Here is a 245,854-nt window from a genome sequence, read left to right as displayed (position 1 = left end):
GCTGGTGAATATTATTTTATATATATCTTTGCATACATAGCACAAAGCCAAGGTCATCTAACATCTGTTGATGAAGTTTAAACTTATGTGGTATTACCCCAATGGTATATAGAATTTATGTTTCTTTTTCTCACAATATTGTTTAGGTAATGGAGGCCTTAAGAATAAGTTAAACATCGGGCCACATGCCTTCTCCCAAAAACCCCTGCTTCACTGTTTTGTACCATGTAATTTCAATGTCCTGTCCTGGAATAATATTCCCTTTTCTAGACATTTTTGCAATGGGTATAATTTTATTATTTTATGAGTAACTACCACAAATTTACTTATAATGTCACAGTAACCACTAGTTTTCAACAAATAGTGGTATGCCCAATAGTGAACATGGATGACCAGGGCAGGAATGAACAAACCTTTTCTATAAAGGGCCAATAGTAAATGTTTTAGGTTTTGTTTTCTACCTAAATATCCAAAAGACTCTGGTCGATGATTCCACAGAGCCCGTAATTTCGCCCTTTAAAAAACACCTGCCAGTCTGCATACATTTATACTCTGTACTTTATTTTTTTTTATTTTTTATTTTTTAAAGATTTATTTATTTAGTTATTCAGAGAGAGCAAAAGAGAGGCAGAGACACAGGCAGAGAGAGAAGCAGGCTCCATGCAGGGAGCCCGACGTGGGACTCGATCCCGGGTCTCCAGAATCACACCCCGGGCTGCAGGCGGCGCTAAACCGCTGCGCCACCAGGGCTGCCCTACTGTGTACTTTAAACAAATGTCTGATATATGGGAAGGGGCAATATGTCACAGTTCCATGACCATATCCGACAAGCCACAGGGGGGTGATTTACTGGGAACCACCTTGAGAAATGGGATACTTGCGCATCTGATGTTTCTCTTTGCAAAACCCAAGGCCATGCCTACTTTGACCTTAGGCTACAGCTAACTTCATTCATTTCACAGTTGAACTACATGGCTTGATATTCACTAAATAGAATACAGCAAAGTAGATATGACCAGGGATGGAAAGGTGACAGGCAAGATGTAACAGAGAATTATTTTTTCTATTTGTCTCTGGGTGGTGGCACTCTTGAGTTATGAAACTTGAGGTCTACGAGGAAGGAATTTGCAAAGGAGAGAGTTAACAGCAATAAACAGAGCCCACTCTATCAGTCCTTAGGGGCATTGTCACCAAGCCTCTTTGAAATCCTTGAAACATGAAAGTGTGTAGTTTTCCCTTAAATCTGACAAGTTCTTTATGCACTTGAAAGATGAAAGTGATGAGAGAACGTGGCCATCCGAATATACTGTGTATTCCTTGGGGCACTGTGTAGATTCTGGTGGGTCCTCTGCTGATCTGATCAGGTTCCATTAGAGGCACTGAAAGGGAAAGCAAGTTGGAATCCTGGCGGTTTCTTGACAGCAAAATGAAAATAGATGTGGCAAAATGAATGCTTTTTTTAACAAAGAAACATAAATTTGCAAACTTTCAAAACTATAGTAGGTTCAGATCTGCCATGATTATAAAAATAGGAAAACAGGATAAAAGCATCACCAGAGACCATAAGCAAAATTGAATAGAAATGTTAGCTTTTTGATGTGCTTGGATGGCTCAGTCCATTAAGCAGCCAACTCTTGACTTCAGCTCAGGTCATGATCTCAGGGTATGAGACAGAGCCTTATGTCAGGCTCCATGTTCACGGGGCAGTCTCCCTCTCTCCCTATCCCTCTGTTCCTCCTCCCACTCATGAGGTATATTCTTCTCTCTCTAAAATAAATAAATAAATATTTTTTAAAATGCTAACTTTTCTATTAAGAAGTTTGAGGGCACCTGGGGGGTTCAGTGGTTGAGTGTCTGCCTTCGGCTCAGGTCATGATTACCGGGTCCTGGGATTGAGTCCCTCATCGGGCTCCCCACAGGGAGCCTGCTTCTCTCTCTGCCTATGTCTCTATCTCTCTCTGTGTGTCTTATGAATAAATAGAATCTTTTTTTAAAAGTTTGAAAATAACAATTATACCAAAATTTTGATGAGGAAAAGGGTAAATGCACTGAAAAGTACACCAGAAAAAAAATTCATGTTTTCATTTTTTTGGATAATTTATTTTTTCTAATTGTCAAAACAATCCATAGTAGAAGGGTCAACAAAAGTTTTAACCTGTTAACTGAGATTATTTTAGGATAATGAGATTGTAAGTGAACTTTAATTTTTGTTTTATATTTTTATGTATTTTTTCCATTTTTTGCAATTACAATATATTTATGAGCAGACACAAACAATAAATAATAAATGAACAAAAAAATTCTCCTTTTTAATAATCATGTTTCCTTCTCCAGGAAAGCTTTCAAACCTTTAGAGGACCCTACTCCTCTAAAACTGAATTTGTAACTATAATAAAGAGGATCCAATTTTGATGTTTGCTCACAGCTTGTAGGCCTCACCATATCCTGGCAAGCTGGTCAGAAAAAGCAGGTGCTCCCTCCTTTGGATCCAGCATGAGATTTAAATGACACAAATCCCTGCCTTCTAGGAAGAATTCTCACAATAGCCCCACCCAACAACCACAATAAAAGCCAGAGCCAGTCTCTTTTCTTTGCTCTCTCAAGCCACTTATATGAAATTGAACAAAAGGCAAAATCATGGTTCAGGGCACATTAGTGATGGGCTGGGGCAGGGAGGACCAGGACTTGACTGCAAAGGAAGAAAGAGGTACTTTTTGGGTTGAGAGAAATGTTCTAGATCTTAATCATGGTGCAGGTTTAGGGATGGTACATGTATAATGAAATTCATAGGACTATACAATTCTGGTCAGTGAATGTTGTTGGATATAAATTTTACCTGAATAAAGCTAAGTTTAAAAACGTAAAATAGAAAACCCTTCCAATGTATAAAGCGAAATAGTAAACATTGGCCTAAAAAGATACTTTTTTGCAGCACTAAAAACAGAAACGTAGAATGGGTTAAGAAATTTAAGTAATTAATCAAATACATAAAACAGTGAATAATAAACATAAAGAAACTAGTCAATGATAATACAATAATAGTAGGGAACTTTAGCACCCTACTTACATCAATGGGTGGATAATCTAAACAGAAAATCAACAAGGAAATAATGGCTTTGAATGACACACTGAACCGGATAGATTTGACAGGTATGTTCTGAACGTTCCATTTAAAACAGTGGAGTACACATTCTTTTCAAGTGCACATATAACATTCCAGAATAGATAACATGTTAGGCCACAAGGCAAGCCTCAACAAATTCAAAAAGAGTGAAGTCATACCATGAATCTTTTTTTTTTTTTTTATGATAGTCACAGAGAGAGAGAGAGAGAGAGAGAGAGAGAGGCAGAGACATAGGCAGAGGGAGAAGCAGGCTCCATGCACCGGGAGCCTGATGTGGGATTCGATCCCAGGTCTCCAGGATCGCGCCCTGGGCCAAAGGCAGGCGCCAAACCGCTGCGCCACCCAGGGATCCCCATACCATGAATCTTTTCAGACCATGACTTTATGAAACTGGAAGTCAACCACAAGAAAAAAATCTGAAAAGAACACAGATACCTGGAGGTTGAGTAACACACTGCTGAATAGTGAATGAGGGGCACTGGGTTCAGTAGGTTAAGTGTCTGCCTTAAACTCAGGTCATGATCCCAGGGTCCTGGGATCAAGCCCATGTCAGGCTCCCTGCTCAGCTGGGAAGTCTGCTTTTCCCTCTCCCTCTGCTCAAGTGCTCTCTCTCTCTCTCTTGCTCACTCTCTTTCTCTCTGAAATAAATAAGTAAAATCTTAAGAGCAAAAACCAATGAATGGGTCAACCAGGAAATAAAAGGAGAAATTAAAAAGTACATGGAAATAAATGAAAATGAAAACACAACAGTCCAACACCTTTGGGATGCAGTAAAAGTGGTTCTAAGAGCAAGGTTTATAGCAATACAGGCCTACCTCAAGAAACAAGAAAAATCTCAAACAACCTAACCTTACATCAAAAGGAGCTAGAAAAAGAACAACATACAAAACCTAAAACCAGCAGAAGAAAGGAAATAATAAAGATTAGAGCAGAAATAAATGAGATAGAAACCTGGGTGGGGGGGGGAAGAATGGATCAATGAAACCAGGAGCTGCTTCTTTGAAAAAGAAAATCAATAAAATTGATAAATTTATAGCCAAACTTGTCGAGAAAAAAAAAAGATTCAAATAAATAAAATCATAAATGAGAGGAGAAACAACTAGTATCACAGAAATATAAGCCATTATAAGAGAAGATTATGAAGACTATATGCCAACAAATTGGTCAACCTGGAAGAAATGGATAAATTCCCAGAAATATATAAGCTACCAAAACTGAAGCAAAAAGAAGTAGAAAATTTGAACAGACCAATAGCCAATAAAGAAATTGAATCACTAATCAAAAAACTCCTAACAGACAAAAATCCAGGACCAGATGGCTTCACAGGCAAATTCTACTGAACATTTAAAGAAGAGTTAATGCATATTCCTCTCAAACTGTTCCAAAAATAGAAAAGGAAAGAAAACTCGCAAAGTCATTCTATGAGGTCAGCATTACCCTAATACCAAAACTGTTTAAAAAAAAAAAAAAAACCTACACACACACACATACACATACACAAAACAACCACACACACACACACAAAAGAGAACTACAAGCCAATATCCTTGATGGACATAGATTAAAATATCCTCAACAAAATACAAGCAAACCAAATCCAATACCCACCACGATCAAGTGGGATTTATTCCTGGGTTGCAAGTGTAGTTCAGTATCACAAATCAATCAACATGATGCATAGCATCAATAAGAGAAAGGATAAGAACCTTATGGTCATTTCAATAGACTCAGGAAAAGCATTTCACAGAGTACAAAATCCATTCATGATAAAAATCCTCAACAAGGTAGATATAGAGGGAATATACCTCAACATTATAAAGGCCATATCTAAAAACCCCACAGTGAACATCGTACTCAATGGTAAAAGCCTGAGGGCTTTTCCCCTAAGGTAAGAAACAACACAATGATGCCTACTTTCCCTACTTTCATTCAATATAGTATTGGAGGTCCTAGTCACAGCAATCGACAACAAAAAGGAAAAAAAGCATATAAATTGGTAAGGAAAAAGTAAAACTTTCAGTATTTGTAGATGACGTGATGCTATATATAGAAAACCCAAAGATTCCACCAAAAAACTGGTGAAACTGATAAATGAATTCAGTCAAGTCACAGGATACAAAATCAAGTACAGAAATCTGTTGCACAGAATCTGTTGTACAAAAATCTATACGCTAATAATGAAGTAGCAGAAAGAGAAATTAAGAAAACAGTCCCATTTATATAGTTGCACCAAAATTGATAGGGTACCTAGAAATAAACCTAATCAAAAAGGCAGAAGACCTGTACTCTGAAAACTGTAAAACACTGATGAAAGAAATTGAAGATGTCACAAAGAAATGGAAAAACAGTCCATGCTCACGGATTGGAAGAATAAATATTGTTAAAATGTCTATACTACTCAAAGCAATCTACACATTTAACGCAATCCCTATCAAAATACCATACAATCGACTTCCACTCGTGCGTGAGACGAGCGGAGCGGGAGTCGAGAGCAGAGGCCGAACTCGGGATCTGACAAGATGGCCGGGCTGCCCCGCAGGATTATCAAGGAAACCCAGCGTTTGCTGGCAGAACCGGTTCCTGGCATTAAAGCAGAACCAGATGAGAGCAACGCCCGTTATTTTCATGTGGTCATTGCTGGCCCCCAGGATTCCCCCTTTGAGGGAGGGACTTTTAAACTTGAACTATTCCTTCCAGAAGAATACCCGATGGCAGCCCCTAAAGTACGTTTCATGACCAAAATTTATCATCCTAATGTAGACAAGTTGGGAAGAATATGTTTAGATATTTTGAAAGATAAGTGGTCCCCAGCACTGCAGATCCGCACAGTTCTGCTATCGATCCAGGCTTTGTTAAGTGCTCCCAATCCAGATGATCCGTTAGCAAATGATGTAGCGGAGCAGTGGAAGACCAACGAAGCCCAAGCCATAGAAACAGCTAGAGCATGGACTAGGCTATATGCCATGAATAATATTTAAAACCGATCTGATCAAGTGTGCATCACTTCTCCAGTTCTGCCAAGACTTCTTCCTTTTTTGTTTGCATTTAATGGACACAGTCTTAGAAACATTACAGAATAAAAGCCCAGACATCTTCAGTCCTTTGGTGATTAAATGCACATTAGCAAATCTATGTCTTGTCCTGATTCACTGTTGTAAAGCATGAGCAGAGGCTAGAAGTACCATCTGGATTGTTGTGAAACGTTTAAAAGCAGTGGCCCCTCTCTGCTTTTATTCATTTCCCCCATCATGGTTTAAGTATAAAGCACTGTGAATGAAGGTAGTTGTCAGGGTTAGCTGCAGGGGTGTGGGTGTTTTTCTTTATTATTATTTTTGAGGGGGAGAGGTAGTTTTATTTTAATTCTATGGGCTCCTTTCCCCCTTTTTATGGTGATCTAATTGCATCGGTTAAAAGCAGCTAACCAGTTCTTTAGAATATGCTCTCTAGCCAAGTCTAACTTTATTTAGACGCTGTAGATGGACAAGCTTGATTGTTTGAACCAAAATGGGAACATTAAACAAACATCACAGCCCTCACTAATAACATTGTGACTTTGCTGTCAAGTGTAGAATCCTTCCTTCAAGAAAAAGCTTGTGACCATTTTGTATGGCTTGTCTGGAAACTTCTGTAAATCTTATGTTTTAGTAAAATATTTTTTGTTATTCTAAAAAAAAAAAAATACCATACAATCCTAAGATTTGTATGGAACCATAAAAGACCTCAAACAGCCAAAGCAATCTTGAAAAATAAAAGCAGAGCTGGAGGTATCACATCTGGACTTTATGTTATATTACAAAGCTGTAGTAATCAAAATAGTATGATACTGACACAAAAGTAGACACATAGATCAATGAAACAGAACAGAAAACCAAGAAATAAACCCATATGTATATGGTCAACTAGTTTTCAACAAAGCAGTAAAGAATATCCAATGGGGAAAAGACAATCTCTTTAACAAATGGTGCTGGGAAAACTGGACAGCAAAAATATATGCAAAATGGATTAAAGACCTAAATGTGAGACCTGAAACCATAAAGATCCTAGAAGAGAGCACAGGCAGCAACTTTACGAACATTGGTTGTAGCAACTTTTTCTAGATAGGTCCCCTAAGGAAACAAAAGCAAAAATAAACTATTGGGACTATATCAAAATAAAAATATTTTGCACAGTAAAGGAAGCAGTCAACAAAACTAAAAGGCAACCTACAGAAGAGGAGAAGATACTTGCAAATGACATACCTGATAAAGGGTCAGTATCCAAAATATATAAAGAACTGATATAACTCACTACCCAAAAACAATCCAATTAAAAAATGGACAGAAGACATGAACAGATATATCTCTAGAGAAGACATCCAGATGGCCAGCAGGCACATGAAAAGATGCTCATCATCACTCATCATCAGGGAAATGCAAATCAAAACCACAATGAGATATCACTTCACACCTGTCAGAATGGCTAAAATCAAAAACACAAGAAATAACAGGTGTTGACAAGGATGTGTAGAAAAAGGAACACTTGAGCACGGTTGGTGGGCCACTGTGGAAAACAGTATGGAGGGTCCTCAAAAAGTTAAAAATAGAACTACCCTATGATCCAGCAGTCACACTACTGAGTATTTACCCAAAGAATACAAGAACACTAATTCAAAGGGATCCATGCACCCCTATGTTTATAGTAGCATTATTTACAATAGCCAAGATATGGAAGGACCCCAAGTGTCCATCAATTGATGAACGGAGAAAGAAGTCAGATATATATATAATTCAACCATTAAAAAGAATGAAATCTTGCCATTTTCAATGACATGTATAGAACTAGAGGTTATAATGCTAAGGGAAATAAGTCAGAGAAAGGCACATACCTATGATTTCAATCATGTGTGGAATTTAAGAAACAAAAAAAATAAATAAGCAAAGGTACCAAAAAAGAGAGAAACTAAGAAACAAACTCTTAATTATAGAGAACAAACTGATGAGGTTACCACAGGGGAGGTGAAGGGGACGATGGGTTAAATAGGTTATGGGGATTAAGGAGGGCACTTGCTATGATGAACACTAGGTGATATATGGAAGCGCTGAATCACTACTTAAAGATAAGTACAAAAAAAAAAAAAAAAAAAAAAGATAAGTACAGGGGCAGCCCGGGTGGCTCAGTGGTTTAGCGCTGCCTTCAGCCCAGGGCCTGATCCTAGAGACCCTGGATTGTGACCATATCCTGCATGGAGCCTGCTTCTCCCTCTGCCTGTGTCTCTGCCTCTCTCATTCTCTCTCTCTCTCTCTCTCTCTCTCTCTCTATCTGTCTCTCTTTCTGGGTGTGTCTCTAATGAATAAATAAAGAAAATCTTTTTTTAAAAAAAAGATAAGTACATTCTTGCCACAAGTTAAAAAATAGAAATTTAAATAATTTATTTTTCCTTATTCATTAAACGATTATTTGTAACAGGTTTATTGAAAATTAACTGCTGGCCAAGAAGAGAAGCCTTCTCCTTCCCACACACAGTTTTCTCCTTTTCCAGCTTTTCTTTTTCTCCTTAGAACTTACTATCATCACATGTAATACTTAATGTAAGTCCCATGAGAACAGAGACAGGGCGGTAGCTGTTCTGTGTACTACTCATTGCCTAGACTGCTTGGCACATGGTGGGTGTTTAGTGAGTATTTTTGGAATGAATGAAGAAATGATAAATGTTGGTAGATGTTCTTTAAAAGATCAGTAAAGACATGCTTGGTGGAAAAATCCACAAGGCACTTCTAGACCTAGCAAGCTTTTCTTAAAGAGTCTGCATAATTTCTGCCAATTTTTGGTAAAGAAAATATTTTCAGTATATGCATAATTAGAATTATATACATTACTCCAGTTATTTGGAAAGACACACACAGTGGAATCCAAAGACATTTATTAGAATTTTTAAAGGCCTCTGGTAAAGTCATCTGGTTCTCTTGGGCTGTTCCCCTGGATTATTTTATTTTGAAACATTCAGTGCCTACTTTACAGCTTTATAGCAGAATGATTATAGCAGCCTCGAAGAACTTTGCAATAAAATGAAAACTGGTCTTATCCTTACTAGCTCTTCTGAACACTTTTCTAATTTATCTCTGTCCCTCCATTATTTGAAGTTTCTTGTGCTACATTGCACGCTCCTCTGCCTAGAACAGTGCCTGTATCCTATAGATAAACTAGGAAAGAATGGGGTACTAATGTGTGGGCTCCAGAGCATGGTTGCATTTAGGCTTTTGCATAAACTTAGAATATTAACAAAGAGAAAATAGCAGATTCAATTATAGATGTGGAAAGCCTCAGAGACACTAGGTAGGAGGAAAAGGAAGACAAAGTCAGAAACATTAGAGTCTTAAAATAGTAATAATGTTAGTATTTCACTGCACAAAGCACTTTGAGAACTTTATCTTTTGTGCACCTCATTCACTATAAGCCTTGAAATGATTATTTTTACTGCTTTAAGGATGTGGAAATCAGGGCTTGGAGAGGCTGTGGGTCATTTATAGGCATATATAACTATTAGGCGACAAAGGATTATCAACCCCACTTCTCACAGCCCTAAATTATGTGGTCTTTTCACCATATCAGGTGAACATTCTAACTGGTCCTGGATCAAAAATTATCAGAGCACTTGAAATAAGCGGATTCTTAAAAATATCCCTTTGAGGCACCTGTGTCAAAAAAATGGCATAAATCTTTGCCTAGAGTCACTCTTCCATAATTATTTAAATGTCTTAATTTATTCATGATAGACAGAGAGAGAGAGAGAGAGAGAGGCAGAGAGACACAGGCAGAGGGAGAAGCAGGCTCCACACAGAGAGCCCGACATGGGACTTGATCCCAGGACTCCAGGATCGCGCCCTGGGCCAAAGGCGGGTGCCAAACCGCTAAGCTACTCAGGGATCCCCCCATAATCATTTTAATTGAAGAAAGAATTTGAGATGCAGAAAGTAAACCAGTGGTCAGTACGCATCAGAAGAAATGTCATAGGGTGCCTGAATGGCTCAGTTGTTTAAGTGTTGGACTCTTGGTTTTGGCTCTAGAAGGCGATGGTGATCTCAGGGTCATGAGCTTAAACCCCATGGTCAGCATGGAGCCTGCTTAGACTTTCTCTCTCTCTCTCTGGCCCTCCTCACCTGGCTCCCTTTCTTTATTTCTCTCTCTCTCTCTGAAATAAATAAATACATCTTTTAAAAAAAGGAAATGTTAAAATAAAATAAAAATCAGAGGCACTGGATAAATGGTCCCTGTGTGTACTGTGACCTCTTCTGGGGAGCCACTGTGGTCAGGGAGAGCTTCAGCTAAAGAACCTCCAGACCACTCAATAATTAGTTGTGGTTACTACTAAGCATAAGAAAGAGCTTACAGTTCAGGGAGGCCTTCACATGGTTGGTTGTTAAGCAGTCTTAATGTCACAATCTATTATGCAATTTCTTTATAGCAGTCTTATGAAATTTTTCAGATGCTTTTTAACATTAGAAAGATTTTTGCTCGGTTTTTGGCTATCATACTTGAAATCCATGCTCAGAGAGATAATGGACACACGTTATAAATTGGGACATAACCAGGTCTTAAGAAATAAAATGAGTGAAGATGTAAAAATATTTCATTCATGAATTGATGTCATGTGAATTTTTTAAAGTACAAGAAAATAAATATCTTATGAAAAATAAAGTAGCAGATCCTGCTGCTGTAAGAAGTTACATGCCCAATATAACATCTTTCTTCTTTAATATTTCAGGAAAAAAACAGTTGTCTAGGAGGTAATAATGAAAACTAAATTAAATATAAAATCATTGTGCTGTTTGCGAAAGCATTTATAATAGAAATAAGGTTTTGAGATATATGTAGGCTTCTTTCGAAATTTGCAAAGCAGAGAATATCATAAATTAATTATATACAAGGATAAATTGTACACTTATACTCTATGCATCTATTTTGTCATATGCTTGACTAGATTCTAATTATGAGTTTTAAGCTGGACAACCTGTCTATGGTAGAATTATTACACTTATGAAATAAAAAGAAGTATTCTTATACATACATAAGATTTCTGAATATAATTGCCTTAAATCAGTCTTATAATTCAGGAATAAAATACGTCTACCTCACCTTTTCTTTTAGTCACTTCCAGTGGCACTTTAATGTATTTTTTCATATGGCTCCCTAAAATTTCTGGAATGAGTTGACCTTACCATCTTACCGTCTTTCTCTGTGGCCAGCAAAACTGACCTCCCTAAAATATTAACCCTCATACACTATTTCATTTATCTTACTATTTTATCTCAAATTCATTTCTTTGCCCCTAATAATTTGCATATAGAAAAGGAGCTCTTGTCAATTACAGTAATCATATTACTTAATAGAAATATATAATAATATATTAATTAATATATAATAATATAAATTAATTTCTCCTTAAGTAGCTGCTTTTTCTCTTATAAGCCTCAAGTACTAAAGCTTAGAATAGCATTAAGAGTCTTCCTCCCTCCCATTAATTCCTTGTGAAAATAGATACAATTAGCTGAGAACCACCTCAGTATAATGATATGTACCCAGCTACCTAGCTGCCCCTCTATTTCAGTGGGAGAAGTAGTCATGCCTGGAACTCCACCCACTTTCCACGGGAGCGATGGCATCCCTGTCCTCTACTTTCTCTGTGATTTTGATACTGCAATTGTCCCTTCTCCCTCCTGTATTAGCCTCCTTATCTCTGTGGGACTGTTCTCACCTGCACACACACCTCCCTGCTAATTCTCATCTTTAGAACACTTGCTTGACCCCATGACCCTCTCTAAGTACCTAACTATTTCCTATTATTCTTTATAGCAAACTTACCGGTTACCTTCACAGATAGTCTGTACTTTTTCACCTTTCCTCATCTCCTTGCAGTCATCTTTTCTCTCTACTTTTTTGAATGGTCTCTCTACTTTCACCTTCAAATACAATACTATTCTGTATTTATAAAAAAATCCACATATAAGTGGACCTGCAGTAGTTCATACATGTGTTGTTCAAAGGTCAATTATACTTTCTTTTCTTGGTTCCTGTAGCATTAAACCATCCTGGGAAATATATAGCAGGATGTATATCGTACTTTCCAAATTTGAGCAAAAAGGGATACAATTTAAGAAATGTCCATGTCAGAAGCCCTCCTACCTCTCATTTTCAGATTTTGAAGGTTGTGCCAGCTTTTGAGTGGCTCAGTGAACCAGGCTCTTGCCAGCAGTGACAAGGTGTCCCCAAGGACTGCAGTGCCAGGCATGTTGGAGACAGGGCAGGAGAAGTAGATAGATCACTTTCCTTCTAGAGTCCCTCTTATTTGTTAAGAATAGGCTCCTCCAAAACCACACTGGAGAAAAGAACTTTCAAACTTTTACATTTGTCAAGGGACTCCCTGCTACCCTAACATGGCAAAATTGGTCTTTTAAGGCTATATATATATATATATATATATATATATATATATATATGAGTGACAAGGTTACACACATAGTATAGAGTCATAGACTTGTCCAAGATGCCCTTTGGGCATTGGCTATAATTCAGATTCAAAGTCTTTCACTGATACTTCCTAGTATTAGACCATCTTGTTATACTATTTTTATTAGATGCTATGATTGCACTAATATATCCTAGAAGCAAGCTAATTAAATGCCTTTTGATTTGAGTAAAGTGAGAACAGTTAAAGAAGTGAGATTCTAATTTGCTTTTAGAATTAATGGGGTCTTAGACTGGTAGGAAACAAAGGTGTTGAAGGAGATGCAGGCAGGGGCAGGGAGCAAGGATTCCCACCCTCCCCTACATTACTCTCTTTGCCAGGGAGGAACCCTTGTTAATTATGAAATACTCAGAAATCTGCCTCAACTTAAGTGCCCAAGAGCTGAGGATAATGGAACAAAAAACAATTTAAATCACATTATGTAGCAAGGAACTGAATAATGTATCATTGTACTATCTCAGTGCATTCCATTCTTTTAAGGCCACAGATTTGCTCCTGTAACTTCAAATAGCAGAATGAAAACACACTTTGGGGTTACGTTGTTCTCTATGATTCATGAGCTCTCAGCAGTAAACAGAGTGTTTGCTTTAGAGGATTTTTCCTTTTCAATGCCGGCTGCCGATTTATGGTTTGTTTTTTGAAGGGCTTTGAAAATATTGAATCTGCTAAAAATACAGTTATCTCTGAGTTTTGTGAGAAAGTTCAAAGAAATTTTTTCCCAAGAAAACCCAAACTGTATCTCAAAAACAAAACAAAAACAATAGCAGCAAAATTAGTAGTAGTTTTGAAATATCTTATCTCAAGGGCACAACATTGTTGTTATTTTACCTTTTTTGGGTACTATTAAGACCCATGTGAAGAAAAATAACTTTTACTTTGGTACATTTTGTCGAACTCTGATAGTACTTTAAAGTGGAATTATGATAATAATCAATCAGGTATACAGGCCTCACTACAAGGACTCCCACTAGCTGAGAGAAAATGAATATGCCACTCAGATCAGAGAAAAACTATACTTTTGAGTAGAACTGTCTTATCCTCACTGATATAAAACAACTCCCTGAATATGATTAATAACTATCGAAGTTCCTGTATAATCAGGAATTATCGTACCTAAGAGTCATGGGCATTTATAGCCAAAAGGATCCATAAAAATAATTCACTCCCATCTCCTCATTTTTCACAAATGGAGCCATTGAAGCACAGAGAAAATGAAAGACTCACCAAAGGTCATGCTGCTAGAACCAGGATCAAATTCCACACCTCCTAACTTTGGTTGGAGTGAAGTTAAAAAGACATTAATCAGGTTCCATTGCAAGTAATATTGCTGATTAAATGTTCAGAAGAAAGAAAAATGCTGCATAATTTTGTTTGAAATATAATGCATGGTTGAGTTGGCAGAAATGTACAAATAATAAGGAGCAAAAAATGATAAGAAGGCACACATTTTAAAGTGACATGGTGTTTGTCCACCATATATGCCATTCCTGGGGGCTAAGAACTTGCAATTTAAAGATCCACATACAACATCTGAAGCTTGAGCAGAGTGGGGATTTGGACAGTTGACCCTCATATAAAGCGGCAGCTCGCAAAGGGTGATGACCTCAATAACAGAGTGAAATAACTATCTCCACATGAAGTGGAAGAGTTAGCAAATATCTCAAATTTGGCTGAGTGGCAGAGAAAACACAGGTGTCCCTCAGAAGACCCCTAACATTAAGGTAGGTTGGAACAGCGATGCGTGCTTCTGCTGTGGGAAAATTCCATCTGAAAACTCAGCTCCCGGTGACCAGGGGTCTGCAGAAGCAAGCCCACACACGCTCCAACCACCTTCAATCTAAGCCTTACACCATTCCTGCAAGCGAAGCCAAAGAGCTAGGCAAAGGAGGAAAGAAATCTTCATGAGAGAGACGTGGAGGAGAACAAGGGGGAGAAACACAACCCGGACACCTCAGATGTTGGAAAATCAGATACGGAGTAGGTCCTGCATGTGATGGGTCTGGGTCTGATCATTTTTGTGTTAGAAAAATATATTACACATCTGTCAGAATGGCAGAAACAACAACACAAGAAACCACAGGCGTTGGCGAGGATGTGGAGAAAAAGGAAGACGCATGCACTGTTGATTGGACTGCAAACTCATGGGGCTACTGTGGAAAACAGTATGGAGGATCCAGAAAGTTAAAAATAGAACTACCCTATGATCCAGCAATCATATTACTGGGTATTTACCCAAAGAATACAAAAGCACTGATTCAAAGGACTCCATGCACCCCTATGTTTATAGTAGCATTATTTCCAATAGCGAAATTGTGGAAGCAGCTCAAGTGTCCATTGATTGATGAATGGGGAAAGAAGTGGTATCTCTATATAATGGAATATGATTCAGCCATAAAAATTAATGAAATCTTGCTTTTTGCAACAACATGGATAGACCTAGAGAGTATAATCCTAAGTGAAATAAGTTAGAGAAAGACAAATACCATATGAATTCACTCCTATGTGAAATTTATTTATTTACTTTTTAAAAGATTTTATTTATTTGTTTGTTTGTCTGTTTATTTATTTATTCATGAGACACACACAAAGAAAGAGAGAGAGGCAGAGACATAGGCAGAGGGAGGAGAAGCAGGCTCCATGCAGGGAGCCCGATGCAGGACTCAATCTTAGGACTCCAGGATCATGCCCTGAGCCGAAGGCAGATGCCCAACTACTGAGCCACGCAGGTGTCCCATGTGTGGAATTTAAGAAGCAAAACAAATGAGCAAAGTGAGGGGGAAGAAAGAGAGAGAGAGACAAATCAAGAAATAGACTCTTAACTATAGAGAAAAAATTGATGGTTACCAGAGGTGAAGAGGGTGGAGGATGGGTTAAATAGGTGATGGGGATTAAGAAGCACACTTGTTTTTTTGTTTTAATTTATGATAGTCACAGAGAGAGAGAGAGAGAGAGAGAGAGAGGCAGAGACACAGGCAGAGGGAGAAGCAGGCTCCGTGCACCGGGAGCCTGACGTGGGATTCGATCCCAGGTCTCCAGGATCGCGCCTGGACCAAAGGCAGGCACCAAACCGCTGCGCCACCCAGGGATCCCAAGAAGCACACTTGTGATGAGCACCAGTTGATGTACGGTAGTATTGAATCACTATATTGTACACCTGCATCTAATATAACACTGTATGTTAACTAACTGGAATTAAAATGTTTTAAATGAAAAGATATATACATATAAATATATTTTATATTTCATATATATACATATATAATCATGAATAGCTAGGCAAATATGAAAAAAGATACAAGTAGGACTTGTAGGAATTACAAATATAGTGCTTGAAGTTAAAATTCGATGGATGCAAAGAAATATGCCAAAATGAAATCAAGAAAAAAAGTCACATTTGCAATAGCAAAAGAAAAAATACTTAGTAATAAATTTAAGGAAACACAGTCTGAAAACTTAAAAGATTGCTTAAAGAAATTAAAGAAGTCCTACATAAGTGGAAAGACATCCCATGTACATGGTTCAGAAGACAACGTTGTTAAGATGGCAATACTCCCCCAAACTGATCTACAGACTCAACACTATTACAGTTATGGCTGGCTTCTTTGTAGGAATTAACAAGAAAAAGAAAAAAATATATATAGAAAAAAATATATATATATAAAGAACAACATTGGAGATATCTCATTTTCTGATTTGACAACATATTAGAAAGCTATGTTAATAAAGATGCTGGGACTGATGTAAGAACGGACACAGAGATCAATGGACTAAAGAGTCTAGAAATAAATCCTTGAATTTACATTTAACAAGGATGCCAAAGTTTTTCATAGGGTGCAGGGGGAGAATAGCCTTTCCAACAAATAGTGCTGGAACAACCAAATATCCAAAGCCAAGGGTTGACATTAACCTCTGCTTTATATCACATACAAAAAAAATCACTCAAAATTGTTTAAAGACATTAATGTAAAAGCTAAAATTATACAAGTCTTAGAATGAAACATAGGTGTAAGTGCTTCATGACCTTAGTTTAGGTAATACTTTCTTACATATGACATTAAAATATAAGTAACCAAAGAAAACAATAAATAAATTGGATAAATTGGAAAAAATAGATCTATTCATCAAAATTATTATTTTATTTTTTGTGCTTCAAAGGATACCACAAACATGAAAAGACAACCTAAAGAGTGGGAAAAAAACATATTTGCTAATCTCTTTTCTGTTAAGGGACATGTATCTAGAATATGTAAAGAATACTCACAACTCGATAATAAAAAGACAAATGACAATGGGCAAAAGACATTTCTTCAAAAGAAGGTGTATGATGGCCAATAAGCATGTGAAAAGATCCTCCACAAAATATATTAGCCATTGCAGGAATGGAAATCAAAACAATGATATACAACTTCATACCCAATATGATAGCTACATACTTTTTAAAAAGGTAGATAATAACAAGTGTTGGTGAGAATGCGGAGAAATTTGGATACTTATACAGTGCTGATGAGATTGCAAAATAATGCGCTTGCTTTGGAAATGAGTTCGGAACTTCCTTAAGATATTAACATACAGTTACCATACAACCTAACAATTCCACTCATTGGTATATAACCAAGAGAAATGAAAACATATACCAAAACTTGTACAAGAATGTTCATAGCAGCATTATTTATAACAGCTAATAAGTGGAAACCCAAATGTTCATCAGCAATGAATGAATAAATAGAATGGGTTATATCCATACAATGGAAAACTATGCAGCACTAAGAGAATGATGTATCGATATATGCTATTACATGGATGACTTTTGCAAGAACATTATGCTAATTGAAGGAAGCTAATAACAGAAGACCATTTTGTATGATTCCATTTCCATGAAATGTTTAGAGTAGGAAAACTTACAGATACAGAATTTAGATTAGCTGTTGCCTAGGAATAGGTAGCGGTGGAGAGATTGGCGGAAATAGGAAATGATCCCTAATGGGTTTGGGTTTAGTTTGGGGAATGAAGAAAATATTTTAAAATTGATGGTGGTGGTGGTTGCAAACTCTGATTATACAAAAATCCGATTGGACTGTGCACTTTAGGTGAATTTTATGGTATACAATTTATTTATTGATAAAGTTGTTTTAAAAATCCAAAGGATGTAGAAAAGCAAAGAAGATCAAGCTCCAGGCAAGATGAAGGAAGCACATACCACACTCCTGCACTACAATGCATCTAGAACAACTGGACAAATGCATGAAGAATCTATTTGAGAACCCCACAATGTAAAGAGTACCAGGCAGATTGGAGAAAAAAACACCTGAATTCAAGGAGTGACCAAACTGACAGTTAGTTTGTAACTTTTTTCCTCTGGTACCTTCCAGCCTGAGCACAGTGCACCATGAAACTCAGAATTGGGAACAGGGGTTCAGATAGAGAATGTCAGGAGAAAGCTTCTACTTCTGTTTCAGGGAGCAGAAGGAGTACAGACATATACATTTCTTTTCCTTCACTTCATTCAATCACGCTGACATCCCAAAATGACAATGAAGTGGCATACCTCTGGGATTGATGGGGATAGAACTGCAAGGGCTTTGAAGATACAGCTGACATTGGAACTCACCCCTCAGGAGGCAGGTTGAACCTTGTGACCTGAACCTAACCAGGTCAACTGCCTACTAAAGCAAAAATGTCCACAGTCTCTGTAGGATTTAAATGAGACCCAAGGTCTCATAAGATAATAACCAGGATACAACCTATAATTGCTTGGTATGTGAAGAACCAGGACAATGTAAACTTTCACAGGAAAGGAGAATCAACAGATGCCAATCCTGGGGTGATGCAGATGTTGGAAGGATGTGACAAGGACCTGAGCAGCTACTAAGCAAATACTCCAGCCAGGAATTATGAACATTCTAGAAACAAATGGAAACAGAAAGTCTCAGTCAAGAACCAAGTCAAAATCTTTAAACTGAAAAAATAACTAAGATCAGGAACAAGGCAAGGATGTCCACTCTTGTCATTCAGAATGACCATGATACTAGAAGTCTGCCAGTGCAATGAGACAAGATATGGGTGGGTAGATAGATACATACATACATACATAGAATATTGATGAGAAATGAAGAAATAAAATCATCCCTAATTTCAGAAAGCCTGATTACCTACATAAACAAAACAAACCCCTCAATGAATACATAAAAACACTTCTAATACTAATATGGGAGATCAAAAAGTCACACAATAGGATACAAGGTCAATACACATAACTGAATCATATTTCTGTATCTTAGCAATGTGTTGAAAACTTTTTTAAAGTACCATTCACAATAGCTCCAAAAAGCAAAAAAGAAAAATTTAGCTGTTGAGCTAGCAAAACTGACAGAGAATCTGCTTGCTGGACACCACAAAACATTAGATAAATATGACTTCGTCCTAGAAGATATACACCTAAAAATATATTCAGCCTCGTTAATGACTAGGGACATGCGAATTAAAATAAAAATGAAGTCCCATCACACACCTACTAGAAGGGCTATCGTTAAAGACAACAGACAGCACCAAGTACTGACAAGGATGTAGAAGAACTGGAACTCTCTACATTGCTGAGAACCATGCAAAATTTTGCAGCCGGTTTGGAAAACAAGTTGGTAGGTTTTTTAAAAAATTCAACATACACTTAATATACAACCCAGCAATGCCAAGTGAAATGTTGGAAAGCACTGTTCTAGATGACCTATGCAAATATGCAATCAAACAGCCGGATGCTCCCTGGTGAGGGCAGGTAACCAAGAAGGGCTTCAGTCTCAACTATGTATGTAGGCTAGCTTCCCAACTCATTTTAGTTGAGTCATTTTCTTTCCAGAGATGACTCTATGCTATAATGATGATGTGAACATTGGGAATTTTTTATTATTTTTTTATAAATGATCCTATCATGTTTCCAGTCTACCATTCCATTTCTTGTCAGTGCCACTTACCTGAACACTTCTAGGTGAACAGATTAAGCCATTTCTACACCTGAAAAATTGAGAACTGGTCTACAGGGACTGACAGCCAGGTATCCGGTACTAACTCATTGGTCTCCAAGGTCACGATGAATGCAGAGCTCTTTAATCCATTGTGTCTGGGGCAGATGAACTTTCCTGGATACCATGAAATATTTATGATTTTTAAAAAAGAGAGAGACCTCATATTTTGAAGCAGAGGAGATTGCGGGGAGACCTTTGGAGGAGTTGCTAGGGCCCACAGAGATTTAAAAACAGAAACCGTTGATGCATTGTTTTGTTTGGAACTGTGAATTACATTGAGAAGGATTTTTCCTTATCATTTATTCTCCCTGGGTTTCAGTTTCCTTATCTGTCTTTTGGGTTCAAAGTATAATCCCACTGAGGTCTGTCCAACTGTAATGAGTTTAATGGATGGACCGACATACCAGTCACCTTTCTCGAAGGTCGGAATCTCAGTGCGCTGATTTCCCAGCTCTAGGAGATTGCCTGTGCTTGCACCACGTACCCAGGGAGGCCTTGGCTCCTCCCACAGTAGTTCTGAGACTTTCACCTGAGGATCATTCAAGGTCCCTGTGTACAATGCAGATTCCACAGCTGCTCTGCCAGATATTTTGATTTTGTAAGTCTTGAGTTGAACCCAAGAAATTGCAGTTTAAATAAACATTCCAGGTCATTCTGATGCAGATGATCTGTTCAAAATACACTAAACTGTCAAGGTTAATAAAACCACAGACTGACTGTATTAATATATTGCTGAAGAGCCACTGTACCACTTCACTGGGTCCTTTGGCGAAAAACAAACAAAGCAAATTTCTATCCAAGGAATTTGAAATCTAAGTTGTTTTTGAAAAAGAGTATTAGGGGAAGAGGCTTAAATAAAGAAAAGAAACTTCTCTCTACATGGATTTCCCTAAATTTTTTTTAAGGTTTATTTACTTATTTTAGACAGAGAGAGGGAGAGAGAGAGAGAGAGCATGAGCGAGCGGAAGGTGCAGAAAGAGAAGAAAAAGTCTCAAGCAGACTCCCCGCTGACCGCAGAGTAGGGCTTGGTCCCATAACCCTGAGAGGGCGATCTGAGTCTAAACCAAGGGTTGGAGGCTTAATAGACTGTGCCACACGGATGCCCCTTTCCTTCCCTTCCCTACCTTGTTTAATTTTCTATAAGGGTTTTCCCCAACTAGAAGATGTGTGTGCTCTGTTTGATAAGATCCAGATGTTATTCCTATATGTTGTTGTGGAGATGAGATGAAAAGCAGGAGTAGTCATGAAAATGCCAGAAAACATGACATGATCCAAAGGAGAGAGAGAAATTAGAGAGAAAATAGTAGGTTTAATGTGAGCCTAATCCAGAAATTAGAGAGATTTCCACCGTGTGAGTGGAAATAGATCGGCTCATTCTGAATTCAGACATTGTAATTTATCTTGAGATGAAATGTCAGGAGGCAATGGCCATGTCGTGGAAGTGGAATGGGGACAAATCCACTGGGTACAAGTCTGCCTCTGACATTTGCCGACTATGTAGTGTGGGGCGAATTCCCCAACCTTTGTGAGCTTCGTTTTTCTCAGCCCTAAAATGGCAGCAACGTGATTCATATTGTGATTTTGTTATAAAAATTAAGAGATAACACATACAAAATCCATTGTAAAATTGAAAGCTTATCAGAATTAGGAAAAAAAGTTAGGAAATTATTTATATGAGGTAATTTGTGGTTTACCCCAGATGAAATAATAAGATTATATTTCTTTATATAAACTTGAAATCACAAGTTCTTGAACCTATGAGGAGAATGGTTTTGCTCCACGTAAACCTGAGACTTTAGACACAAACAAGAGAATAAATAAAATGGGAACCCTCAAGAAATGGGCTTTCGTTATTGTTTGGGGAAAATCTTTGAAAATTTCTCTTGGAAGCAATACAAGAGGCATCCCCCCAAAATCACACTTATTATGTTACTAAGTGAGTGCCAAGAGTTTCTGAAAAGCAATCAAAGACACGCATTCAGAGTCCACTGAGCCAAAGAGGCTTGGGTTTAATTTAATGAGTTTAATGAATGGTCCTACATCCCAGTCACCTTTCTTAGAAAGCCTGAATCTCAGTACAGAGATTTCTAAGTGCTTATTCTGTAGAACACTATTTCTATCTGACCTCAGGATGTCTTCATTTTATGAAGCTTTTTATAGCTATCATTGAATATATTGTCTGACTAGCATTTTTATTATTGAGAGAAAAGCTTTTGGTCTATGATTCATTCAGACAACTCCTGACACTTCAGCATAGAATTAACTACAAAAAAATATACATAAGCATGCCGGTGCTACAGAGCCCGATTTCAATACTGACGTGTGAGGATGCAAAGGTTCAGATCCAGTGAAAAGATCAAGGGATTCAGGAATAGACATGGGTGCACATGAGAGAATGTACAAGGGTGTGCTTGGGACAGGGTAGGTGATAGATGGAATATCCACAAGTCACACCTCTTTCCTGGAGTAATTAGTAATTAAACCCCTTTCAATATCAGAAGCAATTTTGCAATAAATTATGGGTCACTTTAGTGATAGATCAAGTTGGAATTGTGATTTTCCTCTGTCTGCTGTGATAAAATACAATTCGCTGAGTCTTCCCTAACCTAACTGGTTTTTTCACCCTTGGTTTCTGGCCCTTTTTGGATTTTGAGTGCACACAATTCAACCCATGCCAATTGGCAACAAAATGTTTTAAATTTTTTTTTTTAGAATCCACACACTACACTCTTTAACATGAGCTCTGAGTGATGATAGTTTGAGCTTTAGAAAGTTAGTGAGGCTTTTTTTCCTTTTTTTTTTTTTTTTTTTTTTTTTTTTTAATTTTTTTTTTAATTGGTGTTCAATTTACTAACATACAGAATAACACCCAGTGCCCGTCACCCATTCACTCCCACCCCCCGCCCTCCTCCCCTTCCACCACCCCTAGTTCGTTTCCCAGAGTTAGCAGTCTTTACGTTCTGTCTCCCTTTCTGATCCTTTTTTTTTTTTTTTTTTTTTTTTTTGTTTGTTTGTTTTGGGTCGACAAAAGCTATCAAATAGTTTCATTTTTATTAAAATCTAGTGGCAAATAGAGATCACACCAAGGGGAAATAAGATACACTTTTAATTAACAATTTTCATTTCTACTAATTATAGGTCTATCAGTGTCATTCTAATTTAAACCAGCAATCCCTCCTCGCTAATGATTTCTTAATGATACTGAAACCATGAGGCTGTGTCAATACTTTAGGTCTGCGTCTGCTCCTCAGGGCCACATCTACTGTGCCCTGGATGCATCTGGGGTGAGGGTGTGGGGGTGCCGAGGGTTCATGTGGAGGGCAACAGACAGCCCAGGAAACCCAGAAGAGTGGGAGTTTGAAACCATAAGTAAGTAGAATATGGTCAGGTTTTTGAAATTGCATGTGCATCTTATTAATTTGAATGTCTTTCAAGTCTTTAGTTCTAGTCCTTATTATCATTCATCTTTATTTAAAAAGTTTTTGAGCACCCAACACTCTGTGAAAGCATATATGTATTTTAAAGATTTTATTTATTTATTCATGAGGGACACAGAAAGGCAGAGACACAGAGGGAGAGAGCCTGCTTCTCCCCTGCAGGGAGCCCAATGTGGGACTCGATCCCAGGACCCCGAGATCATGCTCTGAGCCAAAGGCAGATGCTCAACCACTGAGCCATCCAGGTGCCCCAAAATATATTTTTAGTAAAAATTTGTAAGACAGAAAATTTAAAAATGAATAAAAACAGCTTACTCATATTTTCCTCTTGCCCTCATTGTTCTGTCACACACATTATGGAGGAGCAGATGCCCCATTTTGGAGACCCTTGTCTCAGATGCCTTTTGACATTCGTCCAGCTGTGGATCTGGATCTGGATTACACATCTGGAAGGATGTACAAGTCACTCGTTGGGAGGGAGAAGTGTGTATGCAGATTTTCTCAATGTTCTTTCAGCTTTCTCCAGACCAATAGACTCCAAGGGTGGATGGGACGCATGTTTCCTGGCTGCTGGTGGTCATCCCATGTTCCCTTACTTTTGAAAACACATTCTTAAGCATGGCTGTCCTCTGTCACAAAGGAAGACATGATTTTTATTTTCCAAGGCTATCTGTTATACAAACATCCTTGAAAAGGTACTCAGTGCACTGCTCATAAGAAACACCAGAGATCCATGGAGAATTGTCTCCCTGCATAATGTTTATGGCATTTATTTCTGAAGAATAATGATAATTTCTGGTTAGTCTTATTTTTATATGTAAATGGATCCAAAGTTTACCCCAGTTCTTTTAATTTTTACTCCCCCCCCCTTTTTTTTAACTTTATTTCTTGTTTGGATAGATTTCATTATTAGGTAGTATTTTTTTTATGTGTTTACTTGTTTTTGTTTATATGTGTTATTTTGTTTTTATTTTTATAAAGAGCCCATAGAAACCATATTTCTTGATCTCTTTCACATTTAGGAACATCTACTATTTTTTGCTTTCCTGATGAGTTGACTATGTATGGTATTCTTAGACCACGCTTTCTTTCCTTCAGATCTTTACATTCTCCAGTAAATGTCATGAAGAAGTCTGAAGTTCACCATTTAGCACCTGCCATAGTAAAAATGGATTTGGGTTAAAAAAAAAAATCAGTGAATATTTAAAATGACAGAGGAGGGGTGCCTGGGTGGCTAAGTCAGTTAAGCAGCTGCCTTCAGCTCAGGTCATGATCTCAGGGTCCTAGGATGGAGTCCTGCGTGGGGCTCCTGCTCAGCGGGGACTCAGCTTCTCCCTCTCCCTCTCCCCCTGCTTGTAAGCTATCTCTCTTTCTCAAATAAATAAATAAAATCTTAAATATAAAATAAAATGGCAGGGGAATATTTGATGAGGAACAGAACATTTACACACAGAGAAGTTAAATGTTCTGGTTCCCTCCAAACACCGCCCCCTCTTCCTGACTCTTCACCTTGTGATATTAACCAGAAAGGTCTAAAGAGAAAACTCCAGGTATTTATGGAGTCTTTTCCTGCAGACTCTGGTCCTCCCACACTGTGCTGCCAGGCCAGGCTTCATTTCTCACCTACTGCCTTTAGGATCCCGTTTTACATATCAAAGGACTGGGCTCTACCAAGATTCCAGGGAAATTTAAAAGGACAAAATAAAATGGTATTCTAAAGTTATTAGTTGGGGACAAACAGGAACTACAAGAAAGTCACACAAATACAAATAAGGTCTAAAAAAGGCCCTGAAGAATGTTGTCAGGGGGATCCCTGGGTGGCTCAGCAGTTTAGCGCGTGCCTTTGGCCCAGGGCGCCATCCTGGAGACCTGGGATCCAGTCCCACCACGAGTCCCACCATGAGTCCCACGAGTCCCACGTCAGGCTCCCTGCATGGAGCCTGCTTCTCCCTCTGCCTGTGTCTCTGTTTCTCATGAATAAATAAATAAAATCTAAAAAAAAAAAAAAAAAAAAGAATGTTGTCAGATTCCAGATGATTCTGACTTTTTTTTTTAACCTGTTGTTCTAGTTCATCCATTTCCATATGAAAATATGACCTCCTCGTGACTACGGTTAGTAAGCCTCTATAGCATCAGACCTGCACCTTTATTTTTAGCCTAATTAAAGATAAACTTTCTACTTCCAAAAATGGAACTAAGCACGGACTTCTTCTTTTTTAAAATCATGAATGAATCATTTACAATGAGAAGTTGACTCACAAGGCATGTGTGAAACCAAAGTGAGTGTGGAGGCTGCCTCCCATTCTCCCTATGCCTTGTGGGGTGGTGGGGGAGCCAGGTTTCATTTCTTATCACTCAGGCCAGAAGGGCATACAATGACAGTAGTGACACAGGGGTTCTGCTAGGAGTTTGTGGGGCCCAAGATTGAGTTTCTGTGTGTCCGATCTAGGTCACGTTCCCCCCATGGGCTCCCAGGAGCCGCCACAATGTGGACCAGTGCTCATCCTGCTCCCTCAGGCTTCTCCAAGGAGGGGAGAGAGAGAATGGCCTTAGGGCCGTCCCTTTTATGAGACTAGCCAGGGGTGTGTCTGTTCTCATTGAGAGCAACCCAACCAGGAACTGCATTATATCCAAGAAACTGGTAAACAAGACACTTTCTCCTTGACCAAACATGAATCAGGCTCCTCTGAACTCTCTTCTCAAGTAAGCCCTGACCTCAGGCTCAGTCATCTTAGCAAGAACTCTGCTGAATTAGTTTGGTGAAAACCCTCCACTTTCCAAATCTTATCACCTTGGACTTCCCAGTAAGAATCCCCCTATGTGGTGCAGTCAGTTAAGCATTCGTCTCAGTTCAGGCTGTGATCTCAGCATCATGATCTTAGGGTCGTGAGACTTCAAATATAATGGAAGTGGGGTGGTCTTGTCTAAAGGGGAATCTTTCTCAAGATTTCATCAATGCATCCTTTTGTGGTTTTGCTGTTTCACTGGTGAATGTTTTCAGCATTGTGGGAAATAATTTATTTTTAAAATGTAGTTGTGATTTTTAAGATTTTAAGGAAGGAAACCTCAACAGATAGGGTCATTTCTTGACTTAAGATGTTACATTTCATTATGGCAGGAGATGTGTCATTGGGTGTATTGTCATGAGCTCTGTAAACAGTGTGATACTATAATATATCTAGCAAGTGAAGGGTCTTCAGGTTTATGGTGTTGAAATGCTGAGTGTTGGTTTGTGGATAGAAGCAGAAATGCCCATGCCATGTGTCTCTGTTTGTGAGATAGTAATCTGATAACCATGAGGTTGTATTATTGCAAATAATATCATTAAGTGCATTATTACTAGATGAGGGTATGTAATGTTAGAAAACAAAATGCAACTGAGTAAATTTTAAAGATATTGTTGGCTTCATTCAACAATTAATGAATTAGGTAGCATTCAATCTAGCAGATAGAAAGGAGCTCTTAGGACCTGTCCAAAATGAAAAAGAGCAGGGATAAGGAAGTTGTAGTAGGCATAACAGTAGGCTGGATACTACAAGGTTACCTGAGGGGATGGCAGGAATCTATCCAGCAGTTTATCTAACTAATGCTGATCAGGTAATTCCTGATCGACTGGTTTAAGAGTCCATTTTGGGGAGAATTGAATTTGTAACAAACTCTTGTTTTGGGAACATGAGGCTGAGCATAAATGACTCCATATTGAGTCTATGGTCTGGATTTTAACAGTAATATGGCATGCAGCATTAGGGTCCCAGCACATATCTACTTAGGGTTCTGGGTTCTGTGCTTTTTGTTTCTTGTAAAGATACAAGTAAAGGTTCTCATTTTGTAGATACAAAGAATAGGGATGACTGACACCAACTTTCAACATGCCCCATAGCTCCTAGTTTTAGGCTAATGTTTGGATTCAATTATTTTCATTTAATTCAATCAATTAAAACGTCTCTCTGCTGCCTGCTGCCACTTGTTTCCATTCTTTTCAAAGGATTCTGTCTTCATTTCTAAATGTTGTGTCCAGACAAGCTGGAAAGAAGAAGAGGCCAGGATGACTCCTAACACAGACATGTGTTTTAGCTCTAACAGAGAAAAAGCCAGATCTGAATGTCCACAATAGCCAAACTGTGGAAGGAGCCACGATGTCTTTTGACAGATGAATGGATAAAGATGTGGTCCATATATACAATGGAATATTACTCAGCCATCAGAAGGGATGAATACCCACCATTTACTTTAATGTGGATGGAACTGGAGAGTATTATGATGAGTGAAATACATCAATCAGAGAAAGACAATTATATGGTCTCACTCATGTGAAATATAAGAAATAGTTAAAGGGACCATAAGGGAAAGGAGGGAAACTGAGTGGGGAAAAATTAGAGAGGAATACAAACCATGAGAGACTCCTAACTCTGGGAAGTAAACAAAGGGTTGCAGAAGGGTAGGGGGTGGCAGATGGGGTAACTGAGTGATGGGCACTGAGGAGGGCACTGGGTGTTATATGTTGTCAAATTGAATTTAAATATTTTTTAAAAGAATAAAAAAAAAAAAAAAGAAGCCAGGTCTGGCTGCCTGTACTATTGGAATGCAGATGCCTAACAGCAACACCAAATATTAAACCCAAAGGAACAAGGAGCATATACTTTCCAGACTAAATAACCTCCTCCTTGAAACTATCCACTCAACTTGGTAACCTCTGTTCCTCAGGGCAATTGGTGGTAACTTTTTTTTAAAGATTTTTTTTTTTTTTTTAAGTAATTTCTACAACCAGCGATGTGTGGCTCAAATTTACAACCCTGACATCAAGAGTTGCATGCTCTACCAACTGAGGCAGCCAGGTGCCCCCACTTGTTGATAACTTTAAGCTATTTAAATCAAGGATATTTCTTAACATGATCTCTTATGTATAGACTTAAACAGAAACTATTTTATGTATAAACCATATTATCTTCCTTATCCTTTTGCTATATTTGTTTTCCTTTCATTTTTTATTTAGTATTTTATTTTTAAATCCTTTGTTTTAATGTCAAGTTGGTATAAAAAAGAACAATTTCCAAATAAAACCTACATATCCTTAGCTCCCCGACACCCTGTCCAGATCCTAAAATAATCTTCCAGCTCCATCTGTTGACCCTAAAGAAGTCTCTATAGGAAAGATATCCAGCCCCAAACCCAAGTCATTGTTCCTGCAAAGCTCCACATAGTGGCAAGCCCTGTCCCTAGAGGCTGAAATCTGTCAGAACTCAGTGGCTAGATAAATCTCAAGGACGACTGGGAAGAGGGCTGTGTCAATAAGCACCTGTCTAGGACAGCAGGCAGATTGTACCTTGTCCTATTGACCACAGAGCCCCACAGGGTGTTTCATGGAAGAAAAGGCCCTTCGAGAACTGCAGCACAGAGGTATGGAAGGGCCAGCCTTTTGTCAGAGAATTCCCCACAAATGCACAAATGCGTATGCACCCCTTGGTGGTGGGGGCTGGCTACAGGAAAGAGTAGATGATAATGTGTACTAGGTGGAATGATGGGGGTCACATCCCTAATTAATTAATTAATTAATTAATTATTATTATTTATTTATTTATTTATTTATAGAGGCACACACACACACACACAGAGAGGGAGAGAGAAAGGCAGAGACACAGGCAGAGGGAGAAGCAGGCACTATGCAGAGAGCCTGACGTGGGACTGGATCCAGGGTCTCCAGGATCACGCCCTGGGCTGCAGGCGGCGCTAAACCGCTGGGCCACTGGGCCTGCCCACATTCCAAATTCTTGAGATGAAGTGTAGCTCTTCAAATTCTACTTGCTTTGCCTGGGATAGGTGGGTACATCGTTCTGATTATTACTGAAAATATGCTCCCCCTTTATCAGCAAGGATGCATAGCCCTTTTTTAGGCTGTGTTAGGATCTTATTTAAGATGATTTTAAGGAGAGGGAGGAGCATCTGGGTGACTCAGTGGGTTAAGTGTCTGCCTTCTGCTCAGGTCATGATCCCATGGTCCTGGGATGGAGTCTAGCAACAGGCTCCCTGCTCAGCAGAGTCTGCTTCCCCTCTACCCCTCCCCTCTGTTTGTGATCTCTCTCTCTCTCTCTCTCTCTCATGCTCTCTTTCTCTCTCAAATTAGTAATAATAATAATAATAATAATAATAATAATAAACGATTCCTATGACTCTAAGAAACTGTTCTGCCCATAGGCCAAGAGATAGATTGAAGTCCCAGTTTTAACTGCTAGATATAGAAGAAAAACATAATTCCTGCAAGGTAAGTCCTTGATTTGGAGTTGGGAGAGAGGGGATTAGGCAAGCTAAGAGATCTGCTCCAGCTCAATTTGTCTACTCTAAGTATTCTTTACAGCCCACAAAGCTATTGTATTAAAAGAGATAAACATCCTGGTGTGTTTTAAGCCACTAACTCACAGGATTATTCTGAAGTGGCAGAAAAAAAGAATATATACAGAAGGCCAGGACTGGGGAGAGTGGTATACTTTCCAGACTAAAAATTTTACACATCTTTTTGGGGAAAAATTGCTTTTGGGGTGATTTTTTTTCTGGCACAAAATTATCCAAGAGGTGGTGAATTAGTTGAGGAGCCTCATTATATCCTACTACCCAAAGGCAAAATTTCCACATCAGAGATTCTTCTTTAAAGACTCTCCTTTTGGGGAGTGTAATAATTTGGCTAAATTTCACTTCATCCGAAATTTTTGAGGCCCTGAAATATACAAAAGAAGCTTATTCAGTAGGAAACACTGAGTCCATCCTCCTCTTTCCATTTATTATTTTATTTTAAATAAGGACTACTTATGAGTTGGCTTAAGTATAATCCTGTGTCTGGTTCCACAAAAATGCACGTAAGCATCCTGATAGCCTAGATCTCGCTGTGAACAGCATGGGTTCAAAATTTGGCATGTCTGCAATTATTCAAACATCATCTTTCATTAGTTACTGATAAATTAGGCAGGATGACAAAATTTTGAACTAATTTCTCCAAGAGATGGATGGTGAGTGTCCACTGCACAAGTGGTTTGAAAGTCTGGCCTGCAGTTTCTAGGGCTTTTGCAGCCTGCCTCTGCATCAGGGAACTACTTAAAAGAACTACTTAAAAATCAGGTATACCTCAGGTTGCATGGACCTCAGATACCTGTGTATTTTTTAAAAGTCAGAAAGGCAATTCTGTTCATCTTTAGGGTTTAGAAACTATTGTTGTAATAAAAGGGCTTGCTAATTATTGTATCTGGCTAAAGAGATGAGCCCATGTTTTGTTTTCAGCAGAGATCATAGATCACACATGACATTTATCATAAATCCTACATGATTTGACAAGTGTGTCATGGACCAGAGAAAAAGCTTAAATAATTTCCCTGGGGTTATAAATATGTGAACAGCAAAGCCGTAACCAGAATTCACAGTCTCTGAATTGCTATTCCGTTTTATGAGTGAGATCTGCTGTCATTCTTCATCCCGTCTCTGATATAGTCAAGTGAAATGAAGGCAAAGAAAAACAAAGAAACTTCTGGATATCTTTTTAGTCACTTTTGGTAAGTTTTAGGGTATAAGAGTCCTGAACATGATGAATGAAAACAATTAGACTGAATTAAAGATAATTACAGAACAGAGGCCTAAAATCTGAAGAGACACCAAAGCTTGATAATCAAGCCAAAAAACACACAAGTTAAGTCTAATGACTGGATACAAATACTAGCCCAGGAACAAAATAGTAACGGGTGTGTCCAGAAGGATAATGTCAAGGAAGGATGTTCACAAGTTAAGCAAATGCAGTTCTGTTTGAAAAAAAGAATGACCATATTCTGTCTATTGCATGGCTAGCTAACGCACTAACACTTGGCCATTGGATACACATACACATTTATGCTTATGCATATGTCGTCTATATACACAGAGAATCTGGTAGGGTCAGGGCAAAACTATTTTACTTTTTTTGTGTGTGTGGAAGAAAATTGAAGTTTATAGAAATGCTTTTGCAGTCGGTGGTGAGGAGCACAGAGCCAGTATTGCTGACCGTTGGTTTGAGGGTTGGGGGTCTTGATCGAAGAGAAATTAAAGCCCCAGTATTCGTAAGTCCAAAGAACAGTCTGAAGAATGTATGGGTGGCAAAACATCTATCTGATCCAGGGTGAAAACTCTGCCTCTGGGTGCTACCAACATGCCAGAGGAGCAGGAGAGATTGTCTGAAGCAATAGTAAAGTGAGAGTAGTAGAGTCTTCAGGGACTTGCATCTTCCAATCACACTCTGGAGTCTTGGGATCCAGGATCAGTCCAGGAGGGCTGGAGAGGAGGGTAGAGCTGTCCCTGAGCTGACCAGCCTTGACTGTCTCCCTAGGGTGGAGGAATGGGGAAGTAACTGTGAGCTTTGGCCTCCTCCCAGCTAGAGCCCCAGGAGGTGCTAGTGGGAGCGGGGAAGATGAGGGGTTGAAGTGGGTGTGCTCCAGGGCTAGGAGAGGCCCCTAAGGATGCCTGGGTGGCTCAGCCGTTGAGCATCTGCCTTGGCTCAGGGCGTGATCTCAGAGTCCCAGGATCAGGTCCCATATCAGGCTCCCTGCATGGAGCCTGTTTTTCCCTCTGCCTATGTCCCTGCCTCTCTCTCTCTCTCTCTCTCTCTCTCTCATGAGTAAATAAATAAAATTATAAAAAAAAAATGAGACCCCTAAACTCTCTGGCAAGTCTAAATGTAAAGAAAGAGAAACTCCTCCCATTCCAAACCTTGCCTTTTAGAATGGCTAAAATTAACAACACAGGAAACAACACGGTTTGGTGGGGATGCAGAGAGGTGAATCCCCTTAGGGGTGGTGGGAATGCAAGCTGGTGGAGCCACTCTGGAAAACAGTATGGAGTTTCCTCAGGAAGTTAAAAACAGAGCTACCCTATGACCCAGCAACTGCAGTACAAGGTATTTACCCAAAGAACACAAGAATACTCTTTTCAGAGGGATACATTTACCCTGATGTTTATAGCCAACAACAGCCAACTTATGGAAAGAACCCAAGGGTCCATCGTCTGATGGCTGGATAAAGAGGGAGTGGTGTATATATATATATATATGGACACACACACACACGATGGAATATTACTCAGCCATCAGAAAGGATGAAATCTTGTCATTTACAATGGTGTGGAGGGTATACGATGCTACATGAAATAAGTCAGTCCGAGAAAGACAAATACCATATATCACTCGTATGTGGAATTTAAGAAACAGAACAGATGAACATAGAGGGGAAAAAAGAAAAAAGAGAGGGAAACCATAAAACAGACTCTTACCTAGAGAACACACTGAGGGGTGCTGGAGGGGAGGTGAAGGGGCGGGTAACTGGGCCATGGGCATTAAGGAGGTCATATGATGTGACGAGCACTGGGTGTTGTAAGTGAGGAGTCACTGAATGCTACTGAAACTAATATCGCGCTGTATGTCAACTAACTGTATTTTAAATAAAAATTTGAAAAAGGGAGAGAGAAAAAAAGAAAAGAAAGAGACTTACTACCAAGGAGTAAGGATGTCTGTGGAGGGCGAAGTGGGGAGGAGGCCGGGTTCACAGAGGAGAAGCATTTGAGCAGGTCTGGGACCGGGAGGGGTGCAGAGGCCAAGGGTGCTGGGGGGGGGGGGCAGGCGTGGCAGGTGCGGGGGCGGCCGCTGGGGATGTGCCGAGAGGGGACTACAGGTATTTTAGTGCTATTGTAGGCATCGTGGGGCCCATGTAAGCAGCAGCAGGTTTACACTCAAGGACTAATCCCTGCTCCAAGGACTTGTTCTTTCTTATCAAGTACTCACTCCCGGGTAGTCGACGTGTGGTTGGGATCGCCCCGGGAACCGAGGCCTGTTAGACATGCGGGGGATGGGCCCCTACCCCCCAAATCTGCTGGGTTACCACCGCGGGATGGGGCCCCGCAGTCCCGTCTTATATGTAGGGGTGACTACATTTAGACAAGGCCATCAAACCACCCATGAAGGGCTCCATCTCACAACCCTGAGATCACCACCTCAGCTAAAGCCAAGAGTCAGATGCACAGATGTTCATGCTTTATTCCTCTTAAAGCCTATTAAGGCTGCAGCCCTTACCAAAACCTTGGCTATAATCTCATGAGAGACATTGAGCTAGATTCGGTGCATCGGTTAACTTGAACTCGGCATCTATATATGTAGTCCCGTCTTAACACGCCCCCGGGGACTCTGAGGTCTCCTAACACTTGAGAGCCACTGGTTTACCCTAAGGCCCTTATTCCCAAATACTGGCCTGTGGTTTGACCCACTAGACTCACCTGGAATCCACAGAAGGCACATTCTTGATCCACACCACAGAGAATCTGTAGCTCTGAAGGTTAGAGCTGAACGATTCAGACTTTTAAAAAATTTCCCAGTGATTCTGTCATTCATCAAGGTTTAGAAGAGATTATCTTTCTGAGACACTGAGGTCAAAATGAATTGAAAGATTTGGCCTCATTATAGAAGGGCTCGTTTAGCAAGTTGTGGAGATAGCATAGAGCCAGTCTAAGAATACAGATTTAGGAGTCAGAGAGACTTGGGCCAAGTCCCAGGATCAGAGGCACCTGCTTCACTCAGTGGAGCGTGCAACTCTTGATCTTTGGGTCGAGAGTTCAAGACCCACGTGGGAAGAATTTACTTAATAAAAATTAAAAGAATTCCCAGAATTATTCTAACTAACTCTAAGCATTCTTATCTATAAAGTGGAAATAAAAATTACCAAGGCATTGTTACAAAGATTAATTGAGGTAATGCATCTAAAGCTCTTAGTAAAAAATAAAAATAAAAAATAAAGCTCTTAGTAAGTGCTCGGCACGTTGTGGTGTTAACTGTTATTATAGTAATCTAATACTATTCTTTTGAAATGAGACTGGATGGGATGGGTGGGGTGAAATTAAGGAAGACTTTGAAAGCTAGATGGAGGTTGTATTAGTGAGGGTTCTCCAGAGAAACAGAACCAATAAGACATATTTTTATATAAATGTATATAAACATATACAAAGAGATTCATTATAAGGAATTGGCTCACGTGATTATGGAGGTTGAGAAGTCCTAAAATCCGAAGTTGGCAAAGCTGGTGGCCCAGGAGAGCTGGTGATATGGTTCCAGTCCTCATCAGAAGTTCTGAAACCCAGGAGAATCAACGGTGTAAATTCTAGTCCAAGTCTGAAAGTATGAGAACCACGAGAGAGCTGATGGTTTAAATTCCAGTCTGAGGACGGAAAATAGTTGTTTCAGCTCAAACAGGCAGGCAAAATTCTCTCTTCTTCAGTTTTCATTGAGCTCAGATTTGCAGTTAATCTGAGGCCCACCCACTCTAGGGAAGGCAACCTCCTTCATTCTACCAATTCAAATGTTAATCTCATCCAGAAACACCCTCATTGACACACCGGGACCGTCCCATGGTCCAGGGGAATTGACACAGAAAATTAACCATCGAAGAGAGGCATCTGATGTGAGCCACTGGATATTTGGGGCAGCTGAGTGACGTAATGGAATCATGGCCAAGAAAGAGGTTGAATTAGTTAAAAACAAAAACCTCAAAAGTTAGCGTGAGTGCAGTTATACTTTATATTCATTAAAAAGCAAACTATTAAGAATAAAATTAATCATGCATTATAGTGAGCAGAAGGGAAACACAGGATTTGACAAGAATTGTGTGGGACTGTCGTCATAATAGCGGCAAAGTACAATTTGTGCATTTTGCTCTTCGACAGCTCCTTTAGGAAGAAGCCCATCAATCAACAGACGGAATGCGGGATGTCAGCAGGACGGGGGCTCAGCGAGAGATTGGAGGGTCCAACAGTTCACAGGAGACGTAAGAATGGGGGAGAGGCTCAGTCAGGTGCTAAAATGCATCTAATAAAGGAAATATTTTTAAAGGAGCAGATGTCATCCCTGAAGATAAATGCAGATTGTGTACTTTAATGGAAAGAGGATTATAGAATACATCTGTCTTCATTTGTTATCTGGACTTAGTGAAACACTTTTCACTATCATTGGTGCTACAGAAATAGTTTTTGTGCCTTAATGTGCACTAAGTACATTGAATTCAAATAGCAGTTAGCTTTGGGGGATAGTTAAAGAATTTAGGAATTTCTCTTTTCCCAAAAAGAAATACGTATTTACGCATTTATAAAAACTAGGTCCCTGAGTGGTGACCTGGAATGGCCATAGTCGCCCAGCTAGACAGTGACAGAATAAATCCTTGGTCTCTGATTCTGACTCGTTTTCTCTTTCTACTCTATCTTTAGTAAGACCTTGGAAATCTAGTAAGTACTCTCATGTGGCTGACACAAACTGGATGTTTTCACACATATATTCTCACTTCGTCTTCATAACAATCCTTGAAATTGGTGTGGTGAAGATTTTCCTCCTCCCTTTATAAATGAGCAAACTGACAGCCAATAGAGGAATGATTTGTTTCCAGGCACGCCTAGCTAGAAAGACATACAACTAGGATCCGAACCATCCTCTGGATCCTAGTTCTAGTAGTCTTTTAGTTACCTCTCAAGAGTGAGAAATGAAGGGGTGCCTGGGTGGCTCAGTGGTTGAATTTTCTTTGGCTCAGGGCATGGCCCCAGGGTTCTGGGATCCAGTCCTGCATCGGACTCCCCGCAGGGAGCTTGCTTCTCCCTCTGCCTATGTCTCTGCCTCTCTTTCTCTGTCTCTCGTGAATGAATAATTGAAGTCTTAAAAAAAAAAAAAAAAAAGACTGAAAAAAAATTGTACTCAGGGACAGATTTACTTTTACTTTCTTCTTTATGGTAACAAGACATTAATTTTTTTCTACTGTTAAGATAGGAATAAAACCTTTAAGTTTTGCATGATCAATGGTAGTTTTTTGAAATGTTTGAACTAAGTAATTATGGTGACAAGAGTGGTGACAATAGACTAAGATGCTCAAACCATGTGACTGCTTGGCTAAATTTTGTAATCGATCATGGAGAAATCAGCAAGTCATTTGCTCCTTTCTCATAAACCAGAGATGGTGACAGTGGCTGTTAACAAGGACACTTGAAATGTGAATGAAAGCACCAGATTTATTTTTAGCTGTATGGCAACATGATGTACTTTTCCGCCTCGACTTTTGTCCATTTCAATTTCATTTGACTTGGGATCCCTGGGTGGCGCAGCAGTTTGGCGCCTGCCTTTGGCCCAGGGCGCGATCCTGGAGACACGGGATCGAGTCCCACATCGGGCTCCCGGTGCATGGAGCCTGCTTCTCCCTCTGCCTATGTCTCTGCCCCTCTTTCTCTCTCTGTGACTATCATTAATACATAAAAATTTAAAAAAAATTCAATTTTGTTTGAGTTTTGAAAATGCACAAAAATCACAAAGTAATAACGCTTGTCACAAGTGAAACAATGTGAAGCATAATCATATTCATTCAGAGATATCCATAAACCTCTCCAAGCCTGTAGAGATATGAGCATCTGGAGGTGTTTTGTTTTTGCCAACATAGAAACATACTATGTTCATTACTCTGTAGTTTGGTTTTTTAACTCGACAGTTTTTCGTGGGCACTCCCACAAAAAGTTTCTTTGTAAATGCACAGATTTTATATAAATGGGATATAATCATGTGCATTTTTTCTTTTTTGCGTTTTTTTTTTCTTATTTACCCTTTGCTCCAAATATGAGGCCTCTGAGTTGTATCAATAAACCTCAGTGTCCGTTTCCACTTCCACTCAGTCCCTGCAGGGCAGGCTCGTACATCAGATCCAGATGCAACCCTTCCTGCATATTCTAACATTCCTGGAAATTGTTACATGTCTTACAATCCTAGCTTTAATGAAATATGGAATGCATTTATATATCCGAGAGCCTTTCCCTTCATTGTTTGCTTTATAAAAAACCCAATCATGATTTACATACTTTTCTGTCTCTTTTATTTGGTAGAAATCCCTCGAAGGAAAATGGTAAAACTCTCACCCTTTTATTTATTTTTTATTCTTTTTTTTTTTTTTTAAGATTTTATTTATTCATGAGAGACACCAAGAGACAGGCAGAGGGAGAAGCCGGCTCATTTCGAAGAGCCTGATGCAGGACTTGATCCCAGGATCCCAGGATCCCAGGATCCAGGATCATGACCTGAGCCAAAGATAGATACTCAACCACTGAGCCACCCAGGCACTCCAACTCTCATCCTTTTAAACATATTAGAATATATTCGATATTTCTCTAGTGATGGGTACCGATTTCCTAGTTTTGTTTTTTGCTTTAATCTTGCAACAAAAATACTGCAATAAATATTCTTGTTGATGTATCCTAGGTCCTGGTGCTCTCATGTCCCTGAGATAGATCCCAAGGAGTGATATTTCTGGTTCAAAGGATGTTATATTTTTTATTTTAGAGCGTTACCAGATTACATAATGGTAGTAGCAATTCACTCCGGTTCTGGTTATGTGTTGCTACACAACAGACCACATACAATCTTAGTGGCTAAACACACCACCAGTTACTTTACTTAGGAATCTTCAGTGTGAACAGAATCTGGTGGGGGATGATTTGGGTTTAGGACTCTGCCAGTGTCAGGGCCCAGAGCTAGGAGGGCTTGCATAGCTGGGCTAACCAGCTGGTAGCTGCCCAGATCTCTCCCTCTCCAGATATTCTCAAGACCTCTCTGTGTCATTTCCAAATTAGAGATCTCTCCACTGTGCAGTCTCAGAGCTCGGGTGGAAGCTGCAGGCTTTTTCTGAACCAACAGTTGCTATAACTTTCTGTCACTCTTTCATATATGTTCTATTTGTCAAGCAAGTCACTGAAGGCCAGCCCAGATGCAGGGGAAAGGAACGAGTCGACCACAGATCTCATGGGCAGTAGACAGAGAACTTCTCCCATCTTTTCCAGCTGGGACTTGTTGTTCTTTAAAAGTGTTGTCAATTTTGACAGTTAAAAACAGGCAAATCACTGTTTCTTTTATAGTTGTATGAATCTAGGTGAGGATGAAGATCTTGTATGGTTGTGGACTACTAGAATTTTGTTTTCTATGAAATATCTGCCTATTCATATATTTGCTTGTTTTGAGTTGTTTATAATTTCCTTCATAATTAGTAAGAGGTTCTTATATTTTAGAAATACTACTTCTGGGGGCATCTCAGTGTTAAGCATTTGCCTTCAGCTCAGGTCATGATCTCAGGGTCCTGGGATCAAGTCCCGCATGGGGCTCCCTGCTCAACAGGGAGTCTGTTCCTCCCTCTTCTTCTGCCCCTCTCCCACCTCATGCCCTCCCTCAAATAAATAAATAAGATCTTTTCTAAAAAAAGAAATACCACTTTTTCTTATCATATGTGTTGCAAATATGTGTTCTTTTCTATACTTTAAAGAACTTGGCTTTGTTCTATGGTGTGTTTGCTCTACAATAAACTTTATGTATGTGTAGAGATAAGTACATCTGTCTATTCCTTAGTAATTTTAATTTCTTATGTTGCTTAGGAAAATATCAACCACCTCATAACTGTCTTTTCTTCTAATATAGTTATGTTTATCTTTGTATTATTTTAGATTGAATTCAAATCTGGAAATTTTGTTTCATTTTAGTTTAAAGTAGCATACAGCTTTGTTATAATGCTGCTTGATGGCAAAGATACTGTGAAGAAACAAAGTCAGAAAGATCTGGGGGCTTTATTCATTTAACATTTAATTTATTTAGCAACTACTATGTGGCTGGGACTTTTTAGATATTGGAGATATGGGGCTAAAGATGGATAAAGCCCCTGTTTCAATAGTTTACTGCTAGAGTCTGAGTGTGTTGCCCCAAATTCATGTTAAAATCCTAATGCCCAATGTGATGATATTAGGTGGTGCTACAGTCACAAGGGTGGAACCTCATAAATGGGATTAATGTCCTATAAGAGACCCCACATTGCTCCCTAGCCTCTTCCACCATGTGAGGATGCAGTGAGAAGCTGGCAGTCTACAATCCAAAAGGAGGTCTTCACCAAAACACGAGCATACCGCCTGCCACCTTGATCTTGTACTTTTCAGCCTCAAGAACAGTGTGAAATAAATTTCTGTTGTATATAAGCCACCCATCTGTGATATTTTGTGATAGCAGCCCAAATACACTAAGGTGCTGACCTACCTTCTAGGAGGAGAAAGAAAGACAAACAAATGAACAAATGAAGTGAATACAAACTTGGTATTTTCAAGGAAAAGAAAGATCAGTATGACTCATAAGTAGACAGTGAAGAACAAAGCAGATAGAGTTCAGATCAGAGAAGTAGTAGGCAAGGGCAGACCAGGGAGAGCCATGCAGGCCCTAGGAAGAACTTTGGCTTTTTTTTTTTTAATAGGTATCATGGGAATCCATTTGATGCTTTAATCAGGGAGTGGCATAGTTTGATCTACATGTTTAGAATGTCAAGTTCCCTGCTATATGGAGAATATACTGTAGACAGTCAAGAGTAGAGACCGGGAGACCAATCATAATTGTAGAGATGGGTAGTAGAGGCTTGGGTGAGGGTGGCCTCAATGGAGATGGAAAGAAGTAGATTGGAGAGAGACTTTGGAGGAAGAAGTGACAAGCTTGGTGATGATTTGGATGCAATGGAAAATGGAAAGTTGAAGGTAGGTATATATTTATTAAAATGGGGAATTCTGGGGAAGGACTAAGTTTTGGTGGAAACGAAAATCAAAAGTTCTGGGCTTTCTCATTTTTTAAAACTGAGGTCTAATTCTCCCAACATAAAATCAACCCTTTTGAAGCCAACAACTTAGTGACTTAACAGTACATCCACAATATCATATGACCACTATCTGTATGTAGTTCCAAAACATAAAAGTTCTGTTTTGAACATGTGAACTTTGTGATATCAGATGGATGACTCCATGTGTGACCCTGTTGTTCATGGAAAGATCTTGGCTGAAGATGTAAATTTTTGAGTTATGGTATTCAAGCCATGTGGCCTAATGGGATTACTTAGGGAGAGAGAGTGAATAGAGGTGTCCTCTGTCTCAGAGAAGAGAAGGCACTAACAAAGGACACTGAAGAAAAGCATACTCTATAGAAGGGAGAAATTCAGAAGGGGCCAGTGTTCCAGAAGCCAAGAGAAGAAAGTATATCAAATGTTGCTGAGAGCAGAGAAGATCCCATTGGATTTGACAAGATGGAAGTCACCATGACCTTGGCAGGTTTTCGGAGACAGGAAATGAGAGAAACTTGACCAGAGAGAGTTAAAGGCAAATGAGGTGAGGAGACTGAGTACAGATGACGGATCACTTTGCTGTGAATTGGTGATGTAAGTGGAAAGGTGTGACAGGATCAGGGAGTGTCTGTTTCAAATATGAAAGATACTAGAGTATCTAGTAGAGTTTATGTCCTGGTGATAGTGATCATTTATCATTATCTTAAGATAATTATAATAAGATAATCTCTTAAAGAGATAAATTGATACAGGAGAGAGAGGGGGAAATTGGATGCAAATCCTTGAGGATGTGGAAGTGATGGAGTATGGTTCATAGATGGGATGGTGGCCCTCATGGGCCTGAATACTCCTATTGAGACAGAGCAGATGGCAGGGAATCTGAGTGGGATGCTCGTAGGCTGGTAAATTCTGTGGTGGGATAATGAGGCAGCTCTTAACTGTTTCTTATCAAGGAAGGAGAACAAGCAGGATGGCTGCTCCATTTCTAGACCCTGAAGGACTTGGAATAGAGAGAAAACAAAGCTTCCACTTCGAGGTCTGCAGTAAGAAGTGTCATCAGGACAGAGTCAGGGCAACAAAGTGAATGGTGTGAACGCTTTGAATAGTAGAGACATCTGCCGATGATTGTGGATTTTAGGGAACACAGAGAAAAGGATCAGGAAGGTGTGTGCATGGGGTGGGGGGTACCTATGGCAGGAATGGGGAAGAAGTGTGGACAGAGAATCCTGGTGATGGGGGCTCCTGGGTGGCTCTGTCGGTTAAGTGCTCCACTTTTGGTTTCGACTTATTTCTTCCCAGAGGTGCTGGGTTTCTCACACATAATGAGATTAAATACTCTCTCAGGTGCTGTCCACTTTTATAATTCTAGATTTTAAGAAATTATTTGCAAGAGATCACCTATGTGTAGTTTGAAATACTGCACTGAGTCTTCCAGAGGACGACCAACAGAAATAGAAAACACATCAATGTCTTTGGGTACTTGTACTTGAAATTCAATTTTGTTAATATAAAGAAATGATATGACGGCAGTGTTAAATGAGGAAAAGACAACAGGAGTTTTGGAATCATATAGATTCTGTGTTTAAATCTAAACACTTCTGTGCCCCACTATACAACACTGGACAAGCTACTAAATCTCTTTTCTTAAAACTTACGCCTCCTCATCTGTTCAAATAATGTCTTTCTTGTAGAATAGAGCATTTAATGAGGACCTTGGAAAACACCTGGCACGTAATGAAGGCGAGTTGGCTTTTCTTCTCTGTTCTGAATGCAGAAATTGGAAGAGAGATTTGTAAAAACAGGAGAGAAATAAAGAACAAGTCATACAGAAGAAGTAACTTTTCTCAAGAAAAGCTGTTGGAATATTCTGAAATGAGCTAGGAAGGGAGAAAGTGGAGCTATCAGGGCTTCTGGCAGTACAGAGGTGGGAGGATGAGTAATAGGCCCAGGGAAGCATGAAGGAAGAGGCACTGAAGAGGTAATTGTGCAGAGGAAGCTGAATACACACATATATTTCAAACCATGGCAATGCATTTGGGAAAGTGAAATTGAAGCAGGACCCATACAAGGCATTAAGGCTGGAGTGACCCAAGTGAGAAAGGGAGGTCTGATCGGGATACATGCTGACGTTCAAAGTCAAAGTGACCCCTTCAAGGGGGGAAGAATTAGGAGAGCAGGACTCCCGATGTGTTTGAAGACACATGGCTCCACGGCCAGACCAGAGAAAAGCAAGGGGGCTTGAGGTGGTTCCAATGGAATTGCTAGGACACGCTGAATTTATGATGCGTGAGCCTAGGTAAATGTATTAGTAATTGATCTGAGTGGAGGATTATTTCTTCTTTATCTTTAAGGCTGACAGGTAAAGCTGACTACTATGGCTCTTGGATTTTTCCCAGTCAAAATAGTAGGATAGTCAAGCTGTTGTCATAGTTGGGAAGACGAAGGAAGAATGCAAGCCTGGGGGAGGTTTACTGCTAGCCTGCAGTCCTGAAGCTGAAGTTGAGCAGGTCTGCACGGCTTTATGACCCACACATCCCACACCCCAGAGAATGCACAAAGATGACTACTCCACCAGCTGTTGGGGAATGACTGCTGGAATTAGCAGCGTGACCGACTGAGTGGCTGGGCTTCAGTGTCCTGCAGAGGCCCAGGGGTCTCCACAGGGCACTCCACCAGGAGATTCTTGGTGGGAAGACACGTGCTGTAATCACATGCCTTTAAGAGAAGGACCGCTTTAAGCAAAAGATAAGTAGCCCATCTGAATAACCTGTTACTTTCCATCTTGTGCATACAGCGGGGGCAGCCAGGACAGTCCCCTCTCCATTCTGGGTCTCAGATCACAAGGAAAGCATCAGGACTTAGGCGTGTAGGTACGGTAGCTTCAAAATGAACCAAAAGTCTCATGTCAAAGAGTTGATTATGAAACTCTGGAGAAGGTGGATAACTGGCAAGAAGAGTAGTAAGATCTCCAGGGAAGAAGAGAAAGGTGTGCTGACAGGAGCAGACAGGGAGGCTGATGAGATGTCAAAGTCAGGAATGGCCTTCACCCAAACCCATAGGACTGTGCCTGAACCTACTCCCCAGGCCTGCAAATAGAAGAGAAAGGAGCTGTTGCTACCACAAATTCTGTAAGACTTTGAGGCCCAGGCAGCCTGTGGCCCCCATTTGTCTAGCACAAAAGAGGCAGCAAGAGAAGCAGGCCACTGCACAGACGCTAGGGGCCCTAGCACTGGGGCCTGTGGTGCAGTTTTTCAGATCACTCTCTGTGTTATCAATTTGGCCCATGTTGGAAGGAAAGTAAATGATGGGTGCTTGAAGGAGGCCTCATGACTTGCTTTTGAGATACCACTGGATAGTTAAAGAGAAAACGGGGGAGAGGAAGAGTCCATTTAACAGGCGCCTGGATGTTCCAGAACAGCGGTCAGAGGCAAGTTTCAGTGAGAAGTTTATTTTTTAAAGTTGTCCTGTTTTGCTTTTAAGCTGTATTTTCTTTTGGAACCCAGGGCTACGTGGGCCATGTGAAAGAAGTCACAATGCTTGAAACATTTATTTACTGATCAAAATTCTTACTGAATGCAACTTTAGTCCTTAAGCTAAGTCCATAGTGATTTGTGTGGTGCCAATGAACAGAAAGGTCCACACCTGTAAAAAGAGCCATGTAAAAAAGCTCAGTTTTACTCTCGATCCAGACAAAAGCTATAAACTGTCTTAGAACGAAAGAAGTAAGGTGTTTTTGTTAACTAAGATTTGTAAGGATAAATCAGAATTTCATCTTATTAAAGCAAATTGTAAAGGGTACAGTTGAGCTGTGGGGGATGGTACAAGAACAGCATTAGTGGCTCCCAGAGTCTGGCTACTGGAGGATCTGGAGTCAATACCTTTCCTCCTTAAATATTCTGAGCCTCAGTTTCTTTGTCCCTGAGATAGGAATAGTGATGTAACCTACCTTGCATGGTTATTGTGAACAATAACTTTACTTTACAAAAGTAAAACTGTGTCCTTGAAGTGCTTAGCACAGTGCTTGGCACATAGTAAGTACTGAATAGATATTAGCAGTTATGGCATAATTCTAAAGCCTTCTTGACTGTCTTTGCTTAAAGCTGTCCACAGATGGATGCTCGGACAGGGTAGATGATCAGGGATACAGGTAGTTCACTTATCTTTCCCAGATTGGTGATTTCCTCAAGTAAAACATCTGTATTGAACAAGACCGCAGTCCTTAGAAATACTGTCTTCACAGCCCATTTTTTTCTGGTTTTTGGGTTAAGCAGCAATCTTCTGTGGTCCTCTTGGACATTCTCCTGATTAAGTGACTTTAAGGGAGATAGTGTATATGGAGTTATGGGGATCTAGTTCAGTTTTCTCACTTCTGTAAGTGGAAGCAGTGGATTGCCCACACAAATGACCTCTCCTTTAATGAGTTCTTGGTCCCTCTGGAAACATTGGCAACACCAGCTGGGTTGTTCTTTATTCTCTCCTAAAACTTTTGTGTCTATGTTCATGAGAGATATTCGTCTTTAGTTGTCATTTAATGTCTTTGTTTGATTTTGGAATCACTTTGTGTGGATTAATTTCCAAAGGTTTGAAGATTTTTCTTATATCTCACTTTTATTGATTTCTGGTTTAATTATATTAGGGTCAGGGAACACTTTGAATAAGTTCAAGTCTTTTAAATTTATTAGAATTTGTTTAAAAATCAAGGATATGGTCTATCTTGAGGACCGTTCCATATGCTCTTGAGGAGAATATGTACTCTGTTCCTATGGGGTAAAGTGCTCTATAAATGTCAGTTATAGCCAGGTTTTGTTCTTCTATTTTGTTGTGATTTTTTTATTAGTTCTATTATGGTGACAAGGGTGTTGAAATGTCCAATGATAATTGTATATTTATCTATTTTTCCTTTCAGTTTTGTCAATTTTATATATTTTGAAGCTCTGTTGTTAGGTGCATGTCCATTTAGCATTATAATACCTTGGAGAATCCACTCTTATGATTTTAGAATGTGATTTTTTTTTCTTTGAAGTCTATTTGTCTGATATTAATATAACCACTCTAGATTTCTTTTTGGCTCATGTTTTACTTTTAAACTTACCTACATCATTAATTTGAAGTGTCTTATGAGCAACATATAGTTGAGTAATGTTTTTATTCATTCTGGCAATTTCTCTTTAAATTCTCTCTAAATGGTGGTTAGACCATCTACAGTTATTTTATTTTTTAAGGCCATTTACAGTTAATGTAATTATTGGTATGTTTGGACTTAGGACTATTTTTTTATTAATTTTTTTTTTGTTTACCAAGTTTTTTCCTTTTTTTTGTTTTTTTCTGCCTTTTGGGGGTATTTTATATTATTATTATTATTATTATTATTATTATTATTATTATTATTATTAAGAGAGACGGTGGAGGGACAGAGGGAGAGAGAGAATCTTAAGCAGGCTCCAAACCCCGTGATGAGCCGTATCTCATGACCCTGAGATCATGACCTGAACCAAAATCAAGAGTTGGATGCTTAAGTAAGTCACCCAGGTGCTCCTTTTTGGTGGTATTTTAAACTTTAGTATTCTGTTTTATCTATTGTGCTTTTGACTATGTTTCTTTGTATAGTTCTTTTAATCATAGGTCTGGGAACTACAATGTATATACTTTACTTTTACCAATATAATTAATATTTTTACCATTTCAAATGTAATGCAGAAATATATCACCTATAAAAATTTTATGCTTTCCATTTATGTTATCATTGTCTTATATATTACATCTACCTCCATTGACACAACTCTTAGAAAATGTTATAATTTCTGTTTTCAATCATCAGCCATATTTTAAAGAATATAATAGGAGAATAGTCAATTGTATTTGCCCAAATATTTGTATTTCTGTTGCTCTTCCTTTATTCCTGTTGTTCCAGGTTATCTTCTGATATAATTTCCCTTCTACAGCAATTCTGATGACAAATTCTGTACTTCTTTGAAAAGTATACTTCATTTGAAAATGTTTTTTATTTCACTTTCAGTCCTGAAAGATATTTTTGCTAGATATTGAAATTGAGACTGAATTTTTTTTTGTGCAGATTGGATTATTTCTACTTTAAATAATTTATTATTATTCTTAAAAATCTGGGTAAAGTTGATACCAGGTTCAGGTATACACCTTAGATATTTGACAAGATTACACATCATGCTATGTTCACCACAAGTGTACTTATCAACTCTCCTGGTATTATTTCTATTGATCTATGTTAAACTTCACTGATTCTTTCCTTTATTATTACAATTCTCCAATTCATTCCATTCAATGAGATTTTTTTACTATTAAATTTATTAGTTCTTTAACTGTCATTTTTTTCTTGGTATATTTTTGTTGAACTTTTTAAACTTTCTATTAATTTTAAGAGTGTTCATGATTGTTTGTTGGAGCATTTGTATAAGAGCTACTTTCAAGTCTTTATCAGATGAGTGTTTCTCTCCATGTTCTTACTTCTCTCCCAGTAGTAGACTGCTGTTATTTTTTACTTGGTTGCTGGCCTGGTATTGTGGGGGAGTGGTTGCTATTCTCTCTTATACTGGTTCAATGTCAGTATTTGGTAGGCTTTGTGTCTCTAAGTCTCTGGAGTAGAGCTTTCCTAGGGATCCTGCTCCTCTTGCAGCTGCAGAAAACATTAAATGTCTGGGACCAAAAACGGTTTCCTGCCCCTCTTCCAGAGACAGTTTCTGTATCCTTCTCTCAGATACAGTGTGTTTTCATCCATCTCCTGGTCAGGATTTGATGACCTTTTCGAACTTGTTTAAGGCTTTTATACCATAGAGAATAAGGAGCCAGGTGAGGCTTTGTGCTTTCTCATAGTGATGACTTCTCCCCACTCCACCCCCAGATCTGTCCTTGAAGGGAACTTTTTTCATGTCTTTCTCCTCTATCGCCAACCTTTGTGGTGAGCAGAAGATGGGGTCTATGGAGAAGAGGCCATAAGTGGGTGTGAACTCCCTTTGTGTCTCCGCTTCCAGGGCTTCTACACCCTTTGGGCAGGCCACACTTGTCCTTTAGCAATTCCTTAAAAATTTTAGCTAAAGTCTTCTTGCCCACAAGTATGTCAGCCCTATCTTTCTTCCACATTCTGCCCTAGGAAAGCTGGTGTCTGATTCCTGTATTTACTCAGATTTCAGACTAGTTGGTTGATCTATGGCCTTAACTCTCTGATGGGTTTAAGGGAAGTTATTGGGCAGCCCGGGTGACTCAGCAGTTTAGCGCTGCCTTCAGCCCAGGGTGTGATCCTGGAGATCTGCGATCAAGTCCCACGTCGGGCTCCCTGCTTGGAGCCTGCTTCTCCCTCTGCCTGTGTCTCTGCCTTTATCTCTCTCTCTCTGTCTCTCATGAATAAATAAATAAATAAAATCTTTTAAAAAAAAGAAGTTATGATTGTTTAGATTATGTATCTTTTCTTGTTGGTAGGGTGGGAGACATATTCTTTTCAATTTTCTACATCCTAAGCAAAAGCCACACAACACATTTTATACACAGCCTATAAAATAGACTAGAATTTCATATTGATGCCAGAGTAGATTTTATTTTCTCTTGTATTGAATTCACTGGGCAGTCTTTCTAACCTATCATGTCATCTCCTTTCTTTCCAACTTAAACCCTTTAGTGGCTTTGCCATCCCTCTTAGGCTAATTCCAAATTCATGAACTATCTTCTAAAGGCTCAGCGTTTGGCATTTCCCTCTTTCCATGCATTCCAGTCTCTCGGAGCTACTTGCAGTTTCCAAGCTGACCCTAAGTGTTTGGAATAACATTATGACACTCCAGTTTTGCTTAGTTCACTTCAGTTTGTCTCCTGGATTCTGTTCATACTGGCTCCCTTTGGAGAAACACTACATCCTAAGGCCGAGCTCTCCTCTGTATTTGTTCTTACCCTTATCACTGCAGACACTGATTGTGCTTTGTTCACCTATCTCTGGCAATGTCTATATCTGGCGGTGGACTGTGATCTCCATGTATTCAGGAGCTCTGTCTAATTAACCATCCTTATATGTTTATGGTTAAGTGTATTGTTTGGTACATATTACATGCTTAGGTATTTATTGAATGAATTGGTGAATAAATAATTAGTTGAATGAATGTAAGTTGCACAATATATACAAAATATTCAGAGTGAGGACTCAATTTTAACTCTGATCTTTTGTGAATGCACTTCTTTCTGCTTTACCATATATTTTACAAAAACATAGGCATTTTTCTATACTTTATCTTCAGATTTATGTACCGTCTTCCCTTCAGATAACTCCAGATTCTGGCCTGAAAATTTATGAGCCTTATTTAAAGGCTATTTTTTAAAAATAGAAATAGCTAAAAATGGAACAAAAACCAAACCCAATCCACAGTACTCTAAATGGCAAGAGGAAAAAAGACTCAAGGCAATAGTAAAATAGGTATAAATGAGAACAAAGAAAAGTAGGGCAGGCACCAATGATAGGAGACAGGCCAGGATATTTTTGCGTATGAATGCCCTGCACTCTTTGCCTGAGCACTACCTCCCAGCCCATGGGGTGCATCTCATAATCTGCCTTTCCCATGCCCCCAGCAGAGACCACACAAGTCTACTTTCTTTCCTTTAGTTTCTCTCCACACCACTTCATCTTGTTCACCATGACTGTCTCAGATGTTCATAGCTCTTATCATCCTTCCTAATGATATTCAAAGTTGACACTTGTTTGAATTTCTACACTTCAAAAAAAAGAGGTTATTTTAAATGTATTTTGGAAAGGCATTTTAAATTCCACTTAGTTTATTCTTGTTAAAGAATAAGCAAATACATACTAATTTTAATTTAATTTTATTTTTTATACACATTTTAAAATGATCATTGCTAATTTACATCTCATTTGTTCTCTTTTGTTTTTTAAGATCTATGTATATTAAGTTCCATAGTAATTTACTCTTACTTATGTAATTATGTCACTGGGGATAAGATTTTACAGCCCAGAGCGCAATAAATTGAAAAAAAAGAGGGGCCCTCTGGGGATTGTTGACCATGGGGATTAGAGTGTACCTAGAGATAGAAGTAGAGTTTTTCCCTGAAGGAAAAGATATTGCTATTTCAGTCATTCTGGGAATTAATTACAGCTGACCCTTGAACCGCACAGGTTTGAACAGCATGGGGCCACTTATAGGCAGATTTTTTATAGTATTATAAATATATTTTCTCTTATGATGTTCTTAACATTTTCTTTTCTATAGCTTATTTTATTTTAAGAATATGATATATGATACATGTAACAAACAGAATATGTATTTAACGATTGTTTATGTTATCAGGAAGACTTTTAGTCAACCGTAGGCTATTAGTAGGTTATGTTTTGGAAAGTCAAAGGTTATATGTGGATTTTTCAGCTGCATGGGGGTTGAGGTCCCTAACCCCTACATTGTTTGAGGGTCATCAGTAAAATAAGGGCCAGAAAACTAGGCCATGGGAAAATGAAGGAGCAAAGATTGAGAGAGAGAGAGAGAGAGAGAGAAAGAGACTTGATTCCATCTTTGTACCTCAACTATCAGAATGAACAGTTCTCACAGTGGGGGTAATCTTCTCTAGCCATATAGATGTAGAGCAGAAGTAAGGGGTATCAATAAACTTCCCCCCCCTTTTTTTTTTCTTTCCTCAAGCAATGGCAAGAGAAGTGAGGTGTAATAATCATCTTTAGACACCAGGAAAGCATTGACCCTCTGCAACTGAAGAGGACGGTAGGTTCTGGGCAAATGTGAGTTCATGTTGGAATCTGGCTGGTTCCATAGCCTGCTTGCTCTGCTCAAGCCTCAGGGAAAGGAACTAGTGTGTATGATTTGAAAGGATCCTGAGGACAAGAGCACTTGAAGCCCAGAAGACTTAAAGAAGTGTGAGTAAGTCTCATATGGGAGAAGCAACTTATCTGTATACAGATATACTTCTACTTAAAGCATTTTTACCTATATTATTTGCCTTTTTCTCTCAACAGCACTGTAATAGGAGGCCATTGTCCCTGTTTCAAAAAATGAGAACAGTAAAGATGATATCATTTGTGACTTGCCCAGAACACAAACGTCCTTCTTCTAATTTCAAGCCCAATGTTCTTTCCCTCTCCCAAGTTAAACAGGACCAAAGAGATCTGAGTTCATCAATAAATAAGATGGCCTTGTGTGCATGGTCCCATTCAGGGGTTAGGAGCACAGCAAGGAACAATATGGTCGAAACTCTTGCTGTCATGGGGCTTATGTTCTGTTAGAAGAGGCAGGTAAACAAACTAAGAAATGAATAAACAAGATAATTTTGACTGTGGCAAATGTTTGAAGAAATTGAATAGATTCCCTGATAGAGGGGGACTCGATAAGGGGCTGGAGGGTGGTGCACTGTGAGGTTATTTTAGAATCTCAAGTTCAGACACAGAATTCAGGAAAGAACTGTTTGAGAAGGTCACATTGACACTGAGACCTGAAACATGAGAAATCATCAGCCTTGGAAAAAGAAAGGAAAAGAATGTTTTGGGTGAAGGAACAGACCGCTCAGAAGCACTGAAGTGGAAATGAGTTTAGTGTGGTTGAAGAGCTGGGGGTATTGGAACAAGATGGTCTGTAGAGCCTTGTAAGCCACTGGGAATTTGGATTTTGCTCTGATTAATTCTAATCTTAGCTTTGCTACCAATTGGCCCTATGGCTCTGGGCATACTACTCCGATTCTTTCAACATCAGGATTTTCCAAGTGTAAGGTTTGGAATTCTACGTTTACATGGCTGCGTGTAACAGAGTGATTCTGTTCCCCTTGCATTAGTTTTAGTGACATCTAAGTTACGGTTTAAAAAGTTGGTTTAGGGGATGCCTGGGTAGCTCAGCGGTTGAAGCATCTGCCTTCCGCTCAGGGCATAATCCCAGAATTCCTGGATCGAGTCCCGCATCAGGCTCCCTGCATCATGGAGCCTGCTTCTCCCTCGCCTGTGTTTCTGCCTCTCTCTGTGTCTCTCATGAATTAAAAAAAAAACAAACAAAACAAAACAAAAAAAACTTTAAAATAAATAAATAAACAAATAAATAAATGTATGTTAGTTTAGTATTAATTATAATCCTAATAACAAGTCAGTCTTATGTAGGGAGACAAAACATGAATTTCTTAAGGAGCTGTGTTACTACCTAGATTTTTAGGATTGTGGAAAATTTTTCTAGTCAGTTAAAGTTACCTATATTATGACCCCATTCCCAACCCAGCAATTTGAGCTGAATTTAATCACTTAGGAAGTAGCAGTTTGTTAAAAATGAGGTATCTTGGGATGCCTGGGTGGCTCAGCGTTGGGCGTCTGCCTTTGGCTCAGGTCATGATCCCAGGGTCCTGGGATTGAGTCCCACATCGGGCTCCCTGCAGGGAGCCTGCTTCTCCCTCTGCCTGTGTCTCTGCCTCTCTCTGTGTGTGTCTCTCATGAATAAATAAATAAAGTCTTTAAAAAAAAAAGAGTTATCTTTAACCTAGCACATGATACCCATTTTTTAATTAGTTTACTTTATTACATTTCTTTCTTTAGACTATAGTCTCAAATGAGGATCATGTGTGTTTCCATGTGAAAGTATTTCACAGACTAATGAGAAAGAAAGACAATAGAGAAATAAGACTAAAATGATTCTCCTGTGGATAATGCTATTCTAATTTTTCATCTAAAAAGTTAAATTTAAATGTTCTTCTCTGAGAATTAAATAGTGATCATGAAACGGCATGAGTGTCTGATTGCTTACTTCAAACCATCATATCACTTACTAGACATCGAGTAGATTCCTGCCTCTGACTCATACATTTGACTTGTATCTTATTAACCATGTAGGAAATCTTATTTAAGTTAAACAGAGTATTAAATATAGATACACAGTACAGAATATAAAGTATTATGGAATTAATAATAAGCTTTTAGAAACCAGTCAGGTTTTCAGAACTGTCAAAACTATAAAAGCCTTCAAATAGAATATTAGTGCATTTAAAATAAAGGCAATTTTATATTTATAGGGAAATTTCAAAAGAGCTATCAGCAGCTACTAAATATTTGTGGCAGAAATAGAGATTAAAATTTGGGTAAATATGAAATATATAAAAATATGTCCATGTGGATTTATATGAAAGCTTATGCATATATAAATATTATTTATACATGTATATGTATACATAAGCTCTTGGGTTTTGTCAGTTTAGTAACAAATACTAATTAACACCTCCTACTTAGTGGGTAGCATGCCAGATACTGGAGTGAGCTCTAGTACTGGATAAGACAGTCTCGTTTCTCAAGGAGCTCATGATCTCAAGAGAATGGGTGCATGAACAACTAACTGGATCCCATTGTGATAAGGATCCAACTAGTGGTATGAGGAAATGGTTATTGTAATAGAGAGAAGAGAGTAATTAATCATTCTGGGGTGCATGGAAGACTTCCAAGAGAAAATGACATTGCAGCTTGGCCATAAAGGATTAGAAGGATTTTTTCAGGCTATGAAAGAAAGGAATGGTATTCCAAGCATGAACAAGAGTTCAGAGAATTGACAGCATGTGTTGTTAGGGCAGGAGGTAATTGCAGGAAATGGGTTTGGAATGGTAAATGGCACCAGAATAACGGCATGTAGCAGGTAGACTATTGAGCAGCCATAGGGCCACATTAAAGCACTGCACTTCACTATAGGTCATCGCAGGAGCCTTAGAAAAGTTTAAGAAGAGAACAGCTTCATTGGAGCTGGGATAGAACATACCAGAGAGGGAGGAGCCTGGAAAAGGAGACGAATTAGGAGGATAATCAATGCCAGGAAGCTGAAGTCGAGGCTACCACAGGGCTGGGAGGAAAGCAAGAGGCCATGTTGGGGAATCCTTTGTGGGGTAATAGGACACACAGGTGACAGATGAGATGTGGGTGTTGAGGAAGAGAGAAGATTAGGTACTTAGTAACTATGTTTTGGTGACATAATGTTGCAATGTTTTAAATGATGAATTTCCTCAACCCACATATAAGATTCCTGTTCTCCCTTACTTAGGTGTCAAAGGCACATCACCCACTTGTCCTCAAGTTACGACTATCACTAAAGAAACAAACAGAAAGAGAAGTGTGTCTACCACTGGATATAAACTCCAGGGCACAGTTTCAGTGTTGTTCACTTTTCTATTTCCAATATTTGAAAACAGAATCTGACACATCTTGGTGTCTAATAAATATTTGTTGAATTTTTTAAGTCTATATTTGAATTTCAAAATGGAATTTTAAAAAAGATTTATTTATTTTAGAGAGAGAGTCAGTGTGCACAGGAGGAGGGGCAGGAGAGGGAGAGAACCTCCCCCACTGAGCGTGGAACCTAACACAGGGCTTGATCTCACAACCCTGAGATCATGACTTGAGCTGAGATCAAGAATTGGATGCTTAACCAACTGCACCACTCAGGCACCCCTCAAAATGGAATAGATAATAGCTCACGGTATAGATAATAGCTTTGAGGCAAAAAAAGAAATAAAAAGGATTTGAGTAGGGATCCCTGGGTGGCGCAGCGGTTTAGCGCCTGCCTTTGGCCCAGGGCGCGATCCTGGAGACCCGGGATCGAATCCCACGTTGGGCTCCTGGTGCATGGAACCTGCTTCTCCCTCTGCCTGTGTCTCTGCCTGTCTCTCTCTCTCTCTGATGTGACTATCATAAATAAATAAAAAAATTAAAAAAAAAAAGGATTTGAGTAATGACAGCCAGGGCTTAACCATAAGAGCTGAGGACTGGTCAAAACAGAAAGCATGCAGAATGACTTTCTCTTGTCTGTCCAGACTAGGCAATAATCCTACAGCCTGGAGTGGAGAAGACAACAGAACTCTGAGCCTGACACCTGTCAGGCATTAGCTTCAAGGAGGGTAGAGGAATAACAGAACTCTCTGAAAAATTTGAGGGTCTAAGAGTTGAGAGGGCTGAGGTTCCATTGCCTTTGGAATTCAGAGGAGTTGCTCACCCCATGATGGCACGATAGCAGAGATGCCCATATGGCATGGCTCAGCAGAGGGCCTGAGAGAGCTCCCCAAGTGTCCAGTGGTCAAGAGTGACAAGGAGAGCACCTTACCTGAGCCTCAGGATGGGGAGAGAGGACTTAGGACACTCTTCTTCATGCCTATCTGGGAGCCAGAGACTAAGGGAAAAGAGGGAGAGAGCTTACTGAATTGGCATCTGAAAGTCTTTAGAGAGTATGAGGTGATTAATTCAAGAGTGAATGGCTATGAGAAATGTTTTGGGTCTAGGGACTAGGTTTCTTTTAGCATTTTCTGAGACAGTTGAATAAAGAATGAAATTCTCCTAAAATTATCTTTCATCTTGTATTGTTGCATTATGTTGTATGTTGTATGTTATATGTTTTATTACACTTCCTGAAACACCACCTTCCCTAAGATGGAGCCATGTGAGTCCTGGCTTGGGGAGCTTTGCATGAATGAGACCTGCACCTGGGAAAGTACTGAAGAGTGGGAGTTTTAGAAATTCTGTCCTGCACCTGAAGTTGGTTGGTCTAGGGATTCTAAGTGATTATAAATCGGCAGGGGAGGGTTGTATTTCCTAGCTCTCCTTAAAATGGTAAACATTTGAGTGCTTACTACTATATTTCATCAATTCTTAGACCCCTTTTCATGTAGCTGACATCTTGAAAATCAGGATGTCTTATAATTAGCAGCATTTTTGTCAGTGGCACCAATATTGGTATGTTACTATCGGTGGCATCTTAGTTTAAGAGGTGCTGTATGCATCAGATGCTATCCTGAGCATTTTATATGTACTGACTTAATAACTAACATTTGACAGACTAGGAGACTGAAGCAAGAAAAGCTTAATAACCTACTGAGGTTGATTAACACGCGTATCACGGAGCGGGGATCAGAAGCCATCTCCCCTCCAAGGCCATGCGCCTCCGTGCGCTATGCTGTCTCTAAGGCTGGAGAGCAGGCGGCAGCCTTACGGCGAGGTGCCTCTGCTGCGTTTCATGGCATCCTTAAAACAGTCTTATACACTTGGCACTGCCTTTATTTCTATTTAATATTTGAGGGGAGTATTTTAAAAAGGTTCAATAGCTTAGGGTCATACTACTGGTAAACAGCAGAAAGGGGTTGGACCTTGGCCCGATCCAGTCTATCTTTTACTGGCTACATAGAAACAAAGTCTTTTAAAGGTAATCTGCTCTGTAAAAGAATAGGAAAGCAACATCCTAAATTCAGACAACTTTTGTTATTTGTTTAGAGAGCTATCACTGACTTTTGAAAAATGTCAATTATGCTATGACTATACACCAGAAAAGGATTTACTTTCTATGTCAGAGAGAAAAAATGAACATTTATAAATTTGAATATATTTATTAAAAAATTCCTAGGCACTGAGATTCTGGTTGTTCTATTTTGAAAGGCAACTGCGTATTAATTTTAATAAGATCCTATTGTTGGCTATAAATCATCCTGAAGTAACATACCACAAAGAAGAAATTCAGTTGAAACTAAAGGTGCTTACTAAATTCAAATACATTTTAAATTCATCGATCTTCATTAATTACTTTATTAAATGTATCTGTGGATTTTATCTTCATTATAGCACTTTTAATACTCTCTGATTTGATGATCCTGATACAAGATTTGCTGCTTGTTTTTTCCTACTCAAATATGTTTCTGATTCATAGAGCTTCCAAGGGACTAATATTTTTTTTTTTAAGATTTTATTTATTCATGAGAATACACAGAAAGGAGGGAGAGAGAGGCAGAGACACAGGCAGAGGGAGAAGCAGGCTCCATGCAGGCAGTCCGGTGTGGGACTCGATCCTGGTCTCCAGGAACACGCCCTAGGCTGAAGGCGGTGCTAAACCGCTGAGCCACCAGAGCTGCCCGGGACTAATATTCTTTAGGTCATAATGCCTTGTGTCTGTGGACTAATTTTGTTTTCTAATACGTTTCAAAGGTTATTTTGTTATATCCCTACGAGTCTGTGTGGTAGGTAATATCAATCTTCAGATCCTAGTTTTTCACATATGGAAATAGGCTAGTAGAGACTGAGTGACTTGGTTGAGGTCTTGGCCATAGCTGGTACCAAACTCAAGGATGGAGTCTTGATCTTCAGGCCAATGTGCTTGGCATTTGAAAGGAGCTGTAGATAAATGTCCCCTTTCAATAAACTTGGAAGAAAATACAAGGGAGTTCTACCTGCCTAACAACTAACCAATAATCACTCACTGAGTTTTGGTTATCAGGAATAAAGTTTCCGATAGACTGTTAGTAAGGTTATGTAGTAGAATCTCATCCATAGATTCGCTATTTTATCAAGAGCAGTTTTTGTTAGGAGAACCACACCTTTAAGGTATTAAGATTTGTGAATTTCAGGGACAAATTTGCAAAGAGAAGCCCGTCTACTGACCAGTTCAAAAGCATGGATTAAGTGAAAGAGAACATGAATTTATAAGGATTAATGCAAATACACAAAAAATCCAAACTAGCTTTTAAGTCGAGACTTCTATACTTTCTTGTATACATCATGGCGTAACATTTATGAACATTTTTTTGACAGCCCCTATGGATGTGAGCAGATATGGAAAAAGATGTGTCCTACTGCCGGTCTTACTCTCTGGGCCAACAGTTCACACAGTGGAGGATGGGGGTGAGTGCTAGGTGAAGAGGGAAGTCAGAAGGGATCATCCTATGGGGAGTGTTTTATATATTTTTGCAAGTTGTTGCTGTTGTTCTAGTGTGTAACCTTGGGATTCGCATATGGAAACCCATTTTTTTAAATTATAAACCATATTCATGTCCTGTCTCTGGTGCATTGGGACATTATGTCAATTAAAAAAAATACATGTATAGGCAAGTATATTATTGGTGAGTTTCATTAGAGAATCATAAAGGAAACATCGAAAATATCGGTGTTAAAAAGGGGAAACTGGTTCTACAGCATTGCTATAGATCAGGGCTTTTTAAAGTGTTGTCTCTGGATCAGCAACATCAGTATCACCTGGGAACTTGTTGAAATTACAAGTTCTTGGGTTCTACTTCAGACTTAGAAATTCTGGGGGTGTAGCCTGGCAGTCTGGACCTGAGGGCTGCCAGCACAGAGCTATCACCTCAAACTCCTCCTGTGCTTGGCTTTCAAAACTTGTTTCAGGGATCCCTGGGTGGCGCAGCGGTTTGGCGCCTGCCTTTGGCCCAGGGCGCGATCCTGGAGACCTGGGATCAAATCCCACATCGGGCTCCCGGTGCATGGAGCCTGCTTCTCCCTCTGCCTGAGTCTCTGCCTCTCTCTCTCTCTCTCTGTGACTATCATGAATAAATAAATAAAATCTTTAAAAAACAAAAACAAAACTTGTTTCAGTGCAGGTCTTTTGTGTGTTATTATTTTTTGCTTTGTCTGTTGAGATTTTGTGTCTGGGGGTTACAGCAAGGAATAGGGATAGTATTATTGCTTATAAAAATGATTTACAAATCCACCCAGTATTTAGGAAGGAACCCACAAGAATTATAGTATTTCTCCCCACCCCTAAATTGGCAAAATGGGCTTGGTTAAAATAAACACTAAAGAGTAAAGAGATTTGGGGTGACAGGCATCAGGGATAGAGGGACAGAACTGGAGGAGGTAGAAGGGAGGGAGGGAGAGATTTCAGAGATAAGTATCAGGAAGAGACGCACAAAGGGGTCCTCTGTTGGAAGAGCCACACACACACACACACACTCATTTTGAAATCATAAAGTTGTTGATCACTTATCTTTCAAGGTAGAGCTTTAGGTCTTTCATGGATGATAGAAAATTGCAACGGACAGGAAAATGAGGAACCTCAGTTTGATATTTCTCTACTTTCCTTTGCTAGTTAACAACATATTATCTAAAATTTTGTTTTCATTAATGAAATATGTATCTTACTATCATGTTGGTTTAAAAAGCAGTTATGAAAGACTATGGTGTTTTTAAAATAGTAAAAAATTAGATAATATGACCAAAACTAACGGTTAGAATGTTTCTATCAGTTTTGAATGAATACATTGGTCTTAACAGATACAATTTGAAAAGTAAAATGACTTGGAGTTCTTTTCTTTTTTAAAAGAAAATGTTTGGGACACCTGGGTGGCTCAGTGGTTGAGCATCTGCCTTCAGCTCAGGTCATGATCGCGGGGTCCTGGGATTGAGTCCCACATTGGGCTTCCCCCGCAGGGAACCTGCTTCTCCTTCTGCCTCTGTCTCTCATGAATAAATAAAATCTTTTAAAAAAGATAACGTTCGTACAAAAACTGAAAAAAGTACAATGATGTAGCAATCATACTATCTTCAAAGTAACGGAACACAATCAGAATCTTCCTGAAAACTCCTATGAGTTACAAGTATATTTCTGTAAAACGCTGGATGGCACTGTAGTATGTACTTACACAGGACATACTCCAACTGAAGTTCTTTAAAATTAGACCATGAACAGAGGCATTTAGACAATCTTTTAGCTTTTAAAATTTTTATCACTTAATGCCTAGATTCCTGGAAAAACACTAATTTTTGATAATAAATTAGATCGTTCTACTGAATGCTCTTATCACTTTATAACAAATAGCTTAGGAAGACATTTATCTGTTCTGTATCCAAGACTCTACTAGTTCTCTAGATAAAAAATATAATGAAAATTGGTCTTTGCAAAAAAAAAAAAAGAAAGAAAGAAAGAAAGAAAGAAAGAAAGAAAGAAAGAAAGAAAGAAAGAAAGAAAGAAAGAAAGAAAATTGGTCTTTGCAAGGTCTTGTTTTCCCTTGTTACATACTACTGTAAGCACCTGCTAAAGGCTCAGACAATAAGGTGAGACATGACTGCCACCGTGTGGGCAGTAAAATTATACAGATTTCAAAATCAAACCTTCAATTTAATAAGAATTGTCATATTCTTTACTCCGAAATACATTGGAAACAATAAGTACTATTTGAGTTATATTATTCTAAATCCATTAATGTGATGTTCAGTCTTGGTACAAGTAGTTGGACACTACTATTAAACTGCAAAATGCCAGTTATGAAAAGTATCTACATCCTTGTTGCTCAAAGTATGTTCCACAGACCAGCAGCATCTGCACGACCTGAGAGCTTGTTAGAGCAGTCAGACCCTACCTCAGATGCCCTGACTCCAAATCTGCTTTTTAACAAGATGCCCAGGGGACTCCATACACACTACAGGCCAAGAAGTGTTCATCTACAGTTAAGTGCCTCCAGTAGGGGATCTCACCCCACCCAATGAAGGGTAGGTGACTTTTACCAGAAAGCCCACCTACTTAAGAAAATTATTGTTCGTCTTACTTGAATTGACTTTATCTTTGCAAATGTAGGAATCTATTTTATCTATTATTTGCTTAGGTTAAACTAATGGGATTAATTCCACAATTCAGAGAAAAAATTAAAACAGATTTTCCAGAGAAAAGGGCTTGTTTAGTTTCAGGAGAGATTAGAGTATTTTATTTTGCCCAATCAGAGCCCTTCAGCATAAAGAGACATTCATATACATATATATGAACATTTTCCAGAAACATTATAATACATTTTTTTAAAATACCAGCTTAACGGTATTTATTTACAAAAATATTTCATTACCTAATTTTAAACCTTTTGCTGTGATGACATTTTGTAAAGTACAGGAATGCAAAATAACTACAAAGTTTAACACATTTTTAGTGTTTGCAATAGTGCTTTTTTTGTTTTTGTTTAAAATGAAACAGTACACAGAGATTTTTTTTTTAACCGTATTTAAAATGCATATTCCAGCAATTACCTTTGAGATAGTTACTGGACTGAGCAAAATTAAAAAAAAAAAGTGCAGCAACTGAAAACTGCCTGCAGGTTTAAGGTAGACACAAGCTAGAGCTCTATACCAAGCATGCTTGCCCCTGAAGTGGACAATGTTAGAAAAACTTATTCTTGCTCTTTTTAATATTGTTTTGGTAATGCATTTACAATGAACCAATAGTATAACTAGAAAAGAAATGTTTTTCTGGTTCTATCATGTTAAGCAGAGGTCACACCTAAAGTATCACAGTACCATTTATTTACAAAAAAAAAATTACAAAATTTAAAATATGATTTACTCTCTTTGCATTGCTTTCTACTGACATGTTGAGTCTGTTTTTAACTCCTCACATTGTCTTCAGTTGAAGCAAAGTTAGAACACAAAACACTTAGCAAAGTATATTTAAAAAAATGAAACTCCCAAATAGGAACCCATTGCCATTAGCCAATGTCCATTTAAAATGCCTGAGCCAAACAATCTACAATAAATTAATACTGACTTATTTACATCTCATACACTATAAAATTTTAATTTAAACTATGAGCCTCATTGCAAAATACCGGCAAAACTGACATTCATGGTTTTTCTGATGTAGAGTGCAATATGCAATAAAAAGAGCAATTACATGTAGCCCTGGACTACTGTAACTCAATTTGTAAATGAATTATGCCTAGTGATTTAAGACTGTATTGATAACTGAAGAAAAAAAACATGTTATAAGCCTGACAACTGGGAAGTTAATTCAGCTGAGAAAGGTAAAGTTTTCCCTTTAATTTTTGTTGTTGTTGTTATACCTATTTTCTGTCCACAGAACCTTTAAAACTTCTGTGGCAGTAGTAAGATCATTAATATTCACAGGAAAAATAATCCCCATAGCACTTTACAAGAAATTGATCAGTGATGAAAAGTGTGATTAACAAAAGCTGTAAACAAGTATCTTCACATTCATTTTCAAATGAAAAAAAAATCATTTGTGGGCTTAAATTTCAATCCAATAGAACACTCTAAAAGGGAAAAGAAAAAAAGGAGGACACTAAAGATAGAGAAGTGCTCTTTTTCAAAGTAAATACAGATTAAAAAGTCTAGGAATAGTGATCAAGTATCAAACTGATAAGGAACAAATTCTATAAACTACAAAATAAAAACCTTCATTGACAAAAATACATAAACTCTGTTTTCATTTTTGGAAATTTATTTTTAAAAAAGGTAGAAGAAAATACCTGGAAAACTATTTTAAATATATATATATATTTTAAAACAATAGTTAAGGTAGGCATCCGACAGCAAGCTGCAGCTATGAGAAAGACTTTGCAATTACTGTTGTGGGCATTTTCCCCAAAATAAAATTAATATTTGAAAATGCTCAATAGAGGGTTTTTTTTTTAACCATAGTAATGATTATCTTTCCTGTCAATGCGTGAAGACTTTTGAATAATGTATGATTCTTTAAAATTAATTGTATCTCGATATGAGATACCAGTATTTCTTATTATAAGCGTAAAACATAACTTTTTGTATGGATAATATACATACTTTTTAAGTACTTTGACTTAAACTTAACAAGTTCACCATTTTTAAAATTAAAGAGTACATTTATAAAAATTTCATTTTAAAATTAAAAGTATATTCTCTAGCAGTATGTATAAATATAACATGTTACTGTATGATCTTAAAACAAATCTGAAAGTGTTGCAATAATTTAAGACCTAGAACACTGAAACATACAGCAAATGATTTTACTATTTGTTTCCTTGAAAACTATATAAAGCCCTATTGAAGGTCTTAAGACTATGATCAGTTTAATTGTTTAAGGTGCAGCTAGCAGCATATTCATGATTTTGGTATGTTTTATACATATGCATCACTTAATTTTAACTGAGAAATGTGGATTAAATGATAATAAAAAGTTTTCATTACCTAAAAAAGTGCAGAAAAAATTCAAGTTTAAAGTTCAGTGCTCTTTATTTGCAAAAACAAATAAACAAAATCCCCAAAGTTAAAATGTAAAATAAATCTTTGCCACAAAAAATTTACCTTTGGATATAGCTTTTCTAATGTCATTGAGAAAATGCCTTCAGCAAAATATATATGGAATCTGGAACTCAGGGTAAAACTCTGCACTACTGTCTTCCTTTCCTCAGCTGTCTCCCTACCACCCCCTGTAACCTAAAAATGTGTAACACTTTCAGACTTGTTTATAACACTCACATACCTACAGGAAAGAACTTCAGAGAAACCTACAATTAAGAAGGTCTAAGCAAAAAAAAAAAAAAAGGTTCTTTCTTTACTATAAAGTACTGTACTTAAATTGTAATATACTACACGTAACATAGACAAGTAGCAGCATTTTTTTTCACATCCATAAAGAAAATCAAATTAAGAAGTCAGTCATAGCTCAGTGATATCTAGAACCATTTTTGGAAACACTTTGTACAATTGAAATGCAAACCCAGGGCATTAAGATGATGCAAAACTTCAAATGGATGTAATATACAGAATTTGTCAGAGTAGAAGATTTCAAATAACTTTTTAAGCAAATACATATGAATTTTATTTTGAAGAGTGAGCTGGATTTGCGGTACATATGGGGAAACAACTTCCTATTGACAAGCTGCTAATTAATGAATACTTCAATGATTTTAGAGCCAAGGACAAATGCAACAAAGAATAATGTCCTCAAGTGAGGATACGGAGGAAGCACACACATATCTTTCATTTTTCTAATATTTTCTATTTTTGACTTTTTTTTTTGGTTTGTTTTCCTGAAATCCTGGCTTGCTGGTGACTGTTACTTTTTGCACTTAAAAAGAAAAAAAAATAGAGATGTTATCTCTCAAATTACAATAAATTCCCTGGGTTAGTTATTACTGCAGACTCTCTTATCTACAGACTGAATCAAGTATAACTCGGAGAAGCTATTTCCTATTCTCAAAAATACTTTAAGCTTTCTAGTCTTAAGTGAGTTTCTAGGTTTGCTGTGCATAATCTGTAGATTAATTTAAAAATGAAATAAAGTAACTCAAAATATTGATTTAACATTTTCTTATAAAATCCATCTCGGATAAATGTATCTACTTCTATATTTGAAAATAATTACAAGATTAGTTCATTTTATATACAACAGGAAAAATGACCATAGAAATAAAGTTGATGTACAATTAACACAAAAAAACACAGCAAATTAAATAATTGGAGCCAATATGCCCTTCCACATAATAGGGAATCAACCAGTATACTATTTTACTGAATGCTTCTCAACTTCAAATCCGTAACTGTTGATTTTATTGATGACATTCTCAGAACTGTACCTTAAAAAAGGGCCTAATACTTCCTGACAGATCACGGAACAACATGTTTATTAGGTAACACAGGATACAAATTAAGCCATCTATAAACTGCTGTTCATCATATCGCTGACATTAACTAAACAGAAATATGTTATCCATAGGTATTTTCTACAAATTCAAAAACTTTTGAAAATGATTACTTTTAAAATATTTATTTTGGCTCTATCAATTATCTCTATCACATATATTTAGTCCCTCCCTAATAATGAATAATGATATTCAAAGTAAATTTTAATGTAAACTTTTGTATCCCATAGTGCACATTATAAAATGTAAACATAAAAGCATTATTAATGAAAAGAATAAAGAGGAACAGATGCATAACAGACTGCATGGAATTAGGGTGTTCTACATATACCTTTAATGATCATATGGAATAGAAAAAACCATCAAATTTGCTATCAATTTGTGCTCTGATTATCTCTTAATGAAGGAAGAAAACTGTTTTAAACAATTTTTTATAGAAGAAAATATTTAAATTTCATTACTATTAAATGTAATGCTTTTATTTTGCGCTTCCTTTGTTGCTCTAAGAACCACCAATAATAATCTCAGATGAGCCTGCATTATCAGATCACATACTTCCAGGTCTACGAAGTTATCTCTTCCCTGTCTGCAAAGCTATTCTAGGAACCAATCATTTATTGTCCACTGATGGTCTCATTTGCATTATACTCCAATACAGAAATAATTTAGTTACCAAAATGCACATATGTTCCTTTCCTTTTGGCTTTTTAAACCTTGAAAGGACATGTACAGATTTATAGTATATTTCTACAGAAAATATTTTGTAGGTCATCAGACTAGACTCTTATATAGATAATTATTGACAACAGATGCTTGTAATTTCCCATGCGACAGCATGTGCACTAAGATTTAATCGGCTCATCACCTGAGTGTACTGGAACTGTTAGCAAATAAAGGGCTTTTTAAAAAGGGAGCTGAGCATTTTACTGAAATAATGAAACTTTTTTTTTTTTAGCAATTTTAATTAAATAATGCAAAGGTACATTTGGTTAAACATTTTATAAAAATTCAAGCAAAATTAAAAACTTAGCCAATTTCAACATTTCTACAAATTTAACCTGTAACTATTTTGGTCAAATCCACCTTTAGCTGAATTAATGAGAACAAGGACAAGGGACATTGAAGTATTCTCCTCACCACAATGGAGGTTTTTCTCACTTTCCACACTGTATAGCCACTACATGGAAACTCCCAGAATGATGAGCGTTCAGTCATGCTCTACACTTTTCTTTTCAATGAAAAGTGATGTATCGCCTTGTTTTGCTTTTGACAAAATATGGACTAAACACAAGTATACAATAACAAGAATCCAAGAGTAGCCCATACACAAGTCAACTATGTGTATGTTTTTATTATTTAAAGCCCACCATTCAGCTTATCTGTCTAAAGATATGGTAACAAACAGTTTGTTTCTTTTTCACTAATGATACTGATGACCGTTCAGTTTAAGGGAGGGAAAGTCCAAGACAGCTGTTTGTTAATTCAGTCAATGACACAAACATAACTATTTCAGCTTCAGGACTTCTGACTTATTGCCTCTCCCTCAATGAGGTCAAACACTGATGGCAGATACAACAGCACAAAATCTTTTGGCATATGAAAGTTTAATACAGGAATGATCTAGGAATAGTCCTTGCTAGGTCTCCTTAACATCCCCCTTTGTTTCTTCATCCATAACATGTGACCTGCTTAGTTCCCAAGCTGTCAACCCACAGCTGCCACACACCATCTACTCCGCTGTGTGTGTGTGTGGACACTCCTCAGTTAAAGCCACATGACTGAGGTAAAACAGTGCATGATTGTGCTAGGAAAGAACAGTATCCAGTGATGAACATCCCTTTAACGTTAACTTTCCTAAAGTGAAATCAATAAAATAAAAAAGGAAAATTCTTTTTCCTTCTGGCTGAAGTTGGACTTAGTTGGATTTCTGGTTGTCAGAACTGGTACCACTTCTTATCTTTGTATTTCAACATCATCTAGAGGGGAGAAAACACACAAATAATGTTTTAAAAATGCCAGAACAATAATATTTATGTTATAGCTGAATTCTATATATTTCCCAAACATTATATCATTCTGAAACATATTATAGTGTTACTATATTGCTTACTTCAAATCACTTTATACTGAAAGCAATAAGTAAGACTTATTCCATTTAGAGAAAAAAAAGACCATACCTATGAAGAACTACAGCCCAGAAAGTCCTCTTATTTTTTTAGAGACATGACATTATCAAACTTTGGATCAGTATATTCTTTGGTGACCTAAGCTAATATCTTACAAATAAGGTACTTATCAGTTCTCTGATATGAACTAAAAACAATGGTTAAAGAACCTAGTGAATGAAAGGTTGAAAACTCCTCTTGTTGCCATCAAAAATGTACCGAGCACTTCCTCTGAGGTAGGCACTGTATGGCACACCTTCCCTATATGAAATCATTTGGTCCTCACAGCTCTACAGGTTAGAGATTATTATTCTCCTCATCCTATAAATGAAGGAAATAAGGTTTATATGGGTTACCCAACGTAACACAAGGGTGAAACTGGGATTTGAGACCATGTGGTCTGATCCAAGAACCCACGAGCTTCATCACCTCAATATATTATCTTCAAAGATTCTCAAATATGGCTCATAAACATAATTTGGTAGAAGTTTGAGCCTGAACTCTCTGCTAAATATTTAGTGTAGGGGTATATTCTGAAATTGGCTGAAGTGTTATATGCAATTAGAGATCACAATCACATACAGGGTTATGCCAACAAAATTCTTGACCAACGTCACTAGCCTATAACTGAGGTGTGTGTTAGTCAAGTACAAGGACTCACATAAGGATCTCCAAACCTCTTTGAAGCCCTGCACAAATTGCTCCCAAGTCAAGTGACCTCTTTCATGCATTCCAGGTGTCAGCATTCTTGAGCAACGAAAAGATGACTTTTGATTGAAAAATTTAAAGAGCTATTACTGACAGAGTAGGTGCTCAAATCTAAAAATAACCTTAATACGGTTTCTTCAGTTAACAAACTAAAAATGTCCTCAAGGGCTAGGCTAGGAACCAAGGGTGTAAAGTAGCCCAGTGTAAAGCATCACAGAGTGGCAGATTTATGTGTCAAAATGAAGATGTATATTCTATACCTAAGGGACTTTAAAGTCAGTTTGTGTAAGTGTTACTATGCTGGCCAACAAAGCTTATTTATAAGAAGGCCAGCTAGGGATCCTTTCTTTATAGCATATATTTTAAGGTCCAACATGACTTCTGACTTCATCAAGATGAATTCATTGCAAAAATGCATTTCATTTGTCCTCTGTATGAATTGGTCTACAAATAAAAATGTTTACCAATTTTAGCTATTTTAGATCAACCTAAAGAATCAAGAGAGGCAAATTATTTCCTTTTCTAGGAGTTAGTAGTAAAACCTGAAAACCCTGCATTTCCTAAAACTGTTGCAAAATCATTGGCTTTGTTTACAAAAAGCCTGAAGGTGAGCAGTTTCCTTCAAAATTTATAAACTTCAGTAAGAAACCAGACTACTGAAATATATTCTTGTAATGGCTCCCTCTGGTGGCAAATCAGGAACTTGCAAGTACAGAGGACAAATGAAAGTTCTTGTGTAGAAATACAATAGCTATTAAAAAAAAACAAAACCAAACATAAGAAATAGTGAAAAGGATTCTAAGGGAAAGGAGGGAAACTGAGTGGGGAGAAATTAGAGAGGAAGACAAACCACGAGTGACTCCTAATCGTGGGAAACAAACAAAGGGTTGTGGAAGAGGAGAAGGGTTGGGGGATGGCGTGATTGGGTGACGGGCACTAAGAAGGGTGATGGGCACTAAGGAGGGCACTTGATGGCACTATACGTTGGCAAATTGAATTTAAATTTAAAAAAACTCAAACATTTTCATACTTGTTTTAACTAGGCTATTTTGTTTAAATATTTGTTTGATAGACATACCTCATGAGCGTGTTTAGAAAATGAATCTGCACTGGACAACATAGCTGCAGTTCTTTCTTCCAGATCACCAAGTTTCTGCCCTCTTTCATCTAGTGCCAGCCTGGCTCGTGCTAATTCACCAACAACTCCAGAGGCTGCTCCTTTCACACCTTCAATGCCGCCAGGGCCAGGAATATGCTGTGCAAGACTCCTTGATGCCTTTCCTGAGGATGATTCTCCAACTGAATGGATTTGATAAATGAAAGAGTAACTCAAGAAATGAAAATTTTATTAATATCCTCCTATATAACATTAAAACACAATTTTAAGGTTGAGTGACAATATAATTGTAATATTTATATAACTCATTTCATAATGTTTTTATATGATTTTAATAATTTTTAGTTTTTTAAACATGCAAAAACAGAAAAATAATATTAATTAATATTCAACTCTATATTAGTTTATATAACAAAATTTGTTTAAAAAAGGGGCTAGTAATTATTTGTTGCAATGAATAATGGGCATACTGATGCCAGTTTACAGAACAGTAAAAATTACTATTGGGTGTGTAAAACATTAAAGATAAATTAATTTAAACATAGGGATTTGATTTAGTTTATTTATTCCATGCTTTCTCATACTTGAAATACTATGCTTAGGCTTAGAAGTAAAGGAAAATGAAGAATTTATTCATTATTCTATTTTTGTGTCCATTAAGTTGTGGATATACTACATCCCTTTCTTTCCATTTCTTGTCACATAAAAATAGATCAATTTTTTCCTTCAAAAGATCTCAGGAATTCAACTGCTTCCTTTCCGTACATAATCCAGACCTTGATTACCTCAGAAGTCTTAACTTCTGTTAAAGATTGAGGTCCGATCTTCCCTTTTCCCTCATCATGCATTTCTCTCATTAGAAATATAATTCCCATACCATAAATTTGCCCCTGAATATGTTAGTAGCTTTTAGTTTATTCAGAAGGTTGTGCAACTATCATCACTAATTCCTGAACATTTTCTTAAAAACAAAACAATCCCATGCTAACTATTGGCAGTCACATCCCATTTCCCCCTCTTCTCAGTCCTTGTCAATCAATAATCTACTCTGTCTTTATACACTTTCCTATTCTGAACATTTCATATAAGTGGATTCATACAATCAATATGTGGCCTGTGTCTGGCTTTATTCACTTAAAATAATGTTGTTAAGGTTCAACCATGTTGTAGCATGCATCAGCACTTTATGCTTCTTTTTTCTTTAAATATTTTATTTATTCATTCATGAGACACAGAGAGAGAGCCAGAGACATAGGCAGAGGGAGAAGCACGCTCCCTGTGGGGAGCCCGATGTGGGACTTGATGCCAGGACCTTGCGATCACAACCTGAGCCAAAGGCAGACGCTCAACCACTGAGCCATCCAGGTGTCCTAGCACTTCATGCTTCCTGATGCCTGAATAATACAACATTCTGTTTATCAGCTCATCAGTTGTTTCTACCTTCTGGCTTTTATGAATAACGCTGCTATGAACATTTGTACAAGCTTTTGTGTGAATATGTGTTTTCAATTCTCTTGGGTATACTGAGGAGTGGAACTGTTGAGTCACATGATAACTTTATGCTTAACCTTTTGAGGAATTGCCAGTTTTCCAAAGAGGTTATGCCAGTTTTATATTTCCATCATCAATGTATGAGTTTCAATTTCTCCACATTCTTGCAAACATCTTTTTGACTACAGCCATTCTGGTGTGAAGTGGTATTTATTTGATTTGTACTTCCCTAATGATAAATGATATTGTATCTTTTTTGCTGTGTTTATTTGTATATTTGTATATTTTGTTTATTTGTATATTTTGGAGAAATGACTATTCAAACCTTTTGCCCATTTAAAAACTGGGCTATTTGTCTTTATATTAAGTTGTAAGAGTTCTTTATATATTTTGCATACTGGACTCTTATCAGATTTTAGATATATCAAATATATGATTTATAATATTTTATGATAATCTGTGGTTTGTCTTCTCACTTTCTTTTTTTTTGTTTTTGTTTTTCTTTTTTTTTAATTTATTTTTTATTGGTGTTCAATTTACTAACATACAGAATAACCCCCAGTGCCCGTCACCCATTCACTCCCACCCCCTGCCCTAGTTCGTTTCCCAGAGTTAGCAGTCTTTATATTCTGTCTCCCTTTCTGATATTGCCCACACATTTCTTCTCCCTTCCCTTATATTCCCTTTCACTATTATTTATATTCCCCAAATGAATGAGAACATATGATGTTTGTCCTTCTCCGACTGACTTACTTCACTCAGCATAATACCCTCCAGTTCCATCCACGTTGAAGCAAATGGTGGGTATTTGTCATTTCTAATAGCTGAGTAATATTCCATTGTATACATAAACCACATCTTCTTTATCCACTCATCTTTCGTTGGACACCGAGGCTCCTTCCACAGTTTGGCTATTGTGGACATTGCTGCTATAAACATCGGGGTGCAGGTGTCCCGGCGTTTCACTGCATCTGTATCTTTGGGGTAAATCCCAACAGTGCAATTGCTGGGTCGTAGGGCAGGTCTATTTTTAACTCTTTGAGGAACCTCTTCTCACTTTCTTGATAGTGTTTTTAAATTTTATTGAAATACAATTTATCTATTTTTTTCTTCAGTTGCTTGTGATTTAGGTATCATAACTAAGAAGCCACTCACTGTCTAATATAGGGTCACAGAGATTTATATCTATTTTCTTCTATGACTTTTATAGTCTTAGCGCTTACATTAAGGTCTTTGGTCCATTTTGAGTTAATTTCTGTGTATGGTGTGAGGTGAGAACACAACTTCATTCTTTTGCATGTGGATATCCAGTTGTCCCAACACTATCTGTTGAAAAAACTATTCTTTCACCTTTGAATTTTCTTAGCAGCCTTGCAGAAAATCAATTAACCATATATGTATGGACTTATTTCTAGATTCTTAATTCTATTCCATTGGTCTATGCATTTCTCCATATGCCAGTACTGTACTACCTTGATGATTAACAGCCTTGTTGTAACTTCAGAAATGTAAAGATGTGAGTCCTCCATCATTTTCCTTTTTAAAAAAATTTTTGTATGTGTGGCTATTTTGGATTCTTTCCATTTTCATATAAATGTTAGGAGCAGTTTGTTTCTTTCTTCAAAAAAATAGCTGGGATTTTGACAGAGATTGTGCTAAATGTATAGATCAGCTTGAGGAGCTTGGCCATCTTCCCAATATTAAATCTTCAAATCCGGGAACATAGGATGTCAATCTATTTATCTAGGACTTAAGATCTTTAAATGATGTTTTGAAGTTTTTAGTGCATTTTACACTCCTTTTGTTAAATTATTCTTAAGTATTTTATCTTTTTGATGCTATTATAAAAGGAACTGTTTTCTTAAATTTCATTTTGTTCACTGCTAGTGCATAGAAGAAATGAAATTGACTTATACTTATCTTGTATCCTGCAATCTTGCTGAACTTATCTGTAATTTTTTTTGGGGGGGGGTGGATTCCTTAAGATAATCTATTTACAAGATTATGTTATCTGCAAATACAGACTTTTACTTTTTCCATTCCAATCTGCAAGACCTTTAGTTCCTTTTCTTGCCTAATCGTCTAGAATTAAAACTCCAAGTATAAGGCTAACTAAAGAGGTAAGACTCTTTGAATTTCCATCTAAAGGTTAGTATCAGTTACAACATTTTTGTGGGGGGAGGGCAATTCTGATAAGGACTTCATTAAGTGTGTATCTGTGTATGCATAAATCAGTTTTGGGAGAATTGATGCCTTTTACTGAATCTTCTACTGCATGAACATGGTATATTTCTTTTGAGTCTTTAACTTCTGTCAACAAAGTTAAATAGTTTTCTATTTTTCCCATAGAGGTTCTAAACATCTTCTATTAAGATTTATTTCTAAATATTCAACTTTTTTGGTATGTTTTGATAGGATATGTGGGTAGACAGAATAATGTCCCCTACTCCTCTAAAAGATGACCATACTCTAATTCCTGGAACCTGTGATTCTATTACCTTAAACAGGAAAAGGAACACTGCAGATGTGATGAAGTTAAGGATCCAGAGATAGATTATCCAGGTAAACCCAATGTAATCACAAGCAAAGAGCTACATGCAGAGAGATATGGCTTCAGAAAAACAGAGATACAACAAAGTTGTTGGCTTTGATGCTTTAACTAGGGCAATTATATTCTCTTATCTTTCTTTATTCCTGACAGTGTTTACTTGTGCCATCCTCTTCTTTTGTGTAGTTTCACCAGAGATTTATCAATTTTATTAGATTTTTAAAGAATCAACTTCTGGCTTTGTTAGTTTTTTTTTCTATTTTGTATTTGTTTGCTAAGTCATTACTACCTTACCTATTTTTCTGTGGTTTATTTGCTGTGTTTTTTACCTTTTTGAGATGGGTCCTCAAGTTCACTCAATTTCATGTTTTCTCCTTCTAATAATACTGCATATATATTTAAGGTTATAAATACCACTGCTACTTTAAATGCATACCAATTATTATGAATTCTTTGACACATGGGTTTTTCAAGTTTATTTCTTAATTGTTAAACGGGAATTTAAAATTAGCTTTGCTATTAATTATAAGCATAAATGGATTGTGATTAGATCATAAACTCTTGATTTTAATGCTTTGAAATTTGATTTTTAAAAAATCATTTGATGTGTGGTCAACCTAAACCCCACTTTTTAAAATGCAAGTTTCAAACATATAGGAAGATAAAAGAACTATATCATAAGCATCCATACATTATCTAATTTTGATAATAGTTAACTGTTTTTGCTGTCTATATGTAAAATTTTTAAATAAAATATTTAAAATTCATTATACACATTATGACATTTTACTCCAAAATAATTTAGTATACCTCTGTGTTTGAAAAGAATGCATTCTGTAATGTTCTATATCTGTTCATTAGGTCTAAGTTAATTAATTGTGTTGTTCATATCTTCTATATCCTTTACTATAAGACTTATTGTTGTCTGCTTTTATATCTCAATCAATAGGCATATTCCCCCACTATGATTGAGAAATGGTCTCTTCTAGTAGTTAAGTCAATATTTGTTTTTTATATATTTTGAAGTGAAATATAAGGTACATTCATTAATGTCCTAATGTTTACACTTTGATATTAATATAGCTAAACCAGCTGATTCTTCATTTGTGTTCATGCTTTTCTTTTAGAATTTTAATATTTGTTTTCAATGTCTTTTGTGAACAATGTGCATTTCTTTTTTTCTTTTTAAATTCAACTGGATAATTTTTGCCTTTTAAATGGGACATAATTGGGGTGCCTGGGTGGCTCAGCCAGTTAAGTGCCTGCTTTCAGCTTGCATCATGATCCTAGGGTCCTAGAATGGAGCCCTGTGTCGGGCTCCCTCCTCAGTGGAGAGTCTGCTTCTCCCTTTCCTTTCCCTCACTCGTGCTATTTTTCCCTCACTTGCTCTCTCTCAAATAAATAAAATCTTAAAAAAAAAAAAAAAGATAAATGGGATGTTATTACTATGGTTATTTATATTTAAGTCTACCATCTTCTATGTGCTTTCTATTTACCTCATCTGTTTTGTGTTCTTTCCTCCTTTCTTGCCTTATTTTGGAAGGATTGTGATTTTCCTGTTATTCACCTGGAAGTTTTGTACTAGGTTATAGAAATCACCTTAGAAATTATAACATGCATCCTTAACTTATTAATGCTACCTGATATTTTTAAAAAGTCTCCCAAAAAATGTATGATCTCAGATCACGTTAAATCCACTTTACCCTTTGTGACTCCCTTGATTTTGTTTATTTGTATGTGTATATGTATATACACATACTACAAGACTTTGATTTACAGTTTATAAAGATTATATTTATACATGCACTTATTACTTTCTAAAACATTGTTTCCTACTTCTCTGACATTCCATGGAGGATTATTTTCCCTCTATGTGAAGTACATCCTTTAGTATTTCCTTTAGTGTGGTGGCAAGTCTTATTCATTTGTTCATTTGTCTAAAAATGTCTCATTCCTGAAGGATATTTTCTATCTTTGGCTGTTGAGAAGCCAGTCTCTAGCTTGTTAAAAGACACCTCATTTTCCTCTAGCCACTCTGAAGATTTTCTCTTTGTCTTTGATATGCTCTATTTTCATGCGACACATTGAGCTGTGAATTTTTTAAAATTTATTTTAGAGAGAGAGTGAATGGGGGGGGGAGAAGTAGGGGAAGGGACAGAGGGAGGAAGGGGAAGGGGAGAGAGAAGGAGAGATGGAGGGCGGGAGAGAGAGAGAGAATGAGAGAATATCTCAAGCAGACTCCATGCCGAGCTTGACGGAGGACTTGATACCATCATTGTGAGATCATGACCTGAGCTGAAACCAAAAGTCAGGTGCTTAATTGACTAATTCAGCCAGATACCCACCAGCTGTGAATTAAAAAAAATAAAATCCTTAGAATTCATTAGACTTCTTGAATGGATGAATTGGTATCTTCTATCAATTCTGAAAAATTTCCAGCCGTATGTCTTTATATATTGATTCTTCTTCACATGCTTTCCTATTTCTTTCTTGAGAAATTTAAACGTATGTTAGATCTTACCACTGCAACTTCTATTTCTTGTATCTTTTTTGTATTTACATCTGTTTTGTTTTTCTGTACTACATTCTAGATGGTCTATCTTGCCTATCTTCAAGCTATATAATTTTCTCTTCAGTTGTGTCTAATTTGTGGTTAAATTTATCCAGTTTTTGTTTTTGAATCTTTCAGTTCCACAATTTCATTTTTGTTTTTCACACATTTGTTGTATTGATTTTTATAGTTTTCAGTTATCTGACAAAATGTTCAGGCACAGTACTTATGAATATAATATACATAACTATTTTACAGTTTGTGTCTGATAATTCTAGTATTTGAAGTAACTGTGATTCTATTTCTGCCCTTTCTGTTTTCATTGTTCATGGTATTGATTACTAGTGTTCTAGGTTAACCTGGACAACTTTTTTGAAAAACTATTTTTACAAATAATTTGAGGACTTGAATATGTTATCTGCCTTTAGAGAACATTTTCACTTGCTTCTCCCTGGTGCTGGGGACTTGAGCAGTCTGTAAAAATACTTTAATTAAGGTTGCAAGTTTTCTGGGACAGTCGATAATTTAAAGGCGAGGTCAGTCTGTGTGTCTGAGGACTGATTTATTTCTAGGTCACCTTTACTCTTAAGCCATGGCCTTTGGGGTCCTTGCAAAGAGAAGTTATTGAACAAGATCTCTACCCTTGCCTGTTCTAGGAGCCCATCTTGCTAGTATGAACACAGTTTAGTATCTCAGCCTTCTGTTTCAGATTAGCAAAGTACTCCAGGGTAAAAGTGGCCTCAGTTTGCCAGGCTCAGCACTCTGGGTTCCCATCCTTTCCCATGTCCTAACTATACCTGTTAGCTGTCTGATGTTGTTAAAAATTTTTTAAAAAATACAATTTTTGAATTTTGTGGAACTTTATCAACTACATTGGTCCCCATGACTTAAAGAACAGTCTTTATTTTTAAAAATTAAAACTGACTGATCCTCTCAGTACCAAGATGATTGATCAATCATCTGGGTAACTTTTGAAAATTAAATTGTACTGCACTGCTACTTACTGATGTTTAATCTTACAGTTTTTCTAATTAGTCAAACACAAAAGGAAAGTTCTATAATACTTCAGTAAAACAGAAAGAATAAAAGGAAAAAAAAATTACAGACAGGTAACTCCTATTTGAAAGAAAGGTCAATCATTGATTCATTAGCTCATTCAAGGACAAATTTCTACTATGTGCAATTATGTCGAAGGCAGTAAATGAACTAGATTTTGCTATCCTAAATAACCTTCTAGTTCAATGATAATAGTTCTGGAGGTTTTGTAAAATAAATGTTAGATTAAAAACTTTTTCAAAGTTAATGTCATCAATTAAAGTTAATTATAGAATTGAAATAATAAGATCACATTTAATGAAAATAAAATGCTTTCTAAACCATTCATTTAAAGTTGTGAATACTCCTTTTTAACCACCTGAAGCTACCCCTGATTTTGGTTAGAATGACAGAAAAAAACCTTTTATGTATTTTTGCTAAAAACATGGATATATTAATTACTGACAAGAAGAAAAAGGTGATAATTTATACATAAGAAGAATTTAAATGGCTTGAATGTTTCAGTTTTACAGATACAATATCCAAATTAAATAAATCAACTTACATAGTTCTTCTCTATCAAGAGATTGTGCACCACCTCCAAATAAGCCTTTAAAGAATCCCCTGTTTGGTGCTTCAGGTGCTTCTACAGGAGTGAAGAGTTCACCCAACATCTCCTTTAAAATCAAAACAAACTGTAATTGGTAAAGTTACAGGGAAACTCAACTATAATTCACAAAACTGTCACTAAAACTCTAACTTAAGCTTATAATATGTTGAGATTCACAATTAATGAGCCTGTTTCAAGTGACTACATCTAGTACTTACTGATCTAGTCAAACAGTTTACTGAAGCAGCATAACTTGCTGCTTGCTACTTTGGCTAGATTATTTTCCTTATGTTTCAAGCAAAGATGATATTCTTGCTTAACTGTAACAAGATTTCAATCATTATGACAAAATTTTCCCATAATTCTTAACAGGATTAATAATTAGGTCTTCCTACATTAGGAATAAGAAAAGCTACCAGTAAAGTTGAAAACTTTAGTGTGATGATGAGGATGATGATATATAGTTTTGGAATTATCATGTTCAGCTGAGTCAGAAAATTAGTAATTTAGAAAGACACTTCTTTTTTCATAAACATAGCCTAGGAAGAGAATTATGCCCATGAGCGTTTTATTAATAAAAACTAACAGTGCCAAGTTAAACAAGTCAAACAATTAAAGTCTCTTTATATTCCATAAAATATTACAGAAAAGTTTATTTGTGTTTCAATAAAAAGACTATTGTTTAGAACAGGCAGCTGACAGCAACTGTGCGGTTAATGGTTCTTTGTGAATAAATTTTAAAAGGGACTATACCGCCTGTCCTGAAATTCCCTTTTCTTTTTATAAAAAAAGAACTATTAAAAATGATTGACAAATAATAAAAAAATTATTATTTTTTTATTATTATTTTTTTAAGCAAACTGTATGTACTGTTTACAGTAGCAAAGGACAACAAATCATGTACAAATTGGTGAATAAACAGAACAGAGCCAGCCGACCTCCCACCCTCGCCCGGACAGCAGAACACAAAGGAAACGCAAAGGCCTTCGGCAAGATTTCAGGCAGGTGAGGGACGATGTCGCGGTCCCGCTCGGGGACTAGGACCGGCGGCAGTGGGTGCGCACACAGCAGCAGGAGAAGCAGCCGTATAACTGGTACAGAACAAAATCACGTCCTAAAACATACACCCCACACCTACTGGGAAAGCAGCGCAGCCCACGTCCACAAGGGCAACGCCAAGTTACCGCTGCAGGGGCTCCACCGCTAACATACTGAAATTCCAGAAATGTGGCAGGGATATGGGAAGGTTTCTTTCTATATTGTTTGAAATTGCTGTCACTATTCTTCAGAGTATAGAAATGGTAAACTAACTCAGGAGACAAGAAAGGTTGCTGACATGTTATCAACTTTGTAGATAATACACAGAGAGGGAAGAGGAATTTCTGTAAGGATGGTAGCAATATTATTATAAGGCAGCTGGGAAGCTTTAGAAGCAAAATAAAAATACAGTGAAGCTTTGGGATTGCATTTCTGCCCACTTAAGAGAAGAAGCTATGATACAAAAGACAAGTACATTATTGGTTCCAGGTAGGAGTTCTGCTGTATCTGGTTTTACATTATTATAGTTGAAGATAAAGCATGTACTTTTTAGAGTTTCTTCCTTAGGGCTGGGCTATGAAAGTTAATAAAGGATGTCCAAAGATTTTACTTTTAAGTATATTCATATTAATGTTGTTTGTCCAACCAGATTTTAAATGGGAAGAGATAATTGTTAACAAAATATAATACGGAGTTTCATTTATAATGTTGAGGTGGACTGAAGCCTATACATTTTAATTTTCTTTTCTCTGATATTCTACGAAGTGGAGTAAAACTGGAATGAAAAATTTCAAGTCAATAAGTCAAACATTTTAAAACTTATCGTAGAATATACTGATAACTGTTATATAATACAAATTTATATTACAAGGTGATTTTAGGCATATTCCCAATGTGTAAAACAGATTCCCATTTAAACTGTATCTACTAAATTGATACAACAAAAATGGCAAACAGCTACCATTTGAGGGTCTTTTATGAGTAACATGACATATAACAAGTGATAGTGTAAAGCATTTTAAAATTTATTTTAGAATTATGGTTTACAGCTCTTTATTTGGTGTTTACTGAGCTTATAACTTTACAAATGTAAAGTAAGAAATATTTAAAAAATATGTATTGTAGCTTGTGTTTCCTTGTGTTTCTTTGGAAAGCCTTCTCTTGCTCCTTCTGAACCCCTCATCTCCAAGTAAATGCTGCTTTCTCTCACTACAGCTTAATTTATATTTTCTTTAGTTTTATATAAGTGGAATCATACAACATTGTGAAGTTTTTCTTTTTATTTGCTTGCCTTATTTCACTCAGTATAAAATTACTGTGAGATTCATCCATGATACTGAATGTTATCAACCATTCATTCCTTTCTATTGATGACTTGTATACTGCAATTTGATTATTCATTGATCTGTTGATAGACACTTGGGTAAGTTTCCAGTTTTTTGGCTAGCACAAGTAAAACAGTTACAAATATCAATTGCCTCTTAAGTTAAAAAACTAGGAATAGAATGGCTAGATACTTGGTTTATGAATGTTTAACATTTAAGAAACTGCTGTTTTCCAAAGTGGTTGTACCAATTTTTTTTTTTTTTTTTTTTTTTTACATTCCCAGCAGTGTATTAGAGTTCTAGACCCTTTCCATCCTTGTAAGAACTGGATATGATATTTTTTTAAAAATTTGAGGAAGAGAGAAAGAGAGCGTGTGCCCATGCACACATGAGTCCAAGAAGGGGGAGGAGCACAGGGGAAGGGAGAAGGAAAGGGAGAGAATCTCTAGTAGATACTGCTGAGCATGGAGCCCAACACCAGGCTTGATTTCATGACTCTGAGATCAATACCTGAGTTGAGATCAATGGTTGGACACTTAACTGACAGCAATGGCATAGTATTCTTTTTAATTTTAGCCTTTCTGGTAAAAGTGTTTAATGATATCTCATTGTGGTTTTAATTTATAGTTCTTTAAGGCCTAATAATGCTGAACATCTTTTCATGGTGAAGCATGTGTTCAAATATTTTGCCCATATTTTTACTGAGTTATCTTCTTTCTGTTGACTTTTGAGAGTCCTTTACATATTCTGGATATAAGTGCCTTATAGATAAATGTTTTGCCAAAGTTCTCTTCCAGCCTGTGGCTTATCTCTTTATTTCTTAAATGTTTTTGATGAACATAAGTTTTAAATTTTGTTGAAGTTGTCAATTTGTTCTTTTACAGGTGGTGAGTTACACCTGTTCTTTTACAGGTGTAGCTAAGAAATCTTTGCTTAGCCCAAGTTAACAAAGATCTTCTCTTAGGTTCCTTCTAAAAGTTTTACAGTTTTAGGATTTACATGTAGGTCTATGATCCATTTTGAGTCCACTGCTATACATACTGTGAGACATGAATCAAAGCTCTTTTTATTTTTTTGCATTTTAATATCCATTTTTTCTAGCATAATTTGTTGGAAAGGCAATTCTTTCTCAATTGCATTGTCCTCATGTATTAGTTTATAAGAACTCTATAGTCCATTCCACCAATCTATTTATCCAATTTGATGCCAAAATCATGTTCTTTTGATCACTGCAGCATTAAGTAAATCCTAAAATCAGGTGGTGTAACTTTATTCTTTTTATTCAACTTTATTCTTTTTCAGAGTTGCTCTGCCTATGCTAGGTCCCATACATTTCTATATGAATTTTAAAATAAATTTCTCCCAAAAAATTCCCACTAAAATTTTTGCGATTGACTCAAATCTATAGATCAATTTTTGGAGAACTGATATTTTAATATTGAACTTTCTGACCTATGAACAAGGTACATATTTCATTTATTCGTGTTATTAAAAATTTCTCAGTGTTTTTGTGATTTTGAACGTAGAAGTCTTTCATATTTTTTGTCAGATTTATCCAAAGTAGTTCGTATTTTTTGAGGCTATTATAAATGGTTTCATTTATTTAAGATTTTATTTATCTAAAAGAGAGAGAGAGAGAGTGCGAGAGCGTAAGCACACAAGCTTATTTATTTATCTAAGAGAGAGAGGGAGAAGCAGACTCCTGCTAAGCAGGGAGCCAGACATGGGGGGCTTGATCCCAGGACCCTGAGATTACAACCTGAGCTGAAGGCAGATGCTTAGCTGACTGAGGTACCCAGGCACCCCTAAATGGTGTTTTTTAAATCTCAATTTCCAAATGGCCATTGCTAGCATAGATTTTTTTTAAAAAATATTTTATTTATTTATTCATGAGAGACACAGTGAGACACAGGCAGAGGGAGGAGCAGGCTCTATGCAGGGAGCCTGATGTGGGACTCAATATCAGGACTCCAGGATCGTGCCCTGGGCCGAAGGCAGATGCTCAACTGCTGAGCCACCCAGGCGTCCCAGATTTTTTTTTTTTTTTTTTATATTGGTCCATATCCTGCATTCCATCAAATTGTCTTTATTTCTAAAAGCTTTCTGGATGTATTTCATAGATAGATAATCATGTCATCTGCGAATAACTGGTTTACATTTTTCCTTTCCAACTGAGATGCTTTTTCTTTTTCTTGCCTGACTAGAACCTTAAATACAACACTGAACGAAGTATTGAGAGTGAACATCCCTTTCTACCTACTGATTTTAAAGAAAAATAATTCAGTAACTCATCACTAGGTATTATGTTAGGTGTAGATTTCCTTAGATGTCCTTTAAGCTCCCTTTTATTCCTTTGCTGAGATTTTTCTCTTTTTTAATTAGGAATGGATGTTGGATTTTATCAACTGCTTTCTTTTGGTTTACTAATATGGTGAATTATATCGATTGACTTAAAAATGTGAAGTCAACTCTGCATTCTTGGGATAAATGCCATGGTAATTTATCATGCCAGAATTATCCTTCTGATATATGGTTGGATTAAATTTGGTAAAATTTTGTTCAGAATTTTTACATCTATATTTGTGAAGTATATTGGTCTATATGTAATTTTCTTGTGCTTTGTCTATTTTTCATATCATATTAATTGTAGCTTCTAGAATGAGTTGGGAAGAATTTCCTTACTTCAATTTTTGAGTTTTGTGTAAAACTAGTATTATTTCTTCCTAAAATGTTGATAGAATTCACCAATGAAGCTCTCTGGGCCTGGAATTTTCTTCTCAATTACTACAATAGATACAGTACTCTTCAGGTTATCTATTTTTTTCTTTAGTAAGCTTTGGTAATTTGTGTCTCTCCAGGAACTTGTCCATTTCATCTAAGTTTTTGAGTTTACTGGCATGAAGTTGTTTATAGTATTTCCTTATTATCCATTTTATAAGTTGTTTATAGTATTTCCTTATTATCCATTTTATATATTTGTAAAATCTGTAGTAATGTCACTTCTCTCAATTTTTGATTCTGGTAATTTTTTAAAAAATATTTTATTTATTTATTCATGAGAGACACAGAGAGAGAGAGGCAAAGACACAGGCAGAGGGAGAGGCAGGCTCCATGCGGGGAGCCTGTTCTGGGACCCGATCCTGGGACTTCAGGATCACAACCTGAGCTGAAGGCAGATACTCAACTGCTGAGCCACCCAGGCGTCCCTAATTCTGGTAATTTGTAACTTCTCTCTTCATAATCAGACTGGCTTGAGATCAACTTTATTGATTTTAGAGATCAAACTTCTTCAATGTCTAATCTGTTGTTAATCCCATCCAGTATAATTTTTATCTCAAACGCTGTAGCTTTTTATCTTCTGATTTTGGTCTTTTGCATCTTCCAGTTAACTTTTTGAATGTGTGGAATACATTTATAGTAACTGTTTGATGTCCTTCTGCTCGAATTCCAATATTTGTGTAGTTCTGGTTTGGCTTCCTAGATTATTCTTCTCATTATGGGTCATATTTTCAAGACAATCTGACTGGACACTAGATCTTCTGATTTTTACCTTGTTGAGTACTGGATATTTCTCATTTCTCTAAGTTGTCTTGACCTTCATTCTGGGATACTAGGAGATATTTTGATCCTTTTGGGTCTCACTTTCATAATATGTTAGGCAGGTCAGAAGCAGCACTCATTTTTAAGGCCAATTATTCCTCAACTAACGAGGCCAGACCTTCCTGGGATCTACCCAATCATACATTAAAGTAGGCTGAATAATGGTCATCTAAAATATCAAGTTCTAATCCTTGAAACCTATAAATGTTATACCTTGTTAAAAAAAATGGGGGTGGGGGGATCTTTGAAAATGTGACTATTTTGCCATGGGGAAATTATCTTATCTGGATGGGTCCTAAGACCAATTATAAGTGCGGTAGTGAGGTAGAGGAAGATTTGACACAGGCAGAAGAAGAGGAGGCAAGGTGACTATGAGGGAGAGAATGGAATAATGCAACCGTAAGTCCAGGCATGATGTCAGCTAAAAGAGGATGGAAGGAGCAAGGTCTCCTCTAGAGTCCTTGGAGGGATCTATGATCCTGCCAACACCTTGATGTTGGCTGAGTGAAACTTACTTCAGATTTCTGACTTCCTGAAGTGTGAGAGAATAAATTTATGTTGTTTTGGTCACTAAGTTTGTTGCAGCGGCAAGTGCAACAGACACTTCAGAGTCTGAAGTGGTCAGACTCTGCCTCAGTACCTTCCCTCTATGCATGTATAGACATGCATAGACTATCAAGACATTAAAGCTGGAGCACTTCTTTTGTTTTCTGTCTCTCAGGGATTACCTTCTTTCATTGCTTAATGTTCAGGATCTTTAAAACTGTCGTTTCATGTTTATGTCTGCTTTTTTGGGGGTTACTTCAGGCAGGACAGTTAATATGGTCCCTATTATTCCATCTTGGCTGGAAAATCCATTAATGTTTGTAGGCATCTTCCTTATTTTTTTGGTTAAACTTAAATGAATGCACAATGCATTAGGGCACTCTGGACACCAAGGTATACAGTTTATATTTACTACAGATTTTTAACAAAGCATTATTTTTAGGCACTGAAAATATAGAGTAAATAAAATGTCAATAATGTTCAAAGAAACATTCTATCACAAACTACTTAGAGTTCATTTTTCACTTATCTTTATATCACGAGGGGGCACACAGCCGATACTTATTAAAATAAACTGAGTTACTAAATGACCTTTTCATTTAAAAATAAATACGTAAGGCTTAGTGCCGCTGATAATAATTTTTACTGAAATAAGAGAAAACACTGACCAAAGAATAGGCTTGATCCCAAAAAAGTGATGAAGTTTAAAATTTTGAGTAACTGAAGAAAATAAATAAATAAAAAATAAAAAATAAAATTTTGAGTAACTGAATTAAGACCACATTTCAGATGAAAATGAATTAAGAATATATTCGATTGCCCATTATTATTTTTTAATACAATAACATTTTACTAGTGAAAGGAAACAGTAAAGAAAAATTTTATCTTCCCCATAAAAAAGCAAAAGTTTAATTCAGACACTTAGGAAACTTCAAAAAATATTTCTACCCAAATATAAGTGGAAATTTATATCTAAAATATCAGATCTGTAATTGATTCATCCTCAAGGTTTATTATATCATTAGAAGTACATTTCTAGGACAGTTTAGCTTACTGAGATAATACTAACATCTGGCGGTATATACTCTGTTAAGCATTATGCTAAGCACTTTATGTGCACTATGTTTTTTAATCTGCATCATATCCTATGGCATGGACACTTTTTAAAATCCTATTTTGAAAGATGATGAAGCTCAGAAATAGTAAGTAACTTGCCGAAGGTCACATACTTGTGTAATTATTAGCAAGGATGGGACTTTAATTCAGTCTTGATGCTAAAGCTCATATTCTAAAAATGAGCCACAAATTCATTATAAGTAAGTAAAATAGGGCTAATTGCAAAAACTTTCATTATAAAGTTCCCTTAGATAATGGTTTTCTCTAAGTATTAATTGTTTTATCTCAATATAAGAGTACTTTTATTTTGAAAGGTGAAATTAAACTGATCATTTGTAATATACAGCTGATCTTTGAACAGTATGAAGGTCAGGGGCCGAAATGTCCTGCACAGTCAAAAATCCATGTATAACTTTTGAATCCTCCATAAGTTTACTAATCATGTACTGCAGACCTTACTGATAATATAAACAGTGGATTAGCAAATATTTTATGTGTTATATTATAAACTGTATTCTTACATTAAGGTAGACTAGAGGAAAGAAAATATTAAGAAAACCATGAGGAAGAAAAAATACATTTACAGTGTTATACTGTATTTACTGAAAAAAAATCTGTGTATAAGTGTACTTGTACAGTTCAAACACATCTTGTTCAAAGGTCAACTGTATATACAAGTTCATAAGGCACTTGAATATTAAAAAAATTTTGTATTTAAAGAATGTAGTCTTTCATAAATAGAACAAAAATATTCAGAGGAAAACTATAAAATATTATTTTTTTCTTATATGTATCTACATCCTTATGAATACAGAGTATATGAGAAGGGATGATGCAATGTGTAGATACAATTATTTGCGTATTAACACACCTCCTTAAAAAGGATTTCTTTGTGTGTGTATAATAGATATTTACTATATGTGGAGAGTGGGTATAAAATATATGTAATATTTCATATTTCTCTTCCATCACCGGGTAGAAAAAATATGGATGAATGAAGTAAGTCCCTCTTACAACAAGAGTCAGATGAAGTTATTTTATCAAAAGTCTCAAAGCAAATGCTCTGGAAAGGCAGGTTTTGGATTTTCCCATATAGGCACATTTGTATACTCCTGAGAGCGTAAGAGATGAACAAAAGTTAAGGGACATTAGAGAATATTTCATCCCTGAATAAATTATAGTAATATTTTTGTTATTTACCTGAAGATTTTCACAGGTCTCTTGACTGTAAGTGAGTCTCTGGATTTCTGTAGGTGAAACAAGATATAAAGCTTGTCCATTGTTGGTGAAGCAGAATGTTCTGGCTATCCGCATGTTGGTGAGGGGCAAGTAATACACATCCAGTAGAGGCCTTAAACTTGGCAAACTTGAGAAAAATATTAAAAAGTGGTTAATAATAAACAAGGTAGGTTTGGAAAACAGTATGGAGGGTTTTCAGAAAGTTAAAAATAGAACTATCTTATGATCCAGCAATCACACTACTAGGTATTTACCCAAAGAATACAAGAACACTAATTCAAAGGATACATGAACCCTTATGTATACTGCAGCATTATTTACAACAGCTAAGATATGGAAGCAGTTTTTTTGTATCAATCCATCTATGTATCTATGTATCTATATATACACATGCATATATGTATATATGTGTGTGTGTGTGTCATATACACACAATGGGATATTATTCAATCATAAAAAGAATGAAGTCTCGCCATTTGCAACAACATGGATGGAGCTGAAAAATGTAACACGTAGTGAAAGCAGTCAGTCAGAGAAAGACAAATACCATATGATTTCACTCATATGTGGAATTTAAAAAGCAAAACAGACAGGCAGAGGAAAAAGAGAGAGAGAGAAATCAAGAAATATTCTTATTTATAGAGAACAAACTGATGGAAGATGATGGAAGAATGGGTTAAAGAGGTGATGGGGATTAACAACGGCACTAGTCATGATGGCCACTGGGTGATGTATGAAAGTATTGTAGCACCATATTATACTCCTGAAACTAATACAAAACAGTATATTAACAATTGGAATTATAAAAAAAAATAAGGAAGGTAGGTTTTAGTTTTGAACAAAGTATTACAGAAGGCAAAAAAATGGCAGGACCTTATAAACCTTTATGATTTAGAATACTTGAGAGGGAGATAAAACTAATTTGTGTTCTTCATAAACTTGTTTACTATTAACTGAATGAAAATAAATTCTCAGTGTATATGACTGTAAACAAAAGCATTTAAGTGGGATATCATTCTGTAGTACTATGTTTTAAGGGTGTAAATGCCATATTTGTTTTCTTTAAAAATCTGTAACTCTTACCTAAAAGTCATAATATGTCCATTGGCACAGAAACAGGCAAGGCAAATACTGTTACTCAATGCTACAATATCTCCACGAAGCACAAAAGAGGTCTCTGTAATGTTTTGCTTGTAAGCACAGTTCTGAGTTGGCAGTGAGATGACTTTTGCTTGCTTTTCAGAACATATCACTGCATACTGGTTTTCACTGATTTCCTGAGAAGAGGACGGGGACACGGAGACAGGCCGTCGTTTTTTTAATTTCTCCTTTTCATCTTTTTCTTCAGGAACATTGTGTTCTCTCCAGGATTCATATGCAGGTGGCACTAAGCAGCCTGTGGTATCCAGGAATGCCATTCTCAGGATCGCTCCTTTTAACCTCAATATAGTACCTAAAATATGGAGGTGTAGTAGATAACAAATATTTTAAACCTCACAGCAAATAGGTCTATTCCAACTGTGACACATGGTAGCCATTCAAAAACATGTAGAATGCATATTATACTGAAATTGTATACCAGCTTACTAAAGGGATTCAACCTTCAAGAATGTATCTGAATCCAGAAAAGAAATCAACATTATATGCCCCAACCAGATAAATACTGGGATGCCCAGAACTATGTCTTCTCTCTTATCTGGCAAGTGTACTATCAACAAATTTGAGAGCAAGTGGATGGCATCTTAAGGTTGCACTGTCCAATATGGTAGCCACTAGCGACATGTTGCTACAGAGCCTCTGAAATGTGGCCTATCCAAATTGAAGCATGCTGTGAGAGTAAAATACATGTCAAATCTGAAGACTTAGTACAAAATATAATTTAAAGTAAAATATCTTAATAATTTAAAAATAATGATTACATGCTGAAATGAAAGTATTTTGGATACACTGGGCTAAATAAAATGTTATTAAAATTAATTTCACCTTGTTTTTTTTGTTTTTTTGTTTTTGTTTTTTTACTTTTTAATATGGCTATCAGAACATTCCTTATGTTGCTTGTCTTTCCAGGTTTTTTTTTTCCCCTATATACAGAAGATTAGTAAGATTACCATCACTATGTAACCTTTTCTAACAACTAGGCATACAGAACATACTCAAATATTTATTGAGCTGAATGAATAAATCAAACTGTTTCTTTGATGTAAAGATAGTTCATAGATTATCATTAAAATCATAATTACATTTTAAGTTCTAAGTAATGTTAAAGTCCACTGTATAAACGAGGGATGATACACTAATGAGGTACAATCATGTTTTTTTCTATCTAAATCAGCATAAATTAGTAATGAAAACCAGATTTTTCAGTTATTTCCAGGTCAGGCTCCACATATATTTGATGAAATTTAATCTTCTTTTCAATATATGAAGGTCATAAATTCTTTCTTAAGTTCTAATAAGTCACCTTTTCCCAATACTTTAAAGAAAAATAACATTTTAAGACTCCACATTTAGATATTAAAAACAGCCAACTCTATGATGCTTAAAAAAATACTTTTCGCTTTTTCTCCTAAATATGGTATCATTCTTTTGTTTACAGAACATAGCATTTTAAGGTACCCTAGAATGCATTAGAACAGTTTTTTTTTTTTCATTTTCTAATGTAGTAATCATTTTAGACATTTAGAGTTAAAAAAAAATGCAAAACCTAAATGGCTGTATAAATAAACAATATTCTGGAATCTTTTTCCATGGATTCCTTCATTAAAAACAAGACTATATCTCCATTTAGTTTACATTTTAGAATTCTTAGATCAATTCAAAAATGAAAAGTGAAGGCTTCTACTAAATATAACAAGTCAGACCTTCAATATAAGTATAGCATGAAAGTATACTTACCACTTGGAGAGACAATTACTGGCTGAAGAAGCCTTTGCTCTCCTCCTGGGGGAAGGTTCAGTGCAATGACAAGCACTGTTCCCAATGTAGTACCAACCCATAAACATGGGGAGGGAGAGGAATCTGCCTTTCGGGTAAAAGTTTCACAGAAATGAAGAGCAGAGATTGCTTCTCGAGATTCTTTATCAATGCTGGTTACACTGGAACTCCGTGATCGGCTGAAGGAATTATCTTTTATATCTGAAATGATTTAAAATGATGTGAGATTGCCCAAGTTATAAAAGATCATAAAAACTAAAAAAAAAAAAAAAAAAAAAAAAAAAAAAAAAAAGATCATAAAAACTTGGCCAAATACTTAGTCTGCAAAAACACAAAACCTGTAGCATATTTTAGTTTTCTTTTAATTGAAAAGAAAAACAATTTACTCTTTATGTTAATTTTTTCCTTTGCTTAAATATAAAATACAAACAGATAAATTCACACTTCTCAGAAGTGAGCTGGGTGCATTCCAGTAAAGTTTTGTATGTGCGATCTGCATGGTTTTTAATGCAGCACTTTGTTTTGTATCCTGGTTGCTTTTCTAATCTTAGACCTTACCACCTTCTTTTCTCATGATGCTGTTTCTTCCTTTGGTAATATAACTTCATGGCTGGGTAGAATTAGAAAACTATGGGCATTTTCAGTTGTCTACATTTTAAAAATGCACTTAGAAGTAACTCTGATTCTACCTTTAAATTTGTTGAATGAAGAACTTTTTTTCAAATATGTCCACATGAAAGCCTTTAAGCCATAAAAATTTAGCCTTCATTTTTCTCAAAAGACATTTTAACTGTAATCAACATTCATCCAAGGCATTTTACATCAAAACATATTAACTGGCATCTGGCTTATACATAATTGCATACCAGGTATAATCCCTTTATCTGGCTCTTTCTGTAATGACAGGGATACTTCAACATTAAACTAATAAACCCTCTCTTGTCTTCAGCTACCTTCTTCACTGTGGCCAACTGCAAATTTACCTTGAGCCTTGGCCTCTTTTCTCTTGGAATTGAATTTCCAAATTTATGGGAATTTTTCCTCTTATGTCTCACTATGCAAAATCAAAATACATAATTTCCTCAAAGTTCCAAATTCTTCTAATGGCACTTATATTCATGACAATCTTGTTCTAGGGAACAACACTTAAAATGAGTTTCAATTTTGCTCTTCCCTTTCACTTTCCCTATACATCTGATGGGATGCCAAGTCCTGTTATTTTATTCCAGTGTTATTTCCTTCTTTCCACTACCAATCAGCCTCCATTACCCTTTGTTCAGGCCTTTATCACCATTCATCAAGACTGCTGATAATTCCCAAGTGGTCTTCCCACCTTCATTCTGTCAGGCTTCTAACACAACTCAATCAAATTTTATAAGGTACAGTCATAATTCTATCACTTCTATTTAAAAAATCTTCAGTGGTTCCTCTTTATTTGATCATGTTTAATATCTTACTCAAGTTTTTAAGATTCTCTACAAAATACTTTCAACTCTTTCCTGGCCCTATCTTCAGGACTTTGTGGGAATAAGCGGTGTCATTTATTGCTCACCAGACATTCCTTGCACTCACCTACTTCACACTTTTGCTTGTTATTTTCTTTCTGACTGGTTCCTGTGCCTCCCCCTTTTCTCGATCTGTCAAAATTGTGCATAATTATATGCCACTTAGGTACCATCACTTTCATGAAGTTTATCTTGAATCCTAAAACCATGTATGGTTGGTTTTTCTCTACTTTGAATCTCGATAGCTTTTCTCTCCCATGGCACTAATAGTATATTTGTTCTGTAGTTCTTTCAGAGTTGTCTTAGGCCTACTCTAAAGTGACTCTAAGTTTCTTGAGTATAAGAGCTGTGTCATTTTTGATACCCTACAGAGTTCAGCATAGTGCCTGGCTTAAAAAGTATCCAATAAATACTTGCTGAAGGCAGATCCATAGTTGAAAGTATCTAAAGGTGTGATACATTAAAATTTCCAGTAGTTTTTACTGTTCACATCTAATAAATAGTTCCTCAAATCATATGCTTTCAATGCTATCATGAAAGAAATGACTTCATGCCATAAAAGATAAAAAAAAAAAAAACAACACAGTCAAATCTTCTAAATTGTATTTTATTAAATAGAAAAGGTATAATTGAATTCTAACTATATCCTCTAAAAGCTTTTGTAATTAAATTTAAATTCAGGGGCGCCTGAGTGGCTCAGCTGGTTAGACTCTTGATTCTCTTGATTTTGGCTCAGGTCATGCTCTGAGGGTCCTGGGATTGAGCTCTGTGTCTGGCTCCATGCGCAGCGGGGAGTTTATTTGTTTCCTTTTTCCTCTGCCCCTCACCCTGCTTCTATTTGCATGAACATTCTCTTTATCTTTGTCTCTCTCTCTCCCTTAAATTAATAAATAAATCTTATAAAAAATTTAAATTCATAAATTGACAAATATTTCCCCAAATAATAATTATAGACAACAAAATTTTGATTACAGTTAGCCTCTGAAAATAATAGAGTTACTAGTTATGGCAATAACATGGACAATTTCAGGGCAGCCTGGGTGGTTCGGCAATTTAGCGCCACCTTCAGCCCAGGGCTGATCCTGGAGACCCGGGATCGAGTCCCACGTTGGGCTCCTGCATGGAGCCTGCTTCTCCTTCTGCCTGTGTCTCTGCCTCTTTTTCTCTCTCTCTCTCTGTGTCTCTCATGAATAAATAAATAAAATCTTTTTAAAAAAATAACATAGGCAATTTCAAACTACAGTTCCTAAAAATGTTTTGTCTGTTTTGTCTGTACTTCCTGTTAAAGATTTTGACATGGCAAAAAAAGAACTATTTCCTGTAAATGAAACAATTTTCTATAAGCAACAGCTCATTACTGGATGAGTATGTAATATTAAATATATAAGCTGATTCCAAATGTTAACTCTAAAGTTTTCAAAGTTATTTTAGTAAAATAATAGAAATTTTCCTTATTTAAGATTTTAAGTAATCTCTATACCCAACATGGAGCCCAAACATACAATCTCAAAATCAAGAGTCTCATGCTCTACTGAGCCAGCCAGGCACCCCAAATAGTAGAAATTTTAGATGTAGTTCCCAATGATAAAAAAATATTTGTTACTTTAATAAATCATACACATACCAGGTGATTGGACATATATTTTCAGTTGTGGCCCAGTGACGAAGATAGAAATCACTGAAAATTTGATAATATTTGAAGGGCATCTAGGTGGCACGGTTGGTTAAGCATCCAACTCTTGGTTTCAGCTCAGGTTGTGCTCTCATGGTCATTAGATTGAGCCTCATGTCTGGCTCTGTGTGCAATGCAGAGTCTGCTTAAGACTTGCTCCCCCTCAGCCCCTCCCTCTTGCCCTCTTAAATAAATAAATTTTAAAAAAATTAAAAAAGAAAATTTGGTAAGATGAATTTCATTATAAATTCATCTGTGTAAAAATTCATACTCTTCTCTATTAAAATTACCATAGGTAATTCACAACTATCTGTACTTCAAATGTAAATTCATAGGCCAAAAAAACAGTGTTTTGATTTAATGGACTAATTTAACTATATAAAATGCATAAACTACAACTGCATTTTATTATGACTTCTCTATAAAAGTTAGCTTACCAAAGAAACTCTTGAGTTTAGATTAATATGTGAAAATGAAGTGAACCTGTATCAATCCTGAACTTACGAAATCCTATCTGCCTAGAACTGTTTGAAATAAAGTTAGAATTTTTAGTAGTTCAAGAATTACAACTTGTACTGACTATTGTTAAATCAGATGTTGTGGATCTTTGTGGCTGGAATTTTAGAAATTGGGTGAGCTAAACAAATGGAACAGAAATTTTAATTTAGATTGTAGTAATAAGAGCAGAAATGAAAATAGCTACCACTAAGCAAGGCCTACCATGTGATATACACTCTCATAATACTTTACATTTATCATTCTATTGAATCCACAAAACAAGTGAAAAGTTTTATTATTTTAATTTAATGAATAATAAAATAGACAAAGCTAATCAGTGGAAGAGTCAGAACTTGTGTCATGTCCAAGTCCAAAACTTTCGCAGGCAACTCCAGATAGACAAGGAGTTAGTCAAACCACCAAAATACAAGGGAGGGTTTTGGTTATTATTGACAATAGTTTTTAAATACAAAAATATATTTGAACATGTGATGTTACTGGAAGCTCTGAAATCAGGTAAAATTTGTTGTTAATTCTTCCATCCAGCTGTAGGTGTTACAAGCACGTTATAAAATCACTATCATGTTACTCTCTGGATGCCTAGATCATTTTAGTTGCATATATTACCCTCTTCTTTCCACATAGAAACTTATATAACAACAACATTTTATTCCCCCCATCAAAACATAAAGCCAAGAGAGTAAACTAGGACATAAGACTAATTCACAATAAGGTATAAAAGTCTAATTTTTTTTCTTCTAGTTTGATACTAGAAAGGTAACATCAGAAATCTAACAATGTCACGCATGCGACTGGGCCACGAAATGCAGCATGGTGAAGTTATAGTCAAAGTGGAGTGTTACAAGATTTCTTCACAAGCCAAAGTGATTTCTAGTTACAGAAGGTTCCAGAGCTAGCCCAATAGCCTCAGATGCTTTAGGACCATCTGGTAGCTTGCTTGAGCCTATCAATAGAATTGTTTTTCCCCATCGACTCCCCAGCCAATGTAAAACAATTACCAGATAAGAATCTCTGTCAAAAAATAGTTCAGCAGTATAATGACTTGAAGAGAAAATTACTTCATTGAGACTGTTCCAAGGTATGTATCAATCAGTTGTAATTGGCTAAGGGCACCAAAATACATTGGCATGTAAGCTAAAACATGAACTGAATAAAGATGATTTATATAAAAGCATGGAATATATATGCTGATTGAATTACTTATATAATTTATAAGTGTAATATTGTTTTTAAAAATAACTATGGCATTTTTTTTTACTAATTTTAAAAGTACTTTTACATGTGTCTTCTCAAATTCTTAAGATAATAGAAGATACAAAACCATTTTAACTAGCAGTATTTAGTTATTAAAATCACAGGCCTCTGAGAGTGATGAAAACTTTGCCCCTCAGATACGCTTGGTTTCAAATTGTATCTTTCATTTATATAGTGGAAGGAGCGATTTCCTTCTCAAAATATATGTTATCATATATTCTAGGATTAATTCTTTTTCCCGTAACACCAGTGTTACTACAGAATTCTACTAAACTGTTTTTCCTTATGTTCAGGATCAGACCTGTACTGCTGACAATGGAAGATTATGCTTACTCACTGATAATCATACACTAACTGAGATAAGAATCTGATTTGGAAATGCTAAATTAGTACAGTGAAATGGACAACACCTAAGTTTGCATTATGCATAAAAAGGCAGTTAAGGAATCTAGAGAATAAACAGTGAGATGATAATGGGGGTGAGCAAATGTAAGGGAGGAAATCTAGTTATTTCTAAGACAAAGGCAGGTGAAATCATCTTCACCTAGTCTACTTTTTATTTAAAGGCAATCAAAATTTCTGAAATTGAAAAAAAAAGTGAGTTTAAAAAGAAAGGCTTCTTTATTTTTATCTTTACTGAAATGTCATTTGTCCCTATTCTGTGTTTTCAGGGAGCTGTTTTTGAGCCGAATATGAAGCAAAAGGAACATGTAAATATATTCATTCTCCTTTCCTAGATTAGGTGCATAGACAGTACTACAGAAAAAGAAATATTTCCCAACTTATCACCAAAAATAATGATTGATATGAGAAATTTATTGTAATACAGAAAACTAATTTATTGTGAAAACATTAAATTCTTGTAAGTTTATAAAGTTCAAATAAGCTTTCAGATGGTTAAATGAGATATAACAAATTAATCTGAAATTGCACAAATTTTAGTCTTATGCTCAATCTTGTTTAAAGTATGAAAGCTGAGAAAACATGTAATTTCTGTTTGCTTGAATTTATAATCTTTTATAATTTATAGATGTCATTCTAGAGGCCATTAATCCTTAAACACCTTAGTCATTTTAAACTTGATTTCTGATTTCTAGTCTACGGTAATTCTAAATCTTTTGATTTCCTTGTCTTCCCCTTGAAGGGAGTTTAACTACAATGGATTTTATTTATTTATTTATATTACTTACCTAAGTCGGGCTTTAGGTCAGTAGGCAAGCTTAACTTCCTTGACATCTTTGCTGAAAAATAAAATGCATTTTTAAAGTTCTGAAGAATATTTGATTCATATTTGTTAATACCAACTGCTCTTCCAGATAGCAGTAAATACTTTTATTACTAAATCTAGATGCTAAGATAATTAAAACACGATTAATAATATTATGGGTGGAAAGTAAATCTTGTTTCGACTTTTTAAAAAGTTTGTACTTACTTGATGTAATATCTGTGTGCTTGAAGCTGTTACTTCAAGAAAACTTTTTAATTGTTAATTATTTCTTAGGTTCACAAGAAAGGGTTAGTCTTTCCTGAGAAGCAAAGTCATTTCTCAGAAAGAAGGTGTTGCAGGTAAGGCCAATAGAGGCAGAAGACTGAGTTTGGGTAGTTGATATAATAAAATCTTTCCAGTTCCTCAACCTCATAGCTACTGGGTTCATTATTTTTTTGTTAATCTCTAGAATATAGGACAACCTCTATCTAAGATTAAATTTAAGTATTTGATTGTATCATACATACATATGGATTCGTCTCTTCTTCATGTAAGTTAATACTTCTTATACGTCAGTGGAAAAACAGAGTCATTCATACTCAATCTAAAATTATGGGATTTACAAAAATGTAAACTATCTTTATGTCATTTCTATTTAGCATCAGAATAAAAAAGACTGTATAAACTTACTGGAATTCACTTTCCATCCTCAAAGTCAGTTATTGCCTTAATCTAGGAAGTGATTTAAAGTTAGGAGTTGTTTAACTATATGATGTTAGTGGCAGTGCATGCGTTAACAGAATAGTGCTTCCTATGTACAATTTTGAACAAGCACTTGTTAATACACGAATGCATATATTGGGTTAAATTTTGGGCTGTTAAGAGATATTTAAAGCACAGACCCTGCTAGTCCATAAGGGCGCCATGTAAACAAAGAAATCCAGTCATAGTATATAACTTCCACATCTAAAAAAATGACAAATCCAGTATTAGGAAAGAGGCATTAGGCAAACTGGGAAGGGATGGGGGAATCAAGTTCTCATTTCTAAGCTTCATCAATCTAATCATCCTTTAATGAAAAAAAAAATGAGTCAAATATACAATCAGTCCTATCCCATTTTCACCCAGAAATAATTAGTATCAGTCAAAAGATAAAATGTACTACAAAACTAAACTAGCCAATGAAATCTGTGGTTAGTTGCTTTCATATAAATGGTTGCCATTGTATTTAATATTCAATTCCCTAAAATTAGAAGATATCATACCCCCAAAACTATCTTCTAAAATGCAATATTAAACACTTTCAAAAGAATTGAGGTTTTCACCAAATATCATGGGTACAACATACACAGACTGATAAATAATATCTATACAATATTATATGTTATCCGAAACAGAAAAATCAGTCTGGTAGAGTCTAAAGACATTAATCAGATGATGTGGCTGCCTCTCTAGACTTCAGTACTCTGCTTTGATCCAGCTATTCTTTCAGGCCAGTGATTATCAAAAACTTGAATGTATACTCCAATCACCTGGTGATCCTATTAAATAAGATTATGATTCTATACTCCTGGACTAGGGCCTGAGATTTTACACTTCCAACAAGCTCCCAAAAGATGCCAGTGCTGCTGGTCTATGAACAAGTTTGAGTAGCCAGGTCCCTAGACTAAAAGAAACTTCAGGATAGGATCAAAACTAATTGAGCAAACCTAGTATGCATATACAGTTAGTCCATAATAAACATTCCCTGAACAAGCTTTAATAAATAGTTTCCAAATGTAGAAGGGTAAAGAATAGTGGTTGGGACTGGATTTGGCATCAGGTCAAACCTGAGATGGAATCCACTTCAACCAACTACCAGATGTGTGACCTTAGGCCAATCACTTTGCCCTTAAACCTGAAATTTCCTCATTTGTTAAGTGAGGATAGATAGTAACACCAATTTCATAACTGTGAAGATTATACAAGATGATGTAAGCAAAGCACTGAACAGAATACCTGACATACAATATGGATTTGATAAATGTTAGTTATTAATAATAAACAAATGAAACGATTTCTAAACGAACTATAAAATGCTATACAAATGAACTACTAATACACTGTAAACAACCCAATGTTCCTTTATTCTAATTCTATGATAATACTCCAAGTAACTAAAACAAGAAAATTGGAAACAACAACAACAAACCCTTAGGACATTAAGTATAGAAGAGTATGCTATGCACCACTGTAAGTTCAACCTCTTTTAAGTTTGTTTCAAAAAGTAAATTCAATATACAGCTATAATAAAGAAATAAATAATATACAAGCTATTTCAAGTTTATTCTTCATTAATGAGAATAGAGTAAGTAAATATTCTGTTAGAAATGTATTCTTTAAAGATTTGAATTTATTAGAGACACAGAGAATGAGAGAGAGAGAGAGAGAGAGAGGCGCAGAGACACAGGCTGAGGGAGAAGCAGGCTCCATGCAGGGAGCCTGACATGGGACTCGATCCCGGGTCTCCAGGATCACGCCCTGTACTGAAGGCGGCGCTAAACTGCTAAGCCACAGGGGCTGCCCTAGAAATGTATTTTTTGAAGCTTTCACTCAATAACCATATACATATTCTTGCCAAAAAATTTCACTAGCATGAAATTTCCTTCTGAATTTCTTAAGTGTATGCTTTCTATCTCCTTCAGCATTTTATACTAGAAATTCTTTTATATAAATTCTCAAATATTTAAAAAAATGTAGGTTAATCTTTCCTGTAAAATACAACTTTTTTTTTTTTAATACAACTTTTTTGGTCTAACATCTAACACTACTTAATTTCTTTACCATGTTAAAAAGAAACCCTGAATATAACTAACTTCTGAATAATTCTTCACTTGGTCTAATTTTGACATTTTATTGAGGTTTAAAATCACACGCAAAAATGCGTAGGCAGATTTTCTGACTACAGTAACTACTCTTTAAGTGTCACAAAATGATTCAATTATAGGGTCTAATATTTCTTCCTAAAACACTTTGCAATGAGACCCACAACTTGACCATGAACTCAATTATAGTATTCAAAAGATAAGATCTTTAAGCCACACTGCTGTAACACTGTGATATAATTTTAAGCAATCTCCTTGAACAGAGAACTTGAAATGACATGTGTTAAAGGATTAACCTTTGCTATTTTGTGTTAATTTCGCTTACCAATTAATATTATAAAAAAGAGAAATAATAATTTTAATGAATAGAGAAACATTTTTGTTACACTAGAGGTGGGGACCAGGAGAGAGGGATACTTATTAATCTATAAAACATTTATTGGGCACATGCCAGCCATGTGCCAGAAGGCAGGGATTTCCTGCCCTCTAAGAGTTCAGTCTACTGAAGGAATGAAATAACTCCACTGCACTGTACCAAATACTAACAGATGTAAGCAAAAGGTGTCAATTAGAGTACGCTGAATTTATAACTTTCTTACCCTGCAATACTCATCTAACACCATGGGATATGGAGATAAAGCCAGTAAAGAATAACTCAGACACCATACATTTTCACACAACTGTGTGTTCCTCACTTATTTGTTGACCATATTTTTCTTCTGGTGTAAAATTTACATACAAATGAACAAATCTTAAATATACGTTGTTTTGATAATGCACACACCTAAGTGATTCAACCCTTCACATGATATAGAAATTCGTCAACATCCAAGAACGGTTATACATAGTCTTCCCAATCAAATCTTGTCCTCATCCCTAGAAATATCCATTGGTCTGATTTTATTTTCTCATCACAAATCAGTTTTGCCTATTCTAGAACTTCATATGCATGAAATTACATGGTAGAAACTCCTGTGTAAGGCATCTTTCACTTGGGACAATGTTCTTTATCTTCTTCCCAAAATATTTTAAAACTTACATTTTTTCTTCAATATATAGAATTAGAATTTTTAGATGAAAAACAGTTTCAATCAAGAGATTCACAGGCATTAATAGATTAACACCTTCTGTCTCGTCCCACATGCATTTTACCTTTAAGCTTTTTCGAATTGTGTGTTCTTTACAGAAAATTTGGAAAATATAGAAACAGAAAATAAGGCCATCGTGAATGCCCATAATCAAGAGGCAAGATGCTTGCATATTTCCTACTTTTTAAGATCTATTTTTAATACACAAATCTGTATCCTGCTTTATTCCCCATTACTAAAAGAAGTATTTTCTCACATCAGTTGTTATTATTTTAATGGCTGCATATTTATATGAACACTTACTGAATAAGGTTTTTTCTAATACCTAAGGCAATAAAAGTGTACGAAAATATTTTCATATATTTTGATTATTTCCCTAGGATAGAGTACCACAGGGGACAATCATTTCTAGTACAACTTTCCCCAAACCCCAAGGTCTTCTCAAGTATGTCTCTAAGAAGTAGCTTGTTTTCCTTTTTAAAGTTTAAAAGAAAGGCATATGAGCATATTTCACAAACTTCTGTTTAGCTGAAGACAGAGAAAAACATGCCATCTGAGAAAATCTGGTAATATGTACAAGTCCCAGCTCACAACTATATCCCCTCAAAACTCAAGTCATTCAATTTTCTTATAGCATTGTGTGTAGCTGAGAAATCTAGAGCCAGACTGATTATTGTCTACCTTTGAATGTAACTTGTCTATTTTATGGCAAGGGGAAGAGCAAACGGAGGACGTGGGGAAGTATTTAGCTCCTGGGCATTCCTCACTGTATTTGTATTTTTCTGCTGTCAGGTTCTATAGTCCTTTCTTCTGTAGTCTCTATCCAGTGATAGAGACTCATCTGGGTAATTTTATCGTATCAGATACTGAACCTTCAGTACAAGAGTTTTCATGTTATTCATTATAATGTTGCTATTTTCTCCCCTACTGCTGCTATTCTCTGTTTATTATGACTATTTTTTTCTTTTCAGTAGTAAAACATATTTTAGCCCTACTTTAAAAATCCTTGTCTGCTAATTTCAGCATCTAGGTTGTCTTGAAATCCGTCTCTACTAATTGTTTTATTCTTAATTATAGGTCACATTTTCCTACTTTTGATTTTGAATCTTTATTTCACATGTCTACTAACTTTTGATTGAATGCTGGACCACAGTGGATAATGTGTTGAAGGGAGGTTGTATTATATCCTCCATCTTAGTAGGTATTGAGATTTGCTGTGCTTTGCAGTTAAATTACTGGTGGATCCTTAGTTTAATCAGGTTTGGTTTTATTCTTTGCTAGGGTGGGTCTATTTCAGTTTGAATTTAGTTCTAAGATATGGCTTTTATGCTAAGAAGTAATCATGACTCTTCAAGAGTGGTCTTTCTGGGATATCCAGAATGGCCAAGGTGTTCAGCAAGGTCTAATGACAATTCCTGGTATGGCATGACTGCTGATACCCTTGTCAGCTCTCAGCCTCATAGCAGATGGTTGCTGCTAGGCCTTATACAGTCTTGCCCAGCTTTAGACTGGAATTGAGTTAAATCTCACAGGAAAATCCACCCCCCCTTCCTATCTAGTACACTATTCTCACAAATTCTAGTCACTTAAGCAGCCCAGAAATCCAATCTCTGCCTCCTTAGCTTGATCAGACTGCAGCTCCTCTTGAGTTCTACCCATCCTGCACTGCAACAGGAAAGTGTTCCCATGGCAGGAAGCGAGGGAGGTCATGGGGCTCATGTTATATTTTTCCTTTCTTTTAAGGATGGTAGCCCTGCACTGCTTGCTGCAATGCCTAGAAAGAAGAGCCCATACTTTTTGACTAGTTTTACAGATTTTTTTTTGTGGAAGGCTAAGTCCCAAACCTAAAGTTGAAGTTTAGACCATATGTTTTTATCATTTGATTTTGTGACTTCTAGGGAATATACTTGTTTTCAGGTCTGTTTAATCACCTCCTTGATGGCAGGTCCACAAGAGGCAGGTTGACATCTGGAGAACCTGTAAATCCTCCTAGTGTATACTCTGTATCCTGGATGAAGCAGTCGCACACTTTATCCAGCAATTATTGCTGGCCATAGTTTTACTTCTTAGGAGTCTCAGAAGCACTTGCCAACCCAGTTACCTTGTCAGCAGATTTCACTGCATGTTTTAAAAGAAATTCTGCTCATGCTTTGAAGTTACTCAACTCCCACTGAAGCTTTCAAATGGAAGACAATTTGAATGAATTCTTGGAAGACACATAGTCTGTTTTTCTCTTCTTCAACTGTGTATTCTTCAACTCTTGCTCCTTGTACTCAGTATCTTCCTTGTTTTGAAATTTTTTTGTCACTAGTGAAAAAAAACTAGCTCTATTTCCCTATGCCTCTGTCCACAGCAGAAATGGTGGGGATGACAATAAGGTTTCTTCCATCTAAAGAAAACTGGTATCAGAGATCTGTTTTGGCAGGCTATACACTTGAGCCTCTGCTCTCTTCTTCTTTTTTAAAAAGATTGTATTTATGTATTCATGAGAGACACAGAGAGAGGCAGAGACATAGACAGAGAGAAGCAGGCTCCATGCAGAGAGCCTGACGTGGGACTCGATCCCAGGTCTCCAAGATCATGCCCTGGGCCAAAGGCAGATGCCCAACCGCTGCTCTCTTTTATAAACTGCAATGAAGATAAACTAACTGGTTGAGTACTAAAGAGCTGCATTTGCTTGGTAGGAATTAATGAAGTGATGCATGATGACAGCAATCATGTCTGCAATGGTAGTTTCAATACAAAGGAAAGAAACAAATCTCAAGAGCACTGTTTGGACCACGGTACCATAGATGACAGTTTTGTCATGGCTGATACTTGTTAGTTCTTTGCAACAGTACAAATCTTTGTAAAGTTTCTCAATTATGGAGATTCATATTGCTTCTATGAAATTAAACAGATATTTTATAATTCTCCTTTAATTTTTCTATCCACTGTGTTCCACATCTTATTTTTCTAAGGAAGGTTTCTTAAAAGAAGGGAAAACAGAAATACAACTTCTGCTTTTTAGAATGTGACTTTCATAGTAAACAGTACACAATAACAAGTAAAAGGACTATTATGGTAGTATGAAGATGCCAAAAAAACAAAACTTTGTTTATACTGAGGTTTGATAATTAAAATAAAGTGACAATATCACTTTTTACCACCTGCAGAGATCCAATGCCACTCTTTCAAAGCAAAATGTTGAAATGCATGCCTATTAAATTTTTAAAAATCAGAATAGTAAAAAGACTGATAATCAGCTTATTTAATATGGCAAAGATCCAAGGCGAAAGTGGGACCAAGAAGTAGAAATCCTTGCCACTTATCACACATTATTTTAATAGCCATTAGAACTAATAATATCAATGTCTATCTCCCATGTTAGAATATAAATTACATGAGTTTGGAGATAAAATTTATCTTGCAAAATACTGCATTTAAGTATGTATATAGCACTTAAGGTGTGGTCAATGAGCATGGTGATAAGTGCATAAGTAAATGAATCAACACAAACTGTCATTGGAATTTTACTTCTACATAAAGAAGCTGAATTTTCTCACAAATGATTTGAAGAAAAAAAGAGGGCAAATTAAACACAGGCCTATTCATCAGAAAGATCACTTTTGAAATTTGGAACACATAGCCATTACTTAGAATGGAAAGGAATCTTTAAATCATCTCTTAAGATTCAGCTATAACAAGTTCTTTTAATTCTTGAACTCCTATAGCTTTAGTCTTCAATATTTTTCCAGTTTCTATTTGCTTTCCATAAATTCATAAAACTTGATGCCTAGGATATCATAATAAACTCTGCATTTTCTACAGAATAAAACCCTAAGTGTTATAAGCTGAACTGTTCCTCCAAAATTTGTATGTTGAAACATTAACCTTCAATTCCTCAGAATGTGAGGTATTTAGAGACAGGGCCTTTAAAGAGGTGTTTAAGCTGAAATTATAAGACGATTAGGGGCAGACCCTCATCCCATCTGACTGGAAGAGGAAATTTAAACACACAAAGACCACAGTTGCACCTGCATAGAAGGAAGACTATGTGAGACTCAATGAAAAGGTAGCCATCTACAAGCCAAGGAGAAACCAAACCTTAATATCTTAATCTTGGCTTCTAGTCTCCAGAACTACTCCAAAGGAGATACCTTTTTGTTGTTTCAGTCACCCAATCTGTGGCATTTTGTTATGGCAGCTAATAGCAAACTAATACAAGTAACGGTAGAGCGTAAATTGCCACATTAATAGTATTTTTGGTGGAAAAAACCATTTTCAGCAGCTGGTGATTTAGCCAGCTGGACTAAGCTTAGATGATCACAGCTTTGTTGGCAACATCCGACATCATAGTCAGGAGCCAGCTGAACATATGACTTCTTCTCTCTGTTGAGCTGGATCAGGGTGTTGATCTTGGCCACACCAATGTCATAGAGCTTCTTCACAGCTTGTTTGATTGGGTACTTGCTGGCTGTGGCATCCACAATGAACACAAGTGTGTTGTCTTCTTCTTCATGGCTGATTCAGTCATTAGAGGGAACTTGATGATGGCAAGTGGTCAAGCTTGTTTCTCCTGAGGGTGCTCTTTCAAGGATATTTGAGCTATCTTCAGAGATGCGGTGTCTTGGGCTGTCAGAAGGCAGGTGATGTACGGATCTTCTACTTCTTCTTCTTCTTCTTTTTTTTTTTTTTTTTTTTTTTTTGTTACTGTGGACATCTTTCAGTACTGCTTACTTGGCCTTCAAAGCCTTTGCTCTGGCTTCAACTCCGGGAGTGTCAGAGGCTTCCTTCTCCCTTCAACGCCATCTTCATGAAAGGGATCACTATATTAACAGTTCTACTCAAACGATACTTGACAAAGAAATTATTTCAGTAATTTAACTTTAATTTGGACTAATTTACTTTACTTTTGGAATCAAACATAAGTTATTTCTAGAAAGACCATTTAAAAAAAAAAAAAAGACCATTTTACATTCTTCCAACTTAAGAAAAAGTTCAAGGAGAAAGAATTGCATTTACAGGAAGTACTGAAATATAAAAGACAAACAGATATTGCTGAGATTTTATTATGAAATTTGACAGAAGATACATTCTGAAATAAAATTAAAATACAATACACACTATGCCATACTCTTCAGATATTAGTAATCCTGAAAGAGAAAAAGAATTTGTTAGAAAACCTCAGATGTGTATAATGGTTTTAAAGTGCTTGTGAAATTCAGTTCTTCACAAAGAGTAATTTTACCTATAAAAATGGTATTGCTGCACACTTGACTCATCTTCTCTCTCAAGATGAACTTCTATTCTTCCAATAGCCATATTGTAGATTAAATATAAAGATGAACTTCTAAAGGAGTAACAGCCTCACATTTGGGATTGAATATTGGGTAATGTAAAGTAGAAATATCAGTACTAATTTGAGTTTTATAATGAATTAGAACAATTTTATAATTTAAAATTTTGCTTAATCAATTTGATACATACCTTTTTATTCACATGGCAAATTCCAAATGGATCTCTGAGCATTTTTTTCAATTTGTAAATATAAAAGAATAAGGAAGACACCACAAGAAAAAGAAACCTTAAAGTATGAGAGTGGAGACATGCTATAGTAAAATAAGAGTCAAGAGATCTCGATTTTGGTCCTGACTAGGTCATTACTATGGGGCATTACTTTGGATGTGCAATTTAACCTCTTTGAGGCTCAATCTCTTTTCTTGAAAAATAAGGGGGCTTAAGCAGATTTAAAACTGTAGGATTTAATGAATTAGCAAGTTGGAATATAATAACTAAGAACCTACTTAAATTGTGTTAGAACTCTTTAATTTAAAAAAGGAATTATTGGGACTCATGTAAAAGAGAACTAACAAAAACAGTACTTGGACTAATGACCATTACCATCATTTAAATTGACTTCAAAAATTGCTTCAGTTTTTGCTAAAAAAAGAAAATTAGTCATTACCCAAGTAACTCTTAACCCAGAATCTGAGAGATTAAAAGGACCATGGAGGTACAATCCTTCCTAGGTTTATAAATGCCATCTGGAGAATATCTATAGTGCCTGGAACTTGGGAGGTGCTCATTAAACAGAGCCATGATTTTTATTTGTTTTGGCACAGTTCTCATTAAAGTCACTAAAGTTTTGAATGTTTTTATTTTAATCTCTAGTAATTATTTCCCCCTCATAGCTTCCCGTAATCATTTCTTCTATCTGAAAATTAGTAATATTATGGGACATGGGCAGGGCTGTAGACTACAGAATCCAGCTAGAAATCCACTTTCACAAAAAAAAAAAAAAAATAGAAATCCACTTTCACAATGAAATAGAATCACTGAAATAGAACCAACAAACTTTAGAAAAGACTGATCATGTAGTTTTAAAATCTACCAAACAATGCTAGCATCTGGACCATATTTTATTCATAAGGTATCATAAAAATTTGATTAACACTTTAATAAAGACATTCATTTTAGGACTATTCTTACACAAACTTAATAAAAAGTTTTACAGAATTTCATACTTCCAAAGTTTTATAAAATATAAATAATAAGCAAATCAGAATTGGTAGCCACTCTTATTTTCTAAATAATTTACAGAAATGGTTAGCACTATAAGAAAGTTTGATTTTGGAAATGCTGGTCATTAAGATTTTACTAACAAAAATTAATCATCAAGTATGAACAGACAAAACCAAGTCACTATATGTGTATACATGAATGTACCTTTCTTTAGGAATGTTGCAATTGCATTATATTCTGCTTTATTTTTGCTGTTAAACTCACAAGACTAAAGTTATGCCTTTTTAGGCTGCTATTCTTACGCAATACAAAGAAGTCACTGTTGATATCATTTACCGGAGTTAGCTGTCAGCCGGGAAACAATGAAGCTAAGTTTTGGGTAAATGGGACTCTATTGGTCACTGTAGTTACTTTCCTTCAGTCTGGTCTTTGAAAAAAGTAGACTTCCAGGCACTATATATTATGTTTGATCTGGTGCTGGGGCAGAACTTAACAGGAACCATATTTTTTCCTAAGTTCCTATGTAGATAGAACAGGACCATAACCAGAATATCTAGTTAGAAATCACACAATGGACTTGGGTTTGAATCCTTACAGACTTTGGTAAATTGTCTTAAGAGGTAATAGTACAGTGTTGAAAGGACAAATGGTGAAGTCAGACTACTTGGGTGGGAATCCTGGCTCTGTCATTTGCTAGCTGTGTAACCAACAGATACATTACTTATACTCTACCTCTCCATTACCTCATCTGTAAAACAGGGAAGTAATAGTAAGTCCCTCACTGTAGTTACATTGAATAAATAAAAAATATTATTTATAAAGGGCTGGCATGGTGTCAGAAGAATTGTAATTGTTAAATGTGTGTGTATGTGTGTGTGTGTGTGTGTGTATTTTTAAACTGTTATCTTAGTTATCTCAGCTGTACTGTCAGGTAGTAATAAAGGGGTTGATTTTCAAGCTTGGGTTAGAGCATTAAAGTAAGAATGACATTTTGCATCTCACCCTTCCAATATCGGTAGCAGTTACCTTAAAAGAAAAGGTGAAGCTGCAAGACATTTCAGTCAGTCTTCCCAGCAAAGTGTCTTTCTTACTAGTGTCAATCTTGAGGGCCTAGGCTTAAATCTTATGTCCTCCCTTATTAGGACACTTCATCACTACATTATAATTGAAGCTATAGTTTATAGACTGAGGAAGAGAGAGGTGGTCATTTTATGAGGCCCAGGAGACTTCAGAGCAAGTATAGGACTGGCTGATAGGAAACACAGTGAGCTCAGAATGCTCAAGGAATCCTACCACTCTTGACACCATAAACTTTACATAGAAAGCACAGGACATTCTATGTATTTTTTTTTCTGATATTTCACTGATATTTTATGTTAACACTTATTACAAAACTCTACATTAATGTAAAAAAAAAACCCTCATTTTTTCAACTGTAAAAAAAAAGTCTAAAATGGAGCAGTCTCCATTTGAATGAAGAAAAAAATTGAGAATTGAGTTTTCCTTGGATCTATGTTGAGATTAAAAACCACACTGAAAGATTACCACCAAAACCAAAGTTATACATAAAATAGGAAATAGAGCAGTAATTTCTGAGGATGTAAAATAATTAAATATAACTGTATAAGTAACCTGAGTTTAAAAAACTGAATAAAGTTAACATGTTTCCCAGAAACCATAAACATAAAAATTGGCATGGCAAAAAGAAAAACTTGCCAATAACATAAAAAGCAAGCAAGAACGTTACCAAAGAACTTCCAATAATGTTCTTAGTCTAAGAAATGTGTTAACTGAAGACTCTCAAATATTCAAGCTCAGATGTTTCACGTTACATATTCTATTCAAAACACAGAAGAAAGAGAGGAACTAGTCACCATATTTAACAAAGCAAATATAACCTCGAGGTCAAATATGGGGCAGAGAAATTATTTCTAAAACTGTAATTATATACAAGGTTCCTTTCATGCAAGGTAAAATTCCCATATAATTAAATTCTAAAAGTTCTTTGATTAATAAGTATATGTAGGAAAGTCCCTTCTAATTTTTTATATTATATGACAGTAAGTACCATTAAGACAAAATATTTTAAAAATTTGGTTGAAAAAATATTATGCTATAGTGCTAGTACATAATTAAAGCAATTTAACTATTACCAACTGATTTACTATAAAACCACAAAAAGATAATCATTTCCCATTTATGAAGAGCCCATTGCCCAAGAATAAACCATCTTATTTAAATAATGACCAGAGGTGCTAACAGTCAGCCAACGTTAATATGACTTAACAGGGTTCAATTTACAACATGTAGACAATATGGATGCTACTTCTGTTAAATTTTTGAAATTTAACTTTACTCTACATTATCATGAGAAAAGGTAAATCTATTTCAACTGCCCTGAAATGCATCTCATTTAATATAATTCAAGGAATGTATGGTAGGCATTTTTGAGGAAAGAACATAACAGTATAATAAGAATTTTAGATTTAAATCAAAGATTGAATTTATTCTCTTTTTGTAAAACAGTGCTTCTCAAGCCTTTAAAAATCTTCAGAGAATATTCAAATTTTTATGACCAACCAAAAAATCTTAAGAGATTGATTACGTCCTCAAAGTTTGATTATGTTTTGTCTTCCAAATTGGAATTTTAAATTTTAAACTGAAAATCTTGGACTAGGTAATTCATTTCAAAGTATATTCATAGAACCAGTAGAAAGGATTAATATAAAACACTATCAATCACTTTTACTTGTGTGTGGGAGGGAAGGAAGAGTTTTAAGAAAATTCCCATTTAACTCAAGGATAGTGCAGATTACAGAATAAAAAAGTCAATATTTTAGAGAACTATTTCCTTGAAATTGAGGGTTTTGAAAATTTGAGAAAGATGAAATAAAGCTAGGAGAAAATACAAATAAAACTATAGAGGAAAAAGATCTCAAAATCTGGAAGTACAGAATTGTACTATTTATGGCATAAATTGAACCCTGCTTTATTTTAAATAAAGCAAAAATAAAAATAGAATAATTCACATTTTAAGTCAGAGGAAGAACTGCAACCCCAATTTAACTGATTTTTAATAATTACTGCCCCAATGAGTTTAGAAGAAACAGCCCAAGAGGTTATTGTTTAGCACAGAAGTAACAAATTAATATATACAAAATGCAATGCATTAGATCATTTTTTGGTGTTGAGTAACACTGCATATAGCAAGGATTAGAAACAAAAGAGAAATTTCTATTTCCTACCTATATCACTGGCTACCATCTTGGAAAACTTTCTGCTTTTGGTCTTCACTGAAAATAATATTTTGATATAAAATGTCAAAATCTATTCAAAGTAAACTAAATGAATTAAAAATAATTAAAAGAAAATACTTTAAAATAAAGATACTATACCCTTTTCTATAAAATTATTCATTTTTTGTTCATCATCTGAATTGTGTGGTGATGAAGAACCTACACAAACGAAGACAATGGAAGGAACAGGCATATCGTCAGTCACAAACACTGAGTTGTCATAGGGAAAAGTACAAACAAAATAATCTGGTAACTTGTAAGATAAGTTTCCATATTATTGGCCACAAGAAAAGGTCATGCATATAATTAATAACAACTCCTCTAATACTATAGTAAGAATAGCAAACAGTAGTACATTATCTTTCATGGTAGAGAAATCCCTAATCTAGAACAATTTTTCCTTAAGTTGCAACCATTTAGAAAAATCTTGGCATAGATATTAGAGAACAGATAAAGAAAAATCTAAGCAGCTATTAACTCTTTCTGAAAGAAAAGCAGCAATTAACTCTTTCTGAAAAAAAAAATGCAAAAATTCTTTGATGTTAAATGAATATGGTTCATCTAGAACTAAGAATCTCATGCAAGAAGTATTCTGGCAACTTATTTTAGAGTTAACTTTCTATATACAAATTTTAAAATCATATATAAGCCTATTATTACCACAATGATCTTTAAAATACTGAGGATAATACGTATAATTTTAGGTATGTTCAAATATTTACTTACGTTTAAGGAGGTAACAAATATTTCATTTTATTCTGGCTGTGACTCCCAATAAGTTTATCTAATATTTTTATAATTAAGATTTGACATTTTTCCTCAAACAAGGTGTTTCTAAAATAAATGTTTTATTTATAAATGTAATCTTAAGTAGTATTCTAGTTGACAACTTTTACTAAACAATCTATTCTTTATAACAGCAGCACATTTCAAATGACATCTCACCTATAAATTTTCAATCTCTTTGCTATAAATCATCTTCCCTCTTTTTAAATTCCAATAATCATTTATCAGTACATGTCTCTTATGATGTTCCTCACTTATACCTCATATTTTAAAAAGTTAATACACATGTGCCCTTTTCCCACTGCACTGCACATCTGGGCCTCCATTTGATTTATCTTTGCATCCCCTTTGCACTCAGCAGAGTGCTTTGTACACAGCAATCTCCAAGTAAACATTTGTTGAATGAATAAAAAGCTTCTGATAGAAGCAAATGCCTGGAACATAACTAGAAGTAAATAAAAAAGTTTTTCTGTACTTTTCTTCCTTTTTATCCCAGTGAAAGTACTGAGCCTCAATCAATAAGGTCAAAGTTTGACCTTCCATTCTCCCACAAAAATCATACTTTCTTTGGCCAAGTGGAAAATATCCTTAAAATCTTTCCACAGACCAAGTAAAACCTGTAACATTGGCAGTATCCAATTTCTTCTATAATAGTCTTAGAAGATTACTCTTTAAAAAACCATGTTATTTTTGCTAAGTAGTATTTATGGATCCTCATAAATCCTATATCAAAAAATATCCCATAAGTAACACTGAGCTCAGTAACATTTTCAGGAAAAGAAATGGGTATACTTGTTTTTCAAATAAGATAATAGTTATAAGATGTTATAACTATTTTAAAATATCATAGTCACCTCTGATATTAAATAGCCACAGGAAGGTAAAAAAAATTATACTTATTTTATCTGATATCATCTTAGAGCAACAATTAGATAACATATCTAAATGTGAATATAAAATTATACAAATTGTTTTTTAATATTTCCAAAATATTTTCAACATAAATCATAAAAGTAAAGAAAATATTTCCCCTAAATGAAAATTGCCCACTGCTGGTCTTCAGAATTTTTGTCAAAATTCCAAAAATGAAAAAAAAAAAAACCACCCAAAATTCCAAAAATGCTTTCAGCATATCCCATTTGAATATACTTACCAAATAATTATGATTAAATAAACACAGAAAAAAATAAACACAGAAAATATTTATAGCTTTTTTGGGGGGGTACATGGTAACCCCTAATGGCAGAATTTATATTATGGTTTATGTGGCCCTGAGTTTTCTTCAAACTGAAATAACCTAACAAAAGTTTTTATCATTTTCACATTTACACACACACATACACACACGTTTGATGCAGTCCTAAAACAAAATTCCAGTATTTTGAAAGTGCTCAGTAAGCAATCTAAGTTCTTTGAAATACAAAGATCAAATAGAGATAGCAGAAGTTATTTCCCATGTTAATTCAGGATGGCAAAATTAATATTCTGTTTCAGAGACTGCCAGTTTATTTAAAAACAAATGGAAAAAACTAAATTGTATTTGTTAACTTGGATTTTCTCAGGATGCTTTTTGAATTGAGCTTTAATACTGAACCGTTAAAACTGCTGAGATCACCAATTTTGATTATGAGATTTAAATGCTTTTCAAAAAGTTTCTCTTCATTTATATTATTATTTTGAATAAACACACTGATTTTGATAAAGGGCATATGTATGACTACTTTTCATTTTTGTAATAGTGGTCCTCCTCTTAGTATTTATTTATGAGTGACTCAGTTGAACTTCCATTCCAACCCACTTTTAAACATTTCTTTTCTCCCATACATTGTTTTCTATTAACTATACTGGTTTTATAATCTATATTGTATCCTTTAATTATTTATTTATCTATATCTTACCACACTGCAGAAAGTACTTGAAGCTAGGAATTTAATTATTACTTTACATGGTTTTACATGATGCTTTGTGGTTCTTCTGATTCACCTCAAACTTACCCCTTCCGTTCTTCTCATTTGACCATCCTAAATTAGTAGAATTTACATGTATTGGTGAGAGGAATGTTACTAAATTATTCCTTTATTTCTTTATTAGAATGCTAACAAGAATGAATGTAAAAAAATTTACCAATGGGCAAAGAGTAAGACAACTGGCCAAAGATGAGTAGTGAGAATTACTATTAGAATTACTATTAGAATTACTAATAGAATTACTATTTCAAAATGGGCAAGCAGTGAAAGACATAGCTATAAGAATATAGTGTCAACAGGTTGCTTTCCAGAGTTTTATCCTAGTTTCTACTGTATGTTTCACTACGTATGCATGAGTGACATCTATCTTCTGCTCTATGAAACATGTTTCAGGCACAACTACTGTCTACTAAAGTCTGATTTGTTTTTTTGTAAAAGTTGTCTCTCCATATTGATAGGCAGGAATGTATATATGTATATGTATATATCTGTATGTGTATATCTGTATGTCTTCAGAATATTCTTGTATCTTTCAGTGCATAATCAAAGACTAAATAGTTTTCTACTAAGATAAGAATTTGTGATTTATCAATGATTTTTACACTCACAATTTTTACCTTGCAGTTCAAATTCACTGAAACAATAAAACACCTAGTGTCATATAAATTCTGTATGTTAAAACTATATTGTCCTTTCACGTGGATCAAAAAAATATGGTTGAAAATGTTCAACAATGTTTGAATTTCTCAGAAAAGATTTGGAGGGTTTTTACTTTTATGAACTTTTTATATTTACAGACTTATATTTTAATATACTTAAATACTTCTCTATAATTACCTCTTGTTGGTTATTTCAAATTGATAGATGAATATACCTATTCAAAGTTTGGCTTAGGATAATGAGTATTAGTTTATTTAGGCTGAGTCTTGTTAAAACAATTTTGACAGTCATTTAATATACTAAAAGATAATTCCATGACCAAATTATCTAGTTTGGCTTTTAGCCTTAACATATTGACAACTGCATTCACAAGGCCTTTAGAGAAGGTAAGATCAGAATAGTGCTGTAGGTAGATGGACAAAGAACAGCAATAATGAAAAGATACTACAGTTCTGAAATCCAAATTCAGAAATAACTCTAGTTCTGTGAGATCGGATATACAATTATTTGCTCCATATTATTCATTCAAACTTTACTGTACCAATGTTCAGACTTAACATTAGGTGCTATGTTAATTCCTGTGGTTCTATGTTTCATTAATGAGTGAATTTAAATATGAAATTTAAAGATTAAGAAAACCAGAAGGTGGATATATCTTAAGGTATAACTTGTGCAATATTAGGAAAATGCAATTTCAAGAAGAAACATCACAAAAGCTTTTAGAGTCCTATGTCTAATAAACTGCTAAACCGAAATATCAGAGTAAACTAAAATGCACTTCTCAATATTTCCCATGCTTATAATGATTTCTGATGTAGTAGAATCAGCCAATGAAGGATCAAAATCTATCTAATAACCATGTTACTTTGTCCTAAGAACAATCTTTCTAGTTGAAAGCTGATAAATATTCCCAGCCAGAACGATTTAATATGGTTGTTAAAATTGTGAAGTCAACCTTAGTAAAGACTGGCAAAGTTTCTATACACTTAAAATAATAAAATCACAATCCTCTTAACGTTAAGGAGATTGAAAAGATATTAAAAATTATGTTCTACTGAAATATTATTACACACATAGGTCACATAAAGACCTATATGGACAAAAAAGGATAACTGCCTTAAAATAGCTATACAGTTATATTAAATATCACTTTGACCAAAACCATATATAATTAGTCTACAACTATTCTGTCTACAGTTACCATTAGATTATAAATGTTCAAGATCTTTGATATTTAAATGGGCACTATTCAGGAATTAGAGCACTATTCTACTAGATGACCTCAGGCCTGCGGAGCAAAGACAAGACTGTACATTAACCAAACCATTTGATCCAATGGTGAGGAGTAAAATATATTTTCCTTAAAAGATATAAATATAAGAAAGCTGAATACACAGTTGTATGACTCTTAATGGGTAATAGCTGTGAAATTTTATCTAGTGCATTTCTTTTCACTTAATGAGAATGCAAAAAATAGTTATCCTTTTAAGAATAAATAAGTGACATAAAAGTTCCTTCTAGGTGTTACTTTAAATGCTTATCTGTAAAAAGGAATTTTGATACACTGTATTATTTTTTATAGAATTATAGTTATTAATGAAATAAAAAACAAATTACCAGAAGTTGGAGATTTGCAGCGATCCTCTGGGACTACAGTTCCTTCACTAATATCACATAGACCTGCTAAAAAAACAGAACCAAACACCAAGTCACAACACAAATTTACGTAAGTGCAGCTGTATTTCCTATTTACACTACACATTTAATGACTGTCTTTGTCAAAAACTCAGTTGAATAGACTGTACTGGCTGGCATTGATACTATGCCCATTAATCTTGAGATAGGAAATGAAACATTTTGATATTAAAACACCTCAAAATAATATAGGAGTCACCAGCTAAAGAAAAATAAAACTTCCAAGAGATAATTTACTATTCTTCAAGGACATTAGACATAAAGTAGGACTTTGTTTAAAATCAGTAATTTGAGAGTATATGATAGACATTAGATTTCTCTTGAGGGAAAATAAATATTTGGTAATAAATTTGGTAATTTTTACATCATAGAAACTCTCAACTCAAGCCTCAATGTGGTTTCTGCAATGTTTCCAATGCCCTCCTTGAATATTTTTGAATAATTAAAATATTTTGTGCCTCCACATTTGCAATATTTAAAAGACTGTATGTTACTTGTCATATATAAGATAATGTAAATGTAAAATATTGTACTTTACTTACTATACCTCTTAAAAACTCTACTGCACATTTTTATTTTTATTTATTTTTTTAAGATTTATCATTCATTCATTCATTCATAGAGACACACACACACAGAGACAGAGAGAGAGAGAGAGAGAGAGGCAGAGACACAGGTAGAGGGAGAAGCAGGCTCCAAGCAGGGAGTCTGACGTGGACTTGATCCCAGGTCTCCAGGATTATGACCCAGGCCGAAGGTGGCGCTAAACCGCTGGGCCACCAGGGCTACCCCTCTACTGCACATTTTTAAAGAGCTCTAAAGAAATACTTCCTTTTCACAGATATGTATGAACTTTATAAAACTAATATATCTTATACGATGGCCTAGATTCTTAAGAGAAACGATATGCTATGGCTTTTTATGCTGTAGACAAGAAAAAGACATGGCAACATGCAGAGTAAATAATTAGTATGGCTATTAAGTTGCTTAGTGACTGGAATGAAAAGAATTCCTGCAAATTCTTTAAAAAGAGAAAAGACCTCAGAAGAAGTTAACCATCATGCTGACATATGTGCATGTATGACCAGTATCCATTTTTCCAATCCTTCAGTAAAAGACATATCACAATCCAGTCACTAAGAAAATTTTTATAACATTTTCAGAGAACACAGAATAATGAATTCGGTTTATAAGAAGAGTTTTCTATTTTGAGTTATATATTATTTTTATTCACTAGGAAATTTTCAAATGAAAATCAGTAACTTTTTTTTTTTTTTTCTTTTCAGCACTCATTAAACTAATGGTTCTGGGAGAAAAAAACCCAAAAAATTAGTTTCATAGTTCAAAGAACAATGGATGGAATTTTAGGTATGCATTTAATCTTTGACAAAATACTGTTTATGTAAATGAATTTCTTCTTGATAGAAACTCAAATAACAGGTCTTTAAACAGTAGTGATATACAGAAACAAGTGTCCATCGATGGAAGCATTGCTAAAGAAAATGTGGAGTATATAAAAATGTGGGTAGTATATATACACAAACACATATACATACATATATACATTCACACACACAATGCAATGTATTCAGCCATAAAAGATTTAAATTGTGCCATCTGTGACAACATGGATGGACCTCAAAGACATATGTTAAATAGAATATGTCAGAGAAAGACAATTACTGTATGATCTCACTTATATGATACAGCAGAATCTAACCCCACCCCTCAAAAAAGCCCCCAAACAAAAAAACTCATAGATACAGAGAACAAACTGATGATTGCCATAAACAGAGTGTGGAGGGTGGGAGAAATAGGTAAAAAGGGTCAAATGTACAGAATTCCAGTTACAGTATATGATAGTGTATTAGATATTTGAAAGCTACTAAGAGTGGAAGTAAGTTCTCATTACAAGGAAAAATGAATTTGTAACTATGTAATAAGGTAAGGAATGTTAGAGCTACTGTGGTGATCATTTTGCAATGTATACAAATATAAAATCGTTATTTGAAACTAATATAATGATTATATGCCAATTATATCTTAATAATAAATAGTAGTGATAGTATACTCTAGTATTATAGTGTGCCTAGCGCTGAGTAAAAATAACAAATTTCAAAATTTTAAGCCTTTCACATCTGGCTCAGGGTAAAAGTCAAGTAAAACCCTATATGGCTGATTGATGTATATGATCCTATAGTCTATACTATGTGGCTATGGTATTGGTTTAAGTTTATTATTTCTACCTACAGTATCTTCATGGGTCTTTATTCTGTCATCAAATGTAGTAGTTACTCTTTAGAAACAATAAGCATACCTTCTTTATCATATGTTTAAATAGGTAGCTTAATTTACTATTTAAAATGTTCAACAAAGTATAATTATATATTATTCAGCATAATAGATCCATCTACTGAGGCACAATACACTGAAGTTAATGTGAAGCTACAAACTGACCTGTGAAGCTACAAACTGATAGCAGGGTTTAATCTGGGAGCTAGCAAACTGTGAAGCTACAAACTGATAGCATGGTTTAATCTGGGAGCTAGCAAACCTGTTCTGTGAAGGTCCAGATTGGTTTTGAGGCCAGCTAAGCAAATAAGCATGATGTTTTTCTAATTAAACAGTACTGGCAAAAACTGGCAGTGGGCCAGATCTGGCTCATGGACAGTAGTTTGCTGATTCCTGGTTTAATGAATCTTGTAATTGTCAAACTAAAGTAGGTCACTTCCATCTGTCTGTTTCAAAAAAAATATACATGGAATTCTTTATTTAGAATCTGGTTAACTTCAGGAAACCTTATGTCAACAGGCTGCTATGAGACATCAATATAGTTATGAGATTAAAAAAGTAACATCAATTTTGGTACAATTTACTTTTAAAGGATTCCTGTTGACCTTAAATGATATCTCTATTTTCAATATGCGCACAAACCATTCCAGAATATTTGACTGATTTGTACATTAAACTTACTGATTTATTTGACCTTAATCAACTTGGGTATTGTTAACAAATTCTCTTGGTATGTTTTTATTACCTTTATTACCTTTATTACCTTTATTACCTTATCACTTTTTATTACCAAGGTCTGCCTTACAAACATAATGTATGTATGTAAGTTTAGATTTTCATTTCTCTTAATTATTTTTCATACTTTCCAGAAAGATAAATCATTCCTCTTATTGGATAGTTGAGAAACAAAGTTATTTACCTCTACTTTCTGTTTTTCAACTATAATTTCAAATGATCCCTAGGGTCCTAATCCTTCTTTAATTATATTTTCACTGAAACCAAACATTTTGCTATTTCCCATTTTTTGAAGACCAGCTTATATTCAACACAGTACTGACTGATTATGCAACACTTATTTATGCATCCTTGATTATATCCCTCATTTATTAAATATTGTGTTTTGGTTTGCTTCTTATAATAGATAACATACACACACACACAGAAATATCAAGTAGTATTACTGGGCTTCACAGCTATTTCTCTTTTTCTATTCTACTGAACATACTGAAGAATTGAAATTAATTGCAATTGTATAAGCCAAATCTTCATTTTTAGAGTCACTTCTGTAACTTTTGAAAATATTTTTCCTAAAGTACACACAATTTTGTCCCTCTAATTTCCTTCTTTAGAATTATCAACTTCCAAGACTAAATAAGTTTCTTCTCATTGGTTTATCACTTTCATATCACTAAGAAGATCTTACTTGGGGGTTAGAATTATAGTCAGAATAGAAATTTTCCCTTTCGTGTCCTTCACTGAATGAAAATGTGGCTAGCAAAACAAGACATGTATTATCGTATTTCACTTTTGTTATTATTAAGACTTCCAGCAGATCTACAGGTAGTTGAAATAATTTACCACTATTTGTCCCTGTAACAATCTCATAATTTTTATTATGAAAATACTGTATACATTTCAGTTATGGGCTCAACTGTATTTTAATGCAGTTGTAAAACACATAAACAGTAATGTTTATAAAATAATTTCATGAGTAACACCTTACTGTTTATGAAAACATAATAGAATCTACTAGTAGTAAAAATATTACCCCAAACTAATCTCTAAAGTAGATCGAATTTGGTGGTATTTGGGCTACACTTCCAAAACATATTAAAAAATACACACTTCTGCAAGAATATCATTTTTATCAATGCAATTAAAGCATTTTGATACCAATTATGTTATACTTAATTTTATTTGAAATAAATTATATTTTAGAATTAAGGCACAAATGTTTTTAAAATGTTAAAGCACATTTTAAAATGACTTTCTTTTAATTTTAAGACATAATTCTAATAGTTACAAGTGAGCTTAAGTAAATATCTCAAATAGTTCTCCTGTGCCTAAACATCTAACTCTTCAATATAAAATAAAGCAAATAATAACATAAATAATATTATGAGATTTATTACAGAATATAGGATGCAATAAAATTTAAGAAAAAATATATTTGGTATCACATGATAAAACTGGTCTCTAAACTTGGATAAGTTTAGGTATTTAATTTTTAGCAGTTTTAAGAAACTATGAGGTATCAAGGAGAAAAGAAATTAATTTTAGAAGCAATAAAGTTTTTACACAGGTTTGTGGTAAAATTGCTAAAAGTACTTGCCTCCTCTATCATGACAATATTTTAACTTTCTAACACTAAATATTAGTTTCTTTTGCCTTATAAAGAAACTGGATTGGGACGTAAACATTTCAATAGCTTTTTTTCATATACATATGATGATAAATTTAAGTAATGAGTATATCATTTTAGATATATAATGTTTTAATAAGCTGTTTTTAAAATAAATGAAAAAAATTATTTTACATACAACAAATAAACATGCCATGACGTTACTGACATGAAATAAAGAACTTACATAAAGAAGACTGGAGTTTTTTCACAGATTCAGAATATAAGCTAGAAAGGCCGTACATGCAAGAAGTCACAATCAGCATGCCTTAGTGAAGCAATGAAAAGTAAAGAAAAAAAAGGAGACAAAGTACTAGAATGGTATGGTTGGGACAATTTCTGCTGAAGATAACACATGACAAAATGGTCACACACAAAAATAAAAATGGGAAAAACTCAAGCATCAGGCCAAAGTGATAGTAAGGTCTATATTCCATCTTTTTTTTTCTTTCTCATAAATTGTGATACAGGTAGTATTTTCTATTTATGCCATGAGACCAAATGAGAAATGAATCTCAGAATTTAAATTCAGAGAGACTGAGTTATAAGTATAGAACACATCTTCCCAGTGTTTCAGTGCACACTGGCATTCTGCATATTGGCCAAATCTGCCCAAGATAGGGTTCCCCTCAATCCCTGGTCCAGCTGAACAGGTCCTGTGGAGACTGGAGCCTATACTGGAGCAATTACTGCAGTAATTGCTGAAGGCCTCACTAATATGACCCTATGTGCCAGAGATCCAATGCCATGAAGTTAAAAAAAAAAAAAAAAATCAAGTGAGGAATACTGGTATAGACCACCAACTAGACATATTAATACACTTAAAATTAAGATGAACTGGATGCTTGCGTGGCTCGGTTCAGTGTCTGCCTTCAGCTCAGGTCATGAGCCCAGGGCCCTGGGATGAAGACCAACATTGGCTCCCTGCTCAGCAGGGAGTCTGCTTCTCCCTCCCCCTCGGATCCTCCCATCCCCCACGGATCCTCCCATCCCCTTGTGCTGGTCTTTCATGCTGTCTCTCAAATAGTTAAGTCTTTAAAAAAATTTTTTAAAATAATATAAAATTAAGGCTAATTACCTAGCAAATACAAAAGAATGCTATACAGAAAATCATTGGATCTTGGTTTGTATTGAATCAAGGCTACCTGAGAACACTGAATTTTCATAGAACTCAAACTCATTTTTGCATTTACATTTTTTTCTGCATGGGAAATAATCCCTTAAAATTACATCGTTTCAACAATGAATTTTTGGTCTTATAATACCAATCAATAAAAGGGGCAATACTTTGAGATTAACTTTTGTTCCATAATAAGACAAATTTTCATCTCATTATAATTTAGCTGAAGAAGCTTGCCACTGTGGTTCTTTCCCAACATTAATTAAAATCCTAGGATATTTAAAACAAAAGCAAAATCTAAAAGCAATACAAAATAAAGAAGGCTCAAACCTTTTACAAGTTTTGACAGTTTACATATATAGACTAAGTCAGACAAGGTATTTATCTAACTTTAGTATTTATATTCACATAAGTAACTCAGTATTTATAGAAATCCTAAAACTCAAGATTTTTTTCTTTATACCTCCTGAAGGTTGTCGAGATTTACGAGGAGACCGGGGTTCTCTCCGGTAAGGATCATTGGAGCCATACAATTCAATAGTGCCCAGATTGAGGAGTACTGCTTTCTGGAGGTAGTCTACCATTGCAATGCCATTACAATTGCCAAAAACTACCCTGGGAATAGGAAAAGAGCAAATATTTTAGCATAAATAAGTAATTATAAGGAAATGTACCTGTATAAGGCTGAAAAGAAGAAGGATGGGTTTTTCAGAAAATTCCTCTTTGTATCTAAAGATTATCAAGGACATGAAAATACAGATAACATATGCTTTTTCATGGAACAATGTATATCTTCTACAGACATTAATGATTACAAGTCGATGTTGTTAAAAAAAATGTTGGCGTAGGAAACTGAAACTTGATCACAGACATAAATCCCCATTCTAATCAATGTGACATCTATTTTTCTGACTTAGGGGCATTTGGGAAGCTTGAGGGAAGGCCCATTCCCTTCTAGGGAAGTGGAACATTTTATCTCTGGGAAAGTTTTGATAATCTATACAGTCAAAAATAAAAAATAGCATAAATCTTGGAGGTCTCCCTTTGGAGTACTCCAGATATCTTCCCGATTATAAGTCAGGAACTATAAACCAAACAACTACGAATAAAGGAATGTAACTCTTTTAAGATGTCTTAAACCAGGAGTTGAAAACTGAAATGTATACAGAGACTCTGTAAGTAATACAAACAGGCCAGACAAGGACTGTGGTGAACTAGAGAGAATATGACCCATCTATCTAAGTGGGAAAAGTCTGAATTCTGTTCATGTTGACCACTGCCAAGCAGGAATGGAGACATGGGCCAGATAATCAGATTTTTCAGTTAAAGCTCTAAATATGGATTTCACATTAAATAGTCTTGGCAGCTAGTTCAAATATTAAAAAGGTACAAGGGAGGGACTAAATAAAACGTTAACTGTGTGCCCATGAGCCTGTGATCAATCGATTTGTAACTTCCTTTGAAACTTCTGACAGCTCTTTTTATTATTCCCTCTTTCTTTATAGTTGTGCAATGAAATATTAAAAAGGAGGTTTGTGTTCTTACATTGTGGGGTAGCAAATGAAAGATTTGCTGAGAGATGACCTGAGAGATGACCATCTCAGACTACAGCCAGTCTTAACTGGTATAAAACTACAGGGATAGGGTGAGTGGTAGTAGTTCCAGGAGGAAGAAGAAAGATGAACGAGTCTTCAGGGCTAACATCAAAGAAGACAACAGTGACCCACATACTGAGAAATAGCCCTGGAACTACATAGTGTGTGGCTTCTCTTTTACCACAATGTTGATTTTTAAACAAACAAAAGTACTTTGTAAGTCTACCAAATTATAATAGAAAGTATGAATAATTAATACTCAATACTTGAGGGTATGAATTGATAAAGCAACTATAGTATAAATACTTTATCAAACTATTACTATGCCTTTATAATTTATACACGTGAATTTTGGAAGTAGAAGAAATTATATAGCTCTGGTTCAACATTTATAGAATTAGCTTATAACAAAGTCTTCAGAGTTGATGTTATTAGACCTCTATTATACTGAGCATTAAGAAGGAAATTGTTTCTCAGAGTTTATCCAGGAGAAGACATGTTGACTTTATTTTTTATTTATTTATTTTTTTTAAATAAATTTTTATTTATTTATGATAGTCACAGAGAGAGAAAGAGAGAGGCAGAGGAAGAAGCAGGCTCCATGCACCGGGAGCCCGACGTGGGACTCGATCCCGGGTCTCCAGGATCGCGCCCTGGGCCAAAGGCAGGCGCCAAACCGCTGCGCCACCCAGGGATCCCCACATGTTGACTTTGAACCTTTATCTTAATTTATCATGAAGCACTATAAGTATATCCTGAGTAATTTATTTGGAACAGAATTATTTTCCAAATAAACACTAAATATGATCTGAAATTAAACAACTTTTTATACAATTTTTTAACTGATGCTCTAATAAAAGTCATCCTGTTTTTAAAAATGAAAAAAATGTATGGCATAGTATGAAGAGACTGAAAAACACATAAATTATACTTACAATCCATATGAAGAATTGACTGCCAGGCTGGTTATTTGTTGTGGTGGTTCTCCACCCACCCATACCAACTGAATAACTAGTTCTGTTTGATAACCTGGAGACTGCTTAAGTGGTGAATTTTTAACTCTGTAATAAAGGAAAACATATTATCTTTTAACCCATCTTCAAGTATCTTATTAACTTCTGTAATTATAAAGTCATGCATAAATATGCAAACAGTAATTTATATATGAAATTGTACTAAATATACAAAAATGAAAAAAAGCTAAATCCTGTTCTCTAGAGGCATTTAATCTAGTTGGAGACAAAGTATGTACATAAATAACAAAAGTAAGAAATCATACATAAGTTCCCATTACAGACTGGGGGGTTGGAAGTAGGGAGGGAGAAAAAGACCATGGGTAGGAAGGGGAGGGAGGAATGGGGAAAGGAATAAGGAGAATGAGAAGCCTATGAATTAAGAAGAGGAAAGAAAAATCAAGTTGGAAAAAAATTCAAGTTAGAAAAATAGACTTAAATATATGGTTTAACAAAATTAAAAGTAGCCAAAACATAGTGAGTACAAAAATTAAAAAAAAAAAAGTGACAAATTTACTTTTGTGTGCATGATGCTTTCACTATTAAAAAAATGTACTCTTGGGCAGCCCAGGCGGCTCAGCGGTTTAGCGCTGCCTTCAGCCCGGGACCTGATCCTGGAGACCCGGGATTGAGTCCCACGTCGGGCTCCCTGCGTGGAGCCTGCTTCTCTCTCTGCTTGTGTCTCTACCTCTCTCTCTCTCTCTCTCTGTCTCTCATGGATAAATAAAATCTTTAAAAAGAAAATTAAAAAAAGATTAAAAAATAAATAAAATAAAATAAAGTACTCTTTAAGTTGATAGTAATTTTGGTTGTAGACTCTTTCCCCAATAATTGCTGAATAGGTGCTCAAAATATATTGCTTTTGCAAACATATGCAAACTAGTAGTAGGAAACCCACAGTCAAAGATTAACAAGTGTGTAAGTTTGCTCATAGTGGAGGTATGTGTAGTAACAGTGAGAAATCAATATAGCAAGATAGGCTAGGTCCAGACTTTAAAGGGTCTTCAAAGCCTGGCTGCAAAGGTCTGATGTTGGTAGAAAGAACTGAGGGCTTTTGAAAAGCTAGAGTCTAAATTCTGGTTTTGCCATTTTCCAGATGTCTTTTTTTTTTTTTTCTTTTAAAGACTTTATTTTTTTTATTCATGAGAGAGACACGCACACACACAGGCAGAGATATAGGCAGAGGGAGAAGCAGGCTCCATGAGGGAGCCCGATGCAGGACTTGATCCCAGGACTCCAGGATCATGCCCTGAGCCAAAAGCAGACACTCAACCACCGAGCCACCTAGGTGTCCTTCCAGTTGTCTTCTTATTGTCCAAATTTTAGAGTAAACATGAATCATTGAGGGTGCTCCAAAAATGAACGGAGTTACAGTCACTTCGTGCAATATCTATAAGGCAGGACACTCAGAACTGTATGCTCAATGAGCAGACGTTCTGGCTTTTCTCAGGGAAATACCACTAATCAGTGGTGGCTGTCCATCTCAAGATATAGAAATGAAAATAGAGTATTCTTCAGAATAGAAGAATCTGTGTTATTTTTTCCTTGGATAAATTAGGTAAGGTTCAAAGAAGTGTCCACCTTCTTCTAGCATATTTAACATGCACATTAGATTAGAGCAGGAACAAAAATACAGGGATAGTATCAGAAGTGCGTACATGGGGACATTTAAAACTTCAGTGATGAAGACATACAAAATTCATGGAATTCTTAATTAGTAAGAATAAACAAACAAACAAAAAATTCTTAAGCAAAAATAAGCCAGTCAAGCCTGCTGCAAAATCCCCAATAGGTAAAAAAATTAGAAATGGGATCAAGAAATAACAGGATAGGTTAGATTTACAAATGCAAAATAGGGACACTTGGGGGCTCAGCAGTTGAATGTCTGCCTTTGGCCCAGGGCATGATCACAGGATCTGGGATCCAGGATGGAGTCTCACATCAGGCTCCTTGCAGGGAGCCTGCTTCTCCCTCTGTCTGTGTCTCTGCCTCTCTCTCTCTCTCTCTGTGTCTCTCATGAATAAATAAATAAAATCTTTAAAATGCAAAATAGGGGATGGGTGGGTATAATATTTTATGTCTACAATGTTTACATGTGAATTATTTTAATATTTTAATATATGTAAATGAAGGTTTTACTTTTTAAAGACAAGGAGCTGAACGTTTATAAAAAGCTCCATAGTTTGTACAAATATATATACATTTGTGAGAGACACAGAGAGAGAGGCAGAGACACAGGCAGAGGGAGAAGCAGGCTCCATGTAGGGAGCCTAACATGGGACTTGATCCCGAGTCTCCAGGATCAGGCCCTGGACTGAAGGTGGCGCTAAACTGCTGAGCCAGGCTGCCCTATACAAATAGATTTTAAATGTATGTTTGGAGACTTTGCTGTTTCAAAATGTCTGTTCGGACTGCAAAAGCCCAATTAAAATACCTAAAAACACAAAATTTTACTGGTTATAGGAATAAATTGAGTAACTAATCTTAAAATGTTTCTTCAAAGGAACAATTACATATGCAAGCATTTTGTATAAAAACAAAGTAGTAATTATTTTAATATCAATTTGATTATATTTCTGACATTTAAAAATTGGCTTTTGGGACTGTGGATGAAAACTATGTGAAGTTAATAAATAACTGCATTTACCAGAAAACTGTTCAGAAGAAAAAAAATGAGGTATAACTCAAATTGCCTGTGATTAAAAAGTCATTGGTAAATTTGTCAATTTTAGACAAAAATCTTAAAAACTTTGCCATAAAAATGTTATCAAAACAAACATCAAAGACAAATTGTACTTTACAGGCTTATAAGACTTGAACTTAACAAAGGCTGGAGAAATACACATTAAAATCAAAGAACATTAATGGAAATTTTACAAATTTAAGTTTAAAGCAAAGCAGTACTGAGTAAGTAACAACATGGAAGAATGTAGAATTCTCTGTATTTCCAATTTCATTCTAGCAAAACATGTGCCAGAACTGTAGCAAAAAGGAGGATGTGTATGTATATACTTGAGAGAGGGCCAAAAAAAAAAAAAAAAAAAACACCCAAAAACCCTGAGACCTTTCTGAGAAATGTGGCTGCTTAACCTGAATGCTTACATTTTTTAGATCAGATCAGAGTCTCCTGTTGGCACTAGTGGCATTCTGACCTGCAAGTTCTTTGTTGCGGGGCACCGTTCTGCACGTTTGAGCATCATCCCTGACCTCTATGCACGAGATGCCAGTAGCACCCTGTTCCTACTGTTGACAACTAATAACGTCTCCAGATATTGCCAATACAATGATGAGGAGCAAAAACATCTCTGTTTGAGAACCACTAACATAGAACACACAATCTCAAATTTATATAAACATATAGATTTTTTTTTTTGAAGTCTGTAATTTTGGGGGCACCTGAGTGGCTTAGGTGGTTAAGTGTCTGCCTTTGGCTCAATCCTGATTTCAGGGTCCTGGGATCTAGCTCTGCATTGGGCTTCCTGCTCAGCAGGGAGTCTGTTTCCTCTCTCCCCCTCTGCTGCTTCCCTCTCCCTACTAGTACTCATGCTAATCTCTCAAATAAATAAATAAAAATCTTTAAAAAAAAGTCTACACCTTTTAAATGACTATGCTATAAAAAAATCTGCCCATATCTTTGGAGTCATTGCAATGCAATGCTAGTTACACAGACATTCTCCACAGCAATTCTTTACTACTCATCAAGAGAAGAAACTCCAGTAGATCTAAAATACAACCAGGACAAAACCTGGTTCTTTTAACAAATGCCAATGATCTCTCATTAGGCCTCCCTACCTTGAATCTACTAATCTGGCTTTTGCACCTCAACTCATGTACTGAATTTCTTTGACATTTTCCATAACCACTTTTTTTAGTTATTACCCCAACTGAACTTCTTTGTAAATGTAATTAATCACAGTCTTATAAAATTTTTCAGTGATCTTAACTTTTTCCTCATTCTTTTATTTCTATGTCATATTTAAGGCTCATATCCTTTAAAACATTTAACAACTCAATAATATAAGTCAGAAAAAGAAAGGATAAGAAAGTTGTACCCAATTTATTCCTGTTTAAAAAAGCAAAATGTATTCATATCCAGAATGCTACAATAAAGGCATTTAAATAATGATACTGGTGTGCTAGAGAAGATTCAGAAAGCCAAGAAAATGATTACAAAATGACTGAATCTCTAAAGACAAAAAAAACAGAACTTTCAGAGCAGTAGAAAGCAGTCTACATATATATTTGATCCACATTGAATCCAGAGTAGAAAACATCTATAGATGTGAAGATTGAGCTATATATACAGAAAAGATCCACGCTGTTCTACGGGTATGTTTACAGATCAAATCTTAGCACTTTAAAGATAAAAATCATGGAATTCAATCATATTCCTTTTGATACCACAGAAGAATGGGTTGTATTAACCACAGCACAACCCAGAAAGAAATGTCATTTTTCTCTATCACAGGAAATTATCACTGTAATAAAGCTTGTAATTTATCTAAATTAAATTTATCTTATTTCCAAAACATCTGTATTTTTTAATAACATACTTTAAACAAGGGACATTATCACGAAGCCCATCAGATGAACTGCTACTGGTAGAAGGATGAGACTGAGGAGGAATGGGCTGAGGAGTGGCGCCCCCCACTGGTGTTGGCAAAGGCGGCGCCTGTTCGCCCTCTGGGGATTCCACATCATTTATTTCATATAACAATCTAACTTCAAGCATCTGTTGTAAAAGAAAGACAGTTCTTCTTTTAATAATTATTCATCTTATACACTTTCCACAAAAGATAGATGGCGATGTAAACACTTAAGTGTTCTTAAAAATTCTAGATAAAATTGACTTCAAATAATTTAAATAGTTCAAAAATTTTAAATGTCAGACATTTGACACTGAAAATAATTAAGAGACTATTACCGGAATGACTTCTGTTATCACTTCTTGTTTGCTGAATCTGTAAATAATGACATGAGCTGAAACTCCAGCTATACACAGCATTCTACTTTCTGGACACCAGGAGATAATCTGAATGGCATATGGATCTTCATCTACAATGTCTGTGTTTGGTCTGTCATCTTTATTTCTTGATTTTTCAAATACTTTAGATGTCTTTAGTTTATATAATACTTGCAGAGTTACTAGAAAAAAACATTTGTTAGATACTTTAATACAAAAAGAATACAAGGTAATATCTAGTCAGTCAAACTATCTAAGGAAAACAGCCTATATTATTTGAACCATATTTTTATTTTCAGGTCTATATTTCTCAATTACACTTTTAGATAATGCAATCACTGTACCTATTGACCAAAAAAAAAAAAAAAAAAAAAAAAAAGGTGTACTATTAAAAACAAAACAAAAAACACATGATAATGAATTAGATAACCTGAAAAAAGACAAATAGATTTTGCAAAAAAAAGTATAAATATAATGAAAATAATAAAGAACATAATTGCTTTCTAAAATGATTTTCTACATATTTTCTCTGTAAAAGGTACTAATAAATATTATCTCACACTTCTATATGATGAAACACAAAAGATCACAAGTTAACTGGATTCTCACTGTTTGCTATATATATTTGGCAAACACTGATGATTCAAACCATTCTTTCCTTTTTTGATATTGTGTAAGCACTATATATATATATATTCTGTCAAGAAAGCACAAATTACTGTTAGTATAAAATCAGGCATTAGGGGGCGCCTGGGTGGCTCAGCGGGTGAGCGTCTCCCTTTGGCTCAGGGCATGATCCTGGAGTTCAGGGATCGAATCCCATGTCATGCTTCCTGCGGGGAGCCTGCTTCTCCCTCTACCTGTGTCTCTACCTCTCTCTCTGTGTCTCTCATGAAAAAACAAATCTTAAAATAAAAACCCAGGCATTAAAATTATTCTACAAATTTCTGTTGATTTGAAATATATTCCCATTTTCATCTCTGATTTAAGGAAATTTTGAAGACAGAATTTGATTACTTTTGTTGAGAATCATTCTTGATTTACTGGTTAATATCCTTATAAATATCTTAAACATCTATTAGAAATTCTAAACTATACTTGATAAATCAGGTATTAAACTCATAGCTCCCACATTTTAAATTAAATATTGGTTATGCAATTATAAAACATGTTGTATATGTTACAGTGATTGTGTAACATATAACAAATAATATTCAAATTACTTACTTGCAGAAGCATCCCAGAACTTAACTGATCCATCAGCATGCCTATGAAAAGCAAATGAGTTAAAATTGTGAAGAAAAAAAGAAAAAAAAAACCCTACATATTTTTCTTTCTTTGAAGTATACTGTTATGTGAAAAGACAGCAACCAAAATAAAGCAGCATAAAATTCAGGGTAAACTGGCAGGTTCCAGACAACAACATTTCTTAATAAGTTACAGCATAAAGGAAAGCATTACCTGCCCAATTAATTAATATTCATGTAGTCTTAATTATATCTAGCTATTAGAGATTTAGTGGTGAAACAGGATTTTACTTACCCTGTAATAATTATTTCTGGGTAACTTTGAACACCCAAGCCCCAATTACCTCCATTAATGGGCCATTCCTATAAAAAAAAATTATTGTATAAAGCAACTTCCAAGCATACATCTTCATATATATTTCTATGACAACAGTAAAAAACATATTTTGCTTCAAAAAGGGATTTTCTATATACTTTCTCTAAAAAAGATATCAATGTTATAAAATACTCCACGGTGATACATATAAATTACTGAAATGTAACATTAATTACTAAAACTCATGTTCTATACCTTTTTGCTGTAACCTTGACGTTTCTGTCTGGCTCCAACAGAATAAAGTGCAGGAATAAGGTCCCCAGGACAACCAGCAAAATATTCGCAACATGTAACAGGTGATTCATGTATACTCAAAGGGTATGGATTTTCAAATATAGGATATCTTTAACAACAGGAAAAGAGAAATATTTATTAATTTAATAAAATTAAAACGAAAATGAGAACCTAAAAAAATACTTACAGCTTTGGAATGAAAACATTTTTTAAACTTTGATTAATTTAAAGATAATAGCCTCTGAAGATCCATATAACATATTACCTGAATTTACATTTTAACTTTGGGGATACAATGCTCTTCTCTGTATTTTTGGAAACTACAAAAATACATTCTACCAGAGATTTAACAGATTTCATTCATGTAACTATGTAAAAAAAAAAAAAAAAAAAAAGGCATCTTTTATAATGCAAGTTGCTCAGTTAGAACAATAAATAGAAAAGCTGCAGTTGGAACTCTGTACCATGTGGCACATACTGGCCTGAGTGCTTTATATGTACATTTATCTTATTTGCTTTTTGCACCAAACATAAGATGTAGACATTTTACGGAAGAACAAACAGAGTAATGTGCCAAAGGCATGCCAGCTAGCTAGAATTTAACCTGTGCACTTTAGCATTAAGGTATAAAGTTCTCAATCAATAGATCTTAGATCTTTATGTCAGTAGAGCTAATACAAATTTTCAATTCTCCTTTTTTCCCCATCAATGTAATGCCTGGTACAACATTTAATATAGAGATGCTCGGGGCAGCCGGGGTGGCTCAGCGGTTTAGCGCCGCCTTCAGCTCAGTGCCTGATCCTGAAGACCCGGGATCGAGTCCCATGTCGGGCTCCCCACATGGAGCCTGCTTCTCCCTCTGCCTGTGTCTCTGCCTCTCTCTCTCTCTCTCTCTCTGTGTGTGTCTCTCATGAATAAATAAATAAATAAAATCTTTAAAAAATAATAATAATATAGAGATGCTCTCTTGTTTCGGTGATAATAAAATTCTACCTTAAAGGCTTTCTAGATATGAAATTATTTCATTAAATAAAGCAAAAAATGCTTTCAAAAATTTTAATTTTAAAGTAAAACCCTTACTACATATGCAATGATATTCTTTTCTGGTTTGAATTCCTTGAGAATGATTACTTAAAAATATCTGGAAAACCAGAATATGGCGTAAAAACTCTAAAAAGTTCAGAGTGGCACATCTGCAAAAATTAGATGTATTTATCAGTCTACTATTGACAATCATTTAAAAATCAGAGAAGAATATTTTCAGAAAAGTCCTTTCTAGATTTCAAAATGAACCAAACTGTTGTAACTCCTTCCTCAACCACATAAAAACACAAGGAAAAACTCAACAAAAATATGAATTAAAAACATGGCAGGTAACTTTGTTCTCTTTATAACAACACTTTATAATCCTTAAGCTCAACGATTCTATTATTATACATTTAATTGATGCATTTGATAAATAAAATGCCTAGTCACAGGTTATTTGCACAGTATTTTAACTTACATATATATCAGTATAGACAACACATAAAAGTCTCATATACTATATGAATAGTTAGCAAAGACAAGAAAATAAAATTATATTAAGAATAAGTTATTCTAGGGGTGCCTGCCTGGCACAGTCGGTTAAGCATCTGACTCCTGGTTTTGGCTCAGGTCATGAGTTCAGGGTTATGGTGCCAGGTCTGCACTGGGCTCTGCACTCAACATGGAGTCTGCTTAGGACTGTCTATCCCTCTCTTTCTGCCCTTCCTCCTCCACATGCTCTCTCTAAAATAAATAAATAAATCTCTCTTTTTTTAAAAGAATAACTTATTCTAGGACTGTCATTTACATCTATCTATCTCTATTTCAGAGAGAAAGAGAGGGATAGAGAGGGAGCATGAGTGGAGGGGGAGGGGTAGAGGAAGACTCAGGCTCTCCTCTGAATAGGGAGCCTCATGCGGGGGCTTGATCCCAGGATCCCGAGATCATTTAGAAATGTTTTTAAATTCCTTTGATCCACTTATGGTCCTGCAATTTTTTAAAAGGAAAAGAAATACCCAATTAATAATTACAAGTAGTACATACTAAGTTGATGTGAACCTAGGAATGCCTTAAAATAAAGTTAAATAATATTGTTCACTTATTCTTCAGGGTTTCCCAATCCTGGCACTATTCACATTTTTGACCAGATAATTCTTTATTATAAGGACTCTCCCCTGTGTACTGTGGATGTTTAGCAGCATCCATATCCTCTACCACTAGATGCCAGTAGCATCTACAAAAGATATTTATACAGACTTTGTCAAGTATCTGGGGCTAGGGGAAGCAAAATATCCCCTTGCTGAGAAATACTGAAATCGTGAATGGGTAAACTCAATTTAATGTTTAATGATTATCTCTCAGGAGATACAAATAAATAATGTAATATCTTTCATAGAATTTATAAGTAAACCCTATCATCTATGTTAGAAAAAGCAGAACATGACAAATACCACAAAAAGTTGCAAAGGAGCTATGGAGGCAATTTACAGATAAGATAGATGTGTATATATATGTGTATGTATATGTGTGTATGTGTATATATATATACATACACACATATACATAAAATCTCCTTGCAGCTGTTGGGAACCTGTAAGAAAAGACACTGAAGTATGATCACAGTTCAGTTTTTCTAGGGAATAAGGCACCTGTAGTAAGATAGTGAAAAATCAGGTTGGAAAGGTATCTTAAGTTCCTACTGTGAAGAGTAGTAGGCTGGGAAGGTGCTTTCAAATCAAAGCAGTAGAGACCACAGTGGTTTAAAGAGGAGACTAACAGGGCATTTGGTTGGCTCCATCAGTAGAGTATAAGACTCTCAAAAGAGGAGAATGGCAATCTTGGTACTGAGTGTAAAGTTACTCTGACAATGTATTCATAACAGTGCCACCAAGAGTGCAATAGGGCTGGGGAGACCACAGAGCTTATTATATGGAGGTAAAATGTGATGGGATTAATTTTGGTTTTGTTCATTTTGTTTGTCTCCAAGGTGCCCAAGTATTAGGTTGAATCATGAAATTTCAAAATTTCAACAAATTTTGACTTAAAAAATGGAAATTCTATATGAACAACATATTAGAAAAATCTGACAGGTAATCAGAAATGTGTACCTGGAATTGTAAAAAAAAAAAAAGGTCAATATTATGGGTATAAATGTAGTGTTTTCAAAGAGAAATAGCCAATCCTATGCTAAAAAGAGTCTTTTTCATCACATCCTAAAATAATCTCTCACAAAATTTTATTTCTTACCCATTTTGAGCAAGGTCTATAAGTACTAAATCTTTTTCCAGAAGAACCACCACAGCATATGGTTCCTGAAAATCTGGAATAGGAAAACAATGCATGAACAATAGTTTTAAATATGCAAGAAGACAGCAAATTAGGTAATAAATATTTGCTTGTTTTTAATTTTATTCCATTCTCTCAAGTATGTAACATTCTCATCTATTTTATATAACTTAAGACTACTTTGTTTTAAATGAGATAAATCTATGTAATAACTCAGAAAAAATTATTTCAGTTTTGTAAAGATGAATAAGACAAGAAGTTCATAGTAACTTCTATGGTATTACAAAATCCAAGACAGGGCATGGGCAACAAACCCAAAATTTAAATTACAACACCCATAAGAATAATTCTTACTATTGTATCTCATAGGAACTTGAATACTACTAATTTCTTTATTTTATATGCACCTATTTAACTATAAAATGCATTACAGTTTTACATCTCAATTTATTTCAAATGAAGTAAAACATATCCAGATTTAAATTCCTCTTGAAAGAATATATGATAGTTGTGATGGTTAATTTTATGTGTCAGCTTATCCTTGCTTTGATGTCTAGTTGTTTGGTTAAACACCAATCCAGATGCTGCTGTGAAGGTATTCTTCAGATGTGATTAACATTTAAATCAATATCAGATATAATGTGGGTGGGCTTCAATCAGCTGAAGGCCTTAAGAGCAAAGATAGATTCAAAAAAGAAGGCATTCTGCCTCAAGACAACAGCTCTTTCCTGAATTTTCAGCCTGCTATCTTCTTGCACAATGAAGCTGACTGATTAGCCCCCACAACTATATGAAACAATTTCTTAAAATAAATTCATTCTTTCTTTCTTGCTCTCTCTATACTTTATTGGTTCTGTTTCTCTGGAGAACCTTGACTAATACACTAGTATTTTATAGAATTCTAAAGAAACTGTTTCGTTTATCCTTAAGTGGCACTAAAGACTACTACTATGTCATACTAAACAGATAAAGCTTATTAACTTCTGAAATAAAACTTGTGAAGTTATAAAGACAGCATCTCTCTCCCAGAAGAATTACAGCAAACTAGGATAAGGAAACTATTTAGAAAACCTATAGGTCTTTGTTCTGAATAGCAGATATCTATAGAGAATGAGTTTTAAAGATGCAAAGCTTATTACCATTTGGGTATGGTGTTTCACACAGCGTTAGAAAATCGACAATTGAATAGTCCATTTCCAGCACAGCAGTACTTTTCCCATGCATAACTGTTAAGCAGGGTCTTCTTCCTACAGTATCATAGGACAAACCTCCTGATAAAATAATAAAAGGTTCCCTGGAAATAAAATACATAGGCAGGATTATAAAAGCATAGTGAAGACTATTTTCTTGCCATATCATAAATTTTTTATTTAGTGAAATAAAAAATTCTAACACATTTTAATGCATGATTTAATTGAATATTCATATGTGACTTTTTAAAATTGCACTAGGTGAGACCCAAGTGAATTCATGAAAATTACCATACAATAAGAATGAACATTGACTATATTCGACTCTTTCATACCTCCCCTTGGTTTCTAAAATTTTTTTCCTTTATCTTCTTTATACAACTGTCAAAAAATTCTCTCTGGGTTACTATAGGTCAAGTATCTTGGATGAACTACCTTTATTTCCAATCCTAATAACCAGGCCTTCTCAACAGAAGGTCTAAGAGAGAATGTTAATGGCCTGAGGCATTAACTGTATGTAACAAATTAACTTCTCACTGATGTATCAGAAATGTACTAGCTATGAATCACTCTTGAGAAAACAGTCACTAAAAATCATTTTCTGTAGGGCTTACTTCTGGAATTTTGGCTGGTATGCTCTTAAACCAAAGCTCCCATGTACATCTAGCAGCTGAGGGCTTGCCACTTAGATCTAATTAACTCTACAACTCTCTCTATTAACCACTACTTAGTGATTTACCTAGACCCACTTTTTAAAACTGTATTTCTTAAATGTGCAAAAGACAAAGTATCTCTATATATATTTTGGCCTGTATTCATCTTTGTCTTGATTATTCAAGTTTTTTGTTCATGTTTTCATTATATTAGTAATCTATTTCTAATTGTTTTATTGATAAGAGTTCTTTGCATTCTAAGGAATTAGCTTTTGGTCTGCTATGTGTCTCACTATTTGCTGGGGGAGGAGAAGTTGTTTATGATACATTAAATAAATGATGTTAAAAGTTTGATGTAAGATTTTCTTAAATCTCTTTATTTATGATTTTTTAGGTAGTTTCTGAATGCTCACTTTAAGGTCAGTAGATCCATCTTCTTCCTCTACATCGGATATAAACGGTATGTAATAATATGTAATTGTTACAAACACTAGTTCCTATTTACTATTATTTTACAAAAAATGCTAATTTTTATATTTAACTTAGAGCTTGTTTGTTGTTAAAAGGCTGTGAATAATGAAACAATAAGATCAAAGCAATACTTTGTTACTTCTAAAAAAAGTGCTAGTTTGGGAACTAAGCTATCTGAATTTAAATTAAATTTCAGCTGGTTTTCCTTTCTGTGTGATGATACTGGACAAGCTGCTTAACCTCTCTGTGCCTAACTTTTGCATCTATAAAATGGAGATTGAATGACATGTATCTACCCTCAGACAATTGTTGAATTAATATACAGAAAGCACTGGGGTCAATGTCTAGCACATAATACACCTTTGGTAAGATTTACCTATTATTATTACTATGATCATCAAATTACAATTATTATCCATTATGAAAGTTTCCCTTCTTTTGACATGTGGAAAGTAACATTAGAATGTCTAAATTATATTTATTTTTATCTTACACTCTAGAATAAACTCCACTAAAATTTACTTAGACTAGTAGTACAAGTGTATAATTTATAAAGAAATATATTAAGTCAAATAACTCAACTGTTCAATACTTAAACATTTTACCTATTTAAGTACATAAAATAACATGTATATATGTCTATTTTATTTAAAACTATACTTTCATGTGTCCCTGTTTTATTTTTTTCATAGCATTAAAACTTATTTATTTGCTTATTGGTTTTCTCATGAAAATGCAAGCTCCTTGAGGGCAAGATTTGTTCATTTTGTTCATTGCTATATCCGTAACGTAATGAATTAATAGAATAAGTAACGAATGAATGAATAGAAGTGTATGTGACACTACCACTCTCTAACTTACTATCATTTAAATTTTTTGCCACTAAACTGATTTGGGTAATCTTATTTTTCCACCTAAGCAACAGTAATCAAAGCTTAAAATTCCCAAACAGAATTACGCTAATTGTATTGTACACCAATACACTGTTTCAGTCTCTTTGCATAGTATTATTATGGCTGTAGCTAGGAAAGCATATTTAATTTTCTTTCCTTCTTATCACATATAATGAATAAAGAGGATACATTTCCTCTCGTGTACTTTGAAATATAGCACATAACTGAATACAAAATACTAGGAAGAAGGATGAAGAATCCAACTTTATCTTTTAAAGAGTGGGAAGCCCGGGCCACATGTATTTTATATGTAATATTTAAAAATAGTCTGATCGATGTTTTTACACATAGCCAACTTAAAAAAAAATTATTAATGTAAGAAATAGGAAGAGGTAGATGCTGAACTTCACTACAGAATAAAATTTCCATGGAAATACCAGGTAGGTTTGCCAGGTAAGTCACTCATTTATTAGATAAATTCTTACTATGGTATTTAATAACACCATGGCAATCGGGTAGATTTATCTTCAAAAGGCAACTAGGTGTGTATCCACTGGTCTTGCAAGTTGCCTACACTTCTTTTCTACTGTTAAAAGTGAAAACATATATGATGAAAAAAGTGACAAAAATATATGAATAAAAAATATGAGTAAGAAACAGTTTCAAAGAAATACCAAGGTATTTTACATAATTATCAAAGTTCCCTAAATCTAGCAGTAAATACATATAGATATGCATATATACGTATATATTTAATTACCCAACAGATATTTTTTCATTATAAAGAATGAAACTTTGAAGAGTAGATATTAATGAGATGATTATTTTACAAGTAGTCATAAATACAATGATAAAATATTTTAATACTAGATAGTGAAAATTATATAAGTTGTTTTACTGGTATTTAGAATTACATAAAAAATTCTCGAAGTCTAGATTATTTCTAGGTAGTGTATGAATTATGGAGGTAGATAATCTTATTGTTTTTAAACACAATTTTATCTTTTTTGATGTTATAATAAGGCCTGGAGGTAATATAATTTTTAGCCTGTAACTTTAAGTATAATTTCAGTAGAATTTCTTTCAATGATATTGGGTGTTCCTCAAGACTGTCATTTTGTGAAGATATCCACATTAGAAAGGTATCTGGACATTTTATCTATCTATATACCTACCTACCTACCTACCTACCTACCTACGAATGAAAGCAAGCACCATGCACCTGTGCATGCAGGGATGGGCAGAGGGAAAGGAAAAGAGAAGCAGGCTCCATGCCTAGCATGGGGCCCGATGTGGGGCTGGCTCTCATTACCCTGAGATCATGACCTGTGTTGAAGTCAAGAGTCAGATGCTTAACCAAATGAGCCATCCAAGTGCCTCTGGACATTTTTGTTCATTGCTATATCCCTAAGTAATGAATTAATAGAATAAGTAAATGAATGAATGAATAGAAGTGTATGTGATACTACCACTCTCTAACTTACTATCATTTAAATTTTTTTAAATTTACTGGGACCTTTTAAAATCTGATTGAAATTTTTAAGAGGGTAGACACTTAAAAGTGTCTTTGTCCTTTGTCCTTCTGACTAATTCCCCAGGCTGGCCTTGATAAGTGGTTTGGCTCCAGTTGTTTCATACGAAGCACTTTTAACTTAAGGAAGGCACTTCTACCCAAAAAGCCATTTTTATAAGCAATTTGTTCCACTCAGTTCTATAACATTACCCATTCATTCAAATTTTCAAATTTATTTTGAGCACCTGTATTGCTGAAAATAAAACAGTGCTCTCATGTCTAGTCTACATGGACAAGCACATAGGAACAAGTGTTACAAAGAGAATAAGACAAGGTGGAGTGGTGACCTGGGTGCAAGGGAGGTGATAGAGCAGTTACTGTAAGATGGTCAGAAAAGATCCTTGAAGTAATGACATATGAGCAGAGCTAGAATGATGAGCAACCAGTTACTTAAACAGCGTGGGGTTGAGGAGAAAGGAATATACATTCTAGGCAGCAGGAATAACAACAGCAAAGACCCCAAGTCAGGAATGAGTTTGATATATCTGAGGAACTAAATGGCCAGTGGGGCCACAACACACTGAGTAAAGCAATACGTGGTAAGAGATGACCCAACTCCAAATCTTATAAAATGCATCCTGTTTCCTCTATTAGGATCTTAAGAACCTGTCTTGTCCATTTCATCCCCATAATGACTTTAGTTCTGACCCTAATAAACTGTAGCTGAAATTATTATAATAGTATTTGCACACATTGTTTATTGCCTGAGATATACTTCCTCTCATTTTGTTTGACTTTAAAATTTTAAAACTCAGTCCAATTATCATCTCCTCAGAAAAACTTTCCCTGATCCATCCACCCTGACTGTACTGGATTCCCTCCCTATGTTCTAAAGCATCCCTGTGCCTACCTCTTCTCAGCATTTACCATACTGAATCGCCATTATGTTTATCTAGTTTCCCTTTGTACTGTAAGCTCCTTCAGGACACAGAATGTATAATTTACCTGTGCATTCTCAGGCCATAGCTAGATATCCCAAAAAGTATTTATCAAATACATTTAAATATTACTACACTTACTGCTCAGATGGTCACTAGTATTAGGAATTAAAATCAGAAATGCTGTAGGATTTGGTAATATTTGGCCAGATTTGGTAATAAATAGTCTAAAGTCTGAAATATAACTATTGTCCTATTCTGATACTCTTTCTGCATAATTAGTACTGCCACTTGTATTATTCACTACCTCTCCGTATTTCTAAAATTGGAATTTAAGCCCCAAATTGTCTCATATGTCACTGATTTACATGTTATCAAATTTTCCAACTTTTTTCAAATGGAGATATGCCATTCAATTTTAAAGGAAACACAACTATATACTTGGTGAGCAGAATCATACCTTAGCTCTTAAAAGCTAATAAATATCTTTACCACTCTAACCTCAGTGCTCAGCTTTTTTTGGTGTAGAGGGGATGAGGAGCAGAGGGAGAGGGAATATCTTAAGTAGGCTCCACACCCAGCGCTGACGCAGGGGTCAATCTCACACTACCCTGAGATCATGACGTGAGCTGAAATCAAGAGTCAGCTGCTTAACACTGACTCCCTAGTGCTTAACTTCTTATTGAATGAACATATGATTTTTATGAGACCCTATAATCAAACTTCTAAGATCCTCAATTCAAATTCCAAATGTAAATTATGATTATATAATTTGAATAGTCCAATAGAAATCTATGCAACCATGATCTCATATTTGGTGTCAACTTGTTAACTTTTCATATAAAAAGTTAAAAGCTTAGATTTTGCCCAGTATGTGTCCATTATAAGAAGTTCATTTGCACACATGGTTCGAATGGAAGACAAATTGTGAAGCACACTCAAAAAGTAATAATGAATTCTTAGTTCTACTAAGTTTTTGAGCTATCAAAACAAAATAGAATAATCAAAAACAAGGGTTTCAAAAACAAAATTTTAAGGGCTGAGAGGCAAAAAAGAAAATAAAATATAGGGAGATGAATTAAAAGCATTTTTCTAAATATATAATGCTATAGTTTCAAACAATGCTTCTCAAACTATGGTAGTTTCAAACTACTTTTGCAATTTTTCAATTCATGGAAAATCTGTTTTTTAAGAAAAACAACTAAATGTGTGCACAGATGTTATAGTGATGTCAAATGATACTCAAGTTTCCATACTTTCACTTTTGATTTCTCCATGTATTTTGTCTCAGAGAATTAGCAGACTGGATCCATCCATGCATCATACTTTGACTAGTACTAGTCTAGAAAACAAAAAGTTGAGCTTTCTCAGGATACTGCTTAACCTACCCTATCATTACCAGGGGGAAATGTGAGGATGTCCTTGAAGGCCTCACTGCAAGGCCCCATACTCTTGCACACTCTGAAGTTAAATCAGAAACCATGGAACTCTTTAACTGGGCATGTCTCAGTAGAGAGGTGGATCTCGAAAACAAATATTTGATAAGAGAATTACTGCTTAGTTATGAAAAGTTTTCACCAGGGACCTTTTTTTTTTAATAAATTTATTTTTGATTGGTGTTCAATTTGCCAACATATAGAATAACACCCAGTGCTCATCCCATCAAGTGCCCCGCTCAGTGCCCGTCACCCAGTCATCCCCCCCGCCCACCTCCCTTTCTACCATCCCTAGTTCGTTTACACCAGAGACCTTTTTGAGTAAATAGGAAATAACAAGGTAGCTAACAATAAGTATTATGATAATGGTGAATACAGAGAAGCATAATGGGTCATAACTCAAACTTTGGAAGAAGTTATCTATGTCCAGATCCTAGCTCTCTTACTTTGTGCCTATTAGGACTGAATAACTTAACTTTAATTTTAATTATCTGAGCCTCAGTTTTCTCTTCTGGAATACACACCTCACAGAGTTACTGTAAAGATTAAGTGACGTGATATATGTATTGCTTATTACAGTGCCTGGTACAAAATACATTGTTAGAAAGTGACTACTACTCTACTAGCATCATGATGATGATATTTCAGGTGTCTTTATAGTTCAGATCTGTACCTTTGCCAACTTTAAGAGGACCCTGAGAACTAGAATAGCCACCTCCAAACCATGTCACTAGTGACTAGCCCTTATACTCTCCTTTGCTAATACAGATAAAAAGAAGTTTGGGGAAAAAAAATAAAGAAACATATTTAGAAGACTTTCTGTTCACTTAATGACCAATTTAACAATGATACAGCTTTAGTAGAGTGAATTTGTATATTTGCATAATGTTGATTTTAATTTTATATTTTATTGATATAATTTTTATGAAACCTGTTATAGTAATTAAACTTAATATATATCCTCTTAGCTATCAAAAATGTGGAATCTCCAAACATTTTCATAAATAGCCATGAAGTATACAACAGTGATATCAGAGTGTGGTCTGTGAACTTCTTGCGGTTCCCAGGACCCACCCTTTTCAAAAGATCACAGGTAAAACCATTTTCACTATGATACTAAGACACTATTTGCCTTTTCACTGTGTTGATATTTGCACTGATGGCAAAAAAGTAATAGTAGGTGGACTAAACTCCTGGCATCTCAGCATGAATCAAAACAATGGCACCAAACTAGACTTACTCATTTTATTCCTCATTGCCACACATTAAAAGGATTTTTCCCCTTCTTTTTCAAAATGTCTTTGATGAAGCAGTAAAATGACTAATTTTAAATCTTGACCCTTACTATGCCTTTTTAATGTTCTATTAGGAAAATAAGAAAGATATACAAAATACTTCTGTACACTGAATTGGATAGTTACTTTCAGAAAAACACGTGTGTAGTTGTCTGAGTTGTGATATAAGTCACCTATTATTTTTGCTGATAGGATGACTATAATTTAGGCTTGGGTAATTGACAATCGTCTTCTCAAAAATGAATGAAGTGAATGTTATTTTAAGAAAAAACAACTGATATTATTTGTTTACAATGATAAAATCTGGACTTTCAAGTAAAAATCAAGAGTTTGGGAACTTCTATATGCCATGCTGAATTTCAGTTTCCCAATACATAAATAGACTTTCCTCATGAGATCAGTGGTGATATCAGCCACTTAATATATAATGAAATGTGTCAATACTAGAAGATATGAATGACTCAATCAATATTTCCCAATTTACTAGTATCATGATGTTACAAAAGCATGTAAGAGTGAGTCATTGCAAGCGCTGATAGACCAAAGGATTTTCATGAAACAGAGTACAAAAAATTTACTGATAAGGGATTCAGATCTCACACTACAACTAATGCTTAATAATCTATCACTTGTCAAGTTTTGGTGTAATACCAAGGAATATTTACCATTATTTTAAAAATCGAACTACAGTATCTGTGTAAAGCTGGATTTTCTTCGTATGTCTCAATTAAAAGAACATTGCAAAAGACTGACTATAGAAGCAGACCTGGACTCTAGCTGTAGTCTATTATACCAAACTTGAAGGAAATTTCCAAAATAAACAATTCCAGTATATTTTTAGAAATAGTTATTTTAAAATGTTTTATTTATGTTAATATGCAAAGGGTTATTTTTAAATGAATAAGCATTTTTTAAATTCTAAACTTTATTTCTAGTATGGTAAATATCAACAGGTAAAATCCACATAAGCAAAAGATCTTTGGGATTCTCGACAACTAAGACTGTAAAGGGGTCCTCAGACCAGTTTTTGGACTGTTACTATAAACATAAAAAGGAAGCCCACACAAAATAAAATTGCAATGACAGGTTTTCATTTTAATAAAAAAGTTTAATTGGTTAAAATTAAGAGATTATATGATAAAGGGTATTATAATAAAGGTAATAATAATAATAAGCTTAAATTAATAGGGATTCTATTAGTACCATTCTTCTCTAAATTATGATCTCTTGACTATTAATACAGTGATGCAGATTTATCAAAGTCCTTATGATCTTTCTTCATTACCAGCCAAACTTTAATGTCTTCTTCAATCATATAAAAACTTAGGGGTTATTTAGCAATAACATACTACATAACATCCGAAAATCTCATGTAAATGAGTGGCTGACAAAACTCAATTTGGAGATAAGGGCAGAAAAAGAATCTATGAATTCTACAGTCCTCAATTAGGAAAAGGAAAAAAAAAAAAAAAAGATCTCAGAACACCTTCCCAACCTTGAAGGCAGAAATCTGCTTACGTGTCCCTATAAACTGAACATTTCATGAATCTTAATAACTTTAGAAGAATTATAATACTCTCTTGTAATCAAATAAAGGCTGATAGTCATAACAAAAGCTATTATGATGAAGTTGTCATGTCTATGGAAACACAACTCTTCTCTACCTGTGCTTTCCAGGGCAAAGCATTCATTCTAGTGCTGACATTAAACTAGAAAGCAAAATAAACATATAAATCAACATGATAAGTCAATGAGATAAAGGTACAGAATTTAGTAGACCTAGCCTAACCGTACAAATTCCAGAAAAAATTATGCTTTGGGGTTTCGATGTATTATAGTTTCACAATTCAGGTTGGTTAGGATGCATGAGATTTATAGGACCCCACAGTAATTTTTATTAGTCCACTACTTTTTTTCCCCTAGTAACAATAAAATGAAAGAATTTATGTAACAATTACACATTTTTTTTTCAAAAAGAAATCTAAAATCTTCAATGCAGACTTTGTCATGTGGAAATTGTGATTAAATGAACTACAATAAAGTTCACGGTGTTAAAGTATGATTTCAAAGCTTATCTATGAAAAAACATTGTGCAGTTTTCAAAATCATTTATTGCGGACAAGGTCTTACATGGATTTGATCCCTGTCCTTAGAACAACATAACCTAAAGCATATAAGCTGGTACCAATATATTATAAGCAGCCTAGTATTAGAACAATTAGTGAACTATCACTAAGATATTCAGTCCATGTACAAATCACAAGTGAATGCATTTTAATAACGGAAAAAAAGTAGACTAGGATGAATAACAATGGAAAACAAGCCTTATATTAGTTTGAACAAAACCATAAAGCTTTAAGGATGCAACAAAGAACCAATTAAGATGGTAAAGAAGGAATGGCTCTAAAAGAAGAAACTATAGGAAAGCTCAGATTGAACTTCAGCAGTAGAAAAAGCAGGAGTAATAAATTAGAGGCAGTGTAAGAAAGGGATATCTGAATAGCTTTAACAAATAAGCAACATTGGAAACAATTAGGTTTGAAATAAAGCTCTGCCTTTTTATAAATAATACACATCAAAAACGATTAAATTTAAAAAAAATTATAAGGTTTTAAATTCTATTTTAGGACTTCAGAAATGGAAGAACTGTTACCAAGTGAGTATCAACCATTATTATACCAACTTTGTTAAATTCATCAGTTTCTAGATACAGGGTCATGGACAAGGATATAAATAATTTTGGTCCCTGCTAAAACATAAAAGCTCAGCTGGATGGCTGCTTGCAAAAAACTGAATCATAAAATTTTTATGAAACACCATTTTATATGCAAATGGAAACAAATTTAACTTCAGTCCCTATTATCCCAGCAGATTGCCTTTTCTTTATTCCAGTAGTCATTTAGGAGTTTGCATTGTGGTTACAAAATTTAAGATGATTTCAAAACCTAAGTGCTTACTTTTAAGGTAGGTAATTAATAAAACAAAAACATCTCCCATCGATGAGACTGATGAAATTGTTATAGTTTATACTCCATTCTTTAAAGTATACACAGATATTTTCAAGTATACACAGATTATCTTTCAAGATATTTTCAGATATTTGCAATGTGGGACCTTGTCAAGATTCATAAAAATCTTTTATCCTCAAAATTTCATCACTGAAAATTTATTGTAAAGCAATACTACAATAGGGGTGCCTGAGTGGCTCAATTGTTTAAGCATCTGTCTTCAACTCAGATCATGGTCCCGGGGTCCTGCACATTGGGCCGCCTGCTCAGCAGGGAGTCTGCTTCTCCCTTTGCTTGTGCTCTCTCTCTCTCAAATAAATAAAATCTTTAAAAATAGTACAATAGTAAAAAATCTTCTATCTTCTGTTGAATTATCTATAATGTCAAAAAAGAGAATCTGTTCACTACTATATTTTTATCTGTAATAAGAAAAACCTCATTATAATATCAAAAAACTAAATGTTCAGCAAAAGGGAGGAATTAGTCTAAGTACACAGCCTATAAGATTATTTTAAAAAAATCTGATAGAAACGAGTAATACTTTAGATATGTTAAATAGAAAAAAAAACCCACCACCAGACTGAATATGCTCTAAGAATATAACTAGGTGAAATTGGATATGTATCTGAAAAAAGACTGAAGGAAAATGAACAAAAGAAAAAAATTGTTTTAGAATAGAAATTACAGGTAATATGCTTCTTTTGTGAAGACTTTAATGTTATAATTTAAAAATAAAAAACCTAGGTACTTCCAAAAAAACTTTAAAATAGTAGTGGTTAAACACGAAAATAAAAGGGGTGCCTGGATGGCTCAGTTGGAAGATCATGTCACTCTTGATCTCGGAGTTGTGAGCTGGAGCTCCATGTTCAGTATAGAAGTTATGTAAAAATAAAATCTTAAAAGAAATGAAATATAACAATTGTGATTAACCATACTTTTTTAAGAAACTGCATTTTTCCGATGAAATCCCATGGAAATAGTTTGCCAATTTTTAATGTCATTTCCCTGTCATTGTACTTTCAGTATTATAACGTAATATAAAATATATAAATATATATAATGCTAAAGGATTTTCTGCTTCCTAGGCCACTCAAAAATCACTACACAAATTTAGAATATAATTATGATTCATCCATTCAGCAAGCATTTACCAAGTGCTTAACTGTGCTGGTTCCAACAGGAGGGGCCAAAATAGTCTTATCTTTCATCATTTGATTCCTTCAGCTTCACTCCTTCCTTTGGCCAGCACTCCCCCCTCTACTATTTCACTTTTTACTCATCTTCTACTTTACTGATTTCGGTGTTCCATTTCCAAACGCAAAACTTACCTATCCTAAGACTTTTGGTTCCGTAGCCAAAAATTTTTCTGGAAGAATCTGGATCATATAATCATATCACAATACTTTTAGTATTTAAGAAAGAAAATTATCTTCTCCAACTCTACTTTGAATTCATCATGAGAAATTCACTCTAAAACTTTCTTCCTAAATTATTTCCTTTTCATTTTCAGTGTATATCCTATTCCAACAGTTCATTCTTTTCTGCCATTTGTCATATGGAGGAATTCCCCAAGTTAAAAGTAAAAACAAAACTATGTCTCCCTCTTCCTGATGAGATTTAAATACTAATTATATCTACTGCTAAAAACATTAACACATCTTCTAAACCAGTATTTTCTGTTAATCCACCCATTTCTTTTTTCCTTCTTTTAATGTCCCTACAACCTGGCTCATGTTTGAAACAATGCTAATAAAATACTCTTGCAAATCATTCCCCCTTAACTGTATCTTCTAATCTTTGTTATCATTCTAACCAATCTTTCTATAGCAGCAAACAATGCTTACTCTCTCCTACAAACATTTCCACGATGCATCCTGGGAGTATCTTGTTTTTATGTTTGTTTTTTTCTTTTCCTGTTCAAAATCTACTAGTCTTCCTTTTTCTACCTCTTCATTTTGGTGTTTTTCATGAAAAAATACCAGTGCTAGGCACCTTAGCTGTAAAGGGTAGTTTCTGTCAAGAAACTATTCTGAATGTCCTCCTTTTTCTTATACTCAAGGCACTTCACCTTCATTTTGGCAACTACCACTGGTTAAATATACTTCAAGGGATTAATACATGTTTACTATCATACAAAGTTAACAAGTAAAACTTGCGAGTGATATAAAATGGATTTATCAGCAGACTTAATTACTGATATCAGTTTTAATTTAATAAGGAGTTAAGAACTAATTTAGGGAAAAACTTAAAAATAGAAGAATCTTAGCACTTTAAATTAATGCAAGCCACAGATAAAACCCAATCTTCATATAGCTGCTAAATGAGGTATTCTAATGTCAGAAGATAGAGCCATCAATCTGGTAGTCTTTGTTGTCTAGCTATGTGGGATTCTATAATTATAGTGTTAAGGGACTGTAAGTCAAAATGTTACCTTAAAATTAAGAAAGTGAATACTGAGTTATTCTAGTTAGGTAGGAGGTTTGAAGATTAAAACTGGGAGAAAGTGTTCTTGTTTTGACAGACTGAAGACAATACAGATAAAAATCCAGTGGGTCATAAGAATGCCTCTGAAGATAGTGATAAAATGAGAATTAGTGAACTTAAGATCGAAACTTTCTCACCAACATGGGAAAGGTTAACATGAGAACAGGAAACGTTATCTGATGAGGCATATGAAATTTAAGAGTCTCTGGGCTCAAAGATGTCGTCTCTCATTAGACACAATTAATTATAAATCCACTTACGGATTTTTCCTAGACAGTGTTAAGATCAAGTGCCATGGCCACAAAGGGATACCATAAAACCTAAACCTAGACCTCATAAAATTAGAATTTGTAGCCTAGAAGTTATCTAAGAAGCTCTCTAGTCCTCTGAGTTACTCACATTAAGTTATTCAACCTATTAAAGAGGCACAGACAAAATCTCCTTTTGGTTCACATTAATATAATTACTTGTATTGAGTATGATTTAATGTTAAATTTATGAAGATGATCTGATAAATTAGCAAGTTTAAGAGAGGAAATCAGGGGTACCTGGCTGGCTCAGTTGGCAGAACACGCAACTCTTAATCTCAGGGTTGTGAGTTTGAGCCCCATGCTTGGTATAGAGATTACTTAAAAAAAAAAAAAATCCTAAAAAAACAAAACAAAACAAAACAAAAAACAGTTCTTGGCAAACTGAGTGACTTGTGAATCATTAGGACGATTATATCCTAATTCATCCTAACTGGAGAGTGTTTGGTGTACTGGTAAATGCTCCATCTCCAGAGTCAACTTGAGCTCAAATTCCAGCTCTGCTACTTCGTAGGGCAAGTTAACTTAAACTAAGACTTACTATTTACATCCCTAAATGGAGATGATAAAAGTACCTATTTCATAGTGTTGTGAAAATTATGGGAGGCAATGCATTCAAATTGCATAGCAGAATACCTGGCTTATAATAGATGTCCACCTAGCTTTTTTTCTTCTTGGTGCTTGGAAGCCAAGCCATCTAAAAGTCTTGAACTCAAAAGACAAGAAGCTAGTTTTATCTCAAGTAAGGATATGAGAATTGTTAAGACAATAAAAAAGGGAACTACTTTTGTCTCTGAAAGTAGCATGTTATCTGAATGAGGCTCTCTTCTGGTTGCTATGGCTTATCATGAATTGGGGTTGGAGAGAGAATGAATATGGAACATTTGCCTACTCTAATACATTGGTGGCAAGAAAATAAAAAGACGCACCATGCATGAGAGAAGAGGACAATACAAATGTACATACTGATGTAAAGACTATATTCTAAAACATTGTTCTCAGTGGTAAACATATTGTGACTGAAGGTGAAGTTTCTTCATCACGGTTTTATTGGGTAGTTTAGCAAAGCCATTGCTGCTGGGAGATCTGTAGGTATGAATATGATCTTGGAGATTGGTGGTTAATGTGAGCAGAGAGCAGGTTTCATTAAAAAGGAAATACAGTGATTAAGAGTACAGAATAAATCCGGATCTTCGGTTTACAACTTGTATATGACTTTGGGCAAGTTATTCAACCTCTCTGTTTTAGTTTCCTCATCTATAAGACAAAGGTAATAATAATATCTGCCTCACATAGTGGTTGCTAAGATTAAGTTACTATATTTAAAGCACTTAGAACAGTGTCTGGTACACAGTAAACACAGGGTGTCATTATAGGTTATTACACAGATAGTTACTTAAGAAAAATCTATAGCAGAAGGAAAAAATATACAAGAACAAGCCTGTGTTCTGAGAAAAAAAGCTTTTTGCACAAGGGTGTGTGTTTTTGGGCTTCAGAGAATTAGGCTGGATACACTTCTAGCAGCAGTGGGGGAAACTCAGTGATACCAAGTTTGCGAGTGTGACTGAAATAGACTTTTAGATATTTTCAGAACCAGAATATTACAAATGCACCCTGAGTTTTTATTACAGCCTGTTTAAAACAAAAAAATTTTTTTTGAGAGAGACAGTGAGTGAGTGTACACGTGCTTGTGCCAGCAGTGCTGGGGTGGAGTGGGGGAGAGAATCACCCCGCACAAAGACCACCATGGAGCTCAAGCTCACTACCCTGAGGTCATGACCTGAGCCAAAATCAAGAGTCAGATGCTTAACTGACTGAGCCACAAGCTCCCCAGATGTTTTTTTCATATTCTTTATAAAAGAATAGGAAATCCACCTATAGCTTTTAGTGCACATATGAAATTAAATCATCTACTAAAAACAAATTTAGGCATCATGGGGCTGGGGGCAGAGAGCAACCTTTGCTCACAGATAAACTTAAATATATTATTATGTTCACGTACATGTGTGCTTATCGAGGGGGATCAGCAAACTATGGCCCACTTCCTATTTTTGCCTGTATGGCCTGAAAACTAAAAATGACTTTTACATTTTTAAATAGTTGGAAAAAAATACACAAAATATTTCATGATACAGGAAATTAAAGGATATTCAAACTTCAGTGTCTATAAATAAAGTTTTATTAGAACACAGCTGCATTTTTTTCATTTATGAGTTATCTATGGCTGCTTTTGGGTAATAATAGCAGAGTTGGGTAGCTGCCAATTAAAATCTATACTGCTTGCAAAGCCTGAAATATTTACTTTCTGGGCCTATACACAAATGGTTTGTCATAGTATGTGTTATAAGGAAAAGGAGTAGGGGCACCTGGGTGGCTCAGTGGTTGAGTGTCTGCCTTTGGCTCAGGTCATGATCTCAGGGTCCTGGGATCAAGTCCCACATCAGGCCCCCAATATGGTGCCCCACTTCTCCCTCTGCCTCTCTCTCTGTGTCTCTCATGAATAAATAAATGAAATCTTAAAAAAAAAAAAGTAGAAGGGAATAAATTAATCTTAGACATGGTTCCCAAATGTGACTAAACTGCCATTTTTAATTGTGATAATAGTTACTTTTAGGTTCCCAGAGATGCTCCCCACAAATCGGTAATTTCTTGAATGGTAGTCCATTTCTTAAAAGATGCTACCTTACAAGGTGCCTGGGTGGCTCAGTCAGTTGAGGGTCTTGCTTCTGTTTTTGGCTCAGATCATGATCTCAAGGTTATGGGATCAAGACTTGCTCAGCATAGGGTCTGCTTGAGGTCTCTCCCTTTCCCTCTGCCTCTTCCCCTACTCATGTGTGTTCTCTTTCTCTCAAATGAATAAAATCTTTAAATAAAAACAAAAAAAGATACTAACTTCCAGTGCTCTCTAGTGTAAAACTCTAAGGAGTTCAAGTGAATACCTGTTTGAAAACATGACTCTCTCCCAAGTTGATTCTTGTTGAAAATTTGGCCCTGCCTGTAACTTCTTATGCAGTCTAATAGCAAAATGAAAAATGTAGCAGTGGAGGAAAGAAGGAACTACAATTTACCAAACATCTACCACGTGCCAGACACGTTATATTTTTCTTTCAGGTCTTTACAACTATTTTATTAAGTGGTAACTGCTACCCCTATTTCACTGAGGTAAGGACAGATTTTCAATGATGTTATGCAACTTGCGAAAGACAACACAGTTGTCTGAGTGGCAGAATGGGATTTGAACCTAAGTCTAAAAATCCAAAGCCTCAGTTATTTCCACTAAATTTGGGGCTCTCAAATAGGATGATCATGACTCATAGTAAGAAGTATATTTTATTTCATGGTACGGTATACAGAAATGTAAGTACATACAAATGAACAAGTTTCATAAACCAGTACTTAACCTTAAAATGTGCAGTGCACTCTTTCTTATTCTAGTTTATATGTTAAAAATTGATGTCACAACCAACAAAAGTATTTTCAAAACTCATTTATAGATCACATTTAATATCTAAAAACAAAAAATCAGAGGGTGAGGGAATAGGCAAAATGAGCGAAGGGGAGTGGGCAATACAGGTTTCCAGTTATAGAATGAGTAAGGCACAGGGATGAAAGGTACTGCATGTGGACTACAGTCGTTGGTACTGTGATAGCACTGTATAGTGACAGATGGTAGCTACACTTGAGGTGAGCACAGCATAAAGCAAAGAGTTGTTGAATCACTATGTTGTACAACCAAAATTAATGTAATGTTGTGTGTCAAATAAATACTGCACTAAATCATAATGTTTCTCAGAATAAGAGAACTCTCAATCCAGGGAAGAATATTAGTGAAGTTCCATAGTTATTATAATTTTGTCAACATTGCACTTTGTACATCCGCTCTGTGAAAGGAAAATTAGAGAATAACTGCATTTTAGATATTTGTCAGGGGTTATTAAATGCTGTTTTGAGACAAGTGATATGTGAGAAAAATGGAAGAAAGAGTATGTTCCAAGTGCTTCTTATATTTGCTTAATCTTCATAACAATCTCTAAGGTAGAAACAAGCACAGGAAGCTTGCTGATTTGTCCAAGATGGCACAACGAGCAGGCAGTTGAGGAAGGATTAACCCCAGATTGGCTGGCTCTGGAGTTCACTCTCTTTTTTTGGGGGGGAGGGATTCACTCTTAATCATTTTCTCAACCACCATTCGTTGGAGCACTTCACACCTGGGTCACATGAATTTTTTCAAAAAAACAACTTCAACAGAATTGACTTAACATTTAACTTTTGACTTTTTATTAAAAACTGGCCTATAAAGAATAGTTCCCTATCTTTAATAAAAGTGCTATTTAAATGCTATGTTAATTATACTGTCATTGTTCACTATAGAAGGGAAAAATCTGGTCTCTCTCAGTGTAATATATGCTTTTATGTTACTAGAAAATAAAAGTTAGGCACAGTATCTTGATTCCATATTTTTGTCCGAGTGTACCTTTCCATCAGAGATAAATTTTATGTTATTATTAACCTATAACTGCTAATTCTTCATGGCTGCACTTTTCTAAACACCAGCCTGTTTCCCATATATTAAGTAACACTATGCCTGGACAATTAGAAATGAGACAGGTATGTCTCATGCTTTCACTGAGCTAGTATCTAAAGGGGAAGGCACGCAATCAACAAATAATTTCATTATTAATGACAAGTACAAATTCTAGAAGGGAAATATATAACATGCTTTGAGACTATATTACTGGGGACCCAATCTAGAAAACATGGCCAAACTATCCTCAAAGCTATGATATTATTGCTAAGCTATAAAGGATGAAAGGGAGTCTCCGCCTAGAATAATTTCTAGGTAAAAAAAAGAAAATGCAGAAGATCTTGAGGAGGGAAGGCAGGCTCATCTAATAAAATCTGGCAGTTTGCCAACGTTACCTATTACCAACCTGAATCCCTTTAGTTGGCACCTGCCCATGACACTTGCTAGAAACAGGAAAAGTTGAGAACTGACTAGCTTCTCTAACTGAAAGTGATTTCATTATAGGCAGAATGGGGGTTGCGGTAGTTCTCAAGGTTGGCTACACACTGGAATTCTAGGGAACTATCTCAAGGAAAGAGACCACGGTGAAAAAGAGAACCTTTTAATTTACTGAATTTCCTCTCCCCGGTAAAAAAAAAAAAAAAAAAAAAGAGGAAAAAATTGGAAAGCAGTGAAAATTGTTCTCAGTGATCCTATCGATCTATTTAAAGGTATCTACAAACGCATGCAAAAGAGCTAGACTTTTTTTTTTCTCATGTCTGATCTTATGAAAGAAAAAATATTGCCACCATCCTGAAGAAACTGAAAACATAAATGTTACCATTCATAAGAATTGAAAACAGGAACAGAGAGAGAGAAAAAAAAAAAAAGATCTTCCTGGACCTCCACCGTTGTTGCCAATCAGTATTTTTAAAATGAACTGGTATTTCAGAAGACAGTAAACACTGTTAATTTAAATGTTTGGACAATTCCTTTGATGCTATATTATAAACCAGAAACACAAGGTTTTTTCCAGTTTCCCCCCAAGGTTTTTTTTTTTTTTTTTGCAATTATTACTTTTCCTACTTACATTCCTTTGCCATGCAACAAATTATGGCAAAAGAAAAATCAATTGGTAGTAGGAAGTTTCCTGGAAACAGTAAGAAGAACTATGTATAGAAAGTTTATTATGTACCAGGCACTCTGTAAAATGTTTTCAATACATGACTGTTTCACTTAAATCATCACAGCAACCTTCTAACCTATTCTCATATTCATGTCATAACTGAGGAAAGTGAAGCACAAAGACCTCAAATAACTCTATGCCAAAGGTTACAGAGTGAGGGAGCCACAGTCAATTAAACAGATGCCATTCCTTTTGAAGTTCATTCAACTGCTTGTCTGAACAGTAGATCTTTTGAATCCCAGAAGGCTAATAAGGATCAAGGACAAATAATAGCAATCTTAATGATTCTTTAACCTACTGTCTTTTCTCAAATGAGAATACAGCTGAAATGAGTATGTTTAGAACAAGGGCAAATATAAAAGGGAAGTGGGCCAGTTATAACAACCAGTGGTCATCAATTGATATAAAAAACATGTTATCAGTGGTCCTAAACTTCCATGCATCAGAAACTTCTGTGGATCTAAGTAAAACACAGAGTGGTTGGCTCTAGCCACAGTGTCTGATTCAGAAGGTCCCGGGTGGAGTCCAAGAATTTGCATTTCTAGTAAGTTCTTAGTTAATGCTGCTGGCCCAAGGACCACAATCCGAGAACCGATGCACTATCTATATACATAAATTCACTCTCTTACACAGCTATAGTAAATAAAACCACACAGTTTTCCCAGAGAACCAGAGCACAGATAAAATGCTTCTTTTAGGGTTAATGAAACGTGGCATTTTCAAAAAACATTTACAATTTTTCCTTTGTTATATTTTTAAATATTTGGTACATATAAAAATATAAAATATAACTGATAAACTTCAATATTAAGATGTATATATTTTTATAATTGCCAAATATTCTTATGAGATTTAATTTTTGAAGAATACATCTGACTTTCATAATTAACACCCCTAACATAAATAGTTTGTTTTAAAACTTTTTTCACCACTTATCCCACAATTTACAGTAGTGAATAAACACCACTGTTACTGAAGACTAATCTAACAGAATGTATAACATTTGACAAGAAAGATTATTCAAACCTTCCAAGATACATTATAAAACTATTAAAGACAGAGAATACAAAGATATACTTTATCCTTAATTTACCACTTTTAGTTATTTCATTAAATAAAGAATGCATAAAATTTAAGACTGGGCTAGACCATTCTAAAGTAGACTTTATAACATAGTGACAAAATTGCCTTCAGTGCTATTTGAGTAATTATATACAATGAATATTGGCAATGAAGTAAAATCTTACCCAGATCTAGTCGTTTTGAACTCCACCTTGAGGATAGGTTTGCATGGTTCTGGCTTCTTCCCATCCTTTAATTGTTTTCCTAAAATATATTTTCCTGCATTAAATTCTAAAATTCTAAGTTACTCTAAATTCTCACATTGATAGTTTATATAAAAAATGAAAGTAAAATATAATAAAATCCACCATGAAACATTTTTAAATGATTTTGAAAGAAGTATTTAATAACAAAATATTGAAAATAAGTAAATCTGTTTGAAATTCAGTGCTGAAAAGTAAATGAGTAATAGTAATGATCTTTATGTGACAAAATTCTTGTAAAAGAAACTGACAGCCTTCCCAATGTTAACTGCAGATGAGCATTCATTTCAGTGTTCTAAATGAAGTTCTAAAATAGCTAGATTTGAGAAAAACAAATCTAAATAATATTTTTCACCCAAGTGTGATAGGTTGCAAAATTAAACCCTATGTTAATAACTTCATTTATATTTATTCTCCTGAAGTAAAACCTACCCATTGTAATGTCCAAAAAGACTGATAAATAAACCAACCTCTATAAAATGTCAGAAACTCATACAGCCAAAGAATTTTATTATTTAAAATAAGTTTGATTTTTGCTATTTCTGCATGTTCATCGTAGAAACTCAGAAAAATATAAAGAAAATAAAACATATCTTTATTTTTAAAAATTAATCATTCTTAACATTAATACATTATTCCTGGAGATCCCAAATGCATGCCCTATCCCAATACTTCCTTCTCAGCTTCTCTCCCACCATAATAAACCTCACTCATTCTAATAAACTTTTATTTAAATGTTATTGTTTGTTGCCTGCCTCACCAATAAGAATGTAAACTCCATACTGCAAAGTTTTTAAGTGTATATATGCTTTCTGTTTGTCATCCCTGGTGACAAACATTGTTTGACATATCAGTGGATACTAAGTAACTGGGATCCCTGGGTGGCGCAGCGGTTTGGCGCCTGCCTTTGGCCCGGGGCGCGATCCTGGAGACCCGGGATCGAATCCCATGTCGGGCTCCCGGTGCATGGAGCCTGCTTCTCCCTCTGCCTGTGTCTCTGCCTCTCTGTCTCTCTCTGTGTGACTATCATGAATAAATAAATAAAATCTTTAAAAAAAAAAAAAAGATACTAAGTAACTATTTAATAAGTAAATAAATTAATGATTTATCTTTAGGACTAATTCTTAGGAAAAGGGATATCTGGGTCAAATTGTATTCCAAACAGGTTGTACCAATTCATACTTCCATCAGCTGTGTTAAGACCATAGTTTGACACATTCTTCCTAAATATGCTACTTTTGTTGTTGTTGTTGTTGTTAAGTGGGAAAGGTATTTAATTTTAATGATGCTGTACTGTTTTAATCTCTAATTGACCATTCTTCAACTTTGTGATCATCTATATATCTTCTTTTAAAAATGGCTTATGCCCTTCACCTATCTTGTATATTATCTCATTTACATTTAAAAATAAATTTTATATTCAAAGGTCATTAATACAGTATCTATCACATGTTGCAAACATCTTTCCTAGAGTCACTTATGATTGAATTCTTAGAAATTTTTTAAAACTGCACAGAAGGGACGCCTGGGTGGCTCAGCGGTTGAGCGCCTGCCTTTGGCTCAGGGCATGATCCTGGGGTCCGGAATTGAGTCCCACACTGGGCTCCTTACGGGGAGCCTGCTTCTCTCTCTGACTGCATCTCTGCCTCTCTCTCTCTCTCATGAATAAATAAAATTTTGGGGGAAAAAAACTGCATAGAAATATAAATTTAAATAATCAAGTCTTCATCAATCTTAAATTTCAAGTTAAGAAGATTTAAAATCCTAAATGTCAATTCTTCTAAGATTAACTCACAAATTTAATGTAATTAGAATTCTAACAGCTTTTCTTGGATTTGCAGAAAACAACCTTAGTGCTCACATGGTGGACTCACTAACTATGAATAGCTAAGGAATTTAGGAAAGGAATAGACTTCCAGAATGACAAAGTAAGGACCTCAGTCAACTTGCTCTCTCACAAAAATTGATATACTAGTAAAACAACTAAAGTTAACCACTTGAGAACTCTGAAAATAAACTGAAGTCACAAAACAAGTGGAACATTATCTACCCAAAGGAAATGACTGAAGCTTGGTAAGATGGGGGGACCAGGATATTTTGATGAGGGTTATGCCCATCCTCCTCATTCCCCAGTTAGGTGTCTAGGCAGATGTGAAAATACATTAGTATTAGTCAACAGAAATCTGAGATTTTTTTCTTTTTGCAGTTCCGTTAACACCAGCTTCCCGTGGGGCACCTCGGTGGCTCAGTGGTTGAGTGTCTGCCTTTGGCTCAGGTTGTGATCCTGGGCCTGGGATGGAGTTCCACATCAGGCTTCCCACAGGTAGCCTGTGTCTCCCTCTGCCTATGTCTCCTCCTCTGTGTGTCTCTCATGAATAAATAAATAAAATCTTACAAACAAAAAAACAAACAAACAGCTTCCCTAGGCCACAATCAATATTTTGTCCCAACTTGCAGCTTCTGGAAACCTCTATTCCCAAGGTGTTGTGGCAATTTCATTGGACATGGACATCAGCTCAGAGATAAAAGGCCTTACACTTCCAGGGTATCATAGAAAAAAATAGCAACCTGATGGCAGTATCATAGCTGGGAGGGCTGTGGTTTCAGGTGAATATAAGAGTCTGGGCAAGAATTAAAAAAAAAAAATACCTGAAAAACTGAACATACTCCAGGACTATATGGTTGCACACACGTGCAAGGTTGTGTGCATGCCCAGAAAATACCTAAGAAGAAAGTTCCTCTCTGGTCAACTATGAAACCTTTAGCAATGAAGAAGTTAAAAAAAGAAAAGTAAAATACCGAAAGTAAAAGGGGCAGCTGGCAGGAACACTGTACAAGAGGTACTCCCACATGGCTGAAAGAAATGTGCAAAGGATACAGTCTCTTTGGAAGGCAGTCTCAGAACATTAATTATAAACAAAAATACTTAAAACTCTAATTCTTAGGAAGAGCAATTCTACTACTATGCATTTATTTTATAGAAACTAAAGGACCAATGCCTATCAAATAATGTATAAGATGGCAATGACAGCATAACTAGTAGGGATCAAGAACTGAAGATAAAGTACATGCCTTTACTTTGAAATGGCTGAACACTTTGTGAAAAACTGGGAAACAAACAATTGGCTACTATACTACCATTAAAATGAAGGAATCAGAGGTATACTTGATGACATGAAGGGAATCCCCTCAAGTAGAGTGGATTAAGAAAACATACAAAAAAGATTAATTCCATTTCATGCAAAACAATGGCAAAACCTCTGTTTATATGTGTGTATTAATATATACATTAATTATAATTAATGTATATATATGTATACATATATATGTATATATTAATACATGTTTATATATATGTTTACACATATATGTTTAAATATATATATATTTGAAGAATACCTGTAAGATTTTTGAGACAGTGCACTTGGTCACTGGGCTGCTAATGTGGGGGAAGGCTGAGGGAGAAGGGACTGGTGAGATATGGTTCTATTTATGAATAATATGTATGTATATGTATGAAAAAGCTATCAGCCCTTTTTTGTCATTCCCCTTCTTGGTTTCATGCTTATTGGTAAATTCTTCTGCATGACAAAATTATTTAAATTTTTTGTGTAATTTCTTAAAATTGCTTTATAGTTTCACTTTTTACATTTAATTATTTTCTGAAGTATATTCTGGCACCGGGAAGGTATTTTTCCTCTAATAATTTCAGAGCTATTTTTATAGTTCTACTGAACTACAATTGCTAGACAATAAAGTGCACATATTTAAAATGTGAGAGTTTGAAGAGTTGTGACAGAGGTATGCACCTGCCACCAATACTTATTGAACGCATGACTGCTTTCCCCGTTGATACAAAATGTCATCCTTATTACATTAAATTTTTATAAACTCACACCTGTCAACTGATATTAGAGTATCTAATACTGCTTCAAGATCCCAGGGGAGGGCAGCCCGGGGGGGCTCGGTGGTTTAGCACCGCCTTCAGCCCAGGGTATGATCCTGGAGACCCGGGATCGAGTCCCACGTTCAGCTCCTTGCATGGAGCCTTCTTCTCTCTCTGCCTGTGTCTCTGCCTCTCTATCTGTATCTTTCATGAATAAATAAATAATAAAAAAAAGAAAGATCCCAGGGGATCATCTCTTCCCCTCTGTATGAAATGACAGTACAATGAAACTCGAACCTCTAGAATCCTAATTTACAAAAATCAAAGTGTATAATGATAGAATGAGACCAGCAGATCAAGGGACTGGAAAGGACTGCTGGCAGAGAACACTGGTTTGTTGACAGGGGAGAAGAAATTGAGGAAAAAAACAAAGTAGGAAAAAAATCTGAAACGTAGTCCCTCATAACCCTACAAAGAACACAGAATTTCAACCACTATTTCAATCTATTCAGAAATATGTGAGCTTTCAGAAGAATTTAGATATTTGCTCTGAAAGCCGGCATCAGGCCTTTATTCTCCATCTATTATCCAATGCTCTAATGGAAGGGTCAGACTGATAGAACTTGAGATTACAGACATACATTTTATATATTTATTTTCAAAAGTTATTTTTTGTGTATTTGCCTCATGATATAAACAACTATTCAGTTATAACCCAATTTCACTTCTTCCAATATTCACCACCAATCTTTCAGTGGCTAGAACAATTTTTAAAGAAGGGCATTGGGTGGTATATCTACTAAATCTTTACAAGTTTGAGCTTGTGTATCGTGCATAAAACCTAAGTACAAAACTCTTAGCTTTTATCTTGCTTAGTCCTCTATGTTCCCTCTCCTATGTCTAGCATTTAAACTTATAATAAAGTTTAAAGCCAGTCTGATTTTTATTTCTTTGTAAGTAAACTTTCTTCCTGCCCCCTACAAGGATGCCAAGAGAGTTTTATTAACTCTGTAAATCAGAAACGCTGCAGTTTTTATAGTGATCTTTTTCATGAATCTTGCTTAGAAATTAATGAGTCCTTGTGATAAGCATAATCTGATTTATTTCAATTCAGATTTTTAAAATTATGTCACTGATTATTGCTTACATTCCAGAAAGGCAAATTTATTTATCTGTAATCCTATACTAACCATTTTCTAAGTCAAATCAAGTAATAAGGCACTAGCTAAGATTTTATAAAGCATATGTAAATTAAAGGATGTTCAGAGGATCACCTGATTTCACCACTAGATGTCATTTTACTTCTTACTTGCTATGTTACCTGGGCAGCAAAATCCTGTCCTTATTCAATTTGTGCTTGTTCAAATACCTGTGAACTACATTGGTAAGTTGTTGAAAAGAGATGGTTACTTATAAAACAACTTAATAAATCATACAAACCTGCAAGTCACACCTGATTTTTTATCTTTACTATGCCCTGCTTCCCATTCCTATAAACCATCCAGCCACAAAATAATTAGCCTCAGTCCTGTTATGATTGTTTACATTTATTGTTTACAAAACATATTGTTCACAATAATTTACTGTGAACAATTCATTTATTGTTTACAAAAGTTTCTTAATTAGTCTCCCTCTTCTGCCTCAGCTCACTTGATGCACTACCATCAAAGCAGTATTTCCAAAATAAAAATTGTTTTTCTCATTGTAAAATCATTTAGGTCTTCATCACAAAGTCCACACACTTTAGCATACTATGATATATATTCTTGCCCCCATATACAGTTCTGCCTTCGTTTCCTGCATCTTGCCCAAAGGTATTTTAAATTCTAGCCATACTAAACTATTAGCAGTTTTCCAAGAATACTCTACTTTTGATTATGTCATTGTACCTTCTGACTAAAATAACCTCGCTCTGCTCTTTCCCAGCTTATCACACCCCACTCATCCTTTAAGACCAAGCTCATATAACCTGATTTTGTGAAATCTTCCTACGTCGTTCACCCCAAAACATACCCACCAATTCTGTTTCCATATAACTTATGCCTTTATCAGCACTTATAGTATGTATTTTAGTAATCTGTTAATAGATCATTTTCATCCACTGGACCTTTAAGTTCTTCAAGGGGAATATACTTCCAGTATTTAATCTTGTGTACATAGGGGTTGTTCAATAAGTGTCTACTGAATGAGTGAAGATGCACTAAAAATGACTGAGGATCACTGACGAAAACAAGTATTTCCTTTGTTTTTAACTTTGATATTTAGAATGTAGAACACTTTTCTAACTGATAAGGCTGTTACACAGCAATTATGTTTTCAGTCGAGAGCTGCCTATCCAGTATGGTAGCCAGCACTCACACATGGCTATAGAGCACTATAAATGTAGCTGGTCCAAGATGCAGCATAAGTATAAAGTACACAGACTTCAAAGAGTACAAAAAAAGAAAGTGAAATATCTCAAGTCTGTAAGTTGATTAGATGTTTAAATGATATTTTGCATATTTTGAGTTAAATATTTATTACTAAAACTAACTTTACCTTTTTAAACTGCTATTCATATAATTAAATTTACAATTACACATGTAGTTTGCCTTATTTTTCTACTGAATAATGATGTTGAAAATAAAATGATTCAAACTGGAGAATGACATTGTTAAAATACTAATCTGAAATGAGGAGGGTGTTCTTTATGTAATAATTGTGACGACAGAGTTGATTTATAGCTGGACTAGAGATACCTGGATACCTGGTTTTAAACTCTTGGCCAAAGGCAATGGGATTTATGATATGTTCAAGGTCTCAAACTCCCAAATCTCCCCCTGGTGATTCCCTGTGTAACAGTTTTATTGATGCTGGGTAGCTGGCCTAATTGGTGTGACAAGACTGGCTTGATTACTGAAAGGGGAAACTGAGATCCTCAGAAGCTAGATCTTGGTAGCTGAAGCTGGAGATTCAGCACAATCCTTGTATACATATAAGTGTCTGTGGGAGCTTGCATATAGGATATGTCTCTCAAAATGCTTACCTACATTATGTTTCTCCTGCTGGAGGACATCCTTTGCCTTTAAATAAAAGCTTTATTTGAGTCTGTTCTGTAGAGTCTGGTAAACCCTTTCAAATTCAAAAACTGAGGAAAACTTTGTAACAAACTATATAAAAAACTGCAGTATGGTTTTATTATGTATTGGATTTTTTATGCTTCAGGTGAATCTTAAAAATGGATTAATAGTATTTTTATGTCACATTTTTAAATTATTATGTTGACTTTTACTTCTGTAAAATTTCTTTTTCAGTGAGACACTTAATGGAATTAAAGCTCTTCAATCTTGTTTATTCCTTAATAAGCAGATTAATCATATGATGAATAAGCTCCAACTAAGTTTTAAACTGTCCTTTCCTTTAATGGGCACCTATTGATTTTGATGATCTGTCACCTCCATTTCCTTTGAGAATCATCTGATGTTGGTGAAGACGACAATTAGAAAAATCTCACACTGACACACACATACCCAGGGTTACAGGGAAGATCCTGTGGTGCCCTGAGCCAGTATATCACTGAACCATGATGACTGCTTCAGGGTAAATATATGAGCCATGCCAGGACTATCAAGTTCTTCCCTCCTAAATTATGAAAATTTGTCAGAGAAGAGAAACAGGTCAAGAGAGAGAAGCAGAATTCACCCATAGGCTTACCACACAGAAATACAACATTTATAGCCCACCAAGATGAAACGACTTTGCAGTCAATAGATGGAACAAATCCTACTTAATTTCCAATATGTGCAAACATTCACAAAACTTTAGATCTTAAAAATCACCTTGTTCAATTCTACCATTTTATTGATGGTGAAACTAGAATCCCAGAGAATAGTAATTGTCTCCACAAAGTATTTCTACACATAGCAAAGCTATTTACATTCCAGGTTGTTACAGTGCCAGGGAAATGTTCTCTGATATTCATAAAAACTAGATTAAAGAGAGCTATCAGTGTTGTAGTTAGTAAAAAAAAAAAAAATCACCTGTAAAGTATTTCAGACACACAAATGAAACCTTTCTGAAAAAATACAGCTATCAACCATCTTTATATGCATTATAAAATCCAATATTATATCAAACAATTATCTTAAATGAATTCAAATTATTTTCTTATGCTGGCTACTTTATCATCACTATCTAGATAAATGCTCTGCCCCTCAGAATGAGAGTTTGCTATCAAACAACTTTAGCAATGCAAGATGTCATCCAAGGGTAAACTCAACATAGCTAAAAAATCTGGAGAACTCTCTTATGATTCAATTATAGTTCAAGGCCATCATTCCTCAAAAGTGTATTTCATAGAGCACTGGGGAACCACAAGATGTTCTCCAAATAAAAGACACTAAAGCAGTAAGTTTGTGAAAAGCGACACAAAATAAATTCATAGTACACATTAAAAGTTAAGAAGTCTTACAATGAAGAAAATGTTCACCTTTAATTCAGCATTTCCAAATCTTTTGCCTTAACATGGTCTTTCACTGAAAAACTCATTAAAATAAGAAAAATTGGTATGTGAAATATTATTTGGGGAACACTAACAATCTTTCAGTCCTATCCTACCAAATAAATAATACACCCAGATTCATGTTTATTATGATCACATATGTATAGCACATCACAATTTTGGGGTACTTTCACTTATATTTTGCTTATTTGATCCAAGATGTAGAACAATGCCTGTTACATGTTAGATCCAATATTTGTTGAATAAAAATAATTCCCACAACAACTGCACGAGAAGACTAAGTTTAATTATCTCTATTTATAGATGTGAATGCTGAGGTTCAGAAATGTTAAGTGACTTCCCCAAAGGTCACAGACTCGGATTATGGAATCAGGGCTTTACCACAAGTCTTTTGGCTTTAAAACCGTATGTTAGGCTGATATAACATGTTTTCTGAACAGATTATTCAAGGACATCTTAAACTATTCTTAACACTAAACATCCTGTAATAAAGTACCGAGGAGTCTTAAAGTACAATCAGTTCCTGGCTATCAAGGTAACGTTTACAAATTTTTTTTTTTTCAGAAGATACTCAAACAACCATTAAATGGGTTTAAATAACAAAAAATCCAAAATGGAAACAATTTTTAGTATATCTAAAGTAATTTACCATAACTGCTAGAAAATAAAAGTGAGAGAGAACAGAAGATAGTAATGAAAAAATAACCCCAAATTTCAATCCATTAAAGCAGACATTTAGTATACCAAAATTATATACCACAAGTATGGAAAATACATCATCTTGTCATGGCATGAAAAACACATTTTTGTACTTCAATGTGTAAAAATGCACTTAGTTTTGTCACTGAAATCAGCTATCAACATACATTTAATTCTGGTAGGTTACATACCACTAAAAATAAGCAGTAAACATTACTAGTCTCAAAAATAATTCATATTTTATAACTAAAGAGTACATCTGATAATCTATAATTTTAGACCACCAAAATATGCAATAAATGCCATCCTACTTAACACCTGCCACAGAAAAAACTTACTTACTTTTTGTTTCGATTCCAATTTTGAAAAAAAGCATATTAAATCAAATATTCTTTGTCTTCTTTGTTTAAAAATCATTTTAGCTAGTGACCGTCTTTGCTAATACACTATAAACTCCGCAGAAACATATTTACTCCACTTCTGAAAGTCTGCTCTCTAAGATCTAACTTTTTGATACAAAAAGGGGTCAAGATTAAATAGAAAAGTTACCATTTATCAATTACCACAGTAAAATTAATCTGGCTAAAAACAACAACAGGTGCTAAAGTCAGAGGATAAAAGTTTGAGGAGGAACAGTGTGTTGACAATCTCAGAGTACTTCCTTCAAATAAAAATACTTATCTGATTACAAATACAAATCAAAAAGTAATTAATTTCAAACAAAAAAGAACATCGTAATAGATCTAACAGAACTTTAATGAAGGGATCAAAGTATAAGATATCATCAATTTGGACAAATCATAGAGAAGTTCCACTTGAGAGGCAGCAAAAAGAATGTATTAATCATTCTAAGATATTACAAACCTGAATCTAAGCATAAAAAAAATCAGACAAAAGCCAACATAGACATATTCTATAAAATAATTGACCTAGATATTCAAAATTTGACAGTTATGAAAATCAAGAAAAAGCTCTACAACTGTTTAAGTTCGAAAGAGACTTACAAAACATGACAACTAAATGTAATCTGTATATACACCTTTTTGATAAAAGGCAAAACTGGGTGATATAGGAAAATGTTCCTGTTTGTAAGAAATAGATACCGGAATATTTTGGGGTGACTGGGCAGTATGTCAACAGCTTATTCTCAAATGATTCAAAAGAAAAAAAAGGATACTCATTAAAAAAAAGATAAAATTTAGATAAAACTCTAAAACCAATGTTATTTATTCTTACTGCCTTTGATACTAGGTTCATTTTCTTCTGGATTTGAAGTGAAAGTTTGTTTTTTGCTTTTTTTTTTTTAAGATTTTATTTATTTATTCATGAGAGACAGAGAGATACGCAGAGACATAGACAGAGGGAGAAGCAGGCTCCATGCAGAGAGCCTGATGTGGGACTCGATCCTGGGACTCCAGGATCACGCTGGGCTGAAGTCAGACACTCAACTGCTAAGCCACCCAGGCACCCTGGAAAGTTTTTAAAACTAATCATCTACTTTTTTGGTTTTCAGGATTCCTAAATTCTAGAGGTCTTAGGAAATCCTAAAATTTATGGGAATTCTCAGGAATATCAACAAAATTAGGGAACAAGGCACTAACAGAATAAAGAATGAAAATATATTAAGAAAAACTGGAACCTTAATCGTAAGGGCTATCCTCTGGATGCATGCATAGACCCATAGCAAATTTAAAATAAGGGCTTTTCTAGATCACTGCTCCCATAAAGCAGTGGTAAAGTATACCACAATGTGTAGCTTTATGAATTACTATTTTTCCTAGAAAACAAATAACTCTAAAAACCCACTATGCCACAGATACTAAAGTTAAAAACCCACTATGCCACAGATACTAAAGTTTAAAACCCACTATGCCACAGATACTAAAGTTAAAGATTTATCTTTCCTTAGTTTCTATGTTGTAATAATTCAGAATGGATCAATATTTTCTTTAAAGTAGGCACTGATAATTTTAAAGCAAACAATGAAATATTAGCAATACCACAAGGATATTCTTCAATAGACTAAAATGTAAAGAACAGTTCCATTAATCTCCCTAAATTCACTGGTTAAGAATCTCTTAGAGTGAGAATGCAGATTAATAAGAAATGCAAATTCCTAAGATTCATCCAAAACTCAAGGAAGGTCTTCATAATCAGTTCATAAACACTTTAATAAAATCTTATGGGTTTTATAGATAGATTTTGTGCAGAAAACACAGCAAACTTGAAACTGCTATCCCTAGAAAGGTTGGCTTGCAATGTTAGCTCTTGGTTGGCATCTGGTAACTGGCTTTTGAGATAGTTTCCACCATTTCCAGACTGATAAGGGTGGCACACTATGCCTAAGCTGTTTGTATGAACAAAACAATTTATGAACAATCCCTGCTTTCCTTCTGGGAATCTGAAATTTTGGTATGTGCTAAAGAAGACAGTACCCATGGACTGATTCCAATTAAAAACTCTGGGCTCCTGGGTTCAAATGAGCTTCCAAGGTAGACAACATCTCACACATCTGGTAATAACTCATTGCTAGAGGAAGTAAGCATGTCCTGTGTCACTCTACTGGGAGAGGACTATTGGTAGCTTGAGGCTGGGTTAGTTTACACTTTTATTGCATGTATGTTTTCCCTTTGCTTATTTTTGCTCTTTACCATTTTGGTGAGTTCTGTGAGTCTTACTGGAAAATCATTAAACTTAGAGTGATCCTTAGAGACCTTTGAGATAATACTTTAATGCATAAAATTACCTTCTGTAGAGTTGTTTTTTTTTTCCTTCTGTAGAGTTTAAAGTGTTTCCGCACACTGTTATATGTGTGTGTGCATGTGCGCGCGCGTGCGTGTGTATTAGCAACTTGCAATTGATAACTTTAGGATGAAAAAGGCTTACAGCAAGTTCTGTATTATTCACAAAATTATTTACTTTCTGGACTACTAGACAAACAATATTCAGAATATAATATTCCATTTTCTCAAGGTTCAAATTTGAAATTTCAATTGTAAATATAGTTGAGATTTTATTACCTGGTTGTTACATTTTATTTCTATACATGTAAATATTTATAATTTCCTCAAAATGAAAGAAAATTCATTCTTATCCTCAAAAATAAATCCAAATGCAAACTCAAGAGTTTATTGTGCATGACAACTTATGTAGTGTTCAAAAGGAATATGTTCTTACCATGCGGAGTGATTGTCTGCATAGGCTTAGCTGGGGACCTCACATTCCATATAGTCAAGGTGCCATCTGAATGACTGCAAATAAATTGTTTTCCCTCATGATGCCAAGCAACCGAGTGAATAGCCTATAAAAGAGTGAAGAATTCCATCTTTAGACACAAAATCTAAATACCAAGTTATACACAATCAGTATTATTTCTGCTCTTTTTTTTTTTTTAATTTTTTTTTAAAAATTTTTTTTTAATTTTATTTATTTATGATAGTCACATAGAGAGAGAGAGAGAGAGGCAGAGACATAGGCAGAGGGAGAAGCAGGCTCCATGCACCGGGAGCCTGACGTGGGATTCGATCCGGGGTCTCCAGGATCGCACCCTGGGCCAAAGGCAGGCGCCAAACCGCTGCGCCACCCAGGGATCCCTATTTCTGCTCTTTAAATTATTTCTTTTCAACTCAAGTTGATACACTTCTAGTTCCTAATGGTCAACTGACTTTAAAAGTTGCCCTACTGGAAGGCAGAACAGCTAAGTACAGTATAAAACCATGTAACTGAATTCCACTTTCGTACAAGTCAACATTTCCTATCATCTTGTTCAATGTCCATTTATTTGGGTTCCTCATACGCTTATATTATTTAAAACAATATGGATATTTTAAAATATAAATGAAGGTGGATAAAGCCAAGTAGCTGAGTCTCTAAATGCCAATATTTAATACAATGTTTCAAGTTCAAAGTATCTCTAACAAATTTCTAAGTAAAATCCTTTTTTAAGGTTTATTCATTTAATTTAGAAAGAGAGAGAAACACAGAAAGAGAGAGAAAGAGACTGCCCACATGCACAAGGGAAGGGCAGTGGGAGAGAGAATCTCCAGCAGACTTTGTGTTAAGCATGGAACCCAACTCAGAGCTCGACCTAATGACCCTGAGATCATGACCTGAGCAGAAATCAAAAGTCGGATGCTTAACTGAGCCATTCAGGCAGCGCCTAAATAAAATCTTGTAACAGTAATAAGTTTATTCCAAGATACACATACGATATTCCACAAACTCAAACTTAAAATAATCCCTTTATTAGCCTTAACAGATGAAATTATTTCTGTATACTAGGAGTAGAGCTAAAGAGCTTTACAAAGCTTTTAAATATTTTTTTAAGTGATAAAGGAAATACAAGAGAGAGCTTCAGTATGTCTTAAGTGTCATTTATAAATAAAAACATTCTAATCTTATGCATATAAATATATCATATATAAATGTATATTTATAGAGAATATTTCTACTTTGCTAAAGAAAATCATATATTTTTGTTTAAAAAGTACCATTTACTTTTAAGATAGTATTAAGTTGTTAATTATTCTAAAAATAAATGCTAACTAATTATAAGGAGCAATGGGTTCATAATTATTTTGGATAACAGAGAGAAACAAATACCAGAAAATACTCCACAAAAGAATAACCAAATATAAACTTTTGCATGCAGTATACATGATTTATTTCTGCAATTTTCTTTCTTTTTTAAAACTGTGACATCTCATTATTAGGCTCTGGCAAAAGTAGTATATAAGATGCTCTGTGCTATTTTTATCAAGAGCATCTTAAAGAGTAATTTTCTGGAAAGATAACAGGCTAGCTAGCTATTTACCTATCAAATTTTACAATCACACTAACTCAAACTACTGGGGAAATTAAATAAATTCCCTATTTACTCATTCTGCAAACTGATCAGTATCATTAGAATCACTTCATAGTAAAGGCTGCATATAAATCTTAGTCCAGCTACTCCTACATTATACATAAACTGATAAACATTCTTTTAGCAGACTTATACCAAAAATTATTTCTCTTTCCCTAGAAAATAAGATCTTAATATTATATCCAAAAGCAATATTGATTGCTAGTATAATTACTATTCCTAAAACTTTAGAAAAATGTTACTGAATGATAAAAGAAAAAAATTTTATAATACACACTTCGATTTTAATTTATAATGCTTGCATATACATGGAAAGGAAATATCGAAAACACTCTAGTTTGATTATTCTCATGTTATCAAATAACAAAGTAAATGCATAGAGCACTGGATTATTTCTTGTATATTTGAATAATACATTAAATTGTACAGCCTTGGCCCTAGTATTTTAACTTATGAACATTTTAATATTTCCATTGTAGGAAGGAGACAACAGTAATACTGTATAATTAAGATAAGTATAGAATAATACATTTTTGTAAAATAGTTGACAAAATTATTATATATTGGATATTCAGTGATTTATAACTTAAAAGTATTAACAGGCATAAACTGAAAACACTGCCATTTCCATTAAAAAAAAGAATCCAAATGGAACTCTCTTAGAAATTTTGAAAATGTGAACAAATTATCCATTTTTCTAAGTACTGTTTCATCCTTGGGGAGAGAGGAAAGAGGAGGAGAGGGAAGAAGAGGGGAGAAGAGGGGAAGGGAGGGGAGGGAGGGGAGAGGAAGAGAGAAAATTAACAGAAAATAAGCTGTTGTAAAAATTAAAAGCACCTCTCTAAACATTGAAAAGAAAGACCTTAAAGGAATAAATGCTTCAGTGAGTATCTATAGGATAAAACATAATTTTTTAAAAGCTGTTAAGGAGTCCAATGCTGTGAGTTAAACATATTATTTCAATATTCTTTTTTAAAAGACTGACAGTTTTGAGATAAATGTACTCACAAGAGCTAGCAATGTACGAACTTTTTTATTACCTATATTTCTATCTGTGGTTTCTCAGTTTACTAGAAAAAAACAACATGAAACCAGAATAAAAAAGTCACTGATCAACTCTAGATATGACAAAGAGTAACCATTAAAATAGCTTTGATAAGTACTAAATTACTGTCTTAAAACATCAATAATGCTATATTTTATTTCTGCCAACATATTACTTATAAAAAAGAGTACTAATATCTTAATACTATTTATAGCCTAAAAGGAATGAAATGTTCATTGCAGAAATGTAAGTTTATATAGATTGAAATACCCTATGCAGAAAATTTCTGTAGAAAATTAGGGATACTATTCAAGTACACTGAAAATCTATTATTTAGACATAAAACCAGGGGAGTTTGTCAATTCAAAAAGTACTAACTATGGCTACACAAAGCAACTAAAGGTTAAGGGTAAAGATGAATTTCTGTTTCCATTACTCCCACCCATGTAAATCATCCTCAAGAAACCAAATCAACAATTAAAAATGCACCAAGAACTTTTATTATATTGGAAATGTTCAGAATTGATATTATAACACTATTTGCCCCAGTTTAATAAAAATGAATTTGACTGGAGTAATACATCCTTGGTAGAAAGTAAATGTTGGGGGAAGGGCTGTTGTAGGGGTGGGATTTTGTGAAGCTCTTAAAGTTTTAACCCTAACTAGTGAGAATTAATAATTTCTTCAATTTCTAAAATTACACACTTGGCAATCTGCATTAAGAATCAAATATAAAGCATTTTTATATGAACCAAGAGCATAAAAGAGCATGAATGAACTCACAGAAATATAGCCAGAAATTTTCACTTAGTTTGCTTAAGAACAGGTGAAGTTAGAAGTTAGATCTTATATCCACAGCACTATTAAACATAAGATTTAGTCATTTTATGTTATTATTTATTAAGAATAAATTTTATGACTTTGCCTCTCTATTGCATATCTGTTCACTAGTCTGTAGCTTTTTTATAATTTCTTTGTCAGGCTTTGATATGAAGATAATGCTGCCCTTGCAAGATGAACTGGGAAGTGTGCCCTCCTCCATTTCTGGAATGAGTTTGGGTACTGTGAGTACTATTTAATAAAAAGCCCTCTGAGCCTGGAGTTTCTTCATGGGAAACATTTTCATTAAAAATTTAATTTCTTTAATAAATATAAAGCTACTCAGGTTAACTATTTCTCCTCGAATGAGATTTGGTACTTTTAAGGAATTTGGTGTCTTGTAAGGCATTTGCCCACTTTATTTAAATTGTTGAATTACTAGTATGAAATTGCACGTATTTCTTTACCAGTCTTTTTGCATTTCTCTAAAAATTGAAGTAATATCTCCTTTTTCGGGCTTGTTATGGTAATTTATGCCTTTTCTCCTTTTTGCTATCCCTGTGACTGTGTGTTTACCAATTTTCACTATTGTTTTTATGATATCTATTTCATTAATTTGTTATTTCCATTCTACCGCTTACTCTGGTTTTAATTTGCTCTTCTTGTTCATGGTGGAAGCTGAGGCCATTGATTTGAGACTTCTCATTTTCTAACACAAACACTTAATGCCACACTGAATACTTCAGTAGCATTTCATAGACCTCCATATCATATTACCACTTTTTTTAAGTTTAAAATACGTTTTCATTTTCTGTTTCTTCTTTGACTCATGGGTCATTTAAAATTATATTGTTTCACTTTCAATTTGTAGATTTTTCATCTATCAATTATCTATGTAATTTATCATCTTATCAATTTAAAATTCTATATTAAAGGAACATATTTTTAATAATTTCAATTTTTCTAAAATTATAATGACTTATTTTATGGCACAAACTAAGGTCCATTTTGGTGAATGTTCCACATGTCCTTGAATGGCACCCTGATGTTGAAGAGAGTGCTCAGATATCAATACAGCCATTTTAGCACTCTTCTAATTTGGTGCTTTTACTTTTTGCTAACACTTCTGGGTTTTTATATTTAAAGTGGGTTTCTAATAGCGTAGAGTCTGATCTTGTTTTGTGATCTAATTTGAAGATCTCTGCCATTTATTTGGGGTATTTAAATGACTGCATTTAATATGATCACTGACATAGCTGATCTAAATCTGTTGCCCTGCTATTTTTTTTTCTATCTCCCCCATCTGTTCTTTGTTCCCCTTTTCCTCTTCTGCCTACCTTGGATTGAATTTTTTAAGATTTTAATTATTTATTCATGAGAGACACACAGAGAGAGAGAGAGGCCGAGACACAGGCAGAGGGAGAAGCAGGCTCCGTGCAGGAAGCCCGACGTGGGACTTGTTTCCGCATCTCAAAGATCACGCCCTGGGCCGAAAGTGGCACTAAACCGCTGAGCCACCAGGGCTGCCCATGGATTGAGTATTTTTAAAATTTCATTTTATATTCCTCTTTGGCTTACCTATTTGGGTAACTGTATTTCCTTTAGGATTTATCGCATAAATCTTTATCATAGTCCACCTTCAAGTAATATTCTAACACTTCAGGTACAGTATAATAACCTTACAAAAAGATTCTGTCTCCTGACCTTTGTGCTACTATTGTCTGATTTTAATCCTACATGTCAGAAATCTTACAATGCATTTTTATCACTTCTAATTCCTGTGATTATCTTTTAAAGAGAATTTAAAAAATTAAAAAGCTTTTATACCTATCTACAACATATCTACCATTTCTGGTGTCCTTTATTCCTTTGAGTAGATCATATTTCCAATTATATCACTTGCCTACTGCATGAAAACCTTTTTAATGTGGCTTGCTGCGAAGGTCTGCAAGTGAGGAATTCTTTGAGTTTTTAATGTGTGTAAAAGCATTTTTGTTTTGTTTTCAAAGATAATTTTTTGAACATAAAATGCTAAGTTGACAATTTTTTTCCTTCAGTACCATAAAGGTATTGTTCTAGTGTGTTCTGGCTTGCACTGTTTGTAAAGAAATCATTTGCTGTTATTTTTATATTTGTTACTCAGTATTTAATGTGTTCCCTTCACCCCCCCCCCCCGCTTGCCTTTTAAGATTTTCTGTATCACTAGTTCTAATTTTAAGTAACTGAAATATGTACTTTTATATAGCTTTCCTTCATTTTCCTTCAGCTTTGAGTACACAGAACTTCTGTGATCTCTATACACCCTATTAGTTTATAGGGTTTATATTTTTCAACAAATTTGGAAAACTTTAGGTCATTATTTCTTCAAATATACTTTCCATGTTCCCTCTTCTGGGATTATTACACAAACATTAGTCTGCCTGAAGCTGAACCACAGTTCACTCTTTCTGTCCTTTTCTGCCCATCTTTCATATTGAGTAGTTTCACTGCTATGCCTTCAAGTTCATCAATCTTTCCTTCTGCAAGATCAAACCTTTTGATTTGAGGAGAGTATTTTTTATCTCATTTTACTTCATCTCTAGAGATTCCACTTGGGTTTTTCAATTCTTCCTTGTCCTTTCTCAGCATGTTTATGCTTTCATTTACCTTCTGGAGCATATGGAACCTATTTAGTAACATTTATTTTAATATACTTGTTTACTAATTGTATCATGTGTCATTTCTGAGTTTGATTCTATTCACTGGATTTTCTTTTTATTTTGCATCATACTTTCTGGCTGCTTTCTATGCCTCAAATTTTTATCTGGATGCTAATTATTATGAAATTTATGGTGGGTTATTATTATATTCTTTAGAATACTTTTGAACCTTTTAGAATAGTTGTATTATCTGAAAACAGTTTAGACTTCTCAAGGCTTGCTTTTAAGCTTTGTTAATCCAGGTAGGTGAGTCTTTAGTGTAGGGTTAGGGAAGCCCCACTACTAAGGCAATACCTTTCTGAGTACTCTTCCTGATGTCCTGTGCATTACAAGGTGTTCTCCACTCTATTGCAAATGTGAGCTATTCTTGGCCTTGTGTGCTGTGACAACTGTTTTACCTATTCCTTTCTAGTGGATCTTTTCAAAGCCTCACACCCACACATTAATCAGTATTTACTGAAGACTCAGGGTGGGGGGTTCCCTATATATTTTTAACACTCTCTCTAGGTAGTTCCCTGTCCTTTGGTATAGTGCCTTATAGGCTACAAATATCTTGGCTTACCCAGTTTCTCTATTCTGTCTCCTCAACCCAAAGAGACTATTGAGCTTCCACCTAGGTTTCTCCTTTATGTAGAGACCTTGAAAACCTCTAGGCCATAAGCTAAGGCAACTAAATGGCTACCTTGTTTGTCTCCCCTCTATGGAATCTCTGTTCTTTTTTCTTTTCTTTTTTTTTTTTTTAGTTGTTTATTAAGAGAAACTATTCCATAACCCAGTGTTTGTGTTTCATAGCTCAGGAACACAGGACAGTCAGTGACAAGCTTCAACGAAACGCAACCCAAAGAAATTCTTTATATTCCAAATTCACTTTGCACTCTGAAAGATACCAGCCTTCTTTACCTCCTCAAAATCTTTCATAGAATCATAATTTCTGTAGAAATCTGCATATGCCTTCTTTCTTGGTTCAGCCACAGCAAATTCATAGAAAGCTGCAACCCCCAGGGATACAGCAAAGGCTCCAACAATATGAAATTGCAGATCCTCGGCTAGAGGCCTCGCATCTGAGGTTTCGTCAAAGCACTTGAAGTCACGGTAATTATTCTCCTTAATACCTACCTGAAACCCAACGTCCTTCCTAACAGAAATGGACAGCACCCCAGCAGTTGGAATTTTTGCTCTTAATACCTGCTAATTTCTAAAAAATGTTGTTTTATTTATTTTTCCAGTGTATTTGCTTAAGGCAAGAGGATAAATCCACTCCCTGTGACTCCATAATGGCTAAAGCCAAGGTTAATATTTAAATTTATAAGAAGCAAAACAAAAAAAGGGAATTTTTAAAACCTGCTCTGATTTTAATATAGACTTATAGGACAAAACTTCCAATGAAATTAAAAGGACCTTTCATTTAAAATATTGTTTTTTATACTTTTAAGATCTTTTTCTTAAATACTTTTAAGATCTTGATAAGTGAATCACACAGTGCTTAGTAACCAAAAACCTTAAAAACAGAAAGTATGAAAAAAAAGTATGCAGCTATGAAAACAAGGGACATTCTTTTTTAGCCATGCTTACAAAGATCACATGCACATATTTATAAACTATACCAAGTATTATTATAGTTACTCAATATAGTCTGCTGTTTTAAGTAACTGAAAGCATCATTACAAAGACATGACATATTTTATCTTATAAGCAAGCAAAACCACATACACTTCCTAGTTCTAATCATTGAATTAGAAATCATGACCCTACTAATCCCCAGATTACAGTTACCAGATACCATTTCACACTGGAAGAAGCCACAATTCCTAAGAAAAAAAAAATTATTCTAAATTTGAAACAAAAATATACAAGATTAATAGTTATACTTTTAAAATAACAGAAAGGAAGATATCCAAGACTATTATCACCAAAGAACACAGGAATCAAGAAGAGGAGGCTCATGGACCAAAATAGGAGAATTTGAAAATCAATAAGGACAACTTCAATGTACCGAAGCACAAATGTTTAAATTTTCAAGTACATAGTGAAACTAAAAGCAAGAACAAATTGGTCACCACTGGAATTACTACAGAACACTCCTTTAGAGTAAACACTAAAATAAAAGGAAAGAATCATTTATTCTTTCCTTTATTAACTATACTATTTAACCAAAAAGCAGGTGAGAAGTTTTCTTTTTTTTATCAAGTGTCTGAGCGGAATTACAGAATCAGAACATCTTCATTTTGCAACCTATATGCATTGATAAATCTAGGCCTTGACAGCACTGGCTGCTAACCTCACAGACATGAACTCTCCAACTGATATAAGGGTACCAGCATCATTTAAGAAGTCTGGCTTAAAATGAAAAATGAATCCGAATTTGATCAAGCCTCAGTAAACCAGTTTATAGAAAATCTAAGGACAAAAAAAAGATGTGAAACACAAGAGGGATGGAACCAGAAAAATCTAGTCTTTGAGAAACTCTACCTTTAACAAATACATGGCCAAAAAAGAAGGAATGAAGAAAGGGAAAGCAAAGAGTAAGAGGAGAGGCCTACAGTTTAAGAGACTTAGAAGACACCAATCAATCACAATTAATCTTTATTTGGATCCTAAAGCAAGCAAAACTATTACTGTCTACGGTGTACTATCATGTCTATAATAAAAAATAGGATTTATTTATTTAGGATACATTTATTAATTTGCTTGTAAATGACAGAATGCCTCTAGAAGAATGAGAAACTGGGAACACTGGTACCAGCAGTTAAGGGACTGGATAGCCAAATGATAGAGGTGGAAAAGAGATTCTTTTTTAATCTTTTGAGCTATGTGATTATCTATTATATAAAAGTAAAAAAGTCTTTAATTGCAATTACAAAAGTTGCCTCAACTAAAATCACCAATTTCTTAGAGAAGTTGCTCTGAATTAGAAAAATGATAAAAATGTTTGATTAGCAAAAACAATGTTATTACCTCATCATATGTATATCTGTAGTCGGCTTTCTTTGATTTGAGGTCCCATAACACTACTGTTCCAGATTCAAAGCCAATCAAAAGCTGTAAGAAAAGAAAATGCCACATGACCTAGGATTGATATTAATTATGTGAAACATTTATTTGATGACAATAAAGATAACTATTATTCATATGCTTCAAGCATAAAGTTATAATTAAACATCGCATTGCCAATCACAGGAAAGACAAATGAGAATACTGCACTGCATGTTTATATGTCTTTGATGATTAGGGACTTAACATATATAACTAATCATTGAGAAAGAAAGTAGTATCATTTTGAAGTCCTGAGTATACATTTTCATTAATATGACATAATAAATTACTAATAAAAATTAACATTTGTGTATGCTTTAGAGTTTATAAACTTTCCTAATTCAACACATTATCAGGCAATATCATTTACTCATATATCTACTGAAGGTTCTAATCCAGACTAGATTCCTCTCATAAGATTCAGACCCATAATTCCAGTGGCAACAGCTCCCTTTATCTACTCCACAAGAATGTCAATGTAAATGTGTCTAAAAGTGAATTCATTATTTTTTCCCTGCCCTCGTTTTCTGGTGTTCCCTAACTGCAATGTCTCTCTCAGTATTCCCTAGTGCTCATTAAGTCACTCAGACAAAAACCTTGGGGTGGGAGGGTCATCCTTAACTCTACTGTCTCCCTTGTCAGGTAAAATCATCAATTTTAAAACTACACTCTATTATCTTTCTACTTTCCCCCACCCCCAATACCTCTCTTCTAGTTTAAGGCACAAAGTTTTCTCTTCTGGTCCCCTGGTCTCCCTGACTCCAGTCTTGCTCTTTTTAAATCCATTCCCGACTATAGCTAGTGTTTACCAATTCTAAAATGCATGATCATGTAATTCATGCTTTTATTTAAAAAAATTTTAATGCCAAAAAAAATTTTTTTAATGCCTTACTATAACTGTTAGGATAGAGTACAAACTGAGTAACATGACCTAGAAGATTTATCATGGTCTGACCTCTGCTTACCTCTACAGCCTTGTCCCTTGTCACATGCCTCTTACCAGTACACTCCAGCACATCTTTCAGTTCATGCTTTCTCTTATCTTTGCTGTCTTCCTACCTGGGCCATATCTGAAGTCATCCTCTTTACCTGATCAATCCCACTAATCCTTCCAATGTTGTCTTAGCTATCACTTCCTCTGGGTAGCCTTCCTTGACCTACCAAATGTAAATCAATCTCATTTCCATGTACTCCAACAGTACTCTGTATATTTTTTAATATGAAGTGTCAGCACACAATAATGGCTTTTTCTTTAGCTGAACTCTCAATCTCTCTCTCTCTCTCATTTAAACTTGGGAAATTCTTTCAATGTTTATTCTTATTAGAATCTTTTATAATTCAGAGATGTTAATTTATATACTGTTGACTAAGTTTCCTTTTATTTTTTCTCTCATAAAAAGCATTAGTAAGTATACCAAATATGAATATAACTCTACAACATTAATAATTCTGAGGTTGAAATCAGAGCAATCAATATTCAAAATCCCAGCTCCATCAACATCTAGCTTTGTACCTCTGGAACATATAATGACACCAAGTCTCTGTCTCATCATCTGTAAATTACAGCAGATAAATAACTTAAAAATTGTTAAATGATCAAATAAAATAGTGCATAAGAGGTAGAAAGCACAGTGCCCAAAACAAAGCAGAATTCAGTGAGTGGTAGTTTTCACTGTTAGCATCATGAGCAATTTTACACTAATACCTAACCTTCCCTAGCTAAAACCTTTGCTTAATGTTGTGGCAGCTACTGTAAGGTTAGCTTTGGAGGAACCTGCCCTGTCACCTTATACCTTTCTTTAGCGACACACTGTCACAAAGATTTTTGGAAACAGTGGAGAGTCACTGATATAAAGTGGATTTTTCTATTAGAAACCAAAGGTTAGACAATTTGATCTATTCTAGTATTTCAAAAATGTTTGAATGAGATTAATTCTGGGAACTAAGGAGAATAACAAGTTTCAAAAAATTATGATGAAAATAAGCAGTTTTATATAATTTATTTACATAATAAATTAAGTCTATATTGAGGCATTATTATTTATACGTTGGATGCTGTGAGAAACATAAACCTTTATAAATATTATCTCTATGCTATAGGAGTCTTTCAAGTTCAGGGAAGGTGAGACATATACACATTTCTAATACATGACAATATGTGACAAAAACTATAAAACTCATACAACTAAAATGCTAATGAATTTGGAAGTGAGAGAAAGCATTTTTAGTCAGGATGGTCAGCAAAGATGTCATGAAAGATAAACATTTAATCTGAGCCACAAAATGTGGGTAGGAATTCAGCAGAGAGAGAAAAGTGGGAAAGCATTCCAAACAGAGGGACTCACAGAAAGGAGGTATGGAGGTAATAAAGAGTAGCTCACTTTTGGGAAACTATTTGCTTCAGCACAACATTCAAGTAAAGATGTTCTGAAATACAATGAAACCTAAGGCCATGTTTTAAGGAAACTTTTATTTGTCAGCTACTGCAGAATCATTGAAAGCTTTCCCACAGGAGAGCAATAGTAGTAAAACAGCATTCTAGGAAGACTGATGTGGAAATGGCTCATGAATGGGTTGGAATACCTTAAACTTTAGTGGTCATAATGACATTGAATAGAAAAGAGACACTTCAAAGAAAGGACTGAAATGTCTTAGAGACTGAATCCAGGTAGAAGGGAGGGAAGATGCAACCTTCTTGCCATGCCTTCCACCCAAAGTCTTGGCTTCTAAACAAATACTTTATAGCAAAGAAAATAGAGGTACAGGTGACTATAACTTGCTTCCTGTGAAGTTTCTCTCAAAACATACATCTGTCTGATTACAAGCAAACTTCAAACAGTATAGCTATCCTTTTGTTTTCCTAGTGGCAAATAAGAGAATAATGTTAACATAACATACAGGCTGGACCACTCCCACCAACTGAGGGAAGAAAAAAACCTTCACAAAATCTAGAAATCTCATTTCACTGATTTCTGATAGTAATAAACTTTCTAATGTTTATGTAGGCTAGTATAAAAAATTAAGTAAGTAGAAAAGTATCATTAAATAGAACTACTTCAGAGACATTTGAATTAGGAAAGAGATTCATGGAAAAGGAAATTTTATTATTTTTAAATGTATTAACAAACCTAATAACTAAATATTGATTTATGAAACTAGTTTGAATATAAAAAATGAAATATTATTTTTAAAAAATATCTACATTATTAATCTAAGATAATATCTATGAAGAAAAGTTTAAGGGAGATGAGATACAGACAACTCTAATGTAAGGCATTATGTGATAAATGCTACAAAAAATTGTATAACTAAAGTGTTAAAAATAATTCAAAACCAAAACAGTTTTTGCCAGGATTACCAGAAAATCTTAATAAGCCAAAAGTAAATTAATAACTTTTAATTGTGCTTATTAAATTTTATTTGTCTTAGGGTTTTTTGTTCTTTAAAACTATAAATGATTCTAATCCTTTCACTTTTTCTTCATAATGTATAAACCAGTGAACATTTCTGATGTACAACCTTTATTAGAAATCTCAATTTTGCAAGGTACATGTATGTGGTACTGGAACGGTTCGTATATTTATAAAAATACCAAAATGTATGCATTTAATAAATATATATATTTTTTAAATTCTACCTTTCCTTCATCCATTGGGTTATCACTTATATGGACAACTGGTCCTGGGTGAGATTTAGATGACCTAAAATAGAAAAGTTAGCAGGGTTTTTTTTCTCTCAATTAAAAATTTCAATTCAACTATATATTCATCACAATGAAGACAATGAATGGAAAATAAAGATACATTTATAAAAGAGGAAAAGATTCAGTAAGTGATTAATTAGAGATGTATAGTTCTTAATATGGATAAGATAGGACTCAGAGTAAAACTATGGGTGGGTGGATGGGTTAATAGGTGATCAGGATTAAGGAGTGCATTTGTAATGAGCACTGGGTGTACTGAGGTGTTGAAATACCATATTGGGTGTGCACATGAAACTAATATTACACTGTATGTTAACTAACTGGAATTTAAATAAAAAAAAAAACAAGAATCAAAAAAATACAGTGACATTGATACAAGTATACTTTTGATATAGGCAAGAATCCTCAATTTTGTATTTTAGCATCAAAAACACCCCTATTCTCACACTATAATTCTCAGAATTAATATTTTTAAATAAAGCACCATCTAAAATATTGCTATCTTACTTTACTCAACCCTTGCCTCCAATTGGGGCATTCATCCAGGTCCATAGCTCACATGAAACATAGGAAAAATTCTATTATGTTCTTTTAAAATGTCAACAGAAGTAATGCCACTGTACTTGGTCAGAGAAAAACAAGTCATACGGCTAAGAATGGAGCTGAACTTATGCCTATACAGTAGGAATAAGCACCTTACTATTCATTCATAAATTCCAAGGGTTGAGACACCGCCAGTCCACTTCATGAGAAACCTTTGTGAAACTATACAGACATCTGCACTACCACTGGATGTTGTGATCAACTCAGAACAGCAAAAACGCACACCATGTACCAAGAAACTGAGATATACATCCCTGCCACAGGAAGGAAAGCCAGCCATAATACATTATTGCTGGTACTTAAGAGAGATGCTACAAATTTATCTTTATGTCAAATTCTGTGCAATGCAACAATACAGAACCATTTTTTTAAAAAAAAAGAAATACCAAAAATGAATCTTACTGATATCCTTTGATTTTTACATCTAAATAATATAAGAAAAAATTGAGATGAGATGTAAAGATAAGATTCTAAAACAGAGTGCAAAGTTAGTGCTAAAGATCCTTAGGGCCTTATAGCTCAGCCCAGCCCTGTTCTTGTTACTGTTAAATGAAAACAATCATTTTATCAAAATTAAAGACAATTAACTTTCAAATTCTGTAATGTTACATTGCAAACATTTACATTATATTTGTTGATTATTAAAACACATCAAGTAATGGATTAGATCAATGTTTTCTAAACATTGGTGGCAACACATCAGTGGGTTGTGAAATCAATTTAGTGGGGCATGTGCAGCATTTGGAAGAAAAATAACCAGAAGATAAAAATACAGAAAAAAAAAAACTGGAGTGTTTTTCACCAAAGAACTGTTTCATTAAACTTGTGCTACAGTTTGTACATTCATACACGTCATATATGCATATGTTCACATATCTATCTGTATTATAAAGCACTTAAATTTACAAACTGCTACTAGGATAACGTTTAGAAAAGGCTAATAAACGGTGTTTAATATCAAGAATATCTGACATATTTAATTCCACATGGATCTGCTGATTAGCTATTATATAAAGATATCCTATATGGGACTGATACTTTCAGATACAGAATATGTGCTCAAACTCACAGTTCAATGGCTTTATTCCACATAATGACGTAGCCTGAGAGTGTGAAGGACTCCACATTGACAATATGTATATTACCTCGCTCAGTGCCCACATAGAGCCACTTACTCTGGAAAGGCAGATGGCAAAATGTAACCCTGTAAGAGAAAATATATCCAAAAAGGTAATTAGAAAAATGTCTGTAAATTTTATTAATTGCATTAGAGGGTTATCATGATAAATAATTTAGGAGAGGCAAAAATGACATACAACTAGATTTATGTACTGAAAATGCAAATTCAACTTCTATGTCAAACATAAGGTGTTACAGTAAATAAACAGCATGGCTTGATAGAAAGAAGAGGAGTTTAAAGTTAGTATGTGTTTCAAATCTGGCTATGTCAATCACTGTACTACTTTACATCACAAATTCAACTGTTAAAAGCCACAAATTATGAGTCTAATACTCACATGATCCCAAGACTTTTATATTTCTTAGGAGTTACTAAGCACAAATTTTAACTATCTGAAGTACCTAAAAGTAGCAATAACAAGCCAGATATAAAATGAACAATGAAATAACTATCATAAAACAACCATTTCATTCAAAATGATTTGTAAACTAAAACATGAATAGAGCTAAATGTCTTGAAAATTCAAAGACAATTTCAGCATAAGCCAAAATAATGACCAGATGACCAAAAAAAAAAAAAAAAAAGAAATACACAACCTCCTGATCTCTTCTACCACTTTGCAATTGCCCTTTTTAAAAAAAAATAAAATAAAATAATTTATTTATTTGAGAGATAGCAGGAGCAGGAAGAGGGGCAAAGGGAGAGGGAGAAGCAGACCCCCCACTGAACAAGAAGCTGGATGCAGGACTCCATCCCAGGACCGCAGGATCATGACCTGAGCCAAAGGCAGACACTCAACAGATGAGCCACCCAAGCGCCCCTGCAATTCTCTTTTATTCTTCACTCTACAAAAGCGGTAGTTACTGACTTGCTTAATACAATTACATGACCTATCTTCGATTTTACTACTAACAAAATTATTTATATAATATGCTTCAAAATCTTAAAGTTATCTCAATAGCAGAGATTTTGGATATATTCATACAATATTTTCTATTCCCAGTGCAACAGCATATTGCAGCTGTTTCTCAAATATTTAGAGAAACGAAATAAGAATAAATTCTTAAATGTTCAGCAAAAAGTACGGAACTTTTCCCTAGATTTACTCTTTCAATATTAGCTACCATCATTAAGTTTTCTTCTCAATTATAAAACCAACTTATATTGCTGAAAAATGTTAAGCATCTTTGTTTTTTGAAGTGAAAACAAACTACTATTTAACATTTTAAGAAGGAACTTAATTAAAATGTTCACTTAATTATCCAGCACCAAGACTTTAACATAATCATGGTCCCTAGAATGAGTTTTGTATAGAAATAACAGGCATGTATTTGTATAATGAACCACATTTAAAAATTACTCTACTCCTTAACTTCCCTCATTATTCGATTCAGTTGAAGAGGGGGGAAGTCAAATGGTTCTTATTAGAATTGGGAATTTCTTAATTAGCAAATTTTAATGGCTCTGAACAAGTGGGAATAGAAATAGAATACTAAAATCCCATGTTGCAACCAAATAAAATACCATGCCAGTGATTTACAGAAAGGCCAATAAGAAAATGTGGTTCCCCAAAACATACTACTAGAAAAGCAATTCAATGAATATAACTACTAAGAATTGTAAGATCATAAATTTGTGGGTAATTTATTCAGTCACCAAGATATAAAACTGGTTGTTGAGACAAACTAGACTTACTATATTTAATGGGTTCTTTCAATATTTGTTATATGACTTATTTCCTTGTTAAAAAAATCTGGGGCAGCTGGGTAGTTCAGTTGGTAAGCATCTATCTGCCTTAGGCTCAGGTCATGATCTCAGAATCCTGAGCCCCCATGTTGGGCTCCCTGATCAATGTGTATATATGTATTTGTGTGTGTGTGTGTGTGTGTGTGTGTGTGTTTGTACACACATAAGGAGAGAAAGAAAGACTGAAAAGAGAGATTTATTCTTAATGATTCTAAGAAAGTGAGCCATGATAGAAAGTATTTTCCAGTAAAAGTAGTCATGAAACAAATGGCACTGAATAGCCATGGGACAAAGAGATTTCAAATTTAAAGAGTTCAGATCAAAACAGATGCAAAGAAACTTGAAAAGAGAAAGTTTCACCAATGTCCCCCAAGAGATCTCATCTCCTTCCCTGTATCCTCCTCCTTGTAGAGTCTCTCCCAATACTGATTCTAGGACCTTGTGACTTGCACTGGCCACTGAGGCATTAGCAGCTCTGCCACAAGCAAAGATTTGAAAAGCACGTGCACCTTGGGGCTTGCCCTGTTTCTTATACCTTTAGAACCCAGGTGCCATGTGATGAAGCCCAGACTTTCTGTTGGGAGAATCTGGCCCAGCCCACAGCCAGCATCAACCAATAGACATGTAAGGCAAGCTAGATCATCCAATCCAGTTGAGCAGCCAGATAACTATGGTTGCATAAGTGACTACAGCGAAAGACCACTTCTGCTGAGCTCAACCCAAGTGTTGACCCACAGAACTGTGAGCAAACAAAATTTTTTATTTTAAGGTAATATAGATCATAATAATGATGGTGACTTCAGTTTTTATTGATACCAGGACCAAATTAATTTAAGTTTATGTGCTGACATATTAAAGCATAATGTTATACTGAAAATAATTAAAGTAACAGAGTTGAGACTCATATGAAAAACATTAAAACTCAGTAAAGACTAGTGAGATCAGATATTATAAGAATGGTATATTAAACTGGGCCTGAAAAGGTACCTTTTCAGATACCTTTTGATGTATGACTGAATCTAATGTACTAGAAATAAATAGATTGGATAGATAGATAGTTAAGTTGAATTCCCTCAGGGTGTCACTAAATGGAATTGTATTCTAATTCCCTCTACAGGACTTAAAAGTAGATATTCTACACAAAGCTGTTACTAGGACACAATAATTTCCTTATTTGCTTAAGGGACTTAAAAAAATGTAACATGTTAAGTGTTAGGAAGTGATACATATATCCTATTCACTATTTAGCTTTAGCAGCTGTCTGTCAAACATTTTACAGTCAAGCACCAAATTTAAAAGATTTAACTATTAACAATTTTAACAGAAGAACACATACAGTCTACGTAATGTTGAAATTAATCATCCATAAACAAGGGTATAGATACATATGTGTATTTAATCCATAAAGACATATGAACCAATATGCTCATCTATATGCCTGTATCACCAATGAATCAGCTCAACATGACAAAATGCATCATCACTTTTATAGTCTCAGGAAATATCACACTATCTTTTACTTAATAAGTAATTCATTAAATGAACAAAAGAATTACATAAAATGTGAGAATTTACTGTTAATTAACAATCAGATATTCCTAATTTTCTCTCTCTCCTCAAGGCTTGGGCCTAATTTAAACCATTATTACTAAATTTTCAAATCAATTCCTAGCTGCCACTAGAGTTATCTTTTCAAAGCCAAGAGAAATCATATCATTATCTTACTTGGAAGACCTTAAGGACTTCCTATCTTCTACCAAATACTTCCTAAATTTTTAGTGATACTCTGTGCTACATATATCTGGGGAAAGGGTGTAGAGTTATAGTGTACTGGATTTAATCAACTATTATTCAGCATCCTCTTCTACATTCTCCTATATGCCTTCCTGTTCTGCAGATTCTAGAAAACTAAAACTTCTATTTCCCAGATTCTTCCACAGCTAGAGTTCCAGATGAAAAGAAATTTCTACCAATTGGATATGCTTAAAATTTGCAGGCAAAAGGGAGGCACAGATCATCTTTCTGTTGCTGTTTTTACTGACAAGGGTGTTGTTCAAGGCAAGAGGTACTTATGACAGCATTCTAAGCTCTACTCCTGAGAATCATGTGCTGAGAGGCAGTTGTATGGCAGTAATCGTAATTCTTGAAACTCAATAGTTCTAGCACTCCTTGGTATTTTGTAAACAGCTACATCCCTGAATTAAATTCCTTTGTGCTTAATACCTACAGTGATTTCTAGTCCTGCACTGGATCCTTATTAATACACCAAGAAATTCATCAATCTGTAACTAATCTATATGATGGTCTACAATAACCAAAAATTACCCATTTACAATGTATCTTGTTCAGATAATGTTATTCATTTAATGATTTAAAGTTGGAAAAAGGTTGAGAATATAACTTTCTTATAATTGTATAAAAAGAAAAAAAATAAAAAAAAATAATTGTATAAAAAGGCCTTTCATGAATGAAGTAGACCTTTTCTACCTTTCTAAAATTATCATCTCTGGACTACATACCTAGCTATGTTTAACCAGATACAGTGCCCTACACATGCGAGATTTCCTCAAAGCTGTGCACCTGAACATAATAGAAAGTCCTTTTGCCCTTTCTCAATGTATGAAATCCCCACTAATCCTACAAATCTGTTCACAAAGGCTCTTTTGTAATGCTTTACCTAAAATTCTCAAAACACAGGGATACATCCTTTTGCTGGTTAATCTTCAAAATTTCCTAAGAAAATTTCACTACATATTATATCATATTTTCCACTGCATTATAATTTGCCATTTCACCTTCCTTAGCTGGTTATAACTTCCATGTCTCTCCAGAATTCATCACAATATTTGCATGCACCAGAATCTCAATTAACATTTACCAAATGAATTAATACACAAGAAAATAAAAAAGAAGGTATTTGATATTCTTCTTAAATTAACTGTACCTTATACTGTCTTGTTATTAGAAAACTTAAGTTTGCATTAATGAACCCAGAAATCTATTAAAAATAACAAGAGACAGCTGAAAGCAATTTACAAATCTGTTCAAAGGATTTCCTTTCTATTTGTAGTCTCATAAACTGTCATAACTACTTTAAAAAAGTCTTCATCATATCTGTAACCCAGCAGTACAATGTAACAAATGTCTTGAAAAATAAGCTTTAGAGATCTTCAAAGGTCATTTTACATTTATACTGATTTACTGTATTATTAATTACATTTCAATTTTTAGAAAGCATTTAAGTGCTTTTGGAAATATGTCCAAATAAATCATATTAACCTTTCTTGTGAAATGAGGCCTTAATATCATCAATGACTATCAAAACAATTAAATATCAACCAAGTATCAGTAAGTAAAAGAGTGAATAACAAATAGGAAAACAATATATATCAACTACAGAAATAACATCTCAAAGAACTATCCCTGTTATATGGGGGATTCCTTAAAGTTCTGTTTTTAATGATCTTACCTTGGGGAATAAAAATGCCAGTGTTTTATATAACAAATGTTATGATAAACAATAGTTGCTGGTACTCATTAGCAACTGTTAACTACATCTTTTTTTTTTTTTTTTGGCATTTTTTTGTATTAGATTGTCCTTTATTGTATGGATAAGGTATATTCTAAATATCTTCCAGCCTATAGTTATGTCTTTTTAATTATTAAAGCTTCTCTGTTTCTGTGTTTATATTCATATATTATAGATAGAGCATGTGCGAGAAATATATCTCTTCATATATATATATATATATCACAATATATAATACCAAGATATATAGACACAAATATGACATTATTTATATATTTATACAAACTTACTATCTAAAATGAGTTTTTAAGATTTTATTTTTAAGTAATCTCTACATCCAACATGGGCTTGAACCCAAATATGCTCCACCAACTGAGCCAACCAGGCACCCCTCAAAAGAAATTTTTATTAATCTTTTTTATTATGTGTGCCTCTCCTCCAAAATGTACTCTAAGTCATATTAATAGCCGGGACAACATTTATTTTTTCTTAATGTTCATAAAATACACAAGTAAGACATAAGGAACTGGGGATGGGAAGGGAGTCACTGTTTATAAAAGGATATTATGTAAATTATTCTGAATTTCATGTTCTTATCAAGCAGTACCTGATAGATAGGGTTTGGCTTTTAACTTTATGGTAAGTGTGTTATACAGAACCTTTATTCCTTTCCAAAACAGTTGGTGCTTTTCTGTGTATGTTGTTTAAGCACATCCTGCCCAGATCTTACAGATATTTCTTATATAACTTTCTCCCAAGTTTTAATTTTAGTGTGGTCATTTTACATTGAAATATTTGATTTAGTTATGAGATAGGAATCACTTTTTCCCATTTAGATAGGAGTCATCATAGCATTTTTTATGTACTACATCCTTTTTTGTTTGCAATGTCACTTCTGTAATATGTCAAAAGTGTATGTATGTGTGTATGTGTATGTATGAAGAGGAAACATCTCTTCATAGATGTTTTTGGAGTTTGCTCACTATGTTTTGATCCATTTGTCTTCCCTTTGTAACTACCATACCATTTTAACTTCTAAATTTTATAATAATTTTTTATATCTAGTAAGTCCCACCATCTCATATTTCTTTTTCAAAACTATCTCAGTTATTTTAGGCCTTTCTTTTTTCCATATGAATTTTATAATCAGCTTATCAAGTCCTATGAACAACCCTGTTAAAATTCTGAGTGGGATAATACTAAATTTATAAGGTTAATTTGGAAGGAAGTGACATTTTAAAACTTGAGAATTCCTTTCTATGAAACTCTCCATTTGCTTAAGTCTTTGACTCCTTCAACAGTTTTAATATTTTCCCCACATAGATCTTTAATATTTTCCCCACATATTTTGGCTAGTGTTATTTCTAGGAACACTGTAAATTTTGTTGTAAGATGTGTGCTTTTTCCCTTCGATATACTTTCAAACTCTGTAATTATGCTTTAGGTATATCCTTTAAAACAGTTTAACAGTTGTATTTTGTTTTTTTAACCCAATCAGAAATCTCAAAATTTCACTAAGTGAATTTGGTATATTTACAATGATTTTGATTACTGATACAGTTGAACTTACTTTTCCCACCTTGATTAACTCTTTTCTGTAATTTTCTCTTTTCCTAATCTATTTTCATTTCCTTTTTTCCTCCTCTAAAAGTTTTGGTATTATATACTTTCTATCCTTCTAGTAGTTATACTTACATACAAGATACATTAACTTCACAGTTCTCTAATAAGGTCTGAAAGAAAGATTATTTGGGGAACAGGAGGAATGTTCAGGTAATTATTGTCTTTTCTGAGCTCTTTCACAGTTGACACTCAGAACATAATTGTCAGCAGCTCTTTGAGCATTTGTTAGTCCTTTCAATCTAAAAATATTTAGCTCCACAAAATTTTCTTTATGCCTTTCATCACTACTTCTCCTTCCATTGTTCTGTTTTCTCTTGTCTTTACCACTAGACATCCGTATGATTCTTAGGCTCAAATCTCCATCCTCTGCCTTTATCTTATTGATACCATGCCCTAAAATATTTTGATTCTTAAAATAAATATTTATCTTTAAGTCAAGAGATTAAAAAAACAGTAAAGAATAGAAATAATTAGTGTTAGATATCAATAAAAGATAAAAATAAAATAAATGCAGTAACTACTTCATTTAAAAGACACGCACACAAATCTCTGACAAATCACAGTAACTGAAATATGATGAAATAGAGAATGAGGATATGATGAGTATAAAAATCAATATAAGCCCACAAGAATATGATACAGACTCTGATCTTAATGACATTGATCATATTCTGAATCAAAAATATTATTCAAGTACAGAAAACATAAAGGAATTTAATATACCTAAGAATTATGTACAAAAAGTTTTCTAGCTCTAAAAAGTTTAAGTATACTCTAAAAACATTCAGAAAACAGATGATTCCTCTATTAATTTCTCTATCTGTTCTAGAGCAGGAAGGAAGGAAGAGGGAGTGTGAGAAGGAGAAAAAGAGAAAGAAAAGTTACTCAATTCATTATAGGAAGGAAACATGCCCTGACATCAAAATTGAGAATATTAGAAAAAAAAAAGTCATATTCTAATCTCACAAACAAAAGTAGAGGTCCTAAGAATATATTCAGCACCATATTTAACAATATAATAAAAGGACTGTCAAAATTTTCACAAGCATATAAGAATGCTTAATATTAGGACATATATTAATTAAATCAATATGAAAAAAGGGAGGTAAGAAATCACAAGAATCTAAAAGAAATGCCCAAAAGGCATTCCATTAAAATTTAACTTCCGTAATTGACAATCAGTTCTAAGAGGAAAAAAAAAGCTATGTCAAACCAATGTCTTATATTATGCTTAACAATAAAACCCGATGAGGATCCCTGGGTGGCTCAGCAGTTTAGCACCTGCCTTCAGCCCAGGGCATGATCCTGGAGTCCTAGGATAGAGTCCCTCATCAGGTTCCCTGCATGGAGGCTGCTTCTCCCTCTGCCTGTGTGTCTGCCTTTCTCCCTCCCTCTCTCTCTCTCTCTCTCTCTGTGTGTCTCATGAATGAATGAATAAAATCTTTTAAAATAAATAAATAAATAAAACCCGAGAAAATAAACAAAGAAAACCCGAGAAGCAATATTATTAAAATTATTACTAAGAAAAAGATACTTGCTATGGAAAATATCATTGAACACTATTCTGTACATTATTGCTAATAAAGTAAGGCAAGAAAAGGAAAATAAAACCTTCATCTTCAAAATCACTGCCAAATTATTACAGATGGATGTCTGCTGTATCTCCCAGGCATGCTGGTTCAGTAAAAAGAAATCTACTGCTCAAAGTTCTTTATTCTCCCATCTTACTCTTTTCACAAAAAAAGGAAAAAAATGTAAAAGCCTTGATGTGGGCCAAGGACCAAATAGCACTCCAAGGATAATCAAACAACCTAGCCAGTTTGGGATCTATTAGTGGGAGGAATGAAGATTATACATAGAATTAGCCTGGAGGAATTACTCTCATTTTTTTTCTGTTTGAAGACTTTCCTTCTTAGCCTATCTCCCAGGTAACCCACATTATCTGTGGAGTGACATGCCTTTTAGAGAAGAAGAGATTCCCCTCTGTTTCTGCATAGGCAATGAGGTAACAATCAATCTACAACTTTGAGTATTTACTAAATGTCAAGCATTGAGACCACTGCTGGAAATAAAATAAACATACACAGTTTACATTCTAATCTAGAAGACAACCAAGGAATCAAGGCAATTACAGTAAGCATGGTATGTGCTATTTTAGGGAAACAGCATCATACTGTGGTAGAATACAAAACAGGCACAAACCCAGACTGGGGAATTTACAGAAAAACCTGTAAAAGAAATGACAAACACAAGTCAACTATGGAAAGAGAATCTTAAGTGTCTGTGGAGTAGGAAGATCAGTTCACAAACAGGCAGGAAAGAGGATCACTCATTAAAAACAGAGAAAGAGAGAGAGAAAAAGGCAGGGTGACTAGATTATAATGCATAAAGAGAGGGAAAAGCATAGTGAAATGAATTATGGTAGTAAGCAGAATCACAGACCTTATAAGACCTCTAGGGAATGCTAAGTATTTAAGAGTATCAACTTCATTTTGAAGGCGTGAAATACAGTGGACACTGGTTGTTTACCTAACAACCATTCCTCAGTCCACTCCTTCCTAACATTATTCAGATATTCATTAGAGCCCCTATCTTCCTCAAGTTACCCATATAATTTAGGAGGCACCTACACCAAATTGAGTTCCAGAAGTGAAACAAACCAACCAGGGTAATCCCATGCACTTGCTGCCATTTCAAGTCAGGTTATCCAATCCTAAAACCAATGGATATTTTCCATGTGAAGGACAATTAATTTGTCAATCACATCTGTAAAACCTCTTCACAGCAGCATCTTGATTAGAATTGGTTAAATAATTAGAAGGTGTGTGTATACCGGGGGCAACACTTTGGGGACCATCTTAGGATTCTACCTCTAATAGCCTGCCCTTTAGCCTCTGAAGATTCAAATCCTTCCCAAATGCAAATTCTTTTTTTGCAGACCCCAGTATCATCAAAGTCTCAATTTCATAATATCAAGTCCAAAATCTCATTAAAATATCACCAACTCAAAAATCCCAAATCTAAATTTGCTGTAGATGAGAGTCTTGATTGTCACCCATTGAGTATAGCTATTGGGCACAATTCCACTCGATCTGTGGATCTATGAAAATAAAGAGACAAATTATCCACTCCCAAGACTCCTAGCATTCAATGGTAGGACAAAAACAGGCTAAAAGTTATAGAAATTCCTGTTCAAAATGGGGGAAAGTGGAAAGTAAAAAGGAGTCACTGGTCCTTAACAGTTTTGAAATCAAGTTGGGCAAATGTTGATTTTTCTTAATCAAGCTTCAAGGTTGAGAATAATCCTCTGTAGCTCTCAGCTCCATCCTCTTCCTTTTTCATCCAAGATAGCACTTGCCTGGAACACGTACTTTTATCAGCCTCCTGCTGGCGGCAGCCTCCTTTCATTTTGTACTGTCTCTCAAGCCATGAGATGGCAATATTCTGCTACACAATTTTCTCAAACTGTGTGGCTTAAAGAATTCTATGTGTTCTTTGGTTTAGTTGAAAAGATCTGTGAAGCACACCCGCAATCTCTTAAAAAAGCCCTTGAATGACTAAATACTTTGACCTTTGGTCTTTCTGAGATTTTTGGTAAAAAGTTGATCAGTCACACCTTCATGTTTTTCTCTAAGCCACACTGAGAAACAATCTTTTTACCAGCTGGATCAGGATAGGAATTTCCCAACTCATCAAGTCCTGGTAGCTTAAATAATTCTTCCTTCAATTTAATTCTCTCATCTTGCCTTTTACTATAAAGCAGCAAGAAAAAAATCAGGTGGCACCTTCAACTCTTTCCTTGGATATCTCCTTGGCTAAATAGCCAAGTTAATCACTTATACATTATGCAGAAGATACTGTCAAGCTTGCCACAATTATATAACAAGGAACCACTTCATCCAGCTACAAAAACATGTTCTTCTCTCTCTTCCAAGTCCTCAATGGAAGCAATCTTCAAGTCCAGAGCCTCCCAGCCTACTCAAAGAAATTTAGACATTTCTATCCTATTCCTTAAATTTTTTTTAACTTCTATTCACTGCCCCGTTCTGAAGCAATTTCCCCATTTTTAGGTATTTGATACTGCAGCATCTCACTTCTAGGTACCAAAATCTGTATTAGTTTTTTTATTGCTGTTTAACAAATTACCACAAAATTAATAGCTAAGAAAACACCCATTTATTCTCTGTTTCTATAGGTCAGAAGTCCAGGCACTGCATGACTCAGAGCCTCTAGACAGTCTCACAAGGCTGAAATAACAAACATCAGCCAGATGCACTCCTCTGCCCCTTTCTGGAGGTTCTAGGAAGAATCTGCTCTGAAGCTCTTCCAGGTTGCTAGTAGAAATCAGTCTCATGTGGTTGTAAGAGTCAATAACTTACACTGAATCACCCTCAGGCTATGAACCTTTTGCCAGGAAGAGTCTAGTCTCTTAAAAGTTCACTTTCTTCAATCAGGTTTACTGAGAATAAACACCCAATCATAAGGTGAACTAATTAGGACCTCAATTACATCTACATAATGCCTTCACCTATTTAAGTGTTTGTATGAATAACTCAGAGGTGGTGTGTGGACACCAGGGAGCAGAAATTTTGAGACCCATCTTAAAATTCTGCCTTACCATACATATATGTTTAGAAGTGGAACTGTTTGGTCATGGAATATGTGGATACTGCAAAAAATTTTTCTAAAGTGACTAACACTCCCAGCAGCAGGCTATGGGAATATTTAGCCATTTTGATGGATACATAGTGCTATCTCGTTGTGGTATCAGTTTGCATTTTCCTGATGCAAATTTCTTTTAAAATAAATCAGTATATATATATATATATTTTTAAAGGTGAGGGGGCGCCTGGGTGGCTAAGTGGTTAAGCATCTGCCTTCAGCTCAGGGCATGATCCTGGAGCCCCAGGATGGAGTCCCATATCAGGCTCCCTGCATAGAAGCCTGCTTCTCCCTTTGCCTATGTCTCTGTCTCTCTCTATATATATAGGTCTCTCATGAATAAATAAATAAAATCTTTTTTTATTTTATTTTTATTTTTTTTTAATAAAATCTTTTTTAAAAAAAGTTGAAAGATTGGATAAGTTATTCTATCATAGGTTAACTTAAGCTTCTAAAATGGCATCCATCCTTATTGTGTCAGTTATTTTATGTCTGGGCCGCTGAAGTAACCTATTCAAGCATTTTATTCATCTTTGTTAATCTAATACCTAGCATAATCCCAGGCACACACAAGGCACCCAATGCTTGGTGATTTACCCTCTAAAATATACCTACCAATACATGTAATTTACCTTTTTTCATTTCCAAATTTAAAGCTGTTCCCACTCTATATTCCTCCTACCTAGGCCAATCAATAATGTTATAGGAGGCAACCTTTTATAGCAGTCTAACACACAATTTCTCTGACCCATTATTGCATTATACAGTTAGAGGAATAACATATGTTCTAACTCTACCATTAATCTACCTAGCTTTCTTGCCCTACATATAAAAAATAAAGTGCTTTCATTCATTATTTTGTCTTTATTATTTATCCCATGCCTTAGGTCATTATGCCTATTAGGAGAGATAAATTATTCTTATATTCACTTTGATTATGTATCTCTTTCCTTCCGTATAATCTTTTTATATATGAATACATTATAAGGACCTTGTGCAACCAGACCAGTCTCTTTGGATGTCTCTCCCAATTTTGTCAGAATTTCTTTGTTATTATTGATAATTTTATCCTAGGAAGTTATTCAACACTTCCTGGGGTGCCTAGGTGGCTCAGTGGTTGAGTGTCTGCCTTTGGCTCAGGTCATGGTCCCGGGGTCCTGGGATTGAGTCCCACATCAGGTTCCTTATGGGAGCCTGCTTCTCCCTCTGCCTATGTCTCTGCCTCTGTGTGTCTCTCATGAATAAATAAAATCTTTAAAACAAAACAAAACAAAAAACACTTCCTGACCATCCTTCCTTTTACAGTCTCAAGGTCATCAAATAACAATTATCTTCTCTCTGAACATTAACAGTTTTTTTTCTTTTTAAATTTTGTCTCAGAATGTGGTTCCCTAAGAGTTCCCAAGGAGACTCATCATATCCACAGAATTCCAAAACAATTCTCTTTCTGGATTAGAATTAGTCAGAATAGTATATCCCTCAGTCAGGATTCCTAACGGCCTATGTTCTATTCCATTTCTGTGTTCTAGTCCTGAATTTCATCACATTAAATCACTCTCATTTCTAATGTCTGTATACTTTCATTAAACCCATTTAAAGACAAATATTTTGCTGATATGATGCAATTACCACAAAAACTATAATCCTAGGTCTCTAATTTGTTCCAATATTATGATTAATTTTTTTTCTTGTTAAATATGTGCAGTGAATTAATTCAAAATCTTTGGAAGACCTGTATAGATTTTTTGAGGGCTGGTATCTGGCCAAATATTCTTTTACAGCTATGCCCGGTTCATGTGCATACTGAGCAAATTATAGGCCTCATAAATATGCAAAGCACAATATTTAGGTAATATTTTAATAAGAGTATAATGGGATAAATTAGTTTTTGTTTCTACAATAATTTACTTTTCCTAAGAAAATCTGATGTGGGCGCCTGGGTGGCTTAGTCTGTTAAGCCTCCAACTCTAGGTTTTGGCTGAGGTCCTAATCTCAGGGCCAAGAGATAGAGCCTCACAGCATCTGATTCTGCACTCAGCAAGGGTGGGGGGTCTGCTTCTCTTCTTCTCCCTCTGCCTCCCCCCCTCCCCCCCACACACACACATACACACACTCGCATTCTGGTGCATTCTCTATATATAAAAAATAAAAGTAAAAAAAAGAAAAACTGATGCTACAGCAACAGTCACTTCCTAAAGTACCTTATAGGCACCAACTCTTCCACTGTGATCTTAATATCGAATTAATTACTCCATTTGTCAAATAGTTTTTTCTCAAGGATTTTGGATACTGATGCACCATTGATAATTGTTAGGATGAAATGTTTTTATTATTAGTGCATTCCATATGATATTGTATTCTCCTTACCATTAGTTTAGAATGCATCCATGCTTATTTTATTCTCTAAACTAGTACATGCATCAAATGAATAGATATAATTTTGTTATAATAAAAGAAAAATATACCTTAAAATATATTAATTTCAATATTAAAGACTCAGCTATTCATCAGATGTCTAACATATTTATAAAGAAAAATCCTATTCTTTGAAATTTCACCTGGGAGACTAAATAACATTTATGTGAAAGTGTATTATGAACAACAAAGAATTACACAATTAGAGATATAATTATTAGACAATAGCAGGTTCTAAATAGAAAAGCCCAGATACACAATTTAGAACTCAGTCTTAAAATGCTCCATATATTTTTACTTAATAACTGTTACGCAAAAATTTAGAGAATACTGGTCATGATAACAAAGTAATGATAAAAGACTAGCAGATAGTTGTAGTTGCTTATAAATCCATGAATTCCTCCCAATTAAACTTTCTTTAAAAGAAAAAAAAAATCCACAGAAGCTTGATGGAACATATTGATTAAAAAAAACTAGTATACAGAATTTTACTTGTCAAAATTTTCATTTTCTACCAAAGCCAAAGAACCTCTCCTTTACATGTATAAAGACATCTAGAACGAATATCATTGGCTTTTAATGATTTTCCAATGTCTATTAGTTGTTTCTATGAAGACTGCCTAAGTAAAATCTCTGGTACGGCTAATGCAGATATTTCAAGGTACAAAATTCTACTTAGGGACGCCTGGGTAACTCATTGGTTTAGCACCTGCCTTTGGCCCAGGTCATGATCCTGGAGTCCCAGGATCGAGTGCCACATCAGGCTCCCTACATGGACCCTGCTTCTCCCTCTGCCTATGTCTCTGCCTCTCTCTCTCTGTGTGTCTCTCATGAATAAATAAATAAAATCTTTAAAAAAAATGTTTCTTTAAAGAAACAAAAAAAAAAAAACAAAATTCTACTTTAAATCCAATACCTTTAAAAACAAAACCAACTATATAGGTGATTTCTAAGGCACTGTTCTAAGGGCCTTATTCATATTATTTATTTTATACATATTAACTTTATAATACACATCTTGGGGCTTTTATGAGATAGTAATTATCCATTTTACAGATAACAAAACTGATATAGTTAATAGGTGATGGGGCCATAGACTAAGATTGAACATAGGCAGTCTGGCCCAGAATGTGAACTCTTAACCACTATGGTACATTGCTTTGCAAGATAGAGAAAATTGCATCTCAAGCTAAGTAACCAATGAGAGTAAGAACTAAACTTGATAATTAGTACAAGCTGGCTACAAACCAAGGAGATTTATGTTATCCTCCAACTCAAAATCTTTCTACGGAAACTGAGATACATATTTATTTAGTATGAATAAATGTCATCTTATTGGGCATCTGGAAGCTAAGCTTATCTTAACTTTGACCAAGATCCTAATGGCAAGGCCCAAGTTGGTCTTGTTTACAAATACATGCTCAGCAGCTACCATTAAGCTGGCACAAAACAAGCATTCTATAATTATCTATAGAATAAATGGGGATAAGAGGAAGTTGTTTTAACATATGAGATAAAAGAAATGATAAAGGTTACATGTAACACAGAGGAAAATTTTCTGCAGATAGAAAACACACAAAAAAATGAAGTAAGCTGCCTAATTTCATAGTTAAACCAAAATGTGAGACTTCTATATTTTTTCTTAAATACCAAAAAAGTGAAATTCTATCAGAATATCCACATTACAGTTGTACAAGATGTAAATGTACTCAACACTACTGAACTGTACACTTGTGATAGAAAATTTTAAGTTCTGTGCATTTTAGTGCAATTTTAAAGTCAAAACTAGAAAAAAATCCACATTCTGAAAAAAAATACAATTTAAATCACTAGTTTTTTTTTTACGACATACAATTTCTATTTATAAATTTATACTATACTAGGAAAATTTGCTTATAAAAATAAGACATTATAAAACTTAAGTTTACATTACTTAACAATTGTTCAAAATATAATGAGATAGATATTTATAAATTTTTCATTTTTCCTATCTTTCCTAGTTTCAGAAGTAAAAATGCAAATAGCATAAAAATGGAAATGGAGTAATTTAACTAATTTATTAGCTCAAATCCACTGTGAAATAAGGAAAAAACTAGGTTACTGGTTATTGTATTTTGTCAACAATAAGCACTGTGATAGTCATTACAAATATTCACAAGATTTCTAGCTTTTTTTGCTTCTTGGTTATATGAGTGAAATTAGAGATGGCCACATGACTTGTTCCCATAGCCCATGAAATGAGTGTAAAAAATATGTATCATATCCAGACAGAAACTTTAAGGGCCAACACATGCTTCAACATATTCTCTTTTTCCCTACTACAGTGACTGGCAATACTGTAAAGACTGGCTGTTTCCTTAGCCAGGTTCTGGAACAATGATAATGAAAAGGAAAAGAGTTCCAGCAAACCCACAAAGGACATATAATGTAAGCAAAAATAAACTGTTGCTGTATTTAGTCATTAAGATTATAGCATAACCCAAACTATCCTGACTGAGACAGATATAAAAGCTGAATGTAAAGCAGTTATTTAAAGAATAGATTCCTACAAATGAGGGAGATAGAATAGGACAGGTTAGGATTTTGTCCCTTCTCCTGCCTAGGGAAAGCTGCCGTAACAGAAGGTTTCCATCAGGGTACACATTACAGTTCTGAATGACACAGAGTTCAGGCTGCGGGGCAGAATACGTCTTGCCACCATGAGCAAACCTACACCTGGAGGAAGCCTCTGCTCTGCAGCCAGATGCTAAGGAAAATGAGGCTCCTCCCAAATGCTACTTCTCTCCTTCCTGCCACTTGAAGAAATCTGAACTTTAGTCTTTTTTTTTTTTTTTTTTTTTAAGATTTCATTTATTTATTCATGAGAGACACAGAAAAAGAGAGGCAGAGACATAGGCAGAGGGAGATAGGCTCCTTGCAGGGAGCCCGATGTGGGACTCGATCCCGGGACTCCAGGATCTTGCCCTGAGCCGAAGGCAGACGCTTAACCGCTGAGTCACCCAGGGATCCCTGAACTTTAGTCTTGACAGAATATAAGTAGGTTCATCCATAAGACGCCAAGCCCATTCCTTAGCATTTTAGATGCAATAGCTGCCATACAACTTTGTAGCTACCTTAAAGGATTTCATCCTAAGAGATATTCAAGGGACAAGTATCATGCTACAGTTCCTTCTTTACTGTTAACCTTAATGAAGGCCACAGGGAAGCTGAACCTCAAACAGGGACTAGCTAGTTTCTGTTGGTCAGCTGGGTAAACTCTATTACAAAACTCAAAACTATGAATTCTATCAGCTTATTGCATTTGTAACTTTTAGGAGCATTGCATACAACTGTGCAGAATGGGCCCTGCATAATAGCACCCAACCAAGGAGGGGAATGGTGGACTCTAAGGCTGCATTTATCAGGAAGAAAGGCTCTGTTCTCACAGGGCACACAAAAGAGCCTTCTGTTTATCAGATTATGCCTACAGGCACTTTTTAGACTAACTCACCATTCCTTACCCACTTTTACCAGATTTTCTTAGAGACCATCCTTAGAAGTACTATCAAGGAGATTTACCTCATACCTGACAATCATGGGACCCTGACAATTTTGGGACTCCTTGAGCTCTGATCCTTTCACCATGAAACATAGTAACATAGTAACATATAGTATATGTTTGTGAATTTGGACCACATGCTATTAATGAGAAATACGGACAGGTCACTGGCACATGAGATATCAGAAGTATTCTTCTGCTGGAATTCTACATTCTGACAGAATCCTTCCAGTGGGTGGTAGAAAGTAAGAGAAATTCTACAGCATTACATGAAACAAATGATATAATTTTGATGTGCTAGAGTCCAGAGTTTTCTAACTTTGTACTGATATTTTAGACCAGATAAATTCTTTGTTAAGGGGAGCTGACTGCCTTGTCATTGTAACATTTTTGGCAGCATCCCCAGGCCTTTATCTACTAGAAGCCAGTAGCACTGTTCATTCCTCTCTCCTCTAACTGTGACAAAAAATGTCTCTAGACATTGTCAAATGCCCTCTGGAGGGTAAAATCACACCAGGGCAACAACTCTGCTAGACCTATACTTTTATCTCCAGCAGGTGGTGTGAGACTCACAAGATGTGTTCTGGGACTGACAGGCCCATCACTATCTCCATCTGCTTGGTGGCATCTGAAACTGATATAGGGCTCCCCCTGATCCAGGTGGCAAGTAGACTAAGGAACTCTGCCAAACAGATTGAGGCTGGTCCTATTTCTAGCAGGTAGAAAAGAATTGAACCTTAACTTTTTGCTTGCCTTTTTCCCCCTATGTCAACCCTTTCTCCTTCTATTAACTCCTTCACTGCTGTCCTTCTCCTAAAAGAAGGAGAACCATGATTCCAACTTATTAAGAAGACCTATCTTCCAGGCAAGATTTAGCCCAATAGAAAACTTTGCTATTAACCCCTTGCCAATTCTGGTCTCTGTCTACCATTCAATGTCAACATGTCTTGGTATTGGCTAAAGAAGTCTGAACTGCTATATTCTCATCAGCAATTTTAGCTTGTCTACTTTGAAGGGCTGCTGTGGGGAAAAAGCCAGACTTAAAAACTGACCCATTTATATAACCTCAACAGATCAACATTTATCAAAGCAGGAATGGTCTGATCCTTGGATATGCTTTGGGCAGTCTGATGTCTGACTTCCACAGAAGACAGGGCCTAAAGACACTAACCCCATTGCATTTAGATACTACAGAGACCCAGGTTTCTTAACTTTGGCACATATACGTATATACTCACATCTGCTCATGCTTATGAACACATATATGCAAACATATCTAAATTTTTATATATACATAAAAAATAGATCTCATAAGCAATGGGGGGAACCTGTATTTTTTACTCATATTTCATGACAAAGTTCCATGTATATAAAGACTAAACAACTTTAAAAAAAATCCAACTTTAAGAGTCATAAAAAATATGGGAGAATGTTTAATAAAATTAGGGTGAAAAGGTCTTTCCAATATACAATGGAATATTATTACTCAAACATGAAAAAGAATAAAATCTCGTCACTTGCAACAACATGGATGGATCTAGAGTATACAATGCTAAGTGAAATATAAGTCAGGGAATGACAAATGCCATATGATTTCACTTTTATGTGAAATTTAAGAAACAAATGAAAAAAAGACAAAAGACCAGATTCTTAACTATAGAGAACTCCTGGTTACCAAAGGGGAGTGGATGGGGAAATGTTAAAACAGTTAAAGAGGATTAAGAGTAAACTTATCATGATGAGCACTGAGTTATGCACAGAATTGTTGAATCACTATATTGTATACCTAAAACTAATGTAACGTTGAATGTTAATTATACTGGAATTAAAAAAAAAGAAAAGAAAAAAGGTCTTTCCAATCAAAGTACAAAACTCACAAGTCATAAGAGATTGCTGTGACCAACTGTTCCACAAATTTATCTTAGAGATATACTTTTATAAATGGTTGAAGACATATATGTATCATACTATCACAACAGAGCAAAATGTACAGCAGACCAAAAAATATATAAATGTCCACTGATGAAGACTGACTAAATTATGGTACTTTCATATGAAGACTGACTAAATTATGGTACTTTCATGTAACAGAACATCACACAGTTATGAAAATAACTACGGAAGACTGGCATGTGCCAGTATGAAACAATCTGTCAGATATATTGTTGAGTAAACACAAATTATAGGAAGAATATGTAATATCTTTCCCTTTATGCAAAAAAAAAAAAAAAAAAGAGCACTATCTAAAAAGATTTTTGCCTATATGCACAAAGTACTTCTAGAAGGACATGGAAGAGATTTCTGTGGTTGTCTCTAGAGAGGAAAATGAGTCTGGAAAGAAAGGAAACTTGCTTTCTATTGTATATCCTTTGAAGTTCTTGAATTATTTCTTAGATTGTGCATAAAGTCTATCACAAAAAAATTCAAAGAACATATTTCAAAATAGAATAGCAAATATCTTACATTGAGGATAACAGAGAATTCTTACCTTTCTCTGCAAAATTTAAGTGAATGTAGTATGGCAGGTCTCTTTTGACGTAAATTCCATAAATGTAAGGTGTCATCAGCCAAGGCACTCACAAGAGCTCCCTTAAAAATAAAGTGTAATATTTTTTATAAAGAACACATTTTACAAACATTAAAGTTACTAAAGAGCTGTCAAAAAAAAGTCTTCCCAAGTTTCAAAACTTTCAGTAAATAGATTTAATTTTCAGAAACATTTGTCTCACCCAAATTCTTAGTAGTAGATGTAACACACTGTTATATGTATTTGTACAAAATGTTTTAACTTCTTCAACAATTTAAAGTATAATTTAGTATCTTATAAACTATAAGTACAGTAGGATCTAGATGGATATTACGGTTGATAGCTATAATCATAAGTAATATTAGAGTTACTTGACCACTACTACATATCATCTTGACTAGAAGAAAAATATAATATGAAGTAACATTCCCATTTTAAGAAAAATTCTTTAGAATGTACTATGCCTAGATCATAACTCTACTACTAGAATGATACAGAAAATAAAGATAGCACTCAGCAACTATAAGTTCAATAACCAAAAGATCGAACAATCAACTAATTTAGAAAGTTAAAATATCTGATAGTATTAAATAATATTAAGTATGGAGAAGAAAATCTCTGGCCCCATATGAGAATCACAGAGGAAGCTAAGTCTCACCCTCGACCTCACAAATCAGAACTTTCAGAGCAAGAACTTATACAGGTTTATCTTTAAAAATCTCCAGAAGTGATTCTGATATGTGAACAGAATTAAGAATCTCTACACTAAGGTTGATTTATTAAGACATGTGCTTGTTTTTCCTCCAAAGAGTCAGATACTTTTCATCTATATTGACAGATAAAAATGCAACATGAAAAATTTATGTTAATTTCAAAACAGGATTCCACTCATCAGGTTATTACGAGAAATCTTAAAATCTCCTTCCTTTAAACTAAGAGTTTCTCATTTATCAAAGAGGATTAAAATAGCTCTGCAAATTTACATTAAATGATCTCCCCAAGTCCTTTCCACCTTTGAAATTCTATGAAGACCACTCTATGGTGTAATTCCTACTGCTACAATATGGTTATAGGAGAGCAGAAATAAAGTCCATATGCTTTCACTTAGAAAGCATCCTCTTATCTATATCACTTTGAAGCAGAGAAACTCAAAGATTCTTAGTATCAGAGATTTGTACTCTTCATTCTTATTTTCACCATAGAGATATAGAGCCGAAATGGCAATAACAGCTGACCACCTCCCTTAGTGGTCCCTTTACCTACATACGATCTACTAAATATAAAAGCAAATAGCTACTCTCAATTGTCAGATTTCTGTAGCAATCCTCAATTATTCATATTTTGTTAAGCATTTTTTAAAACAGTAACATCATTTTTAAGTACTCAAAATGTAACACCTGACCATGTAAAATAAAAAGTCATATTCAAGAACTCTAAGATGAATCCTATCCAAAAGAATCCTGCATGAATAACAACATAAATTACTTAAGATTTCTAAAATTTAGGTGTTTAATCAGTTTGCAGTATGTTATTTACATTGGTTCATGTACTACTTTAAGAAATAGTCTTAACACATGTATAAAAATGGATAAGAGGTTAGTGGTCTCCAGGGATTAGGAACTGAGAGCAGGAGGGGGCCCAGTTGTAAAAGGGGAGCCTTAGGAAATTCCTTTATGATGATGAAACTGATCTGTATCTTGTTCATGGTGATCATTACACAAATCTATTATGCATCATAAAACTGCACAAAACTACACACCCATACTGACACAGGAGTACATGGTGGTGAAATTTAGATAAGGTCTGTAGTCTAGCTAATAGTAGAATATGGATTCACTTTCCTGGTTTGATATTATACTACTGTTACACACAATGTTACTATCAGGGGAAGCTAGGGGAAGTACATACAGACCCCTTCTGTTTTGAAACTAAGTGCCAGAATTATTTCATACCAAAATATTTTTAAAAATATGAAAAATAATCTTGACTCCTCACAAATGGGTTCAACAACTTTCTATATTGTGATTTCCTTCAAATTTTAACATTTTACAATGCATATTATACAGTTCTAAACAGAATACTAAACAGTGTTTAAAAAAACACTTCTGACTAAAAAACCCCTACATAATTGCATATTGATTTTCTGATAAAAACATTTTACAAAAGGTCAAAGGTATCAAGTGTTTGTTTGTTTTTTTCCTCTCACACACATTTAAGAATTTATTCCATGGAACCTAAGGACCTGAGGGCAAAAAGAATGTCCACAGACTATCATCACAATAAAGATAGCAGAGCCTTTTCTGCAGTAATTTATTCTAACGACCAGCTTTTTCTGTTTGTCACTCTGTACAGTAAACATCTATTCTTAGAGCTGCTCATTTTTTAACTTTTAATTTTTTTAGAAATTCCAATTAGTTAACATAAAGCGTTATATTAATTTTAGGTGTACAATATAGTGATTCAACAATTCCATACATCATCACCCCGTGCTCATTACAAGTGCCCTCTTTAATCCCCATCACCTATTCCACCCACCCGCCCCATCTCCCTCTGGTAACCATCAGACTGTTCTGTATAGTTAAGACTCTGTTTCTTGGTTCACCTCTTTTTTTCCCCCCTTTGGTTTCTTAATACCACAAGAGTGAAACTGTAAGGTATTTATCTTTCTCGGACTTATTTCGCTTAATTAGCATTATACTCTCTAGCTGCAAGTCACTGCAATTGCTCATACTTTCTAAAAACCTGCAAGCATGTTATCTACTCTGACAAAAAAAATATTAGTTTCCTGAGCTTCTTCCTAACTTTACTCTATCAAAAAAAAAAAAAAAAAAAAGGCATCATCAATTACTTCAAGTGACACAACAATTTTGAACAATAACCAGTTTTCTTTTCTAATGGATTTTGTTTCCTGGTTGTATTGCAAACAAGTCATTAGAGAAGTATATTTTGTTATTTATAATAAACTCAATCTTTAAAAAAATTTAATATAGATTTTAGTGTTACATAACTTTCAGTATCCAAGAAATAAAATTTAAATGCAGCACCCTGTACCAAAAGATTTACTTATACCATTCTATTTGCAACACTGTTTTGAGAAGCATCTTGCATTATTTAAGCCATGATGATGGCTTAAAGTGAATTGCTATTAGCTGTGACCTATAAGAAATATGCTTTTGTTCAAATATGTAAGTATGAATGCATGCAAGAAATCTGAAAGGCCAGATGTGGCCCTATTTCAAATATAAGTAGGACAGATTAAAGCAATTCACTGACCTCATTGATCAGGAACTGAAGCTGGATGACTGCAGCTCCACTGTCATGTTGGCAGTAACATTCTACTCCTGGACGACCAAAGCTGTCATTAATTTCATTAAGGAGTCTACAGTATTTGTGGGCTTTTTATAGCAATTCTTAAGTTATATAACAGACTAATAAATATTCTAATGACCTGATATTCACTACCTGCTATTTACTGAGACTAAGATTCAGAGCTACATTTATTAAGCATCAATCTGATCAGCTAGCTTCTGCTGATAATCAGAAGTCTCAGAGATGACCGGTCTAAAAGAAATAACTATTCCTTCTAGAAAATAAAAGAACTATCAAAAATAGGAATATACAGAATGTAAAATATATTTAATACACTTTACTCTGCACCGCTTTTTTCTGTCACTTAAAATAAAAAGAGTTAAAAGTAGTTGATCTGCAGAGCATCCAATTTTTCCCAAAGCAGCAAACAAATCTGAAAAGCAGAGACATGTCATTTTGGAAAAATGCTTTTGGAACCAGTCTTTTTATGGCATTTTTCATTCCTATAGTATTATTTTTAATAGTGTAAGTTAATATAATGAACCATATTACTACGTTTATTATTGTAGCATGATGATGTTATATTACCAGTGAATCAATCTTTTATGACAGACTTGAATTCAAAATATGCATATTTGTGTTAATTTGCATATGATAACAGTAAACACAATATTCTCTGTTAAGCATATATTAAACATGTTATATGTATATACTATCTCATTTAATTCCCATAATCTATGAAGAATACATAATTTCCCCCTCCTCATAAACAGATAAGGAAACTGAAGCACAGAGAAATCAGTAACTTGTTAAGTTACACAACTAAAAAGAAGCAGAGATGAGATCTGAATAAGCATTCTGGCTCCAAAGTCTATACTCTTAATAAGGTATGCTAAATAAAGAAAACAAACAAAAATCCAAACACTTTACAACTTATTACGTGCCAAGCATCGTTACATGCTTTTATCTTCATAAACTTGAAATGAGAAATTAGCTATTTTAACATGCCAATATACTAATCTACTTTTTACTGGTTCACAATAAATATTAATTAAAAATAAAAGGCTAAATCTAAAACTAAAATGTGATGGGATTTAATGAAATTACAGCTCTCTTTATGTAAGTTCATATTTAGGTGTATAGACTACTTCTATATTCTTTTAATGTCCAAAGGCTTTTCTTAAGTAAAAATAAGCATACTACAGGTTAAATTCCTACTTTCTGTGCACTTTTTCCTTCTGATTTCTAAAAGTTTTTCTAGGTGATATTTATTTTCCACAAATTTTTTCATTTTACTGCCAGCAATGAACTTCTATTATTTCATAAATAAACGTGTATGTTTCGCCTATAGTACCCTACTCTTTAAGCATCTCAAACTTTTATCATCATCACCATCATCAGTATTAGTACTAGTTTTACTACATCAATTGCCCAAATGCACCTACAGGAAGCTACATTTCAAATTGTTACCATTGGCACTTGGTAGTGCCAAATCACATGTGGTTGGCCAAGATACCTACATCTATATTCATCCATTTCTTTTGAAAGGATGCCCTTTTAGCTAATAAATGGAGTCTAATTCTAATCTTTCCAGCGAAATTATTCTTCTGGGACCAATTATCATATTCTATAATCCTCATTTTACATAGAGTAAAACTTCTCATCTAACCAGATCAGTAAAATTAAGTTAGTAAAAAAAAAAGTGATGAAGAATCATAAAAACTCTACTTACCTTATGTGTTATTGTTTTCAAAAACCATACATAATTTTGCTAATGTTGTCATATTATCCAAAGACTTTTTGACGTATGGATCTATTAACTAGATTCAATTGTTTTTCTTACAGCACAGCCATTGTAAGTTAGGGTGGCTCAGGCAGTTGAGAATTTATCTGACTCTTGGTTTTTGGCTCAGGTCCTGATCTCATGAGTCATAGATTCCAGGCCCACAGTAGTGACACTCAGTGGGGAGTTGGCTTGAGGATTCCCTCCTTCTGCCCCTCCCCCCATGTGCATGCTCACATGGCGCTCGCATGCTCTAAAAAACAATCTTTAAAAATAAACAAACAAATAAATAAAAAAAATATACTCATAACTGTAAGATTTGTAGTTAAATTTTTTAAACAGATCCTTAAAGATACATTCTAAATGCAGCATTCACATACAATCCTACTTCTTTTCTGATCATTTACTGTTATCCACACAGCATCAGAAAAATTTTAAGTGACTGACTTCATGAAGTCTTCTCAAAGTATTCATCCTGCATTTTTATATATATTTTTTAAAACCCTCTATTTTGCATTCACATTTCAGCAGTTTATATATTCTGAAAGTGAACTAATTACTAGATTGTAATAACAAATATGACAGGCACCAATACATGTGGAAATACACAAAACTGATTATTGGTTAAGTAAAATATAAGCAAATAGATCTACTAATTTGGGCCTACTGGTCTGAAAACTTCATTGCGCTGTGGGTACCAATCAATATTTTACTCATAGAGACTGGAAAGTTTAAGTCAGGAAGTCTGGAAGTCAAGAAAGGTTTATTATTATCTACACATGGAACTATTCCAGACAAAATGATACTTTTTTACAATATTAATATAGTCACTTTACTTATAGCTAAGATGATAAATTTACTTTCTTAATAAAGAATTACCTACTATTTACTAAGCTTCAGTCTACATGTCTTATATACACAATTGTACTTAATCCTCACAGTAACTCTGAAAGGTGGTTGTTATCTATATTTTACAAATGATAATTCTGGGGACACCTGGGTGGCTCAGTGGTTGAGCGTCTACCTTCAGTCCATGGCATGATCCTAGAGTCTCGGGATCGAGTTCCACATCGGGCTCCCTGCATGGAGCCTGCTTTTCTCTCTGCCTATGTCTCCTGCCTCTCTGTCTCATGAATAAATAAGTAAAATCTTTTTAAAAAAAATGGTAATTCGGAGGCTCAGGGAAGTGATTCTTCTCAAGGTTACTACTGATTTCTCTCCATTTTCCTTTGGATAAGGTAGTACTATGCTGTAGCCAGCCCTGAAGGATCCTTAATATTACAAAAGCTCTATGGATTGGGGAGAACAAAATCATAAATCATTACTTTGTGGTAACAAAAAGTTTAAAATTAAATTTTAAGCAACGGAAGGCACTTACACATAATCAAAAGATAGTACTTGAAAGAATACAAATTCTAGAGCAAGTAGTTCTCAATCCTGGCAGTATATCAGAATTCCAGCTCAACTGCAAATTTACTAAACCCAAATTGCCTGAGAAGCAGCCTGGGTAGGTATCCGTCTTTGTTTTATTGTTGTTGATATGGCACAGGAACATCTGAGGCACAGTGAAAATTAAGACATCTTCTTTCAAGTCTGTTCATATGCCAGCTCCACTAGTACTTGCTGTGACCAGAGGAGAATTATTACACTTCTCCACTTTGTCTATAAAATGCAGATGCTAATCAAGTCTAGCTTGCAGAGATGTGGTGAGAATTAAACCTATTAAGAGTGTACTCCCCAAACGGTACCCATCCATTATCATTATTTAACTAGTATATTCACTACTTTAACAAGAAATAAAGAGACCTTATTTTGGAGATACCATAATGTAAGAAAATAATATTAGATCACAGCATGTCACAGATGTAAATATTCATATTCTTTTCTATTTTTTTCTAATGATTATGGCTTCTTGCATATGTGGTTCTTCCTAATATTGTTATTACTGAGAGTAATACACCATCATAACTCCTGAATAAGAGCTGCAGAAGACAAGGCTAAAACAGGCTGAGAGGAAAGTCTTTGAACACAAATCTTTGAATTTAGACATGATCCTTTAAGTAAGCAACAGGGAGAAAAGAAATATTTAAGGAAAAAATACAATATGATGAAACTAGCATTTACTGATGAATAATCAGGAAGATATATGTGGAAGAGATAAGCAGAAACAAAGATCAAAACCAGTTAAATAAACCTTTTAGAATACTGGACCATCAAATTCAAAATAAATATTCATTCAATTGCTTAAGTGGTGTTTTGTTTTTGTTTTTTTTTTTTTGAAAGGGAGGAAGAAACCAGGAATTAGGAAACCTTTAAGTATATCAACACCATCATAGTAGTTAAGATTTATTAAATAAATAATATGTGTCAAGTATCATACACGTATTAGCTTACAAGAATACCTCCTTCCACAGGCTCTGTTATTTGCAAAAAAGAAAACTGAGATACAACCAAGCTAAATAACTTGACCAAGGCCACTCAGCTAGTTAGAAAAGAAGGTGGAATTTGAACCCAGGCAGTCTAACTCCAGTATACACATACATACATGCATACAAGCATTTAAATATAAATCACCAAGCCTTACTGCACCAAAAAGGAGCCAATTTTCACATGTTGAAAGAGGACTTTATCTCCATTTGACCCTAATCTGTACTTTCTAACTAGTTAAGTTCTTCTCTCCAGTTTATCTTTTAACTCAGGCAGAGAACCCTATGGCAAAGCATTCTGTGATGGACCAACTACCCTTCAAGCAATTGGGACTGCCCCAAAATCAGCAAGACCTCACATAATTGACTCCAAGACAATGATCAACCTGACCTTTACTGCCCACCTGCATGGACCCACTGATCTTTGTCCCACATTTTCCTTATATAAACAGAGAACTACTTTTAGCACATTAAAGACAGTCTTTGAGACGTTAGTTGGCTGTCTTTCAGGGGTTGGCCTCACTGAAATAAATTTCGTTCTTGTTCTACCACCATCAGTAGCTCTGCTTAGATACTGTCAGTAGTACTTTTGGGACTCCCAGAGCCAGGTGCTCTTGCAACTATGGGCCCTGATTATAATGTAAATGTCACTCCCCTACTTGCTTTAAGTCCTATTAAAACCAGAGAATGAACTTACAGAAGGATATTTATAATATTTTCCATCTGAGCACAAAATAAACTCAGACTAGTCTAAAACTCTAAAACTATGCCAAATGCAACTTTTAGTAGCAAGTAAACATTATAGAACCAACTGGGCATGAGCATAACACCAATCAAAAATTTTTTTTCCAGACTCATTTTTCATTTTAGTTCATGGTGATAAATACCTGTTAATTTTAATGAAGCACTATAACCAAGCAGATAAGCAAAAAGTGGAGTTCTATATTCTAATTATAGTTGAAATTTTGAGATTGCCTCCTTACAAATATTTTTAAGCCACCCTACACTCCAAAAGCCCACAGAATCAGAGACTGTATTAGAATAAAGGATGAAAATCACATGATCATTTTAACGGACACAGGAAAAAAGCCTTTGAAAAAAATCCAACCCCTTCCATGATAAAATACTCAAGGAAAAGGAACTTCTTCAACCTGACAAAGAGCATGTATGAAAAACCTACAGTGCACAACATACTTAAGGCTGAAAGACTGAAATGTGTATCTTCCTGTTAAGCTCAGGCAAAATACAGGATGTCCATTCTCACCATTTCTATTCAACATATGCAGGATGTTCTTGCAGGGGAAACCAGGCAAGAAAAAGAAATACAAAGTGTCCAGACTTAAAAGGAAGAAATAAGGTAAAACCATTCTATTCATAGAAGACATGATCTTGTATAGGAAAATCCTAAGGAACCCACTAAAAAACACTGATTTGAAAAAAATAAAGGAGTTTAGCAAGATTGTACAACACAAGATCAATATGCAAAAATCAACTGTACTTCTATACACTGGCAACAAACAATCTGCGAAGTAAAATTAAGAAAACAGCTCCATTTACAATATCACAAGGAACAAAATACTTAGGAACAAATTTATCCAATGAAATGCAAGACTTGTACACTGAAAACTACAAAACATTGTTGAAGCAAGATCTAAGTAGGTGGAAAGACATCCCATATTCATGGAACAGAAAATTTAATAGTGTAAAGATGGTAATATTCATCAAACTTACCTACAAAATTAACACAGTAACTGTCAGAATCCCAGCTGTTTGTAGGAATTGAGAAGCTGAGCCTAAAATGAGCTTAAAAGTAACATGGAGATGCAAGGGACTGAGAAGAGCCAAAACAATCTTTACAAAGAAGAACAAAGTTGGAAGACTCATATTTCCCTAATTCCAAAAGTTTATACACTATTACAATAATCAAGACAATGTGATATTAGCATAATTACTATATAGCTAGATCAACAGAATGAGTTGAGAATCCAGAAATAAACATTTATGATCAACTGACTTTGGATGTCAAGGATGTCAAGACAATTCAATAGAGAAAGAACAGTCTTTTCAACATATGTCTTGGGATAACTGGATAATATCTACATGAAAAATAATTAATTTGGACCCCTATGTCACACTATATTAAAAAAAACTAGCTCAAAATAAAGATCTAAATTCAAGAGCTAACACTATAAAACTCTTAAATTAAATGTACATTTTTGTGACCTCAGATAAGGTTGTGACTTCTTGGATGTAACACCAAAAGCATAAGCCACAAAAGAAAAAATAGATAAATCGGACTTCATTAACATTAAAAAGCATTTTTGTACTTCAAAGGACATCATCAAGAAAGTGAAAGAACAGTCCACAGAACAGGAGAAAATATCTGTAAATCATGTATCTAACAAGGATTTAATATCCAGGATATAAAAAGGACTTTTACAACCAAATTAAAAAAATAATCTGAAAAATAAATAAATAAATAAATAATCTGATTTAAAAATGGAGAAAGGATATGAATAGATATTTCTCAAAAGAAATATACAGATACCCAAAACACACATGAAAAGATGCTCAACATTAGGAAAATGCAAATCAAAGCCACAATGAAATACTTCACCTTCCTCTAGTATGATTATAAAACACAATACAAGAGTTTATAAGGATATGGAGAAATGAAAACCCTCAATTAGTTGGCAGGACTGTAAAGTGGTACAACCATTTTGGAAAGTAATTTGCAATTCCTCTAGGTTAAATGCAGAGTTACCATATGACTCAGCAATTCCACTCCCAGGAATATAAACAAGAGAAATGAAAATATACATACATGTAAAATTTCTACACAAATGTTCACAGTATTATTCCTAATAGCCAAAAAAGAGGAAAATCTCAATTTCCAGCAACTGATAACTGGATAAATAATATACAGTGTCTTTATACAATGAAATATTCAACCATAAAAAAGAAAAGAACCACTATATACATTCTATATTATGGATAAACCTTAAGGACATTATGCTGAATAAAAGAAGACAATCATAAAAGACTATATGATTGCATTTATATATGAAATATCCATAATAAATGAATCCATAGAAATAGAAAGTAAGTGATTATGAAGGACTGGGTAGAGAGTATAAGGCAGAACAACCGTTAAATAAGTATGGGGTTTCTTACTGGGATAAAGAAAATATTCTGAAGTTAAGAAATGCTGATGATTGCATAACTCAGCAGATACAGTGAAAAGCCCTGAACTGTATATTTAAAAGGGTAAATTTTACGGTATTTAAAGTATCTTAATAAAGCTGTAATAAAAAAATTGGCGTCTGTGAATGATAAATGATAATACACATAGGCAAAAACAAAGGACTGAATTTAAGGACAAAAATGGCTGCAATTACTAATGAAACAAGTTAAAACATTATATATTAAATATACTTTTAAAAATCCCTTTTATCTAGGATTTAAAATATCTGCCACAAGCAATGAATGAATTTAACTATTTAGCAACCTAACTGAAATGCAGCATAGTAAGAGAAAAAAAAAATCACACTATAGTTGAACATTTTTGTAATTAAGCTCCTTATTTCCTTTTGTCTTGCACTTAATGTTTAAATATTTTTATTTCATTCAAGATTTAGACACAGGTATCTAACGGATGAGAAACAATAGAGAGGACCGTTTATAAGCTTTTAAAATTCCATGAATCTGTAAGTTCAGTCTATTCATTTTCCCTTTCAATCATTTGTTAGGCTGGTATTACAATCACAGCAATAGTTTCTCTGTTTATTCTGCCTTTTTCTACTATACTGTCAGTAAAGAAAAAAATAGTTAAAGAAGCAGGAAACGGGACCCCAGCCAAGTGGTAAGTTCTGAGTACAGCTCCTAAGCAAGTTTTCATGCATGTATATTGGCAACCTCTACTTTTTTGAAGAATGAGATAATATCAAGACTGCTATATATTTAATAAATTATTAAGATTTTTTAAAGATTATATATCTTCTCAGGGAATCTGTTCATCAATTCCTGTCAATGAAAAAAAAGGCAAGAAAGTACTGGCATTATTCCAACCCCTACAGAAGTGACACATTCAATTTTCCAAACTAGAAATGGAAGACCGGAATACATATAAAATGCAAAGCAACTGGAGAACTTTGATATCCTGTGCAGTTTCTGAAAATACACTTATATTCTACAAAGTTTAAAGATGAGGATACAGATAACTGAACTTTCCATGAACTCATAAGTGACTAATAAATTAGCCTACAGTGTAATACAATTAATTATATAATATTGTGTGAAAGTAATTTTCATTGAACATATATTCTGCTAACAAATCAAGAACAACTTTGATGGGTAAACTATTCCTTCCTGATTTAAATTATCCACCAAAACCCCTGATGATTTCCACTAACTTCTGTTACCATTTCTTTTACTGCATTCTTACACTATTAGCAAACAGAACAATTCACATCTCTACTAAGCCTTCAAGGTACTGCTACTCTCAACTGGCTTAATTTAATACTCTGAATGAAAGCTCAGCAAATGATTTTTATTTTTAATGACTTAAGTCCTGAAGAAACTTAACCATAAAATGATTATTTTCAATAGTAAAGTTAAAATCTAAACACCACCATAATGTGGTCAAAGAATATTGATGAAAGCATTCTAAAAATGAAGAGGGGGAGCTTTAGCATCAGACCAACTCTCCCATTCGATGTAAACATAAACTACAACCACTGAGCAGCTGAGAGACTTCATTTTTTATTCCACATTGTAATGAGAAATAAGTGAGAGTCAACAAATAAAAAGAAGTAGTACATCATACATTTATCCTACTCAAAAAATGGAAATAGGTCAAATGATCTGTGATAAATAAGACAACCTACGTGTGCTGCAGCTTTCTCATCTGCAAATGCTTCACCTGCCTCTTCCACCTAATCAGTACAACAACCACATACCTGCAAGACCAGACTTTATCAACTTCGTACTGAGATTACATGGTCCTTTTTTTATTGCTAGTCCTCATGTCTAGTGATACAATGCTAGGACAAGGAAAGACAGTAATTCAATCCTGTGACTCCAGTGCATTCCCATCTTCATAAATATTTCCTACCAGTTTCACAGCTCTGTCTCCAAAGGCAATGGTCTAGCAGTGTCAGCTTACACACACTTTACTGAACATGTTTCTACCTAACATCTGCCTCACTAAGAATACTGCTACCCTGTCTGTCAAACATTTAACCAGTATTTTTCTCAATTCTGGCTCTACATCATAAGCATCCACAGAGATTTCACATAAAATAATTACATATATTAAGCCCCATGCCAGACTCACTCACTCAGAGTATCTACCGAAGAAATCCAAGTATATGTTTGGACATTGTTTGTATGTTCTTTTTTTTTCCGCTCTATAAAATATTCTAATGTATAGCCATGGTTGAAAAAAAACCTGGAAAACCCGGTGAGTATAATTAAGCATTATCTTCCACAAAATTAAATTTATATATATGAATGACTTATTAATTTCTCAGACTGCCTTTCTTCAAAAGGAATAATCATGAATCCCCTCAATATTTGATCATAGGTATATTTTCCAAATTTCTAATGATCTGCTACTTCTAACTGAACTTCTAATCAACTTGATAGAAACACGACCAAAGGAAGAATTTAGTAAATCTTTACCAAAGTTTACCACGGTGAAGAACATTTCATTTTGTATTTTATGACTATTAATGTATTTGTAGTACAAAGCCTTTGTCAAATACCAATTTTTCACATTTCTATAGTAGAATAACCCTATTCTATAGTTTCACCTGCTTGATGTTTTTTTGAAGATTATGTATTTTTTCACCTATAAAAATACAGACTTTTGGTTTCTGGTCCAGCACATAAGAAATTTAAAATCTGCCATTCCATCCTAGCAACAAGGAAAAAGCTGAACAAACTAAAAGTTGTCAGCTCTTCTTAGATCCATAAGACAAATGAGGTCACAGGGCAAATCACTATCCCCAAAACTGCAAAGACAGGCCAATACCATGAATCACAACTTACCAAAACAAACCAGCAGACACCACCATGGGAATCAGTGCTAGGGTAGGAAAATCTAAAGTGTAATGGATGATTTGCTAGGGGCTTAAAGCAGACAAATCTGAGAGTCAGAACTCCAGGGGGACCCAATCATGAAGGGAGAGAGGGGAATCCTTACACTTTAGTGAGTTTTACCTCCAAGAGCTCCACCAGGTTCCCACAGCAGATATCTGAGAAAAATCCCCTCCTGCTTCCAGTAACGAGTGGGGGGAAGCAACCATTTTTAAATACACTGGAGCATTCTGTTCTTAACAAGATCTTCCTCAGGGGAAACTAATGGGAGCCTAGACAGCTGGGGGCTTATCAGAGCTAAACTGACCTGGCAAAAGGGAAATACCCAACTCCAACCCACTCTAGCTATCCTAATTCACCTGGGGGAGGGGGGCAAGGGGTAACTAAGAATCACTGTGAAGTTCACAGTTCAGAAACATAGGCTCACTAACAGACTAAGACCTAATCACAGTACAATAGAATGCTTCCCTTCCTCTCACACCTTACCACCAAAAACGAATCTAGATACAAACCTTGCAGTGTTCACAAAAATTAACTCAAAATGGATCATAGACCTAAATGTGAAATGCAAAACTATAAAACCCCTAGAAGATAACATAGAAGAAAACTTAGATGACCCTAGGTATAACAATGATTTTTTAGGTACCACACTAAAAGCACAAAAAAATAACTGATAAACTGGACTTCTTTAAAATTAAAATCTTGTGCTCTATAAGGTCAAGAGAATGAGAACACAGGCAATCAACTTGGAGAAAATACTGTAAAAGACACACCTGATAGAAAACTGTAATCCAAAATACACAAAGAACTCTTAAAATTCAACAATAAAAAAATGAACAATCCAATTAAAAAATGGGCCAAAGACATTAATAGACACCTCACCAAAGACATACAGATAGCAAACAAGGATATGAAAAGATGCTCCATATATCACCAGAGAAATGCAAACTAAAACAAGGAAACAGCTACAAACTTATCAAAATAGCCAACACCTAGATATGACATCAGAAGCTGATAAAAATGCAGATCAACAGAACTCAAGTTCATTAGTGGTGAGAATGTAAAATGGTACAGCTACTTTGGATGACAGTTTAGTAGTTTCCTATAAAACTGAAAACACGCTTATCATACATACAATCTAGTAATCACACTTGTTGGTATTTACCCAAAGGAGCTGAAAGATTATATTAACACACAAAAACCTACACAGGGATATTTATAGCTGCTTTATTCATAATTGCCCAAACTTGGAAGGAACCAATTTACCCTTCAGCAGGTGAATGAATAACTAAACTGTAGTAATCCAGATGTAAAAATCCAGATGTAAAGATGGACTTTGGATGATTATGTATCTGTGTAAGTTCATCAATTTTTAAAAATGTCCCACTCTGGTGGGGGATGTTGATAATGGCAGGGTTATGCTGAGAGCAGACAGGAAAATGTGGGTCTGCTGAATCCAAACACTGCTCAAAAAATAGTCTATTTAAAAAATTAATGTATTAATAAATGAAGTTAGCCACATGCTTATAAGGGAAGACATACTTAATTTTACTGCTGACTCACAATTTTAACACTGCTAGTCTGCTCTTTAAGTAAAAATGATAATGTGTACTATTACTGCAAAAAAAAATTTAATGAGATACTAAAAATAACTCTGAAAAATGCATAGATCAACATTTAAAACTTCCTTAATGGAACATAACTGTAACATTTTATAATATATGTCCAGTGGTATTTGAAAAATTATGTCAGTTAACTGCTTTCATGTGAATGAAAGGAATATCAAAACAAAAAAGTAACCACAGCATCTAGACTTATAGTATTCACGGGTTAAAACAGGCCTCTAGTTACCTCTTCCACTATTATTTTGAATAAGAATTTTTTATTATTGGTAAACAAATTAGAGATGTTGAAAATTTTTCATTCTTATTATTCCATTTTGGAGTGAGGATTGTCTCTAAAGGGGTCAAAATGAATTATATTTATTATCACAGGTAATTATTTAGAATAGCTTTTAATATATAAATATGCTTTGAAATGAAACACTTGCTCAGTTTATGAGACATACAGTCATAATAGTGGTCTGAGTTAGAGAAACAAGAAAGAATGTACATTCTGACATATCAGGTAAAAACAATCTTTTATCCCAGAATCCATTCTCAGATGCTTAATGGCTAAGTTCTTTTCTCAAGCATGGCAAAGAGAATTTTAAAAGAAAAATACAACCCATTATGAAAAATACAGTATAGAGACTGAATAGATGAAAAGTCTGCTCCAGCATTTTTTCTACTTTTCAAAAGACAAAAAGAAAAAAAATACACAAAAGGAAAGCAATTTAGCAGAAAGTACTGCAATAGCTGATGCCACTAGATTTATAGTCACCTCTGGCAGAGTACTGCTGTGAAAAAGCAGAGGTACTGCTATTACAAGAAAAGATTATGTAGTTTTGAGAAAGGGTAGGATTAATCACTCAATAGACAACCTCACCAAGAAAACTTCAAAAATTCTAGATAGCACTTACTGAAAGGAAAACATAAACAAAATTTAAACTAGGGATATACAAAATCCCTTATTTCAAAAAAAAACTCATTATTTAAACAGTAGCGACCATGTTATTTCTAAGACTATATATTTTACAAATAACATGTGCTAAGCAAAACTTAATTTTCAAATGAGGAATTATAAAACCAAAAATATTAGCTCTTTTTTAGTTAAAATCTCTTTGTATTTTCCATTGTAAGGGAATCTAAGTTACTCTAGAACATTCATTTATTCATTCATTCATTCATTCATTCACTCATAGTAGGCTCCACTCCCAATGTGGGGCTTGAACTCACAACCCTGAGATCAAGAGTCACATGCTCTACCAACTGAGAAAGCCAGGAGCCCCTCAACATTCATTTTTAAATCATAGCACCTGTAAAAAGCTATAGCTCAGCATGCCATCATTTCATTTATTTGCTTATGTAACAACTTCTAGAAGCTTAACTAACACCAGTTAGAGAAATGGAATAAAGTAGAAATTAGCCTTATTTACAGAATAAATGTTATCTATACTTATTGCTACTTGAAAACGATGTAGTGAACTATAAAAATTTTTCAAAAAGATATAATTTCAGTTTCCATTTAAAGTAGCACACAGTCTTCCCAAGGGACATGCAATATATCTAACTCTAAAGAAGAATTTGCTTCTAGGAACTTTATGAGGTTTTTTTTTTTTTTCTTAAATACATCATTTTTCAGGTTTTCTTCCACAAATGAAAACTGTTATTTTTTTCATCAAAACTGGTAGACAACTACAAAATTGTAGTATTTTAGTAAGATGCTTACATTCACTTTTATCTTTAAAAGTTATCCATCGAAAAAAATTAAAAAATAAAATAAATAAATAAAAGCTATCCATTTAGGAGCACTTGGGTGGCTCAGTCAGTTAGAGGTGTCTGCCTTGGGCACAGATCACCATTTCAGGCATGACCTGGGATCTAGGCAGAGAGGTGCTTCTCCCTCTTCCTCTGCCCCTTCCCTCTGGCTTGTGTGTGCATGCTCTCACTCTCACAAATAAATAAATAAAATCTTTCAAAAAATAAAAAAATAAATCTAATTGTATCTACATCTCTATATTATTAATGAAAATATTTTTAAAAACTAAAGATGCAAACATTTTTAATTAAAATTAGATTAGTAAAGGTCTTAAACAAGCTGAATACTTCATTAATAGAACTGATGGCTGAACTGCTCCCAACAGATGCCTAGTTAAGCATCTTCATTATCATATTAATCCTTAAATAAAAAAAAAAAAAAGCCTCTTCCACAGGACCAAAAAATACTTACAAAAGTAATTTAACCTAGCTTGTAGAAGTACACATCATTAAGAATTACTAATTTTTTATTAAATCACTTTCTATTTATAACTAAAAGGTTAAATTTAAACTGATTAAGTTTCACAAATTATACCTGCATTAACTATAAAAAAATGCCTGTAGTAGTTGCTTACTGAGCATTCCTCGCCACTACTGATTTAAAAGCAAAGCAGCCTCGTGACTTAAAACAAGGATTACAAAAACATTAGCTTGTGCACCAAATCACCCCACTACCTATTTTTATAAATAAAATGTTATTAAAACACATCTATACTGCTTCCTCCACATATTATCTATGGTTGCTTTTGTGCTACATTGGCAGTAGTTGTCAGAAACAAAAAGCTAGTATATTAACTATCCAGCCATTTACAGAAGTTTGCTGACTCCGGCAGCCGGGGTGGCTCAGCAGTTTAGCGCCACCTTCAGCCCAGGGCGTGATCCTGGAGACCGGGATCAAGTCCCGGGTCAGCTCCCTGCACAGAGCCTGCTTCTCCCTCTGCCTGTGTCTCTGCCTCTCCCTCTCTCTCTCTGTGTGTCTCTCATGAATGAATACATAAAATCTTTAAAAAAAAAAAAAAAAAAAGTTTGCTGACTCTTGAAGAATTTAGATCTTTAGTATTTTAAATGTATCTGAATGTACACACATATCTATCTTCTATAGGATATTTAGTAGAGAATCTATTGATCATTGAAGAATCTGTGTTCCTGAGGCACTTGGGTGGTTCAGTGTGTTGAGCGGCTGACTCTTGGTTTCAACTCTGGTGGTGATCTCAAGGTCCTGAGGTCAAGCCCTGTATGGGGCTCTGCACTCAGCAGGAAGTCTGCTTCAGGATTCTCTTTCCCTCTGTCCCTCCCCTTTCCCTCCTCTAGAATAAATAAATCTTTTCTTAAAAGATTCTGTGTTCCTTCTGTTGTGATTTTAGAATTGTATGCCAACTACTTTCCAGTTTCTGGACTTTTTTTTTTTTTAAGATTTCATTAATTTGAGAGAGAGCACAAACAGGGGGAACAGCAGAGAGAGAGAGAAGTAAATTCCCCACTGAGCAGGGAGCCCCATGAAGGGGTCAATCCCAGGACCTTGGGGTCATGACCTGAACCAAAGGCAGATGCTTAACCAACTGAGCCACTCAAGCACCCCTAGTTTCTGGACTCTTGATAAAACAGTTACTGGTTAATTCTGTTTTGCATTGCTTTAAACTCCACTGCATCTTCTCGTATGCAGTAATGTTTCTGACAGTTGTTTTAAGAGAAAATACTACTCAATATTTTAGCTATAATTTCAAAAAGGTCTAATTTTAGCCAGTTAAAATATCTACATATTACTTATAAAGAATGGTAATGTGGAAATTTAGATTTTAAATGCTGAATTAAGAAAAAGATGGCTACATGGGTGGAACTCGGAATGGAATTAAATCATATAATCACAAAGACAAAGGCACTGAGCTTTAAAGATAAGAATTGTTTTAATAGGGAAAATAATATTCTAGTCTGAGGGAATCACGAAATACATGACCCTTTGTTGAACAGTGAGTATTTAAGAAGTAAACCATGTCAACAATTCTTTCCTCTACTTACCCTCCACAGCCAAAGAAAAAAGTTATCCAGTAAACAAAACCAGTATGCAAAAATTTCTTTAAAATGAAACACAAGAGAGTAAGAGATTAAAGCAACTGATATTACTAAATCCAAAAGTAACTACTAGGTATTTAAATTCTTTAAAAATGTTGTTATAACATTAATATATGGAAGTTGGTTATCTTTCTTCTTTATTGTTGCAAATAAAAATTAGAAATAGGTTCAATTAGGTTCAAATTAAAGTCTAAGACAATTATAAACATAACCATCTTTACAGGAAGAAGTCTGAGTAGTTAAATTAGAGGGGTACTGCTTCTTAGACTGATTTGAGTCATATGTGACTAAGAGAAGAGAGAAGCATCAAGCACCTTTTGGTAGTCCTTCATGGACTCCATTTATTTCATACAAATCAAGGCAACAAGCACCTTGTTGGTCAAACAAAAACATTTCATGATCTAAATCCCAAGATACTGAGTATCCCTTCTGACAAATATGCCAAATCATGGCAGAAAACTCTCATTTAAACATTACAAAACAAAACTGACACTCATGATTAACTTTATTCTTGTAAATAATGTGTCACTTCCAATGCATGAAGTTAAAGCCAAACAAAAACAACCAAAGCTTACCTTTTATTTAGTGATGTGCACCCCTATAGTCCAATCATTTACATGTACGTTACTAGCTACCACTGCTCCAAGTTACTAAACAATTACCAAATTTAGCACTCAAATTACATACCAGCAATTCAACAGTCTTTATATTAAGTCCTTTATATAAAAATAAAATCATGTGATTAGGAACTGTGAAAATTAGTAATGGGAAACCTCACTAGAGGAGTTAGGAGGTTTTGGCAGAGGAGTTCTCAGGCCCTAGTACTCGTAGTTAGTTGCAGAGCTAATAGGAAGAAATGGATGGGATCCCGCAGTGGATACCTCTCTATTATTCCAGCCAGAGGAAGAGACACTTTTCTCATTTCCTCACTGCCACTCCCCACCCCAGGCAATAGCTCCACCAATGAGAAGCCACTGCACTGAACTCCTGGTTTATTCCAATGTAGTTCTTAAATGCCTTCCCAACTTACCCCTCTTCTCCTTAAAAAAAGGGTTCCTATCCATTGTTCCCTGCACTTGTCTACAGGTTTTCAGCAGCAGCAGCAGCAGCAACCTGGTTTGCTTCAGGTTGCAATCCTCTTTTATTTCTAATAAACCCATCTGTTATTGGTAAAAAATTGACAGTTTTACTTTTAAGATTAACAAAACTCAGTAGTAATTTTATGTAATTTCATTTTAATTTTATATCCTTACTATTTACACCCAAGATAGGAAAAGTAAACTTTGTTAACAATATTTTTAAAATACCCAAGTTTCCTATGTCATAATGAGACCTTATCTGTTATACAATAAAAATGCAATAACCTAGTATCTTAAGTATTCAATGTGAGTTGTGTTTCAACAATGAAAAAAGAGCATGTTTTTCATATGCTTTTTCCGGCTCCCTTTTGTAAACAGAAGTTTACATTTGTACATCTATGGACTTGGATTTTGAATGCAATCAATAGATACAAAGTAAAGGGCTCCCCAAAGGGATGGAGTCTAATACTTTACTCTCTTTAACAAGTACTCAGAACAATTAATTAGAAGACCCCTCTAGACAGAAATGGTTCAGAGCATTCCCAAATTGTCCACAGAAAAAGAAATTCTAAGATCCTAGAACTGGAAGAACTCCAGATATCACACATCCCAATTTCCCCATTTTACAGGGAAGGAGACTGAAGCCCAGACATTTTAGCCAGTTTAACCAAAATTAGTCTGAAGACTAGAACACCAATCTAAAGTCAATCTTCGAAATCCTTTACCTTTTCCCTTCAGGACGGCAAAGTCAGGTTATGATTTTCAAAGTAATGATACTAAAAAAAACAAATGGAAAACAAAGAATACCAAACAAATAAAAACCCATCTACTTAAGGCAGAAAGGCTTACTAAGCAGAATTGATTCTCTACTAATTTTCAATTCCATTCAGATTCTATCATACCTTGTTTCCCTCAAAAAGAAATTCACTGCAAAGTAACTGCTTCCAGCCAGGCATCGTTTCTGGTTGTTTCTAAGGTACAAGTGCCTATTCCTCCTGCTGCAGTAGTTCATGCTGAGAATCTCAACCTACTGCTGACACAGTACTCATGCTTCCTTTTATACAAAGTCCTCTTTAATAAAGAGTTAAGAGTTGAGAACTAAAAGTATTTCAAAGTCCTTGTTTCTCCTCTAGAGCTAGAATTCCAAATGACTAGGATTCTTCCACAGACAAAAAGGGTGGCAGCGGAGAAGAGGAGATACAAATTTGGCCTAATTCCAGATAAATTTCACTTTTAACTTTCATTTTTAAGTAATCTGAACAAAAATCAGATTTCTAATACTGTAATTGTTTTACAAAATAAAACTAATAAGCAGCAAGTCTAACATTCAAATGCTATCTTACAAGTGCAAAATCACTAAGCAATCATTTATCGCCTACTATGTGCATGAAAATTTCACATATATTATCCTATCACATCTCAATAGCAATTTTGAAACCTTGTGATTGAGAAGAACAGAGCCATTGAAAGACTCTTAAAAAAAAACAGTATTTTTTCAAGATTTTTTAAAAAGAGTACATTAGCTATAAAAATAAATGAAATTACAGACTTCTTAAACAGTGCCTGGTACCTAGTTGCCTCTCAACAACTATTTGTTGGAATAAAATAATGAAGGTCTTGAATATTAAAACTACAGAAAAACTCTCATAATATCATATATTGAATATTCACCAAAACAGTCTCTGCATGGCCTTCAAAGCATTACTGCATTTAATCCTGATGCCAATCTCATAACCTAGGTAGGATTATCCTATATAACTGATGAATAACTTGGGCTAAATCCAGTGGAACACCTGGAACTGTGTGAGTCTAGGCTGCCATACTGACAGCAGGGGTAACCCTGGCATTTAGTAGGTAGAAGCCAGGGATATTAAAGAGCCTGCAATGTGCTGGACAAACCCACATAATTATCCAGCCCAAAATGCTACCACTACTGAGAGACACATGACCAAAAAATAAATAGATAATTGCAATGATTCCTCACCACATAATATCCAGATAACTCATGTTAACATTCAAGGTTCTCCACCTACTGGCTCCTATTTCTGTCTCCAACTGAAATAGGATCACTATTCCAAACTGTCTTCTTAGTATTCCTCTTAACTATAATTTGCTTCTCTACTATTGCCCAAACTGTTTGCCTAGAATAATTTCCCCAATGCCTCTTCCCTGTTACTCTGTGTGATCTCTACCTACTAATGTGTAGAAAGGTTATCAATCTGCAATCTTTACCTGCAATCTGACTCTGCAGAATGTCCAAAGTGTCCCAAATAATATTCTAAATTCAATTGTTTAACTACTTCTAGTCTTTAAGTTAGGGCTGGAAACTTTCTAAAGAATCACATTCTCCATTTCTTTTAAACACTCACCTAGAATGATATATAGCCACATGAAATTACAGAATTGTTTCTTGAAGAAATCACCTAATACACCATCTTCATTTTAAGAAGAAAAACAACAACAACAACACTGAAAAACATCTAATTTCTTAGTGGCAAGAAAAGAACCAGAATTTAGGCCATAGTTTTATTATAACATAACGTTAGCACTTAATAAGAACTCCAATATACAAAAATCATCCTATGAGCCTGCATTCAGCAACATTACACTGCAGTTTAAAAGACAATCCATGCTTTATCAGAGATTGCTATTTTACTGTATCTTCCGCAAGTCAAGAAGACATGAGGTTTTTAAATAATGTTGAAAATTATAACAAAAATTCATACATTTTTATAGAAAATTCAATAAATTTGAGATTTCATTTTTCTGCTTAGTCCTTGAAAAAGTCACACATAAAATGACTTCATTGTATTTAGACAAAAAACATTATAAAGATCAGAGTAGCCCATGGTTATAGTAATTCAAAATTATACTAGAAAACCAGGAGTCTAGATAAGGACAACAACAGCATTACTAAAAATGCCTTCATTCTTCAGTTAAAACCTTTTTCCATTTCTAGATATTGATATGAAAACAATTAGATTATTTTATCCCAATAATTTTCAACCCTGGATTAATCATAAAAATCAAGTTATTCTAATTTCTATATGACAAAAAGGAGAGAATTAAGATAAATCACATCACGGCTATACAGGACTCGGTATATAAACTTATGTTTTCCTGCTTCCTATCAGTAAGTACATTCCAACCTCACATTCTTTTCAGAAGCCAGGAAGATTGAACATAAAGCAAGTTAATAGTATCATTCACTTGCTACACATTAATGCAGGAAACATTAAAATTATCTTGCTTCATTTCTAGTTAGAGATTATTTAAAAAATCAGATTTTCACTAATTCTTGTCTGTAAACATTAAATATCAATGTAACTTTCTCCTCTAGTCTTTTTATACATCAAAGCAGATTAATTTAGTACAGTCCAACACTGAGGAGGACATTCTATTAGATTAGAAATGCAATGCAAATTCTAATAGCCCAATTCTACTTCTGAAAACATCTCCTATTTTCTGCTCCAAGTCAAAGGAAAGAAAACACTTTATCTATTAGTATATATCTGCTCCAAAGACACTTGTTAGGACAAATTTATTACAGGCTACAAGAGTCTAATATGTGAAGAAAATAAAGGACTGAAAGAAACCAATCAAAATTGCAAAAAATATTAAAGAGCAAGAGCAAAAGAATATACCTGTAATAAGTCTGCGTGTTAGGCCAATAGAGAGTTTTGAAATTAGGAACTATTAATTTTAGTTTAGCTTTAAAAACAAAGAATAGAGAAACATAGATCTTCAATCACTATGTGGAAATTAAATAAAAATGACTAAAGGTCTTTGTCATTTTCTATAAATCAAAGCCACAATAAATAAAGCTTAAGTAGCTTAGCTGCAACTTAAACCTAACAGAAGAAACGACTAGCTGGTATTACTGGTAGGCAAACCAATTTATCACTCTGGAATGTTCATATAAATCTCATTAAAAAGAAACACGTTTGGTAAATAGTTTTCCTGACTCCATTCTAAATATACTAATAGAGATGTTAAAATTAAAAAAAAATTAGAGTGTAACTGTAAACTATAATTATAGGTTCACTTTCATTTAGTCCTTAGCTATTAAAATGTATAAGCAAGTCATGTATAAGTGAGGATTTTGGACATCTGACCCTTGATTTTATTTGACAATTAGAATCAAGCCTGTATTTTAATTTCTTTGTGTTAACTTGCTAATTACGCAGATGCATTAAGGCTAACAGTCTTGTCTAAGAAAAGATCTGGTTTTATAAAAGTGGACTCACTGGTGGTATTTACTTGTATTAAAAATGAAAGGGGCAGACTTGCTATTAAAAGAAAAAAGTTATATACTATTGGAAAATTGAGACTACACTGAGATAATAGTAAAACTTAAACCCATTTAAAAAAAAAAAGTAAAATCTAAAAATAACTGATCTCTTTTTTCCTTTAATCCAGTGATGATATTTTTGGGAGGGAGGGAACAAAAAAAGTCTTTTAGTTCCAAAGAGTCCATCTAGTGACAACAATGAACTATTCTTGTCACTACATGATGTTTTGCTAAATACCTAGCACTCACAATGACAAAATTAAGTTTCTGTTCCAACTTCACAAGACTAAAATAGGAACTCTAAACTAGAAGGTAATGATCACTGGATTTAGGAATAAAAACAACTAAACACTTGCAGCCAAAAATATTCCTGTCTCAAATATCCAGATATTTGGGCAAGAGCCCTTTAGACATACTCTTAGAAATTCACAGCTTCAGATCTAGCCTGGTCACATTCTACCATTTCAACTGAACACGTGCACTACTGGCATCTACTATGAATATAGACATCACTCAATAATACATACAACCGCCCATCTGAAAACTTTTCTAAGTATTTTGAAAGATAACACACTAATCATAAATGAAACTTGAGGCATATTCTGATACCATATACAGTAGTTCTTTGAAATGAAGATTTTAAAAGATCATAAGGAAAATCAAGGCATATGTTTAACTAAAATGCAGTTTCCTCCTCTCTTCTCAGGACCCAGATAAATCGAAAATGTGGGGGGTAAAGCTCCCTCCTTCTCTTTATTTTTTTGAGAACAGTACTTCTATTGTGATTATCTCATGACTTTTTTTTCTTATTACAAACACATTACTTCAATATGTAGAAGCAAATCCTAAAGATGAACATAGCATCTGCTTTTAAAAATCTTATGTTTAATTTTAAGAATAAGGGTAATTTTAATTAAGTATGGTTAAATTTCATGACAAAAGCAAACAGTTTTATTTCAAATTAAATACTGTAAAAGTGAAAAGTATTCTCCACTGTTCAGACTAAAAAATTGATCTTGAAGAATGAGTAGGCACATGGAAAAACTATACTATGCCATGACAAAACTATTATAGTTCATGCATAGTCAAGAAAAATAATTCTCCGTATATTAATGCTTTGGAGTACAGCTAACTTATCAGTTTTTACATCAACATAACAAAAGGGAAAACATCAAGAGAATATACTTATCCATTTGCATTATGGTAACAAAATGCTCTAAAACTTCTAGAAATATCAACCCTTCCTATTTACTTAATTTTATGTAAATTAATTTACAGGGTTTGTCTTCAATTTTTTTTCTCAATGGGCAAGTCAGAAACAAATCAAATTCAACCTCTAATTCATCAGAATGATAGGTCATAAATTCACTATCTACCAATGCACAGTATTTTTAAAAAGCAATTAAGGTGTGTCCTATGCTGTTGCTTTTAAACATCATTTCAAACCATATTCCATTCAATACACTCCTAGCATTAGCAGATAGATGTCCCCTTAGAAACTTCTAGCCCCTTGCAAAGACTGTAGTTACTACAGCAAAACTTTAGAACTGGATGTGAATACATAGCTACATAGCTAGCTACCATAAACGGAGAGATGAGAAACATCCCAGCAATATATAGCCTGAATAGATGTATAATCAAGGGAAAAGCCAACACCACATGATTTCACAATACATATGTACCTGATCATACCATTTCTTTGGAATTAAAACAGGAAAAGCAACCAATCAGCAGTACAGAAGGACTGGAAAGAATACAGTAAAAGTGAAAAAAAAAATTAAATGAAAAGGATACAGCCTTAAAGCACCAGTCTGAGTTCCAACTGCCAGGATCTTCTGTACAGGATCAAAGGCCAGGGCTGACGGTTGATAGGGAAATCCATGGCGAACAGTCTAGGGATGGGCAAATGACATCACAGCAACCAAGGCAGCAAGTGGAATTTAAAAACAGAAAAGTCAATAAAGGCATTAGAACCTAGAACCAATTAAAAGCGATGCAGAACACATACACATGCACTTACCGCCTTAAAAAACAAAAAACAAACAAAAAACCCCCTACAAAATCTACATTAACAAAATTTATTTACATAGAACCTGAAACCAAAAAAAAATATGTGTGTGTATACATCTCTCCCAATGTTACACTTCAATTTCTGCCTTTCTACAATATTGATATTCTATAGGAAAAAAAAATTTACTTGTGTTGTACACTATCAAGTCTGAGACCAAAATACTGAAGTTTTCAGTAGTCAAAAATTCTGTAAATTAATGTAAAAAATTAATGTAAAAACGCAATCCATGCTTTATTTCAAGTGTGAGAACTTCATTACTTTATTCGGATGTCAAATGCCAGCTACTGCTAAAAAAAAAAAAAAAAAGCTGTTGTACTATTACTTTTGTCAAGGGTTCAGTAAAGCAATTATCTATCCGAAATTTTGCAATTTTAACAGGATGAAAATAAGTACAACATATATTTTTGCATTTTGCTATTAAACCCTGAATTTTAGGGCAGTAAGGCAAAAACGTGTATTTAGACATTTCTAGAAACTGACATATGAACACATGGTACTTTATGGCAAGTATTAATATCAAGTCAAGTTTGTATTTCTTACTGAGCATCCAGTGAATTAATTCGCTGCATCATTCTTTCTGAATTACAAACCGCTATGGCAATGGTGCCATTAATAGGCAAAAAGAAAAAAGAGAAAGAAAAGAAAGAAAAGAAAAGAAAAAAGAAAAGAAAAGAAAAGAAAAGAAAGGAAAAGAAAGGAAAGGAAAAGAAAAAAGAAAAGAAAAGAAAAGAAAAGAAAAGAAAAGAAAAGAAAAGAAAGGAAAGGAAAGGAAAAGAAAAGAAAAGAAAAAGAAAAAAAGAAAGAAATCACAGGACCTACTTTTTACCCAAACATAATGATAAAAGGACCCTGTGATTTCGTTTTTTAGGCTTCCTAGCACATTCTAAGGGAAAGGTTGATAAGCAAATATCCAGTGGAACAGGTTTGGCTTTTGGATGAACAATATTCACTAGACACTGTTTCCAAAGGAAACTTCGAAGTTGGTGAATTACATTAGAAATGCTTGGATATTAAGGCTATAAAGGTTATTAAGAATACTGGTTAAAGGTCGGCAAAATACGTTAGAAGCAACCTTGAAACGACTGCTGCATGTGAAAGGGGGAGAGAGGGGGGGGAAAAAAACCCAAAAGGAGTTAAGATGATGTCAATCTCCAAAATAACCCACTAGGCAAATGTTTGCTTGAGGAGGAGCGAGCGCTTCATTCGAGGTCTAATTGTCCCCGGCATTCGATCCCGAGCTGCCCCCCACCCCGACCCCAATTTTCGCGGGGCTGCGCGCTCCGCTCACCTTGCAGAGCTGGAAGTGCTCGGACTGGAGCGTCTCCTGGATCTCGGGCTCCCGGGTCCCCGCCGGGTGCTGCTGCTGCTGCTGCTGCTGCTGCGAGGCCGAGGACGAGCCGGCGGTCAGGCCGTCCAGCACCTTCCTGATGTTGAATTTCCTCATGGTCTCGGCGGGGCTCCCCCGCGGCCCGCGAGGGGAGGCGAGCGGCGTCCCTCGGCGCGGGGAACCGAACCCGGGCCGAGGGCAGCGTCCTCCGAGGACGACGCGGAGGAGTGGGGCCGAGCGGGCGCGCGGGGGGAAGCGGGCAGCTGGGGAGAAGCGCTAGAGGATCCAAACAGGAAATGCCGCGACGACGAGCCCCGGCGGCGGACCCTCTGGGTCCAAGGCCGCCGCCGCCGCCGCCTCGCCCCGCGGCCCGGCGGCGCAGCAGTGGCGGCGGCGCGCGGAGCCCGCACTGCCCGGCCTCACCTGGCCGCGGGCTGACTCTGCGCCGCGCCGCCGCCCCGGCTCGCCCCCGCCGCCGCCGCCGCCGCGTCCATGGCCCGCGGCCCCGCCGCTGCGCGCCCGCCTCGGCCCCGCAGTCCCACGGCGCTTCCTCCCGCTCCCGCTCCCGCTCCCGCTCCTGCGCCGCCGCCGCCGCCTCCGCCGCCTCCTCCCGGGGGTCGCCGGCCCTCCGTCCGCGGCCGCCGCTCGGCCTCCGCAACACTCAGCGCCGCTGCCCGCCCGGCATCGCACGCAGGGCGCCCGGGCTGGGTCGCCGCGCTCTCCGCCTCGCTCCTCCGCCGCCGGACCGGCGCCCTCGCTCCTTTAGAGCCCCCGCTGCCCTGCTCAGGCGCCGCCGCCGCCGCCGCCGCCGCCGCCGCCGCCGCCCCGCCGCTCCCTCTCGCCTGACAGGGCGCCTCGGCGCACGACACCAACGCCCGCCCCGAGCAGCAGCGGCAGCCGCGGTTCCAGCGCCGGCCGCGGCGGTGGCGGTGGCGGTGGCGGCAGCTGGGCCTCCGCCGAGCGGAGCTGCTGAGCATGCGCACGCGCCCCGCAGCGCCCGCTCCCGCTCCCGCCCCCCTCCCCTATCCCCTCTCCCCTCTCCCCGCGCGCCCCCTCCGCGGGAGTGGAGCTGGGGCTTAAATTACCCTCTGCGAAAATCCCAGACCCCGGGGTAAATTTCTCCCACCCCAACCTCCGGGCGGGGGGACGCGGCCGCTTCTCCTGCAGCTGAGAGCGTAAAAAAATGTTGACTAAAGAGCCGCAGGAAGCCTTGATTTTAAATACGGTCATTAAAGCGGGGGTTTGTGTTCTCACCCTTTAATGAGGCGCACGCTCCTGGCTGCATATCGCTCTACTGATGGGCTTTGTTTTGCATTGAGTTGGATTTGATTGGGGGGGGGGGGGGGGAAAGCGGTTATGTCTGTGGTTAAAGGATGACAGACCTACGTACTAGAAAAGGAAAGGAGGTAAACCGGGGGGAGACGGGGAGACGGGGAGGGGATTATTTCCTGAATCTGTTACTGTTGGGTCAGATTAAAGCGTGGCCATGGCAGGTAGCTGCTGGGAGGGGAGCCGTTCCAAGGCTGCGAGCGTGTCTGCCCGGGCCAGGGACACCCCGCCTCCGGACTCAGTCCGCCGGCTAGGGTGGGTGGGGATGGAGGCGGCCGCAAAGGTGGAAGTAAACCCCGCACTGCCCCTCTGCTTCTGAACCTACAATCCGCCTCGTAACGCTGATGGTCCGCTAAGTAATCCCCAGCCGCTTCTCCACTCCTGCGAGGGGGGAAGACGGGGGCAGGATGAAGGGTTTGCTCAGACTTCTCCGCTTCTTTACTGGCACAGCCTCGCGTGGAGGTCTAGAGACCAACGTCTGGCTCAAGTTTGCAAAGGTAGAGAGATTCCTGCTATAGGGGCACCCTCCCCTATAGAGCGTGTTCAAGAAAGAAAGGTGGACGGGGAAGCAAGAAGCATTCGATGGGAAAGGATGTGGGAACGGGGTGGAAAACGTAAGGAAGGATGCGGGCGCATGAAGACTGATCCTGATTCGTGGGGTGGGTGGGGGGTGGAGTGAGTGGGGTGCGCCGGAGGTGGAGGGAAGGCACTCTCCCGAGTTAATAACTTCGCCCCAGACGGTCCAGTCTAGAGGCGAGGAAGAGATACAAAGGGTTTCCTGAACCCAAATCAGAGGTGCCCGCCCTCTTCTTTGTGATTGGCCGCCTCCTGCCCGGTTCGGGGAAGTTCTCGCCACACTATTGGTTGACGTGACAAGCCTTTAAGAATATTCAGCAAACCGACTACGACTGGGGCTTTGGGGATTTTGGGAAATGTAGTTCTCGGTGGAGCTTCCGCATCCAGGGACGAGGTCTTAACGCTTGAACCTGTCCAATTGTTTTTGTTGCATACTATGTATTGAACCACTCAGTTCATTCACTGGGTACAACGGACAATAAAGCAAATTTGGGGGTTTTCTCAAGCTATTTCAAAGCGGCTCTGAAATTCTTGTTTACCAATTTGGTTCTCTGAAACACATTTTGAGTTCGAGTCATTGTGCTGGTAGACCAAGACACAGAAATGCAATACCTGCCTTTGACAAGCTCGCCACAGCCTAAAGAGGGCAAACCTCTCACAACAAGTAATTGTGCAACGATACGATGAGTTCACCGATGGAATCTTGCACAAGGACTAAAAAGAGTAACTTAACCAGCCAAAAACAAAACAAAACAAAACAAAAAACAAACCTAGATATGGTGATACACACAGTAGTTGAATTCAGATAAATAGGAACTGACCAGGGAAAGAGGAGGAAGGACATCCGAAGGTAGATGGGGAGCTTATGGAAAGTACTTGGAGAGCTTTTTAAAAATACCAATACATCCATAGAGGAAAACTGCAAAAGAGATCATTTCCCCACAAAATGTTCTGATCCACCTTTTCATTGTAAGTTGGGAATAAATTTATAAAGCTCTTCAGAGAAGGGACAGCTTCTTGCTGAGAGGACTTGTGGTGCAGTGGAAAAATCCTAGGCTCTGTTGTCTGCCAGACATGGATTTCAATCCAGGCCTTGGTGATAATGTGCAACATTGAACAAATTCCTTACCTTTCCTAAGGGTCAGATTCCTCATATGTAAAATGAAATTAATACTACCTTCTTCTTAGGGATTTGTGAGGATAAACTAGAAACAAATATAAGTTTGCACTGTGTTGCTTAGCACTCTGTAGATACTAAAAAATGTCAGTTTTTCCATTTTACTATCAGGGTCCTTGAGGTGAAAGGTATTCAAGAGATTACTAATTTAAACCAGTTCCCCAGCAGCCCCGGTGGCTCAGCAGTTTGGCGCCGCCTTCAGCCCAGGGCGTGATCCTGGAGACTCGGGATTGAGTTCCATGTCCAGCTCTCTGCTTGGATCCTGCTTCTCCCTCTGCCTCTGTCTCTCTGTGTGTGTGTCTTTCATGAGTAAATGAATTAAAAAAAAAAAAAATCTTAAGCCAGTTCCCCATTTCTTACTTTACAATCTTTGTTTTGATTTTCATGCCTCATCCCTCTCATCAGATTATGAATTCATCCTGGCATTCCCAAAACTTCAGTTCATAGAGGACACATGACGTTTAAGATGAATGTGGAGCATACCTGCTAATGGAGGTTAGCTTTGTGAACTTGCAATCCATCCTCTCCAAGCTCAAGGAGACCAGGACATATCCAGAATTCTGTTAACTAAAAAATAACAATGCCCCGAAATATTTACCTTGTGATAGCAAAAATAAAATAATGGCTCTTGAAACTAATGGTTTTTCTCATAAGTCAGTTTCAATTGATCAATTGATTTTTAAAATTAAGATAGAAAAAAAGAAAAATTAAGATATAAAATTTAAGAATCAAAATTAATAATTTAAGTCAAGAATAAAATGATTAAAATTTTAATTTATGTTATGCATTTTAATGTTTAGCACAGAGATTTATTTACCCTTAATAATCTCTCAACAAAGATTTATTTTTGTTTGTTTTAATGAATAGAATCCGTATATTGATTCCAAACAATTCAGTAGCTTCTGCCTTTGGGCAAGCAACATTCTCTCAAATGAATTTTTTGTTTACCTATTGGTAAATATGGACCAGGAGATGACGATGTAATAGTATATGCCACTGACAAATTATAGATAGTTATATTACATTTAGCTGAGTCAAGACAGCTTGAAACAATACTCATTTAATACAATGAAAAGAAAAAGGAAAATCGACATACAAAAAGAAAGGCACCTCATTAAATTACTCAGCATGGAAAGCCAAAGACCAAAGATTCATAACATTCCGGAAGCTGCCAGTCCTCATTGCATTGTTTAAAGGCTACCAGGCTAATGAAGGCTCTGTGATTGGTCTCATGGGGGTCACTGGGATGCTGATTGAGAGGAATAAAATAGACACTGAAGATAAATATTTTAATGAGAAATTCTATTACAAGCAAAATCTTTCTGGAAGTAGACCAAATCTAACCTTACCTGCTAGCATTTATTTATACCCACTTCATTTCAATTTATTGAATCTCAAAGGATGTATGTGTGACAATAATTGATTCACTACACCATTTAACAGAATATTGAATTTAAATTATTCATAAATTGCAGCAGAGATATTAATTAGTTTGCCTATTTCAGGCCCCCTTTTCTGAATGGGTCCCCTAGGTCCTGCTGAGTTACTGAGCCAGGTGTTTTGACCAGGTAATCATGTGTTCTGGTCCAAACAGATTGAGGCAGACACCCAAAATAGGCCATGCCCAGAGATCATCTTCTTCTGGGAATTTGGAGTTGAATCAGACAGTGCTAATCAGTCTGAACTAGGAAGTCATGTGGAACTGGGACTGAAGCTAAGTATGCCCATACTTTGATGGCACATGGTAGAATGAAGCAGACACACAACCTACAGAAAAAGTGACTCTACCGAGAGGTAGAGAACAGAGTCCCCATTCCTGACCTTCCATTTCCCAGTCCTTATTCCTTATGAAATCTGGCTACTCTTTCTTTCCTTCTTTGTTTGAGTGAGTTTCTGGTTCTTACAGTCAATATTCTGACAGAAACTTAGACACAACCAGCACCCAAATATAAAGGACTGTAAACATACTCTAACCATCTTTCACTAATAGTTTCACCTTCTGCTCACAGTTCTCTCTAGAGTTAAGAAGATGTGACAATAATCCAGCAAGGAGTTGGTGGCTTAGGGTGGAATGGTTAAATGTAGTGGCTGTGGTGAGAAAGGGTCAGATCCTGGATTGTATTTTAATGGTAGACTCAAGAGGATTTGCTGACAGTATGGGAGGAAAAGGAAGAGACAAGGGTGATGCCTCAGTTTTGGCCTGAGCACTTCAAAGAGTGGTGTTGCAATTTAATTTCCACATTTATGAATCCAGAATAATTTTATTACCATCTGTACCCGAGTAGACTGGACAAATATCATCAGCTAAATAAACAAGCCATGTCTGGGAACAAGCAGGATCCACTATGCTTGCTCTTTGTCAAGTTCTGGCCTTTCTAGAATGACAGATTAGGCAGATATTAATGAACTTTCATTATTCCATAGGTTACCCCATCACTATTTAATAATATCTGCATGAGTGTCATTAAAATATATATAAAAATGTCTAGATAAAGGCTAGTAAGTTCAAGTGAAGAAAAAATTCCAGAAGTGCAAAACAAAACCAATTAAACCAAATGAACACTTAAATGTAAAATATGAGGCATTAATATAATATAAGTGAGGAATATTGCCAACTTCTTAAAATCTTGACACTGGGCAATCAGGAGTTCCTCAGTAAATTCTCACATATTTCAAATGCCATTTCCACAATGGACAAAATATTTGAGGTAAGGGATAATTACTCATAGTATTTTTAACTTCAGTATTTTAGGATTTGACTACTATTGTAAAAATTTTGAGAACTTTGCTAAACTTCTACCAGAAGTTCAGCTTTTTTTCTTAAAGAACTCCTTATAATTTGATTTGTAGACTGAAGACCTGGAAACAAAGTTTGTACTTTATTGTAGTTTATGCCATTACTCATGGTTAATATGCTGTAGTGACTGAACAAGCTTTGAAAAACAGTTAAAGTTAGTATTTTGTTTCATCCCCCACCCTGTCTGCTCCCTTGCTTGGCCCTTCCCCTCAACCCCTCTCCAACTCCTGCAACACACACACAAAGAAAGAGAGAATAAATTGTATATCACAATAATTCTAAATAGTATTCCCTTAGTAGATATCAAGCATACATACCAAGTGTGATTCTGAGGGAATTGCCAGGCCACACTTTTTTTTTTTTAATTAAACACTACTCAGTATCAGATCAACAACTAAAAACTAGCATAGCAACAGAAAACTGAACACTTTTTCCTTCAAACAAAGTTACTTGACATGGTGACCCAATGAAATAGTGTCAGTTGCTATTGACTGATGTGACAGGGCCTTCCATCTCAGGCTCTGAGGTTGGACACAGAGCTGTGTCATATCATTTAGTCATTTGGTTATAGAACTATTAGCTACTGACTTTCCTTTCATTCTGGCCAACCATAAAGAATATCACCTGGGGCAACTGAGTGGCTCAGTTGGTTGGGTGTCTGCCTTTGGCTCAGGTCACGATCCCTGTGTCCTGGGATCAGGCCCTGTGTGGGTTCCCTGTTCAGTGGGGAGTCTGCATCTCCCTCTCCTTCTGTCCTTCCTCCTGTTCATTCTCTGTCTCTGTCTCTGTCTTTCTCTCTCACTCCATCTCCCTCTTTCAAACAAACAAACAAAAAAATAAAATAAAATCTTAAAAGAAAAAGAATACCACATAAGAAATCAAAAAGTACCTAAATAAAAACCTTACTATAAGGAGAATGGGAGCAATCCTCCCTCCAAGGACCTATCAGAACCAACAGAATAGTGCTAACAATGAAAACATGCATGAGTACTAACTCTTAGAGGGTTTTTTTTACAGGTGGGTAGGCACAGCCTCAACTCCAGGGATGTAGTTCCTCAAAACAGGACCAGGTATCTAGCTTTAAAATTAGAATGCATTCTTTCACCATGTTTTTAACCAACACCATACACTTAGTCTAACAACATTGTGTCCACAAACCCACAGTTGTAGTACAATAGTCCCCCCTTCTGAGTAGTTTTAGTCCCCTAAAACTACTGTGGTCAACCACAGTGGGAAGCAGACAATCTTCCTGACTTAGCATAGGAAGCTCAGTAGTAGCCTAAGGATACATCTCAATACCTACATCATTCACCTCTCTTTGCCACATCACACAGGTATTTTATCATCTCACATCATTACAAGAAGGATGAGTACAGTACAGTAAGAAATTTTGAGAGACAGACTACATTCACATAACTTTTATTATAGTATACTATTAAAATTGTTCTAGTTTATTGTTAATTATTATTATTAATCTTTTACTCTACCTAATCTATAAATTAAAATTTATTATAGGCATTTTTGTATAGAAAAAAGCACATATATATATATATGTGTGTGTGTGTGTGTGTGTGTGTTATCTCTAAACCTATATAGACCTGCATATATATATATGTTTGATGATATCCCTAGTTTCAAGCATCCACTGGGGGTCTTGGAACACATTTCATGTGGGCAGGGGGACTAGTCTATCTCCTTCCCCTAGATCTGGGCTGACATTCTTCAACTTTTAGGTAACCTCTGGCCTTATGGTCATCTGTAATTTTTACATTATTCTATTTTCACACACCCACAGTCTCAATTCTACCTCCAGTGGCCACCGAACTGTTCCTGGTTCTATGACCAATGGCAGGAACTAATTTTCTTTGAGCACATAATTTTTAATGAAACATCTCTTTTAAGAAAACTACTAACATGTTAGCAAACCAAAACATTAGTAAAGTCAATGTAAAAGATATTGACTATACCCCCAAATAAAACAGAGCCTTTGTATTCTCAGAAAAATAACGCACCAAGCTCCCAAAGCCTTGGATAAAAATTTGGATAATTCCTGAATGATTTCTTAAGGAAACCTTAGAAGGAAGATAAAACACTTAGCATAAGATAACTTCCTCAAAATTCTCTTCACCTATTTATATAAACCCCCTTCACGTCACTCTTCCCTACCTCATGGCAGGTTTTCCTATACTGCGATTCTTAGAAAGCCCAGCCTTTGCTGGATGGCTTACTCCCTCCCTCCAAATTCCCCAACCTCAAGCCTCCCAGACAAATCTTTTCCATATACCTTCTTATGTAGCCCTGTCTACTACCTTCTCTCTGACACTCAGCTAGTATTCTCATCTAATCAGAAAGAAAAGGCGTGGATAGCCCAAAAGCATAAAGACTATTCTTCACAAGGGAGGGACAAGGAATGTGACTCTATACACCTCAGCAGTTTAGTTCCAGTTTGTTCCCGGTCCAGAAATACATCCAGAGATGCAGAGGACACAAAATTACTACAGTCTATAAAGCAAAGGAATACAAGAAGAAGAGTGCCGTACTGGTACAGTTTCCAAAACAGAAGATCAAGAACCTGAATCCCGGCACTTATGTTTATCTACCAAAAGGCTGATTTACTATTCCATTCTAGAAACATTGCTATGTGCCCATGGTGTGACAGGTATTTTCCTGGGTGTTTCAGGGAATACAAAATGATACAACTTGGTTGTAGCATTCAATAAGATGGCATTAGTGATAAGGGAGCAAAATCCCTCCCCGCCAAAAAAATGGTAAGAACCAATGCTGAATGCATCTTTTTATTCTCCTGAGGCTTACCACCATATCTTGTTTTAAATTCTCCATAGCAACGCTCTCCCATTGAGTGTGCACTCATCACTGTGGTACCTTTTCCCAGAGGATGGACTTTCCTAGAAGCAAACCTGGCGTTTGGGAAACGTGGGGTGCAAGGAGAAAAGACACTGGGATTACTCAATTCCCTATTATTCTTCAAAAACTTTTGACTACTCCCACTAGGTTTCATGCAGATCAACATGACCCAAATATTTCCAGCAGGACTTAATCTTGTTCAACAGGCCCCAAATACAGCTTCTCTTCCTTGGTTTCCTTATAACCATAATGAGGGTGTAACTTCAAGGTGTGGCTTTTTAATTGGGGTAAGTGGAGGTTCTGCTTATGAGTTAGTTCCTATTTACCTTTCAGCATGATGCGACGTGCCTTTTTGAGTCTTGCAGTGAAAAACAAATGATGGTTTCTTTCAGCCTGGGCCTATATGAAGAAAAGGTACGAGGGACCATACGAGGGACCACATTGTTTTTTAGCAGTTGGAGTGACTTTTGAGAAGCCAGTGAAAACAGAATAATTTGAGACCATCAGTCGACCAAAACACTTTCACTTAGGACTAATACATTTGTGAAGGTAAATGCAACACTGTAAGGATGTAATGACATTTGGGTGGGGGAGGGGGTGCGAGGGGAGGTAGGGAGTCCTGTCTATTGCTAGGTAATATTCCCTGTCTCTGTGCTGTTCCACATGATTCATATCTGGTTTTCAGGCAGGAGGTTTGTTTTCTCTCATTTAATAAAGGATCTATCTGTAAGAGCATCTAACCTTAATAACTTTATTTTGCCTTAAAATGTGCATGACATCGATACATGAACTCCTCTGCAGTGGCTGCCTCTTCATCTGCTCATAAACTAGAGAAGTTCTGCTTATTCACGACAAGAGTTTGTTCAATTCAGGAAATTGAGGAGGAAGTTCCTTATTATTATCATGGTTCACCAGTCTAGTGGTTTCCTTAAAGAGGCATCTTCCTGCAGTTGAAACTTTGAGTTCATGTGAAACCTACTTGAGTAATTCGACTACCTCTTTGTTAAACATGAGGAGCTGATGGTCAGTCTTGTTTTTCTATTTCTTGGGTCATGACAGAACAGGGAGGGCTCAGACCACTGAGGCAGGCACATCTGGATTCTGTCACTAGCTAAGTGGCATCAGACAAGTTATTTAAGACTATAGTTTCCATCTCTACATGTGTAAAATAAGGGCACAGAGAACTACCTAAGTAAAGTGCTGTATAAAGTTCCTAGCTCAGAACCTGTCACATATATTGAAATCAAATGGTAGCTATTCAAATCATTCTCTTGTGTTGTCCATAACCACTCTCGAGGTGATTTTATTCTGTTCTTGTGACTTACATGTTATCTAAGCACTGATGACTCCAAAATTTACTTCCATTTCCAACCTTTCCCCTGAACTCCAGATGTGATTCATAGGTGCTCCTTTGACATCTCCACTTAGATATTCAAAAGGCATCTAAAACTTAATGTCCATATTGAATTCTTTACTTCCAGTAGTAAACTATACATTATATCTCCCACAATCTTCCTTTTGTATGCTTTTTTTAAAAAGAGTTTTTATTTATTTATTCATGAGAGACAGAGAGAGAGAGAGAGAGAGAGAGAGATAGAGAGAGAGAGAGAGAAGAGAGGCAGAGACATAGGCAGAGGGTGAAGCAGGCTCCACGCAAGGAGTTCCATGTGGGACTTGATCCCAGGACTCCAGGATCTGGCCCTGAGCCTGAAGGCAGGCTCTAAACTGCTGAGCCACCCAAGTGGCCCATTTCCTTTTGTTATATATATATATTTTTTATTTATTTATTTATTTTTTATTGGTGTTCAATTTACTAACATACAGAATAACACCCAGTGCCCGTCACCCATTCACTCCCACCCCCCGCCCTCCTCCCCTTCTACCACCCCTAGTTCGTTTCCCAGAGTTAGCAGTCTTTACGTTCTGTCTCCCTTTCTGATATTTCCCACACTTTTCCTTTTGTTATATTAATGGCCTTCCTATCCTCTAGATGTTCAGGCCCACACAAACTTACACCACCTTCTTCTCTCTTTCTGTGCCCCACCCCCCCACAACACTCCTCAATACACACACACTTCTTCTTCTCTTTTTTTTTTTTTAAGATTTTATTTATTTATTCATGAGAGACACAGAGGTAGGCAGAGACATAGGCGAAGGGAGAAGCAGGCTCCCTGCGGAGGGATTCCAGGACTCTGAGCCAAAGGTAGAAGCTCAACCTACACACACACTTCTATTTCAAATTTATCAGCAAATCCCATCAGTCAATCCTTATAATATATTTAGAATTTGACAAATTCTTACCACTTCCATTTCTAGTGCCTTAGTCCAAGCTAGCACAATTTTTTATCTGGATTATTGGACTGTATACCAGACTAATCTCCTCTCATCTATTGTAAAAAGAGTGAACAATTTAAAAGGTAAATCAGATTATGTCAGTTCTGTGCTCAATCACCTCCAGTGGTTCCCTGTCCCACTCTAAGTAAAGCTCAAAATCCTTTAGAATGGCCTAGAAAAGCCCTGCAGGATCTGCTCCTACTCTCCTGTCCTCCAATCCTCTCTCTCTTTATTCACTCCACCATAGCCGCACTTGCTTTCTTTACTCTTCAAATACAATAAGCACACTAGTGCCTTAGGACTTTGCATTTGATGTTCCCTCTGCGAAATCAGAGGTCAGCAAACTTTTCCTTTAATGAGCCAGATAGGACATATTTTCAGTTTTATGGGCCATATATGGCCTCAGTCACAACTATTCAACCCTGGCGATGTAGTAAAGAAGCATTCATAGACAATGTGTTAACCCTGAGCATGGCTGTGTTCCAATAAAACTTCATTAGATAGAATTTGGCGGGACACCTGGGTTGCTCAGTGGTTAAGCATCTGCCTTTGGCTCAAGGCATGATCCTGGAGTACCAGGATTGAGTCCCACATCAGGCTCCCTGCCTGGAACCTGCTTCTCCTTCTGTCTGTGTCTCTGCCTCTCTCTCTCTCTGTGGCTCTCATGAATAAATATTTAAAAATCTTTAAAAAAAAAGATAGAATTTGGCTCACCCCTGGCCAATACTTCTCTTCCTCACCATTTGATCTCCATGTGTGATATACATTCCCAAATTTCCTTTGTAGAAGCCAAAGGCAGGCCACTCCAAGATGGGACATTTTTGGTATGGTTATTTTGAGTTAAAAAGCAATCAAACACCAGCAGATTTAGGAAAAGCTCTTTAACAATCTTTTTTATTTTTTAAGATTTTATTTATTTATTCATGAGAGAGAGAGAAAGAAAGGGAGAGAAAACCAGAGACACAGAAAGAGGGAGAAGTAGGTTCCATGCAGAGAGCCTGGCATGGGACTCAATCCTGGGACTCCAGGATCACGCCCTGGGCCAAAGGCAGGCGCTGAACTGCTGAGCCACCCAGGGATCCCAGGAAAAGCTCTTTAGCTCCTTCACAACTGCCTAAAAATTTAGAGAGAGGACCAGGAAGAGTGCTATCACCATAAATAAGTACATTATATTATGAACTAGGTATGATAGACTGGGGAGGACCCTACTAAGGCTTCTTTGATGAGAATCTTCTGTGTTTTGTCTCTGAGTAGCTCAGCAAACATTTATTTACAAAACATTTACTCTTTTTTCATCTTCCTGTGAATTGCATTCTTTCCCTTTGAAGTCCCAGATCCCTACTCTCTTCTCCTTAGTTCAGAATGACACATATACCTCATTTTACCTGACTATCTTTAGAATTTACATGTCTGTGTGGCTTCCCCATATGTACAAAATTAAATATGATTTTCTTCTATTAATCTGTTTCATGTCAATTTGATTCTTAGTCTAACCAGAAGGACCCTGAAGGGGATAAGAAACTTGTTCCTCCAACACCTTCAAAACCCTGCCTAGTTGTCACAAATGTCACCCTAACAATGTGGCCTTCCTTGACTTTTTTCCCATGAAATAGAAAATTTTACCCTCTCCTCCCCCATATACCACCACCCACAATCAGGCACTTCACATCCCTACTCCACATCCCCAGTCCCCTTACTTAGCCTTACTTTTCTCTATAGCACTAACCGCTGCTGACACACTACATTTCTTTGTAAGGGATTTTGTTTTCTTCTCTGCTATGTCCCTGGGGCATAGAACAGTTGCTGGCGATAGAATGAATCAATGGGCTCTGGGCCAGAAGGCAGGAGTTCCTTCTGGCTTCTAGTAAGTCAGTATAACCCTTTAGCATTTCACTTAACCACTCACATTATAAACATCCCTTTCTAAAATGGAAAAAAATAAAGCATTCTGTAGAAATCAAATTCAACGGTAAATACAAAGAACCAAAACCAAAAATTCTGTAAAAAGTAACAGAACTAAAAGTTGTATTTGTTGGTTGTTGTACTCCTCTCTTCTTTCTTAAAAAAGAAAAGTATGAGAACTCTTCAAATCAAAGAACATTGACTTGTTCAAAGTTCTAAATAACCAAAATAATTTCCTTCTCGTGGTCATTTTCTCTGCTTCAATCTTTGCATATAGAGAGAAAATATTGAAATCTTCAGAGATCTCATGAAAATTCAATCTAATTGATTTCCCCTTTTCCCAAATATTTCTTAATAGTATCTACTGCAGAGATCAGGCGAAGGCCATCGTTTAGAAATCTATAATTTAAGAACTAAATATCATTATATTTTAATTACTTAAACCTAGAATTGTATCACTGACCCATGTTTTCTCTTAGTCATTTGATTTGCAAGCCATGGCTTACATTTGTAGGATACCTAAAATGGAAGGGTCATATGCCTGAATATTATTGTCTGATTTTATGACTTCTACTTCCTTGTGAATTAATTCCAATATTTGCTCTTATGAATTCTAAAGTGATCAAGTTTCAGAAAAGCGTAAAGTTCTATCCAACTGCAAACCCTCAACTTCTCACACAGAAAGACTTAGCCTCGGGAGTCCCCGGGTGGCTCAGTGGCTTAGCGCCGCCTTCAGCCCAGGCCTTGATCCTGGAGACCCGGGATCGAGCCCCACGTCGGGCTCCGTGCATGGAGCCTGCTTCTCCCTCTGCCTCTCTCTGTGTCTCTGTCCATCGTGAATAAATAAATAAATAAAATCTTAAAAAAAAAAAAAAAGACTTAGCCTCTCCATATACAGTGGGATGAGAGTTTCTTATACCTGGATAGAGAATTGCTATTCACCTGGATAGAGAATTGCTATTCACTAGGAAAGTAGTTTTAGGGGTCAGAGAACTTGGAATGAAGGATTGGGGCTAACCAAAAAATGGAAGCCAAAACAATTCTGGCAGAGTAAAGATCATTTTGATTGCTGCCCCTGAGCATGAACTCTCATGTCCAATTAGCAAACATAGGATCTGAGATTTTCTTGGCTGCCATACAACTCAGATTGCTGCCTTAGTGGCAGCCAAATAATTATCCAGGAGCATATTTGAGAGAGGCACAGAGATCCTCAAAAGAGCATATTTGAGACATTATTGTTACAGCAAGACAAAGTTCACAGTATACAAGAAGTGAAATTTTCTTCATTTTGAAATACTAAAATTATTTTCTGACTTGAAGCCCACCCTCATTTTTTTTAACCTGATGTAGAAAATTGCTCTTTTCACATTAGGTAAGCTAAGGGCTTATTTTTTTAAAGCCATTTCAGACTTTTCTGAAAAACTTTCTAGATGTTTGCTTTCTGTCCCCCTCTTACAATACTGTCATAGTGGCAAACCGTGTATTGACTTCTCAGTCCTCTCTCCTTGGTTTGACTTGCCACGTCCTCAGCCCAGGTAATAAATCACAATCCATCAAAATACAAAAGATAGTTTGGGGAAGCCAGTTTGACTTCCTTCAGGAGACAGCCAAAATAGAGCAGTGGACTCAACAGATCTCTACTGCCAGTGCTAAATCAAGGCCTATGTCATATTCTTCCAATATGACATTCCTCTGTCTAGTTCTAAGACCCAAATTAAGGGCAGGGGCCTCTCTGCAGCCCTCTCCTGTCTACTGTCTTGCTATGTTTGCAGTTTACTGCCTCTACCAACTGAATGGGGGAGGGGATGATTTCTTTTCTGGGCAGCTTATAGTTTCCCCGGACATCCCCTAAAGCAGAAGTGAAGATTCTTTACTTGTGGATCATCAAACTTAAAGGAAACAAAGAGAGAAAGAAGATACCTGAATAGTTAGCTGTGTTTGTGGAATGCCCATCCCCAACTCTCCATTCTGTCTGAGGAAGGAGGCCTAAGGCATAGGGCTCCCCGTACTTATATCTAACCCTTCTACTCTTTTCTTCTGACTTCTCTTCTCATATCTCCACGGGGAAGACAGAGAGAGTTGACAGAAATTCCTTTTTTTTCTTTCCCCTGACCACTTTTGCTGCCTCTTAAATCTTTCTATTTAAAATTTAAGCTTAAACACTGAGATCTCTCACTTGATTGCCAGCAAAAGTTTCATAATCTCTCAATGGGGCAATAGGCACACTTCTCTGAGCCTAAAGGTTGGGGGTTGGGAGACGGTGTTGGAGGAGCGGATGCTGAGTGAGAGAAAAAACATGCTGATAAAAGATCTGAGTTTTCTTATCCAGCCATATTACATTATATTCTACATCCTGTAATATCATTATTATTATTTTGGTGTAAGTTTTTATAAGCTCTAGGAAGAAGGAAGTCACAATTTTGTTTTAAAATATTATCATAAAAATGCTGAGTTATCCACGTTTAGCGCAGTTCTCTCCTCTACTTTGAAAAGAGTAATTCTGTTTTTCTCCTCGTAGGGGGGAAAATATTCACATCTGGATTATCCAAAGTCATGGATTCAAGTAAGGGCTGCTGCCAGCTTTGTAATATCCCATTCCTTTTCCATAACAAAGACCCTCTGATATAAATAATCAAAGGTTTGGCCTTCACTGACAGTGTGGTCACTTTTGACTGAGAGCCCTGCTCCTCAATATAGTAATTCTGAAACAATGCTCCTCTGGAGAATTTAAGTAATTCACTTCTCAGGGATCCCTGGGTGGCTCAGGGGTTTAGCGCCTGCCTTTGGCCCAGGGCATGATCCTGGAGTTCCACGTCGGGCTCCCGGCATGGAGCCTGCTTCTCCCTCGGCCGGCTTCTGTGCCTCTCTCTGTATGTCTATCATGAATAAATAAATAAAATCTTAAAAAAAAGAAAAGTAATTCGCTTCTCTAGGCTTGTACCATCCCCCTTTCACTTTACCTAGGTTAGGGGTAGGTAGGAATAAATCTCAGAATGCATGAAAATTGGCATGATTTATTTTTATACACTTCAATTTGTGTCTCCCTTTGCATTTAAAAAAAACTATCATTTGAAGTATTGTTTTAAAACATTGTGTCAGATTTTTGAATTGGTTTGTAACCTTGTGGAGATCAGAATTTAGGAATACAAATTATCAATAAAAATTTCAAGATTCTGGACCAAATTTATAAGTGGCATCAATAGCAAATATTCTGTTAATTCACCTTGACCTTGTCCTACCTCCTAGGTTTAGTAAATCATTCTCCACTGGTCAGTTATCTTTTTCTCAGATTTTCATTGTATTTCACTGGTTGAAATTTTCAGTTGGTTTTCTACCCCAGCCCTGGAATAAATATCATTCCTCCTAATATCTTATTATCTCTGCCTTTGTGATTGTCTTTTGTTGGTGCTGACATTTTATTTATTTTTTTGATAACTGACTTTTCTAAATCAGTAGTTTCTGAAAATGTTGCATTTTCTCTTGACTGGTCACCATCCAAACAACTAGAATACTCAACTGACTATAACAATCCTAAGGTTCAGGATTCTGATTATAGAATCATATCTGGGGTGATTGTAGTGATATTGTGATGGAGCCTAATGCTGATTATCAATAATGCACATTATCAATAATTTCATAATTATTATTTCTTGGAATGTTTATGTATAGATGTATTTATTAAAAGTGTTAGAAAAAGGAATATATATACATATGTATTCACTCTCGTTACACCCTCTTTTATTATACTCTCTTTTAATGAATCTACTCTGGGTGCCAGTACAGCAAACCAAAATTCTGTTAGGCTAGTTTCCTACCAGCTGTCACATCCCACCCTCACTGGCTCAGTTCCTCTGTCCTATTTCCCTCTGGACCTGGGCTCACGCTTTTGTTCTGCTCTCAATGGATACATTGCATGATTCCCCTACTCTTACGCCTGGCTCTGGCCTTACATTCCCTTTGGTACAACTTACCATATTTTTCTGCTGATTCCAGCTATCCTAGCTGTAACCAGGAAACACAGACTGGACACTTCTTCTTTGTCTACTTGTCATCGTGCCATACCACACCTTGGAGACACTGTTACAGCTGAGTTCCCCATGAAAATGATGGTGAGAAGGAAGATTGACCTATGATACATATATAGTTAATCACAAGGACCAGAACACCTAAACTCCTGCAAGATTTATATATTGGGATTAGAAAATAAACTCTCTTACCACAATATAGATTTATTAAACTGGCCTTTTGTATTATCTCTAGTTAGGTTGTATTTGGGTCGAAATTCACACTCATCCCTTGCCTTGGGCTATGCAAGGGTAGATTTCCATGATGGTTGATGCACTGGGTTGGCTGAAAAATTCTATTGATTTAGGCATTGGTGACCTTGGTGGATAAGTTGTTGAAGTGTGGGTTCAGGAATTCAGTACTGCCTCAGGCTCAAAACCACGTTCTCTTTCTGTCATCTAACTGCCTTTCTACTTAAGAATTTCAAAAGCCTAGCATAACTGAATTCTAAGCTGATGCAAAGATACCTTGTTATGCCAACAAGGCAGAAGATCAAAAAGGGAAGAATAATGTTCAGTGACTGAACCTGAAAATAATATAGCCAGTGTCTTTCATTTGTATAACATTTTACACTTTTGAAAGTGTATTATCTGTTCAATATTCACAGCAATACCTACATATCATTGCCCCTAGTTTAAGATTGAGGAAATAAAGCTCAGGGAAGAAGAGTGGCTTGTAAAATCACACAACAAATAAATGGCAGAACAAAGGTGAGCATTTAGCCCCTTGGATCCTCTGTCTGTACAAAATTCTTTCTTCTGTACCACATTGCCTTTGTGAATAGCCCAAGTTATAAAATGACAAAACACAGGGTTATGAGAACATGTTTTGTTTCGGCTTTAAAGATTGGTCCCAATCCTCTACCAGATTTTCCCTATTCCCCTCAATATCCCTTTTCTTGTGGATTCTTCTTCTAGGCCAACTCTAACTCAGCCGTAAAATTTCCTTATTCTCCACCTGCCAAATTTTCCTTTCCTTAAAATCCTTTTTCAAGTCCAATTAATATGACTAACCTATAGTACCCTCTTAAAAACTTTTTGAATATCTGAATTCAGGAATTGATTTCTTTAAACTGTGTCCTATTTCCTGTTAATACTCAAAACACAATAAATAATCTTTATTGGAAAAGTTTCAGCATGTGAAACTGTAGATAGTGTTGACTTTTTCCATCACCTAAGGTACCTGCTCACAGAGTTTTGTGCGGTTTAGATAACTCGGCACATGAAAAAGACTAAAGAACAATGTCTTACACATAACACGTGCTCAGTAATAATCATTTTGTTATTGCTATAATTGCCATTATTTTTTAAAGATTTTATTTATTTACTCATGAGAGATACAGACAGAGAGGCAGAGACATACGCAGAGGGAGAAGCAGGCTCCCTGTAGGAAGCCTGATGCTGAACTTGATCCCAGGACCCGGGGATCAAAACCTGAGCAGAGGCAGACACTCAACCACTGAGCCGCCCAGGTGTCCCGATTATTGTTATTATTATTTGGCATGCAATGGAGTATGAGAAATGAATCCCTCTCAGGTCAGACTGAGGAAGACTTAAAAATGTACTCAATTCTCAATAGTGATTGTACATTAAAAAATTTAAATCGCTGCCTTTATTTGGATACTGTTTTAAAGTAAACATCAGTATTAACTTTCACAAGTATTAAAAGAATTCTAGCCTGGTAAATTTCTGTTCATAAGTTGTAGTTTGCAGAACCTGTTCTGCTTCTACAGTTACCTGTAGTAAAGGTTGTTTGGTTGCAGTTATAAAAGGGGTCATAGCACCAATACTTTGTGGCAGAAATACTGTACTATTGAAAATGTTCTAGATTCCTTATAGTTTCTTTTTATTTTTTGAGGTTATTTGGATGAAAACAATTTCCTTGCTGTTCAGAAGTTCCTCTTCCCATGCAGTTTATTTCTCTCACCTGAAATAGAAATCTATTTTTAATTCCTAAAATATGCATGTTTAAGCATCTTGTCATTATACTTGAAAACTGGAAATTTACAACAATAAGAATAATGACACTCAACTTAAGCCTGGGAAGGATGCATAATAAAACTATGATGCAGTCAAAATTCACTTCTATCTAATAAACCACAATAGGGGGTGGTTTTACATGTGCTCCTAACTTGGCTCAATTTAGCAGTTGTTGTTACCGAGTACACACATTATGGCAGAGTAGTAACCAAAT

General features: G+C 35.3%; 2 protein-coding genes across 5 annotated transcripts; one reads left to right on the top strand and one right to left on the bottom strand.

Annotated features, from left to right (window-relative positions):
* The first annotated feature begins 5,577 nt into the window (after positions 1-5,577).
* LOC112644271 (ubiquitin-conjugating enzyme E2 N) lies at positions 5,578-6,803 on the top strand. The gene has a single exon (XM_025422512.3). It carries the CDS (start codon positions 5,644-5,646, stop codon positions 6,100-6,102), a length of 459 nt encoding a protein of 152 aa, XP_025278297.1. The 5' UTR covers positions 5,578-5,643; the 3' UTR covers positions 6,103-6,803.
* A 52,337-nt stretch (positions 6,804-59,140) lies between these two features.
* Positions 59,141-226,871, bottom strand: STXBP5 (syntaxin binding protein 5). 4 transcript variants are annotated; one of them, XM_025422509.3, is made up of 28 exons: positions 226,578-226,871; positions 225,013-225,110; positions 202,016-202,097; positions 198,704-198,804; positions 178,592-178,726; positions 176,854-176,917; positions 173,139-173,222; positions 163,934-164,057; positions 151,593-151,671; positions 131,606-131,760; positions 130,428-130,500; positions 127,116-127,263; positions 126,840-126,907; positions 126,525-126,565; positions 125,259-125,479; positions 124,888-125,066; positions 120,257-120,382; positions 118,190-118,341; positions 111,836-111,901; positions 106,905-106,964; positions 106,755-106,802; positions 93,037-93,087; positions 86,858-87,097; positions 85,046-85,415; positions 83,924-84,089; positions 75,054-75,165; positions 66,825-67,045; positions 59,141-64,849 (listed from the first exon to the last, which is right to left on the bottom strand). In XM_025422509.3, the coding sequence occupies exons 1-28, from the start codon at positions 226,731-226,733 to the stop codon at positions 64,808-64,810; spliced, it is 3,462 nt and encodes a 1,153-aa protein (XP_025278294.1). In that variant the 5' UTR covers positions 226,734-226,871; the 3' UTR covers positions 59,141-64,807. The 4 variants fall into 4 exon arrangements, with proteins under 4 accessions (XP_025278294.1, XP_025278295.1, XP_025278296.1 ...); XM_025422510.3 differs by lacking the exon at positions 106,755-106,802; XM_025422511.3 differs by lacking the exons at positions 106,755-106,802; positions 106,905-106,964 and having other exon boundaries at positions 226,578-226,870.
* Between the last annotated feature and the right edge of the window lie 18,983 nt (positions 226,872-245,854).

Source organism: Canis lupus, chromosome 1, assembly GCF_003254725.2.
Source record: "Canis lupus dingo isolate Sandy chromosome 1, ASM325472v2, whole genome shotgun sequence".
Lineage (NCBI taxonomy): Eukaryota > Metazoa > Chordata > Mammalia > Carnivora > Canidae > Canis > Canis lupus.
The sequence above is the reverse complement of the archived record's forward strand: the minus strand, read 5'-3'. Positions and strand labels throughout refer to the sequence as shown.

What these genes read in the sequence shown, in the direction of transcription:
- LOC112644271 (XM_025422512.3), top strand. Translation starts at nt 5,644, where the DNA reads ATGGCCGGGCTGCCCCGCAGGATTATCAAGGAAACCCAGCGTTTGCTG.
- STXBP5 (XM_025422509.3), bottom strand. Translation starts at nt 226,733, where the DNA reads ATGAGGAAATTCAACATCAGGAAGGTGCTGGACGGCCTGACCGCCGGC. An exon ending in ACCCAATGGATGAAGGAAAG is followed by an intron (nt 173,223 to 176,853) that starts GTAGAATTTAAA and finishes CTTTTCTTACAG; the next exon opens with CTTTTGATTGGCTTTGAATC. An exon ending in CCAGAAATAATTATTACAGG is followed by an intron (nt 126,566 to 126,839) that starts GTAAGTAAAATC and finishes TGCTTTTCATAG; the next exon opens with GCATGCTGATGGATCAGTTA.